The following is a 288,358-nucleotide window of genomic DNA, read 5'->3' as shown; positions in this document are numbered from 1 at the left end:
AACACCACCCTCAGATATACAACACCACCCTCAGATATACAACACCTCCCTCAGATATACAGCACCTCCCTCAGATATACAACACTACCCATCAGATATACAGCACCTCCCTCAGATATACAACACTACCCTCAGATATACAACACCACCCTCAGATATACAACACCACCCTCAGATATACAATATCACCCTCAGATATACAACACCACCCTCAGATATACAATATCACACTCAGATACATCACACCACCCTCAGATATCCAATGACACACTCTGATATACTCTGACATTCGACACCACCCTCTGATATACAGCGTCACATTCTGATATACCACACCACATTCTGATGTGAACACCGCACTCTGATATACACCACCACATTCTGGGACATCATACCACACCTTAATCATAGAATTTTATAGAATTTACAGTGCAGAAGGAGGCCATTCGGCCCATCGAGTCTTCACCGGCTCCTAGAAAGAGCACCCTACCCAAGGTTAACACCTCCAGCCTATCCCCATAACCCAGTAACCCCACCCAACACTAAGGGCAATTTTGGACACTAAGGGCAATTTATCACGGCCAATCCACCTAACCTGCACATCTTTGGACAACACCCCACGCTGATTTCACTGATATTGAACACCTACATTCTGATATTGAACATCACGCTCTGATTATACCGTACCACACCTTGATGTACAACACCACACTTGGATATGTTGTGAGTTCAAGCCCAATTCTAGATTCTGCGCGCACAATCTAGGCTGCCACTAAATGGCATCGCTGAGTAGATTTGGAGGAGAGCAGGGTGCTCTCTCACTCTGGTGTCCTATCCAATATTTACCCTTCAATTTATGCCTGTAAATGAGGTCCTGGAAGGAATGAGGTAGAGTGGAAGGTGATGGTGTTGTGTCTTTGGGAAGCGAGGATGGGGGGGGGGGGGGGGGGGGGGGGGGGAGGTTGTGACTGAAGCTATTTCAGCTCCAGTGGGTCAATCAAAGCCCTGTTCAGTTTCATTCCGTGTTGAAATTCAGGAGGATTCAAATTGATGGTTATCGTCACATGCACAGCGGTGAACGGTAAGTGCCACTTCGAGTTGGCAGCAAGGCCACAGACTCCAAGCGGGGTAGCTAATGGTTACCACTTCCTGTCAAAGGTTCTAATTATGGAGCATATCGGAGGTAAACACAGCAAATCCTTTGAAATTTTTCCTGCCTTGAGCACCATACGTTCAATTAAATCTTGCCTCACACGGCGTTTTTCAACAATTCAACTCTCTCCTCTTTCACACAGTATTTCGCAGACTTGCCAATGAAATCTACGTTTCACATCCATAGAATCCCGACAGTGCAGAAGGAGGCCATTCGGCCCATCGAGTCTGAACCGACCCCCTGAAAGAGCACCCTGCCTAGGCCCACTCCCCATCCTATCCCCATAACCGTACATAACCGGAACATCTCTGGACACTGAGAGGCAATTTATCTTGGCCAATCCACCCAATCTGCATATCTTTGGACTGCGGGAGGAAACCCGGGGCACCCGGAGGAGACCCACGCACACACGGGGGAGAACGTGCAGACAGTTGACTGAGGCCGAAATCAAACCCAGGTCCCTGGTGCTCTAATGCAGCAGTGATAACCACTGTGCCACCGTGTGAGGACAGGGAATGGGAGGCATTCTCTTGTTGCCTCCCACTAGCCATAAACGTGGATGGTTTAAGGGTTCCTTATCCCCAGCACCAGGTCCCAGAGGCTTGCCGGATCCTCCGCTTCACCGGCTGAAACTCTCGCCCGACGGCGTGGGGGTGGCCACAATGTGAAACCCCATTGGCCGGCTGCCAGGACGGAGGATTCCGCTGCAGCTGGAATCCCACCCTTGTTGTTTTTCAACAAGAATAGCAGCTGTCACCTTTCTGGTGCCCTGAAAATGCCCACCCCTATTTCATATTTAAACGAGGGCCAACAGTGGAGCTGTTACCATGGCGATGAGCCCAGGCTGAGGTGGTGGGAGGAGAGGGCCTTCCTCAGAGTGTCTGCATGGGCCAGCCAGTGCGTAAGGAGTCGTGGCAGGAGGCTCTCGGCCTAGTCCAGGTTGTGTGTGTGGGGGACAGGGGGTGTGGGTGGGCAGGGGACGGGCGCGATCGGACTGACAGCGTCTGATTTATGAAGGCTCAACTTGAAAGGCCTGTCGCTCACAATGAACCCTCAGCCTCTCCCTCGTGAAGGTTCTTTCATCCTTATCGAGGTCTGTCAGCCCCCCTCAGACCTCGCTGGATGTTGTTTTCAGTTGAGGAAGGAATAACAAGAGATGAAACGGCAGCAAGGTGTGGGCAGGTGGAGCTGACATGAGAGGGTGTAACAGGAGCTCGCTAAATTCCCAGCCGCTGTTTATTATTCCACCCTTAACGCTCGTCTCTACCCCCCCACCCCCTTCACCCCCAAATCGGCCAAGACCTTGCGCTACTACCAGCTGAATTTTGACCTTTGTCATTTGAAGGGGAAGTGGAATTTGACCTGAACATCACCACTCACCCTTCACCTCTCCCCCTTCACCTCTCCCCCTTCACCTCTCACCCTTCACCACTCACCCTACACCACTCACCCTACACCACTCACCCTTCACCTCTCCCTCTTCACCTCTCACCCTTCACCACTAACCCTTCACCTCACACCCTTCACCTCACACCCTTCACCTCTCACCCTTCACCTCTCACCTTTCACCTCCCCTTCACCAGTCACCCTTCACCTCTCACCCTTCCAAATGGAAATTGACAGCCCATTGGCGGGTGGGCGGGTTGGAGAGGGGGGGGGGGGTGGTGGCAGGAGGTTGTTCACAGGCCTTCTCGCCAGAGATTTAATTGGCACCATGCTGGAAAAATGGCGGTGCCCCCAATTACCCCCCCCCCCTCCTGATTAAACATCAGCCATCCCATCCTTCTACACCCCCCACCCTCCCTTCTGGAGTATAATTATTGGTGTTAAAGAAAGAGTCGGAATTTCTAAAGTATTTTTCAGGATCTCAAAAAGTCCCAAAAGGCTTTTGGAGCCGGTGAAGTACTTTAAAAGTGTAGGCGCTATTCCAAGGGAGGAAACACGACAACCAATTTGTGCACAGCAAGCTCCCACAAACAGCAACGTGACGATGATCGGACAACCCTCTCGATGTCGATTGAGGGATAAAGACTGATTCGGATGCCAGACCCGTGTTCTTCCACAACAGGGTGCTTTGGGTTCCTTTACATCCAATGGGACCTCGGTTTAACACCTCACCTGAAGGCCGGCACCTCCGACAGCGCGGCGTTCCCTCAGCGCTGTATCGGAGTGTCGGCACTGACTTTTCTGCTCAAGGCCCAGAGTGGGGCTTGAACCCAAAACCTTGTGCCCAAGAGCTCAGAGCGCTACAAACTGAGCCACGGAAGGGGTCACCGGTGTACATTTCATATCTTTGATATTCCTCCGAGCGACGCAGAGATGGCACTTGCTTCGAAGTGTGCGGGAATTTTATTAACCAGTGTTTTGTACAATGCCCTAAAATGTCTCCACCATCTGGAAGTTTGGCTTCCACTCGCTTCTGTGGTGTCTGTTTACTTTGCTCTGAGTCAACACCCAGACTTAACCAATCAAGCACAGTGAGCACCGATCAGTTACCAGACTCACATAGTCAAACACAGAACAATTGAACATGACAAACGCTCTGTTTCCCTCTCTGCAGATGCAGTCTGACCGGCTCAGCGTTTTAGATTTCCAGTATCCGTGGTACTTTGGATTTTTTGTTTTGTTTTAATTTATTTCGAGAGCTGCTCGTCGGCCTGAGAGGATGCAGTTGGACTCAAAAGGGCTCGGGGGGGGGGGGGGGGGGGGGGGGGTGGGGGGCAATGTTTTCAGCCCAGAATGTGGGAATATCTCTCCCTTGACCTGGTTGTTAGGGAGGCTGCGCCAATGGAAGCTAGGCCTCAGAGCTCACAGGGCCCTGGCAGCTGTTCCAGGAGCTTGGTTAAGAGGCTTTTGGGGTAGCTGGAGTGTGGGGGTGGGTGGGGGGGGGGGGGGGCCACGGGTGGCGCCTTTGCACAACCTTGTGACGCATTGACTGACTGCGTTGCCGGGCGATGGAGTTCAAGGACAGTAACTGTGCGAATCACAGCACAGGCCTGCAGGCAAGCTTCTGAGCAGGCTCATCTGTCCATTTGACTAAGCTCCCGGAAAAACAGGAGCGGAAATTAAAGATGAAAGGAATGGCCTTTAATAAAGCCAGAGTTTCTTCAAATGTATCAGCCAGTTTGCACAACATGGTGCCTGCGAGGAGGGTTAGGCCGTGTCTGTGAGAGTATGACGGGGGAGCCTGCTTTGCCGTGTCTTGTGCGTGCGTGTCTGTGTGTGTGTGTGGTGGGGTGGGGGGGGGGGGGGTTCCTGTGTGCGAATGTCATCATCATCAACAACTTACATTCATATAGCACCTTTAATGTGGTGAAACGACCCAAGGTGCTTCAAGACCTTGAGGCACGTGAGGTGATCAGAGGGCAGGCACGCAAACCACCTGGTCAAAGCAACCCTCATGGCCCAGCATATCCCCCACTCTACCATTCCCACCAAGCCAGGGGGTCGACCCTGGTTCAATGAAGAATGCAGGAGAGCCAAGAGCAACACCAGGCAAACCGAAAAATGAGGTGAAGCTACAACACAGGAATACCTGTGTGCCAAACAGCATAAGCAGCAAGTAACAGACAGAGTTCAGCAATTCCACGACCAACGCATCAGATCTAAGCTCTGCAGTCCTGCCACATCCAGCCGTGAATGGTGGTGCTGATGCACCATCGATTGCACGCGAGGCGAGTGGTTTACCAATGTCAGGCTTTAATTAACTAGAACACAGCCTGGCGATCGTCTACAGTGGAAAGGGACGATCGTCAGGCTTCTGAGCATTTATACCTCGTTGATAGAGGCGTGGTTAACTCAGCCTCTCGGCCAATCGGTCGAGAGGCACATGACCGACCAGGGCCAATGGTAAGCCGACGTTCTGGCCCAATGGCAGACGAGTATGCAGATCATATCATCACAGGTGCACAATTAAACAACTCACTGGAGGAGATGGCTCCACAAATATCCCCCTCCCCAATGATGGAGGAGCCCAGCACATCTGTGCAAAAGACAAGGCCGAGGCATTCGTGACAATCTTCAGCCAGAAGTGCCGAGTGGATGATCCATCTCGGTCTCCTCCAGAGGTCCCCAGCATCATAGATATCAGTCTGCAGCCAATACCATTCACTCCACGCGATATCAAGAAATGGCTGAAGATACTGGATACGGCAAAGTCCAAGGGTCCTGATAATATTCCACCAATAGTACTGAAGACTTGTGCTCCAGAAATTGCCGCACCCCCTAGCCAAGCTGTTCCAGTACAGCTACAACACTGGCATCTACCCGGCAATGTGGGAAATTGCCCAGGTGTGTCCTGTACACAAGAAACAGGATAAATCCAACCCGGCCAATTACCGCCCGATCAGTCTACTCTCCATCATCAGCAAAATGATGGAAGGAGTCTGTGTTGTTCCTCGTGTCTTAATAAAGCTCGTAGTCTCAAGTGTGGAGAAGATGCTTTATTGTAAGTTCGTTCAGTTTCCAGAGCTCGACCTAGAACTACCTTCCAGTGCTAACTACCAGCTTTGCTTGCTGTGTGTCCTGCTTACCAGCCCCTGCTGTGAAGAGTGTGTCCTCACTTCCTGTCCTGATCTATTTATATGGCTCTCCCGTGCTCCCTCTAGTGGTCGCTCAGTTGTGTTGCATCTGGTTAACTTGTGATCACCACATCCCCCTTTTTCTCTTAACATATTTTCTGTACATCGTTAAAGAAAATTGTACATCCTGTCCCAGTGTATTTATAGATCTCCCGCTCGTGTTTGCTCTGTTGTTTTTTTTTTTTTTCTGGTCAATCTACGATCACCACATCCCCCTTTTTCTCATTACATAGTTTCTGTACATCATTAAAGAAATTATATACAAAACAGTAACTTATGATATGCGTATCTATACAAGTGATGATGCTATTGCCTTAGTTAACAAAGCCAATGTATTTATATGTCCAATCTTAATAAAAACATTTATGAGTCCAAACTTGATGAATTTGTTCAGAGGTTTTTTTTTCTTTTTGTTGTTGATGACGTGGTGATATTGATATTGCAAGTCCGCTGTGAATGTTGTTGGTGTTCCTTGTTATCTTAAGTACCCAATGCGTCATCCCGAGGTGTCTGCATGGTCACATCACTGATGTTGACTGGCATGGACTTTTTTCTGTGCTTGTGGTGTTGATTTATTGTCTCATCCGCCTTGGATGCTGGTGTGCTTTGCCATTGTGTACAAGTCGTTGTTTCATTGCTGTTGTTTCTGTCGTTCCTGTTTTTGTTGTTTCCGTTGCCGTACTTGTCGCTGTTTTTGTCGTTTCCGTCTTTGTTGTTGTCGCTATCTTTGCTCCTGACTTTGTTGTGTTTGTTGCCATTCTTGTTGTTTCTGTCTCTGTCGTTGTCGCTATCTTTGTGCCTGACGTTGTTGTTTGTCTTGTTGCGCTTCATGTTGCTTTTATTCTTGCTGTTGTCGTTCTCGTTTCTGCTGTGCTTCTTGCTATTGTTGTTTGTCTTGTCGCGCTTCATGTTGCTTTTCTTCTTGCTGTTGTCGTTCTCGTTTCTGCTGTGCTTCTTGCTATTGTTGTTGGTCTTGTCGCGCTTCATGTTGTTTTTGTTCTTGCTGTGTTTCTTTTGACTTTTGTTTTTCTTGTTATACTCTATGAGTGTCCCGAGTGGATAATTTGAGTCATTGAGCATTCCGTCTCGCGAGTGGTGCGAATGATCTGATGTTGCATCGGTGCAGGTGACATCAATCAGTTGTGGAGAATTGGATTCCGCATCTTTGCTTTCTTGGTGCTCGTCTTCTCGCGAGTGGTGCGAATGATCTGATGTTGCATCGGTGCAGGTGACATCAATCAGTTGTGGAGAATTGGATTCCGCATCTTTGCTTTCTTGGTGCTCGTCTTCCGGAGTCAAAGTCTTCTCGATTACATTTGACGCGGTGTCTGTGGACTCTCGGCGCTCCTCTTCTGGAGTCCAAATCTGCATGATTTCAGTTGACGTGGTTTCTCTAGACTCTTGGTGCTCCGCTTCTGGAGTTAAAATCTTCATGATTTCTGTTGATGTTATCTCACTGGACTCCAGGTGCTCCTCTTCTGGAGTCAAAATCTGCATGGTTTTCTTTTTGTTTGATGTCTCTGGACTCCAGGTGCTCCTCTTCTGGAGTCAGAATCTGCATGGTTTCTTTTGGCGTTGTCTCTCTGGGCTCCAGGTGCTCCTCTTCTGGAGTCAAAATCTGCATGTTTTCTTTCGGCATCGTCTCTCTGGACTGTTGGGTGGCCCGACTCTGTGCTTCTGTACAGACAAGCTGAGAACTGTCAGTCTCACTGTGATCCTGTACGTCGAGTGCGAGCACCTTGTCACTGTTTTCGCTCTGTGCTTCGGTACAGACAAGCTGAGAACTGTCAGTCTCACTGTGATCCTGTACGTTGAGTGTGATCACCTTGTCACTGTCTTCGCATGCAGTGGGCAGAGGTGCATTGTCTTCTTCTTGTTCCTGTGAGCGTGTTGGACTTTCATAGTCCGCTCTTTCTTCTTGTTCCTGTGAGCGTGTTGGACTTTCATAGTCTGCTTTTTCTTCTTGTTCCTGTGAGCGTGTTGGACTTTCATAGTCCGCTCTTTCTTCTTGTTCCTGTGAGCGTGTTGGACTTTCATAGTCCGCTCTTTCTTCTTGTTCCTGTGAGCGTGTTGGACTTTCATAGTCTGCTTTTTCTTCTTGTTCCTGTGAGCGTGTTGGACTTTCATAGTCCGCTCTTTCTTCTTGTTCCTGTGAGCTTGGTAGACTTTCATAGTCTGCTTGCGGTTGCTCAGGTACAGCGGGTTTACCTTCATGGTCTTGTTCATGCTTGGTGTCCGCCCGGGAGTGTTTGCTGGCATCCCTATAGGCGTCTTTCATCACTCGCACTGTGGAGCCTGTCATCGCTCGCTCCGTGGAGTCTTCCTGTGCTCTCTGTGATCCATGCCACATCCTCGAATTAGCGATGTCTTCCCCAGTCAAATGTCCAGTAGGAGATTTCCATGCCATTTTGTGCTTTCTGTATCTGCAGCTGAGTTGTCCTGTCGTAAGCGTCTGAAACCACTCCTAGGTACCATGTGTTGTTCCTCGTGTCTTAATAAAGCTCGTAGTCTCAAGTGTGGAGAAGATGCTTTATTGTAAGTTCGTTCAGTTTCCAGAGCTCGACCTAGAACTACCTTCCAGTGCTAACTACCAGCTTTGCTTGCTGTGTGTCCTGCTTACCAGCCCCTGCTGTGAAGAGTGTGTCCTCACTTCCTGTCCTGATCTATTTATATGGCTCTCCCGTGCTCCCTCTAGTGGTCGCTCAGTTGTGTTGCATCTGGTTAACTTGTGATCACCACAGAGTCATCAACAGGGCTATCAAGCGGCACTTACTCAGCAATAACCTGCTCACGGACACTCAGTTTGGGTTCCCCCAGGGTCACACAGCTCCTGACCTCATTACAGTTTTAGTCAAAACATGGACAAAAGAGTTGAACTCCAGAGGTGAGGATTGATGTGACTGCCCTTTGACATCAAGGGAGAGTACGGCATCAAGGAGCACTAGCTAAACTGGAGTCAATAGGCATCAGGGGGGAAACTCTCCGCTGGTTGGAGTCATGCTTGGCACAAAGGAAGATGGCTGTGGTGGTTGGAGGTCAATCATCTCAACTCCAGGACATCACTGCAGGAGTCCCTCAGGGTAGTGTCCGAGGCCCAACTATCTGCTTCATTAATGACCTTCCTTCCAACATAAAGCAAGAAGTGGGGATGTTCGCTGGTGGTTTTCAGTGTTCAGCACCATTTGAGACTCCTCACAGACTGAAATGAGTTGTGTCTATATGTAGCAAGACCTGGATAATATTCAGGGGCTTAAGCTGTCAAGTGGCAAGTAACATTAGCACCACAAAAGTGGCAGGAAATGACCACCCCTTGAAATTCAATGGCATAACCATCGCTGAGTCCCCCACTTCCAACATCCTGGAGGTTCCATTGATCAGAAACTGAACTGGACCCAGCCATATAAACACTGTGGCTACAGGAGCAGGTCAGAGGCTGGGAATCCTGCGGAGAGTAACTCACCTCCTGACCCACCAAAGCCTGTCCACCATCTACAAGGCACAAGTCAGGACAGGAGTGCGATGGAATACTCTCCACTTGCCTGGATGAGCGCAGCTCCCATCAACACTCAAGAAGCTCAACACCAACCAGGTCAAAGCACCACCACCTTCAACATTCAAAGGGCAGCACGGTGGCACAGTAGTTAGCACTGCTGCCTCATGGCGCCGAGGTCCTAGGTTCAATCCCGGCTCTGGGTCACTGTCCGTGTGGAGTTTGCACATTCTCCCCGTGTCTGCGTGGGTTTCGCCTCACTTAGCCCAGTATAGAGGCAGTGAGGGGGAGCTGGTCCGGTACAGAGACAGTGAGGGGGGGGGGGGGTTCCTGTATAGAGACAGTGAGGGGGGGTCCGGTACAGAGACAGTGAGGGGGGGGGGGGTTCCTGTATAGAGACAGTGAGGGGGGGGGGTCCTGTATAGAGACAGTGAGGGGGGGGAGACCTGTATAGAGACACTGACGGGGGGAGTCCTGTATAGAGACAGTGAGGGGGGGGGGGGTCCTGTATAGAGACAGTGAGGGGGGGGTGGTCCTAAATGGAGAAAGTGAGGGGGAGTCCTGCATAGAGACAGTGAGGGGGGGGTCCTGTATAGAGACAGTGAGGGGGGGGGGGTCCTGCATAGAGACAGTGAGGGGGGGGTCCTGTATAGAGACAGTGAGGGGGGGGGGGGTCCTGTACAGAGACAGTGAGGTGGGTGGGGGGGTCCTGTATAGAGACAGTGAGGGGGGGGGGGGTCCTGTATAGAGACAGTGAGGGGGGTGGGGGGGTCCTGTATAGAGACAGTGAGGGGGGGCTGGTCCTGTATAGAGACAGTGAGGGGGGGGGTGGTCCTGTATAGAGACAGTGACAGGGGGGGGTCCTGTATGGAGACAGCGAGGGGGGGGGGTCCTGTATAGAGACAGTGAGGGGGGGGGTCCTGTATAGAGACAGTGAGGGGGGGGGGGGTCCTGTATAGAGACAGTGAGGGGGGCTGGTCCTGTATAGAGACAGTGAGGGGGGGGTCCTGTATAGAGACAGTGAGGGGGGGGGGGTCCTGTATAGAGACAGTGAGGGGGGGGTCCTGTATAGAGACAGTGAGGGGGGCTGGTCCTGTACAGAGACAGTGAGGGGGGGGGGGGGTCCTGTATAGAGACAATGAGGGGGGGGGGGGTCCTGTATAGAGACAGTGAGGGGGGCTGGTCCTGTATAGAGACAGTGAGGGGGGGGGGGGTCCTGTATAGAGACAGTGAGGGGGGGGGGGGTCCTGTATAGAGACAGTGAGGGAGGGGTCCTGTATAGAGACAGTGAGGTGGGGGCTGGTCCTGTATAGAGACAGTGAGGGGGGGGGGGGGTTCCTGTATAGAGACAGTGACCGGGGGGGGGGGGGGGGGGGGGTCCTGTATAGAGACAGCGAGGGGGGGGGGGTCCTGTATAGAGACAGTGAGGGGGGGGTCCTGTATGGAGACAGCGAGGGGGGGGGGGTCCTGTATAGAGACAGTGAGGGGGGGGGGGGGGTCCTGTATAGAGACGGTGAGGGGGTGGGGTCCTGTATAGAGATAGTGAGGGGGGGTCCTGTATAGAGACAGTGAGGGAGGGTCCTGTACAGAGACAGTGAGGGAGGGTCCTGTACAGAGACAGTAAGGGAGGGTCCTGTGCAGAGACAGTGAGGGAGGGTCCTGTATAGAGAGAGTGAGGGGGGGTGTCCTGTACAGAGACAGTGAGGGAGGGTCCTGTGCAGAGACAGTGAGGGAGGGTCCTGTATAGAGACAGTGAGGGGGGGGGGAGTCCTGTATAGAGACAGTGAGGGGGGGGTCCTGTGCAGAGACAGTGAGGGAGGGTCCTGTACAGAGACAGTGAGGGAGGGTCCTGTACAGAGACAGTGAGGGAGGGTCCTGTCCAGAGACAGTGAGGGAGGGTCCTGTACAGAGACAGTGAGGGGGTCCTGTACAGAGACAGTGAGGGAGGGACAGTGAAGATCCTGTATAAATATGGAATGTTCTAATGTGTTGGATGATGGGAGCTGAGGTATTCTCCATGCAGGGTTAGCGTGTTTGCTTTATTGTGGAGTGATGTTGGTCTTTCATCTCCCCTCAGAACAGCAAACAAACGAAGGCTTTTCCCGGCCTGCCTTTGATGTGCAGGTGCAGTATGACAATCAGTGAAAGGCATCTCAACAACCACCTCAAAAAGCAACGACCACAAAACAGCCACCACCACCCTATTCCCCCCCCCCCCCCCCCCCCCACAACACCCCCCCCAACCGAGCCCTCTACCTCTGTGCGAACAACCCCTGACCTCCTTGAGCATTGCTCATTCGGGAATATTCCGGAAAGTCCAGTCACTTCCTGACTCACAAATTGAGCGTCCTGCTGGATTACTCTGGAGATAGTTGACACCCAGGTCAATGGCGGCAGAGGCTCTCTGCTGTACCGTTTAGAACCATTCACACAGCTGGTGCCGTACAGCAGAAGGCCCTTCTGCCCATCGGTTCCACGCCAGCTCGCTGGAGAACAACCGGTTCCTGATGTCCCAAGGCATTTCACACCCAACTTAAGTCCATTTCTTTGAAGCATGGTGACTGTTGTACTATCAGGAAGCCCAATAGCCAAGCTGTGCTCAGCAGGATCCCAGGCAGCACGGTGGCATAGTGGATAGCACAAATGCTTCACAGCTCCAGGGTCCCAGGTTCGAATCCCGGCTTGGGTCACTGTCTGTGCGGAGTCTGCACGTTCTCCCCTTGTGTGCGTGGGTTTCCTCCGGGTGCTCCAGTTTCCTCCCACAGTCCAAAGATGTGCAGGTTAGATGGATTGGCCAGGCTAAATTGCCCTCAGGGTCCAAATTGCCCTTAGTGTTGGGTGGGGTTACTGGGTTATGGGGATAGGGTGGAGGTATGGGCTTGGGTAGGGTGCTCTTTCCAAGAGCCGGTGCAGACTTGATGGGCCGAATGGCCTCCTTCTGCACTGTAAATTCTATGAATAAACAGCAATCTGAGAGTGACCCAGATTGTCTGTTGTGTTGATGGAGGGATAAACATTGGCCAGGACACTGGGGACAACTCCCCCTCCCTCATGAGACCATAAGACGTAGGAGCAGAAGTAGGCCATTCGGCCCATCGAGCCTGTTCCACCATTCAGTGTGATCATGACTGATCTGAAGTTCCAATCATCAACTCCAGTTTTCCGCCTTATCCCCATAACCCCCAATTCCGTCAATGGTTGAAAATCTGTCTCGGCCTTGAAAATACTTAACAGCCCGGCCTCCACAGCTCTCTGCGGTGAAGAATTCCACAGATTCACTCCCCTCTGAGAGAAGAAATTCCTCCTCATCTCTCTTAAATGGCTGACCCCTCACTCTGAGATGATGCCCTCTGGTCCCAGACTCCCTCTCAAGGGGAAACAACCTCTCAGCATCGACCCTGTCAAACCCCCTGAGGAATCCTGTAGGCCTCTTCGGAATTGGAATAATCCTCACAAGACCCACGAGGGAGGCCCGATTGATGTCGCCATGGGGCTGGGGGGAATACAAGCCCCCCCCCCCCCCCCCCCCCCCCCCCCGCTAATGGGTGGAGGCCCATCAGCTGGATGATCAGGAATCATCAGGAATCACCTCATAAAAGGCGGCCCGGATTGGGACCGTCATGATCGGCAGTCCTGGTTGGCACCTTTGCGCCGTACGCCATGTTGCGGCCTTTTCTTTAGGCTTAAAATAAATTGCCGTTTTGATTCACCTTCTAGGGCCTCCTGAACCTTAATAGATGTCATGGCATAGAACGTTTCACACCCACCCAAGCGGCCAGATTAGGCCTCAATTTAACGTCGCGTCTGAAAGCGGCGCTCACGGACAACGTAGCACTCCAATGTTGTGTTTTGTGTTCAAGACCTGGTGCGGGACTTGAACCCAGAATCTTGAGACTCAGAGAGGAGAGTCCGAACCACAGTAATGACAAAAGCAGTCATGATCTCTCCTCGTCCGCGTTTAAACGTTTTGCTACGGCCATGTCAAATGTACATTCCTTTCTGATGAGCCATCAATTGTATGAGAGACGAGTTGCTTTAAAAAAGTTAGGCTTTAATAAACTAGAACTTTAGCCCTTCGGCCGTCTACAATAAAATGGACGACCGCCGGACGTTTGACTATTTATACCTCGGCAAGGAGGCGCGGTTAACTCAGCCTCTCGACCAATCGGTCGAGAGGCACATGACCGACCAGGGCCAATGGTAAGCCGGTGTTCTGCCCCAATGGCAGACAGGTATGCAAATCATATCACCACACTTTCCAAGCCTCCACAACCAGCCCAGAGAAAACATGTTTTTTCATTAACATGACACAAATTCTTTCCGAAAATCCAGAAAGGTCGGGCAACCGCAGCTCTGTTTAGAATGGAAAGATTTTCAGAATTCCAGAGAGAGTTGGCCTGCCCCCGATTATCTCCTCCTCAGGCAGGATTGATGATCAGTCCACAGCGCTGGCTCATTTCACTTTCTCACAGTGAGGTCAGGCTGCCGTCTGTGACACACGCTCTCTCTCTCTCTTCCTCTCTCTCTCTCTCTCTGACTTGACGTCAAAGATATCTCACTGCCTGGAGAACATGTGGGAGGGGAGGACACAGACTCGATGTTTAAGGGAAAGTCAGGATGAGTTTGCCCCCCCCCCACTCCACACACCACCAACATGGTCTGTCTGGAAGAATGTGCCACACCAGGTTGAATCAGGGGGCTAATGGGGCCTTGAATCTAGGCCCTAATCTTGTGAATCCCAGGGAGCTCCGTGCGTTTGAACTGAATCGTAGGTGGAAGGGGGTGATTCAGATGCTGGTAAAAGCAATGTCTGGAAGTGATTACTGAATGAATTCAACCCCAAATCTCAACCATTTCACCTTCTGGATTATCAGTGGAGACATTTCCAAACTCTAGCCTTCAAAGAGGGTCAGAACTGGTCGCACATATTGGGAGATCACGCAATGTCCATTTGATGTACAATCGATGGGATCGCCTTTTTCTCTCAAACCCACCTCAACAAATCCCTCAAACCCTCCCAAACCCACCTCACCAAATCCCTCAGACCCTCCCAAACCCACCACAGCAAATCCCTCAAACCCTCCCAAACCCACCTCACCAAATCCCTCAGACCCTCCCAAACCCACCTCACCAAATCCCTCAGACCCTCCCAAACCCACCACAGCAAATCCCTCAGACCCTCCCAAACCCACCTCACCAAATCCCTCAGACCCTCCCAAACCCACCTCACCAAATCCCTCAGACCCTCCCAAACCCACCTCACCAAATCCCTCAGACCCTCCCAAACCCACCTCACCAAATCCCTCAGACCCTCCCAAACCCACCAGGTTTGGAAAGGTGCAGAAGTCACAGGGTAGTAGTCATGGGTGACTTGATCTTCCCAAACATTGAGTGGAAACTCTTTAGATCAAATAGTTTGAATGGGGTAGTGTTTGTGCAGTGTGTCCAGGAAGTTTTTCTAACACAGTATGTAGATTGTCCGACCAGAGGGGAGGCCATATTGGATTTGGTACTTGGTAATGAACCAGGGCAGGTGATGGATTTGTTAGTGGAGGAGCATTTTGGAGGTAGTGACCACAATTCTGTGACTTTCACTTTAGTAATGGAGAGGGATAGGTGCGTGAAACAGGGCAAGGTTTACAATTGGGGAAGGGTAAATACAATGCTGTCAGACAAGAATTGAAGTGCATACGTTGGGAACATAGGCTGTCAGGGAAGGACACAAGTGAAATGTGGAACTTGTTCAAGGAACAGGTACTGTGTGTTTTTGATATTTATGTCCCTGTCAGACAGGGAAGAGATGGTCGAGTGAGGGAACCATGGTTGACAGGAGAGGTTGAATGTCTTGTTAAGAGGAAGAAGGAGACTTATGTAAGGCTGAGGAAGCAAGGTTCAGACAGGGCGCTGGAGGGATACAAGACAGCCAGGAGGGAACTGAAGAAAAGGATTAGGAGAGCTAAGAGAGGGCATGAAAAATCTTTGGCGGGTAGCATCAAGGAAAACCCCAAGGCCTTTTACACATATGTGAGAATTATGAGAATGACTAGAGCGAGGGTAGGTCCGATCAAGGACAGTAGCGGGAGATTGTGTATTGAGTCTGAAGAGATAGGAGAGGTCTTGAACAAGTAGTTTTCTTCAGTATTTACAAACGAGAGGGGCCATATTGTTGGAGAGGACAGCGTGAAACAGACTGGTAAGCTCGAGGAGATACTTGTCAGGAAGGAAGATGTGTTGGGCACTTTGAAAAACTTGAGGATAGACAAGTCCCCCGGGCCTGACGGGATATATCCAAGGATTCTATGGGAAGCAAGAAATGAAATTGCAGAGCCGTTGGCAATGATCTTTTCGTCCTCGCTGTCAACAGGGGTGGTACCAGAGGATTGGAGAGTGGCGAATGTCGTGCCGCTGTTCAAAATAGGGAATAGGGATAACCCTGGGAATTACAGGCCAGTTAGTCTGACTTCGGTGGTAGGCAAAGTAATGGAAAGGGTACTGAGGGATAGGATTTCTGAGCATCTGGAAAGACACTGCTTGATTAGGGATAGTCAGCACGGATTTGTGAGGGGTAGGTCTTGCCTTACAAGTCTTATTGACTTCTTTGAGGAGGTGACCAAGCATGTGGATGAAGGTAAAGCAGTGGATGTAGTGTACATGGATTTTAGTAAGGCATTTGATAAGGTTCCCCATGGTAGGCTTATGCAGAAAGTAAGGAGGCATGGGATAGTGGTAAATTTGGCCAGTTGGATAACGAACTGGCTAACCGATAGAAGACAGAGAGTGGTGGTGGATGGCAAATATTAAGCCTGGAGCACAGTTACCAGTGGCGTACCGCAGGGATCAGTTCTGGGTCCACTGCTGTTTGTGATTTTCATTAACGACTTGGATGAGGGAGTTGAAGGGTGGGTCAGTAAATTTGCAGATGATACGAAGATTGGTGGAGTTGTGGATAGTGAGGAGGGCTGTTGTCGGCTTCAAAGAGACATAGATAGGATGCAGAGCTGGGCTGAGAAGTGGCAGATGGAGTTTAACCCTGACAAGTGTGAGGTTGTCCATTTTGGAAGGACAAATATGAATGTGAATACAGGGTTAACGGTAGGGTTCTTGGCAATGTAGAGGAGCAGAGAGATCTTGGGGTCAATGTTCATAGATCTTTGAAAGTTGCCACTCAAGTGGATAGAGCTGTGAAGAAGGCCTATGGTGTGCTAGCGTTCATTAGCAGAGGGATTGAATTTAAGAGCCGTGAGGTGATGATGCAGCTGTACAAAACCTTGGTCAGGCCACATTTGGAGTACTGTGTGCAGTTCTGGTCACCTCATTTTAGGAAGGATGTGGAAGCTTTGGAAAAGGTGCAAAGGAGATTTATCAGGACGTTGCCTGGAATGGAGAGTAGGTCATACGAGGAAAGGTTGAGGGTGCTAGGCCTTTTCTCATTAGAACGGAGAAGGATGAGGGGCGACTTGATAGAGGTTTATAAGATGATCAGGGGAATAGATAGAGTAGACAGTCAGAGACTTTTTCCCCGGGTGGAACACACCATTACAAGGGGACATAAATTTAAGGTGAATGGTGGAAGATATAGGGGGGATGTCAGAGGTAGGTTCTTTATCCAGAGAGTAGTGGGGGCATGGAATGCACTGCCTGTGGAAGTACTTGAGTCAGAAACACTAGGGACATTCAAGCGGCTATTGGATAGGTACATGGATTAGGGTAGAATAATGGAGTGTAGATTAATTTCTTCTTAAGGGCAGCACGGTAGCATTGTGGATAGCACAATTGCTTCACAGCTCCAGGGTCCCAAGTTCGATTTCGACTTGGGTCACTGTCTGTGTGGAGTCTGCACATCCTCCCCGTGTGTGCGTGGGTTACCTCCGGGTACTCCGGTTTCCTCCCACAGTCCAAAGATGTGCAGGTTGGGTGGATTGGCCATGATAAATTGCCCTTAGTGTCCAAAATTCTATGATTAACCTAGGACAAAAGTTCGGCACAACATCGTGGGCCGAAGGGCCTGTTCTGTGCTGCGCAATTCTTATTAATGAGTACCTTTTGTGTTCGCTAATATCAGGGCCGCAGCAAAAGGAGGTGGGCACGTGAGAGGGAGAGCAGAGAGTAGGGCCAATAACCCAGAGGAGGAAAGCTGCGTTCCGTTCAGGCCCACCACACCAAAGAGTCTTGACCTTGATCATTAGCCAGTGACCTCGTGCTCAGTAATCAGACCCATGCTCTGCTGCCTTCCATGGCCAAACAGCCCGACGGCGAGTCACTGCCTGAGGCAGGGCTCACATGTGAAAAATGGCGGCTCGGTGAGATCGCCGTGGGAGACCGCCTTGTGACCTCTCACCCCGAGTAAGGGTCAGTGAAGCAGGGTGAGGTGAGGGCATCTTGCGGAGACACGGCTAACAGTAACAGTCGGTAAAAATCCCTCGGGGGACGTATGAAGAAGAGAAATCAGATAATGTTTAATGAAAGGAAACTGCCAAAAACAATAATTAAATCAGAGTTTGAAAGCTGACAATGCAGGCGATGATTGTAAATTGGCAGGATCAGAGCCTAAATATAGGCCGAGATTCATTCTAATTCCGCCTTCAACATGAGCTCCCCATGTGTAAACAGCTCCATTGCTCAAGGAGCTCTGACTCAGGCTTTTCAAAAACCATCGGATTCGGTGCCAAGAGGATCAGCGAACTTCAGAGGTACAGGGCGGGATTCTCTGATCCTGAGGCTAAGTGTTGACGCCGTCGGAAACGTCATTGCGTTTCTCGACTGCGTCAACATGGCCTCAGGATCAGCAATTGTGGGGGCCAGCACGGCACTGGAGCAGTTCACGCCGCTCCAGGTGCTGATCCCGGCGTCAACTGGGCATCGCGGGGTCCACGAATGCGCAGTGTCTCCCTTCTCCGCGCCGGCCCCAACGCAACATGGCGGCGGGCTACAGGGGTCGGTGCGGAAGAAAGGAGACCCCCCCCCTGCCCGAGAGGCCAGCCTGCCAATCGGTGGGCCCCAATCGTGGGCCAGGCCACAACGGAGGCCCACCCCCCCGGGATCAATCCCCCCCCCCCCCCCCCCCACCCCCCTTCCAGGCCGAGGTACAGCCGGCTGAGATCAGATTAGAACGGCGCCAGCGGGACTGAGGTATTCCGTTATGGCCGCTCGGCCCATCCCAGGCTGAGAATCGCCGGGGGGGGGGAGCCATGAAGAGCGGTCCACGACTGGCGCCGTGCCGACTGCGCCGGTGCCAATGGCGCCGATGCCCCGCTCTGCAGAGAATCGCGTCCCGGCGTCCTGGTGCCGTGGCGCGCTACGCGCCGGTCGCGATGATTCTCTGGCCCGGCCCCGCGCTGAGAGAATCCTTGCCCCCAGTCGCTGAGCCCAGAGCAGTTCAGACTGCAAGTAACCCTCGAGCTGACTGATTGTCCCAATTCCTCCTCACAGACACACACACACACACAAGCTCTGTGACTAAGGCTGACTCAGCTCAGGGAATACCCAGTATTCTAGGCCGACCGAGCTGACTATCAGTGAGTGACTGCGGAGAAGGCCTCCCCTGGACACTCCACCCGTTTGGGGCAGTTATACTCAAGGGTGAGTAACCAGGTTCTCAAACTCTGCCTGTCTGACAGGAGAGAGAGATAAAGTCTGCCTTGCACAGCCTCAGTCACCCCCCCCCCCCCCCCCCCCCAGATTGACACGTGCTCCTACAAAAGGTGGTTTTAGTGGTGAAACACTGTTTGCCCTTTTGCAACTTCTCCTTGCCAAACACGATCCAATCGGAGTTCAACCCCGACGCTTTAGCGAGTTGGGAGAAGGTGCTGGGACAGACGGGGGAGAGAGGGGATTAGATGGAAACGTGGATCGGGTTCGATGAAACGGGGTTACAAAGAGGCGAGTGTGAAGAATAAAGACTGGAAGGCCAGATGGGCCGAATGGTCTACTTCCGTGCTTTAATTCTCATATAATCTGCCCCTCACCCCCGAATACACTCAATACCCCAGGCCCGAATTGCCACCTCTGAAAACAGCTGCCAATCAGCTGATTGACCCAAGCCATCAGAGAGTCTGGGTGCGGATGGAGGTGCCAATGACTCGCATGCTAATCCCCCTGGGCAATGACCCGGGTTCAATGCTGGGGTGGAGAGATTCCTTACAGGCATGGGAGAGCGAACACCAGGGAATTATATCCCTCGGAATGGGAAGGTAGGTTAGGGCGGAAGCTCATCCATGGCATTTTCCCTGGCAGACCATGTTGCTCCTGACCTGGCCCGTGCCCCCCTTTGGTCCGGTCTGCAGGATGCATCAGAGGAGACGGAGCTGCCCCCTTTGCTAAACACGATGCCAGGTTAGTGTTAAATCAGGGCGTGTCAGATATCGGGCCCTGCCTGAGCAAGCCCACAGCTCCGCAGTGCCGGCATTTTTCGCATTCTTGCCTGTCAAACAGTGAATCCTAATAAACATAACTGCTCCTTCAGGACTGTTGCTGCCGTTGTTGTGTGAGTTGAACCATGAACCAACATTACACGTTCTGCTACTGTTGTCTGACGCTCTGCTGGAGTATCGTACTGGATCTAGATTGGCTGTTCTGGTGTGATCCCACGGAACAATCCTCCGCACGCATGGGTGTTTTTATAAGTTCATTCAGGGGATGTGCGCCAGATCTATTGCCCATCCCTAATCCTCCCTGCTAGGCCGTTTCTGAGGGTATCTGAGAGTCAACCACATTGCTGTGCATTTTGAGCCACATGTAGGCCAGACCGGGTAAGGACGGCAGATTTCCTCCCCTGAAGGACCCGAGAGAACCGGATGGTTTTGTTTTTGAGGACGATGGTTATCATTCGACTTTTAGTCCCAGATGTTTATTCAAATTTCGCCTTCTGAACCCGGGTCCCCAGAGCTTTACCCAGGGTCTCTGGGCTACTAGCCATGTGACACCCCCACCACCTCCCCGTCGAGAACGCCGAGTTAGGTGGCATTGTGAATAAAGTAGGGGGGGAGAGTAGAAAAGTAGCTCATGGGTTGTGAAGGGGACGCAAAATTGTGAAAGACGTGACGGAGATGGAAATCTCGCTATTTAGGCCTCCCTGGATTTAGCCTCACTAGAGTCCGACCCTGAGGACAGAAAGAGATTGTATGAAAATTGGTGAGCGCGGGAGTGGTTCATCACGCAGGGTTTACACACTAACATGCAGAAAGGCCACGCACTTATATTTAACCACATTTACACATCCTGATACTTTATATAAAATCTCAGGAGGCCCGAGAAGGTAAATCTAAAAGAGGTTCAATTTGACAAGAAAGGCCGCAACGTGGCATACAGCTCCAAGGACCCAAACGGGACGACCATTCTAGCTGTTCCCAGTATGGACCGTTTTTTTATGAGGCGATTTTTACAAGCCCTGGCTGGTGGGCCTCTTACCACGAGCGGGGGAGCGCGATGCCACGAGTCTCACAGGGAAATCAGTTGGGGTGTTGCCGTGGGTCCCGTGAGGGTTGGTACATCATATATCAGTGATGGACAACGTAGGCTAGCGAGTGGGCCGCCCGAGAGGCCCTCCTTCACCTCAGCAGGATTGAAATCGGGCCTGGTTCCCTAACTCTGACCCCGTGGATAAGACCCCGCCCTGGGCCGTGGGTTACAAAGAACATACATCCATTCGGCCCATCGAGTCTGCACCGACCCACTTAAGCCCTCACTTCCACCCTATACCCATAACCCAATAACCCCTCCTAACGTTTTTTGGACACTAAGGGAAATTTACCATGGCCAATCCACCTAACCCGCACATCTTTGGACTGTGGGAGGAAACCGGAGCACCCGGAGGAAACCCACGCAGACACAGGGAGAACATGCAGGCTCCACACAGACAGTGACCCAGCGGGGAATCGAACCTGGGACCCTGGTGCTGTGAAGCCACAATGCTATCCACTGTGCTGCCCACTAAGACATTAATGAATCAGATGGGTTTTTATGACAATAGCTTCATGGTCATATTTAGACTTTTAATGTTTATTACTTGAATTCAAATTTCACAACCTCCCACGGTGGGATTCGAACCCAGCTCCCCAGAGAATGACCCTGTGTCTCTGGATTACTTGTCCAGCAACAATACCACTACCTCCCCTCTGAAGCAGCATCTATAGCAGCAGCGTTAGATTCTGGTGCGCACTAACTATTAGCAGCCAAGTTAGTGAACTTGAAGCCAAATTGGTTCTCTGGGGCCGTCGGAATGCACAGCGCAATTCTATCCCTTGAGTCTGAGGATTGGGGCAACAGAGCTAAGTACCCCTTCAACTCCCAATCCCAAATCCATAATTCTTGACCTTCTTGTGACCGGCTGATCCCAAAGCAGTCTTCTCTCCGAGCGTGCGGTCGTTGATTCAACCTCGCGGCGAGATATGGCGGGGAGTATACGCGCCGTTATCTCGGCCAGCTGCTCCCTCCTGCCTGCTGACTCACAGGTGAGGGAACGGTCGGAGTGAGGGAGTAGCACTGAAGAGAAAGACAGTCAAACTGAAAAAAACACCTACTGGTGAATCATACAGGCCAAAGGAGACCAGATTTATTACAAGTCTCTTTTTTGGGTTGAAAATAAACATCAGCCATTTGAGATTGTTTCACGGAGTCTTTTGTTCCCATTGTTCTTTCCCCCCCCCCCCCCCCGACAGTTGCTCGCGCTAACCCAAGATTGTGGATCTTGGGGTCCACGTACATACTCAAAGCTGCCACCCAGGTAGATCGGGTTGTTAAGAAGGCGTATGGTGTGTTGGCTTTCATTAACAGGAGGATTGAGTTTAAGAGCTGCGAGGTTTGGCTGCAGCTTTATAAAACCCTGGTTAGACCACACTGGGAATACTGTGTCCAGTTCTGGTCGCCTCATTATAGGAAGGATGTGGATGCTCTGGAGAGGGTGCGGAGCCATGAATGTACGATCGTCATAAATAAATCCAATGACAAATTCGAGAGACACGTAGATGGCAGTGAGAATGTGGAACTTGCTACTAGCATACTCTTGAAAGGGCTGAATGGCCTCCTTTGTGCTGTGATGACTCGATGACGGGGGGGTGTTGTTTATCATAGGGGACAGTCACTGGATAGCGAAGAGGAAGTGGGGGACCTCCCCCCGGGTTGAACTTTGCCCTCAACAATAGAACATAGAACAGTACAGGCCCTTCGGCCCACGATGTTGTGCTGACCATTTACCCTAAACTAAGATCAACCTAACCTACACCCCTTCAATTTACTGCTGTCCAAGTGCCTGTCTAAGAGTCGCTTAAATGGCCCTAATGACTCAGACTCCACCACCTCTGCTGGCAGTGCATTCCACACACCCACCGCTCTGTGTAAAGAACCTACCTCTGACATCTCCCCTATACCTTCCTCCAATCACCTTAAAATTATGTCCCCATTTCCGCCCTGGGGGAAAGTCTCTGGCTATCCACTCTTTCCATGCCTCTCATCACCTTGTACACCTCTATCAAGTCACCTCTCTGCCTTCTTCGCTCCAGTGAGAAAAGCCCTAGGTCCCTCAACCTTTCTTCATAAAACAAGCCCTCCAGTCCAGGCAGCATCCTGGTAAATCTCCTCTGCACCGAAGTATGTAAGATAATTGGCAGAAAACACCAGAGGTGGAGGTGAGGGAAATATTAGTTGGTCCCATTTGCAGTCCATTTGGGCAGCACGGTAGCACACGTGGCTAGCACTGTGGCCTCACAGCGCCAGAGTCCCAGGTTCGATTCCCCGCCGGGTCACTGTCCATGTGGAGTCTAGACGTTCTCACCGTGTCTGCGTGGGTTTCCTCCGGGTGCTCCGGTTTCCTCCCACAGTCCAAAGATGTGCGGGTTACGTGGATTGGCCATGCTAAATTGCCCTTAGTGTCCAAAAAGAAGTTAGGAGGGGTTGTTGGGTTATGGGGATAGAGTGGAAGGGAGGGCTTGAGTGGGTCGGTGCAGACGTAATGGGCCAAATGGCCTCCTTCTGCACTGTATGTTCTATGTTCATTGCCTGAAAGATTATTGGCAACAGGAACAGTTAGAGTTGCCAACTGTGATCAAATGTATTCCTGGAGGTTCCATCACATGACTTTTCACCTCGGCCAACGCATTCGTCATTGTGACGTCCAGCGTTCCTCCATCAATCGGAAAGCACAAAGACTCATTACCCGATTGGATGATACTCGACTGTCAGCTGAACAACCTTTCCCCCGATTTTCAATATTTTAATATCTGGTAAAGAAAAACGTTCAAAGGAAATGACAGGAAAGGATCTTCTTTAACATCCCGATGGTTTTTCTCCAGGGCCGCACACCCACACACACACACTGCAGTGTCCTGGAGATTGATTCCCAATTCCCGGACACCCCAGGCCCAATCCTGGAGGGTTGGCAACCCTATACGCCACGGTTTTTCTAACAGGCGGGTGTTGGGAGAGTTGCATAGCGATAAGATGCCCCGCATTCCCAATCTCAGGACAAGCGGCAAACGGCCGCGATCGGCATTTTAAAATGCCGGCCGCGACTGGCTTTTAGGTTGAGGATGCCAGCCGCCCCACGCATGCGTACCCGCTTTGGACGCTCCAGCATTGCCCAGGCCCGGAGCCCAGCGGGGAAGATTGTCTCCACCTGCGTTAGCAAGCAAGCAACAGGACTGTGAAGTACTGAAGGTGGATCGCTTTGTTATGAGGACGAGAGGGTCAGAGACACAAACAAGCCAGGATCTCACAACTGACTCTACCAGAGAGAGCTGCTCAGGAGAGTCCACGGCAGGTCAAAGCAGTGCCGCCATCCACGGCAGGTCATAGCGGTGCCGCTGTGAGCTGTATGCAGAGCCCCAGGGCCTCTGGCGAACAACCCATTAAGAAGAAGCTGAAATGGGGAACAAAGCAGCATAAAGATGATTTTGTTTTGAGGTATGGCTTTGCTAATTGTGCCAATGCAAATCAGGATGCAAAGCCCGTGTGTGTTATATGCGGGGAAGTAGCGGCAAATGACAGTTTAAAACCCTCAAAACGTCAAAGGCATGGCGAGCTCGAGGACAAAATTCTTGATTTTTTTCAAAGGATGCAGCGAGAATTTAAATCATCAGCTGAAGACCTTAGCAGAAATGTAACGTTGAATATGCGATTGTGAGGACCAAGCGGGCTCACCTGTCGCATAAAGGTAAGCGAAAATGGTGGGTCATGAAGTTCGGGCGGCGTGGGTGCCAAAGGTAAAAGTGGGCCCACACACCGCTCTGTGCTATCGGCCTGGAATCTCCGCTCACCCAGCCACATGTTTCTCGGTACCCTGCCGGCCACTGCTTCTTTTCTCCCGCCACTTATAGTTTGGGGGGGGGGGGGGGGGGCGATGCCGGCGTAAACAGTGAATCCCTCCCTCCGGAGAAATCCGGCCCTCAACTTAAAAAGGAAAAAAAAACGTTCCAGGGCAATGGGGGAGAGCAGGGAGAGCTGGCATGGGTTTGAGGGGCTGAATGGTCCCCTTCAGTGCTGTAAGAATCTGTAGCACCCTTACAAGCCGCAAGTGAGAGGGGAGGAAATCCCGGGCAGTGTCCGTCTCTTCAAGGCACAGTCACGGCCAAAGATATTTCTTTGTTTTTTTTCTGTCAGGTAACGGAAAGGTGTCGATCTGGGGATCGTCCCTGAAGATTGATAAGATCGCAAAGTTAGAGCAAACGTGACAAAGTCTTTGGTGGACTTTGTGCTTATTTAAAGCTGCTGTTCACCGTGGTTGACTCTGTTGCGCTGTGATATGGTTAAGGTGGCGATGGTCGGACAGCATCCTACGGACCACGACCTCGGAAGGGAAGAAAGAAGAATGGCCTTTCCCCACCTTCAGACATCGCAAATCCCCCCAATCAGGCGCAGTCACTGTTATAATGAGGAACCATTTGGGCATGGCAAGATCCCAAGAAAATAGGAGCAGGAGGAGGCCATTTGGCCCTTTGAACCTGCTCCGCCATTCATTATGTCATGGCTGATCATCCAACTCAGGAACCTATTGCCACCTTCCCCATATCCTTTGATTCCCCACTACCCCAAGTGCTGTATCTAACTCCTTTCTTGAAAACATACAAAGTTTTGGCTACTTTCTGTGGCAATGAATTCCACAGCCGACCACACTCTGGGTGCAGAAATTTCTCCTCGCCTCTGTTCTAAGAGACACAGAGATAGAGATAGATATATATCTGATTTTAAAAATGGGTTAAAGGGATATGGGGAACAGGCAGGGAAGTGGATTTGAGACCAGGAAGAGATCAGCCATAATCTGATTGAATGGCGGAGCAGGCTCGAAGGACAACATTGCCTACTTCTCCTCCTGATTCCTATGTTTCGTAATGGTCTCCAGATGCTCTGGCTTCCTCTCCCAGTCCAAAGATGTGCAGGTTAGGCGGATTGGTCATGCTAATATTGCCAATTAGTGTCCAGAGGTGTGCAGGTTAGGTGGGGATACGGGAGTGGGTCTAGGTAGGGTGTTCTTTTTGGAGGATCGATGCAGACTCGATGGGCTGAATGCCCCATTGTCGGGATTCTATGATCCCAAGTGATGGTGTTCCCAGGTATCTGCTATCCTTGTCCTTCTAGATGGTAGAGGTTGTGGGGTTGGAAGGTAATGCCTAAGGAACCTTGGTGAGTTGCTGCAGTGCTTCTTGTAGATGGTGCACACGGCTGCCACTGTGCGTCGGTGGGGGAGGGAGTGATTATTTGTGGAAGAGGGGAGCAATCAAGCGGGGCTGCTTTGTCCTGGATGGTGTCGAGCTTCTTGAGTGTTGTTGGAGCTGCGCTCATCCAGGCAAGTGGAGAGTATTCCATCACACTCCTGCCTTGTGCCTTGTAGATGGTGGACTGGCTTTGGGGGGGGGGGGGGTCAGGAGGTGAGTTACTCTCTGCAGGATTCCCAGCCTCTGACCTGCTCTGACAGCCACAGTATTTATAGGGCTGGCGCAGTTTAGTTGCCACAATATTTTGCTTTGTACCAGCAACGCACCAAGGTTCCTTATAACCCATATCCTGTAACAGGAGGACAAGAGCAAATTAGTTAAAAAGAAAAAGAAACTAAAATAACATGCGCAATCGTCGGCGGGGGAAAGTAAAAGAGGCGCTTCGCGAGCTGAATCGCAGAAATTCTTGCTGTCCTCAAAATGATTGACCCCAGTGGAGGTCACTTCTTCGGGACAGAGTTGGGGCCTGTCTCTCCTTCACTTTATCTGTCTCTCTGCATTGCTTTATCCTCTCGTTATTAGTCCATCGCTCTGTCCCTCCCTCTTTCTAGAAGCTTCTTTTTGAACCCCTTTACATTGCACCACAGACTGAGAGAGAGGGGGGGGGAGGCGGAGGAAGAGAGAGAGCCCTTGTTAACAGGCCCCAGCCACTTCCTGTCGCTATCTGTACTCCTCCAGTATCTGAGATGATTTTTCAGGCCCTACCCGTGTTCCAATCAGCAGATAGGCAGAGAAAAGAGAGAGGGAGGCAGACAGGATAGTTCGAGGAGAGAGGAAACGTGACATTTGGCTGACCTCGCACTGTTTTTTTTCTTTTTTTGATTTACTGGGATGAGATTGTCTGCACTCGGCCTAGCTGTGAGTCTCACTCTGATCCGACACCCGACACGGATACACTCAGCGCCGTGACGTGAGTTCGAGGGCCAATATCCTTGATCCAGGCCAAGCTTGGTGAGACCTCAATGGAGTGAATGATTGAGAGCCTTTCAGATACAACAGCCAGCTCCAGTGATTCAACCGTGAGGAAACCTCTCTGATGTTGAGATTCTGGGCCCTCTCGCTCATGACTAACATCTGTGAAGATCGCTCGATGCCAACCTTGTGCATGAATCGCACATTAGTAAGAAGTGATTGACCTACATTCCCTTAGAACTTCTTTCCAGATTCATTGATAGCCATTTAAGAGTCATTGACGTGGGCCTGAAGTCATATGTAGGCCAGACCAGGGTGAGGAGGGAAGATTTCCTTCCCGAAAGGACATTAGTAACCCAGTTGACGTTTTCTTCCGACAAGGGCCTTGGCGGGTGTATTTCCCACACCAGCCACTGCCTTCCCGGTGGCACTACTGAGCAAAAGAGCTGCCAACCTGTGATTGGCTTGCAGCTCTCAGTGGGCGGAATGTCCCGCCCGGGGTGGGGGGGGTCCTGATCCCCTGGAAGGCCTGTTGACGGGCAGTTAATGAATTGCCTGATTGGCTCCTAATTCAGGTGGGCCTCCCTAAAGGAGGATAACGGGTCTCTCTGACCAATGCCCCTTCACCTCTGTAACATCCTCCTTATCGCGCCCGGCATTACATTTATTATATTAACCTGATCCTTTCCCATCCCCTACAATGACCTCTCTTGTGTTGAAGCTTTTGGTGGAAAGTTCTAGAAAGTTTTCGCTGCCCTCAGGGTTAATGCATCAAAAGACTGTTCTCCTTTACGGGCAGACTTGCATTTCTGTAGCACCTTCCGCATCGCCAGGACTTCCCAAAGGTTCTTCATTCACAGCCAATGAGATACTTTTTAAAGTGTTGTAACGTGGGGGGGTGGGGGGGGGGGGGGGGGGGGTGGGGGGGGGGGGGGGGGGAACGGGACACATGGTGGCCATTTTGTGCAAGCAAGATCCCACAAACATCGCCGTGACCATACATTTTCTTCATGCAGCGACGGCTAAGAGGGAGACTTTACAGGGACGTTCCAAACCATCAGGGGCTTTCACAGGGTAAGTAAGACAAAACTGTTTCCAGTAACAGGAGTTATTTACCACACAATCCAGACTGAGGGTAATTGCCAAAAGAACCTCTGGAGATATGAGGGAAATTCTATTTTACATAGCAAGTTGTTGTGGTCATAGGACCATAAGATATAGGAGCAGAATTAGGCCATTCAGCCCATCGAGTCTGCTCCGCCATTTGATCATAGCTGATATATTTCTCATCCCCCATTCTCCCGCCTTTTCCCCTTAACCCCTGATCCCCTTATTAATCAAGAACCTATCTATCTCTGTCTTAATGACACTCAGTGATTTGGCCCCCACAGCCTTCTGCGGCAAAGAGTTCCACAGATTCACCACCCTCTGGCTGAAGAAATTCCTCCTCATCTCAGTTTTAAAGGATTGTTCCTTCAGTCTGAGGCTGTGCCCTCGGGTTCTAGTTGGATTGGATTGGATTGGATTTGTTTATTGTCACGTGTACCGAGGTACAGTGAAAAGTATTTTTCTGCAAGCAGCTCAACTGATCATTCAGTACATGGAAGAAAAGGGAATTAAACAAAATTCAAGAAAATACATGAGAATACATAATAGGGCAACACAAGATATACAATGTAACTACATAAGCATTGGCATCGGATGAAGCATACAGGGTGTAGTGTTAATGAGGTCAGTCGATAAGAGGGTCATTTAGGAGTCTGGTGACAGTGGGGAAGAAGCTGTTTTTGAGTCTGTTCGTGCGTGTTCTCAGACTTCTGTATCTCCTGCCTGATGGAAGAAGTTGGAAAAGTGAGTAAGCCGGGTGGGAGGGGTCCTTGATTATGCTGCCCGCTTTCCCCCGGCAGGGGGAGGTGTAGATGGAGTCCATGGATGGGAGGCAGGTTTGTGTGATGGACTGGGTGGTATTCACACTCACTGAAGTTCCTTGCGGTCCTGGGCCGAGCAGTTGCCATACCAGGCTGTGATGCAGCCCGATAGGATGCTTTCTATAGTGCATCTGTAAAAGTTGATAAGGGTTAATGTGGACATGCCGAATTTCCTTAGTTTCCCGCGGAAGTATAGGCGCTGTAGTGCTTTCTTGGTGATAGTGTCGACGTGAGTGGACCAGGACAGATTTTTGGTGATGTGCACCCCTAGGAATTTGAAACTGCTAACCATCTCCACCTCGGCCCCGTTGATGCTGACAGGGGTGTGTACAGTACTTTGCTTCCTGAAGTCGATGACCAGCTCTTTAGTTTTGCTGGCATTGAGGGAGAGATTGTTGTCGTTACACCACTCCGCTAGGTTCTCTATCTCCCTCCTGTATTCGGACTCGTCGTTATTCGAGATCCGGCCCACTATGGTCGTATCGTCAGCAAACTTGTAGATGGAGTTGGAACCAAGTTTTGCCACGCAGTCGTGTGTGTACAGGGAGTAGAGTAGGGGGCTAAGTACGTTTATCCTCCAAGTGGAAACATCCTCTCCACGTTCACTTTATCCAGGCCTCGCAGTATCCTGTAAGTTTCAATAAGATTCCCCCCTCATCCTTCTAAACTCCATTGAGTACTAACCCATAGTCCTCAACCTCACAAGACAAGTTCCTCATTCCAGGGATCATTCCTGCGAACCTCCTCTGGACCCTTTCCGAGGCCAGCACATCCTTCCTTAGATACGGGGCCCAAAACTGCTCACAATGCTCCAAATGGGGTCCGACCAGAGCCTTATACAGCCTCAGAAGTACATCCCTGGTCTTGTATTCTAGCCCTCTCGACATGAATGCAGATTCAATAGGAACTTTCAAAAGAGAATTGGGGGGGGGGGGGGGGGGGGAAACTTGAGGGGGAAAAATTTGCTGGGGTGCAAGGAATGGGCTGGCAGAGGACTAATGGGCCAAATGGCCTCCTTGGTGTTGTATCAGTCTATGAATCTATAAAAGTCCTTCTCCGGCCCTCGTATTTTACATTCTACATACCAGATGACTACGCTTCCTTGACACGGGATTTCCCTAAGCTCGGAATTTCAGGAATGACCCCGTTCCGTGCCGGGCAGGGTGTGACAAATTGTATCCATGGGTCCATCTGCATCAAATGCTAATGAAAACGGAAAGTGCTGGATAAACGCGGCAGGTCTGGCAACATCTGTGGTGAGAGAAACAGAGTTAACGTTTCAAAGCCCTTGTGGCTCTTCTTCAGAGCCGGAGAGGGGTAAGAAATGTGATGGATGATGTAGTGGTGGAGGGGGCGCGGTGGAGGAGACGGGGCAGAGAAGGTCAGGGATAGGTCGGAGCTACGGAAAGACTGACAAAGGTGTAAGGGAGTCAAGACAAAGGGGTGTTAGTTGTAGCAGTTAGGTACAAAGGAGATTTACCAGGATGCTGCCTGGTGTTGCTCGTTATACTCTCCTTAATGTGCTCTGTTTTAATTACGTTTGCTCAAGAGTCGCCAGGTATCTTTTCGATACCGCCACGAGGTTCAAAACTGATCAAAGACTCGATACACCAGTTAGTAAGTTTGAAATCAATGCACATTTATTTACACACACAGTCAATTATTACTCATGCACAAACTCTACTCGCTAAACTACAACTACTACTAAAGCCTATACTTAGCTTCGGGCGCCCACTCAGTCAGAGGAACAATGGCCGTTGTCCGGTTCTGAGGCTGCTGGCGTCGAACTGGTATAGAATAGTAGCTAGGAGCGCCTATCTCGTAGCGTGCGTTGACTTTAGACTTACTTGGCTGGCGCTTGGCGGGTCTCTCGTCGCTCAGAGCCAAGGCCAAGATGAAGGTGCAGAAGAAGAGAGCGATCTGTCTTGGGGGCTCCTTTTTATACCCCAAAGGAGCTTTGCACCCTTTTGGGCGGGCCTTGAACTTGGCCCCAATTTATTGGACCATGTCCTAATCATTTGTATTGATTTGACCAATAAAGGGGTCGTTGCTTGATCGCTGGGCGGGTCTTAGGTGACCGTTGGCCTGCCTTTGTTTTAGTCTCCATTGGCGCCGGGGAGTCTGCCCTGGTACCGATTGCTTAAATGTTTCTCTTTTGTCCCCGGAGGTAGCTCATTACTATGCTAATGGCTTGTAGTATCGGTTTTGTCTGGGAGCTGCAAACTCCAATCCACAGGCAAACCTTGCACCTGCTTGTTTTCTTAGCATTGTCCAATTTTCCCTGTACTCTTTGCAAGTGTCCATTTTGAAATCGGGACATGGCCACCCCAGATGGCTACACTAGGTTGGAGGGTAGGTCTTATGAGGAAAGGTTGAGGCTTTTCTCATTGGAGCGAAGGAGAATGGGAGGTGACTTAATTGAGGTTTATAAGATGATGAGGGGGGTAGATAGAGTGGACGTTCGGAGACTATTTCCTCGGGTGGATGTAGGTGTTACAAGGGGTGGGAGATATGGGAGGGATGTCCGAGGTAGGTTCTTTACTCAGAGAGTGGTTAGGGTGTGGAATGGACTGCCTGCTGTGATAGTGGAGTTGGACACTTTAGGAACTTTCAAGCGGTTATTGGATAGGCAGGTGGAGCACACCAGAATGACAGGGAGTGGGATAGCTTGATCTTGGTTTCGGACAAAGCTCGGCACAACATCGAGGGCCGAAGGGCCAGTTCTGTGCTGTACTGTTCTATGTTCTAAGTGCTGATAGTGGCATAAAGGTAAGATGGCAGAATGTGTTGAAAGGAGAACAGGGGTCAGTGCTCAGTGAAGGCAAACTGAAGAACAAGTGACAATATGTCCACCCTCGGCCTACTGCAATGCTCCAGTGAAGCCCAGCGCAAACTGAAGGAGCAGCTCATCTTTCGATTCGGCATGTCACAATCTTCTGGACTCAATATTGGGCCCAACAGTTTTAGACTGCGACCTTTCCCCACCGTCTTGACCCTCTTTGTGTTTTTGGTTTCCTTGGTTTGTCCCAAGTAACCCCCCCCCCCCCCCCCCCCCCCCCCCCCCCGCCCCCTCACCGTCACCCACAGAGCCATAAGGACTCGAAACGTTAACTCTGTTCCTCGCTCCACAGATGCTGTCAGACTGCTGTTTTTCCAGCATTTGCTGTTTTTATTTCAGTGTTCCAGTATCCGCGGTATTTTGTTTTCATGTAATAAAAGCTGAAGTGCTGCATATTTCCTGTCTACAAAACCTTACACCCCATCTGGTTACGCCTGTAAATCCATTTCCCCGTTGCAAATGCTCATGTCAAATTTATAACGAGGAAAACCTATGTAAACCTGACCTGTCACGCTGCGCTTGCGCTGCCCGACCACTGGCGGTGCTGCCGAGCCATCGTTTTGGGTCCCCCAGCTCCGCAGCCCACCCTGCAGAGAAGCCCCGAAGTGGCGGAGAATTCTACCTCTCTGCTCCAAAGTTCTCTGATGCTTGAGATGAGATCATTCTGAATAATCGCAGTTTTGTGCGAAAGTAGGGACAGAACGTTGGACTTTGAATTCGGCACTGAATTACATCTGACTGCCCCGGTTCAATTAACCTTCAGCATTTAACCCTGCTTCAACCTGGAGACCACACATGGTTGTGTTCCCCCACTGCCACATCACAGGGGGTCCGATTAATGTTTGACATCAACACGTTATTATGTATAATATCAGCAGTTCTGATACCAGAGCAGAGAAGTTTTTTCCTGGCAGGAAAGATTGAACAGACTGGGGATTCTGAGAGGTGACCCGATCGAGGTATTTTAAGACCAGGCAAGGGTTCAGTGGGTTAGAGGTATTAGAGATATTTTCACTGGTGGGAAATTCCTAAACTGGGACCCATAAATATGCGTCACCAATAAACCCAACAAGAATATTTGCGTTTACTCACTGGAATATTTGCGTTTACTCAGAGAGTGGTTAGAACGTGGAATTCCAAACCACAGAAGTGGTTGAGGAAAATATTATTAAATCATAGAATTTACAGTGCAGAAGGAGGCCATTTGGCCCATCGGGTCTACACCGGCCCTTAAGCCCACATCTCCACCCTATCCCCGTCACATCACCTAACCTTTTTTGGACATTCAGGGGCAGTTCAGCGTGGCCAATCCACCGAACCTGCACATCTTTGGGCCGTGGGAGGAGACCGGAGCACCCGGCGGGAAACCCACGCAGACACGAGAGCTGTGAAGCAACAGTGCTAACCACCGTGCCGCCCTCAATAGACAGGCCCTCCCTTTGCGGAGAACATGACCGGAGTACGGAATCCACAATGTGCATTTACTTAGCATCCAGATCGGTCCCTCGACCGAGCACATCTCGCCTGTCGGAATTCGCGTGTGGGGTCTTTTCTCAGGAGCTCCGGGGAGCCTTGAGCGGAGCAGCTCGCTGCCACGCTGTGGGGGGGGGGGGGGGGGGGGGGGGGGGGGGGACTAACTCGAGGGTTTATAGGCCTTTTCGGGCAAGATATAAAACAAATTCCCCCAATAGCATTCGGGGGAAGGGCTGGGTGGTCCACATTGCTGTCCGTGGGAGCGTGCTGTGCACAAATTGGCTGCCACGCTCCCTGCATTACAACAGCGACCAACATCTTAAAAGCGCCTCATTGAGCTGTAACCATAGGAACAGGAAGAGGCCATTCAGCCCCTCCAGCCTGTTCCCTGCCATCCAATGGTTGACCTCCATTGACTGGCCTTTGACTTCGCTTGAGAGACTCGAACATCAGTTTTGAACAATTGCTTAGGGACATGTTGAGGTCATGAAAGATGCTGCATAAATACAAGGCTTTTTAAAGAGCTACACAATGCACATGCACACACGAGTGCAATGCACATGCACACACGAGTGCAATGCACATGCCTACATGCATACATGCACATATGCATGCAATGCAAACACACATGCACACAAGTGCAATGCACACACAACGCACATGCACACATGCACGCAATGTTCATGCGCACAAAATGCACATGCACACGAGTACAATGCACACACGCACACACAATGCACATGCATACATGTGCGCAATACACAAGCCGATGCACAAACACACACAATGTTTGTGTGTTTGTGTACGCACGCACACACGCAGTGCACATGCACACACACACGCAGTGCATATGTACACATGCGCACGCAGACGCTTGGTTGCGCCCATATCACTGTTTGTTTCACAGCAGCTTGTTGTTGTGATTTCGATGACGCAAGGTTACTGCAATATCAGAGCTTTGTGGGGCAATTGCAATCACCTTGCCCACAGACCTGAAGGAGCAGTGGGTGTCACAGGAATGAACTACACCAGCTGGCTCCATGATCCAGCCTGTTCACTGGCTCGGCGATTGGCCATGAGATCGCTGCCTAATGTTCCAAAATAAAGAGAGAGAATGCTGGAAATTCTCAGCAGGTCAGGCAGCGTCTGTGGAGAGAGAAAGAGAAGAAATGTTTCAGCTCCAAAATGGACCTTCTTCAGAGAACATAGCACATTACAGCGCAGTACAGGCCGTTCGACCCTCGATGTTGCGCCGTCCTGTGAAACCCTTCTAAAGTCCCATCTACACTATTCCCTTATCGTCCATATGCCTATCCAATGACCGTTTGAATGCGTTTACTGTTAGCGCGTCCACTACAGTTGCAGGCAGGGCATTCCACGCCCTTACTACTCTCTGAGTAAAGAACCTACCTCTGACATCTGTCCTATATCTACCTCCCCTCAATTTAAAGCTATGTCCCCTCGTGCTGGACATCACCATCCGAGGAAAAAGGCTCTCACTGTCCACCCTATCTAATCCTCTGATCATCTTGTATGCCTCAATTAAGTCACCTCTTAACCTTCTTCTCTCTAACGAAAACAGCCTCAAGTCCCTCAATAATCGGACGCCTGTCTTTTATCCCAGTCCATGGCTATTAGGTTGCAGACTGATAACTGGACAATAGAGACCAGCCAGACTGACACACTCACCCGCTGACACACTCGCCCGCTGACACACTCGCCCGCTGACACACTCGCCCGCTGACACAGAGTGACACACTGACACTGAGTGACACACACACACACTTTGACATCCACACACACACCCTCTGACCTGACACACACACGCTCTGAAACACACACACTCTGACACACACACACACTGACACACACACACACTCTGACACACACACACTCTGAACACACACACTGACACACACACACACTCTGACACACACACACACTCTGAACACACACACACTGGCACCCACACACACTCTGACACACACACTCTGACACACACACACTCTGAACACACACACACACTCTGAACACACACACACTGGCACCCACACACACTCTGAAACACACACACTCTGAAACACACACACTCTGACACCCACACACTCTGACACCCACACACACACTCTGACACACACACACTGACACACACACACACACACTCTGAAACACACACACACTCTGAAACACACACACTCTGACACCCACACACTCTGACACCCACACACACACTCTGACACACACACACTGACACACACACACACACACTCTGAAACACACACACACTCTGAAACACACACACTCTGACACCCACACACACTGTCACACACAAACGGACACACACACACTGACACACACACACACTCTGACACACACACACTCTGAACACACACACTCTGAACACACACACTCTGACACACACACTCTGAACACACACACTCTGACACACACACACACACTCTGAACACACACACACACTCTGAACACACACACACTGACACCCACACACACTCTGACACACACAAACTGACACACACAAACTGACACACACACTCTGACACACACACACACTCTGACACACACACACACTGACACACACACACTCTGATACACACACACTCTGACACACACACACTCTGAACACACACTCTGACACACACACTCTGACACACACACTGACACACACACACACTCTGACACACACACACACTCTGACACACACACACACTTTGACATCCACATACACACACACACTCTGAACACACACTCTGACACACACACACTCTGAACACACACTCTGATACACACACACGGACACACACACACACTCTGACACACACACACTCTGAACACACACACTCTGAACACACACACACTGGCACCCACACACACTCTGAAACACACACACTCTGAAACACACACACTCTGACACCCACACACACACTCTGACACCCACACACACACTCTGACACACACACACTGACACACACACACACACACTCTGAAACACACACACACTCTGACACACACACACTCTGAACACACACACTCTGAACACACACACTCTGACACACACACTCTGAACACACACACTCTGAACACACACACTCTGACACACACACACACACTCTGAACACACACACACACACTCTGAACACACACACACTGACACCCACACACACTCTGACACACACAAACTGACACACACAAACTGACACACACACTCTGACACACACACACACTCTGACACACACACACACTGACACACACACACTCTGATACACACACACTCTGACACACACACACTCTGACACACACACACTCTGAACACACACTCTGACACACACACTCTGACACACACACTGACACCCACACACACACTCTGAACACACACACACTCTGACACACACACACACTTTGACATCCACATACACACACACACTCTGAACACACACTCTGACACACACACACTCTGAACACACACTCTGATACACACACACGGACACACACACACACTCTGACACACACACACTCTGAACACACACACTCTGAACACACACACTCTGACACACACACTCTGACACACACTCTGACACACACACACACTCTGACACACACACACACTGACACACACACACTCTGATACACACACACTCTGACACACACACACTCTGAACACACACTCTGACACACACACTCTGACACACACACTGACACCCACACACACACTCTGAACACACACACACTCTGACACACACACACACTTTGACATCCACATACACACACACACTCTGAACACACACTCTGACACACACACACTCTGAACACACACTCTGATACACACACACGGACACACACACACACTCTGACACACACACACACACTGACACACACACACTCTGATACACACACACTCTGACACACACACACTCTGAACACACACTCTGACACACACACTCTGACACACACACTGACACCCACACACACACTCTGAACACACACACACTCTGACACACACACACACTTTGACATCCACATACACACACACACTCTGAACACACACTCTGACACACACACACTCTGAACACACACTCTGATACACACACACGGACACACACACACACTCTGACACACACACACTCTGAACACACACACTCTGAACACACACACTCTGACACACACACTCTGACACACACACTCTGACACACACACTCTGACACACACACACTCTGAACACACACACACTGACACACACACACTGACACACACACACTGACACACACACACACTCTGACACACACACACTCTGAACACACACACACTCTGACACACACACACTCTGACACACACACGGACACACACACACGGACACACACACACACTCTGAATACACACACACACTCTGAATACACACACTCTGACACACACACACACACTCTGAACACACACACACTCTGAACACACACACACTCTGAACACACACACACTCTGACACACACACACACTCTGACACACACACACACACTCTGAACACACACACACACTGACACACACACACTCTGAACACACACACACACTGACACACACACACACTCTGACACACACACTCTGACACACACACACACTGACACTCACACACACTTTGACACACAAATACACAAACACTCTGAGATGCATATACACACACACACACACACAGAGTTAAACACGGACCTTTACATACACACTACAGAAAAACACACACAGAAATGATGCACACACCTAGGAACACAGCCATGCAAACACACCCAGAGATACACACACACACACACATATGACAGACATACACACATGAAAGGACACACACATGGATAAAGATGACAGTTTGACAGCTAATCAGTGAGAGGTCATTTAATCCCCGGAACTGTACGGGATTTTCCTGTGGGAAAGATGTTGGTGGTTTTATATCTTGATGTAATAAGGCCACATGTGGCAGAGCTGAGTCTGCCTGGAGTGCTCCTCTCGAGCCCCTGTTTCCCACAGGTAAGGTGGGGGGGGAGGGGGGGGGGGGGGGGGGGCTCCAGTGGTGTAGCGAGGGGGAGACTCTGTGATTTCTGGGTGGATATTCGTCCGTGTCTGTGTGTGTATCCTGTACCACAGTGACAGTTCCCACTTCCTCAGCCTGCCTGACCACACCTGTCTGACATAAATTAGCATACCTTCCTCCAGGCAGCTCAAATACCCACGTCCCAGGGGTCTGAGCACTCTGAAGCTTGCCCCGCGGCTGGTTTAGCACAGTGGGCTAAATAGCTGGCTTGTGAAGCAGAACAAGACCAGCAGCGCGCGGGTTCAATTCCCGTACCGGCCAACCCGAACAGGCGCCGGAATGTGGCGACTAGGGGCTGATGCACAATCAATGACTACTAAGCGAGAATGTAGTACAACTGAAGGCTTTAATAAGGTAGATGTTTCCCCCAGCAGCTCAGGTACAGAAAGGAAGCTGCTGGGGCTGCACGGGCTCTTATACCCCGCCCTGCAGGGCGGAGCTACCATACGGTCTCGACCAATAGACAACATGCATTATCCACCAATGGTGTTCCAGCATTGCTAGGTACCGTAATACCTCTAACCAGACTACCACAGGGGCTTTTCACAGTAGCTTCATTTGAAGTCTACTCGTGACAATAAGCGATTTTCATTTTCATTCATTGCCACTTCATGCAAGGAAGCCACCTTGCTGCGCACCCCACTGTCCGCCCACCGTGGCCCGTGACTACATAGAGTGACACTGGCTGTCTGGACACCCACCACTCCCCCCCCATACCCAACCTCTCCCTCCATCCCACCTCCAACCCACCAACCCCCGCTCCTATTCCCCCCCCCCCCCTACAACTGGATACTACCCCCCAGCAGGGCCATCACACGGCCCACCCGAGGGGAACGCCCACGGTAGCCCCTAAAGGAGGGCACCGGCCAGGGGCCGCAGAGTGCTCCTCTGGTATGGGGATCGCCAGCCACCGGTACCCCTGCTGGCAAGGATGGGTGCTGCAGCCAGAGGGCAACGCGGTGCTGGGCACCGGTGGGGCCAGGGGTAGGGTGCGGAGGGCAGAGTATCAGGGGAAATGGCCGAGGTCGGGTCTGGGGATGGGAGAGGAGGGGGGGGAGGGGCAGAGGGACAGCAGGGACAGGAGCTGCAATGCAAAGGCCACCATGTAGCCCGGTGGGCCTGGTTGGGCGCGGGGGTACACACCATGCTAACATAGAACATAGAACATAGAACAGTACAGCACAGAACAGGCCCTTCGGCCCTCGATGTTGTGCCGAGCAATGATCACCCTACTCTGCCTTTCGCCCCCTGCAGACAATGGAATTCGGAATTGAACCAGGAATAGTGGCCTTCCTGCCCTGGCTGCCTCAGCCCTGGGGGTGGGGGGGGGGGGGGGGGGGACACTGAGGCTGTACGAGCTGGAGCTGCTCGGGGAGGACCCTGCAGTGACGGAGCCTGGCCCAGGGGAGCAGGGGGCAGCCGGTGAGGATGGGAGAGCCGGCCGCCTAAACAGGCCGAGGAGGAGGTGGAAGGACGCACCACATCAGGCCCTGTATGTAGCAGCAGTGGCTGTCATTGGAGGACCTGCCGGACTGGGAATGTCGTCGAAGGCTCCGGCTGAGCAGTGCTACTATATGGCATGTGCGCTGGATCATGGCGCACCTGGAACCGTGGGGAAATGGGGGAAGGACACCCGCTCCCGGTGACCGGCAAGGTGATGGTCGCCCTGAACTTTACGCCGCGGGGTCCTTCCAGGCGCCGAGTGGGGACCTGTCCGGGATCTCACAGACCTTGGTGCACAGGCGCTGGCCCTAGATACCCGGCACAATATATCAAATTCAATGCGGACCGAGCCCACCAGGATGCCCGGGCAGTGGGGTTTCGCTGGGATGCCCCAGATCCACGGGGTGATCGACAGGACGCATGCCCCCCGACGGGCACCGGCGTAGGCGCCTGCCTTTCATGGAACAAAAGTGGTTCCACTCGACGAACGGACACCCGGTGTGCGACCACGAGATGCTCATCGCGCACATCTGCGTCCGATATCCAGGCAGCGTGCATGACGCCTCCATCCTGGCACACTCGACGCTTCCCGGCACCTTTGAAGGTACACCCCCGGGTGAAGGGTTGGCTCCTGGGCACCAGGGATTATCCGCTGCAGTCATGGCTGATGACGCCTATCCAAAGGCCACAAAAGACCCACTACAGTCACGCCCCATGCCGCGACCAGGGGCATGATGGAGCACAGCTTCAGCATTCTGCATCACTGCAATCGCTCGACATTCACGTGGCGCAGGTGCGAGCCCAGTAAAGGATCCTGAATTACTCAGGACAGGCACCGATACCATGGTCGTAGAAGTCGATCGAATCAGTCTACGCGTCAACATTCGGAAACAGAGAGTCCGGACCAATGTCTCTCATTACCTAACCGCCGCCCCCAGGGAACCTTCTTTCTATAAACAAAATTCCATTAGCCCCATTTTGGTAACCAATATACATGATTGGAATGATCTTACTTTTACGATTCCTTAATTACCTTCTGCAGCCATAGTTTCTATCTATCTTTTAAACCAGGATTTTAAAAATATATATTACGCAGCAGTCACCTACAAACCCTAATCCAGACATTACTACACCAGATACATCTAGTGCAATATATATGAATGAGATTCCTACTGTCATCAGACCCGGCCATTTCAGAGTCAACCACATTGCTGTGGGTCTGGAGTCACATGTAGGCCAGACCGGGTAAGGACGGCAGATTTCCTTCCCTAAAGGACATTAGTGAACCAGATGGGTTTTTACGACAGTCGACAATGGTTTCATGGTCATCTGCCGTGGTGGGATTCGAACTCAGGTCCCATGAGAGCATTGCCCTGGTTCTCTGGACTATTGGTCCAGTGATAATACCACTAGGCCACTGCCTCCCCTAATGAGGCTATTGTAGTGTAAAATAATCTGTTTCCATCTTAAAATCTGTGTGTAATTGTTAAGGTAAGCGGGAGCGTATTGTATCGTAATCCAATTTTTTCATGTTTTATAAACTAAACCTAATTCGCTTTCCAGTGACTCTGCTCCTCCGTGTTGTATTAAAAAATGTAAAAGTTATGACCTTTAGAGGCAGGATTCCATTCTGGAATCTTGCCGCCCAGTCATATCATCAACTGGGATCGTAATACGACTCTGGCAAAGTCTGGGATAGTGAATAAACGTCAGCTTCCGGAAGATTCTCATCCTAAATCCTTGCGCGCTTGAATAAATTAATGCTTATTTCAACAACTGTCCATTTAAAGTTGTCCCTTGATGCTTCCGATGACGCTGATGTTGACCCCCCTCAGCTGGGACATTAACAGCCTCAAAAAGGTTCTGGTGGCCTTACCACTCTGTCACCGCCCTGGCAATACCGTCACCCCCATCTTAAAAGGGCCTTACCATCTGGGTGTCTAAATCATCCGCCCGTTACAACTGACAGACCCCTTTCGAAATGGAAAGAAGAAAAAAAAAGGCTTGAACTTATATCACTTCTTTTACAACTCGAGACATTTCAGTATTATTGATGGGCCGAATGGCCTCTTTCTGCACTGTAGGGATGCTATGCCAGGAAGACGGCTCACCACCACCTTCAGAAAAGCAATTCGGGATGGGCAATGAATGCCTTGACAGCGACGCCCACATCCCGTGAAATAATAAATCGAAGTCCAGGACTGGGATTTGAATCCGGATTCATGCGAGGCACAAGTGTTGCTAACTGATCCACAGCTGGCGCTCCAGAAGATCACAGCCTCCAGGGTAATCCCTCTGCCCCTCCTGCTCAGAAACAGTATCCTCATCAACCGTCAGCAGTCCACCGTACTTCTCAGACCAAAACGTTTCCGATCGTTCCTCACAGCTGCCGCTCTGGGAGCCAACATCGTGACTCCCCCGTGGCCTACCCTGATCGCCACCGGGACTCACCGGGTGCACCGGGACACAGGGGCGGTCCAACCAGGGAGAGGCTGCAGCGATTGGAAGGCGCTCGCCCGGGAGTGAGGCGGAGGCAGATCCAATCGCGCTTTTCGAAAGCGAATTGTGGGCGGCGGGGTAGCACAGTGGTTAGCACAGTTGCTTCACAGCGCCAGGGACCCAGGTTTGATTCCCGGCTTGGGATCGCTGTCTGTGCGGAGTCTGCACATCCTCCCCGTGTGTGCGTGGGTTTCCTCCGGGTGCTCCGGTTTCCTCCCACAGTCCAAAGATGTGCAGGGTAGGTGGATTGGCAATGATAAATTGCCCTTAGTGTCCAAAATTGCCCTTAGTGTTGGGTGGGGTTACCGGGTTATGGGGATAGGGTGGAGGTGTTGACCTTGGGTAGGGGTAGGGAGCTCTTTCCAAGAGCCGGTGCAGACTCGATGGGCCGAATGGCCTCCTTCTGCACTGTAAATTCTATGTAAAAAAGACGTGCTTGTTAGGTGAATTGGACATTCTGAATTCTCCCTCCGTGTACCCGAACAGGCGCCGGAATGTGGCGACTCGGGAATTTTCACAGTAACTTCATTGCGGTGTTAATGTAAGCCTACTTGTGACAATAATAAATATAAAGATAATTATGCGGTGAAATGCCACGTTGGGGGGCGGGGACGGGGGGGGGGGAAGTGGGACGAGCTGAGTCACTCTTCCGGAGAACGGGACAGAAATGATGGGCTGAATGGACTCCTTCCATTCTGTAACCGTTTGACTATTTTACGATTTGAGAGCTTCTGTCTGTACCAGTCTGCCCAGAAGCCAAACTTTAAGTCAGGTTTGTTGGCTGCATCGCCAGGGATTAACTGATGTTTTAAGCTCTGAGTTCATACTTCGCAACAATTTTCCAAGAAGAAATTAAATACGATACTCATTTTAAAAAAAAAAAAATTTTTGGCACAATGTACCTCCCTTTGAGTCACAATGAATGTTCTATTCATTCAGTGAGACAGCTACAGGAGGCTACATTACATTTATTCGCATCAATACTGCATTCTGGTGTTACATCTCAGACAGTCACTCACACATGTAGAAATGACATCCCATATCAAACAGCCCATCTAATCCATTCTCCTTCTCCTGGCCATTCAGCCCCTCAAGCCTGCTCTGCCATCCAGTGAGATTGTGGCTGATCTGTGACCTCACTCCATATACAATACGGATAAGTTAGATATGGCACTTACAACGAAGGTTATGGGGGGGGGGGCAGGATTACGCCATTGAGTTGGATGATCAGCCACGATCATAATGAATGGCACAGCGGTCTCGAAGGGCCGAATGGCCTCCTCCTGCTCCGATGTTAAGATCTTAAGACGCCTTTCGACCCAGCGAGTCTGCTCCGCCATTCAATCACGGCTGATATGTTTTGCATCCCCCTTCTCCTCATAACCCTTGATCCCCTTCATCAAGATCCTATCTATCTCGGCCTTAAAGATACTCAGTGATTTGGCCTCCACAGCCTTCTGCGGCAAAGAGTTCCACAGATTCACCACCCTCTGGCTGAAGAAATTCCTCCTCATCCCAGTTTTAAAGGATCGTCCCTTCAGTCTGAGGCTGTGCCCTCGGGCTCCAGTTTCTCCAACAAGCGGAAACATCCTCTCCACGTTCAGGCTATCTAGGCCTCTGTGTTCTATGTTCTATACATCGATTTAAAATTAACAACTGATCGAGCATCAATTGCCTTTTTTAAAAATAAATTTAGATTACCCAATTATTTTTTCTATTAAGGGGCAATTTTAGCGTGGCCAATCCACCTACCCTGCACATTTTTGGGTTGTGGGGGCGAAACCCACACAGACACGGGGAGAATGTGCAAACTCCACACGGACAGTGACCCAGAGCCGGGATCGAACCTGGGACCTCAGCGCCATGAGGCGGTTGTGCTAACCACTAGGTCACCGTGCTGCCCTTCAATTGCCGTTTTTGGGACAGAATTCCAAACCTCTACCACCCATCCAGTGAAGAAGTTCTTCCTGACCTCTCTCCTGAACGATCTGGCCATAATTTTTAGACTATATCCACCAGTTCGAGAATCTCCAACCGGTGGAAACAGTTTATCGAGCCTTTCTTTTCCCGTTAACAACTTGAAGGCTTTGATCAGAGCATTCCTTAACCTTTTATATTCCCATCCTTTCCCCGTCTACTTTCTATTCCTTTCTCCCTCTTGTGACTTTTCCAGCTTCCCCATAACTGAATGGTGGGTCCGCAGCCCAAGGTGGGTGGGGGTGGGGGCACATGTGGCCCATCTGGGTTCCAAGTGCGGCCCCCACGAGACATTTTGTTGACCGCTGCCCGCGCGCGGGGTCGCCACATTCCGCCCTTGTAGTTTTTTTTCCTGCCGGTATGGCTGAAGCGATTCCTAGATACATAGAAGATAGGGGCAGGAGGAGGCCTTTTGAGCCTTCTCCGCCATTCATCATCGATCCTGGCTGAGCATGCAACTCAATAGCCGAATCCTGCTTTCTCCCCATAGCCTTTGATCCCATTCTCTCCAAGTGCTACATCCAGTCTCCTCTCGAATAAACAGCCACCTAACCAACCTAATCCCATTTTCCAGCACTTGTCCATAGCAATGGTACTTTGACCTGAGGAGGAAGGACATTAGCCAGTACAGGAATTGAACCCGTGCCTGCTGGTCTTGCATTAGCTATTCAGCCAAGTGAGCTAAATTAGCCCGCTAGCTGATTCACCCGTAAAGCGAGGGGTGAGTGAAGTGTGGTGCGTGCTGATCGCTCACAACATTGACTGTGAGAGCGGGGCGCTCCCTCTGTGTCCAACATGTAAATATTTCTTTTGCTTTTACCATTTGAAGTTGATGAAGGTTCTATTAATATCTAAATGATTAAGCATTTTCTATAACTCGTTAGGAAATGTTCGGTGTGCATTCAATGATTTTAATCTTATTCAAGGGTCACAGTCAGTGAACAAGCCCAATTTCAACCTCGAGCCCCCCTTTCCCCTGGGGAGCCCAGTGGTTAGCACTGCTGCCTCACAGCACCAGGGACTCGGGTTCTATTCCAGCCTTGGGTGGAGTTCGCACCTTCTCCCCACGTCTGCGTGGGTTTCCTCCGGGTGCTCCGGTTTCCTCCCACTGCGCAGGTTAGGTAGATCGGCCATGCTAAAATTGCCCCTTTGCGTTCAAAGATGTACAGGTTAGATGGATTGGCCGTGATCAATGTTTGGGGATTGGCCGATGGAGTGGGCCTAGCTAAGTTACTCATTCAGAGGATCAATGCAGACCTGATGGGCCGAATGGCCTGCTTCTGCACTATAGGGATTCCATAGAATACTTCCACAGAGACGAAGGAGGGCCAATCGCTACCTTACGTTGCCCATCACTGCCTGTGGAAGCGAGTTCCCACTGTTCACTATTCTTTGGATTTCCCTATTTGCTCCTATTAAATAATATTCTCAGGATTGGGCCTGGCGTCTCCAAGTATTGAAGAACAATCTCCAGAAAACCGGAGATCCAAAATCCCTCGCTCTTCCTCGCTCCAGGGCTCTGTCCGTTCCAACGGTATGGCGCACACAGGAACAGGGTCTCTGCTGTAATCTCGGAAACTTGTGTCAACCGTGTGCAAACACGGAGAAAAACCAGCAGGACATTAAAAAAGATTGTTTTTGTCTGTCGTTTTCTTTGATCGTTGCCCTTTATCAGGTGGGGGCAGCATGGTAGCACAGTGATTAGCACAGTTGCCTCACAGCTACAGGGTCCCAGGTTCGATTCCCTGCTTGGGTCACTGTCTGTGTGGAGTCTGCACGTTCTCCCCGTGTCCGCGTGGGTTTCCTCCGGGTGCTCCGGTTTCCTCCCACAGTCCAAAGATGTGCAGGTTAGGGTGGATTGGCCATTTGAAATTGCCCTTCTCGTCCAAAATGTTTGGATGGGGTTACTGGGTTAGGGTGGAGGCGTGGGCTTGGGTAGGGTGCTCTTTCCAAGGGCCGGTGCAGACTCAATGGGCCGAATGGCCTCCTTCTGCACTGTAGATGCTATGATTCTAAATAAAAATATTGAAAATCACTAAAAAATAATTTTTTGGGCCATTTTCTTTGAACATTTCTCTTTACCAGAGACTGAAATATTGAAAATGGGGGCATTTTGACTGACAAGAGCAGCATCACAGCACTGTGGGTGCGCCTACACCTCAGGGTCTGTGGCGGATCAAGAAGACAGTTCACTTCTCAAGGATGGCAAATAAATTCTGGCTCAGCCAGCGATGGCCATGTCCCGTGAATGAATTTTAAATGTAATCAATATAATTGGGTAATGTTATGGGGGCCAGTATTTAGAGAACCCCAAAGTGTAGCCTGGAGTTCACCTGACCCACAACTTCTAATAGATTGTGGTACGGGGAGCACACGGCCCACTCTACAGGTGTGGTACAGCAGAAATGGAAAAGTATTTAAAAAAAACAAAACAATGTTTATTCTATGAACTCAAGTTAACCTTTTTAAAACATACAGTGAACATCTTAGCAACCATTAATTCAAATACAACCCCCAAAGAATACAACACTAAGCTTTCCTTTTAACATCCATAAGACTTAAAACACCTTTTACCAGAAGCACAATAGGTTTACATTCACTACTGAAAACATTTATAATTCTGAATTCACCAAATGATCAAGAGATAGTCTTTTCATGGCAGAGAGATCAACAGTACACCTGCCCTGTCTGGCTTCAGCTCCAACACTGAAAACGAAACTAAAACACACCCTGCAGCAAACAGCCTAAAACGAAAGTAAAAAGCCGACAGACAGCCCAGCTCCACCCACACTCTGACATCACTGATAAACACCCATTTCTTAAAGGTACATTTCTTAAGCACTCATTTCCTAAAGGTACTCTCACATGACAGTAATGAGGCTGGTTTGCTTTCCGATTGGCCTAATGGCTGGGGCGTGGCGCGGGAGAGGGATGGGGGAGACATGTGATGAAACTTCCTGGAATATGGTTAATCACAGTTGGCAACCCTAATTAGGTCAGCCCTTGTCCATTTGTTTCAATAAAGAGATACAACATGTTCACCCTTATCTGAATGGATTTCACCTTGCAGTTTATCAGCCTCGTCAATGGTTCTGGCACCATCGCCAATGCCTCGATATGCTTTGTATAACATGGTGTCTCTCCCTCTCTTGTCCTCTCTCCCTCTCTCGTCCTCTCTCTCTCCCTGAGGAGAAGTGGCACCTGGAGGGAGGCCCCACTGTCAGGGGCCAGGCTCTGTTGATCAAATTCCAAAAATAGCAGGCGTACCATTGGTGATTCTCAGAAGCTTACATTTAACTCTCTTCCCTAACCCCCCCCCCTTTGGCTCTGCAAGCCTCCAGACTGTCCAAACCTTTGATTCTGACAGCTTACACATCTCGCAGCCCTCTCCTCACTTATCTGGAACCTGAGAGAGATGGCAGGGCCTTTGGGCACCATCTGAAAAATAGCACCTCTGACAATGCAGCACCCCCTTAACACAGCCACTCGGGTTAATGGCACGTCAATTATATTGTAAAAATACACAATTGAAGGGCATTGTTTCATTAAGTACCGAGAGCCCTTCTAAAGTGAGACTGCTGGGACACAGGGGTAGTAGGTATGAAGCAGACACGTGTAATGCTGCCTTCTGTAAACAAACCCATTTTCGAGGAAGTCATTGCTGCCTAGTTTTAGGCTTTGCCAATTGACTTGCGATCACGTTCACAGAATGCCGATCAATATTTTAGTGTTAAAGTGTCAGCGGGGAACGGGCAAACTCCACACAGGCATTCACCCAAGGCTGGAATCGAGACCCAGTTCCCTGGCGCTACGTGGCAGCACTGCTAACCACTGTGCCACCATGCCGCCAGAGCAGGCTGCTTTGTCCTGGATGGTGTTGCAATTCTTGAGGGCTGTTGTCACACTCCTGACTTACGTCTTGTTGATGGTGGATGGGCTTTGGGGGGTGGGGGGGGTGGGGGGGTGCGGGTCAGTAGGTGCGTTACTCTCCACAGGATTCCATCTCTAATTGTCCTCGAGCTGAGTGCCATTTTTAAGAGTCAACCACATTGCTGTGGGCCTGGAGTCACATGTAGGCCAGACCGGGTAAGGACGGCAGATTTCCTTCCGTAAAGGACATTAGTGACCCAGATGGGTTTTTACGACAATCGACAATGGTTTCACGGTCACCGTTAAAGACTTTTAATTCCAGGTATTTTATTGAGTTTAATGAAAAAAAATGAAATGAAAATCGCTTATTGTCACGAGTCGGCTTCAATGAAGTTACTGTGAAAAGCCCCTAGTCGCCACATTCCGGCGCCTGGTCGGGGAGGCTGGTTCCACCGCCTGCCATGGTGGGATTCGAACCCAGGTCCCCAGATCATTATCCTGGGCCTCTGGATTACTCGTCCCCTTTAAGACTAGGTGATGGCGCAATGCATAGTCACTGGACTAGTAATCTGGGGTACTTTTCTGGGGTCCCAGGTTCGAATCCCACCACAGCAGATGGGGACGTCTGAATTTAGGAATGATGAAGCCATTGTCATGTTGATAGTGGGGAATTCAGCAATGGTAAAGCATTGAATGTCAAGGGGCGATGGTTAGAATGATCTCTCCTGTGTCATTTCTAAACTCTGCCGTTTTTGACTTGGATTAAACTCTACCATTCTGGATATGTTGAATCGATCAGCATTGTTTCAAACGCGTGCCTCATGTTATTGATTACAGTATACAGCACAGAAACAGACCATTCGGCCCATCCAGTCTGTGCTGTGTTTATGCTCCACTCAATCCCCCCCCCCCCATCTTTCCTCATGTAAATCTACCATTGTAACCCTCTATTCCCCCCCCCCTCCCCCCCGCCCTCATATCCTCGTCCAACTTCCCCTTCAATGTATCAACACTATTCACCTCAACCACTCGTGGGTACGCCTTCCACAGTCCCATCGCTGCCTGGGGGAAAAAGTTTATTCAGAATTCCCAAATGGATTTCCTGGGGATTACCTCACCCCGACGGCCTCTAGTTACACTCCTCGCGAGAGGGAATACTCTCTCGGTATCCACTCCATCAAAACTGTCAGAATTCTAAAGACCTCAATTAGATCCCACCCCGCTCCCCTCTCTGTCTTGTTTTGCTCTTGGCGTAGCATAAGCGGCTTCCTTGATGTGCACGCTGACAAAGGAAGGTTCAGACGTGGAGATAACTTTAAAACGTTTATTAAACTATTTACAATTCTCCTACTCGGGTTCGCCACTACTGTTAATCCTACTATAGCTACTCAGACTGACGAACCAGTCTGCTACAATCCACGTGGTGGGTGTGATGTTGAATCAACCCTGTGTCTCTACTCACTGAGTGTCTCCACTGGAAAGAGGCAGATCATGTGCGCTGTGTCCTTTATATATGGGTTGATGTAATGCCCCCCTGTGGTAGTGTCACCTCTGTGTGTATCGTGAACGCCCATTGGTCGTGTCCTATCTAACTGATCTATTGGTTGAATGTCTGTGTGTCATGTCTCTGGTGCTCCCTCTAGTGTCTAGCTAGTCTACGTGTACTTACATTAACCCCTTGTGTATTTACAGTGATGCACATCATCACACTGTCCGATGGCCTTTCCCTTTCAAGGATAAAGGAACACAGCCTGTCGATTCTTTCCCGATGTGTAAAACGATACATTTCTGGGATCATCCTGACAAATTTATCTCTGCACCCTCTCCAGTCCCTCAAGATATGAAGAGATCAATCAACCTACCCGTTATCGATTGTACAATTTCCAGGGTACATTCTCCGCCCTCCAAATTAATTCCCTCGAGTTACTGTCGCGAGGTAAATGCCAGATTCACACATGTCTGTGTGGGCCCGCCCGGTCTGATTATTGGAGGGCTACGGTTTTAAGAGGTCAAGGAGAGTTCACACCGGGTTGAACATAGAACAGTACAGCCTTCGGCCCTCAATGTTGTGCCGAGCAATGATCACCCTACTCAAACCCACGTATCCACCCTATACCCGTAACCCAACAACCCCCCCCCCCTTAACCTTACTTTTTAGGACACTATGGGCAATTTAGCATGGCCAATCCACCTAACCCGCACATCTTTGGACTGTGGGAGGAAACCGGAGCACCCGGAGGAAACCCACTCACACACGGGGAGGACGTGCAGACTCCGCACAGACACTGACCCAGCCGGGAACTGAACCTGGGACCCTGGAGCTGTGAAGCATTTATGCTAACCACCATGCTACCGTGCTGCCCTGTTGTATCAAATTGTATCAAATAAACTTTGGTTTAGTTACAAGGCAGCTCCCAGGGAGTCCCAGCCGGGTCTTAACGGGTCGATGCCGTCTGGCCGACCTTATATACAACATAGATTGAGTTTCCCCCACCCCCCCGTAACGGGAGAGCACGTACTCCCCAGGGGACATGGGAAACACAATCATTCCCGCCCTGGAAATCCCGTGCGGGTTTCGACATGGGATAGAGGAGTGGACTGACATTAATAGCTCCATCAAACAGCCAATGGCACATTCTGCAGCTTTGAGCTGTTTGGTTCATAACAAGGACACCAAAATTACTCAACTTGGACCACTTTGGAAAGTTTGGTTTGAAATATTTCCAGCTTAGTCCAGTCAGTGATTTCTCAGTTCTTGGGAACTGGGGTTCTGACTAACTGTCGAGGATGATTTAAGCTGTTCCTGCCACAAGCTGGTTTTAGGCTGTCTCACTCATGCTTCCAAGTCTCTTATTAGTTGCGGGGTGGGAAAGGAGGAGGCTGAAGATTCATTGACTCCGGTCGCCTCACGATTCCCTGACCTGACGATCGGGATTCTGAATATATCTTCCGTTCCAGGTGGGAGGAAGCATCCAACTTGTCAAGTGTCCTCCCTCTTGGCTCGTCCACAAACAAATTGAATCTTTGCCCGGTCAATAATTTTGTCTCCCAACACGGCTCGAGCCCTCGCAGAGGTTAGAACAGTTGTGTGCAAGGGTTGGGAGGATCCAGGAACGGTTGACAAGAGGCCCAACAGTCCTCAGACATGCAAACCCACTTCAAACAAAAATAAACGCAATTGTTACAAATTGTGTTTTTAATAATACGATCACTTAGTCAGACATCCCAGGAACTTAACAAAACATGATACTGAGCCTTTTAAAAACAGAGGACAAAATCCCTGGTCAACGAGGTAGGTTTTGGAAATTCGTCTGAAAGGCCAAAGGAGAGGTTTAAGGAGGGGGCGTCCCAGAGCTAGGGCCCCAGGCAGCCGAAGAGAGGTCCACCATTGATGAGGCGATTAATGTTGGGGCCACTCAAGAGGCCAGAACTGGAGGAACGAGGAGGGTTCCTCCAATGGGCTGGTTCAGCACACTGGGCTAAATCACTGGCTTTTAAAGCAGACCAAGGCAGGCCAGCAGCACGGTTCAATTCCCGTACCTGCCTTCCCGAACAGGCGGCGGAATGTGGCGACTAGGGGCTTTTTACAGTAACTTCATTGAAGCCTACTCGTGACAATAAGCGATTTTCATTTTTCATTTCGGGTTGGGGGCCAGAGGAGGTTACAGAGATAGGGAGGGACCGGCGAGACCGTGGGAAGATTTGGAAACAAGGATGGAAAGTTTCAGGTTGTGAAGTTGCTTTACCGAGTGCCAACGCAGGCCAGCGAGCACAAAGGTAATGGGCGACCGGGTCTTGGAGCGAGTTATTAACATCTCCACTTCCTCAACAGCTGATCGAGGGCCCTGAATAATGTCCGCTGAAAAATCTCCATTGATGCAATGGGCATTTGTCATGGGGCTCGGGGTCCCATTAACAACACCGGTACATTTACTTCAGAAGTGTGAAATGGGGTGAAGCTTTGGTATTGAAATTAGAATGGCTTTTTAGGTTTGACACTTCTACAAGATTGTTAGAGCAGCAGTAGTTCTTTTCCAAAGCAGCTTCCTGAATGGGTGTTTTCCTCACAAGCAACTCTAACCCTAAACTTTACCTTAACCCTAAACCTAACCCCAACATTTACCTTAACACTATCCCTAACCCAAACCTTTACTCTTAGCCCTAACCCAAACCATAAACCTAAACTTTACCTTAACTCTAAACCTAACCCAAACCATAAACCTAAACTTTACCTTAACCCTAAACCTAACCCAAACCATAAACCTAAACTTTACCTTAACCCTAAACCTAAGCCTAACCCCAACATTTACCTTAACACTATCCCTAACCAAAACCTTTACTCTTAGCCCTAACCCAAACCATAAACCTAAACTTTACCTTAACCCTAAACCTAACCCAAACCATAAACCTAAACTTTACCTTAACCCTAAACCTAAGCCTAACATTTACCTTAACACTATCCCTAACCCAAACCTTTACTCTTAGCCCTAACCCAAACCATAAACCTAAACTTTACCTTAACTCTAAACCTAACCCAAACCATAAACCTAAACTTTACCTTAACCCTAAACCTAACCCTAACCCCAACATTTACCCTAACCCAACCCTAAACTTTACCTTAACCTGAACCGTTACCAAACCCGAACACTAACCCTAACCTGAATCCTAACTCTAACCTTTACCTTAACCCAAACCTTAACTCTAAACTCAACCTTAACCCTAAACCGAACTTTAGCCCTAACCCGAATCTAAACCTTAACCCTAACCTTTATCTTAACCCAAACCTTAAACATAACCCTCTAACCCGAACCAGAAAGTTAACCCTAATCCAAACCCAAACCTTAACCCTAACTCTAACCTTTACCTTTACCCGAACCTTAACCCTAAACCAAATCTTAACCCTAAACCGAACCTTAGCCCTAACCCAAACCTTTACCTTAACCAGTACCTTATGGTACTGGAGCTGGAGTTGGATGAACTTCGGATCATTCGGGAGGCAGAGGGGGTCATAGGTAGGAGCTTCAGGGAAATAGTTACACCATAGACTGGAGATAGATGGGTAACTGTAAGAGGGACTGGGAGAGAAGCAGTCAGTGCAGGGACCCCCTGCGGTCGTTCCCCTGAGTAACAAGTATACCGTTTTGGATACTTGTGGGGGGGACGACTTACCAGGGGTAAGCCATGGGGTACGGGCCTCTGCACGGAGTCTGTCCCTGTTGCTCAGAAGGGAAGGGGGGATAGGAGTAGAACATTAGTAATTGGGGACTCAATAGTCAGGGGCACAGATAGGAGATTTTGTGGGAGCGAGAGAGACTCACGTTTGGTATGTTGCCTCCCAGGTGCAAGGGTACATGATGTCTCGGATCGTGTTTTTCAGGTCCTTAAGGGGGAGGGGGAGCAGCCCCAAGTCGTAGTCCACATTGGCACTAACGACATAGGTAGGAAAGGGGACAAGGATGTCAGGCAGGCCTTTAGGGAGCTAGGATGGAAGCTCAGAGCGAGAACAAACAGAGTTGTTATCTCTGGGTTGTTGCCCGTGCCACGTGATAGTGAGACGAGGAATAGGGAGAGAGAGCAATTAAACACGTGGCTACAGGGATGGTGCAGATGGGAGGGATTCAGATTTCTGGATAACTGGGGTTCTTACTGGGGAAGGTGGGACCTCTATAGACAGGATGGTCTACATCTGAACCTGAGGGGCACCAATATCCTGGGGGGGGGGGCAGATTTGTTAGTGCTCTTTGGGGGGGGTTTAAACTAATTCAGCAGGGGCATGGGAACCTGGATTGTAGTTTTGGGGTACGGGAGATTGAGAGTAGAGAGGTCAGGAGCACAGATTTGACTTCGCAGGAGGGTGCCAGTGTTCAGGTAGGTGGTTTGAAGTGTGTCTACTTCAATGCCAGGAGTATACGAAATAAGGTAGGGGAACTGGCAGCATGGGTTGGTACCTGGGACTTCGACGTTGTGGCCATTTCAGAGACATGGATAGAGCAGGGACAGGAATGGTTGTTGCAGGTTCCGGGGTTTAGGTGTTTTAGTAAGGTCAGAGAAGAGGGCAAAAGAGGGGGAGGTGTGGCGCTGCTAGTCAAGGACAGTATTACGGTGGTGGAAAGGATGCTAGATGGGGACTCTTCTTCCGAGGTAATATGGGCTGAGGTTAGAAACAGGAAAGGAGAGGTCACCCTGTTGGGAGTTTTCTATATGCCACCTAATAGTTCTAGGGATGTAGAGGAAAGGATGGCGAAGATGATTCTGGAAAAGAGCGAAAGTAACAGGGTAGTTGTTATGGGAGACTTTAACTTTCCAAATATTGACTGGAAAAGATATAGTTCGAGTACATTAGATGGGTCGTTCTTTGTACAATGTGTGCAGGAGGGTTTCCTGACACAATATGTTGACAGGCCAACAAGAGGTGAGGCCACATTGGATTTGGTTTTGGGTAATGAACCAGGCCAGGTGTTAGATCTGGAGGTAGGTGAGCACTTTGGAGACAGTGACCACAATTCGGTGACCTTTACATTAGTGATGGAAAGGGATAAGTATACCCCGCAGGGCAAGAGTTATAGCTGGGGGAAGGGCAATTATGATGCCATTAGGCATGACTTAGGATGTGTAGGTTGGAGAAGTAGGCTGCAAGGGTTGGGCACACTGGATATGTGGAGCTTGTTCAAGGAACAGCTATTGCGTGTTCTTGATCAGTACGTACCAGTCAGGCAGGGAGGAAGGGGTCGAGCGAGGGAACCGTGGTTTACCAAAGAAGTGGAATCTCTTGTTAAGAGGAAGAAGGAGGCCTATGTGAAGATGAGGCGTGAAGTTTCAGTTGGGGCGCTTGATAGTTACAGGGAAGCGAGGAAGGATCTAAAGAGAGAGCTAAGACGGGCAAGGAGGGGACATGAGAAGTCTTTGGCAGGTAGGATCAAGGAAAACCCAAAAGCTTTCTATAGGTATGTCAGGAATAAAAGAATGACTAGGGTAAGAGTAGGGCCAGTCAAGGACAGTGGTGGGAAGTTGTGTGTGTAGGCTGAGGAGATAAGCGAGATTCTAAATGAATACTTTTTGTCAGTATTCACTCAGGAAAAAGATAATGTTGTGGAGGAGAATGCTGAGACCCAGACTATTAGAATAGATGGCATTGAGGTGCGTAGGGAAGAAGTGTTGTCTATTCTGGACAAGGTGAAAATAGATAAGTCCCCGGGGCCTGATGGGATTTATCCTAGGATTCTCTGGGAAGCCAGGGAAGAGATTGCTGAGCCTTTGGCTTTGATTTTTATGTCATCATTGGCTACAGGAATAGTGCCAGAGGACTGGAGGATAGCAAATGTGGTCCCTTTGTTCAAGAAGGGGAGTAGAGATAACCCCGGTAACTATAGGCCGGTGAGCCTCACGTCTGTTGTGGGTAAAGTCTTGGAGAGGATTATAAAAGATATGATTTATAATCATCTAGATAGGAATAATATGATTAGGGATAGTGAGCATGGTTTTGTGAAGGTAGGTCATGCCTCACAAACCTTATCGAGTTCTTTGAGAAGGTGACTGAACAGGTAGACGAGGGTAGAGCAGTTGACGTGGTGTATATGGATTTCAGTAAAGCGTTTGATAAGGTTCCCCACGGTCGGCTATTGCAGAAAATACGGAGGCTGGGGATTGAGGGTGATTTAGAGATGTGGATCAGAAATTGGCTAGTTGAAAGAAGACAGAGAATGGTGGTTGATGGGAAATGCTCAGAATGGAGTTCAGTTACGAGTGGCGTACCACAAGGATCTGTTCTGGGACCGTTGCTGTTTGTCATTTTTATAAATGACCTAGAGGAGGGCGCAGAAGGATGGGTGAGTAAATTTGCAGACGACACTAAAGTCGGTGGAGTTGCAGACAGTGCGGAAGGATGTTGCAGGTTACAGAGGGACATAGATAAGCTGCAGAGCTGGGCTGAGAGGTGGCAAATGGAGTTTAATGTGGAGAAGTGTGAGGTGATTCACTTTGGAAAGAATAACAGGAATGCGGAATATTTGGCTAATGGTAAAATTCTTGGTAGTGTGGATGAGCAGAGGGATCTCGGTGTCCATGTACATAGATCCCTGAAAGTTGCCACCCAGGTTGATAGGGTTGTGAAGAAGGCCTATGGTGTGTTGGCCTTTATTGGTAGAGGGATTGAGTTCCGGAGCCATGAGGTCATGTTGCAGTTGTACAAAACTCTAGTACGGCCGCATTTGGAGTATTGCGTACAGTTCTGGTCGCCTCATTATAGGAAGGACGTGGAAGCTTTGGAACGGGTGCTGAGGAGATTTACCAGGATGTTGCCTGGTATGGAGGGAAAATCTTATGAGGAAAGGCTGATGGATTTGAGGTTGTTTTCGTTAGAGAGAAGAAGGTTAAGAGGTGACTTAATAGAGGCATACAAAATGATCAGAGGGTTAGATAGGGTGGGCAGTGAGAGCCTTCTCCCGCGGATGGAGGTGACTAGCACAAGGGGACATAGCCTTAAATTGAGGGGTAATAGATATAGGACAGAGGTCAGAGGTAGGTTTTTTACGCAAAGAGTGGTGAGGCCGTGGAATGCCCTACCTGCAACAGTAGTGCACTCGCCAACATTGAGGGCATTTAAAAGTTTATTGGATAAGCATATGGATGATAATGGCATAGTGTAGGTTAGATGGCCTTTAGTTTTTGACTTCCCATGTCGGTGCAACATCGTGGGCCGAAGGGCCTGTACTGCGCTGTATCGTTCTATGTTCTATGTTAACCCTAACCTTTACCTTAATCCAAACCTTAACCCTAAACCGAACCTTAGCCCTAACCCAAACCTTTACCTTAACCCTAATTCTAACCTTTACCTTAATCCAAACCTTAATCCTAAACCGAACCTTAACCCTAAACCGAACTTTAACCCCAACCCGAACCTTTACCTTAACCCTAATTCTAACCTTTACCTTAATCCAAACCTTAATCCTAAACCGAACCTTAACCCTAAACCGAACCTTAACCCCAACCCGAACCTTTACCTTAACCCTAATTTTAACCTTTACCTTAATCCAAACCTTAATCCTAAACCGAACCTTAACCCTAAACCGAACCTTAACCCCAACCCGAACCTTTACCTTAACTCGAACCCGAACTTTAACCCTAACCCTAACCTTTACCTTAATACTAACTCTAACCTTAATCTGAAACTTTACCTTAAACCTAATTCTAACTTTAACCCTAACTCAAACTCTAGCCTTAACCTTAACCCTAACCTTAATCCTAACCATCAGAAGATTTGCAGAGGCTAGGGTTGTATTCCTTGGCGTTTTTAAAGGTTTAGAGGTCATTTGAGAGAAAAGTTTCGAGGCCCGAAGTGAATAAGAAAATGGACAGAATCTTGTTTTAGGCAGAGGGAGTTTGGGTCTGGGAAGCACGGTTTAGAAATTAGAGGCAGACTTTTCAGGAAGTTCGGGAACACTCCCATTCCAAAGGGCATGGTCACCCAGATCACGATTACTGACCGGGACATGAATGTAGGAGGTATGATCAGTAGGTTCACAGATGACACAAAAATTGGTGCTGTGGTTAATAGCCAGGAGGGGAGGCTGAGATTACAGGGCGATATAGACGGGCTGGTTAGATGGGCAGAACAGCGGCAAATGGAATTTAATCCTGAAGAGTGAGGTGATGCATTTCAGGAGGGCTAACAAGGCCAAGGAATACACAATGGATGGTAGGTCGTCAGGAAGTACAGAGGACCAGAGGAACCGGGGGGTGGGGGGGGGGGACGGGGGTGTGTGCATGTCCATTGATCCTTGACGGGTACATAAGGTGTCTTGCAATGAATCTACAGATTTAGGGCAGCAGGGTAGCATGGTGGTTAGCATAAATGCTTCACAGCTCCAGGGTCCCAGGTTCGATTCCCGGCTGGGTCACTGTCTGTGTGGAGTCTGCACATCCTCCCCCTGTGTGTGTGGGTTTCCTCCGGGTGCTCCGGTTTCCTCCCACAGTCCAAAGATGTGCGGGTTAGGTGGATTGGCCATGCTAAATTGCCCGTAGTGTCCTAATTAAAGTAAGATTAAGGGGGGAGTTGTTGGGTTACGGGTATAGGGTGGATACGTGGGTTTGAGTAGGGTGATCATGGCTCGGCACAACATTGAGGGCCGAAGGGCCTGTTCTGTGCTGTACTGTTCTATGTTCTATGTAAGGCGGTTAAGGAGGCAAATGGGATAGTTGCCTTTATTAGCTGAGGCATAGAATATAAGAGCTGATGGAGCTGTCTGAACCGCTGGTTAGGCCCCAGTTAGAGCACTGTGTGCAGTTCTGGTCGCCACACTATAGGAAGGATGTGATTGGACTAGAGAAGGTGCGGAGGAGATTCACCAGGATGTTGCCCGGGGCTGGAGCGTTTCAGCTATGGAGAGAGGCTGGTTAGGCCGGGATTGTTCTCCTCGGAGCAGAGAAGGCCGAGTGGGGGGGGGGGGGGGTGACCCGATTGAGGTGGACAACATTATGAGGGACAAAGATTGGGTCGATAGTGTTGTGCTCCGTGATCTTGTCTTGCAATGAATCTACAGAGCTGCTGGTGACTTAGCCAGAACTAGGATTTATTAATGTACACGTGATATGGTAACGATCGGATACAGACCAAGTTATCATAGAGTCTCCTGGATGTACCCTTATGTACGACTGTCCTCATGTACGTCTTACAACCTTCTGTTGCTAGCCGGAAGTCACCTGACTTATACCTGATGCCACCTGCTGGCGGGAGGTCATACTGCTGAGTACATGTGACAGGCATATCGCCGCAGATAGGGAAAAACATTTCCTGGTAGTCAAGAGGTCAATAGCCGGAGGGGGGCCAAGATTTCAGGTAATGAGCTGACAGTTTCGAAGGGGTTTGAGGAAAAGCTTTTTCGCCCAGAGGATGGTGGGAATCTGGAACTCGCTGCCTGAAAGGGTGGTGGAGGCGGGAACCCTCTCAACATTTAAAAAACATTTAAATGAGTTTAGAAACGCCATAGCGTGCAAGGCTACAGATCAAGTGATGAAAAATGGGATAGGAATAGACGTGTGCTTGAAGGCCAGTGCACACACGATGGGCTGAAGGGCCTCTTTCTGTGCTGTAAAACTCGATGACCAATTGCCCCATATTTTAAGGGTTAACATCTCATTATTTATGCACGGGATGGGAGCGTCATTGTCAAGGCCAGCACTTGTTGCCCATCCCTAATTGCCCTCGAACTGAACTGAGTGTCTCGCTCGGTCATTTCCGAGGGGGCAGTTAAGAGTCAACCTCATTGCTGTGGGTCTGGAGTCACGTGTAGGCCAGACCGGGTAAGGACGGCAGATTTCCTTCCCTAAAGGGGACATTAGTGAACCAGATGGGTTTTTACGACAATCAAAATGACCTTTGCCACGGTCGCTGTTACCAAGACCGGCATTTCTTTGTACCAGGTTTTATTAATTTAAATCCCACCAGTTTTCCCCACACTGGGATTTGAACACTCATCCCTAGGAAATTCAACTGGGCCTCTAGCTTACTAGCGCAGAAACATTAAAAAAAAAAATTTTTTTTTAGAGTACCCAATTCATTTTTTCCAATTAAGGGGCAATTTAGCGTGGCCAATCCACCTACCCTGCACATCTTTTGGGTTGTGGGGGCGAAACCCACGCAGACACGGGGAGAATGTGCAAGCTCATCACGGACAGTGACCCAGGGCCGGGATCGAACACGGGACCTCGGTGCCGTGAGGCAGCAGTGCTAACCCACTGCACCACCGTGCTGCCCTCTAGCGCAGAAACATGACCACAATGCCCCCCCCCCATCCCCCGCCTCCTCCTCCTCAGACTGAAGTAACTTTGTTTCAGAAGTGTTGGTCAGCCTGCGCCTGCTGTCAATTTGCTTCCCTCGTCCGAATAAAGCTCTCGACCGATTATGAATTTTAAATCCGAGATTGATAGAGTTTGGTTAGCCAATGGTTATGCAGGGATTAGAGTTGCCAACTGGGTTGAAATGCCTTTCTGAAGGCCTCATGGACTTTTCCCTCCCACGCTCCAGCCATTAATGTGGCCAACACGTCCCTCCGTGTGAGGTACGGCCTCCCTAAGCCAATCGGAAAGCAAAAAGACTCATTACCCGATTGGACGATGATCGGTTGTCAGCGAAACAGCCCACACCCCCCCATTTTCAATATTCTTACATCCGGCAAAGGGAAATTTTCAATGGATTTTCTTTCCCGAACCATCTTTCTTAATGTCCCGACGGTGGCCTTCCAGGGTCGCGCATGCAGCAGATCACCCCTGGAAAGTAATCTTCAATTGCTGTAGGCTCCAGGCCAATGCTGGAGGGGTTGGCAACCCCGTACAGGATTCGGGGCGAAGATAGAGGCGAGCGGGATTCAGCCGGAGGTGAGCCATGATCGCATTGCATTGTGGGACGGGCACGAGGGGCTAAAATGGCCTCCCCCCCCCCCCCAATCCCCGAGTCAGCGTCTGGAATGACGGGCAACGTGAAAACCAGCGCAAAGCCGACACAACTTCATCACCTCGAAATAAGACGTGAACAGCTGGCCGCCTGACGGTTGGAGAAGTCGATGGGACCTGGGATGGAAGAGCAGATGTGACTCATCCAAACGAAATGACGGGAAACTGAGGCAGGAAATTAAACTGGGATATCAGCAGCATGTTTGACATTAGCATCAAGTTCCGTGCTCAGTCATTTCCTGCTGCTTGGCAGGTTGCAGAGGGTGCTGGACACAGATAGTTATTAAGATTGAACTCCGTGCTCTTTTACAAGTCATCCTACAGAAGCCCGTGAGCAACACCAGGCCTTCGGCTCTCGAGAGCTCATCCCTCAGACTATCTCTGACCAGCAACAACCTGCATTTATATAGCACCTTTTGTGTGGTAAAGGATGATACGGCAAAGGGAACTGGTTGATGGGGTTCCCATGTGGTGCCCTGATCCTTTACGTGTCAGCAGTTGTGAGTTTGGAAGGAACCTTGGTGAGTTGAGTTGCTGCAGTGCATCTTGTAGATGGTACACACGGCTGCCACTCTGCATCAGTGGTGGAGGGAGCGAATGTTTGTGGAAGGAGGAGCAATCAAGCGGGGCTGCTTTGTCCTGGGTGGTGTCGAGCTTCTTGAGTGTTGTTGGAGCTGCGCTCATCCAGGCAAGTGGAGAGTATTCCATCACACTCCTCACTTGCGTCTTGTAGATGGTGGACAGGCTTTGTACAAAGCAGCCCTGCTCGATTGGCACCCCTTCCACAAACATTCACTCCCTCCACCAGCATCAATGCACAGTAGCAGCCGTGTGCCCCATCCACAAGATGCACTGCAGTAACTCACCAAGGCTCCTTAGACAGCACCTTCCAAACCCACATCCTCTACCATCTAGGACAAGAGCGACATATACCTGGGAACCCCACCACCTGGAGGTTCCCATCCAAGTCACTTACCATCCTGACTTGGAAATATATCGGCCGAACCCGCTCCCTAACAGCACTTTGGCTGTACCTACACCTCAGGGACTGCAGCAGTTCAAGATGGCAGCTCTCCACCACCTTCTCAAAGGGCAATTAGGCTTGGGCAACAAATGCTGGACTTGCCAGCGATGCCCACATCCCGTTAATGAATTTTTAAAAAGAAGTCTGCAGGTGAGTTGCTCCCCGCAGAATTTCCAGCCCTCCTGCTCTTTTGGTCAACCAGCTTTTGTCATGAAAGTATTTTTATTGCTGGTCCAGTTTAGTGCCAGGCCAATTGTCGATGGCGGGGGATTCAGCGATAGCAATGACATTGAATGTCAAGGGGAGATTGTTAGATACTCTCGTTGAAGGGAAAGAGGTGAAGAGGCAGCGAGGGTGGGGTAGGGTGGGGGTTCAGAGCTTAGGATCACGGCAACTGAAGGCACAGCCCCACCAGTGCGCTTAACTTCGGTCTGAATTCCCCATAGTCTTTGTGTCCAGTATCCTGGGGGATTCGTCCTCCACCACGACGGGGCTTTGCCAGGTCTTCTGCCGATCGAATCCTTCTGCTGTTCTAACGTCAAAGTTCCACACAGCAGACTTTGCCTTTGATATTGGATGGCCCAACTGAGTTGAGTATCTCCCTTCGAAGGAGTGGATAAAACCCATTAACCATCTTGTACTCAGTGCTACATGTGGTGGATAAAATGGCGTCTGCCTTACTGAGAAAGGGATGACACCACGACTTCTGGCTGCTCACCCTCCCCCTTCAGGATCCTGAAGACACGATCCGAGAAATCCCTGGCCCTGGCACCCGGGAGGCAACATACCTTTCGGGAGTCTCGCTCGCGACCACAGAATCTCCTATCTATTCCCCTAACCATTGAATCTCCTATTGCTATTGCATTTCTATGCTCCCCCCTTCCCTTCTGAGCCCCAGAGCCAGACTCAGTGCCAGAGACCTGGCCGCTGGGGCCTTCCCCCGGTAGGTCATCCCCCCCAACAGCATCCAAAACGGTATACTTGTTTTGAAGGGGAACGGCCACGAGGGATCCCTGCAATGTCTGCCTGTTAGTTTTCTTTCCCCTGACTGTAACCCAGCTACTCTTGTCCAGTACCTTTGGTGTGGCTACCTCCCTGTAACTCTTCTCTATAACCCCCTCTGCCTCCCGGATGATCCGAAGTTCATCCAGCTCCAGCTCCAGTACCTTAACACGGTCTCTGAGGAGCTGTAGTTGGGTGCACTTCCCGCAGGTATAGTCAGCGGGGACACCAGTGGTTTCCCTCACCACCCACATCCTACAGGAGGAGCATGCAACTGCCCTAGCCTCCATCCCCTCTTACTTTACAGAATTAGCTGCCCCTTGGACCAACTGGACCTCCGCCCTCCGACTCTTCTTCCAGTCAGCTGTACTCTAAACCCCTGGCTCCCTTCACGCTCTTTGATAAATATAGGAAATGAAATGTAAGGAGCACCTTACTCCCTCCTCACCTAACTCCCTCAGTCACCAAACTCTCACTGTAGCACTCAAATGCCACAAGTTCAGCATTCCAGTGCAAACCTAACAGGTTCCAATTCAGAGTCTCACCTTGTCTGGGATTGGGATCTTTCTGTCCAAGGATTAGAAATTCCTGTCTTTCACGCTGCTTTGTCCCTTTTCTAAAGTTCCCGTGCCCTCCGATCCGATTTTGATTTATTCTTGTGGATTTCCGGGGGAAGCGACTTTCTCAACATAACCTTTGCCTGTTCTCCCCTTCGAGTTTCCTCGTGTAGGAAGATTGCAGCAGTTTTTGCTCAACTCATGTTGGGTCCTGGGCCAATGCGCCCCCCCCCCCCCCAATCCAGCTACTGGAAGTGTACAGCCAGTCATTGAAATGTTTCAGTAATCAAGACTTTTGTGGTTAGCTTGGCCTTCCAAACGCACAATTCTGCCGAATTTCCTAGATTGTGCAACGTGAGGTCTCAACCATGATCGCCCAGAATCCACCCAGATGTGGCCTGGCTTATGTCGTCAATGTGCTGGGCAATGCTGCCTCTGACGGGCCTTGGCAGACCGGTGGCTCCTCATGGAATGACTCCATCAGCAGCCCGATCTGATATGGAACACACAGCTCTCAGTGTGGGCACAGTGTGTGTGTGCGCGCGCAGTTCAGCAGAGGACCTGTCACAAACCCCACTTTGTCCATTGCAAAATATTCTTACAGAGCAAAATATAGAACAACCTGCATTTACATAGCGTCCATGTGATCTCAGGACATCCCATAGTGCTTTGGAGCGAATGAAGCCGCTTTCTTTTTTCATATACAAGTGGGGGCAGCACGGTAGCATGGTGGTTAGCATAAATGCTTCACAGCTCCAGGGTCCCAGGTTCGATTCCCGGCTGGGTCACTGTCTGTGCAGAGTCTGCACGTCCTCCCCATGTGTGCGTGGGTTTCCTCCGGGTGCTCCGGTTTCCTCCCACAGTCCAAAGATGTGCGGGTTAGGTGGATTGGCCATGCTAAATTGCCCGTAGTGTCCTAACAAAAGTAAGGTTAAGGGGGAGGTTGTTGGGTTACGGGTATAGGGTGGGTTTGAGTAGGGTGATCATTGCTCGGCACAACATTGAGGGCCGAAGGGCCTGTTCTGTGCTGTACTGTTCTATGTTCTATGGGGTTGCTGTTGTGATGTAGGGAATGCAGTGGCCAATTTTCACACAGGAAGATCCTGCCAATGACCCGGTTCGATCATGTGAGCTCATTGGCCAGGACATAGGGCTCAACTTCAAAATCAGGTCACGGGATCCTTTATATCCACCCGATGGGGTGAATCATAGAATTTACCGTGCAGGAGGAGGCCATTCGGCCTATCGACTCTGCAGCAGCCCTTGGAAAGAGCAGCCCACGCCTCCACCCTATCCCTGTGACTCAGTGACCCCACCCAACCTTTTTGGACACAAAATGGGGGGGTGGGGTTGTTGGGTTACGGGTATAGGGTGGACACGTGGGTTTGAGTAGGGTGATCATTGCTCGGCACAACATCGAGGGCCGAAGGGCCTGTTTGTGCTGTACTGTTCTAAGAAAAGGGGCAGTTGATCAATACCAATCCAGCTCACCTGCACATCTTTGGACTGTGGGAGGAAACCGGAGCACCCGGAGGAAACCCACACAGACACGGGGAGGTCGTGCAGACTCCAGACAGACAGTCACCCGAGGCCGGGATTGAACCCGGGTCCCTGGAGCTGTGAGGCAGCAGTGCTAACCAGGGCATTACAAGGGATAGAGCACTAGCACATGCACACTCATTCTCACAGACACACTAACACACGCACGCACACACACACACACACACACACACACAAAAGTGCACTCACTCTCACTCTCTCCCACTCTCACTCTCGCGGAGCAGGATGTTACAATCGATAGCGACTCCACTATCTGACGGTAAGAATTCTGATACTTTTACAACTATGCAGAGGGTTGACCTGTTCCAACAACCACCGAGGAACAGACAATTCCGAAGCATCCTGGCGTCTCACCCAACCACTTGAGTGAGGAGATTGAGGTGAGGGAACATTCCGGCATCCCTAATTGATGGAGCAACATGCAACTTTGCTCTCTTAATAATACGTTAAAGCAAGCTGAACAGATCATTTGAAAAGCACATTAATTAGGCAACCATAACTTTATCAGCACTTTGATACTGAGCCCGAAATGTTTCAGTTAATCTCCTGGTGAGGCACCTCATTGATATCAAAGACAGAGCCTCACTGTTAAAGGGTTGGTGGAAGAAATGCAAACTGCTCTGAAGAAACACGAGCTTCCTTCACATAACTCCCAAATGGAGAAAGGACTTGCATTTATTTAGCACCTTGCACATCCCCAGGACCTTTCTAAAGGCTTTACAGTCAATGACATGCATCCGAAGAGTAATCACGTTTGTGGGGGAACACAGATTCCACAATCACTAAGTTGCTACAGGGAGGAAGGAGGCCATTTGACCCATCCAGCTTGCTGCCGCCCTGCATGAGGAATTTACCGAGTGCCACTCCCCAACCCTCTCCCCGTAATCCCGGCACATTCCTCCTTTTCAGATAGTAGTCCAACTCCCCCCTTAATGCCTCGATTGACGGGAGGAGCCAGGTCTGTTTGTAGTTTTGCTATGGAGTTCTAGTCTGACAAGACAGAAGGATTTTAAATTCAAAGTTATTTTCGGCAAATGCTGCTGGGTTGAGCGGAAGGTTTCGCTTTTGAAAGGGTCTCTCTCTATCCAAAAGTCTCTACACAGTTAAGCAAGTAATCTGTGTATAATGAACTCCAATTGGCTTTATTGGTTGGCCAATTGGAGTATGAGCTCCCTCAATGATAGCTCATTGAGGGGGCCCATATAATCACCTGTGAAGGCTTTGTGAGCCAGTCTTAAGTTGACTGGACTGCTAGCAGCACTGTTTGTAGCTGCTCCTGTAATATCGTTATTGTAAATAAATAGTGGTGTGGCGACGGAACTCCTGCCTCCCGTGGATTACTACACTGTGTGTAAACTTTATTTACAAGTGGCATTTGAACTGTATTGGGTTGCTTAATTGTAGGAGCAGGTCAAGATAGTAAGTTCAGGTTTTTCTTTTGTGTTTAAGAACTGCTTAACTGATAATTGTAAAGCTATTTCTTTGATGTTAATGTGGTTAATTCTGTTAAATTTGTTTTAACATAAAGATCCCTATTGGTCAGCATCATCACTCCTGGGGTGAAGTATCCTTTTGTCAGTTTTGCAAATTGAAAAAAATTGTTTGGTGTTCTTGTCTGATATTCTAACAAATGTTGAGGTTTGGTCTGAGATCCTCAATGTCTCCTTGGCCTCCCCCACACTCTTGTCCACTGGATGCCTCATGGCAATGTCAGCCGAAGACCTGATGCCAATGTGTCCCCATCCATGTTGGGAACAGGCATCTTCATCCTTCCACCATCCACCTGCCTTTGTCCTAAATCCAACCTGGAGAGCTTCCATGAAGCGGCACAGAACTGGGAGGCAAGGCCATCCAGCCCCTCGGACCTGTCCCACCCATTCAGTTTGACCCGTACCCACCCTCGGTTCGATAACCCTTCATCCCATTGCCCAACATAGAAACCGTCGACCTGGGCGTCGGATATTCTCCAAATGCCGCATACCCCAACTCAGCTTTGTGAGGGTCAAATTCCTAAATTTCCACTCCCTTTCCTGTGGGGAAGTGGTTCCCATCATCGTTCCCCTCATCGTTCCCCACCCTCAACTATTTTGCATAACATCGAGCAGTAAACAAAATCAGATTAACTGAGGGATAAGTTAAAGGGACAGTCCCAAATGGAAACCGCCTCAAACAAAGCACAAATGAAACTCAAGACATCAAATCAAAATGTGGTTAACGGAATCAATAGGCACCTCAGACCCCAACGGGCATGGAAAGGGGATCCACGAGGACATTCCTAAATGGTTCAGTTCTAATTTTAAGCTAATGACCCCTCATTCTAGGATCCCCCCCCCCCTCCTCCCCGCCCTTGGGAAAGAGGTTCTTCCTCATTAAATCTCATCCTCGTCCTATTCCTCCGGGTGTCAGGCCCCAAGAGGGTGTTGGCGACCATGGTCGCGCATTAGATTGGGCCATGATTACTCTTGGCAAAGCGCTGCCGTGGTCAACCATTGCCTCCTGCAGTACGGTTGACCAGGAAACTCCCCCACTCTTACCAACCGCCGCCAGGCGGTAATGGAGGGATTTACAGGTCGATAAAAAAATTTGGGCGGAAAGGGGCGCAGTGGTTAGCACTGCTGCCTCACGGCAGCGAGGGCCCGGGTCCAATCCTGGCCCCGGGTCACTGTCCGTGTGGACTTTGCACATTCTCCCCGTGTCTGCGTGGGTCTCACCCCCCACAACCCAAAGATGTGCAGGGTAGGCGGATTGGCCACGCTAAATTGCCTCTTTAAAAAAAAAAGGAACAGACCTTCCTTGGCCGTCAGGTCCTGAAGTGGAAATCGAACCCGGAGCTTCCGGCTCAGAGGCAGGCGTGCTAAGCCGCTGCTCCACAAGACTTCCCGAAACCATTCACGACACCAAAGGTACTGTCTTCACCGAGCTGCATGCCCCACCCAGGCTGCTATTTTGATTGGACGCAGGTGAAACACCATTCCGATGTCCTAACTCAGCCCAGAGCTGACTTTCAATCCTATTCCCCCATCGTCACAAAGACCCCCACCCCCCAGACTGCCTCTCTCTAAATCTGGGGCAAGGGTGTGAGAGACAGATAGAGAGAGAGAGACAGATAGAGAGAGAGAGAAAGAGAGAGAATCAGGAGGTCCCTGGTTGGGTCAGCGAGCTCCAACGTATGTGAGAGGGGGAAGGAAACACCCAGAAGATGGGGAAGGGGGGGGGGGGGCACCGAGTGGGGTTGCCAACCCTCCAGGATCGGGCCTGGAGTCACCAGGAAATGAAGATCAATTTCCAGGACACAGCGCGGCCCTGGAGACAAAATCATCGGGGCATGAAAAAAGATTGGGATTTTCCTTTGTGACGGGACCTCCAGGAATACATTTCATCACAGTTGGCAACCCGAACAGTGAGTTGGAGGCCGTCCCGTCTCGAGGTTGGAGGAGATGATTAGGGACAAATGGGCACCTGCCAGCCATTTCGCAAACACAGCCGGACCCAGGAGTTGTCAGGTTGGCGGCCTGGAGGCTCCGCACGGTTGCTCCATTTGGCCTCCTCACGATCCCACTCACATTCCTGTTGACGTGGGTCAATGTTTGTTTTTCCCCCAAACGGGATCCCGCGCAACTCAAGGGTTCCCCTGAGCGCCCCGATGAAGGGTCCTGCGTTGGCCATTTTGAAAATCGCACCAAAGAGTTATTCAGTTGCGCAAAAAATAAACCCGTGACGAAACGATGGTGATATGCCAGCGCTCGAGTCACTCACTGCCCCGACTTGGAAATATAGCGGCCGTTCCTTCACTGTCGCTGGGTCAAAATCCTGGAACTCCCTCCCTAACAGCACGGTGGGGGTACCTACACCACAGGAACTGCGGCGGTTCCCGAAGGCGGCTCACCACCACCTTCTCAGGGGGCAATTAGGGATGGGAAACAAATGCTGGCCTAGCCAGCGACGCCCACAAATGAATAAAAACACAAGTTGTGCAATCTCCGGGAATAACAAATAGGCAGTATTTCATAGTTCAACTTTGTGGTTTTAATGGTGTTTCGGTTTATTTTCATTTTTGCTTCATGGTGAGAGGGGAAGAGGAACGTGGAGGGTTGGAGTTCCACAGATTTCGCAATATACCGTTGGGTTCCTTCACAAAAAATTGGGTTGGAACCACCTGTATAGATTCTGGGCAAGAGGCATTACCGGGACCAAGGCCTGCAATAATTGTGCTCACACTGCCCTCTAGTGTCGGGGCGTCCTGCATAAAATATCAGCCTTTGGGGACATCTAGTGGTCACCGGGGCAACCTGCTCTCTGGCTCCAACTACACGTGTGATGGGCAACCTGAGTGGGCCGCACGCGAGGCCCTCCTTCATCAGTCCAAAGATGTGCGGGTTAGGTGGATTGGCCATGCTAAATTGCCCGTAGTGTAAGGTTAATGGGGGGATTGTTGGGTTACGGGTATAGGGTGGATACGTGGGTTTGAGAAGGGTGATCATTGCTCGGCACAACATCGAGGGCCGAAGGGCCTGTTCTGTGCTGTACTGTTCTATGTTCTATCTCCGTGGGCCGCAGGATTGAAATTGGGCCTGGTTCCCTAACCACGGCCCCGTGGATAAGATTGAATAAATTTAACACACGCCGAATATTTCATAACCAGTTATAGAAAATGCTCAATCATTTTTATATTAATGGGACACTCATCAACTTCAAATGATAAAAGCAAAAGAAATATTCACACTTTGGACAAAGAGGGAGCGCACGGCTCTCACAGTCAATGTTTCTGTATAAATTTAGAGGTTTTTTTTCCAATTAAGGGGCAATTTAGCATGGCCAATCCAGCTACCCTGCACATCTTTGGGTTGTGGGGGGTGAAACCCACGCAGACATGGGGAAAATGTGCAAACTCCACACGGACAGTGACCCAGAGCCGGGATCGAACCCGGGACCTCGGCGCCGTGAGGCAGCAGTGCTAAGCACTGCGCCACCAAGCTGCCCTTCACAGTCAATGTTGTGAGCAATCAGCACGCCCCTCGCTTCACTCGCCCACCGCTTTACTGGTGAATCACGTCAGCCATACCGACAGCAAAAAAAAACTACACGGATGGAAATCAGCGGAATGTGGCTACCCTGCGGCGTGGGCAATGGTCAACACAGCCCACCTTCAGCATTGTCCTGGAGTCCGCAGGAATTCAGGATTAATCTCTAACCCTGGAGAAGTATTGCAGGGGCATTAAATAAATTGTGTCCCTTTTTTAAGTTTCCTTAACATGGTTTAGCTCAGTCAGCTGGACAGCTGGTTGGCGATGCGGAGCGAGGCCAGCAGCCCGGGTTCAATTCCCCGTACCGGCTGAGGTGATTCATGAAGGCCCCGCCTTCTCAACATTGCCCCTCGCCGCCTGAGATGTGGTGACCCTCAGGTTAAATCACCACCGGTCAGCTCACCCCCACCCACCCCAAAGGGGAAAGCAGCCTATGGTCACCTGGGACTATGCTGACTTTACCTTTGGACGAGGCCACATTCCCCTAGACTATCCCCATAATCCTTTGATGTAATTAGAAATCCATCGATCTCCGTCTTGAACGGGCTCAACGATCGAGCTTCCACATCCCCCGAGGGTGGAGAATTCCAAAGATTCGCCACCCTCTCCTCACCTCAATCTCAAATACCGGCCCCTCAGAGACCGCTCCCCCCCCCCCCCCCAACCCACCTCCCCAGGTTTGATGAATGGTTATTGCCGAAGCCTTTGGAGGGGGTGGGGGTGCAATTGGGGGTGCGCTGTGGTCCCCCCATCTCCAGCCCAATGAAAAGGCCAAAGGAAAACATTTTATGAGGAAATTACATTGTCTGAACCTCGTGCGCTTTCTGAAGGATGGTTTGGCTTTGTATCACGGTATTTGGAAGGTTCGATGTATCCGGGGGAGAAACGCACAACAGAGGAAGCACAAATCAGCAGACAAATACTGTGGTGTTTTTAAAAATAAACACGTCAGCTTCTGGATAATAATCCAGGAGGGGATGTCACGAGGGCTGACATAATTTTAAGGTGATTGGAGGAAGGTATAGGGGAGATTTCAGAGGTCAGTTCTTTACACAGAGAGTGGTGGGTGTGTGGAATGCACTGCCAGCAGAGGTGGTGGAGTCAGAGTCATTAGGGACATTTAAGCAACACTTAGACAGGCACATGGACAGCAGTAAACTGAAGGGGTGTAGGTTAGGTTGATCTTAGATTAGGATAAATGGTCGGCACAACATCGTGGGCTGAAAGGCCTGTACTGTGCTGTACGGTTGTATGTTCTAATAATCAATCCCTCGAGCAAATTTGTAATGCAGATGAAGTCAGCTTACCTTGGAGGTGTTTGCCTAATTAATGCCCCAGCAGACGTGAGCTCCTGCTGGCCTGGTGGTTGGGTGTCCCTGTTTGACAGACACCCTGCAATGTGCAGAATGATGCATGGATGGATGAAGATATTTTTCAGAACATTGGCAAAAAATAGGCAAAGCTGAAGATAGCGAAGATATTCCGTTGCTTGGGCAGTGGTTCCCAATCAATGTGCCTCCGCCGTTGTCCACCAAATGTGACACGACAAACAGATTCAACATTTATGTACTAAAACAAAGACTAACCTTCATCGTCAGCTCTGTTGTTGGCATCTTCAAAACGCTATGAATCGCGGGCTTTCGGCCTGTGCGTCGGCTGGGAAAGAACCGCCCATACATGTTTAGATTATTTACCTTGGTCAGGCCCATGCGACGGACAAACGGACTCGAGCTGAAAACCGTGCGCCTGCAGAAAAATCGAAAACGCAAAAAAAGGGCGCAAATAATCCAGGAGAAGCGAGAGAGACAGGGGGAGGTTAAAAAAAAAACAAGAGAGAGGGCAGGGACATGTTAGCACTGCTGCCTCACAACGCCAGGGACCCGGGTTCAATTCCGACCTCGGGCAACTGTCTGTGTGGAGTTTTCGCGTTCTCCCGTGTTGTGTGGGTTTCCTCCGGGTGCTCCGGTTTCCTCCCATAGACCAAAGACGTTAGGTGGATTGGCCACGCTAAATTGCTCCTTAAGTGTCCAAAAGGTTGCCTTAATTGCTCAAAAGTTATGTGGAGCTAAGAAGTTGCAGGGATAGGGCGGGGTGTGGGCCTGGGTAGGGTGCTCCTTCAGAGGGTCGGTGTAGGCACCGAATGGCCTCCTTCTGCACTGTAGGGATTCTATTATTCTAAGGAGAAGTACAGAAGGGAAGAAGACAGAGAAGATAGGAGGTGTTCCTCACAATCTGTTCCTCGTACAGAGGGTGGGCCGTGACATATAAAATGTTGGGAAGCACTATGCTCGACAATTGCTGATCTCGCCCTCCAGAATCCAGTAGTGAACGGTTACATTTTTAAAAACCGATTTCCCGCTTGCCATAGAGTCCACCAATGGAGCAGGGTACTAGGGGGAGAGGGAGACTCGTGGGAATGTCACTGGACAGGCGAGTCAGAAACTCAGGAGAAGGATCTGAAGACAGGGGTTCAAATCTCACCCTGCATCTAGAGGTCAATGTAGTGTTAGACAGAGCCATGATAGTGACATTTCTCACCATTTACCCTGTCTGTACCCCTCAGTATCTTGAATACCTCCATCAAATCTCCTTCTTTTCTCCAAGACAAAGTCCGATCCTCTCCAATCTACCCTCATAGCTAAACTGCTTTATCCCTGTAATCATCCACGTGAATCTCCTCTGTACCCTCTCCAATGCCTTTATATCCCTCAAGTATGACGCTCAGAACTGAACGCAGTCTCCAGACAAGGCCTAATGAGTTCAACTTGACCTCCTCACGCTTGTACTCAATGCCTCTATCAATAAAACCTGGGATACCATAATCTTTATTAACAGCTCTTTCAACATGCCCTGCCATCTTCAATGACTTCCTGTACATATACACCGAGGCCCCTCTGTTCCTGCCCCTCCTTTCAAGTTTCACTCTTTATTTTGTACTGTCTCTCCGTATTCTTCTTGCCAAAATGAATCACAACACACACCTCTGCATTGAACTTCATCTGCCACTTGGCTGCCCAATCCACTAGTGTCTACGGCCTTTTGAAGTTCAAGACTATCTATCCTCAGCACAGTTGATTTTCCAACCTCCGTACCATCCGCAAATGTTGAAATCATGCTGCAGAACACCTCAGTCTAAGGCATTAATATGCATCAAGAACAGCAAGGGTCCCAACACCGACCACTGGGGAATTCCACTACAAACCTTCCTCCAATCTGAAGTTAGGATATTGTCTGTCTGTCCTGTGTCCCCTGTTAATGCCCGTCCTGCTGCCTGTTCTGACAGACATTCTTCAGGTTGGGTTTTCTTTGGGATTTCTGTTTGAATTATAGACTTTGGACACTGGGACAAACTCCCTTTCAGATGGGCTGGTCCGAAAACATCCCCTTTAGGTTGGGCTGGTCCGAAAACATCCCCTTTAAGGTTCTGTGGCAGCATCTGTTTGATGGACTTGGCAAGCAGCCAATCGGTGTGGGGTAGGTGCAATTTTCAATGTCCTCCTATCGGGGCCTGTGCCTGGTGAAGCCCGTCAGTAACTTCCAGGGAAGAAGGCGCTTCTTTGGGAGACTGCCATCTTTTGTTCAATTCTGTTAAACAGCCAGCGAAGGACCCAGAAGTAACCCGCTCTCCTCTCTCTGTGTTCTGGACCATTTTAAGAAACATTGCAGCCAGATCTGTGAACTTTCCTGTGTTAAAGGAGCGCAGGCAGCCAACAGAACTAGGAAAGAGATCTTGAGTGTGAAAGTACAAGTTTTCAAAGGTCAGTAACCTTCGAACTGTGTGTGTCAGGGGCTGAGAAGAGCTGAAGACCCAAGCCTTAAAGTGGGAGCATTTATGATAAATCCGGCAGTCTTATACAGGAATCAGGCAACTGAAAACTGCTAAACTCCCAGACCAGAGTTGTATTGTTCTTAGTGAGGTGAAAGCTCCATCTGGTGGTAGAAAGGCAGAAGTGCACCGACCTGAGCATCCTGCGTACACCACATCCTGTGTACATCTGAAAGGTGGTTGGCAATGAGAACTGCACCCATCTGAACTTCCCGGGCTTAACTCCACCTGGTGGCTAAAATGGGGAATTGCACTGACCTGGAATTCTTAGGTGAAACCCCATCTGGTGGTCGAAGGACAGAATTGTGCCAGCGTGAACCTCTCGAGTAAATCTATTTCCCAGCGGCTGCAACCACAGTAGTGAAGTGCATCTCAGACCTACCCTTTTAGTACCTATTTTAATTTATTCCTCACCCACCCTTACCTTGTGTCTGTTTTGTGTGTGTTTGGCTAGAGGGTGGGACAGGGTCTGGGGATGAGGTAGTCTGGTAGACAGTTATCCTGTTATTTCCTTATAGGTTCATCTTTTCTCCTTTTTATTGATAAACAAATTGTTAATGTTTTACTTATAAATCTGGTGTCGGCAACTGATTGGAGCAGTTAAAGTTCGGGTTAAAGTTCTTCAGAAAATATGAATTATTAGTTATGTTGGGATTCCGGGGTCTGTGGGACTGGAATTGACCGCGCACCCAACGAGGGTGTCGTAACATTGAACAACAACCATTTACCGCTACTGTTTCCTGTCACTCACCCAATGTCTTATCCAAGTGCCCACTTTCCCTTTTTTCCATGAGCTAGAATTTTGCTCGCCAGTCTGTTGTATGGCACTATCTTAAATGCTGTTTGCTAATCCAGGTACACCACATCAACAGCATTGCCCTTATCAACCTTCTCCTCAAAGAACTCCAGCTAGTCAGTTAAACATAAATTCCCCTTCGCGAATCCATGCTGGCTTTCCGCAATTATCCTGCACTTTCCTAAGTGACTACTGATCTTGTCCTGAACTACAGTTTTCAGAGGTTACCCTACCACTGACGTCAAACTGACTGGTCTGTAGTTGCTGGTGTTACCCATGCACCCTTTTCGAACAGGGGGGTAACATTCACAGTCCCCCAACCCCCTGACACCACTCCTGTGTCTATGGAAGACTGAAAGACCACCACTAGTGCCTCTGAAATTTCCTGTCTCGCCTCCCCCAGCATCCGTGAATGCATCTTGCTGTCTTATCAGTAATGATAAAGATAGGCTTTCTGACACCTACACATTTAGCTCCGGACACTCAAGACACCGTGCCTCAAGAAGGATGGATTGATCTGGGAAGGGATATCGCACTGATTCAACAGAATATCAGGATTTAATAGCTGATGGTTTGAAGACAGGTTGCAAAATAGGAACATCAGAAATAGCAGGGATAAGAGATTTGACCGGTCAAAAACTGCTCCGCCACTCAAGCATGGCTGATCATCTCCCTCTTGTGCTGTTATATCCCACTGGCCCCATATCCTTCGATCGCATTAATCTCCAGAAATCTATCGATCTCGGTCTTGAACGTGCTCGATGATTGAGGTTCCGCGGCTCCCTGGGGTAGAGTGTTCCAAAGACTCACCACCCTCTGCCTGATGAGTTCCTCCTCATCTCAGACTTAAATGGTCAGCCCCTTATTCAGAGACTGTGCTCACCCCGGTTCTCGACCCCTCCTTCCAGTCAGGGGAAACATCCAATCCATTTGTACCCTGACGAGCCCTGTCAGAATTTTGTACGTTTCACTGAGTTCACCTCTCATTCTTCAAATCTCTGGAGAGCACACACCCAGTTTCCTCAATCTCTCTTCATACGCCAACCCCGCCATCCCATGGATTCATTTGGGGGATCGTTAGAGCACTCCCTCCATGGAAAGTACATCCTTTCATAGACAAGGGGACCAAGGGGTGGCACTGCTGCCTCACGGCGTCAGGGACCTGGGTTCAATTCCGGCCTCGGGTCACTGTCTGTGCGGAGTCTGCACGTTCTCCCTGTGGGTTTCCTCCGGGTGCTCTGGTTTCCTCCCACAGTCCAAAGATGTGCCGGTTAGGTGGATTGGCCATGATAAATTGCCCAAGTGTCCAAAAGGTTAGGTGGGAGTGGGTCAGGGTAGGGTTCTCTTTTGGAGGGTCAGTGCAGACTTGATGGGCCGAATGGCCTCCTTCTGCACTGTAGGGATTCTATGAAAAAAACTGTGCACGATACTCCAGGCGGTCTCTATGCAATTGAAGGAAAACATATTACTCCCTTTCAATAATGACCAATCCATCACTTGCCTCCCTAATTGCTGTCTACACCCACTTGTTACCTTTAAGTGACTTGGCAGCTATTCTCTTGATTAATTGGTGATCTGATGGGGCATTTAAAATGTTAAAATGACTCAGTGGGATGATTGGGAACTATTTCCTCTGACATGGGACTGGAAAAATAAGGGGGTGTAATCTGAAAATTAGAACTGGCCATTTAGGCTAGAAACTAGAGAGCACCGTACAAACAAAGAACGATAGAAATCTGAAACTCCCTCGGTCAGAAGATTTGGGAATCATAGAATCCCGATAGTACAGGAGGCCATTTGGACCCAGAGAGTCTGTACCCACTCTCGGTCAGAGCACTCCACCTAGGCCCACTCCCTCGCCCTATCCCCGTAACCTCACCGACCCTTTGGACACTAAGGGGCAATTTAGCATGGCCAATCCACCTAACCTGCATATCTTTGGGTTGTGGGAGGAAACCGAAGCACCCGGACGAAACCCATGCAGACATGGGGAGAACGTGCAGACTCCACCCAGACAGTGACCCAAGGCCGGAATTGAACCCGGGCTCGAGAGCTGTGAGGCAGCAGTGCGAACCACTGTGCCGCCCCCGAGGCTGGATCCTCGGGCGTTTCCATGGTATCAAGGGACTAGGGATCACAGATAGGTAAAGACAGTTGAGAGTCAAGTCAGGCAGAACTTAATTGAATACAGTAGTCAAACAGGCTCAAGGGACGGAATGGCTTCCTTCGCTTCCTCTGTACTGAGTGCTGCATCAGCTGAGGACTGGGTCTCTACTACACAATGAGGTTTAAGAAGGGCCTGCTTATATAACAGGTATTTAGTCAATTGGTTGCAGATTAAATGCCCTCTGAAGTGTGGTGGAGAGTGCAGACATGTGGCAGTCCACCGACATGTGGCATCTGTTCTGATCCAGGTGAAATGGTCTCCCGGAATCTCTCTCCATTGCTGCAGAAGCCACGGTTCCCAATCCAGAGTCCAACATCAATATTCTAGGAGATCTAATTGAGAGAAATCAGGAGCCAAGATCCTTCCACTGCTGAAATCTATATGAACAGGGACCATAGGTCAGTTAGCCTGACATAAGTTGAGAACTCATTTTTAAAAAATTATTTTTCCCCCAATTAAGGGGCAATTTAGCATGGCCAATCCACCTACCCTGCACAACTTTGGGTTGTGATGTTCTTGTCGGATGGCCTGATTTATACTACAAGAACACCTGTAGCTAAAGCTATAAACTATTTATTAACATTAACTGTGGGTAAACTATATACAAAACAACAGATGAATTTCTCTGAGGAAGGATGTTCTTGCTCTCGAGGGAGTGAAGCAAAGGTTTACCAGACTGATTCCAAGGATGGCGGGACTGTCATATGAGGAGAGATTGACTAGGTTAGGATTGTTCTCGCTGGAGTTCAGAAGAATAAGGTGGGGGGGGGGGGGGGGGGGGGGTGGGGGGGGGGGGGGGGATCTCATAGAGATTTATAACATTCTAACAGGACTGGACAGGGTAGATGCAGGGAAGATGTTACCAATGATGGGTGCATCCAGAACCAGGGTCACAGCCTGAGGATTCAGGGTAAACCATTTCAGACAGAAATAAGGAGACATTTCTTCACACAAAGAGTGATGAGACCGTGGAAGACACAGGAGACACAGGAAGTAGTTGATGCTAAAACTTTGAATATATTCAAGAGGCAACTGGATATAGCACTTGGGGAGAATGGGATCAAAGGCTATGGTGAGAAAGCAGGATTAGGCTGTTGAGTTGGATGATCATGGCGGAGCAGGCTTGAAGGGCCAAAAGGCCTCCTCCTGCTCCTATCTTAAAAAGGACCTAGAACATACAGTGCAGAAGGAGGCCCATTGAGTCTGCACCGACCCACTTAAGCCCTCACTTCCACCCTATCCCCGTAACCCAATAACCCCTCTTAACCTCTTTGGCCACTAAGGGCAATTTATCATGGCCAATTCACCTAACCTGCACGTCTTTGGACTGTGGGAGGAAACCGGAGCACCCGGAGGAAACCCACGCAGACACGGGAGAGCGTGCAGACTCCACACAGACAGTTTCCCAAGCCGGGAATCAAACCTGGGACCCTGGCACTGTGAAGCCACATAGTGCTATCTACTTGTGCTGCCCTTAAGATATCTTCTATGTAGCTATGTCGGACAAAATACATGGGGCTCCTGTATTACTCACCTTGACAGGAAGAATAAAAGATCTGTAATTTTTTTTAACAGTTAAAAGGAAAACTACGTTGGCAATGAGATTTGTGCACTCTTGTTGCCCTTTACACACAGGTCCAGCAAGCAATGATACAAACCATATGTAATGGCAACAAGAATCAGGAAATCTCCGTGTAATTGTGCAGGAAATGCTGGAAAAACTCAGGAAGTCTGGCAGCATCTGTAAGGAGAGAAAACAGAATTAACACTTTGAGACGGGTCTTCAGAGGGAAAATGTGCTGGATATTAAACTCTAGCCGGGAGAGATTGCAACAAAGATGTAGCAACTCGAGAACCAGAGACAGATGACCCGGTGTTTGGGGTAATTAAATGTGTGGGATATTGAAAAAAGGGTTAAGATGAAGGAGAAAGGTCACAGTCTAAAGCTGTTGAACTCTATGTTGAGTCCTGGGGGCTGTAACGTGCCTAATCAGAAGATGTGATTCTGCTCCTCCAGTTTGAGTTGGGTTTCATTGGGGCACTGCAGCAGGCCGAGGACGGACACATGGTCATGACAAGCAAGGTGTCGAGTTAAAATGGCTAGGAACCGGATGGTTTGGGGGTGGGGGGGGGGGGGGGGGGTGGCCAAGCAAAGGTGTTCCGCAAAGCGGTCACCCAGTCTGCGTTTAGTCTCCCCACTGTACAGGAGACCGCATTGGGAACAGCGAACACGGCAGACCTAACTGAACTTTCCAGCATTCTCCGTTTTTCACAGGTTCGGAAGATAGAGGAGCAGAATTGGCCATTTGGCCCATCGAGTCTGCTTCGCTATTCAATAATGGCTGATCTCATCCTGGCCTTAACTTCACCACCCTGCCCGTTCTCCATAACCCTTCAACCACTTAAAAATCTGTCTAACTCCTCCTTAAAGTTACTCTCTGTCCCAGCATACATCAAACTCTGCATCATCAGATTCGCAACCCTTTGGGAGAAGTAATTTCTCCTCAAATCCGTTTTAAATTTGCTATCTCTTATCCCAAGACGATGACTGCTCTTTCTAGAATGCCCCCCAAGAGGAAGCATCCGCTCCACGTCTACTTTAACCACACTTTTATCATGTTGTGTATCTCGATTTGATCTCCCCTCATTCTTCTAGACTCTAGAGAGTATTGGCCTAAGCTGCTCAATCGCTCTTCATACGACAAACCCCTCTGGAATCAATTTAGTGAGCCTCCTCTGAACTGCCTCCAACGCCACTACATCTTTCCTCAAATAAGGGGATCAATACTCCAGGTGCGATCTCACCTGTTTCAGATCCCAGCATCCGCAATATTTTGCTAATATTAAGGAAGGTTATATTATATCTGCCTTCGAGCAGGCACGACAACAGTTGATCGATTCCTGAGAAGGCCTGTCCTACAAGATTGAGTAGAATGCCTCGCTTCACCCTTCGCTAGCTTCGTTGAAACATAAGGTTCTGTGGTAGCTTGAGTAGGGGTCATGACGAGAGGCTGTTTGCCCAGGTGGAGAGAAATCGATAACTAAGGAGGAAGAGTCTCAGGGTAAGAGGTCAGCAACTTAGGACTGAGATGAGTAGAAATTTCTTCCGAGGATTGCAAATCTTGGGAATTCCCTATCCTACAGACCTGTGGATGCCAAGTTATTGGGAATAGTCAAAAGTAGTTTATTGATATGGGAACTCAAGTGGGGAAAGAGAGGTCAAGGACCAGCCATGATCTTCTTCAATGGCAGAGAGGAGCCAGACAGCCGACTGCTATCAAACATCCCCACAACACGGTTAGGTAGGGAATTCTCAGGTTTCCACTGGTCAATATCTGAAATGGAAAGTTATATCCATTGAGTGCAAATTAGTTTAACAACGTCTCAAATTTAAATATGTTCAAATATCTCTGTGGTCTTGCCAGCTCCATCTCAAGTCGCTTCTGCAAGCACTAGAATTCTCAGGACACTAGTCTTCCGTATCAGCCATCGTGTGCACCCCAGAGGCCCTGCCTGCAGTTGTCTGAACTCTCAAAACCAATTTCTCCCTAAACCAATCTACCTGTCGCTGCTCAAAACCTCCAAGCTTTGGTCACTTATCCTCACATCTCCTTGTGTCAAATTATGCCCCAAAAACACACGCGCAGAGTGCCCGGGGCATTATTCCACGTTAAGGGCTGTTGGTGATGCTCCTGTGCACTCCTGTCCTTGCTCTCAGAGGTGGTGGTGATTGAGCATTTGTGAGGTGTTCTTGAAGAACTCCAGCATCTTGTAGGCGATACACACGGCAGCCGCGGCACATCAGTAGCAGAGCCGCAGAGGATCAATAGCTTTTGAAGCAACTAACGAGCAATTGCGCCTGGGACTGCAGGATTAGGGTGACCCGTGAGGTATCAGCACTCGCTGCAAGGGTGGATTTTGTTTACATAGAACAGTACAGCACAGAACAGGCTCTTCAGCCCTCGATGTTGTGCCGAGCAATGATCACCCTACTCAAACCCACGTATCCACCCTATACCCGTAACCCAACCCCCCCCCCCCCCCCCCGCTAACCTTACTTTTTAGGACACTACGGGCAATTTAGCATGGCCAATCCACCTAACCCGCACATCTTTGGACTGTGGGAGGAAACCGGAGCACCCAGAGGAAACCTACGCACACACGGGGAGGACGTGCAGACTCCACACAGACAGTGACCCAGCCAGTCCCTGGACCCTGGAGCTGTGAAGCATTTATGCTAACCACCATGCTACTCTGCTGCTGTTTAACGTGGAATGATTCGAATCCGGGAGATGAACAGAAAATGCGGGCAGCTGCGAACAGGGAGGGGAAAGGTGTGGATGAATTCAAAGTGGCGAGATTGAAAGAGGCTGGCCCAGGCTTGGTGGGCTGAATGGCCTTTTCCTCTGCCGTAATGGCTCTATGCTTGTTAAAATGGGTCGTACAGAAGGAACAATGTGCAGGAGAGGAGCTACGGCAAGCGTGTTGGATATGTTCAGTGTGTCTGGCAGGGACGAAGGATGATCGAACCTCTTTGAGCTGTCGGACTGAATTTGGCCACAGGCACCAGGGCCCCGGTGACCAGGTGAGGAGGTGGTCCCCACGCTTGTCAGCAGCGAGATTGGCTGGTAATTGTGGCTGGTGGGCAGGCTTTTAATGGGGGTGGATTCTGGAGGCTCAGGGGATATGGTGTGTGTGTGCGGGGTGGGGCAGGGAGGGAGGGAGTGGGGTGGGGCAGGGAGGGAGGGAGGGAGTGGGGTGGGGCAGGGAGGGAGGGGGTGGGGGGGGTGTAGTGGTATTGTCACTGGACTAATAATCTAGAGACCCAGGGTAATGCTCTGAGGACCCAAGTTCAAATCCCACCACGGCAGATGGTGAAATTCAAATTCAATAAAAATCTGGAATTAAAAGATTGTGGTAAAAACCCACCTGGTTCATCAATGACCTTTAGAGAGCGAAATTGGTCGTCCTTACCTGGTCTGGCCTACATGTGGCTCCGGATCAGTAGCAATGTGGATTAAATGCCCCCAGGGATGAGCAACACAGCCCGGCCCATCCAGTGACGCCCACATCCCAAGAACGAATAAAATAAATTAATAACTCTGATTCCATCAATTTTGGGGTTCCTAAATTCCTGTCTCGGTGTTGTTGATTTTCCCCTCCCCACCCCCACAGGTTTTTTTTGGTGGGGGAGCCAGCTCACCATTCACCATGGCAACATGTCTCCGTCCAACTAGATAGGGATGCGTTCACCGAGAGCTGCAATGGGTAAGGGGTGAGAGAGAGAGAGAGAGAGAGGGAGAGGGCAGAGAGAGAAAGACAGAGAGGGGGTAAAGAGGGAGCGAGAGAGAGAGGGCGGAGAGAGAGAGAGGGAGAGGGCGGAGAGAGAGAGAGGGAGAGGGCGGAGAGAGAGAGAGGGAGAGGGAGTCGAGAGGGAGAGGGAGTCGAGAGAGGAGAGAGGGAGGAGGAGAAGAGAGAGAGAGGGAGAGGGGCGGAGAGAAGAGAGAGAGGGGACAGAGAGAGGGGCGGGGAGAGAGAGAGAGGGGAGGGGAGGAGAGAGGAGGGAGGGGGGGAGAAGAGACGGGGGGGGGGGGAAGAAAGACGGGGGGGGGGGAAGAAGAGACGGGGGGGGGGAAGAAGAGACAGGGGGGGGAAGAAGAGACAGGGGGGAAGAAGAGACAGGGGGGGGAAAGAAGAGACGGGGGGGGAAGAAGAGACGGGGGGGAAGAAGAGACGGGGGGGGGGAAGAAGAGACGGGGGGGGAAGAAGAGACGGGGGGGGAAGAAGAGACGGGGGGGGGAAGAAGAGACGGGGGGGGGAAGAAGAGACGGGGGGGGGAAGAAGAGATGGGGGGGGGAAGAAGAGACGGGGGGGGGGAAGAAGAGACGGGGGGGGGAGGAGACGGGAGGGGAGGAGATGGGGGGGGAAAGAAGAGACGGGGGAAGAGAGGGGCGAGGAAAGAGGGGGAGAGAGGGGGAAAGATGGGGAGAGAAGGGGAAAGAGGGGGTGGAAAGAGAGGTAGAAGAGAGGGGGAAAGAGGGACAGAGTGAGGGGCAAGGGAGGGGAGGGGGAGAAGAGAGACAACAAACAGACACAGACAGGCTTGCGTGGACACTACCATTAAACAGGATATTTGGGGAGAAGGGTTTCACTAAAATTCACTTTTTTTATTTAAAAATCATTGCATTCAGACAAATTTTACATTGAGTGTCGTTTTTTTTATACATTTTAAACATAATTTAAGGTGAGCTGCCTGAGTGAGAAACATGTTCAGGAGACAGCTCTCCAACAGAAAAAGGTCACATTTCTGTGTTACCAATAAACACATTTTCTGTGTGTGTGGGGGGGGGGGGGGGGGGGGGGGGGGGGGGGGGGGGGGGGGGGGGGGGGGGGGGGGAGGGAAAGAGAAAAGATTGGGGGGGGGGGGGAGAGAGAAGGAGAGATTAAAATGACACTGTTCTAATAAAGAAACTCCAGGCTCTTCAAACCTTTATCTCCTCTTCTTTTTCTGCCCGAGATGCGGTCGGCATATAATCAGAATTTCTTTCCTCTGAAAGCGTAGCAAAGATGCGCTAACAAATACGGGATATTGTTCCCTGCAAGCTATCTCACCAAGTTGCGTTCAGTATAACATTAGCTTCACACAGAACAGGACACAGCAGCGCCACTTTTTCATCATTAGAGGAAAAAGAAAATAAACAGGAAACTAGAGTATATGCAGGTAAGAGAGTCAGAGGTCGGGCAGTGAGCACATCAAAACAAATCTTTAAAAAAATTAAATCAGGGAAAAAAAAAACACTTTACATATCCACATTTGCTCAAAATTACATACTCATGATTCCAATGGTGTCGCCTGGAGCAGAACGCCCCCCCCCCCCCAGTGAAGCTCAAAGGGTGGAAAGCACAGAGGAACGGATTGGGCTGTGGGGGGTGGGAGTGACGACGAGGGTTGGGGATGTAGTCAGACAAACCTGCCACTGACCCGGTGACGGAAAGTGAAGATGCGAGGGACCATGGGGCTTGTGCTGATTCTTCGACAGCCATTCCCCGCGCCCCTCCCCTGCTGCACTGGTCCTGTACAAATTCTTCCAAATTGGGCAGGGCCAAAGGGTGGAGAAGCTGAAGAGGAACACAGAAGCAAAGAGTTGGTCTGGCGCACTTAAAGCAAAAAACGTGTGTTGGGGTAAAACATATATGGTGTGAATTCAGTCATAGGCAGACCAAACTGTGTTCAGCTGGTTTGTTGCAGGGATCCCAGGACATTTACTGACTTTCTGTCCAGTGCTTCTAAATTAACCAGTGCAGAGCCAAAAGCCAGGTAAGTGCTGGGATATCTGACCACTGCAGCCTTGCTACCATTGACAACACTGCATCCAAGTGCAGATTAATCGTCACTGGGGAGGAGCAATCATGATAGGAAGTGGGTTTGTACAGGATCAGTGCAGCGCCCCTGCCTACCCCTTGGGGAAAAGGGGGAGGAGACCAGAAGAAGAGGGCAAGGAGACGGGGGCCCCAGACGAGCACTGCCCCCCCCCCCCCACCAAAAACAAAGACAGGCTGTGGGAGCAACTGGCAGAGTTTGCAGTTTGCGAACAGCACCAGAAAATGATTGCGAACAAGGTGACAGGCCAGCCCATTGTGAATCAGCACCAGGTCCAGCAAATGTGCTGCTGGCCTCTGTTAGAACCACGTGTTAATGCTGCCCTGGTCAGACTCCAGCTCATTCTGATTTGAATCCACGGGGTGAATGAAAATAAGCCTTTACTACAAGCACCAGGTGCTGGAATATTTCCCAAAGCAAACGGGGGGGGGGGGGCTAACCAGTGATATTGGGAGCACAAATATCTACATAGCTGTGCCAGGCACTCTGGCAATGTTCTCAGGAAGGCAACACGTGGTCAATTCTCTGTCCCCCTCAAAGCAGCAGCCCACTCACGCCATTTCCAATCTCCAGGTGTTCAGTGAGAGACACTTTAGAAGAGGGTTTTAGGCATTTGCGTTCTTTATCTCCCACGAGAGAGAAACAAGGTCGTTTCGTCAATCAAGGCCTCATATAAAAGTGGTCCTCAGATCGGTGTTAGGATTGAAGGGTGGGCAAGGAGACGCGGGGGTGGGTGACTGAGACATTAACCAGGGCCCTCCCCAATCAATGCAGTTAAAGAACTGCAGGCTTTTATCATTGTAAAAGTCAGGGGGGGGGGGGGGGAAGAGAGAGAGAGAGAGAGAGAAACTTTAGTCAAAATGGGGCTCTGAACTATCAACTGGAAGGTCCAGGCTTGGCTCGCCCGGGTATAAACATCCTTGGCACCTTTAGGTCAAAGAGGACGCGGCAAGGGGAGGGGGGGGGGGGGGGGGGGGCAAAGAAAAGGGGTAAGGCCCAGGAAATTAAAAAGTAATATCAGCAATCATAGCCTAACCCTTAGTCCGCAGGCCCACCAGAAGCTCACCACCTGAGCATTTTACCATGTTGAGTAGCCCCTCACCCACCCTAGGTCTGGTTGGTGGTGGGAGCCGAGAATCGCTAACGTTCCTCACCCACGTGAATGGCGTTTTCCTGGGGCGAAGCAGCGATAAAGGACAATGAGGACAACTGAAAAATAAGGGGTTGGTAGGGAAGAGTGGGGGCAGTGTGCCACGGTGTGGCCCCCCCCCCCCCCCCCAGAAACAAAGCCATCGGTGATTCGATCTCGAGTTTGTTTTGAAGTTCCAGTAAGGACCGGTACTTCTCCGTCGCGTTAACTGGCCGTGCAGATTCCTCCTGGGCCAGGATTACCATAGTTACACAGTCGGAGAATTCGGAATCACACTGGGTTTTCAGACACACCGTTTCAGTCTGTAAATGTCCCACGTTAGAAATCACTAATGAACTTAAGAGTGCTCCAAAAAAAAAAAACAACAAAAAAGCAAATTTAAACGACAGCATTAAAAAGGGAAACAAAACCATTGCTTCCCGGAGCTGGGATTCCTTGCTCCTCAATGGAAAAGCATTGCAGAATCACCATTGTACGACTCTTTAAAAAAAAAAATGTCAACTTCCATTAAATTGCCAATAGCAAAATGGCAACTTGTGAGCACCAGATCATAAATATGCCTTTCCTGCATAGATCCCAGAATTGGAGGCATCTCTAACTTAATCCCACTCCTTCCAGCAGGGCCTTCCCTGGCTTATCCGGCCACCAGTGACACGCTCAATCCGGTGCGGACTCCCATTCAGTTCCAGACTTGGCACAGTACTGGTGGGGCCATCCTCGGTCTTGTGGCCTACGCTGGCGTGGGCCGCCGGGTTGCACAGCCTGTGTACAGAACAGAGCTGGGATCCGCGCTCGATGGGCAACAGGCCTCTTCGCTCCAGGAGGCCACTCTTTCAGTCAGAGCACAAGTCTGGTCCTTAAGAGCCGGAGGTGATTATCACACGTCAAAGTCTGGAGGGCAGGGAGGGAGGGGAAAAGAGTTCACGTCACCAAGCCTGCCATCCCACCCCCATGTTATCAATCCATCTCTGGAGAGGGCATCTCTCCTTGGGCACCTGTCTTTGATTCGGAGAGGTTTCTGCATATTCTAATTCACACATCTGTAAGCTAGGGACGCAATATAACAAAAAAAAACCCTCACAGCTCTTCACATTGTCAGAAGTGAATGAGTGACAGACAGAGGTTTCTGCATTTCCCCACCCCACCCAGAAAACCCCCCGCCCATCCACATAAATCTGATTAGTCTGTTAATATGTACCAATTCCTTTTCAATGAAATCTGCTTTTAACACTGTTGACTTGACTCACTGTCACTACAGTACCTTCAATAAATATTGTTCCATACTTAACACAGAACAAACAAAATTAACATTAAACAATCCGCACACTTTTACTAACCAGCTGCTAGTTTAATCTTCACATAATCACAACCCCCCCCCCCAATAAACTCCCAGGTACAGCCCACAGCCAATTCTCCACCTGAGAAACGCAAACACGTTTTCCATGTTTAGCAACGCAGCGAAGCCCTTCAAACGGTTATCCGACCCCAACTTGCACTGGGAACCGGGTGCGATTTTCGGGGACCAAGAATTCCCCTTTCTGGGATGGTTGAGAGAATCTGGACCGTGGCAAGACGGTTCAGCAGGGTCAACGAGGGCCCGACTCAACCCGCCAAGCCACAACTTTGCCCGTCTGCAAAATCGTCCCAACCAGCTCTTGGATCACGGAATAACCACAAATTCCTCGTGAAGAGCGGACTCTCGCCTCGGGCGTAGCCACGCGTGCGCACCCAAAGCGGCCGCGGGCTGGGACTGTCAATTAGCCCACAGTTGCCACACCGTGCAAGACACCGAGCTCATCGCGATCGGCCTTGAACCAGGGTGCTGCGGGGTTCCTTTGCACAGTGGTAAACAAACACCTCATCATGCTCTCTGAAGGGCTGGCTCTCTTGTTTACACATAAACCTCTCTTCTAAAAAAAAAGCCAAACTTCTGAAATGACATTGGTAAAAAATCTGCCAGGTGGGGGCTAGACACTCCACTTTCGACTGGCAGACACCAGTGGGGGCAGGGGGCCTGTGCAAATGCCAATAATGCTGATTACTAACTGTCCTTACAAAGCAACAAGACTTTTAAAAAGTATGTATATAACTGGAAGCGATCTCTGTCACCATGGCAGGAATTTGAGGCCATTTATGTTGAAGTGTTGCCACCGACTTAAATTTAGCTGAAGGTCGGAGGCATCGGGACAAAGGCGGGGGTTAACAAGCTCTCCTGACATTAATAAGGCAGGCATCGAGGCTTTCATAGCTAATTCTTGGAGGGATTTTCATGGATTATCAGGATGGACTGGGCTTAGTCGCACAAGAATGTGGCAATGGCTGGGGCTCATCTACATTTGGGTGGGGGGGTTTGAACGAAGGCAGCTGGTCATTCTAACGAGAAAACTCTACAAGGTGAGTTGGCCGAGGTTAGAGGCCAACTGGCTTTTGGGTGAAGAACAAACTGGTCTCAATAGTTAAAGGCTCACTGGGGTTAAGCAAGGGAGTGCGGCAATGGGTTGGCAAACCTCTCGTGTCTAGTCCATTGCCAACCGGTCTCAGATTCAAATTAAAACATTTAGCTCATTACGGGGGAGTCTGGAGTCTATATTTATTCTCAGACTGAGGGAGCCATGCAGTGTTCATGCACGCCAAAGTTAAGGTGTGGCTTCGATTGGTTAAAGGTTGCAAAAACAATCTGAGTTTTTGAATAACATGCCGGCACGTGAACGAGCCTGCCTTCTGGGACGATTTGAGAGGCCGAGAGAGATACAGAGGCACATGTGTGGGAGGGAACAGGAGGAGACCTGGTACCATTCAGTTAACCAGGGAGGCGTTCACCATTGTAACATCCAGGCTCACACACTAGCTAGTGTGACTAGCTAGTAGTAAAGGTAAACAATCGATCTTGGGGTGGGGTGGAGGGGAGCCCAGGTGAAGGTAAAGTCGCCATCGTCCCAGATGACCATAGGCTGCTTTCCCCTTTGAGGGGGAGAGCTGACTGGTGGTGATTTAACCCGAGGATCACCACATTTCAGGCGAGGGATAAGGTTGAGAAGACGGGGACTTCGCGAATAACCTCGGCCAGTAGAGGAATTGAACCCGCGCTGTTGGTCTCGCTCTGCTTCACGAACCGGAAGTCCAGCCAACTGAGCTAAACCAGCCCCCATAGATGTAGGCGTCTGACTTACAGAAGGGACCAGTAGAGCTCAACCCAACCATAGAGCTGCAATCTGTAACAGTTACAGTATAGGCTGGTTGTACAGTACGGAATAGATGGCTTTGCATTCTGTGATGTGAGTGATTCTTGACCAGCACAATGGACCTCGAGGGGGGGGGGGGGGGGGGGGGGAATGACTGCATCGCCCTCAACTCAGTCAACATGGGCAGAGACCAATCTGGAGACCTGACAGTCACCAGGTCTCCACAGCATTTAGAACCGTTGGCGTCCTAACCCGCTGGTACTTGGAGCGGACGGGCCCACGGATATGTGATACCAACACGCCTCCCGATACCCAACAGGCACCCAAGAACCTACAAGCAGTACGCGAGGCATTTCATGACTGTCAGAAGGTTAACACTGACTTGTTCAAAAAAATTTGGATGAAAACCAATCAAGTTCAGGTCGGCAGGAATACACATCAAAATATAGAAATTTTCATAACTGATCACAAAAATGCATTAGGTTCACCTGTCAGCCTCACCAGGACAGAGATGCTATGGTAAGAGAGTATTTTCTCCTCCAAAACTTAGCCAGTCTCTTCCCTCCTCTATTTATCTCAGCAGGGGGTGTTGAACTAGTGACCTCTACTCTGGGTAGCTCACTCACTGACTGAAACGTCCGAGACACGCGCGGGTTGCGCGGAAAAGCTAGTCTGACTCCCCAACATCTAATGGAAATGTTCAACAGCACAAACCGGACATTCACCAGAGACAATCCGTCCAGTCATCCATCTGCCCGCCAACGTTAGCGGAGGAGAATGTAAGGAACTTGCCCGCCCCCCTCTTATCTGTTCCGCAAACACCATTGGCTGCAGGCTGCAACAATGAGAGAATCGAAACGGTAGAAATGTCACAGAGTCTGATCGTTAACCTCCACTGGTATGGAAATTAAACTGCAGTGCCGAGGGTCCCTCTCCTCCGAAACCCCCCCCCCCCCCCCAACAATCCCACACCCCCACCTCGCCGTCAGTGCGGCCCCTGCAACACTCAAGTGTAGTGCAGAACCTTAGCATCCGTTCCAACTAACGTGCGTGTGTGCCTGCAAGAGCACGTCAGTATGCCCGGTGGTGTGTGTGTGTGTTTGCCAATGCCTGAATGGTGCACATGTGTGCGTTCCAGTGGAACGATAATAAAGATGATATTTTGAAATTGTTCTTTTTTTTTTGTGTGGGGAAGAAAAAAAAAGGCGAAACTTTCGAATGGCAATGAGAGGTGGAGCTAGCGATGTCAGCAGCTTGCGACCTCGCTCTGCGCGGGTGGCATCGGGTGAGTGGCAGGGACCACCCTCGCTGTACAGATGTCTCCTTAAAATATGCACAAACATCCCAAACCGTGGCTCTTGCAGCAGTGGAACAATCACTGCAAGTTACGCTGTTGTCAACTATGTACACATATATTTTTTAAAAAAACAACTTCTAGAATGAAAGTGGACCGGTGGTGAATTTCCATTCAGCAGAACCTGCGCTTCCTGGCACTCCCGAGGTGGCAGCTGAAGGCTGATGATGGAAAGGTTTTGGGATGATGTGGAATTGCCTTCGCCGGAGAAAGTCCTGGGTGGGTTTTTGCTCTTTTTGGTGTATCCGCAGCGTTTATTCTCGCACACTCGCCGAGTAGGAGAACTGGGGAAAGTGTGCTTTCTGATCACTGTCCATCAGGTCCAAATTGTCAACTGTAGGGGGAAGGAAAGAAAAAAAAGTGACGGTAAGAGAAAAGTGGAAAAGCTGGAATGAATACATTTAAGGGAGTGGGGGAGGGGGGATATTTCTGGACACTCAAGCGGAGGCGTGGGCTTAAGTAGGGTGCTCTTTCCAAGGGCCGGTGAAGACTCGATGGGCTGAATGGCCTCCTTCTGCACTGTAAATTCTATGAATCACAGGGCAGGAGGTGGCTGTTTGGCCCACATCGTGTCTTTCTGAATGAGCAACTCACCTGGTTCCATTCTTCAGCCTCTTCCCCCACCCCGTCGTGGCCCACCCTGCACATTCATCCTCATGTAATGGAGTGGGCCAATGGTGTCCAAGCGGAGCTTGCAAGGAGGTGGGCGTCCTTCAATAAGACTAAAGCAGCAGGTAACACCCTCATTCCCTTTTGAACGCCTCGATTGTACCTGCCTCCACTACACTCTCAGGCAGTACACTGCAGATCCTAACCACTCACCGTGTAAAGAAGCATTTCCTCACGCCATTGCTTCTTTTGCTGCGTACTTTAAATCTGTGCCCAGAGGATGTAGGTCCAAGGCCTACTCGAGATGCCAAACCCACCCATAAAGTGAAGCAAAGAAACCCCATAGTCACCATCAGAAAACTAACCGTCCCCCCCACCCCTCCCCCAAATCAGACCCCTCCCAAACGTGGCTACGTACCAAAGAACAACACCCCGTCCTAACCAACCCCAACAAAACAAAAACGCTAGGCTCACGAAAAACAGGTCCAACAGATCACACCCCAACCTCACCTCCCGTGCGCTAGATAAAAATTAACTGCTAGCGATGCCCCCCCACCCACGACAGAAAAAAAAAGGAGAAAGAAACATCTCTACCCTCCCAGCTGCAAAAAGTACAACAAAAATTCAACACCCCTACAAATATCAAAATCCCACCACAAAAACTACCGTCAACAATATTACTCAGGACTGTTCCCCCCCCCCCCCCCAAACATACAGCTTATGCTATTGAGTTGGATGATCAGCCATGATCGTGATAAATGGCGGAAACAGGCTCGAAGTGCCAAAAGGCCTCCTCCTGCTCCTACCTTCTATGTATCTATGGATGTAAAACACTCCCATCCCATTACAAAAGGAACAAATATATACAGAATACAAATAAAATCCCAAACCCTTCCCCCTCAACAACCATTAAAGTCCCCACAGAGCCCATTTGACTTGATTCCAGTCTGTGCTTTGTAATAAAGGCCTCAGCCTCCTCTGAAGTGACAAAGTAGCAGCCCTTTGACTCGAAGGTAACCCTCAGCCTCGCCTGGTACACCACTCCAAACCGCACTCACTCTTGCACAATGCTGCTTTAGTCTTATTGAAGGACGCCCACCTCCTCGCAAGCTCCGCTTGGACATCATTGGCCCACTCCAGGACGTGCTCGTTGTGCTGGACAGCTGTGGGATTTTACAATAACTGCTCTTGGTGGCTCATTCGGCCGGAGTGTTCAGCTCCGGAGGGGACGCCAGTCCATCCTCCTCCTTCATCTTACTGAACATCGGCGAGAAATACGCAGCAGGATTCGGGCCCGTCACAGCCTCCGGTAACCCCACGACTGAGTTTTTGTCTCCTTGACCGATTCACCAGGTCATCCAGCTTTGCCCGCAGGCTCTGATTTTTTTTTTCTGCCACTAACGAGATATCGGGCTACTGCGAGGCAATTTGTTCTCCGGGCCTCGACAGAGCCATCTCCAACCCCTTCAACATGCTCCATCACCGCTTCCGAAGTTCTCGCCAACCTTTCTCGAACAGGGTCCAGCGCCTCCTCAAATCGATTTACGGAGGGTTTCAAACATCGCTCTCCATTGCCCCACGAAGTGCTGGACAAATTCAGTAGCCATAGGGCGGCACGGCGGCGCAGTGGTTGGCACTGCTGCTTCACGGCACCGAGGACCCGGGCTCGAATCCCGGCCCCGGGTCACTGTCCGTGTGGAGTTTGCACTTTCTCCCAGTGTCTGCGTGGGTCTCACCCCCCACAATCCAAAAAGATGAGCAGGGTAGGTGGATTGGCCACGCTAAATTGCCCCTTAATTGGAAAAAATGGAATTGGGCACTTGACATTTAAAAAAAAATTCAGTAGCCAATACCTAGTGTCAGCCGTGATCGGGGTGGCCGCAACCGGCGGACACGTGATCTTCCCTCCTGATGTTTAACCAGCTCCGGGGGCTGGTTTAGCACAGTGGGCTAAACAGCTGGCTTCTAATGCAGAACAAGACCAGCAGCGTGGGTTCAATTCCCGTACCAGTCTCCCCGGACAGGCGCCGGAATATGGCGACTAGGGGCTTTTCACAGTAACTTCATTGAAGCCGACTTGTGACAATAAGCGATTATTATTACTGATGCTCGACACCCAAGTCAATCAAAGATTTCCGCCTGCAGACTTCCGAGCTCCCTCCTTTTTTCCCCACATACTTCCTCAATGGTCTCCTACTTTTTTGTGTATAATCTAGCCACCAAAATAACAAGCGTCCTGGCGGAGTACCCAAGTGCCCAACCTCCTCCCCAAGTGCCGCCACCGGAAGTCCTTCACTCGCCCAGCGGATATTGTAAGATTTTTTAAAATCTGCACTCCCGGCCTCCCCTGCCACTTTTAATAACTTGCGCGCAGATCAGTCTGCTCTTGCATCCCCCTTTAGAGTTGTATCATTTATCTTGTATTGTCGCTCGATATTCTTCCTACCAAAATAAATCTCTCTTCTCTGCACTGAACATCATCTGCCCCTTGTCTGCCCATTAAAGCAACTTGTCTCTGTCCTGTCCAAGCTCTACACAGTCCTCACCACGGGTCACAGTGCCTTGAACACCAAGGTCTAGGTCGCTGACGTGCATCAGGAAAACCAACACTGACCCCTGGGGAGCTCCGCTACCAACCGTCCTCCAGCCCAAGAAACATCCACTAACCTCCACTCTCTGTTTTCTGTCATTCAGTTAATTCTGTAGCCATGTTGTTATTTTATTCTATTTCAGCTATAACTTTTGCTCAAAAGTTTATTGTGTGGCACTGGATAAAATGCCTTTTGGGAGGCCATGTACACCACATCAACAACACTGCCCTCGTCGACCCTCTCGGTGATCTTCAAAAACAAACTCCAGGTGGCGCAGCGGTTAGCACTGCTGCCTCCCGTCGCCGAGGACCCAGGGTCCATCCCTGCCCCGGGTCACTGTCCGTGTGGAGTTTGCATATTCTCACCATGTCTGCGTAGGTTTCACCGCCCCCCCCCCCCCCCCCCCCCCCCGCCCTTCCAAGCCCAAAGATGTGCTGGGTTGGTGGACTGGCCACGCTAAATTGCCCCTTAATTGGAAAACAAAATTAAAAGGCTCCAGCAAATGAGTTAAACATGATTGTTCCTCAAGACATCCATGTTGACTTCCCTTCATTAACCCACATTTGCCCAAGCGACTATTCTTCTCCGGGAATCACACACTAACGAGTGTGATTGCCCACCTAAGAAACTCCGTGTTACTGGTCGTGAGTTCGGTGGGTTCTAGCGCGGCTGATGGGCCCGATCCAACAGCCACATCTTTGACCGCACACCTGGCAGGTGTTTCTGGGACGTGGAGGCGGGAATCAGGCCGTGGGACTCCAGAACGCTGGCATTCCTTTCTCGGGTTGCTTTCCCATATTTGTCCTGAATTATCGTTTCTAGAAGTTTCCATCCATTTTTGAACAAGGTGCGAGGTTTGCAATTGTCCAGCCCTCTGGCACCACCCTCCAAGTAAGTCGAAGGAAGACTGAAAAAATTATAGCCAGTAATTTTCACTCCCACGTCTTGCAGTATCCTTGGATACATCTCAACCTTTAAATGCAGATAATATATCAAATACCTCCTTCTTTTCAATTTTATATCCTTCTAGTGTCTGAGTATATGTATATAAAGAGTTTGCATATTGCAAGGACATCTTGGGCTGATTCCCTGATCCCAGGCGCCAAAATCACGTTCGGCGACGAGGCAGAGAATCCCTAATGACGACAAAATCGAGGGCGACGCTTAAAAATCGGCGCACTCTAGGAGATCGCCGCACGCCGATCCATGGCCTCAGACCCAGCCCCCGTGATTCTCCGTAGCTGACCAGCGTGGGACTCGCATGGTCTCACCTATCAGGAACTCAGCAAGGCGGCTCAGGACTCAAGTCCACAGTTAGGAGGGGGGGGGGGGCATTATTTGGGGCTGGAGGCAACGTGTGGGGGGAGGTCCGGGACGCGAGCCGGCCGAAGTGGGGGGAATATTTCTTGCGGTCCGGGTCCGCAATGCTCCGGGCCGTGACAGCAGCTAGAGCCCGGGAGCTCTCCGCTGCCTGGCTGCTCGCCCCGGATCTGTAATGGGGTTTTAATACTCACATTTATCTGGGGGCGTAACTGTTATCGTCTCTGCTGTGAATTCATCATCGAAATAGCGGGTGTCGGTCTCAGAGGACACTTGGGGCTTGAACGGGGGAACAAGCTGTTGAACAGAAAGAGGATGGAGGGCAGAGGAATTAGCTCAGCATTAGTACAATCACTGCACCATCCAAACCCCTGAGAGTTTAAAGGCTGCAGAAGGTTAGAACAAAGGCCGAGCCTAGGAACCCCCCCCCCCCCCCCCCCCCCCCCACCCCCCCCCCCCCCCCCCCCCCCCCCCCCCCCCCCCCCCCCCCCCCCCCCCCCCCCCCCCCCCCCCCCCCCCCCCCCCCCCCCCCCCCCCCTCCACTCCACCATGCTGGCAGCCAGCCGCACCTCAGGTAGCGTGTGCTTTGCATGTAGCCCCACAAACCACCTGCTGCCAGGGACGTTCGCACGCATACACAGACACACGCACCCGTGTGTGCACACACAGATGTACGCACGCACAGACGTGCGTGCACTCCCGTGCATGCGCACACAGACGGGCATGCACTCCCGTGCACACAGACGGGCGTGCACTCCCGTGCACGCGCACACAGACGGGCGTGCACTCCCGTGCACGCGCACACAGACGGGCGTGCACTCCCGTGCACGCGCACACAGACGGGCGTGCACTCCCGTGCACGCGCACACAGACGGGCGTGCACTCCCGCGCACGCGCACACAGACGGGCGTGCACTCCCGTGTGCGCACACAGACGGGCGTGCACTCCCGTGTGCGCACACAGACGGGCGTGCACTCCCGTGCGCGCACACAGATGGGCGTGCACCCGCAATCGCACACAGACATAGACACACACACATAGAGATAGACACACACACACATAGAGATAGACACACACACACATAGAGATAGACACACACACACATAGAGATAGACACACACACACAGAGATAGACACACACACACATAGAGATAGACACACACACACATAGAGATAGACACACACACACACATAGAGATAGACACACACACACACATAGAGATAGACACACACACATAGAGATAGACACACACACACACATAGAGATAGACACACACACACACACATAGAGATAGACACACACACACACATAGAGATAGACACACACACACACATAGAGATAGACACACACACACACAGACAGACATACACACAGACATACACACAGACATACACACAGACATACACACAGACATACACACACACACAGACATACACACACACAGACAGACATACACACACACACAGACACACAGACATACACACACACACAGACACAGACATACATACACACACAGACACACAGACATACATACACACACAGACATACATACACACACAGACATACATACACACACAGACATACATATACACAGACATACATACACACACAGACATACATACACACACAGACATACATATACACACAGACATATACACACACACAGACATATACACACACACAGACATATACACACACACAGACATATACACACACACAGACATATACACACACACAGACATATACACACACACAGACATATACACACACACAGACATATACACACACACAGACTTTGTGTATATATCTGCGTGTGTGTGTGTATGTATATATGCACACGCACAGGCGTAGGCACACACGCACAGGCGTAGACACACACGCACAGGCGTAGACACACACGCACAGGCGTAGACACACACGCACAGGCGTAGACACACACGCACAGGCGTAGACACACACGCATACAACACAAGGTCAAACTGATGAGGGAGATCCTTTTCAGACAATTCCACAGCAGCTCGCCACATCCTGTGCCTCTCTCGTTGCGAACTAGCGATAAATGAAGTTCATCCATCACTTGGGTTCACTCACCCGCCTCTCTATGACGTCCTGCCAGTTAACCGGGACAAAGAATTTGTGCTGCATGACTTCCTTTGCATCTTCAGGACTGCCACCCAGCCTGGGGGAAGAGAGCAGAGGTGAATATGATACTGACTCCCAGCAAGCTCCTCTCGCCCTCCACCAGCTTTCCATCACTAATCGTGGCCATTTCAGAACCCTTAGCTTAAGCCGCCTTTCTCATGGGCCTGCCCCTTCTGGCCTCTCCTCATGTCTGGGTTTGCTGTAGGCAGATTTATTGGATAACAACTCCATTGCCGCCGTACCATGCAACTACCTAGAAGATGCATTGGATGGAAGTTTATTCTTCTTTCCTCTGAAACGCTAACATTTCCACATTAATACCAATAACCTTTTTACAACGTGCTCATAGACTGTGATTCATCCAGCACTTATCCAATGGGATTCCGCAAAGAGTGCCGTTAGCTTTCTGCTTGTAAGCAAACCAGCCGCAAAGGGGAGGCTGAAAACAGTGATTCCAATCCCCTTGTGCAGCAGGATCGCGAGTGACACGTGTCATTTGCCAAAGCAGAGGATGTGTGCCGGGTGACAACGCAGCAGCACAGCCTCTTTGCTGAGCCAGGCAGAGAGTGATTTTCAGCAGCTTGCTGTCGCGGCTCGCCGGAAACACGGTTTGCTACCGGGACAGCTTCCTCGTCAGCTGCCCCCCTTCACATCTCTCGTGGTACCCAGAGCAGGGGCACCAGAGCCACGGGCTTGCAAACTTCCCCCAGAGCCAAGTCGGAGGAACTTTAGCCCCCCCAAGGTCAGCTTGAAGCAAGCAGTCAGATTGCTGGTCAATGATCAGTGGAATCGGACTTGGCCACTGGATTGCCCAGCCTGCCACACAGCATTGCCTCAGTTCCAATTACTCCGCGGCCAGGTCCGGTAGCCCTGCAAACACAATAACCAGATCTCCACCCATGGGAGGGAGACTTATTTGGCTACGTTGGCAATAAAAGAGCGTACTAAGCCTCAACATCTGGATAGCAGGTACCACGAAGACAGGAGTAGGCTGAGGACAATTAGATCAAAGAGCCTATTCTTCCATTCAATGAGATCATGGCTAATCTAATTCCAAATCCAAACTCTTATCTCCATGTGGACCGTTGTCCCATTTCTCTCCGTACCCATAAAATTCTACGGTGCAGAGGGAGTGCATTCAGTCCAGAGAGTCTGGACTGGCACACTCTGAAACAGCACCCTATCTAGGCCTGCTCCCCACTCCCCGTGCTATCCAAGTGCTCTGGTTTCATCCCATAGTCCAAGGATGTGCAGATTAGGTGGATTGGCCATGCTAAATTGCCCTGATCGTGTCCAAAAGGTTACATAAGGTCACTGGGTTACGGGGATAGCTTGGGGCTAGGTAGGAGGGTACGTGCAGACTTGGATGGGCCGAATGGCCTCTTTCTGCACTGAAGGCGGGATGTACCGTAGTTGTTGGATATTGTCACTGGGCTAATAGTCCAGAGATGCAGGGTAATGCTCTGGGCACCCGGGTTCCAATCCCACCACGGCAGATGGTGGAATTTGAATTCAATAAGAATTTAAAGTCGAATGATGACCGTGAAACCTGGTCGATTGTCGTAAAAACCCACCTGGTTCACCAATATGTTTTTGGGAAGGAAATCTGCTGTTTTTACCCGGCCTGGCCTGCAAGTGACCCCCAGACCCACGCAGCAATGTGGTTGACTCTTAAGTGCCCCCCCCCTCAAGGGCAATTAGGGATGGGGCAATAAATGCTGGCACCCACGTCCCATAAACAAATTAGAAAAAAAGATTCCAGAGTAATACTCTTGTGAGCGAGTCCCACTGGAAAGAATGGATCGTGCAACGCCAGAATGATTATAATACCGACCATCGTTCCTCTGGTCGCTCCTGCTGTACGCATTGTTGCTCCGGGTCTGGTTTTGAGAATTAAGTTTTGCGCAAAATGGGCGTGGGGGTGAGAGGAGGTGTGGGGACAGCATGAGCAAATCGGTCACCCGGGGGGGGGGGACACAACAATACTTTGCGACTCTTACCTCTGTTTGGGGTCTTTCTTCAAGAGCCCCGAGAGAAGGGATTTGGCTTCGGGGGACAAGGTGCGCGGGAACCGTATTTCTTCCATGAGGATCAGCTCGAAGAGCTTCTCGTGGTCCTGGTTGTAGAAGGGCAGCCGGCCGCACATCATCTCGTACATCACCACGCCGAGGCCCCACCAGTCTACCGCTCGGCCATAGTCATTGTCCTCCAACACCTGGTGTGGGACAAGAGATGCGGTCAGGGTAATGCCCGTTTAAACACAAGAAACTTCACCCCATCCCCTCCCGCCATGAATTCCAAAATACTGAGGTAAAGGGAACCTTAGTCTGTCTGGTCTCAGCACCTCCCGGCATTGCAGATATAATCATGCAGGGGGTAGCTGGAAACATTCAAAAATATTTACAACCAGGCAACAGCCAAGTCAGAGGCGGTCAAAGAATGTTCCATGGTCTGGTGCGGGGCTTTCAGTCTGCTCTCGAATGATAGCAGCCCCCCCCCCCCCCCCCCCTCCCCCCAAGTTCCATGCCTTGAAGAGGCAGCAGCTTCGGAGAGAAGCCACGTTTTCAGGTGGTGTGACTTGTCGAGCCACAGGCCGATCATAATCGTGTGTTTGGGGGTCGGGGGAGGGGAGACTGTCTTCCAGGATAATTGTGTCGTGGCAAAGAACAAGGAACAGTACGGCACAGGAACAGGCCCTTCAGCCCGCCAAGCCTGTACCGCTCATGATGCCCTAACGTAACAAAAAAAAACCTTAAAAGAACGAAAGAAAAACCTTAAAGAACAATGGCGGATTGGGATCTCTGACGATGACACACCGGGAAGGGACCCGAGCGGCGATGTCCCAGGAACACCTGGGCGACCCTCGACTGCTTAGCCACGGGCTGGGGAAGATGTGGCCGCGTGCTCCATAAGCGGAACATGAAGAACGGCTCAAGTGGTGACTGCGGCAGCCAAGTCAGAGCACCACCCACATACTGAACATCCGCCCGGAGACATCCGTCCATGTTGGCATCACAACCACTCACACGGCACCAGCAGTGGATTGTTCCCCTCAATCTCGAACTATAACCAGTTCTGCAGCCGTACGAATTTAAAAAAAAAGAGTACAAGTGTGCGGGGTGAAAAAAAAAAAAGTGTTGAGAGCAACAAACACTTGATTGACGAGAAATTAACCAAGATCTTTTCATAAATCGAATTCCAATTCGGAGACGTGCTTTGTTGAGTTTCACACAAAGCTTGTCGGTGAAGGGAAATGGGAGGTTGGAAATGAAATGAAATGAAAATCGATTGTTGTCACGAGTAGGCTTCAATGAAGTTACTGTGAAAAGCCCCTAGTCGCCACATTCCGGCGCCTGTCCGGGGAGGCAGGTACGGGAATTGAACCGTGCTGCTGGCCTGCTTTTAAAGCCAGCGATTTAGCCCAGTGAGCTAAACCAGCCCCTAATGTTCTAACGAAATGTTCTAACCTCGGGTGCCAGGTACTCCGGGGTTCCACAGAAGGTCTTCATGGTGGCTCCATCGGTTATTCCCTCTTTACAGAGGCCGAAGTCCGTGATCTTGATATGCCCATCTTTGTCCAGCATGAGGTTTTCCAGCTGAAAGGAAACCAGAATTCAACTATTGCAGGAACTCTTAACCTCAAGCATTCCCATTCGGAACCTCTCCGGTCTCTCCTCCTTTATGCCATTTCCTACAACCTATCCCACCCTACTTGGCCACCCCGCCTAATCTCTCCACTTGCTCAGGGTTTTTTCAGCCCCTTGTGAAGGAGTTTTTTAAAAACATTATAAAGATTATATATAAACCCGAGAGGTTGCTGCAGTTTTCACCAGGACGGTATAAGTTGTCCTCGCTTCCTTCCCACTCTACCTCCTCATCGACACTCCCAATTGCTTGCGCAGAATGGATATTGGCCGAACAGAAGCTGCCGCGGCGCGTGGCCGAATACCAACCTTCAGATCTCTGTAGACCACGTTCTTATCGTGGAGGTAATCCAGAGCGGACACAATCTCAGCCCCGTAAAAGCGCGCGCGATCCTCGGTAAAAACTCGCTCTCTGGAGAGGTGGAAGAAGAGCTGGAGAAAAAGACAAGGTGGGGGGGGATGGACAGTAAACATCAAACATACATAGTAACAGAAGGAGACTATTCAGCCCCTCAAAAGTACGTTGGACCATTCAGTTAGATCAGTGGTGGGCAACGTGCGGCCCGGCGTTGGTACTGTAAGACTTCTTACTATGCTCACCCCAGTCCAACACCGACTTCGCCACATCATTTATAAAAGGTTCAACATCGCGTCCCTGCTTTTGCACTCAGCACACCCATATTGATTAATCCTAAGATCCCACATGTTTTGCTAACCACTCTTCCAATGTGTCCTGCCACCTTCAATGATCAACGCACACGCACCCCCAGGTCCCTCTGTTTATGCTCACTGTAGAATTGTGCACTCTGTAGAATTGTGCTATTGAGTCCGTATTGCCTCTCCCTTCGCTTCTGTCACCCAAAACATCTGTGTTAAACTCCATCTGACAATTCTCCGGCCACTCTGCTCGCCTATCTATGTCCTGTTGCAGTATTACCCGCACTCGCCGCCTCCCCACCACTGGCGTCGTTAGCGCTTTTGAAACTTTACACAATATTTCAAAATCAAAGCATGTAGCAAAAACAAGTAGCAGGGGGCCCCAGCGCCGACCCTTGGAGACCACCACTCCACCCTGTACCAGCCTCCGTTCCGAACATCCCATTCCAAAAATCAGCACTGCGGGGTGTGCCGACTCCAGGCGGACTGCAGCGGCTCAAGGCAGCTCAGCACTGCCTTGAACGTGTTAGAACATTACAACGCTGTCAGCAATTCCCACAGCTGGGGGAAGACAATATAGGTCAGGGAAGGGACATTAACCGATAGAGACTTTCTCCCCAGGTTTGAGCCCTCAGACTGTGCCAAGTTATGTGACCCGAGCTCTCTCGATGCAGCAGGGCAGGGCTGAACCACGCCACAGAACTAAATTTAAATGGAAGTTTAGAGGCCCCCGACTTCAATCGCTCGCTGAGCTGAGAAAGCTGATCCCCGTCGGCATGACAACGGAGTGGCTCTGCCAGGTGCTTCAGTGAGGCCCCTTCACGTCAGCCACCCAGCGCGTGGGACTAGAGTCACCGGCAGGTCAGACTGGGGCAGGGAGGTAACTGAGGGCCAATCTGGGTGTGTCTGACACTCCAGCAGTTTGTGCCTTGAGCTGGAACCGGACCCGGGACGCTGATCACTGTTCATGGCCGGCACTGTCGGTGGCAACGTAGGTGAGGGCCGGCCTACCGGGTGGACGAGGAGCCAGCTGCCCGGAGGAAAAGAACACACTGACAAGGTGGCAGAGGTTGCCGATGGCAGTGGAGTGCCAACCCAAGCTGACACGGCGGCTTCAGCCAAGGAGAGGGGCCGACACAGGCCAAACAGAGGGGAGAGCGCCATAACCTACCTCCCCACCATTCGCGTACTCCATGACAAAACATAACCGATCGCTGGTCTGAAACGCATACTTCAACGTCTGTGGAGGGAAGGTGAGAAGAGAGAGAGTGAAAACATACCCAGCAACTCCAATACAAAGAAAATAAAACTTGCATCCTTTCATCACAACAGGAAGTTATTCGCCCACGGGATGTGGGTATCGCCCATCCCTAACTGCCCCTTGCTCGGAGGGTCTCTCTCGGCCTATCCAGAGGACATTTAAGAGTCACCCACGTTGCGCCATTGTCAAAACCCACCTGGTTTTCATCACTGAACTTTTAATTACAGATTTGTTTTTGAATTCAAATTTCAACATCTGCCATTGTGGGATTCGAACCCGGGTCTGCAGAGCATTACCCTCCGCCTCTGGACTGGTAGTCCAGCGACAATACCACTGGGCCATTGCCTCCCCTGAAGCATAGTCACCATCGCCACTGTAATGCAGAAAAGCATGGCAGCGAATTTGTGCACAGCAAGCACCCACGAACAGCAATGTGACAATAACTAGATTGTGCATTTTTTTGTGATTTTGGTTGAATGGTAAGTATTGGGGAGGGCACCAGGGCTAACTCTCCTGGTCTTCTTCGGAACAGTGCCGTGGGATCTTTACATCCACTAAGAGGGGGGGGGGGGGGGTTTAATGGCTCTCCGGAATACGGTACCTGCAACAATGCAGCATTCCGTCAATATTGCACCCAGATTTTAATGTTGTGACTCTGGAACAGGAATAAAACCCACAACCTTCTGACTGAGGGGCAAGGGTGCCACCCACCAGGCCATAGCTGAAAACAGTACAGATCAAAAACAACAGCAGTTTATGGATATATGGTTTAAAAGACACTTGAGAACACCCCACTTAATAGATTTGTTAGCAAAGTGGAAGCCCTTGGGGCTGTGGCAGTGCGGATGGGAAACTAACTCCGAGACATAGCCAAGAATAGTGGGGAATGATAGATTTTGGGGCTGGAGACAAGAACACATTGGTATCTCCAGTGATAGGACCACCACGCCTTTTAACACACCCCAGATCTGGGTAGATTTAAATACATAACTGCAACGTTTAATGTCAACGCAGGAAATGCAGCCAGAAATTAGGGGGACAGTCACTGAAACCCGTACCAGCCTCCCCGAACGGGCGCCGGAATGTGGCGACTAGGGGCTTTTCACAGTAACTTCATTGAAGCCTACTCGTGACAATAAGCGATTTTCATTTCATTTCATCCAGGTAGGTGGTGGCAGGGCAGGTTGAGAGTGTGGTCAATGAGGCTTACAGTATCGTAGGCTTATGGGCAAAGAGTACAAGAGTAAGGAGGTCATGATGAACTAGTTTGACCTGAGTTGGAGTACTGCGTCCAGTTCCGGGCGGCGGACTTTCGGAAGGATGTGAAGACATTGGAGAGAGTGCAGGAAAGATTCACGAGATTGATTCCAGGAATCAGGAACTTCAGCTATGAAGATAGATTGGAGAAGTTGGGACCATTTTCCTTGGAGGAAAGAAGGTCGAGAGGAGATTTGAAAGAAGTGTTCAAAATCAGAGGGCGGGGGGAGGGGGAGCCTGGACAGAGCAGAGGGAGAAACTGTTCCCCGCTTGTGAAAGAATTGAGAAAGATGGGGCAGCACGGTGGCAAGCACTGATGCCTCACTGCGTCAAGGTTTAGGTTCGATCCCGGCTCTGGGTCACTGTCCGTGTGGAGTTTGCACATTCTCCCTATGTTTGTGTGGGTTTCGGCCCCACAACCCAAAGATATGCAGGGTAGGTGGATTGGCCACGCTAAATTGCCCCTTAATTGGAAAAAATGAATCGGATACTCTAAATTTATATAAAAAAGCATTGCTGCCTCACGGCACTGAGGACCCAGGTTCAAAACCCGGCCCCAGGTCACTGTCCGTGTGGAGTTTTCACATTCTCCTCGTGTCTGCGTGGGTTTCACCCCCACAACCCAAAGATGTGCAGGTTAGGTAGATTGGCCGCACTAAATTGCCCCTTAATTGGAAAAAAAAATTGAATACTCTAAATTTATTTTAAAAAAGGAATTGAGAAAGATGGAACAGATTTAAAGTAATTGAAGCAAAAGTGATGAGGAATTCTATTTCCCACAGCAAGTGGTTAGGGTCTGGAGCGTGGTGGATACAGGCCCATTTGGAATCATAGAAAAGTTACTGCACAGGCGGCCGTTCGGCCCATCTGGTCCATGCCGACACAAGGGTACCCAGGTGCCCTTTCTAATTCTACCTTCCTGCACCCGGTTCGTAGCAGATCCGTGTAACTTTTTTAAACGTTTATGGTCTCTGCCTCCACCACCAACTCGGGCAACGAATTCCAGACTCCCACTACCCTCGATGTAAAAGGGTTCTTCCTCATGTCCCCATTACACCTTCTGCCACTTATCTTGGATCGCTGTCCCCCGGTCCTAGAATTCTCCATCAAGGGAAACAATTCTACCCTGTCCACTCGATCCCATAATTTTTGTACACCTCAATTAAGTTGAAGCACTCAAAAAGGAGCGGGAGGGTTACCTGAAAAAGAAGAACGTGCGGGGTCACAGGGAGAAGGGCAATAGGTGAATTGCCCGTTCGGAGAGGGGCAGACACGCTGGGCCAAATGGCCTCCTTCTGCACCGTAACAATTGTGCGACAACAGACCTCAGGATGACAGGCAGACTGGCAAAACAGGTTGGCACGTGGCAGGCACAATCTAATGTAAAGCGGTGTGAAGTGATGAAAAATTAAATGAAAATCGCTATTGTCACGAGTAGGCTTCAATGAAGTTACTGTGAAAAGCCCCTAGTCGCCACATTCCGGCGCCTGTTCGGGGAGGCTGTTACGGGAATCGAACCGTGCTGCTGGCCTGCTTTCAAAGCCAGCGATTTAGCCCTGTGCTAAACAGCCCCTGATTTGTGTTGGTAGGAAGAATGAGCGATAACAAAGATAAACAAAACGGTGCAATTTGAAAGAGGATGCAGGAACGGCGAGAGCCTGCTGTTCACATACGGAAATCTTGAAAAGTGGCAGGGCAATTTGAGAAGCCCGTCAAATATAAATGTGGGATTCTGGACGTCCTAAACAGAGGCACAGAATACAAAAGCAAGGAAGTCCTGCCAAGATTTTTTTTAATCACACACTGGTTTGGCCTCAACTCGAGTACGTGGTCAGTTCGGAGCATCACCATCTCGGAAGAACGTCAAGGCCTTTAGAGAGGACGCAGAGGTGATTTACTAGGACGGGACCAGAGATGAGGGGCTTCAGTGATGTGGAGATTCTGGGGTTACTGTCCATAGAGGACAGGAGGTTAAAAGGAGGTTCGATAGGTGTCTAAAATCACGAATGACGGTGAATCAAGTAAAGATTTCTCGAGGCAGGAGGTTTAGTAGCCAGAGTACACAAATTTGGGGTATCAGGCTAACGAACGAGGAGGAATATTTTGAATGCAGCAAGTTACGATGGATCGGGAAGGCACTGTCTGGAAGGGCTGTTGAAACAGATTCAACAGTACCTTTGAAAGGGAATAGAACAGATAAGAGGAAAGGCTTCTGAGGCTATGGGCACAGTAAGAAGTCTTACAACACCAGGTTGAAGTCCAACAGGTTTGTTTCAAACACGAGCTTTCCTGAGGAAGGAGCAGTGTTCCAAAAGCTCGTGTTTGAAACAAACCTGTTGGACTTCAACCTGGTGTTGTAAGACTTCTTACTGTGTTCACCCCAGTCCAACACTGGCATCTCCACATCGAGGCTTTGGGGAAAGAATAACGGGTGCTGAGCTGCCTCCTTGTGCAGGTTAAGGAGAGGTTCGATAGGTGTCTTTCCAGCACAGAGAGAAATTAGAAGTTGGGAATAAATGCCGGCCTAGCCAGTAACACTCACATCCCCTTAAAGAATGGGGTCTTTGCGAGAGAAAAGAGCCTCAAAGTGGAGAATGAAGAGGTCTTGAAAATGATGAACTGGTTCGATTAAAAAAACATTTCCAGCCATGAGTGAGGCAGTACAAATAAGAGTCAGCCCCGAACAAATAAAGGATTTAGGAAGAGTATCTTTATGCAGAAGGAAAAAGGCTTGTGTTTGTGTGTGGCTTTTCACAACTAGACTTCTCAAAGCGCTTTGCAACCAATGTTTACAGAAATTAGAAGCTCACGGTATACGGGATAACATATTGTCACGGATAGAAGATAGACTGGGTAACAGGAAGCAGAGAGTAGGCATAAATGAGTCTTTTTCAAGTTGACAAGGTGTAACACGTAGTGTACCACGGGGATCAGTGCTGGGGCCTCAACTGTTTACAATAAAAATTTTTTTACAGTGGATGAAGGGGAAGTTGTGAAGTGGATAGAAGATGGGGACAAAAATAAACACAAAGGTTAAGTGGCTGGCAAATGGAGTATGGGAAAATGTGAAACTGTCCAATTAGGCAGGAAGAATAAAAGAGAAGATGATCTAAATGGGGAGAGATTGCAGAGCTCTGGGATGCAGAGGGATCTGGGTGACTTAGTGCATGAATCGGAAAAGGCTATTATACAGGTACAGCAAGCAATTAGCAAAGCTAACAATGTTATAATTTGAGAGGGGAATTTAATACAAAGGTAGGGAGGTTATGCTTCAGTTTTAGAGGATGCCAAAGCGTTGGAAGCAGTTCAAAGAGAGTTTACTGGACTAACACCCGAATGGACAGGTTGTCTTATGAGGAAAGGATGGACAGGCTCGGCTTATTTCCTAGTTTAGAAGAGTGAGGGGTGACTTGATTGAAACACGAGTTCCTGGGGGGTCTTATTACGATCTCACACCACACCCCAACAATGGCTAGGATATTGGACAGAAACCCCAATGTTTGGTAAGACTGAGGAAAGCATACCTCACCCCAGGAGCCATGTCAATAAACGATGTCAATAAAAATAGGGATATGGAATATTAAAACAAACATTATTACTAATATAGCTTAAACTGATCCCTTAAATAATGCTAATCGATACAGCGAATACACTGGTACTTAACTGCTATCTTTATTCACACTCAAACATAAAAAAAAATCTTAGCTCTCAATCCACTTTCAAAAGCAATTAACGCTCAGGAATACCTGCTTTACAGAGACGTCTGGATACTCCACTTTTGAGAGAGATCGCTTGACACTGCTTTAAATAAAAGACCTGAATCCCGTCAGAACCAAGCAGAAACTTTGGCTATATTTCTTCAGAAGCTACAGCTCAGCTTGTTTCAGCTCACCTTGCAACCAGACACACCTGAACTGCTAATCTGTCTACAGACATAATTTTAACTGAATTGCAGTGGGAGTAGAATCTGGACTTCTGCTCGCATCGCCACTAAAACGGTGTTCCTGCAAAATGCCTGTTACCACAGCTCCCCCCATTAATTACAGCATTTTACCAAGCTGAAATCATTAACTCCACAGGGAACCCCCATAATCCAAACAAAACTCACTCGTCCAAGCTTTTTACTGTGCCTTAATTGCACCCCTGGCTCCCAAAACCTTTCAAAACCAGGATTCTTTAAAAACACTACCGCAGGAGTCTTACACACAGATTTTTTAACCTTTATTGTACCAAATACCTATGATATATCTGAAATTCCTACAATTTGTCTGAAATTCCTACAGTTTATCTGAAATTCCTACACTCATCACAGTCTTGACAGGGTGGATGTGGAGAGGATGTTTCCTCTTGCGGGAGAACGTAGAACACTGGATCACTCATTTAAAATGGAGACGGGGCAAAATTCTATCTCTCAGTGTCGCGAGTCTCTGGAACTCTTCTTGAATAGGTGGTGGAAGCAGAGTCTTTGAATATTTTTAAGGCAGAGAAGGATAGATTCTTTGTAAACGGTGGTGGTGGTTGGGGGGGGGGGGGGGGGGGGGGTGAGAGATTATCGGGGGTAGATGAGATGCAGATTTGTGGTTATCATCAGATCAGCCGGCAGAACAGGCTCGAGGGGCCGAATGCCCTATTCCTTGTTCGTAAGCACTTTTTAAATTGTGGTCACTCTCGTATTGTAGGAAACGATGCAGCCAATTTGCGCACAGGACGCTAACAACACGATGATAATGGCCAGACTATCTATTTCTGGGAGGTTGATTGAAAGACAGGGCAAGGGGGTCTTCTCACTTGTTCTTCTTCGAAATAGTGCCAAGGATCTTTTACAGAGACCTGAAAAGATAGACGCACCCTTGGTTTAACATCTTGTTAAAACGATAGCCCCTCTGACAGTGCAGCGCCCACACTGGAGTGCCAGTCTTGACTTGTGTGGTCAAGACCTGTGGTGGGACTTGAACCCAGAATCTTGTGACACAGAGGCGAGAGTGCTAACAATTGAAACATGATAGGGCGGGGGAGTGGGCCTAAGTAGGGTGCTCTTTCAGAGGGTCTGTGTAGCTTCGATGGGCTGAATGGCCTCCTTCTGCACTGTAGGGATTCTATGATTCTACGCCAGGGGTGTCAAACTCAAATACACCATGGGCCAAAATTAAAAAATCGAGACAAGTCGAGGGCCGGACTGGTTCAATGTTTTTTTGCAAAACTTATTGAAATGAACTTATTGAACCTGGAACTAATAAAGCTTAGGTTATTGCCTATAAAAACAACATTAAATATTAAATTTTAAAAAAATTAGTTGCATTTATTTCTTATTGCTTTATCTGGAGCTTTTCCAGAGTAATTTCTAATGAAAACATTTTTCCACTGGCCAACACTTTGTGATTCACACTATACCTGAATAAACTCGGCATCAGCCATATCATACGCCATAGGCGCTTCAATTGCTGGGGCCAGCTTTAATAGTAATTAGATATTATTAGGGCAGCACGGTGGCCTAGTGATTAGCACAACCGCCTCACGGCGCTGAGGTCCCAGGTTCGATCCCGGCTCTGGGTCACTGTCCGTGTGGAGTTTGCACGTTCTCCCCGTGTCTGCGTGGGTTTCGCCCCCCAACCCAAAAATGTGCAGAGTAGGTGGATTGGCCACGCTAAATTGCCCCTTAATTGGAAAAAATAATTGGCTAATCTAAATTTTTTTAAAAAAGTAATTAGATATTATCTCGCGGGCCAAAGATAATTCCACCGTGGGCCGGATTTGGCCCGCGGGCCTTGAGTTTGACATATATGTTCTACGCCCTCTGGTTGTGGGAGATCCACCTGCATCAGCAGCGAGGCTGAGGTGAGGTGTGAATCACATTATATGTAATTTAATGCAGTCTTTGAGAGGTGAAAGATCCTTTGACGTAGTTTGCACAGGCTGAAGAGCTTCACACATGCTACTGCCATCTGGAAAGGAACGCAGAGTCAGGATTTCTCCGTAATTCCCAGAAAATGCGGCGCAAAGAACAGGCTGCGTCTGCAATAAGCAGAAATCAGCAACCTCGCATGGGTTGGACAAGTGTCTTTGCTCCTGAAAGCACCGATTCTCTCTCTGTGGTAAAGTGCCATAGGCGAGGGGGAAAGCCCCCCCCCCCCAAATCCGTATTTCTATTGTGTCTTTTGAGATCTCTGAGGCTCAGGGAGTTGAGAGCAATTTATTAGCATGGATAGAGGATTAGTTAACAGATAGGAGGCAGAGAGTAGGGATAAACGGGGCACATTTGCTCGACAGGCTATGACTAGGAGTTCCGCAAGGATTAGTACCGGGTCTCGGCTATTTACAATCTACATTGATGATTTGGAGGAAGAGACGAAGATCACTTTAACCGAGCTTCCTGACAATAGAAAACTAGGTGGGAATGTAAGCTAGGAGGAAGACTCAAAGAAGCTGCCAAGAGGTATAGACAGGTTGAGTAGGAAACATGCTGACAGATGGGGTGTAATGTGGAGAAAGTGTGAGAATAGAGGTGCAGAGTTTTTTTTTTTCCGAAAAAGGTGCAAAACTTGTAAATGTTGACGTTCAGAGAAACCCTAGGGTGTGGCTTGTACAAGGAACACAGCACTGCAGTATGCAGGTGCAGCAAGCAATTTGGCTGGCAAATGGTGCGTTCGCCTTTACTGCTACGTGATAGAAGAATAAAGATGTCTGGCTACAATTGCACAGGACTTTGGTGAGATTAACTCCGAGTTCTCTGGGTTACAGATGCCCCATTGCTGATTAAATTCAAGCTCGGCGTAGACAGACGTTTGGTCTCTCAGGGTTAAGCCAATGATCAACCACAATCGTATTGGATGGCGGAGAAGGCTCGAGGGGCCGTATGGTCTACTCCTGCTCTTACTTTTTTCACGTCACAAAATTTCAAAGCACTCTACAACTGATGAACCAGGCATTTGCACACTGGAAGCTCCTACAATTAGCAACATCAAACAACAGGTAACCTGCTAGTTTTTTTGAGGTGATGTTGGTTCAGGGATAAACATTGGCCTGGCTTCATGGAGAATTTACCACACTTGCGTCTGCAATGGTGCGATGAGATGGCACCTCCGACAGTGCAGCACTCCCTCTGTACTGCATTGGGAGATTCCGTGTTGAGATTTCAGATGCAGGACTTGAGCCCACACCGTCTGACTCAGGAAACGAGAGAGTTCGCTCCGTTGAGCCATGAGTGACGTGCCTCTCACAACCTGCTGAAGCCGCCATTGCTCGTGTGTTTAGTCACCGAGGGTAAACGGGTTGTCTGACTCACTGGGGGATTAGAAAAATCCGGCTGACACTGTGTCTCTGCCCCTGGCCCAATCCACCTTGGGGCTGAGCTCAGAACGAGGGGGAGACGCGAGGGAGCTCTGCTTAGGACAGAGTAGCTACACACATCAACCACGCCTTTGGGGGGGGGGGGGGAAAGAGACTCTTCCCCCTTTACCAGTCGTGACTAAATATACACCTGCTTACTGAAAATAAAAACAGCACAAAGCAGGAAAAAAATAAACCATCCCATCACAAGAGAGCTGCTTTTACTGTAAATACCACTGCCCCGGTGTCAAGCACATATTTTCATATAAACAGACAGCCACACAGGATATATCTCCACCCAGGAGAATACAGATTAAACCAAGCTCAATCCAGTGTACGTTTCAGCACTTACTGTTAAAAATGGATGTCGCGTATTTTGTAACACCCTGCTCTCAGTAACAGTGTGAGCGACTTCATCCTATATTAATCAAAAACAGGCGTCAATGTTTAGGTACAGTTCTTATTTTATCATGAAGGCACCGACTCTCACAGGTATACGAATTGCATACACACCGACTCTCAGGGGTACACGAATTGCATACACACCGATTCTCAGGGGTACACGAATTGCATACACACCGACTCTCAGGGGTACACGAATTGCATACACACCGATTCTCAGGGGTACACGAATTGCATACACACCGATTCTCACGGGTACACGAATTGCATACACACCGACTCCAGGTGAAAGGGCAGTGGAAGCTTTCGAAAGGGGACTGCTCAAACACTTGGAAGGAGGAACATTGGCAGGGCAGGGGCAAAAGGGACAGAGGACAGCACCAGCAGCATGGGCCAAATGGCCTCATTCCGTGCTGGATCGATTGCACAGTGGACGCCAATTCCGTGACGGTGGCAAAGCATCAACAAGTGAAGGAAGTCAACTTGTCGGCGGATCGACTGTTCTTCAAACAAATCATGCGGGGGCGTTTAAGGTCCGTTTTTCAAAATTTATATATTTTTTTGCTTTATGGGTTGGAAAGATATTGGGTGGGATTTTCCAGCCCCTCCCCCGCAGTGGAGGCACCTTGCCATTGGCTGCTGCCGGGATCTGTCGGTCCCGGCGAAGTATAAGCTGTTTGCTTCCCACCACCCATTGGATGGGATTGGATAGGGTCAAGAAGCAGCCAATAGCGTGCAGAAGGAGGCGGGGCATGACCAGGATGGACACGTCTGGTGGCCAATGGCACGAGTGAGAGCGCGGGACAATGGGATCGGAAAGTCATGTGACGACTCTTTCGGGAATCGTTGCCCGATCAGAATCGTCAACCCTAGTTTGGAGTGTGGGGGGGGGGGGGTGTCAATGGAAGGAGATACAAAGGAGAGCAGTGGGTTTAACAGAAATGTCAGACCGTGCGGCCTGTATGGGTGTGGAGTGTCACGGACCACTGACAAGATGGTGACCGAAATGGGCAACGCTTTCTTCATCAAATAAATCTCAAAGCAAGTACTCACTTTCGCAATAATTACTTCTTTCCGTAGAATTTTCATGGCATAATACCGTCCCGTGGCCTTCTCCTTAACCAGGATAACTTTCCCAAAGGTGCCCTTTCCCAGTAACTTCAAATAGTCAAAATCGTTCATCGTCTGGAATCAGAAATGGACAGCAGCTGACTTAGTCACGGCACTTGTTGATTTGGATGCAATGAGGGGGTTAGATCAAACACAACGCAGGCCTGGGTCAGAGAACTCAAAAGGTCAACGCTCCATTTAACCAAAGTTAAACCACCCCGGCATTCGCTGGCATCACCGGGAGCTGCACTGCAATCTCCGTGGAACTCAATCGCGACAGAGGGGCGCTGTTGGCACACGGCGCAACTGAATAACATGGGCACGTGATCTCGGCAAGCATGGCCCAGTTCAGCCGAGGTGACGAAGTGGGTCTTGTTCAGGCATTCCTGCAGCCAGCACCGGGAGAACCACCATTTAATGGGAAATACAAACCTTAAACCTAATTCAGGTCTGAATTTCAAAATCTGATTGCGTGCCTTGATCTGAAAGTGGGGCTGGGGGAGGGGGTACCCAGCATGAGGGCTCATCTCTGGGGGTGGGGGGAGCACCAGATGCCCAATCCCACTGGGTTGCCGTATTCCTAAATAAGCCCTCATATACTAACCACTTTATTCCTAGACTTCAAAATGGACACCTCCATCTCCTCCAATCCCGAGCTGTCACTGGGAGAGCCACACTTGACGTCCATGGCATCATCTCCCGGTTCCTGGTGCTTTAAGCTGTTCGCCACAGTCTGGATGGCTCTTGTCCATTCCTCTCTAGAAACAGTGGTTATGCAGAGTGATTATGCAGGGTCAGTGACAGCAGTCCCTTTGTAGCCGGAACCTACCTCATTTCCCCCCCCCCCCCCCCCCCCCCCCCCCCCCCCAAACCATTGGTTCAGCCCAGCCGCCAATTAAAGAGTTTGAACTGGTCAACAAATGGACTTCTATTCAGCTGGACCCTTCATGGCTGTTCCTTCACAAAACAAAGGAACTATTTCAAATGGACATCGTGCTGGAAGAAACATAGGTCTAGATTTTTTTTTTTTCTTTTAAAACTGCGCTTTGCACCTTCCCCCTCTTACAGTCAGCTACGTGTAAGCTCACAGAGGGTAGTGGAAATCTGGAGCTCCACCCACAGCCGGTTGAGGCTGGGATGAGTTTGACCAATTTGAAAGGTCAAAACGAAGAGCGCAGGTTTCTGTCCGGCGAGGATATAAGTGGCGTTAAGATATAGGTCAGCCATGATCCAACGGAATGGTGAAACAGGCTAGAGGGACTGAATGGCAGCCTCCCGTTCTTGTGGGCCGTTCCATAGCATGACGGAAACCGGATGCTCTGTTATCAACTGCCTGTATGGAGTTTGCACTTTCCCCCCCGTGTCTGCCGTGGTTTCCTCCGGGTGCTCCGATTTCCAGTTCAGAAATGTGCAGGTTAGGTGGGGTTACTGCGATAGGGCGGGGGAGTGGGCCTGGGTCGGGTGCTCTTTCGGAGGGTCGATGTCGACTCAATGGGCCGAATGGCCACCTCCTGCACTGTAGGGACTCTACGATTCTAAGCAGGGTGCTCTGTTATCGAGGCTGGCAGCAATTGGTATGAACTCATGTACATGCCCACATTTCCATGCAAGCCCATGGTCACCATCCCCACCTCTATCATGGTCCTTAGCTCACCTTGCATGGTCCCAAAGAGGAAAACATTAAATCAACACAATACATCCCCAGGGAGCACAACAGACTTCCGGGTTAGGTCGTTCTAAATGTGAGCTGAAGCCTACAGTAGGTAATCAGAAAATTTACCTTTAAATCGGTGGCTTTGTCTGCAAAATGGAAAAGGATATTAAAGCCATCGCTAAGGAAAGCAAATTCCATTTGCTTTTCGCAATGAAGTTCAGAGATGAACTACTGCTACAAAATCCATACTGCTTTCTTGGCCTCTGGTTGAAATGTCCTTTCACTAGAACAGTGCATGCGTGTGCACGCGTAGAGAACAGAGTGTGTGCATGTACAGAGGACAGTGCATGTGTGTGTGGAGAGAAGAGCGCGCGTAGAAGAGTGTGTGCGCGCGCGCGCGTAGAAGAGTGTGCGCGCGCGCGTAGAAGAGTGTGCGCGCGCGCGTAGAAGAGTGTGCGCGCGCGCGTAGAAGAGTGTGCGCGCGCGCGTAGAAGAGTGTGCGCGCGCGCGTAGAAGAGTGTGCGCGCGCGCGCGTAGAAGTGTGCGCGTGCGCGTAGAAGTGTGCGCGCGTGCGTAGAACAGAGTGCGCGTGTGCGCGCGGGCGTAGAACAGAGTGCGCGTGTGCGCGCGGGCGTAGAACAGAGTGCGCGTGTGCGCGCGGGCGTAGAACAGAGTGCACGTGTGCGCGCGGGCGTAGAACAGAGTGCGCGTGTGCGCGCGGGCGTAGAACAGAGTGCGCGTGTGCGCGCGGGCGTAGAACAGAGTGCGCGTGTGCGCGCGGGCGTAGAACAGAGTGCGCGTGTGCGCGCGGGCGTAGAACAGAGTGCGCGTGTGCGCGCGGGCGTAGAACAGAGGGCGCGTGTGCGCGCGGGCGTAGAACAGAGGGCGCGTGTGCGCGCGGGCGTAGAACAGAGTGCGCGTGTGCGTAGAACAGAGGGCGCGTGTGCGTAGAACAGAGGGCGCGTGTGCGTAGAACAGAGGGCGCGTGTGCGTAGAACAGAGGGGGCGTGTGCGTAGAACAGAGGGCGCGTGTGCGCGCGGGCGTAGAACAGAGTGCGCGTGTGCGCGCGCGGGCGTAGAACAGAGTGCGCGTGTGCGCGCGGGCGTAGAACAGAGTGCGCGTGCGCGCAGAACAGAGTGTGTGTGTGCGTGTGGTCCATTGCGCCAAAGGCGAGCGGTAGTTCACTGGGATGAGCAGGGGAAATATTAACACAGCTGCCCACCAGACGTCCATACACAAGGTGCTTCTGCCCCTTCCTGCTGCACAGCAGACTGTCCAATTACAGATAAAGCACTTTCACTCATACCCGGGAAAAAGATTGGGCAGTTCCCATCGCTTTGGTCTTTGCATTGGAGTATCACTGGCAAGTCCAGCATTTATTACCCATCCCGGATTGCCCTGGAGCAGGCGAGGGTGAGCCATCTACAGCTGACTGCCTTGCTCGCCCATTTCAGGGTGCGGTTCATTTCAACCACATTGTGCGAGTCAACCACATTGCTGTGGGTCTGGAAGCACGTGTAAGCCAAACCAAGTAAGGATGGTGGATTTCCTTATGGAAAATAGGCCATTCAGCCCTTCGAGCTTGCTCTGCCATTCATGATGATCATGGCTGATCAGCCAACTCAATAGCCTAATCCTGCTTTCCCCCCCCATTTCCTTTGATCCCTCCACCTCTCCAAGTGCTTTCTCTAACTGCTTCTTGAAAATATACAGAGTTTTGGCCTCAATTACTTTCTGTGGTAACGAGTTCCACAGGCCGACCACTCTCAGGTGAAGAAATCTCTCCTCATCTCTGTCCTAAATAGTCCACCCCGTATCCTCAGACTGTGAGCCCCTGGTTCTGAACACTCCTACAGTCGGGAACATCCTTCCTGCATCTACTCTGTCTCGCCCTGTTAAGAATTTCATAGGTTTCTAAGAGGCAGGAGCAGGAGTAGGCCACACCGAGCCTGCTTCGCCCTTCATTATGATCACTGCTGATCTTCAGGGGCTCCAACTCCATTTTCCCTCAAATCCCTGAGACACCAAAGATTGGCCTGTCCCAGTTTGAAATGTATTCAACGATGGAGCAGCCACAACCCTCGGGAGGTAGAGAATTCCAAAGATTCACAAGCCTCTGAGTGAAGACATTTCTCATCTCAGTCCTAAATGATTGCCCCCCCCCCACTTTTCCAGAGACTGTGCCCCCGTGGCTTAAGATTCCCCGACCAATGGAAACAATCTCTAAAGAGCGTCCACCCCATCACCCCCCCTTCAGAATTGTGAGATTGCCTCCAATTCATCTAAACCCCAGAGGATACAAGCCCAATTTACCCAGCCTCTCATAGGACAACCCCTCCCTCCCCAGGGACCATTCAGTGAACCTTTGCTGTACTGCCTCCAATACCAGTGTATCCTTTCCCAAATGTGGAGACCGAAATGGCACATGGAATTCCAGATGTGGTCCCCCCAAACCCCTGTACAACCGCAGCAAGACATCTCTATTCCTGTACTCCAATCCGCTTGCAATCAAGGCCAACGTGGCCATTTGCCTTCCTAATCGCTTGCGGCACCTGCATGCCAACGTGCGGCACCTGCATGCCAACGTGCGGCACCTGCATGCCAACGTGCGGCATCCTTTGTGCCAGCAGGCCCGAGACACTTTGAAATTCAACACTTTCCAGCTTCTCGCCTTTTCAAAGCTATTCTGCTTTTTTAATCTTCCGACCAAAGTGATCTTACACTTCCGTTAGAATGCTCCACCCACCATCTCTTTGCCCACTCACTTAACCAGCCTTGATCTTTTTGAAGCCTCTGTGTCCTCCTCAGAGCTTACCTTTCCACTTTGGTACTATCAGCAAATTTAGACACATGACTATCTGTGTCTCTTCATCCAAGTCATTAATATAGATTGGAAATAGCCGAGGCCCCAGCACTGATCCTTGCGGCACTCCACTATTGACTGGAAAAGCCCCTTCGAGAAAGGACATTTTGTGAACCACATGGTTCTTCCGACAGTCTGGTGGCTTCATGATCATCGTTAACAAGAATAGCGTTTTGTTCCAGGTGGCACAGTGGTTAGCACTTCTGCCACACAGCGCCAGGGGACCCGGGTTCAATTCCGGTCTTGGGTGACTGTGTGGAGTTTGCATGTTCTCGCCGTGTCTGCGTGGGTTTCCTACGGGTGCTCCATCATCGTCCAACCCCTGCCCGCCCCCCCCTACCCCCCCTTAAACACACACAGAGTCTAAAAATATGCAGGTTAGGTGGATTGGCCATGCTAAATTGCCCCGTCGTTTCCAAAGATGTGCAGGTTAGGTGGGCTTGCGGGCCTAGTTAGGGTGCTCTTTAAGAAGGTGTGTTATGTTTTCCTCGTTAGTATCCCCGCCTGTCACGCAGGAGTCCAGGGTTCAATTCCCCAATGAGGAGGCATCGAATTTCTAGGCAGCATGGTAGCACAAGTGGATAGCACTGTGGCTTCACAGCGCCAGAGTCCCAGGTTCGATTCCCCGCTGGGTCACTGTGTGTGGAGTCTGCACGTTCTTCCCGTGTGTGCGTGGGTTTCCTCCGGGTGCTCCGGTTTCCTCCCACAGTCCAAAGGTGTGCAGGTTGGGTGGATTGGCCATGCTAAATTGCCCTTAGTGTCCACAAAGGTTAGATGGGGTTATTGGGTTACGGGGATAGGGTGGGAGGGAGGGCTTAAAGTGGGTCGGTGCCGACTAGATGGGCCGAATGGCCTCCTTCTGCACGGTAGGAATTCTATAGAAGTGAACATAGGCCCCTTAGAGAATGAGACTGGGAAATAATAAGCAGGAAATGGCAGAGAGCAGTTAAACAAACACTTTTCATCCAATTGAATTTTAAGCACTGGGGTGTGAGATTTGAACTTGTGTCTCCAGAACATCAGTCTGGGCCTCTGGATTACTAGCGACATTGCCGCCCCCCCATCACTGTCCTCACCTCTCATCTGGTGTATCGACATGGAAGGTCCTCTCGATCACCGTTGTCCACTGCAGGCACCGAATGATAAACGTGTTGGGCCTTGGCCGCTCGGTCTTCATTAGCTGACATTCTAATTGAACAGTGAAATACGTTGAGAAGTTACAGATCTGCAGGAAAAGTTTAATATTCCACACAATGCACAGCACAGCACAGACACAAGCCAATCAGCTCAAGCTGGTGCCCTACATCCTACTTCATCGCGTCCTCGCTGTACCCTCCTTCCTTTCCAGTGTCCCTCTAGCTTCCTCTTCAATCCATCTGCGCTATTTGCTTCAACCAACCCCCGAAAGTCTCGTCTTTTCCTCGAATTCCCGGCTGGATGTATTAGAGGTCTTTGCATCGACGCTCTGGTCTGCCCCGGAAGCGGGAGAATCTTCTCCGCGCTGACCCCCCCCCCCCCTCCAGGCCCCACAGAGTTCTGGACACGTCTCCAAGAAGAGAGTTCCAGCCAGTTCAGGCTTTCCTGGCGGTTATAACCGGTTAGTAAAATCCCCTGGCAGTCCCTTGTGCAGAACGGCTCAATGCAACACAAGATGGCTCATTTACCTGCTGGGGATAATGACTCACCGGTTGCCATTTGGTTATTGAAAGAATCTGACATTAGAACACAAAGAACATATTTGCATTTACATACAACCCTCCACGACCCCAGGACATCTCAAAGCGCTTTGAAACCAATAATGTACTTTTCAAGTGTAATGTTGTGCTGTAGCCAAATTGCGCACCAAGTACACACGTAAGCCGCTAAGAGCAGGTTACCTGATCACTGAATAACATTGGTTTGTCTGTTTTCCAGCTTATGATGCTTGAATTGCCATATTTACAATAACAATACTTCATCAGCTGCATATTGCTTTGGGATACCCAGAGATCTTGACAGGTGCTATATAAATGCAAATTCTTACCCCACAGAACACGACTTCAAGGGTTTATTTTGAGGAAGCCATTTCCCCAACGTTTCCGTGTTGCTTATTGCTACGTCAAACACGGTAGCAGAGCCTGAAGCGCGATTGGGGGCCGAAATCTTCCCTCAAGATCAACAAAGATTTGACATTCACTGGGGCTGAGACCCATCCCTAGCCATACATTGGCTGTGCCAACTCCTTGTGCCATTTATCCTCTTCGTTAAAGGAATGTGGCTAGGATAGCCTTTATTGCCCACTCTCACTTCACAAAGTCCAGGAGGTGGTTAACCACCGAGAGAAGGGCGATAAGAAGGATGGCGACACGGTGGTACAGTGCTTAGCACTGTTGCCTCACAGCACAATGAACCCTGGTTCAATTCCGATCTTGGGTGACTGTGTGGGGTTTGCACGTTCTCCCCGTGCCTGCGTGGGTTTCCTCCAGGGGCTCCGGTTTCCTCCCACAGTCCAGAGGTTAGCAAGTTAGTTAACCCAGTAACCCTACCCAACCTTTTTGGACACTACGGGCAATTTAGTGTGGCCAATCCACCCAACCTGCGCATCTTTGGACTGTGGGAGGAAACCGGAGCACCCGGAGGAAACCTACGCAGACACGGGGGGGAACGTGCAGACTCCACACAGACAGTGACCCAAGCCGGAAATCAAACCTGGGACCCGGACGCTGTGAATCAACTGTGCTAACCACTGTGCTGCTGTGCCACCCATTTAGTCCCATATCAGGGCGGTTTACGGCTCGGCGCTAAACCTGGGAGCCGATGGTGTTACCGTGGTGTTATGGTGCAACTTGCCTCCCTTGTACATCCAGACAGTAGAGGTTGCAGATTGGTGGGCTGTTGCAACAAAACTCTAGCACATTGCTCCTATAATACCGTTAAGCTGGAGAGTTTCAGGATTTTGGTCCAAGCAGCCACGAAGGAAGGGTAACATATTGCCACGTTAGGGTGCATGACTTGGAGGGGAACTGGTGTACATCATACGTAGGCCCTTCAACCAATGTATTACTGACCCTTCCCCCACCAAAGACTCACCTGCTACAGAGAAGTTGTTTAACGGTGGCAAACCGTGATCTGGGCTCTCCGGCTTCTCTTTGTAGCCAATAAAGGAGCCATCCGATTTCAACAGGAAGTACCTGGGCCTCCATGTTTTAATATATTCACCTGCGTGCAACAAAGAGGAAGGTTAAGACAGAGTCGATTCGGCTGGGTCAACTGGCCAATGCCGCAATGGTCCCAGGGAAAATGGTGCATTAAGATTTGGAAAGACGCCACCTCTCGCACAACTTAAAACACATCCACGCACGGCGCAAGTCACCACCGGAAAAATAAAGGGTTAGAGTCCACCTGGACATTCCGGTGAACCATCCGAATGATCAGCCCATTATCCGGAGGACTGGCATGGAACATCACAGGGAATGAAAGGCCTCCATCTTCCAGCTCCCCTTGTAAACTCTGCAAGTATGAACACAGCAAGCTTGTTCCTGAAATAGGGATGGGCATAACTGATGAAACATAGGAAACAGGAGTAGGCCATTCAGCCCCTCAGGCCTGTGCTGCCATTCAACGATTCCCGTTCATCGAGCACAATTGATGACCCAAACCAAGGGCTGTGCAAACAACAGAGTGAAAGTCGTCGTCTCTGCTCGGTTTAGGATCCGGCAAGGGTGCCACTCGTAGGCAGAGGCAAAGACAAACTTTGGAGAGAGTTGGAAGGGGGGGGGAGGGGAGGTTTAACACACTTTGGTCAACAGAATTAATTTAAAAAACACAAGTTTCTGATCTTCATGAAGAGAGAATTCGACAGCAATAGAAAGTTATGCTAAACCTTTACAGATCGCTGGTTGGGTCTAGGTTTGGGAACTTGGCGATCACCAGAGTTCTGGAAAGATGCTGGGTCGCACCTTGGTTGGCTGGGAAAGACGGGGGGGGGGCGGGGTAATCGTTCTGGGAAGCAGATGCAACTGGGCCAAGGATGGGGAGGCAGGCAACAGGTTTTCTGCAGACAGTCAAGCCAGGAGCACGGGAATAGTCCCAAATTAATCACATGACCAGGTCAGTGAGAGTCAACTGTACGAGATTCGCATCGCGCACATCCAATTGCAAGGATAGGGCGGCACAGTGGTTAGCACTGCTGCCTCACAGACCTGGGACCCGGATTCAATTCCAGCTTCGGGTGACTGCCTGTGTGTGGAGTTTGCACGTTCCCCCCTGTGTCTGCGTGCGTTTCCTCCCACGGTCCAAAGATGTGGTTAGGTAGATTGGTCATGCTAAATTGCCCCTTAGTGTCCAAAGATATGCAGGTTAGATGGGATTACAGGGATAGGGCGGTGGTGTGGGCCTAGGATCAGAGCATCAATGCAGACTCGATGGGCTGAATGGCCTCCTTCTGCACTGTAGGGTTTATGTGACACAACTGCCAATTATCACCTACACTCGAGTATAGCCCAAACTCATCCTCAATCAGTGTCGTACGCCCAATCCCACCAGTCTGCCTTCGTAACAGTCAAATCATCAATACAATTTGATTTATTGTTACGTGTACTAAGGTACAGTGAAAAGTATTGTTCCGCGTACAGTCCAGACAGATCGTTCCATACATGACAAAACATAGGACATATGATAAATACATGATACAAGTACATAGCCATAGGAGAAGCATAATATAAATAGGGGGATAGCTGGGGCACTGAAGCATGAAGCATACGGAGAATAGTGCTACTCAGTAGAGAAGATGCCTAGAGATCAGTTCAGTCCATAAGAGGGTCATTCAGGAGTCAGCGGGAAAGAAGCTGTTTATGAATCTGTTAGTGCGTGTTCTCAGACTTTTGTATCTTCTGCCCGATGGAATATTAATATATTTAGATCAGTGATTGAAAGGGCAGGTGTCGAACCATAGGTGCATTCACCCAGGAGCAACCAACAACCTGCATTCAAAGTAAAACATCCCAAGGCATTTCACAGAAGCGTGATTGCAGAAGGAGATATTCAGACAGTTGGCCAAACATTTGGTCAAAGAGGTAGGTTTAAAAGGAGATGGAGGTAAGGAGGTTCAGGTAGGGAATCACTGCGTTTAGTTCCCCAGTAGCTGGACATACAAACAAGGACCAGGAGGAGTGGGCCATTCATTTAATAAGATTATGGCTGATCTGATAGCAACCTCAAAGCGAGAATCTATCACCCGTTCCACCTCTGCCTTAAAAATATTCAAAGACTCGGCTTCCATCTTAAGGAAAGCACGGTAACCAATGTGCAAACAGGGCCCAAGCTGGCTGCAAGGTCGAAACCAAGACACGGGGCTTTTCTTCATTGAGTCTCTTCACTTGTTCAGTCTCACAGCTCTGCTCCTATACCAACCCAGTGCCCCAGCTATCCCCCTATTTATATTAACTTGTTCAATCACAGAATCCCTACAGTGCAGAAGGCGGCCATTTGGCCCATCGAGTCTGCATCGGCCCTTGCTCCGATAGAGCACCCTTACCTAGGCCCAATCCCTCACTCCTAACCCCACCTAATCTTTTGGGCAACATCAGCAGGGCCAATAAGACCAGAAGACACAGGAGCAGAATTAGGCCATTTGGCCCATCGAGTCTGCTCCAACATTCAATCATGGCTGATATTTTCTCACCCCCATTCTCCTGCCTTCTCCCTTATTAATCAAGAACCGATCTATCTCTGTCTTAATGACACTCAGTGATCTGGCCTCCATAGCCTTCTGCAGCAAACAGTTCCACAGATTCACCACCCTCTGGGTGAAGAAATTCCTCCTCATCTCTGTCTTAAAGGACCGTCCCTTTAGTCTGAGATGGTGTCCTCTGCTTTTAGTTTTTCCGACAAGTGGAAACATCCTCTCCACGTCCATTCTTATCCAGGCCTTGCAGTATCCTGTAAGTTTTAATAAGATTCCCCCCTCATCCTTCTAAACTCCAACGAGTACAGACCCAGAGTCCTCAACCGTTCCTCATACGACAAGTTCTTCATTCCAGGGATCATTCTTGTGAACCTCCCCAGGACTCTTTCCAAGGATAGCACATCCTTCCTTAGATACAGGGCCCAAAACTGCTCACAATACTCCAAATGGGGTCTGACCAGAGCCTTATACAGCCTCAGAAGTACATCCCTGGTCTTGTATTCTAGCCCTCTTGACATGAATGCTAACATTGCTTTTGCCTTCTTAACTACAACTGAACCTGGACATTAACCTTAAGAGAATCGTGAACAAGGACTCCCAAGTCCTTTTGTGCTTCTGATTTCCTAAGCATTTACCCCTTTAGAAAATAGTCTATGCCTCCTTCCAAAGTGCATAACCTTACACTTTTCCACATTGTATTTCATTTGCTCACTCTCCTAGCCTGTCCAAATCCTTCTGCAGTCCCTTTGCTTCCTCAAAACTACCTGTCTCTCTGCAGATCTTTGTATCATCTGCAAACTTAGCAATAGTGCCTACAGTTCCTTCTTCCAGATCATTAATGTATATTGTGAAAAGTTGTGGTCCCAGCACCGATCCCAGAGATACACCGGCTGCCATCCTGAAAAAGACCCCTTTATCCCTACTCTCTGCCTTCTGCCAGTCAGCCAATCATCTATCCATGCCAGGATCTTACCCTTAACACCATGGGCTCTTATTTTATTTAAGTCTCCTATGCAGCACCTTGTCAAAGGCCTTCTGGAAATCTAAATAAATCATGTCCACTGGTTTTCCTCTGTCTAACTTCCTTGCTACCTCCTCAAAGAACTCCAAGAGATTTGTCAGACACGACCTCCCTTTGACAAAGCTGTGCTGACTCAGTCCTACTTTACCATGCATTTCCAAGTACATCGCAATCTCATCTTTAATAACAGACTCTAAAATCTTACCAATGACCGTAATCAGGCTAACCGGCCTATAATTTCCCGTCTTCCCTCTCTTCTTAAACAGCGGTGTTACATTAGCCGCTTTCCTGTCCTCTGGGACCCTTCCTGCCTCCAGTGATTCCTGGAAGATGATCACTAATGCTTCCACAATCTCCACAACCCACCTAACCTGCACATTTTGGACTGTGGGAGGAAACCGGAGCACCCGGGAGGAAACCCACACAGACACGGGGAGAATGTGCAAACTCCACACAGTCACCCGAGGTCGGAGGCGAACCCAGGTCTCTGGCGCTTTGAGGCAGCAGTGCTAACGACTGTGCCGCCCCGCAGCTCTGCTCCCACACAGCCCAGTGTCCCAGCTGTTCCCCATTTACACTCTTTTGATAAACCAAATTAATAAAAAGGCAAATTTCCTAAGTGCTTAATGAAACAATGCCCTCCACTTGTGTATACCAGCAACATAATTAGAACACTATTAACAACGCTGGGGTAAAGAAAACCGAGGATGTACAGGAGACCGGAGTAAACAACAAAACATTAAGAGCAGAGCAATGGAGCGGGGGTGGGGGGTAAACCTCAATAAACAGCTTTCTTTTTAAAGTTAGGTGTTAAGTTGATTTTTTTTTAAAAGGCATGGGTTGCTAAGTGTCACGGAGCACACAAGATTAAACTTTCATTAATCATTAACATGGACGCAGCTCAAATACTTAAAAGAGCTCAACGTAACCCCTCCTCCCTATAGGATGTCAGAAAGGGACAGACGGTATAGAGATTCAGAGGCGACATCAGGGATAAGAAACTTTAACGAGGAGAACTCACTGGGACACATAGCAGGAGGTGATCCGATTAGATATATTCAAAAATGTAAGGATTTTGACAAAGCGTATAGGGGAAAAACTACTCCCGCTAGCTTAGGGGTGTGTTTTCAATTAAAAACATGGTAATAAACTTGACAATGGCTCTCAAATTGAGAGCGCTGCTTCTAGGTTTCATTGTGCTATATATAAACTGCCTTAGACTCTTGATTCAGATCTGTAGTTCATTCCTGGGCATCTATTGTATATTCATTCCATATGTACCCGATCTGAGGCCTATTTGTGACAATAAGCGATTTTCATTTCATTTCAACATCCATCTCAGCCGTCTCACAACCCGACGGGAGGAAATGGAACTTCCTGATCATGAATAGGCATTCCCTGTTACTATTAACGCCACATTCTCCACTTAGCAGTCAGTCATAATAAAACTGACGGATTATTTCTTATTCACACTTCTTTCCACCTGCTAACCAGGGTCAAAATATTGTGGACCAGCCTCTTCTGGTCACGTGGAGCAGGCGCCTTTTCTGGAAAATGTATTCGCGATCTGGAGACGTGCGTCGCCAGCAAGGCCGACATCTATTGTCTATCCACAACTACCCTGTGCGGGTCTGTGCGGAGTCTGCACGTTCTCCCCGTGTCTGCGTGGGTTTCCTCCAGATGCTCCGGTTTCCTCCCACAGTCCAAAGATGCGCAGGTTAGGTGGATTGGCCGTGATAAATTGTCCCTTATTGTCCAAAAAGGTTGGGTGGGGTTGCTGGTTGCAGGGGTAGGGTAGGGGTGTGGACTTGGGTCGGGTGTTCTTCCCAAGGGCCGCTGTAGACTCGATGGGCCGAATGGCCTCCTACTGCACTGTAGATTCTATGATTCTACCCTCGAGGAGGGAATAGGGAGGGGGAGGTGGGCCTCGATAGGGTCCTCTTTTGGAGGGCTGGTGCAGACTTGATGGGCCGAATGGCCTCCTTCTGCACTGTAGATTCTATGATTCTACCCTCGAGGAGGCAATGGTGTGCCCACGGTGCAATTGAGGTTTGCACTGATGCCTCACAGCACCAGTGACCCGGGTTCAATTACGGCCTTGGGTGACTGCGTGCAGTTTGCACGTTCTCCCCGTGTCTGCCCGGGTTTCCTCCCACAGTCCAAAGATGTGAAGGTTTGGTGGGGTTGCGGGAATAGGGAGGGGGAAGTGGGCCTCGATAGGGTCCTCTTTCGGAGGGTTGGTGCAGACTCGATGGGCCAAAGGGCCTGCTTCTGCACGGTAGGCAATCTAAGATTTTAAGTCAGGAATTCCAGGCTTTAGGAGCGGCTGATGTTCCAATTTAACACGGCGCATGATTTGGAGAGGAACTTGCAGGTGGTGGTGGTCCCACGTAGCTGCTGCCTTTGCCCACCTATGTGGTAACGGCCAACAGCTTGGAGAGGCGCTGTCCGAGATGCCTCAGCTTCCTAGAGTTTAGTGATCAACAAACGTTTTCGTGGCATCAACTCGTCAGAATACACACTCACCTCTTTTATGAAGCCATCCCTCCTTCACAACTGACACTTCATTCATATTGGTACCAGAATAGTCTGAGGAAAACACCCGGATTCACTCAAAGATGGAGGGGAGGCCCCTCACTGACCCCCAACGACAGGATCCTCAGCAACTCGCCCCTCTTCCCCAACACAGCACGGAATCTGCAGCAAGAGAAATTGTAATGAGTCAGCAGAGGGAGGAACACCCACACACACGTGTATCTCAATTTAATTGCAAACAAAAGTGAGTTTTGCATCAACGGGAAATGTTGACTGGACCACTTTATTCATCCCAACAGGCACTTGATGCTGAGCGCCAAGAGCAAACCAGGACCACGGAGTCTATTTTTGCTGTGCGTGGCCAGTACCTTCACACACCGACACACACACACACCGACACCCGGCACACACACACACACCGACACACCGACACACACACACACACACCCCGACACACACACACACACCCCCGACACACACACACACACCGACACACACAGACACACCGACACACACACCGACACACCGACACACACACCGACACACACACACCGACACACACACACCGACACACACACACCGACACACACACACCGACACACACACACCGACACACACACACCGACACACACACACCGACACACACCGACCGACACACACCGACCGACACACACCGACCGACACACACCGACCGACACACACCGACCGACACACACACACACACACACACCGACACACACACACACACACCCCGACACACACACACACACCCCGACACACCGACACACACACCCCGGCACACACACACACACACACACACCCCGACACACACACACACACACCCCGACACACACACACACACACACCCCGGCACACACACACACACACCCCGACACACACACACACACACACACACACCCCGACACACACACACCCCGACACACACACACACACACACCCCGACACACACACACACACCCCCGACACACACACACACACCCCGACACACACCATACACCCCGACACACACACATACACCCCGACACCCACACACCCCGACACCCACACACCCCGACACCTACACAGATACACCCCGACACATACAGACACACACCGACACACACACACACACCCCCGACACACACACACACACACCCCGACACACACACACACACACCCCCGACACACACACACACACACCCCGACACACACACACACACACACCCCGACACACACACACACACACACCCCGACACACACACACACACACCCCGACACACACACACACACACACCCCGACACACACACACACACACCCCGACACACACACACACCCCGACACACACACACACCCCGACACACACACACACACACCCCGACACACACACACACACACCCCGACACACACACACACACCCGCGACACACACACACACACACCCCGACACACACACACACACACCCCGACACACACACACACAACCGACACACACACACACAACCGACACACACACACCCGACACACACACAACCGACACACACACCTACACCCACCCACACACACCCTTAAACAGAGACGACCTGTGAGCAGCGCAGGTGGTAGCTTAAAGCTGCTGCGTGACCATAAATGCAAACAGCTTACAGGCATCACTTCCCAACTATTCTGATTAACATAAATAAGCAAGAAAACTACATTACCTGAGGTACATATTAAAGGGACAGTCCCTTAAAGGGAATCTGCTTTCACCAAAGGGCAAATCACAAATGAGACTTGAAGCATTCAACCAAAATGTGATCCAGTGTCAGTGAGGCACTGTAGGTCGGCACGGAAGGTCTCATGGGTGCCGGCGGACACCGCGTTCGCCCGCTCCAAAGGCAACGGAGCACGAGAAGGCCAACATGGTTCGACAAGCCAGCCCCACGACACGGCGAGCTGCAGCCATGACTAAGCGCTTCATCCCTGTCACGCAGCTGTGTCACCTCCTTCGGAAAAGCAGTGAAAAGCCCCACAGGCAATAAGAACACTGGCCAATTCCTCCGCGACACCCGATTCCTCCCCAACAACCATAAACAGTTACGATCGCCCCCATTCACCATATTGCCTGGAGGGGCGGGGTTTGGCAACATGGCGGTCTGTTCCACTGCCAGGTCACTGTAACTGCACTGGGACAGCCTGACCTCCTTTCACGTGGGGCCCTACGTACACACAGATTGCTGCCACCAGCACCCAGGGCTGGAGCGCCTCCGGGTCGGCCACCTCTGTGGAAGGTGTCACCTCACCTGCTGAAATGCTTTGTCGCAGAAGGCCAGGCAATGCACCTTACTGGAGACTTATCTCAGGGTCGCTGTAGATCGGCAGTCCACAGAAGAGGAATGACGGAAAGTTTAAAAACCCCAAAGACACATTTAATTTCAGGTTGATGTGGAGCGTCCCCACGGCGCTACTTTCAAAGGGCAGCGAAGGAGATCTCCCCGGCGTCCTGGCCAACATTCAGCCCTCAGCCTAGCGGCCTTATGGCAAAGCAGTGGCATCCCTACCTCTGGACTAGAAGCTCCGGGTTCAAGTCCAGCGCCAGGTCTTGTTAACCACGCAGGGAGCGTTCCTAACGGGTTGAGAACCAGTTCGGAAATCCTTCCCACACTATTCCCCATAAGGGGAAATAGTGAGTGTGTGTGTGAAGATAATGCTCAAAAACATCTCTCAACCAATATATTATCTGCTCATTATGTGCCTGTGGGAATCTGCAGAGTTTCATAGAATCATTGAATACCTACAGTGCACAAGGAGGCCATTCAGCCCATCGAGTCTGCACCGACCCCACTTAAGCCCTCACTTCCACCCTATCCCCATAGCCCAGCAACCCCACCTAACCTTTTTTTGGACACCAAGGGCAATTTAGCATGGCCAATCCACCCAACCTGCACATCTTTGGGCTGTGGGAGGAAACCGGAGCACCCGGAGGAAACCCACGCACACACGGGGAGAATGTGCAGACTCCGCACAGACAGTGACCCAAGCCGGGAATCGAACCTGGGTCCCTGGAGCTGTGAAGCAACAGTGCTAACCACTCTGCTACCCTGCCGCCCTGTTGGGACACCAAGGTGCAAACTTACAATGCTGACAATGTTTTGAGGCATCCACAGGCTGCAAAAAGCCCCACATCAGTATTTATATATTCCCTCTTCCGCCAGGATTTGGTCACCTTGGAGCACCGAAGATTCTTGCTCCTAGGGGGCTGAATTCTCACTCTCTTGCTCACCCGGGGCCACCAAACGGTGGGAACGCCACCTCCTTCAGTCATGGGGCTGAAGTGGGGAGGGAGCCAGAGATAGAGAAAGCGATCAGGGACGGCCGCGATAAACTGGTTACTGTGACAAGCTGGCCAAGAACTGCTACATTTCAGCGCTCGCATCGAGCGTGGACAGTTCACGGAATAGCTCGGGGCTTCCAAAGGGCAGAAGGAGCTCCAGGATAGTGTGAAAGGCTCGGCAAAATCATTGAACTTTGTGAGAACAGTGTGAGAATGCAGAGTCAGGTTGGAGGTACTCGGGAGAGCTCAGGTTATGCAGTCTGAGAAACCAGGTCGGCGTTTGACTGCTCCAAAATCTCAGAGCGATCCATGCCTCTCATCACACTGGGTAACAAAATTCCACATTTCAAAATGCAAGATGAATGCAATGAAACCACAGAATTATTAGTTTTGAATTCATTCCATGGGGGGCGACGGCACTCACCGGCTGGGCCGGCCCTTATTGCCCATCCCTAATTGCCCTGCTTGCTGGGCCATTTCAGAGCCAGTCAATGGTAAGGACGGCAGATTTCCTTCCCTAAAGGGCAGCAGTGAACCAAGATGGATTTTTACGACAGTCAACAAGGGTTTCATGGTCATCGTTAACACTTTTCATGCCAGGTTTTTACTGAATTCACCAGCTGCCGTGGTGGGATTTGAACCTGGGGCTCCAGAGCATTGCCCTGCGTCCCTAGATTAGCCCAGTGACAGTACCACTAAGCCATCAGCTCCCCTTTATGTTAATCTGAGCAATCACCAACTTTCACTAATAGGTGAAATTTAACACCGTGTCCACTTAAAGTGAAAACACCCAAGGGACTAGTTTGCAATCCAAGAGGAGGCCATTCGGCCCATTGTGCTAATGGGAGCTTGCTGTGCATAAATGCTCTGGGCCTTGTAGGATTCCCTCTTGAGGGATGAGAGAGCAGGTGGTGATAGGTTTGCTGAACCTTGCCTCTCCTGATTGTTCCCCTGGCTGCTTGTGACATTCGATGGCACTCCCACCGCTGAATCCCCACTATCAACACCCTGGGGGTTACCACTGGCCAGAAACGGAACTGGACTAGCCACATAAATACTCAGGTATAAAAGCAGGTCAGAGGCTGGGAATTCTGGAGTGTAATACACCTTCTGACCCCCCAAAGCCTGTCCACCATCTACAAGGCACAAGTGTGATGGAATACTCTCCACTTGCCTGGGTGAGTGCAGCTCCAACAACACTCGGCTCCAACGCCATCCAGGACAAAGCAGCCCTGTTTGATTGGCACCAATTCCACCACCATTCAATTCCTTCACCATTGAAGTGGCAGCCGCGTGTACCATCTCCAAGATTCACTGCAGGGACTCACCAAGGCTCCTTCGGCAGCACCTTCCAAACTCACGTCCTTCTAGATGGTAGTGGTCAAGGATAGCAGATACCTGGGTACCCCACCACCTGGAGGTTCCACTTCAAGTCACTCACCATCTTAACTCAGAACATAGAACAGTGCAGCACAGAACAGGCCCTTCGGCCCTCGATGATGTGCTGAGCTTTGTCCAAAACCAAGATCAAGCTATCCCACTCCTTCATTCTGGTGTGCTCCATGTGCCTATCCAATAGCCTCTTGAAAGTTCCTAAAGTGTCCGACTCCACTATCACAGCAGGCAGTCCATTCCACACTCTAACCACTCTCTGAGTAAAGACCCACCTCAGATATCCCTCCTACATCTCCCACCCCGAACCTTATAGTTATGTCCCCTTGTAACAGCTACATCCACCAGAGGAAATAATCTCTGAACGTCCACTCTATCAATCCCCCTCATCATCTTATAAACCTCTATTAAGTCACCTCTCATCCTCCTCCGCTCCAAAGAGAAAAGCCCTAGCTCCCTCAACCTTTCCTCATAAGACCTATCCTCCAATCCAGGCAGCATCCTGGTAAATCTCCTTTGCACCCTTTCCAATGCTTCCACATCCTTCCTATAATGAGGTGACCAGAACTGCACACAATACTCCAAATGTGGTCTCACCAGGGTCCTGTACAGTTGCAGCATAACCTCACTGCTCTTAAACTTAGAAATATATCGTCCGTTCCTTCAAAAACCTGGAACTCCCTCGCTAACAGCACTGTCAGTGTACCTACACCACACGGACTGCAGCGGCTCAAGAAGACGGCTCACCACTACCTTCAAATGCACTAGTGATAATTTACCAAAATTCACTAGACTCTGGGTGGTCCCGGCGGATTTGAAATTAGCAAACGTGACACCACTGTTTAAAAAAGGAGATGGGCAGAAAGCGGGTAATTATAGGCCAGTGAGCTTAACTTCGGTAGTAGGGAAGATGCTAGAATCTATTATCAAGGAAGAAATAGCAAGGTACCTGGATGAAAATTGTCCCATTGGGCAGCATGGGTTCATAAAGGGCAGGTTGTGCCAAACTAATTTAGTGGAACATTACCAGTGTGGTAGATAACGGGGAGCCAATGGATGTGGTATATCTGGATTTCCAGAAAGCATTTGACAAAGTGCCACACAAAAGGTTGCTGCATAAGATAAAGATGCATGGCATTAAGGGTAAAGTAGTGGCATGGATAGAGGATTGGCTAATTAATAGAAAGCAAAGAGTGGGGATTAATGGGTGTTTCTGAGGTTGGCAACCAGTAGCTAGTGGTGTCCCTCAGGGATCAGTGTTGGGCCCACAATTGTTCACAATTTACATAGATGATTTGGAGTTGGGGACCAAGGGCAATGTGTCCAAGTTTGCAGACGACACGAAGATGAGTGGTAAAGCAAAAAGTGCAGAGGATACTGGAAGTCTGCAGAGGGATTTGGATAGGTTAAGTGAATGGGCTAGGGTCTGGCAGATGGAATACAATGTTGACAAATGTGAGGTTATCCATTTTGGTAGGAATAACTAGCAAAAGGGATGATTATTTAAATGATAAAATATTAAAACATGCTGCTGTGCAGAGAGACCTGGGTGTGCTAGTGCATGAGTCGCAAAAAGTTGGTTTACAGGTGCAACAGGTGATTAAGAAGGCAAATGGAATTTTATCCTTCATTGCTAGAGGGATGGAGTTTAAGACTAGGGAGGTTATGCTGCAATTGTATAAGATGTTAGTGAGGCCACACCTGGAGTAGTGTGTTCAGTTTTGGTCTCCTTATCCGAGATAGGACATACTGGCACTGGAGGGTGTGCAGAGGAGATTCACTAGGTTAATCCCAGAGCTGAAGGGGTTGGATTAAGAGGAGAGGTTGAGTAGACTGGGACTGTACTCGTTGGAATTTAGAAGGATGCGGGGGAGGGGGGGGGGGGGGGGGGGAAGAGGAGATCTTATAGAAACATATAAAATTATGAAGGGAATAGATAGGATAGATGCGGGCAGGTTGTTTACACTGGCGGGTAAAAGCAGAACTGGGGGCATAGCCGCAAAATAAGGGGAAGTAGATTTAGGACTGAGTTTAGGAGGAACGTCTTCAACCAAAGGGTTGTGAATCTATGGAATTCCTTGCCCAGTGAAGCGGTTGAGGCTCCTTCATTAAATGTTTTTAAGATAAAGATAGATAGTTTTTTTGAAGAACAAAGGAATAAAAGGTTATGTCGTTCGGGCAGGAAAATGGAGCTGAGTCCACAAAAGATCAGACATGATCTCATTGAATGGCGGAGCAGGCTCGAGGGGCCAGATGGCCGACTCCTGCTCCTAGTTCTTATGTTCTCATGGGGCAATTAGGGATGGGCAGAAAATGTTGGGCCCAGCCATCTCCCGTAAATGAATTAAAACATGATGGCCCGGTGGGGGAGGGAGGGGCAGGAGACGAGGAGGGGGGGGTAGTAGAAGGTGGTTAGAGACATGGAAAGTAATCCAATAAGAAATGAGGGAAGGGGTTAACCCGCTCTAACCACTCTGCACACAAAATAAGTTTCAGAGAACTTTGCTTCTTAGTGATCATTTTAGACCATTGACAACAGCCCCCCAACCCGCCCCAACCTCCACCCCCTCACTGCTGCAGCATTCCCAGAGGAGACAATCTTTCCGCCAGTGTCAATCTTCTAAATTTACCACAATATAAAGCACACAGGAGGGGGAAAACATTCAACTTAAATGAGATGACTTGTAATTATCACACAACATTGAGATGCATTAACCCAAGCACAATGATCCCATTGTTGTCAGAACCAACTACTCGTAATAAGCTGCTGCTTGTACCCACAACCTCCCTGGCAAATCCCCGAGCGTGGAATTATTTTGGTTTACTCGAACAGAGTTCAGCAATACCTTGCCCCCCCTCCCCTCTCGCCCCGGCACAAAAATCCACTATGAACAAATCAAGGATTGGGAAGCACGGCTGTGATCACCCCACAAGAAAGCATCAAAATGATGCTAAAAATAAAAACACCTTTTTCTGCTTTAACAATGACTCACTCTTTGCATAGCAACATGTTCCTCTTACACAGAATTCAACCACAAGCTTCCAGCTCAGAATTCACACCACGCCGGCTGGCTGAGCTTCAGAAGAGGAAAACGAAACTTGCATTCGCATGGCGCCTCTTGAGGCGCCTCAAAAGCACCTCACACACAGCCAGGGGAGGACTCGGGAAGTGTACTGCAGCAACCACAGCAACCAATTTGCTCACAACAGACTTCCACAAACAGCAATGAGATCATGATCAGATGATCTGCATATTTTTTTTTTCCCCCCACAAGCGATGTTGATTGAAGGAAAAACATTTGACCAGAAAGCCTGGCAAAACACCTTCCACGTCCATGGCAAATGGCACTGTGACATCTTTCACGTCAGTGTTTCGGGATCCGGGGGTCCGTGAGGCAAACCAAAACCATTGCTGGACTTTTTGGGAAAAAATATTATCTTGCATTTACGTAGCTCCTTCGGTGTCCCAAGGTGCTTCAGAGCAGTGTCAGAAAATACTGAAGCAGTGCGGGCCCATAAGCAGTAAGACCTGTACAATATCCAGGCTTGGGCTGACAAGTGACACTGGCGCCAGGTAATGACCATCTCCTACAATCTCCAGACAGAATCTACCATCGCCCGTTAATACTCACAGAACATAGTGTAGAAGGAGGCCATTCGGCCCATCGAGACTGCAGCGACCCCACTTAAGCCCTCACTTCCACCCTATCCCTGTACCCCAATAACCCCGCCTAACCTTTTTGCACACTAAGGACGATTTATCATGGCCAATCCACCTAACCTGCACGTCTTTGGACTGTAGGAGGAAACCGGAGCGCCCGGAGGAAACCCACGCAGACACGGGGAGAATGTGCAGACTTCACACAGACAGTGACCCAGCAGGGAATCGAACCTGGGACCCTGGCGCTGTGAATCCACAGTGCTATCCACTTGTGCTACCGCGCCACCCAAATTCAATGGCATTAACACACACACACCAAGATATTCGACAGGAGCCAGGACTAAGCAGCCAACTTGATTAGCACGCACAGCGGCAGCCGTGTACACTGCTGCAGCAACTCACCAAGACTCCTTGGACAGCACCTTCTAAACCCACCACCACTACATCTAGAAGGACAAGGGCAGCAGATACCTGGGAACCCACCACCTGGAGGCTCCCCTCCAAGTCACTCACCGCCCTGACCTGGAAATACATCGGCCGTTCCGTCACTGTCGCCGGGTCAAAATGCTGGAACTTCTTCTCTCTAACCGCACGGTGGGTGTACCTACACCACGTGAATTGCAGCGGCTCAGGGTAGCTCACCACCTTCTCCAGGGCAATTAGGGATGGACAACAGCTGCTGATCTAGCCAGTGACGCCCACATCCTTGGAATTAATAAATGTTTTTTAAAACGGACATTGAGCCAGATAAGGAGACATTAGGACAGATGGCCAAAAGGGTCAGCTTGAAGGGGCACCGTAAAATGCGGGAAGAGAGGTGGAAAGGTTTAGGAAGGAAACCTCCGGGCCTAGTCATGAAAATCACCAGGTTTTGGGCACCAGGAGGTTGACTGATGACAGTTCAGGAGTGTCTCGCTCCAGTTTTGGGATGAGAAGATGCCCAAAAGAACATTCTGGCCATATTGGTGCAGAATTTACCTTGCTATTAGAGTGTGGCGCTATTATTTAGAGGACAGTATCGGTGATTACAAATACATTTGAAAAGATGGGGGTACTTTTACAATCACTATTTCACATCCTATCTGACAAGGCCTCGGTTCAACATCTTACCTGAAGGATGCCACAGATCCCCCTCAGCACTGCATTAAAGAGTCAATTTGGCAAGTCCCTGGGGCGGGATTGAACCCACAAGCTTCTGGCTAGGGCGGGGGCCATGATTTGAGCAGGAGCCTGACAGAGCAGTGGCTCACACCGCAGACTGCCCTTGGTTTGCGGGTGTTCCTCAGTAACATTTCCCCCACTGTTGCCTCTCTGGTGTTCACCAGGCTAATGGTCAACCAGGGAACGCAGCTGTAAACTTCCCGAACCGGTACAATTTGGGTCACTGCCTGCGGAGTCTGCACATTCTCCCCGTGTGTGCGTGGGTTTCCTCCGGGTGCTCTGGTTTCCTCCCACAGTCCAAAGATGTGCGGGTTAGGTGGATCGGCCATGCTAAATTGTCAGGTTAGGTGAGATTGCCGAGTTACGGGGTGGGTTTAAGTGGGGTGCTCATTCTTGCAGACTCGATGGGCCGAATGGCCTCCTTCTGCACTGTAAATTCTTTAATTCTATGAACTTGAAAGAATTGTAAGAGTTTCACCCCTGTTGTGGCAAATGGAGAGAGTTGCCTTCCGTGTTGGAAGGCAAACCTGATTACTTACTCACAGAATGACCGTTTGCTGCTGTTGGGCCAGATGCTTCATGCAGAACAACTTAATACGCCACACTACTCTGCCTTTGTCAATGAATTAGTTTAGTGTTAGATGTTGTGTTGTAAAATACCAACCGCTTCAGGGAAGGTTGCCTGTCCGGTCTGGGACAATACCTCCTCCACCAGCAGCGCCCTGCAGTATCTCTCCAAGGCCCCTTTCCACAGCAGAGCGCTGTGGGAGCACCTTCACCACGCGAACCTCGCGGTTCATGGTGCTGCTGGGTAAGCCACTGCCTACAAGGGAGACTAGGGATGGGAAACAACTGAGTTCCTGGTTAGTAATGTGTACATGCCAAACGTGAACACAAATTCCACAAACTAAATGCGTCGGCGACTACTCGAGAGCCATTTGGGATGAGCATTGAAGCCAATTATCGGCATTCCGTACACACGAGGAAAGCAGGAACACGGAATAAACCCAGTTCTCGTGCCAGTCTCCAGTACGGCATGAATCAGTCTTCAGCGAACGGGATTACATTGCCTTCAGGAACCACAACAGAAATTCTGACGAGGACTACTTGCCTCGGCTGAAAGGATCGCTACATTTGCGTTTCCCCTTAGAGACCAGCAATGAAATGCAGGGAAACGCAATCCTCCAAAAATAAAAACAAAGCAAAAAAAAATACTGCTGGAACTGCTCGGTAGGTCATGCAGCAACAGTGGAGGGGGAAGCGAGGTTAACATTTCAGGTTGAGTAATTTTTCCTCAGAGGGCCAGTTCTGAAGAAAGATCGCTCAACCGAAAACGACAACTCTTTTCCTCCCGCTGATTTCCAGCATCCACAGTATGTTGAACGAATATGTGATTCTCCAGACCTGCACTTCCAGCAGCGGCACAAAGGAGCTTTGACAATCACTTCAAATCACGGCTAGACCTTAAAAGTGGTGAGGGCGCGAGAAGCGAGGGGGCGCGAGGGAGAGGGGGGGCGCGAGGGAGAGGGGGGGGGCGCGAGGGGAGAGGGGGGGCGCGAGGGAGAGGGGGGGCGCGAGGGAGAGGGGGGGCGCGAGGGAGAGGGGGGGCGCGAGGGAGAGGGGGGGGCGCGAGGGAGAGGGGGGGGCGCGAGGGAGAGGGGGGGGCGCGAGGGAGAGGGGGGGCGCGAGGGAGAGGGGGCGCGCGAGGGAGACGGGGCGCGCGAGGGAGACGGGGCGCGCGAGGGAGAGGGGGCGCGCGAGGGAGACGGGGCGCGCGAGGGAGACGGGGCGCGCGAGGGAGACGGGGCGCGCGAGGGAGGGGGAGGGGGCGGGCGAGGGGGCGCGCGGGATGAGGGGGGCAGCGCGAGGGAGAGGGGGGGCAGCGAGGGAGAGGGGGGCAGCGAGGGAGAGGGGGGCAGCGAGGGAGAGGGGGGCAGCGAGGGAGAGGGGGGGCGCGAGGGAGAGGGGGGCAGCGAGGGAGAGGGGGGGGGCGAGGGAGAGGGGGGCGCGAGGGAGAGGGGGCGCGAGGGGAGGGGGCGCGAGGGAGAGGGGGCGCGAGAAAAAGGAGAGAGAGCACAAGATAACGAGAACACAAAAATTTGGAGCTATTACAGTCTGTGGATTCAGATCCACCTTCAGAAACAACGGACCAAAGTGTAACATTACAGGGAATCATAGAATCCCAACCGTGCAGATGGAGGCCATTCAGCCCATCGAGTGTGTACAGCCCCTCTGAAAGAGTGCCCCCACCCAACCTGCATGTCTTTGGACTGTGGAGCACCCGGAGGAAACCTACCCAGACACGGAGAGAACGTGGAAACCCCTCAGCTTAAAGGTATGCAGAGAGAGGGAGTGGGTGATCACCAGGCAGCTAGAAAGGAAAAGGCAGATAGTGCAGGAGCCTTCCTTTCCACACACACACACCCCATCACACACACACACGCACGCACCCCACTCCCCAACCAGTAGCCAGTTCTGAACACTGACCAGAGTGGTAGTTCAACTGGAAAGTGCATCCAGAGCCAAGACCACTGGTAGCTCAGCTGTCAAGATCAATAACGATAGGTGAGTCTTTAGTTAGGGGAATAGATGGGTGTTTCTGTGGCTGCAGACATGAATCCAGGATGATGTTCTGTCTCCCTGGTGCCAGGGTCAAGGATGCTGTTGAACGGCTGCACAACACCCTGTTTGCCAGCAGTCGCAGTCCACATCGGTACGCACAACACAGGCAGGAAGAGGGATGTGATCCTGCAGTCAGAATTTAGAGAACTAGGGAGGAAATTAGCAAACAGGACTTCAAAAGTTGTAATCGCCAGATTATTCCCAGTACCAGGTACAAAAAAGGGAGGATAAAGCAGCCAATGCGAGCTGGTGGCAGGAGGGACGATAGTGACATTTAAGGGGCATCTTGTCAAATACATGAATAGGATGGGAATAGAGGGATACGGACCCTGGAAGTGTAGAAGGTTTTAGTTTAGACGGTTAGCATGATCGGCACAGGCTTGGAGGGCCGAAGGGCCTGTTCCTGTGCTGTACTTTTCTTTGTTCATTGGAAAGATGGTGCAGGAGGAAGGGCTTTCGATTCCTGCGTCGCTCTCTGAAAGGGCAACACAGTGGTTAGCACTGCTACTTCACCGCGCCAAGGACCCGGATTCGATTCCCGGCTTGGGTCACTGTCTGTGCGGAGTCTGCACGTTCTCCCCATGACTGCGTGGGTTTCCTCCCATAAGTCCCGGAAGACGTGCTGTTATGTGAATTGGACATTCTGAAATCTCGCTCCGTGTACCCGAACAGACGCCGGAATGTGGCGACTAGGGGCTTTTGACAGTAACTTCATTGCAGTGTTAATGTAAGCCTACTTGTGACAATAATTATATTAAGACTGGCTATAAGGGAGATGAAGCCCATACAAGCCAGGCGGACTGCACCTATTTACAGCCAGAACCAAGTGCTTTGCTGATGCTATTGGGGAGGATTTCGACCAACTTGGAAGGGGTGTTGGAAACAGACGATAATATCAGACAGCAATGCTAAGGTGCACAGAATACTGGGAAAGACAGATAGCACTAGAATAGTAAGTTAGTAGGCAGGGGTAGAGCAAAGTGTAAACCAGGGTTCTCGTGCAAGTCTGTGAATGCATGAAGTATGGTAAATAAGATTGACAAGTTACAGATGCAGGTTCAAAGACAAGGTGGTTTAGGTACAGTCAGAGTATATTCCCTCGTAAGGGAAGATTGGGCAAACAAATCCGGAGCTTCCTGGATGACAAAAGAGACAGAAATTAAGGAAGAAGGTGAGACCTCGGCCATGATGAAAAAGGAAGTAATTCAGACACAATAAAATTGATGAGGTGGCATCATAAATGCGGTCTATATTAAACTGGATAAGGCATCAGGACCAGATGAGATGCATCCAGAGGCACGGAGTGAAGCGAAAGTGAACATCGCAGGGGCACTGGCCACTGTTTTTCAGTCTTCCTTAGACTCCGATACCAGAGGACTAGAGAAATGTAAACCTTGTACCTTGCTCAAAAAAAGGGTGCAGCACTGAGCCCAGCAACCTGAGTTTTCTTCAGTGGTGGGGTAACCTCTTGAAACTTTGGTACAAAATGGGCAAATGGGGATTCGTTAAGGAAAGCTAGCATGTATTTATGGGGAAATCTTGCTTAACAAGCTTGAAGTTGTTTTTGAAGAGGTAACAGAGGGTTAATGCGGGTAATACTGTTGATGTGGCACACACAAGAGTTCCAAAATGCAATGGATACAGTGTCACATGCTAGACTTGAATCATTATAGCATTATTGGGCAGCATGGCAGCATAGTGGTTAGCACGGTTGCTTCACAGCTCCAGGGTCCCAGGTTCGATTCCCGGCTGGGTCATTGTCTGTGCGGAGTCTGCACGCTCTCACCATGTCTGTGTGGGTTTCCTCCGGGTGCTCCGGTTTCCTCCCACAGTCCAAAGATGTGCAGGTTAGGGTGGATTGGCTGTGCTAAATTTCCCTTAGTGTCCAAAAAATGTTAAGTAGGGGTGAATGGGCTACGGGGATAGGGAAGATACGTGGGCTTCAGTAGGGTGCTCTTTGTAAGGACCGGTGCAGACTCGATGGGCCGAATGGCCTCCTTCTGAACTGTAAATTCTGTGATTTTCAGCTCATGGATACAGAATTGGCCGGGTGACAGGTAACATGGAGTCGAGGTTAATGGATGTTTTTCGGGCTGGAAGGAGGTTGGTAGCCGAGTTCCCCAGGGGTCAGCGTTGGGAACCCTGCTTTTCCTTAAAGCATCAATAATTTACTGCTCGGTGTTCAGGGCACAACATCAAAGTTTGCAGGTGATACAAAACTTGGAAGCATTGCGGACTGCGAGGAGGACGGTGTAGAACTTCAAAAGGACGTTAACAAATTGGTGGTATAGGCGGATAAGAGGCAGGCAAAGTTCAAAGCTGAGAAATCTGGACACGATACCTTTTGGTAGGAAGTCACATGGAGAAACAGTATAACATAGAGGGCACTTTTCTCAAGGGAGCAAGAGAAGAGAGACCCGAGGATATGTGCGTAAGCCACTGAAGGTGGCAGCACAGGTTGGAGAGCAGTTAATAAAACATACAGTCTCCTAAGTTTTATTAATAGAGTTTACAAGAGTACAAGAGCAAGGTTATGTTGAACGCGTATTCAGCCAGCTGTGTCCAGTTCTGGCCGCTTTAGGAGAGATGTGAAGGCATTGAAGAGGATGCAGAAAAACATGGTTCCTAGGAGGAGGAACCACCAGTTATGAAGATAGGTTGAAGAGGTTCGGACTGTTTTCTTTGGAGACTTGATAGAGGTGCTCAAAATCATTGGGAGTTTGGACTCGGTAGATCGGGAAGGAGAAGCTATTCCCACTTGTGAAAGGAACAAGAACGAGGGGGCACAGATTTAAAATAATTGGAAGAAGCGGTACGGGAAAAAAAACATTTTCAGGCAGTGAGCGGTTACGGTCTGGACTGCGCTCCCTGAGTGTGGTGGATGGGGGTTCAATTGAAGCTTTCAAAAGGGAATTTGCTTGTTACCTGAAGAGAAATAATGTGCGGGGATACAGGGAGAATGGCACGATGGGAATGCTCATAATAATCATCTTTATTCGTGTCGCAAGAAGGCTTACATTAACACTGCAATGAAGATACTGTGAAAAGCCCCTAGTCGCCACATTTCAGCGCCTGTTCGGGTACACTGAGGGGGAATTCAGAGTATCCAATTCACCTAACAGCACGTCTTTCGGGGCTTGTGGGAGGAAACCGGAGCACCCGGAGGAAACCCACGCAGACATGGGGAGAAAGTGCAGACTCTGCACAGACAGTGACCCAAGCCGGGAATCGAATCCTGGTCCATGGCGCGGTGAAGCAGCGGTGCTAACCACTGTGACGCCCTTTCAAAGAGCGACGCAGGCTCAATCGGCGAAATGGTCTCCTGCACCGTACAAATTCTGTGACCAGAGCCGTTTAGAGAAATTGACTACTTGCTCCACATTACTCCAGGATAGAGCAAGGACTATGTGGAATGAATCAGTAAAAGGACAAACCTGCATCTATATAGCACCTTTCACAACCTTGGAATTTCCAACCACCCTGCAGCCAATTAAGTACTTTTGAAGCCTAATCACTGTTGTAACGCAGTGAGTGCAGCTGCCAATCTGCAGAGTGAGATCTCACAGACCGCAGTGTGTGAATGGACAAACTGTCTGCTTCTAAAATGGTGCTGGCTGAGGAATAGATAGCGGACAACATGGGCAACTTCCCCGCTTATCTTCAAAATAGTGCCAGTGGACCTATTGCACTCTCCTGAAAGGGCACTCAGACCCTCGCTTTAATGTCTCTTGTGAAGGATATAACCCGACGGTGCAGCACACCCGCAGTACCACACTGGATTGGGATTGACCCGCGCGACCCCCTCAGAGATGACATTGGAACCTGGGAAAGACATTCCCTTTGAAAACCCCTTCAATCAGGCCCCGAATTCAAGGAGCACTTCTTTGCATAACTGCATTGTCGTAAAGCAACCTCTTTACACTTGAACCAGAGGGATGACACAATGAGGGATTCGGATACCTGTATTGATTGGCCGGTGCTGGTGGAGCCGGGCGATCAATCAGATCAACCTGTTTTCTGAGGTCCTGGAGAGCATGCACGCAGGGAGATGGAAATCATTCCCTGGAATCCAAATATGCCGAGAATCACAGCAGCGGCCACAAGGCTGGGTGAGCGGGAGTTGGGACGGGACCGAGAGAAGTGGGAAGAAAATCAACCCTACCGCCCTCTGCAAGGGGCACGAGGTGGGAGACACTGCACCCTCGTGGGAAACCTCAGCAGCCCTCAGTCCCAAACATCCCACAGACCATCACAGACAATCGGCAAAGCTGGAAGCACCTCCCTGCTTTAGCTCTGTTCACATAATCCCTGCAATCCTCTGCGGCCGAGCCGCGGGAACGTTCGCGAGAGCAAACACAACACAAACAGGAGCCGAGCCGAGCTCTCTCTCTCGGTGCTCTCGCCCTCTACATACTTTAAGAAAGAGGAAATACAGTGTTTTCATTTTCTAACAAGTCACCACATCCTATGTAGTTCCTGGATTCAATGCATCATGCATTGCAAAAAGCTTACTGTACAAAGCACTGGGCGCAAGATGCTGGGCGATATAGCGGGCCACGCAATCACGCCACGCAGTATCGGTCACGTAAACATGCAAAGCACAACAGGCCACAAAAAAACTGTGCTGTCAAAAATGTGTTTCGTAGACAGCCTCACAAAGACTTAATGGTCAAAACCTCGAATTGGAAGTTCTGTCCCCCCCCCCCCCCCCCCCAAAAGGCCCATTTTCCTTTTGCTGATGTGTGAAAACTAAATCTTCCATTTTTGCTCTGCTAATCATACAATTTAACGTGAAAAATGGTACATTGCGCCAGGCTTGCTGGTTTCCACTTCAACATTCGCGGCCCACTGCCAGGCTGGGAGAGTCAAACCCAAACATACCATCTGAAACCACAGGACACAGCATCCCGCTGCTTGCACACACCATTCCCAGTGACTGTACCACAGGCTGTATATGCCTGGGAACCTGCTATGGATGATGTGCGGGATCACTGCACAGTGCAGCCCCACTGCGCAGCTGAATCTTCCATTTCCGATCCAGATCCGCGCTTCCTCGGCTGGTTTCAGCCAAGACCGTAACAAAGTCACCACGGTGACCACCAACCCATCGTCATTGGGTCTCGATTGGCGTTGCAACCATTCCACCCCCCCCCCCCCTCCTCCCCATGATGGAGAGTGCCTGTGAGGCTTCAACCCACCATCGAATAGCCCATCGCTCCCCATGCAGACGAAGCAACTGAGGGCAAACGATGCTCACAGAACTGTAGCCCAGTGAGCGTCAACAGGTCACAACTGAGTGGGAGGACGAGAGAAAGACTATGCCAATCTGAGTAGGGGAGGCATTGGTGTGGTGGTATCGTCACTGGACTGGCAATCCAGAGAGCCAGGATAAAGCTCTGGGAACCCACAACAGCACTTGGTGACATTTGAATTAAATTTTAAAAATAAATCCATTGGTGACCAGTGCCTTTTGTTGTACAAACCCTCCTGGCTCACTGATCTCCCCCTTTAGGGAAGGAAATCTGCCGTCCTTACCTGGTCTGGCCGACATGTGACTCCAGACCCACAGCAATGTGGTGGACTCTTAAATGCCTCTCTGAAAACTGCCAAGCGAGACACCCAGTTCAAGGGCCATTCGGGATGGGTGATAAATACTGGCCCAGCCCAGCGACACCCTCATCTCCTGAATCATTAAACGTTAGGACCAATCTGACAAACATTCTGACTTGGACCAGAAGGAAATGGGCAGCACGGTAACGCAGTGGTTAACACAGTTGCTTCACAGCTCCAGGGTCCCAGGTTTGATTCCCGGCTTGGGTCACTGTCTGTGCGGAGTCTGCACTTCTCCCCGTGTCTGCGTGGGTTTCCTCCCACAGTCCAAAGATGTGCGAGTTAGGTGGATTGGCCATGCTAAATTGCCCCTTCGCGTCCAAAAAGGTTAGGTGGGGTTACTGGGATAGGGTGCTTGGGGAGGGTGCTCTTTCCAAGGGCCGGTGCAGACTCGACGGGCTGAATGGCCTCCTTCTGCACTGTAAATTCTATCTATGATATGAAATAGTTTGTGTAATGAACTCCAATTGGCTTTATTGGTTGGCCAATTGGAGTATGAGCTCCCTCAATGATAGCTCATTGAGGGGGCCCATATAATCACCTGTGTAGGCTTTGTGAGCCAGTCTTAAGTTGACTGGACTGTTAGCAGCACTGTTTGTAGGGTAAGCCTTACCATTTTAAAAATGTCGTTTTTTGGGAGGTTAGAGGCATTCGACCCGGCTATTGAGGACTGGTCCCAGTATGTGGAGAGAATGTGTTACTTCTTCCGGGCAAATTATATACTGACGGACGAAAGGAGACGGCTTATCCCGCTGTCGGCGTGCGGACCCTCCGCTTTCGCCATTATACGTAGTCTGACTTATCCCGATGCGCCGTACACGAAAACTTTCCAAGAAGTAACGGAATTGGTGAAAGAGCACTACGACCCAAAACCACCCCTCATTTTGCGTAGGTACAGATTCTACACAGCGAAGCGGGAAGACAGGTAGTCAGTCACGAATTTCTTGACCCGCCTGAGAAGGCTGGCGGAAAAATGTGAGTTCGGACTGACGCTAAATGAAATGCTTCGGGATCGGTTAGTGTGTGGCATAAACGACCTCACAATACAGAAACGCCTGTTGGCGGAAACGGAGCTAGACTGCAGGCAGGCGTTACAGCTCGCACTGTCCCTAGAAAAAGCAGCAAGTGGGGCGCAGGAACTACAGGGCATGCCAATGGAGGTAGATACCTGAGAGGGACTACCACAACGGGTCCTGCTACCAGATAGGCGCTCTCAGGAAAAACCTGAGGAATAGAGGGAAAAAGGAAAGCCCCAGATCTGCCAGGACTAACTGGAGACAGAGGGAAGTACCGGCTGAGACTCCCCCAACAGAGAAGGACCGTTTCTGGCACCAGAGTGGGGTAACAACGACAGAAACCCTAAAAGGAGGTGGCAAAAGAGGAATAGCAGGTGGGGACGCAGGGAAGTACACAACCTAGACACCCCATCCTCCTCCAAAGGGGAACAATTATATAATATTACAACGAAGAAAGCAGAACCCATTAGGATTACCCCACGGGTGAACAGGCGGCCGACAATAATGGAAATAGACACGGGTGCGGCCGTATCAGTAATGGGAGTGGCAGCATTTAGAAAAATCAAAGATGGACTCCAGCCACTAACGCTAACAAAACATCGACGAAACTTAAAACCTACACGGGGGAACCCCTGGAAGTTCTAGGCACGACTCATGTACCTGTGGAATATGAGAAACAATTGCTCAGATTACCGTTGACGATAGTAGAGGGCTCCGGACCGAGCTTAATTGGACGGAACTGGCTGAAAGACCTAAAATTAGATTGGATGAAAATTTTCCAGAGTGGAAGCGGGCAGTTGAGTGGAGTACTCCAAAAATACCCGGAGGTCTTCCAGGAAGGTTTGGGGGAAATCATAGGCGCCAAAGCAACTTTGCAGGTGGACCCAGAAGCCCTTCCGAAATTTTGTAAGGCCAGGCCGGTACCTTTTGCATTAAGGAAGAAAGTAGATGACGAAATAGAAAGGTTACGGCGCGACGGCATTATCAGACCAGTACAATTCTCGGAATGGGCAGCGCTGGTGGTACCAATTTTGAAGCCAGACGGCTCGATACGTTTCTGTGGTAATTTCAAACAGACAGTAAACAAATACGCATTGCTGGACAAATACCCAATCCCAAAAATAGACGACCTATATGCCAAATTGGCAGGTGGGCTTTTGTTCACAAAACTAGACATGAGCCACGCCTACCTGCAGTTAAAACTGGACAAGGGCTCCCAGAAGTTCGCTACGATCAACACCCTGAAGGGCCTTTTTCGTTATACTAGGCTACCTTTTGGAGTGTCATCAGCCTGCGCTATATTCCAGCGTACGATGGAAAATATTCTGCAGGGACTACCACAGGTGGCGATTTATTTGGACGACGTCTTAATCACGGGTAGGACAAACAGGGAACACTTAAGGAGCCTGTAGGAAGTGCTCAGGCGTTTCGCAAAGGCAGGCGTACGGCTAAAAAGGGAAAAATGTGTTTTTCTGGCCCCACAAGTCACGTACCTGGGATATAAAGTAGACGAGTCAGGCTTACATCCATTAGAAGACAGAGTAAGGGCAATAAAAGAAGCCCCAGCTCCCACCACGGTCCAGGACTAACGATCATTTCTAGGGTTGGTAACCTATTATGGAAAATTTATTGAAAATAGGGCGTCCATCCTAGATCCCCTCCACCAGCTACTAAAAAAGGGGCAAGAATGGAAATGGTCCACCCGCCAAAACAGAGCATTTAGGGACATTAAGGAACAGCTGTCATCCGAAAATGTCCTAGAGCATTATGACCCAAGGAAGGAGTTGGTGGTCACTTGTGATGCATCCCCCTACGGGATAGGAGCCATCTTAGCCCATAGAGGAAGTAATGGGGAAGAACGGCCAATAGCCTATGCTTCGAGGACCTTGGCGATGGCTGAGAGGAAGTACGCCCAAATCGAGAAGGAAGGACTGGCGGTGATATTCGCAGTAAAAAAATTTCACCAGTATCTGTACGGGCGGAAATTCACCATAGTGACGGACCATAAGCCATTATTAGGGTTATTAAAAGAAGACAAGTCAATACCCCCGATTGCATCAGCTAGAATCCAACGCTGGACGTTGCTACTGGCGGCATATAGATACGTTCTGGAGCACAGACCGGGAACGCGAGTAGCACATGCAGATGCTTTGAGCAGACTTCCCCTCCCGGACACTCCGCCGCAAATACCAAAAGTAGAGGAGACAGTAATGACTCAAAATTTTTTGGACACCCTAACAGTAGACGCACAACATATTCGGTTGTGGACGCAAAAAGACCCAGTTTTAGCCAAGATGAAGCATTTACTGCTAACAGGGGAACTGGAAAGACCAGTGGAGCCCCAGATGCACCCATACTGGAGCAGAAGGGACCAAATAACCGTAGAAGACGGTATCCTATTATAGGGAACCCGGGTAATCGTCCCAGCTCAGGGCCGTCAAGCAATCTTAACTGAAGATGCTAGCTCGAAGCTACGTTTGGTGGCCAGGTTTGGACACAGACATAGCAGCCTTAGTACGTCGGTGCCAGGAGTGCCAACAGGGGCAAAGAGTGCCACCAGCGGCGCCATTGCACCCGTGGGAATGGCCAGGCAGACCGTGGACCCGCCTGCATATTGACCACGCCGGCCCTTTCATGGGCTCAATGTTTTTGGTGATAGTGGACGCCCACTCCAAATGGTTGGATGTCCACCGGGTAAACACGGCAAGCACAGCATCGACAATTGAAAAGCTCAGGGCCTCGTTTGCAACACATGGACTTCCGGAGGTATTGGTGTCGGACAACGGAACGGCATTCACAAGTGGGGAATTTGGAAAATTCCTGATGGAAAACGGAGTCCGTCACATCAAAACGGCCCCTTACCATCCAGCGACCAACGGCCTGGCAGAGAGCGCAGTCCAGACACTTAAAATGGGACTCAAGAAGCAGCCGGCAGCGTCAATAGACACAAAGCTCTCCCGCTGGCTGTTTGATTACAGGACCACACCGCATTCCACAACGGGCATACTGCCAGCTGAATTCTTAACGGGAAGGCGGCTGTGAACGAGGCTGAGTCTCCTTTTCCCAAATTTAACGGGGAAAGTGGAGAAACAACAGGAGGCCCAATGCAGGGGGCATGATAATAGTCGGCAGCAGAGACATTTCCAGGTGGGGGCACCGGTTTGGGTCAAGAATTATGGGAATGGACCAACGTGGGTCAAAGGCACGGTAGAGTCCCAAACAGGGCCCATATCCTATGAGGTTGCAACAGGAGGTAAGGTGCTGAAGAAACACCTAGACCAAATAAGGGCAGCGGAACCACACCTGGAGGCAGGCGAAGCAGGACCGTCTCAAGCTGGGATAGTCCAGACGGAAAGGATACCCAAACCCTAGCCCCGAGCAATTTCTCCAGACCCCGTCATCCAGTCATCAGAGTTGGACACACTCGACGAGGCCGCCGCGACACCTCTCCCCGAGGAGGAGGAAGAACAACTTCCAAGGAGGTCGTCAAGGAAAAGACGGGCACCTATAAGGTACACTTCGGAGAACGACCCGGCGGACGACACAGAGGTGACAGACCCAGACATGAGGAGCATGAAGAAGCTCAGAGGAATGCCAGCTGGCAGGAATTCCTCGGACCTTTTTTGGGGGGGGGGGGGGGTAATGAACTCCAATTGGCTTTATTGGTTGGCCAATTGGAGTATGAGCTCCCTCAATGATAGCTCATTGAGAGAGCCCATATAATCACCTGTGTAGGCTTTGTGAGCCAGTCTTAAGTTGACTGGACTGCCAGCAGCACTTTTTGTAGCTGCTCCTGTAATATCGTTATTGTAAATAAATATTGGTGTGGTGACGGAACTCCTGCCTCCCGTGGATTACTACAGTTTGTATGTCAGCAAGCCCCAGGACCTTCACTTCAACAAACTATCACACAATCATACAACGCATAACTTGTGCTTGTGCAAACTCTTTGAAAACCCGTTTCCCCCTCCCAAAATCCAGCAATTCTCCCTTTAAGAACGTATTCTACCCCCTTTTGAAAGTTATTATCGAACCTGCTTTCTGATAACCGTCCAGATCATTGTCACTGACTGATTATAAACAAATTCTTCTCATCTCACCAGTGATTCTTTGGCCAATTACCCTAAATCGGTGTTCCCCGGTTACTAGCCTGTGTACCATTGGAATCAGACTATTTACTCTTACCTTGTTCTTTTTGAAGAGATCGGAGCCTGCAGCCTTCTGGACTCAAAGGAGAACAATCCTAACACCTAACCACAGTTTCTCCTTTCCCCTCGATGGTAGGAGCTGAAATAGCGGGCCACGCAATCACGCCATGCAGTATCACCCAGCTATGCACCCAGAGTTGGGGAGAGGGAAGGGGCTCCTGGCGTTAGTTGTGGTATTCTCATTTATATTTTCCTCAGGCTCTGCTCTGACCTATAAGCGACTGATGGACAACACCAGCGAGCTCCGTGAAGGGTCCTCCGCCGGAGATGATCACACTTTCCTTTTTGTAACAGGCCAGGCCTGCACAGGAACACTTTCAGAGCTCCAAACAGCTGAAGGCACAACAACAACTTACAGCTATGTAAAACCTTTAACTTAGCAGAAGGTCTCAGGGTGTGTCATAGAATTTGCAGTGCAGAAGGAGGCCATTCTCCCCATCGTGTCAACACCGACCCTTGAAAAGAGCACCCTACCTAAGCCCACACCCCCACCCTGTCCCCGTAACCCCATCTAACCTTTTTTTGGACACTTAAGAACAATTTAGCATCGCCAATTAACCCAACCTGCACATCTTTGGACCGTGGGAGGAAACTGGAGCACCCAGAGGAAACCCACACAGACACGGGGAGAACGTGCAGACTCCGCACAGACAGTGAAACAAGATGGGAATCGAACCTGGGACCCTGGCGCTGTGAGGCAACTGTGTTAACTACTGTGCTACCGTGCCGCCCACTAACTTAGTGTCTGTTACAAAAAGGAAAGTGTGATCATCTCCGGCGGAGGAACCTTCACGGAGCTCGCTGGTGTTGCCCATCAGTCGCTTATAGGTCAGAGCAGAGCCTGATGAAAATATAAATGAGAATACCACAACTAACGCCAGGAGCCCCTTCCCTCTCCCCAACTCTGGGTGTATAGCTGGGTGATACTGCATGGCGTGTTTGCGTGGCCCGCTATTTCAGCTCCTACCATCGAGGGGAAGTGCAACCTGACAAAATTGGATAAGTTATATGAGCTACATTTCTATAGCATCCTTCATGACTTGAGTACAGCGAAACGCACTTTACAGCTATTGAAGTGCAGTTGTTGTTATAATGCAGACAACGCGGTGGTTAATTTGTGCACTGCACGGTCCCATCAACAGCGATGACTCGATATTCTGTTTCAGCGATGCTGATTGAAGGCTAGATATTGGTGGGAGTTCACCCCCCCGTTCCTCAAGACAGCGCTGGGGGTCGCCTCCGTCCAGTTCGTGGGGTGGGGTGGGGGTGGGGGCACGAGGAGACTGCTTCAGTTGGTGCTGGAAATGAGAAACTAGGAACGAACAAACCGACCGTTCTCCTGAATGGAGAAGCCTGGAGACGGACGGATCACAGACAGGTTTGAAAGGGGAGGCCAGTTGATTGACATGGCCAGCTTTCTACCAGGACCCCCTCACGCTGGACGCAGCCCATCTGCTTTTCCTGCTCCGACTATCCAGGAGAAAGTTACTTACTGGGAATGATTTTTATGAATTGAGTCACATCAGCTCCCTTGCACTGTCGACCAGTACTGCACTGGTTCTGGATACTGAAGAAAACAGCGAGTGCTGTATGCACACAAAGGTACGCACGTATCTTACCACCTGCGATATTTTACTCAGTTACACAGGCCACCGATCTTCTGTTACATTTTCAGACTGGGCTCAGTTGTACTCCGAGTTTGGGAGGGGGGGGGGGGGTCCAAGGACGACGCCTCAAGGGTTAGGCACGGGGCGGGTTGGGGTACAAAGCCGTCAGGTTCCGCAGGCGTTTCTCTCCAGCTCAGTGACTCCGCCAAGATGGACGTGTCGAGGGGATGGGAGGACCTGACCTGCTGCTGCTGGTTTAAAGAGGCACAATAGGGACAGGAGGGACTGAAGCAGTGAATGGAAGCAAGTAAACATCCACATCCTGTAAGCATTGTCGGCAGAGGGGACAGCAAGACACTGGGAAGGAGGACAATTGTGAAATGGGAATTATGTGGAGGGAGCTTAGAGAGTGGGTGGCTGGGGAAAAGAGCTGGGGAGGGGTGCCGTATATACGCGGGTTCAACAAAGTGAAGAGTGTCAATAAGGACTGAAGAATGGGGAACGGTCCTGAGTATGTCAGAATGGGGGCCATGGGAGGGGAGGCCATACGATGTAGGAGCAGAATTTGGCCATTCGGCCCATCGAGTCTGCTCTGCCATTCAATCATGCCTAATAATTTCTCATATCCCCATTCTCCTGCCTTCTCCCCGAAACCCCTGATCCCCTTGCTAATCAAGAACCTATCTATGTTTTAAAGACAATCAGTGATTTGGCCTCCACAGCCTTCTGCGGCAAAGAGTTCCACAGATTCACCACCCTCTGGCTGAAGAAATTCCTCCTCATCTGTTTTAAAAGATCGTCCCTTTCGTCTGAGATGGTGTCCTCTGGTTCTAGTTTTTCCTACTAATGGAAACATCCTCTCCACATCCACTTTATCCAGGCCTCTCAGTATCCTGTAAGTTTCAATATGATCCCCCCTCATCCTTCTAAATTCCAACGAGTACAGACCCAGAGTTCTCAACCGCTCCTCATATGATAAGCCCTTCATTCCAGGGATCATTCTGGTGAACCTCCTCTGGACCCTTTCCAAGGTCACATCCTTCCTTCGATACAGGGCCCAAAACTGCTCACAGTACAACAAACGTGGTCTGATCAGAGCCTTGTACAGCCTCAGATGTACATCCCTGCTCTTGTATATTATTATTACTGCCCTCTCAACATGAATGCTAACATTGCAATTGCCTTCCTAACTGCCGACTAAACCTGCATGTTAAGCTTAAGAGAAGCTTGAACTAGGACTCTCAAGTCTCTGTGTTTCAGATTTCGGAAGCTTTTTCCCATTTAGAAAATAGTCTATTCTTCCTACCAAAATGCACCTCACTTTTCCACACGGTATTCCATCTGCCACTTCTTTGCCCACTCTCCGAGCCTGTCCAAGTCCTTCTGCAGCCCCACCCCCCACTCCCCCCCCCCCCCCACCCCCGCTTCCTCAACACTACCTGTCCCTCTATAGATCTTTGAATCCTCTGCAAACTTAGTAACAACACCCTCAGCTCCTTCTTCCAGATCGTTAATATCATGGGCTGCCATCCTGAAAAAGACCCCTTTATCCCCACTTTCTGTCTTCTGCCAGTCAGCCGATCCTCTATCCATGCCAGTACCTTGCCCCCAACACCACGGACTCTTACCTTATTTAACAGTCTCCTGTGCGGCACCTTGTCAAAGGCCTGCTGGAAATCTAAATAAATCACGTCCACTGGTTTTCCTTGTCCATCTTCCTTGTTACCTCCTCAAAGAATCCTAACACAGATGTGTCAGGCATGACCTCCCCATGATAAATCTGCACTGACAGTCCTATTTTATCATGCACTTCTAAGTACTCCGCAATCTCATCCTTAATAATAAACTCTAAAATCTTACCAACAACCCTAGTTAGGCTAACCGGCCGATAATTTCCTCAGCCCTACCCATACAGATTCTACACCTTCCGACCGTATATCGCTTCAAGTTCATTTCTTACGAACAATGCAACTCTGCCCCCTCTACCCATTTGCCTGTCCTTTCGATAGGACACATATCTTTGGATATTTTGATCCCAGCCCTGATCCCCTTGCAGCCACGTCTGTGATGCCCACATCGTACCCGCTGGGCAGCATGGTGGCACAGTGGTTATAGCACTGCGGCCTCACAGCGCTGAGGACCCAAATTCGAATCCCGGCCCTGGGTCACTGTCCGTGTGGAGTTTGTACATTCTCCCCGTGTCTGCGTGGGTTTCACCTTCAAACCCAAAGATGTGCAGGGTAGGTGGATTGGCCACGCTAAATTGCCCCTTAATTGGAAAAATAATTGGGTACTGTAAAAAAATTTTAAAAACACCCTACCTACCAATTTCAATGTGTGCAACAAGTTCAGTAACCTTGTTCTGTATACTGTGTGCATTTAGGTACAACACCCTCAGTCCTGTGTTGACAGCCTCCCTTCTCATAGTTGTCCCCTTTTTTACTGTGCTTGAAGTTAGATTCCTGCCGCTTTCTATACTCTCTGTTCTATTACATGTTCTGGAAACTTTATTAGCCTCTCCTGAGCCCTTGGTCCCTTTAACTAGTTTAAAGTCCTCATCATTAATCTGAACTCTCATCTCTTTAACTTTGATTTTCTAATTCTCCATACAACACTCTCCCGCCCCACTATTTAAATTAAAGCCCTATCTACAGCCCTAGTTACCCGATTCGTTAGGACTCTGGTCCCAGCATGATTCGGATGAAGACCGTCCCATCGGAACAGGTTCCCTTTTCCCCCGTACTGGTGCCAATGTCCCATGAATACAACCCCATTTCTCCCACGCCAACCTTTGAACCACGTATTTACCTCCTTAATCTTATTGATCCTGCGCCATTTAGCTCCTGGCCCGGGTAGCAAGTCGGCGATTATTACCTTTGTTGTTCTGCTTTTGAACTTGGCCGATAGCTGCTGATATTCCTTCAGCAGAACCTCAGTCCTTGTGCAAGAGGGGAGTGGCTACTGCCTCGCACAGCTAAGGAAGGAGTCCCTGCCCTATTTGAGATGGGGGGGGGGGCACGGACTGACTGACTCTACCAGTCTATAACCTAGCCAGCCTCCCTGTGGGTCTGTGGATCTGACTATGCGTACTGAGGACAAAAGTTCAGTCTCAACTTCCTGGTTTACAAAAAAACAAATACTGGGACAGTCCAGAGTGTGCTACCATTCTCTCTCTCCACCCCCCACCCCAGTCTCTCTCTCTGTCTCACCCTTATTTACACAGCACAGGGTTAATGGATTGGCCATGAGCAGCACTGCAGTTTGTTTGTGCTTCAGCCATATGATGCTGCATTAAAGCGACCACTTTAATTAGACTGTCAAAAGGAATTTGGGGTCTAAACTGACCCAAACGTGCTATTTGCATAACAGCAACTGGTCAAAAATGATCAAATTGTAATGAAGGGGGGTGGGGAGCACGGTACGGATAAGGGTGGGGATTGCTACATATCTCGATATCTGAAGTGCAAGACTCAAACCTGCACTGCCCTCGCCAGCCAGACGCGCACTGACCTGCAGCCAGGCCCGTCCGTGTTCCCTCTCTTCCCCTCATCCTGGGGCGGCCGCTCAACTCAACGACAGCCTCGCAGGCGAGTGGCTCCCATTGCACATGCTCAGAGCCAGACAAACAACCAGCGCTCAGAGCAAATACTGGGTCCAACATGAGGGCGCCTGGGGAAGCAAACAAGAGGCAGCAGTCAAGCGACCAGAACCAGTCAACTCCAGTTTTCCATGCTGCTTTCAAATATTTACCTCTCGGCCGAGGAAGGAAATCGATGCCATGGGGGGGGGGGAGGGTTTGCCTGCTGTCAGCTGATCCGCTTGGTCTGCCGCCCGTCAGGCCTGAAATCACAGGCCGCACTCCACGGTGCAATCCGGCAGGTCAAAGCTCGCCCTCAACAGAGCCAACAGACACGTTTGTCTGGGAGGAGGGGTGTGGAGTGAGATGAAATATCAGCTGACTGAGTTTGTGCTCTTACTTCAGGTAGCAAACTGTGGGTTCAAGTCCCCCAATCCAGGCAACTGGACAAAAAAATAAATAAATAATCGAGGCTGACACTCTCAGCGCCGCACTGATGGGAGTGCCGCACAGTTAGTAGGTGCCGGCTTTCAGAAGAGACGCTACGGTGGACATCAAAGATACTACTTCAAAGGAGGAACAGGAGGGTTCTCCCCAGTGTTATGGACCTCACTTGAAACCAAGTCGCAAGATGAGAGAGATGCACAGACGTCAGCATGCGTATGAGCTGGGGTTACACTGCAACATTTAGTCATGGAAATTGTATGATCAAAGAGGCGAAATATAGTGGCAGGTACCGTGGGGGGCACTTTATATTCTCTTATCCTGTGGTTTGACCCAGTCTCAGAACCGAAGATCCGACTGTATATTGAGGGGATTTCCCCACTTTGCTGTCAGTCACTGTTTAAATACAGTTTCACCTCCATAAACACACCAAGGCGCAAGTAGACCATCCTGAGGTTAATGCTCCACACGCACGCGTTCTCTCACCCTCCTTCACTTCACCTTTATTTAAATATCTCTCTCCCCGATATGGTTTCCTTTCAAGTGCATCGCTGGCCAAGCACGCTCATCTTCCAAACAAATCATCGAGGAGGTGCAGCATTAAACAACCCGATTTTCAGTGGGTGCTGTGGGTTCACCCGGACACTGGGCACAGCTGACCCAGGGTGCCAGGCTTCCTTTTCCTCGCTCACCCAAGGCGAAAGTCGGAGAGGTGCAGGAGACAATGAGCCGCAGGAGAAGGAACTGAATGTCCAGTCGGCGGGAAGAACTTGGAAAGGATTCTTAGGCTCGGGGAGTTAACTGGACACACGGTTCAGGAAGGGGATTCCAGGGAGTTGATGCAGTCGGAATGCTCTATCATTAGTGATAGGAGGAAAAAAAAGAGGACAGATTGTCCTGCCAGTAGGAATGCTGGAAGTGCATGCGGGAGATTTAACCCACTGACAAAATGGAATATGCAAAGTTCCTTCAGCTACAGGTTAAGGAAGTGCCTAAAACATGGTCAGAAATTGAAAACCAGGCAGCTCATTCTGTGTTTGATTCTCTCCCCTTAGCCACAACTTCACAGAAGTGAACTTCCTCAGGCAGAGTTCCCCGGGTCAATTCTCTGCTTCCTATCTGCGGCATTGAACCATTCCCAATTTGTCCGGGTTGCCCGAACATGTGGGCACTGGATGTAACAATAATCTTTATTATTGTCACAAGTAGGTTTACATTAACACTGCAATGATGTTACTGTAAAAATCCCCTCGTCGCCACATTCCGGCACCTGTTCGGGTACACAGAGGGAGAATTCAGAATGTCCAATTCACCTAACAAGCCTTCCGGGGCTTGTGGGAGGAAATCGGAGCACCCGGAGGAAACCCTCGCAGACACGGGGAGAACGTGCAGACTCCGCACAAACAGTGACCCAAGTGGGAATCGAACCCTGGCACTGTGAAGTAACAGTGCTAACCACTGTGCTACCAGACGTGAGTGGAATTGCGCTGGGCCACGATGCCCCACAGTCAAAATGCCTGCGGCGCTGGCTGTCAGTTTGTCCATGACCAGTCATCCAGGCGAGGTGGTCCATTGAGCCTCATCCCTTCAGATACGGGCACTTTCCGAGGGGAAGGAGACAGTGTCGGAAAAAGAACCATCAACGACCCTCTCATGTTAGATACCTCCTAATCTCACTCCCTTCGCTGACTACCCCCAAACCCACCTTGGCGACCAGATCAAAATAATAAAGAATCACCTTTTTTTTTTGGCCTTGATGTGAAGTGAGACGAAACAGGCAAATCAAGCCATGTTATACAAGTCCAAAACTGCAGATGCTGGAAATGAAGAGTCAGAGAATGTTGGAACACAAAATGGCCCATCAATTTTGCACCACATTTCACCCTGAGCCACCTTGTCTCATCCTTTATTCTGCTTTCTCCCGATACCCTTTGATAGATGGCATCTCTTCCTGCCACCATGTCCAGTCAATTCTCTTAAAGATCTGGATTTTGGTTCAGCACAGAATTCTGAAGGGGGGTGGGAAGGGTGGGAAGAGGTGTCCCAACAGCACCACCATTGGTGGGAGGCCAGCAAGCACACCATGACAGGCAGACGTTGACATCAGAAATTCATCATCAGCGGGTTCAGTAGTAAAAGTACGAGCTAAAGCAGTGATCAAGTTGAACAGGAAGTAATGATTAAAACAACTAGCTTGCACATGCTGAAGAACCTGGAATCGAGATGTGCCAAACCATCAGTGAGCTATGGGCGTGGTGCATTCTGGGGGTTGTCCTTTGGTAGAAACGGAACAGGACAACTTTGAAAAGTGCCTCGCGATATTAACGGACAGATCCCGACTCTGCGAAAACAATTCCTACCAGCCAATTACTAAGCAGCGATTCTGCAGCCATTAAACGTTCAGAAGCAGCAGACGTACACCGGCATTGGATGGAATCTGCAGTGACAACAGCTAAACCTGGCCACATATACGCGCGCGCACACGGGCACACCAAAGAAGTGCACACTTCATTCATTTTCCCTTCTTCTCCATATTTTGGCTTTTCTAACCCAAGCTTGGTGCCATCTGATCATCACTGCTGTTGGATTTAGAGCCTTGGTGAGATTGTATTTGGGAGCACAGTTTTGACATGTTTTGTCAGACATGCATGTTAAGTGAATTGGACATTCTGAATTCTCTCAGTGTACCCGAACAGGCGCCGGAATGTGGCGACGAGGGGCTTTTCACAGTAACTTCATTGCCGTGTTAAAGGTAAGCCTACTTGTGACACTAATAAAGATTATTATTAATAAGAGGAAAATGTTCAAAGAATGAGGGGGTGCCTAATTGAAATGCGCAAAATTCTTACAGTCTCAACAGATAAGATGTTTTCCCCTGGTTGGCGAGTCCAGAGGCTCAGAATAAGGAGCAGGCCACTTACGATTTGGAGGAGGGGGGAATTTCTTCACTCAAGAGAGTGGTGATCCTTTGGAATTCTCGGCCCGAGGGGGCTGTGGAAGCTCAATCGTGCAGCATTATCAAGACAGAAACAGAGAGATTTCTACAGACGAATGACATCGAAGGATTTGGGGGTAATGCAGTGAAAGTGCTGCTAAGGTAGGTAACCAGCCGTGATTCAATTGAATGGTGGAGCCAGGTTCGACGGGCTGAATGGCCTACTCCTGTTCCTATGTGGCTAAATGGTTACCCAGTCAAAAGGGTTGCGGACCGTTGGAATTCACTAAATTCTCTACCCCAAAGGGTTGTGGGTGCACTATCATTTAATATGTTGAAGGCTGGAATAGACTAGATTTTTTTTTAATCTCTCAGGGAATTTCGGGATATGGGGAGCGGACGGGAAAATGGAGTTGAAGCCCAAGATCAGCCTTGATTGTACTGAATGGCGGAGCAGGCCCGATGGGCCATGTGATTCATACACAAACCTTAATTCCTCCCAATCCCATCCCACCAACCAGCGCCCATTGCCCTGCCGAGTGCGAATACTCCGCCAACAACAACACAAAGGGGACCAGTAGCCTAGAGCCAACGACCCCGGAATGATCAAGACGTGGATTGTTTTTTTGTTCATTTGTTCTTGGGGTGTGGGCGTTGCTGGCAAGGCCAGAATTAGTTGCCCACCCCTAGTCACCCTTGAAATGGACGGGAGAAAGGGACTCTGACAGAGTGAAATCATGGGACTCACCCACATCTATGACCGGGTCGCAATGGATCAGAGCGCAGCCCGTGTAGGCACATCCCAAACCTGACACAGATAATGATCGTCAGTATTAGCCAAGTGAACGAGGAGAAAGAATAATAAAGAGAGCGGGGGAGAGGGACTGCTCACCTACCTCCTCAGGACCGAGCTGAGGGGCATTCGCCCACTCTTTCTGTTGGGAGAGTCTTGGCCGATGTGGACAAACCTAAACAACAAAAAAAAAACAATTTACAAACTTAAGACAAACACTTTGAACCATGGAGTCCCTACAGTACCAAAGGAGGCCATTCGGCCCATCAAGTCTGCACCCTACCTAGGTCTACACCACTGCCCTATCCCGGTAACCCAGTAACACCACCTAGCCTGTAAGTCTTTGGACTGTGGAAGGAAACCAGAGCATCCAGAGTCAGCCCCTGCAGCCACGGGGAGAACTTGCAAACTCTACACCCAAGGCCGGAATTGAACCCGGGATCCCTGGAGCTACCCACTGTGCCACCGTGCCGCCCCAAAGGATGTCACCCAATGATTTTCAGACTCCAGCTGTGGGACGATTATAAGCACTCGACGCTACTTGGCCATTTGTGACTGTGGCCAGCGTGTGCCAACAGACAATTGGACTGTGCGGGGCATCTCTCAGCAAACCCATGGCCCAAGGTGTTGGAAAAAAGTAGGGGCATCGAGAGGAACTGTAGAAACGTGATCATCGTTATTACGATTACATAGAACATAGAACAGTACAGCACAGAACAGGCCCTTCGGCCCTCGATGTTGTGCCGAGCAATGATCACCCCACTTAAACCCACGCACCCACCCTATACCCGTAACCCAACAATTAGCTAACCTAACCTCTGCAAACACTCCATACAGACAGGATGGGACCTCTGGCCTATAGTGCATGGCACCAGAGTGGATGGTATACTACCCATTAAACCACAGGGGACTGAAGGCTGAGATATCTGCCCAGTGCAGGACTGTTGGAGGTCCTGTCTTTCAGATGAGACATTAAATTAAGGCTCTGTCTTCCCTCTCTGAAAACAGCAAGAATGTTTGCATGGTTAATATATATTTTTTTAAAAGTTAAGAGTATCCAATTCATTTTTTTGTCCAATTAAGGGATGATTTAGTGTGACCAATCCACCTACCCTGCACATCTTTGGGTTGTGGGGGCGAGACCCACACAGACACGGCGAGAATGTGCAAACTTCACACGGACAGCAACCCAGGGCCGGGATGGAACCCGGGTCCTTGGCGCCCTGAGGCAGCAGTGCTAACCCTGCAAGGTCAATATTTATGGGCAGCACGGTAGCATTGTGGATAGCACAACTGCTTCACAGCTCCAGGGTCCCAGGTTCGACTCCGGCTTGGGTCACTGCCTGTGTGGAGTCTGCACATCCTCCCCGTGTGTGCGTGGGTTTCCTCCGGGTGCTCCGGTTTCCTCCCACAGTCCAAAGATGTGCAGGTTAGGTGGATTGGCCGTGCTAAATTGCCCTTAGTGTCCAAATTGCCCTTCGTGTTGGGTGGGGTTACTGGGTAATGGGGATAGGGTGGAGGTGTTAACCTTGGGTAGGGTGCTCTTTCAAGAGCCGGCGCAGACTCGAATGGCCTCCTTCTGCACTGTAAATTCTATATCATCACCCGAGCAACATTGCTGAAAACAGACGGCCTGTCCATTACTTCATCTCGCCTCCAGGGGTTGGCGGTTTCCCATTTTTTTAAAAATAAATTTAGATTACCCAATTATTTTTTCCAATTAAGGGGCAATTTAGCGTGGCCAATCCACCTACTCTGCACATTTTTGGGTTGTGGGGGCGAAACCCACGCAGACACGGGGAGAATGTGCAAACTCCACACGGACAGTGACCCAGAGCCGGGATCGAACCTGGGACCTCAGCGCCGTGAAGCGGTTGTGCTAACCACTAGGCCACCGTGCTGCCCGGCGGTTTCCCATTTTACGAGAATAGCCACACCAAAGTGCTGTGGATGTGGCAGGCGCTAAACAAATGTACGCTCGTCTTTCTGCACCTTTTATACTCGCCGTGCCCTGGTCAGTTCAAGGTGAACGGGGGGCTGCACACCATTGATGCAGGTGCACCCTTAGCAGGAAGATGTTCGGCTCTACACACCAAACAAGAAGCTCGACACCACCCAGGACAAAGCTTGACTGATATCCCACCCACCACCTTGAACATTCACTCCCCCCCGCCATTGACGCACAGTGACAACCGTGCGTACCAGCTACTCTTTTTTTTTAAAAACAAAAGTAGACACCGACTAGCCTCCCCCGGATGGCCAGCTGGACGGTCCCACGTTCCAGTTCTGGTGTTGGGTATCAGGTGTTACACTGGGGCCGAGCCCCGATCATTGACCCCTGCTGCAAAAGGTCGCAGTGTGCAGATTATCGGGTGAGAGTTCAATCTGGGTCAGCAACTCTGCCTCCCATGGGTGAAGAGTCTGCCAACACACACGGCCTAGACTGACAGGATGAGGAACAGCCATTCAGGGCGAGGTGCCAGTGGAGTCCCAGAGGCCATGGATCAGCTAGAATAAACAACCAGGGGGAGGGGGGGGATTTTAAAAAGGGGAAAATAACACACACACAATTCTGAGAAAGAATATAATAGCATGCGGTTGGTTAGATGTTTGCGCAGGTTTCTTCTAAAAGAGCCAACAGCTTGACACCAAGTCCGGTAAATAACCCACAAGAAAAACAGAAAGGTACACCACAACCATCACGTGGGCCCTCGATCTGTTTACACAGAACAGTTACTCAAAATAAGCTGAGCGAGAGAGGAAGCAGTGGCGGCTGTATCGCTGAGTGAGGGTGGGGGAGAGAGAGAATGATACAGCCCCCAACCTCCCCTCCCCTCCATACACTCCTCCCACCGCACAGCAGTCCGCACTCCCCTTTCTTCCTCCGGCAGGAACACTGCCAGACTTCCCACTAAATCAGGGAAGTGGTCCAGGGTTACAAATTGGCCTCAGGATTTATGGCAGCTGGTTCTGTACAAGGGGACCCAGAAACATAGTTTGTGTGTGTGTGTGTGTGTGTGTGTGTGTGTGGGGTGGGGGGGGGGGCAATTAAACAACTGGAATTGAAAATCCTGAAAATACATGGCCAACCATCGCAATCTGGAGCTTTCATCCACATTCAAGGTTGTAAATGCTCCGAATCGGTGCGCGTAAGCCCCAAATGGAAGAGTTTTGCTGGCTCTTTAACTATTCCACCCAGTCACTTCCAAACCTTTGCACACATGGCTTTTTAAGAAATCTTAATGCCAGTGTTCATTCCTTGTTAGTTTTGCCTTTGGGTATCGAGGCCGACACAGCAGCGCGGCACCCAGGGCGTGCGACAGTGTCAGAGGTGCCTCATTTCAATCAATACATTAATCTGGGGCTCTGACTGCGCGTGTGGATGTAAGACGCAATTTCAGAGAGGAGCAAGGAAGCTATCACAAAATCATAAAATGAGAATCATAGAATCCCGACAGTGCAGTAGGAGGCCATTTGGCCCATCGGGGCCTGCACCGACCCGCTGAAAGAGCACCCTATCTAGGCTACAACACCCCCACCCACCCGATCCCCGGAATCCCCCTTACCTTTAGCCCCCGCCCCCAGCATCCTAAACAGTATTTATCCCTTGATTGACATCACAACAAAAATGATCTACTCATTACTACATCGCTCTTTGTAGGATCTTGCTGCGCACAAATTGGCCGCCGTGTCTCCTGCATTAATACAATGATGACACATCAAAAACTACCCGGTTTACTTAGAGACGCCCTGGGGTTGTGAACGGCACCACGCAAAATCATAGAATAGAATCATCGACTCACTACAGTGCCGAAGTCCATTCGGCCCATTGAGTCTGCACCGACCTTGTGAAAGAGCAACCGAACTAGGCCCATGCCCCCACCTACCCCTCTAACCCAGTAACCCTACCGCACCCAAGAGGCAATTTTGCGTGGCCAATCCACCCAACTTGCACGTCCTTGGGCTGTAGGAGGAAACTGGAGCACGCCCACGCAGACACTGGGAGAAAGTGCAAACTCTACACGCTCAGTCACCCGAGGCCGGATTTGAACCTGGGTCCCTGGCGCTGTGAGGCAGCGGTGCTAACCACCGTGCCGCCTTTCTTGCATGTCTTTCCTTTTTAAGAGTCACAATTTCTGTCTTCAGCAGAATTATTTCCTGTTTACAGCAGTTACCACCTCCCACAGGGTAAACCCCATCACCCACAGGCAAAAGGCCAACTGGGCAAACCCCACTCGTCCCAGTTTAATCAGTAGATGGCCGGGGGTGGGGGATAATTCCACTTCCCCCTTCTGGGAATACATTGGACGAAGGCTTCACTCAAAGCCCATCAGGGAGGTTTGCTGGGTGTCTCCTGGCCCTTCCACACCCCTCCCCGGCCACATACACAGGCTGAATCGAACTGTGCAAAACCCTCGGACCCTCCAGCTCTGCTTTTCAAACCCACATCCTGTCTGTCAGCAGGACTCAAATCTGCATCTTTACTGTGCTGTCCGCCTCCCAGTTCAGCTCCTCTGCTGCTGAAACTCCAAACCCTCGGGAGCCGGTGTAGTTCAAGAGTAACAGGTGTGAGAGAGGTGCGCGCGCACACACATACCTTCCAAACCGACCCCCCACACCCATGTGTACATATCACACACACTATACAAGATAGTCAATTACTCAAAGATCAAAACACAATCCTGTCGGAATTCCCAATTAGCCAGGTGGGAAGCTATTGCATTGGACAACACTTCACTGGATTGGTTTTTCCAATCCCTCTGATCTGTCCACTTGTCCAAAACCCAGGTCCCAATAACCATTCACCAATCACCCCCATTGTCACACAGAGTGGCTCTGACTCCTAACATAGAAAAATAAGAGCAGGCCATTCAGCCACTTTAGCCTGTTCCACCATCCAATAGGATTTTGCCGGATCGTTTAAGTCAATGCCACACTCCCCCCGTGCCCTTTGGCCCCTAGTGCCAAAAAATCTATTTCCTTCTTACGTATATTCAGTGACCTGGCCACGCCGGCCTTCTATGGTCGAGAATTCTGCAGGTTCACCACCCTCCGAGTGAGGTCTGTCCAGCCCTTTTCAATGACCCCCCCCCCCCCCCCCCCCCCCTCTGATTTTTCCAAATTCCAGTGAATACAGGCCCAGTCGACCCAATTTCTCCTCATATACCATCGCCCCACCCCAGGACTCAGTCTGATGAGCCATAACCGCACTCCCTCTGCGGTAAGGAGACCCAAACTGTCCACAATAGCCTAGACGTGGTCTCACCAAGGGCCCTGTCCAGCTGTAATATGACATCCTTGCTCCTGTACTCAAGTCCTCTCGCAACGAAGGCCCATTTGCCTTCCAAATTGCTTGCTGCACCTGCAGAGGTCCCTTTGTACAGCGACATTTCCCAATCTGTCCTCATTTCAACAAAGCTCTCCCATTCTATTTTCCCTGCCAAAGTGGACAACGTCACACTTATCCACATCATACTGAATTTGCCACGCATTTTCCCGCTCACTCAACTTGTCCAAATCGTCTTTGAAGCCTCTGAACATTATCCTCACCACTCCCATTCCCACCTAGTTTTGTCTCATCAGCAATCGAGTAGCAGGGCCACGGAGGGATTTGAACGGCACGATGGCGGAACCATTTTGGTCTTGCCGGCGCTTACATGGGGGAAAGTGCAGCTTGCCCGAGGCTCCCAAGTCAGGCAAGCGGATTGGGCAAGCAACGGCAGTGGATGGGAAAGTTGGCTTTGACCGAGAACTGGGAGTGGACGGAGAACTGGGAATGGTCCACGTCAATCGCAGTTTTGACATTTATAACTGACCTGGGTACGGGGGAAAAGGAGAAAGTGTTTCAGATTTCCACTCAGCCGTGTGTAATGAAATGTCTCACTCCCGAGTGCCCTGCCTTTCATGTGTGGAGGGTGATGAATGAGCATTGGACCCAGTCTCAGCACATCCTTCACTCTCCGGCAACACACTCGATTGCTCATTGAACTCACTTACACTGTCCACATCAATGTACTTTCCTGACAATTTAGTCCAGAGTAGGAAACTTCAACTCATTTCATGTATACTCCTCACGTGACACTAGGCCCTATTCAGATTTGAACCATTAACCAGCGAATGGTTTCCTTGCTTTGATCAATTCCCTTCATAACCTTCAAAACGTCAATTCGGTCAACTGCCTGCATACAAAGCCAACTCGAAAAGGGATCATAGAATCCCTACAGTGCAGAAGGAGGCCATTCGGCCCATCAGGTCTATACTGAGACGTCGAAAGAACACCCGACCCAGGCCTAAACCACCCGCCCTATCCCTGTTACCCCACCTAACCTAACCCACTAAGGGGCAATTTAGCGTGGCCAATCCAATTGACCTGCACATAGAACATAGAACAGTACAGCACAGAACAGGCCCTTCGGCCCTCGATGTTGTGCCGAGCAATGATCACCCTACTCAAATCCACGTATCCACCCTATACCCATAACCCAACAACCCCCCCTTAACCTTACTTTTTAGGACACTACGGGCAATTTAGCATGGCCAATCCACCTAACCCGCACATCTTTGGACTGTTGGAGGAAACCGGAGCACCCGGAGGAAACCCACGCACACACGGGGAGGACGTGCAGACTCCACACAGACAGCGACCCAGCCGGGAATCGAACCTGGGACCCTGGAGCTGTGAAGCATTTATGCTAACCACCATGCTACCGTGCTGCCCCCGGAGGAAACCCACGCAGACACGGGGAGGACGTGCAAACTCCACACAGTCACCCGAGGTGGGAGTCAAATCCAGGTCTCTGGAGCTGTGAGACAGCAGTGCTAACCACTGTGCTGTCCTAAGGAAGAGCGTGCAGGGTTAGAACAAGAAGGCGGGAGGGAGAATGATGCGAAAGGAATTGTTCAGAGCTGGAGCGGATACAATGGGCTGAGTGGGCGCCTTCTGAACTGTAACCATTCTGTCACACAACCTGTACTTATCGAACATCTTTTAAAGTATTAATATTTCCCTAGGTGCTTTCATGGAGCTTAAATCAGTCAAAATATGAACGCTAGTCATAGATGTGGCAGTACGGGTGACCAGAAAGTTCAGGTGAAGAAGTCGATTTTAGGGGCACAGTCTCCACCCAAACCAGGTTAACCAATCGATTACAGAGGGCGGTGGGTTCAAGGCCCCTCCCTCCAGCACACTTGGTCCATTATCCTAACTGGTGCAGTGCTGAAGGCGTGTTGCAATATCAGAGGTGTCAAACCAAGATCTCACCTGCACGTTGAAGTGGTTGCAAAAGATGCGTTTCCCTTGCAGAGAGGTAGGAAAGTCTCCCAGTGTCCTGATCCTGCTCTCCCCACTATTCCCCTACCCCAGTCAACACCACCCAAAAATAGATCAAAGAGCCATTCATCACATTCCTCACTTTCCTACATAAAGCTGGTACTTTATTGGTTGTGCAGCAGAGGGATTTCTTGAGGGCATGCGGTGCTGAAAATCACTCTTTACCAGTTTGTGAACTGGAAAACACGTTAAGTGGGGAAAGCTGTAGGCAGTCTTCCGTCGCCAAATGGTTTCAGCACAGGAAGAGGCCCTTCAGCCCATCACATCTGTGCTAGCTCCTTGAGCGAGCAATGTTCTTGGTGCAATTCTCCCGGTAACCCAGCGCATTCTTTCTTTTCAGATAACAGTCCAGTTCCCCCCTGAATGCCTCGTTTGAACCTGCCTCCACCACTCTCTCGGGCAGTGCATTCCAGATCTTAGCCATTAACATGCGAACATGTTGCTACTATTTATAAAGTAGAAACGTCACTTCTGCACACACACACCACATCGACAAAACCCTACTTCCTATTCCACTTTTGCAGCAATTTTTTAAAATTCTAAATAAATATGTTCACATTTAGAAACCTGTCCATTGTACAGGGAGCACTGTGGTTATCTTACTCAACTCTGGTTGAATAAACTCGGTTTGTTCTCACTGGAACGACGGAGGTTGAGGAGTGATCTGATACAGGTCTACAAAATTATGAGGGGCACAGACAGGGTGGTTAGTCAGAGGCTTTTCCCCAGGGTAGCGGGGTCAATTACTCAGGGGCATAGGTTTAAGGTGCGAGGGGCAAGGTTTAGAGGAGATGTGCGAGGGAAGTTTTTTTTTTAACAGAGGATAGTGGGTGCCTGGAACTCGCTGCCAGAGGTAGTGGTGGAAGCAGGGACGATAGTGACGTTTAAGGGGCATTTTGACAAATACATGAGTAGGATGGGAATAGAGCGATACGGACACAGGAAGTGTAGAAGATTTTAGTTTAGACGGGCAGCAAGGTTGGCGCAGGCTTGGAGGGCCGAAGGGCCTGTTCCTGTGCTGTACTTTGCTTTGTTTGTTCTTATCCTTTGTAATGAGCTCAAGACAGGAGCTCAACTTCCATCAACGTAGGTGGGGAATTTAAATTCAGTTTGTTAAATAAATCTAGAATAAAACGCTGGCAGCGATAACGGTGATTATAAAACCACTGAACTGATGTGGAGAATTATCTGGTTCACTGATGCTCTCTGGGGAAGGAAATCTGCCATCCTTACCCGGTCTGCGGGCAGTAAAATTTCACATCAGAGGAGCCTCGAGCACAATATCGCTCGGCACGCCCAATGCAGTACTGAGGGAGTGCTGCACTGCTGGAAGGGTCTCTTTTGGCTGAGATATTAAACCAAGTGATCGCCTGCAAAGGATGTCATGACACAATTTGATGGAAAGCCATCCAAATATTTATCCCTCAGGCAACTAAAATCACTAATCACCATGTCACTTACACATTGCTGATTACAGGGACAGGCTGTGCAAAAATTTCTACATGACAAGAACGACTCGGAGTGGAAAGCATGTTGGAATATGCCAGCATCACAAAAGGGCACTTTGCAAACACAACTTTTACTTATTTGAATCTATTTTTCCAGTCTCAAATTGACAATCAACAGACATCTTGGCTGTAATAAGACCGGAGGAGGAAGGGAAGCATTAAGAACCTGCAAACTGCTCACAGTACCTGCAGGAGTAACCCGATGCCCCGACACTCCTCTAACTCCTGCACGCCAGTCCCGAGAGTTTGGTCCCAAAGGGGGCGACGGGTTGAGTGCAAAGGACCCGGATCCCGACAGCGGCGGGTCTGGTGCTCATTGTGAGGGGGTGGCTTTTACCAGGTCGCAGCCCGAGCCGGCCTACGTCGCGCTTCCAGGTCCCGACTAGCGCACCGCTTCCCCGGGGCGCCGTCTGCAAACCTCCCCGCGCAGGATTCCTGATCCAGGGGTAACGTGCCGGCAGCTCTGCAAGCTCCACGGGGTTGTGGCCGAGCAGGGAACGCCACTGGAAAGAGAATCGTCTGGAAGAGGAAGCAGTTGAAGTTTTTTCTAAATTCGGTTTTATTTACTGTAAGGTCAGGTCGACTAACCCCTCCCTCGCCAGCACCCCCACCAAGGGTCTCCTGATAATATTTACAGTTAAACAATCAGAGCAAAGGTAGGTTTTGTTTCCAAACAATGGTGTGTTTGATTTTTGAAATAGGCACCAAAGGGGCAACAACTAAAGCCGCACCCAGAATAGCTTGGCACCTTGAGGGTCAACACAAGACAGATTCTACGGCTGAGTTTAGATCCCACACCAGCAGCAGCCAAGAGCAAGGACTCGGCCTCGAGGGCACAGGCTCCGCCATCACGTACAGCACCAAACAACGGAGGGACAATAGCTCAAAGGGCTGCAGGAAGGTAGCAGGGCCGGCTGAGAAGACGGTTCAAAAAAGTTCCAGGATCCTGGGGCTTTATAACTCGGGGCAGAGTACAAGCAGACAGGATGTCACGCTGACCCTGTAATAAATCTCGGTTTAGACCTCAGAAAGAAAAGTAAGGCTTGCACGCACGCTGCACTATTCACAACCACTGGATGCTTCTTCAAAATAAAAAGGGCTTCATCGGCTGTAATGTAGTCGGTGTTGTAATGTAGGAAACACGGCAGTTAATTTACACACAGCTAGCTCGCACAGACAGCAATGCGATAGGATCAGATCATCTGTTATTACGTTGATTGAGGGATAAACATTCGCAAGTATATCAGGGATAACGCCCCGGCACTTCTTCGCAATAGTGCCGCGGGATGGTTTACATCTTACATCTCCGCAGGAAGACCGGGGCCCTCCACTGAGCATGGGCAGCCCCCCCCCCCCCCCCCACCTCCCCCGACAGTGCAGCATCACCCATCTCCTCCCCCCCCCCCCCCCCAACAGTGCAGCATTCCTCCCCCCCCCCCCCCCCCCCCCGGAAGCACTTCAGGCAGGATATCGAGGGCTTTGTGAGGGTGCAGGATAAGAACTGAGAGGCTATGGGGAAAGATCGGGGCAGTGGAACTGATTAGACTGCTTGTTCAAGAGTCACGATGGGCTAAATGGCCTCTGCTGTACGATTCGACAAATCTATGACATGGGGATAGCCAGCGAGGGGGCCCTTCACAAGGAAGGGATCTTTCGGAGCTTAGTCTGATAGGGACAGATACATCGACCCAACCAAGGAGAAGGGCCGAGTGCCCATCCCAATCCAACCCCTTTCCAGCATGTAGACCGGGTGAGGGTGCTGGCTGTACGATCAGTGGGCACAGTTTGCCGAGGGACAGCAGCGTATCACTGTGTTCGGCCTTCAACACAGAGCAGGGTGGTGTGAAGTACCCTAAATGATATATGCCAGTCTTTGCATAGGTGTCATCTGGTACAGATTACCCTCATCAAATAAACAGCACACACATTCCAATCCCCCAGGCAGCAATGCTACAGCAATGAGAAAAATATCAGTTTCATCTACACTCTCACACGCCTCCACTCTATCCCCGTAACCTAGTGACCCCACCTAACCTTTTGGACACTAAGGGGCAATTTAGCACAGCCAATCCATCTAACCGGCACACTTTTGGACTGTGGGAGGAAACCGGAGGAAACCCAGTGAAGCAAGGCCGGAACTGAGCCCAGGTCCCTAGTGCTAGGAGGCAGCAGTGCCAACCACTGTGGCACGGGCTCGGAATCTGCTGGGAAGGACAGCCACCACGTGGGCACACAGTCACAGAAGGAGGCAGACACACTCTCTCGCTCTCAAAATTCAGCTCCTCTTCTGCCCTCCATCTGGTCTCTGAAACGCCTAGCCTGTTAGTCTCTGATTTTGGATACAATTACCAGGTGAAAGCAGCACGGTTGGCCCCTACCAGCACTTTTACACTCCACCCCGAGCCTCCTCCTGCCCATATCAAACTCTGATCAGCATATCTCTCCATTTCCTTTACCCGAGTGCTTACACTGGCTCACCTTAAATCACCTGTACCATTCGGCCCACCCATTCAGTGTGGTGAGACGCTCCACATTTTACCCTTTTCTCCCGAATTGCCTACTGGATTTCTCGATGAGCATTTCACATGAATGGCCAATAGCTTTTCTTCCCAAATGGAAACATTCTCGGCACCGAGACTATCAAAACTTTGGTCGCACAGTTAGCACTGTTGCCTCACAGCGCTAGGGACCCAGGTTAGATTCCCGGCTTGGGTCAAAATCGGTGCGGAGTCTGCACGTTCTCCCCGTGTCTGCGCGGGTTTCCTCCGGGTGCTCCGGCTTCCTCCCGCAAGCCCCGAAAGACGTGCTCGTTAGGCGAATTGGACATTCTGAATTCTCCCCGTGTACCCGAACAGGCGCCGGAATGTGGCGACGAGGGGATTTTCACAGTAACTTCATTGCACTGTTAATGTAAGCCGACTTCTGACACTAATAAAGAATATTATTACTTAGCGGAAATTTTAAAGACATCTAGGAGGTAAAATTGCACGAAGAAGCTCCAAACTGGGATCCCACTGTTCGGGGGCCAGCACTGTTGTCAATTTTCCTAACAATTCAGACTTTGGAATCAAAAACAATTTCTAAATTCAAAGGCAGCACCTTTTTTGGGATACGGACTGGGTCAACTCCGAGAAGGATAGGGCGGTTGCCTCACAGTGCTGAGGATCTGGGATGGATCCCAGTCCCGGGGTCCCTGTCTGTGTGGAGTTTGCACATTCCCCAGTGTCTGCGTGGGTCTCACACCGACAAACCCAAAGGTGGATTGGCCACGCTAAATTGCCCCTAAATCAAAAAAAAAATTAATTGGGTACTCTAAATTTTTTTTTTTTTTTAAAACATAGAACATAGAACAGGGTGTTTTGGGGCAGCAGGGTAGCATGGTGGTTAGCATAAATGCTTCACAGCTCCAGGGTCCCAGGTTAGATTCCCGGCTGGGTCACTGTCTGTGCGGAGTCTGCACGTCCTCCCCGTGTGTGCATGGGTTTCCTCCGGGTGCTCCGGTTTCCTCCCACAGTCCAAAGATGTGCGGGTTAGGTGGATTGGCTATGCTAAATTGCCTGTAGTGTCCTAAAAAGTAAGGTTAAAGGGGGGATTGTTGGGTTACGGGTATAGGGTGGGTGCGTGGGTTTGAGTGGGGTGATCATTGCTCGGCACAACATCGAGGGCCGAAGGGCCTGTTCTGTGCTGTACAGTTCTATAAATAGCAAACCAAGAACTCGGGTGCAACTCCTGGAGAAAAGAACTTGGAAAGTAATGATGGTATCAAGTCTTTCAATACTGTGCAATTTTGATCGCCATTTATGACCCTCAGTTTCTCAAATCAAGTCATTACTTTGGAAACCCCAGATTACCATCAGGTAACTATAAATCTATAAACCCATCGATCAGCCATGTTCTGATTAAATGGCGGATAAAGGCTTGAAGAACTAAATTGCCTACTTCTGCTCCTAATACCCATGTTAGACTGTACCAAAAAAGTAATAAAGAACCATCTTAGGACCACAAGACATAGGAGCAGATTTAGGCCATTCAGCCCATCGAGTCTGCTCTGCCATTCAATCAGGGCTGATGTGTTTCTCATTCCCATTCTCCTGCTCCCTTCCCGCCCTCGTCTCGCTCGTTCATGTGCGCCTCTCATGGGGAGTGCTATCCCAATCTCAAAATGCGGTATTGTTAGGAAAGATACATTTCCTCGGCAAAGTTAATGAGTCAGTGGTATGCGGGATTCGGCTAAAAAGGGTGGGGAAGAGGCATAAACGCTGGCAATGCACTGGTTCACAGAAACAGAGGGGGGGGGGGGCCATTAGGCCCATCGTGCGGGCAGCAGCTCTCCAAACGAGCACTGCAGCTTGGCACCATTCCCCATTTCTGTGCCGCACCTCCCACACAATATCACAAAACCTCGCATTCACAGCTGACCTTAGAGTTACCTGTTTCAGACTGCACGCAAACCTTCACGAGCCAACCGACACGTCATTTTGGTCTCTTAGTTGGGTCAGCAGCACATCTATCAGCTCAGCCAGAAGCTAATGTAAAATAACCAAGTCAAACTGTACAGATTTTGGGGTACTGTGCCATCGAATCTTAGACTTTACAGTGCAGAAGGAAGCCATTCGGCCCATCGAGTCGGCACCAGCCCTTGGAAAGAGCACCCCACTTAAACCCACACCTCCACCCCATTCCCGTAACCCCAGTACCAAAACACAGAAGGCACAAGAAACCATGAGGACAGCTAAATTCCCACCCACCTTACTAAAAAAAAATGTTAATCTTCATCTACGGGGGACAAAGTATAGCAAATTGTTGAAGAGAATGGGAAGACAGCCCTATCTTGGAGCAGGGACGAACCGCTTACTCGTGGGCTAACTTTAAACTTCATCTCGGTCAAGGCACAAGAGTGAAGACTCGGGACATGTGTCATGTGAGAGTACCTTTAAGAAATGGGTGTTTATAAATGGGTGTTTAAGAAATGTACCTTTAAGAAATGGGTGTTTATTACTGCAGTGATGTTAGAGAGTGGGTGGAGCTGGGCTGTCTGTAAGCTTTTTACTTTCGTTTTAGGCTGTTTGCTACAGGGTGTGTTTTAGTTTCGTTTTCAGAGCTGGATAGCTGCAGTCACAGCCAGAAGGTGTATGAATCTCTCTCTGTAATCTAAAGACTGTAAATCGATCCGTGTGATTTAAAACTAATAACAGTAGTGACTTTAACCTGATGTGCTTCTGGCAAAAGGTGTTATGGATGTTAAAAGGAAAGCTTAAAGGATTACTTAGTGTTGTATTCTTTGGGGGCTGTATTTGAATTGATGGTTGCTAAGATGTTCACTGTATGTTTTAAAAAGGTTAACTTGAGTTCATAGAATAAACATTATTTTGCTTTAAAAAATACTTGTCCATTTCTGCTGTACCACACCTGTAGAGTGGGCCGTGTGCTCCCCATACCACAATCTATTAAACGTTGTGGGTCAGGTGAACTCCATGATACACTTTGGGATTCTCCAAAACCTGACCCATAACATATGGCAAATCAATGCCGTCATTCAGCTCCTAATCGGTTGAGATTCAGCTTCTTAGCACAGGAGGCCATTTGGCCCACGGTGGCTGCGCCAGCCAGCCCTCTGAAACGGTTCTCCAACTAATCAAATTCCTCTGGACTTGCTCCATGGTCTTGTCTGCGCTAAATGCCAATCCTGTTTCCGCTTGAAGGCTATTACGGATTCCGCAGTCCTCCCGTTATTGGTGGTCCAGGCATTGGATGTCCCTACAAATGTATTAGGTTTGAAAAAGGTCTCCCCCGGTGTGTTGCGAAGGGGGATTCCAATTTGGAGCCCTCTGGTCAACAGCTCACTGGCCAATCAATGAAGCATATACCTCATCAAATCCCCCAGAATATAATCGTTTACAGTGGAAACAAAACACACAGATGGATTTCGAGACAGAGTGCCACCTTAAAACTTTTTTAAAAAGCAGACTCCAAAACAAGGAAGAATTTTCACCAACAAAAAAGAGCTTGTGTTTCAACAGTGTGTTATTATCCCCTTAGGGTGCCCCCGAGGTACTTTCCAGGCACTAAATGACTTTGAACTGCACTCACTGCTGCTCTGGAGGAAGCATCAAAGTAAAATCCACAACAAGGTCCCACAAATAGCAACGCGGTGATGGATAATCTCTTTTAAAAGGAGGTCAGTTGAGGGATAAAAATCGGGGAGAACTCAGCTCTTCTTTGCAATAAGCAGGGTCGCTTACCTCCACCCGAGCGGGCAGGCCGAACACCTCGTCTGAAAGACGATATGCCCTCTGACAGTGCTGCACTCCTTCAATGCGGCAGGAAGGGGGCAGCTTCGATACTGTCCCTGAAGTGAGACGGGAACCTCCAGTGTTCTGACTCACCAGAGACAACACTGCTACCCACTGTGCAGCAAGTCTGCCCTATGCGTGCTAACACTGGGAAATCTTCCTATTTGCCTGCAGGGCCTGGCCCAGAAACCCCATTTTGGCTTCAGGTAGTCTACGGTCTCCTGATATGCACAACATTCATCCAATACTTTATGTCGCTGCTTACTGGCATAGAGCGAGACCACCACCAATGTTCCCTCTAATTTCCTCTTCTGAGCAACCTATTCATTTACGCGTGTGGGCCCCTTTAAAGTTTGTCGCTCAGCCACGCCTGCGCAGTAACCTAAAGGGACCGGCTTGTTCTCAGCCTGCGCGGGGATTTGCGGTTTGCTGTGTGGTTTAGAGGGAATATTATCCTCGGAACATGTTTCCACATGAAGGGCCATAATTATTGAGGCAGTCGCTAAGAAACCCAATGGGGAATTCAGGAGAAGCGTCTTTGTGCAGAGAGTGGTTTGCTACCACACGGTGCAGTCGATGTTAATAGCATGGGTGCACTAAAGGGGAAGCTCTATAGGCACACGAGGGAGGAAGGGATAGGAAGGGAGGCACGGTAGCACAGTGGTCAGCACAGTTGCTTCACAGCGCCAGAGTCCCAGGTTCGATCCCAGGCTTAGGTCACTGTCTGTGCGGAGTCTGCACGTTCTCCCCATGTCTGCTCCGGGTGCTCCGGTTTCCTCCCACAGTTCAAAGATGTGCAGGTTAGGTGGATTGGCCATTCTAAATTGCTCTTAGTGTCCAAAAAAAGAGTTAGGTAGTGTTACTGGGTTACAGGGATAAAAGGTGGAGGTGTGGGTAGGGTGCTCTTTACAAGGGCCGGTGCAAACTAGACGGGCCGAACGGCCTACTTCTGCACTGTAAATTCTATGATATGCTGGTTCGGGTGAGGTGAAAGAGGGTGGAAGGAGTCTTGTGCGGGACATCAACGGCAGCTGGGCAGAATGGCCACTTTCTATGGTCTACATTCGTGCTGCACAACACCAACTGCGACTGTTGCAGAATTCATCGCTGGCCACCCAAGCCATCACGTTACTGACATTTCAGCAGTCACTGGGCTCTGGAGAATCACGAGAGAAAGGTTTGCAAAGCAATGCCATTTGGTCCGCACTGCATAGGTTGAGGGTTGTTAAGAAGGCGTACGGTGTGTTAGCTTTTATTGGTAGAGGAATTGAGTTTCGGAGCCATGAGGTCATGTTGCAGTTGTACAAAACTCTGGTGCGGCCGCATTTGGAGTATTGCGTAGAGTTCTGGTCGCCACATTATAGGAAGGATGTGGAAGCATTGGAACGGGTACAGAGGAGATTTACAAGAATGTTGCCTGGTATGGAGGGAAGATCATATGAGGAAAGGCTGAAGGACTTGAGGCTGTTTTCGTTAGAGAGAAGAAGGTTAAGAGGGGACTTAATTGAGGCATACAAGATGATCAGAGGATTAGATAGGGTGGACAGTGAGAGCCTTTTTCCTCGGATGGTGATGTCCAGCACGAGGGGACATAGCTTTAAATTGAGGAGAGATAGATATAGGACAGATGTCGAGGTAGGTTCTTTACTCAGAGAGTAGTAAGGGCGTGGAATGCCCTGCCTGCAACAGTAGTGGACTCGCCAACACTAAACGCATTCAAATGGTCATTGGATAGGCATATGGACGATAAGGGAATAGTGTAGAGGGACTTTAGAAGGGTTTCACAGGGGGCGGCATGTGGCGCAGTGGATAGCACTGGGACTGCGGCGCTGAGGACCTGGGTTCGAATCCTGGCCCTGGGTCACTGTCCGTGTGGAGTTTGCACATTCTCCCCATGTCTGCGTGGGTTTTACCCCCACAACCCAAAGATGTGCAGGTTAGGTGGATTGGCCACGCAAAATTGCCCCTTAATTGGAAAATTAGAAAATAATAATTGGGTAGAAGGGTTTCACAGGACGGTGCAACGTCGAGGGCCGAAGGGCCTGTACTGCGCTGTAATGTTCTATGCTCTCGCGGGTTTTTGCGTTGACGAAGCCAGCCTGTCGCACCATACTGCAACTTCCTTGATGGCACGGATTTTGGTTCACAGTAAATTGATGCTCGTCATCGCGTTGAACGCTTGCAAGCGACGCCCTCGGGGGCTCTGAAAGTAGGTGAAGGAGCAGAGGGACATATAAACATCGGCATTAGCAGCAGGAGTCGGCCATTTGGCCCCTCGAGCCTGCTCTGCTTTTCAGCATGATTACAGCTGATTTGATTGCGGCCTCAATGCCGCTACCTTGCGAAGCCCCAAAACCCTTGGGAATCTATCGATTTGGATTTGCACCGAGGTACAGTGAAAAGAATTGCTCTGTGTACAGTTCAGACAGATCATTCCATACACGAAAAGAAAATACATAGGGCAAACATAAAATACACAATGTAAATACATAGACACAGGCATCGGGTGACTATATGGAATGTAGTAGAGATGTGTGAAGAAATCAGTTCGGTCCATGAGAGGGTCATTTAAGAGTCTGGTAACAGTGGGGGAAGGAGCTGTTATTGAATCTGTTAGTGCGTGTTCTCAGACTTCTGTATCTCCTGCCTGATAGAAGTTGAGAGAGTGATAAGCCATGTGGGAGGGTTTTTTGATTATGCTGCCCGCTTTCCCAAGGCAGCGGGAGGTGTAGATAGAATTAATGGCTGGGAGGCGGGTTCATGTGGGGAACTAGGCTGTGTTCACGACTCTCTAGTTTTTTACGGTCTTGGGCCAAGCAGTTGCCATACCAGGCGGTGATGCAGCCAGATAAGAGGCTTTCTATGGTACACCTGTAACGGTTCAGCGTTAAAACATATTCAATAAACTTGCCTCAACCACGCTGCGGAGAATCATAGAATCATAGAATTTACAGTGCAGAAGGAGGCCATTCAGCCCATCGAGTCTGCACCGGCTCTTGGAAAGAGCACCCTACCCAAGGTCAACAACTCCACCCTATCCCCATAACCCAGTAACCCCACCCAACACTAAGGGCAATTTTGGACACTAAGGGCAATTTATCATGGCCAATCCACCTAACCTGCACATCTTTGGACTGTGGGAGGAAACCGGAGCACCCGGAGGAAACCCACGCACACACGGGGAGGATGAGCAGACTCCGCACAGACAGTGACCCAAGCCGGAATCGAACCTGGGACCCTGGAGCTGTGAAGCGATTTTGCTATCCACAATGCTACCGTGCTGCCCGCAGAAGAGTTCCACAAACCTGCTCTGGTCTGTAGTAAAGAAGGGGATACAATGTTGTAGCCAGAAATTATGGAGATCAAGACGTGGAATCAGTCTGGGCAGAAATAAGAAATAGCAAGGGAAAGAAGTCCTTGGTTGGAGTAAACTATAGGTCCTCGAATAGTAGTTCCACAGTAGGACACAGTATAAACCAGGAATTAAGAAGTTGTAAGAAAGATAGAATAATAATCATGAGCGATTTAGCCATTTTTAATTTAGTATTATGTAATGAGATGGAATTAATTAATTATCTTATGGTAAAAGATCCTCTAGGGAAGAGTGATCATTGCATGCTTGAATTTCAAATTCAGTTTGAGAGCAATAAACTCGAGTCCCACACACATGTTCTGGTGTTTAGGCATTAAGACACATTCGGCCCCAGTGAACTGGGCAGAAAGACTATAGGATCATAGAATTTATAGTGCAGAAGGAGGCCATTTCCCCATCAAATCTGCACCAGCCCTTGGAAAGAGCACCCTACTTAAGCCCACGCCTCTCCCTACCCCCGGAACCCAGTAACACCATCTGAACCTTTCGACACTAAGGGGCAATTTATCATGGCCAATCCACATAACCTGCACATCTTTGGACTGTGGGAAGCAACCGGAGCACCCGGAGGAAACCCACACAGACACCAAGGAGGAAGTGCTAACTCCACACAGACAATCGCCAGAGGTTGGAATTGGGCCCGGGACCCTGGAGTTGTGAGGCAGCAATGCTAACCTCTTTACCACCTAAAAAGTAGGATAGTTGAACAGACATTTAAGGAGATATTCAATTCCACCAAACCAAAATATATTCCAGAGAGGAAGAAAGATTGTAAGAGGGGGAAAATGTATCCGTAGCCAAGCAAGGAGGTTAAGATAACAGCAAAAACGCATAATATATTGCAACGGTCAGGGGAACGCTGGAGGATTGGGAAATCTGTAAAAACCAACAATGGGTTACTAAAAAAGTACTAAGAGCAAAAGATTCGGTAGCACAGTGGTTTATCACCGTTGCTTCTCAGCGCCAGGGTCCCAGGTTCGATTCCCGACTTGGGTCACCATCTGTGCAGAGTCTGCACGTTCTTCCCATGTTTGCGTGGGTTTCCTCCGGGTGCTCCGGTTTCCTCCCACAAGTTCCGAAAGACGTGCTGTTAGGTAATTTGGACATTCTGAATTCTCCCTCCGTGTGCCTAAATAGGCACCAGAATATGGCAACGAAGGGATTTTTACAGTAACTTCATTGCAAGGCATTGTTAAATGCAAGGCTACTTGTGACAATAAAGATTATTATTATCGGTAAATTAAGAAATAAATCTAGCACAAAATATAAATATGGATAGCAAAAGTTTCGAGAAGTACATAAATGGAAGAGAGTTGCTAAAGTCAACATTGGTTCCTTGGAGGACAAGACTGCGAGTTCAAAATGGGGAACGCACAAATGACAAGAGACACTAAATCAATATTTTTGCCTCGGTCTTCACGGTGGAGGACATTAGAACTATTCTAACAGTAACAGGTAATGTTACAGTTGTTGAAAAGGAGGGACTCAAAACAAATTAGGGAAGAAGTACTGAGCAAACTATTGGGTTTAACGGCAGACAGGTCCCCAGGGCCTGTGTCGACATCCTAGTGTCTGAAAGAGGTGCCAGCAGAGATAGCGGAGGCATTGGTTATAACATTCCCAAATTGCCTGGATTCTGGAGGTTCCAGTGGATTAGAAAAAGACTCAAGTAATTTCCCTGTCCAAAGAGTGAGAAAGGCAGAAAGTAGGAAACTATAGACCAGTTAGTTTAACGGTTTAATTTAAAATTGTTGGCATCCATTATTAAGGAAGGAAAAATGGGACATTCGGAAAGTCAAAACGCAGAGTCAGCATGGCTTTATGAAGGGGAAATCATGTTTGACTAATTTGCTAAAGTTCTTCGATGTAGTAAGCAAAGTGGATAATGGGGGTCCTGTAGATGTCATGTACCTGGACTTCCAGAAGGTATTTGAAAAAATGAAATGAAATGAAAATCGCTTATTGTCACAAGTAGGCTTCAAATGTGAACAGCCCCTAGTCGCCACATTCCGACGCCTGCTCGGGGAGGCTGGTATGGGAATTGAACCGTGCTGCCGGCCTGCCTTGGTCTGCTTTCAAAGCCAGCTATTCAGCCCTGTGCTAAACCAGGTATTTGATAAGGTGCCGCACAAAAGGGTAATAACACAAGGTGGGATCGTGCCGAGTTTGGAGTAATTTATTAGCCTGGATAGAGGATTGGCTGACAGAAAGCAGAGGGTGGAGATAAATAGGTCTTTTTCTGGTTGTCAAGCTGTAACTAGCGGTGTGACACAGAATTCGGTCCTCGGGCCCTAACTATTTGCAATCTATATTAATGACTTGGATGCAGGGATAGAAGATAGACAAATTTGAAGTTGACTCTAAAAAAAAAAAGAGGTGAGAAAACAAGTTGCGAGGAGGAAATAAGAAACTTACAAATGGACATGGATAGCTTAGGTGAGTGGGCCAGAATTTGGCAGGGAGAATTTAGCTTGAATAGGCGTACGGTTATCTATTTTGGCCAGAGGAACAAAAAGGCAAATTATCTAAACTTAAGAGAAATTTCAAAATGCTTTGGCGCAGATGGATCTGGGTGTCCTCTTGCATGGATTAAAGAACGTTTGTGTGCGGGTACAGCAGGTATTAAGGCAAATGGGATTTTAGCATTCATTGCTAGTGGCACAGAGTATAAAAGTAGGGACGTTCAGTTGCAACTATCCAGGGTATTGATGAGACCGCATCTGGGGTTCTGCTCACAGTTTTGGTCCCCTTACTTGAGGAAGGACATAGATAAACTGAAGGTGTGTGCAGAGAAGGTTCACTGGACTGAATTCAAGGATGAAGGACTGGTCTTAAGAGATTGAGCCTTTTAGGCCTATGCTCACTGGAGTTTGAAAGAACGAGAGGAGATCTAACGGAGGTATACAAGATGCTAAAGGGGATTGACAGGATAGATGTAGAGCGGCTGGTGGACATTCCAGAATGATAGGCCTCAGTTTCAGGCTAAGGGGTGGCAGATTCAAAACAGAAATGAGGAGGAATTACTTCACTCAAATGGTTGTGAAGTTGTGGAATTCTCTACCCCAGAGTTCAGTGGACCCTAGAAGACTGAGCAAATTTAAGGAGATAGATAGATAGGTTATTAATTAGTAGCGGGATGAAGGGTTACGGGGAGGGCGCAGGAAGGAAGAGAGCAACGTGATAGGCCAAAGAAACAAGAGATGACATGAGGAAAAAAAATCATTTAGGCAGCGCGTGTTTAGGATGTGGATGTTATGCCTGAGAGTGTGGTGGAGGCAGACTCAATAGTCGCTTTCAAAAGGGAATTAGGTCATTACCCAGAACTGCAGGGCTGAGGGAGAAAGGCAGGAGACTGGGGCTAGTCAAATTGCTCTCGCAGAGGAGCTAGTATGGAGACAACAGGATGAACGGCTTCCTTCTGTAACCATCTTATGCTAGAGGTCCAAGAAATTACCCCTCCGGCTTTCATTGTAGGTGGATGTGAGCCAGAGGACTGTAAAGTGGCCAATATGATAGCCATAGGAACGGGAGGAGGCCATTTTGCACCTGTTCCACCATTTCATGAGATTGTGATTAATCTGTCACCTAACTCCATATGTCCACTTTTTCCATATCCCGCAATACGAAAATCTGTCAATCTCAGTTTTAAAATTATCTATTGACCAAGAATTAACTCTTTCGAGGTTGAAATTCCGAACTTCACTCTTGCCAGACCTGGTTTAAATCCTTTTAGTCCTCGGCTCCCCAACCAGCAGAACAATTTCAGATGCAGACAGAGCTAACGTAAATAATTACAGAGCAGCATTCTTTTCCCTCAACATCTGTGGTGGGAACAATTTTGAAATCTTTAATTAAAACTCAAATTGGCAAAAAAAAAAAATTGAGATGACAAAAATGAAGCAGTTAAACCCGCTTTCAGAGGAAGGCTGCGCTCGACAGACCTCTATCGCCAAGAGATTCTTTGAGGAGCAGATGGATTAAGGTGGGTGGTGGATGGATTGTATGCGATGTACATGGGCTTAACAAGGCTCGGCAGGGAGTGGTGCCGTGGTATTGTCACTCAGTAATCCAGTGGGGACCCAGGTTCGAATCCCGTCACTGCAGATGGTGAAATTTGAATCCAATAAAAATATGGAATTAAATGGCGACCATTTGTTGTCGATTGTGGTTAAAAACCCATCTGGTTCACTAACGCCCCTCGGGGAAGGAAATCTGCCACCCATACCTGGTCTGGCCTACAAGTGACTGCAGACCTACAGCAATGCGGTTGAATCTTAAAATGCCCCCACAAGGGCAATTAGGGATTGGCAATAAATGTTGGCTGAAAGGGTAAACTATTGAAGGTTAAGGCAATGTCGGAGAGGGTGGGGGGGGGGGGGGGGAGCGAAGAGGTACCAAAGATAGGAGTCGGGGATGGTGAAGTCCCATGAAGTTCGGTTCCAAGGCCACGGCAGAAAATGGCGGCATGGTACGGTCTTCACTATTTGGGTCGAGAGTGAAAAGGAATGGTACCCAAACGATGCTGGAATTAGGCAGCATATTGGAGGAATGGGCAAAACGAGGCGGAAGGAGCTCAAACGTCAGGGAAAATTAAGTGACACATTTTAGTGTAAAATCTGGTCATCTCCCTCAGCGCCATTTGTGGGAGCTTGCTTATGGGCATATTTGTTGTCACACGTCCTACGTTGTGACAGCAGTGGCCGACACTTCTGAAGTATTCATTGGCTAACGCACTTTAGAAAATCCTATGTCGATAAAAGGTGCTCTTGCAATGCAAAGCTTTCTATTACTTTAAACGGATAAGTTGGGGGGGGGGGGGGGGGGGGAGAAGATGGGTAATGTGGAAACACAGAGGAGTTGGGTTTAGAAGACATTAAAAGTAGCACATTAATTGGATAGCACCATAACAAAAAACGTTAACAGAACACAGGGACTGATGACATGAGGTAGGGAATATAAAAACCGGAGTAGCGGGTTCAGATTTGGGCTCTGTGCTATAGGAAGGATGTTAAGGCCATATGGAGAGTTCAGCGCATTCAATCGAACGCTGCCTCATATGAGGAAATGTAACTGAAGAAAGGCTTGATTAAGTGGAGCTGGTTTGGCTGGAAGGGGCGAGTGGTGGGTGATTTTATAGATGTGTTTATAACCATCATGGGACAGGTCAGCAGCAGGTCGAACAGACCTTATCTAGTGAGGGGCCTTGTACAAGGGACAGAACATACAAGGCCGGGGGAGATTTAGAGGAAACTTTTCACATACACGATGTAGAAAACAATGAATTAGCAACTGAAGCAGAGGCCAGATCGGAATTTAAGAATATGTTAGATGGGCATGGTGAGATTCTCAGGTGTTCACTGCTATCTCATACGTCAAGGCGGCCGGGGGGGGGGGGGTGCTGCGTGCAAACTGGCCCCTTTGTGGGTCAGATCTCGAACAATGATGAGTGAGAATACATGAGGGAGATAGAGAACCAAGTGGAGTGGGGCAGCGACAACAATCTCTCCCTCAATGTCAGCAAAACTAAAGAGCTGGTCATTGATTTCAGGAAGCGAAGTGCTGTACACCCCCCCCCCCCCGTCAGCATCAACGGGGCCACGGGGGAGATGGTTGACAGCTTCAAATTCCTGGGTGTACACATCACCAAAATTTCGCTCTGGTCCACCCACGTCGACGCTACCACCAAGAAAGCACAACAGCGCCTATACTTTCACAGGAAATGAAGGAAATCCGGCATGTCCACACTGACTCTTACCAACTTTTACAGATGCACCATAGAAAGCATCCTATCTGGCTGCGTCACAGCCTGGTATGGCAACTGCTCGGCCCAGGACCGCAAGAAATTTCAGAGAATCGTGAACACACAGCCCAGTCCAACACACAAACCTGCCTCCCATCCATTGACTCTGTCTACACCTCCCGCTGCCTTGGGAAAGCAGGCAGCATAATCAAAAATCCCTCCCACCCGGCTTATTCACTCTTACAATTTCTTCCATCGGGCAGGAGATACAAAAGTCTGAGAACACACACTAACAGATCCAAAAACTGCTTCTTCCCGCTGTTACCAGACTCCTGAATGACCCTCTTATGGACTGACCTGATCTCTTCACACTTCTTCTCTACTGAGTACTACTACACTCCTGTATGCTTCACCCGATGCCTGCGTCTATGTATTTACATTGTGTATTTTAGCTTTGCCCTATGTATTTTCTTTTCAAGTATGGAATGAGCTGTCTGAGGTGTACGCAGAACAATAGTTTTCACTGTATCTTGGTACACATTACAATAAACAAATCCAAATTGCGTTTCCTTTACAACAGTGGCAGCGCTTCCAAAGTATATTATCGGCTGAAAAGCACTGAGGGATGTTCACGAGTCCGTGAATAAATGCAGGTCTTTAACTGGTGTGGGAGTGTCACAACTAACGGATTCACTGCTGAACTAACTTAGCACCCAGATACGCTGCTGCAATGGAGGCGTTGCAAGTCCTGGACCTTTGTTGTGGTCTGTGAGGCAACAAGCCAATTGGCCTTCGATGTGAGTAAACAGGGCATTTGCACCGATCAACCAGATATGGCCTGACAGCAGAGGGCAGAACACATGGCCTGCAATCCAGTCAAACAGGCCGTTAAATATCTGGGACACAAATCCCGTTGTTGAGCCAACCATCTGTCTTACGCCGCCCATCTCCTGCACCGCGATCGGAGCCGGGCGGCCTGCACCGCGATCGGAGCCGGGCGGCCTGCACCGCGATCGGAGCCGGGCGGCCTGCACCGCGATCGGAGCCGGGCGGCCTGCACCGCGATCGGAGCCGGGCGGCCTGCACCGCGATCGGAGCCGGGCGGCCTGCACCGCGATCGGAGCCGGACGGCCTGCATCGCGATCGGCACTGTGCAGAGCAGTACAATGGACGACACCGTCCGAGGAGGTACGAGGAGTTGGGAAATAATAGACTGCAATAGATCCTGCAGGCTGAAATTATGAAAAGTTCAATTCCCGTACCGGCCTCTCAGAGCAGACGCTGGAATGTGGCGACTAGTGGCTTTTCACAGTAAATTCATTGAAGCCTACTTGTGACAATAAGCGATTATTATTATTAGGGAAGGAAATCTGCCGTCCTTACCCAGTCTGGCCTTCATGTGACTCCAGACCCACAGTAATGTGGCTGACTTGTAACTGCCCGCTCAAGGGCGACTAGGGATGGGCAATAAATGATGGCACAGCCAGCAACACCCATGTCCCATAAACAAATTTTTTTAAAAACTAGTTTTGTTTATAATGCCTTGGGACATTTTACTATATTTAAAGGAACAACATAAAGTTCAAATTGTTGTTTGCAAATTGACTATTTTCCTTGAAGAATGCTTCTGGATACCCCGAGGATGTGAAAAACTCTGTAAAATGTCAGTTTCTCTCTCTCTCGCTCCTCCGCCCCACCCCCCAATCAGACTTTAAATGTACCTGCGGGGGACAGAAAGTGAGGATTATGCTTTCTGTAACTCTGGGGGGATTTAAAGCCAACCAAGGATGCCCTCTGCAGGGTCAAAGTGCAGAACTGATTGCTGGATTGGCTGATTTTCCTGTGAGCAGAGCCTGGCAAACGTCACTCGGTGCTGTTGCTTTTCAGTAATAAACAGTGCAGAGGAAACACTGCACTAACAGCAGATACCATCTACATTTACAACACGCCACATGTATACGGTAACTGCTAAGGCTAGTCCCAGCCTGCCAAAATCTGATGTAATGTCTATATATAAGCAAGCTCACATCTTCCACCCCATACACCCGCACCTCCCCACCGGGAGACCCGCACCCTACAAATAAGGCCACAGAACCCCTCGACAGCAAAGGCTGATAGATTACTACCAGCTAAGTAAATATTTCTACACCAGTTCAGTGCTTAGCCCAGTATTCAATGGGGAGGAGTGTACTGCAGCCGTCCACTACGACTGGTCCGAATCAGGATTCCACCTTACCAGGGAAGGTGCAGTGGTTAGCACTGCTGTCTCACAGCCCCAATTCCAGCCTCGGGTGACTGTGCGTGGATTTTGAACTTTCGCCCCGTGTCTGCATGGGTTTCCTCCGGGTGCTCTGAAAGATGTGAAGGTTAGGTGGATTGGCCATGCTAAACCGCCCCTTAGTGTCTAAAGAGGCGCAGGCGAGGGGTAGTTACAGGGATAGGGTGGGGGGGGGGGGGGGAGCGGGTTTAGGTAGGATGTAGAATCGATGGGCTGAATGGCCTGCTTCTGCACTGCAGGAATTCTATGGTACATGCTTCCGTCTGAAGCTAACCTGAAACACACACCTGTATAGAAATAAAATGGTTCCGCTTGCATGAATTTCTAACTGGGCAGCCATATTACAGCACAGGAGGCCATTCTGCCCACTGCGCTTGTGCTGGTACTAGGCCCCCATGTTGGGACCGTCCTCAATTGCAAAGTGTGCTAGAACAATCCACACACTCAACTATATTTCTCAAGTTAAACATCAGGGCTGCGCTTCCTTATCGATTTAAAAGAAGCAATTTTGCCCTTTTCCAACCGTGATTAATAATTTTAAATGAGACTGGTAGATCTTTTGAGAGATGAGGCTAGATGATGACATGGAGGTGAGGGGTGTGGAAGGGGTTAAGATAAAGATCAGCTTACGATCAGAATGAATGGTGAAACACGGCTGTGGGGCTGAATGGCCCCTTCCTGTTTCTACAAATCACAAAATGAATCCAGGCAAGGAAGGCTATTCGGCCCATCGTAGATAGCCCTTGACCCGAAAATTCTCCCATTGCAGTTGCCCAGATTATCCACACTTCTCAGTCTTTGTTCCATTGAGGAAACCCCCAGTTCCGTGAACCACTTTTCGCTGGCCCCTTTTCTTGGCCCTAATCGTTCCTACAATGGGATGCCCAGACCTGCACGCAATACTTCAGCTGTGGTCTAACAGGCGTCTTGCACTAACTCAGCATCACTTCCGTGGTTTTATATTTAATGCCTTGAGGTGTACACAACCCAGAAGTTTGATTTATCGGCAATCACAAAGCTAAAGATCAGTGTAGATGCAGTCCCTGAGCTCGAAAGTTTACTATAAACGGTGTACTTCCCTTCAACACTCTTATTGCACCGCGCACTTCTGCATAAACAGCACTGGCCACAACTCTGGCAGTTAAGCGCATTCCACTTCTTTTTTCAACAGATTTCACAGACTTTTTCTTTGTTTTCAGCCCGAGGAAGGTTTGCTCCCAGGACAGGTACAGCACAATAATCTTTATTAGTGTCACAAATAGGCTTACATTAACACTGCAATGAAGTTACTGTGAAAAGCCCCTAGTCACCAAACTCCGGCGCCTGTTCGGATACACAGAGGGAGGATTCAGAACGTCCAGTTCTCTATCGGGACTTGTGGCGGGAAACCGGAACACCCAGAGAAAACCCACGCAGACTCCGGGAGAATGTGACCCATGCCGGGAATCAAACCTGGGACCCTTTAGCTGTGAATCAACAGTGCTAACCAATGTGCAACCTGACCACAGTTATATATAGTGTAAAGCTCCCTCTACACTATCCCCATCAAACACTCCCACGACAGCTACAGCACGGGGTTAGATACAGAGTAAATCTCCCTCTATACTGTCCCCATCAAACACTCCCAGGACAGGTACAGCACGGGGTTAGATACAGAGTAAAGCTCCCTCTATACTGTCCCCATCAAACACTCCCAGGACAGGTAGAGCACAGGGTTAGATACAGAGTAAAGCTCCCTCTGCACTGTCCCCATCAGACGCTCCCAGGACAGGTACAGCACGGGGTTAAATACAGAGTAAAGCTCCCTCCGTACTGTCCCCATCAAACACTCCCAGGACAGGTACAGCACGGGGTTAGATACAGAGTAAAGCTCCCTCTACACTGACCCCATCAAACACTCCCAGGACAGGTACAGCACGGGTTAGACAGAGCCGTGTGCGGTGGGCTGATGCCCGTAGGGATATGATTTGAGACAGCCCAGGCCCAAAAATGTCCCATTCGAGGCAGAGAATGGTGAAATGCTGCAAAGAGAAGTTGAATTTGTTCCAGAGTCATTTTCTTTTCTGCAGTTCTCAATTCTGCAGCTTGTTTGCAGACTGTTACTGCTGATTACATAGATTAAATCAATCTTGCTCATCCCACTAAGATACAGACAGTATTTGGCAACGGCTGTTGCTATGGTTGCATAGCTCAGTAAAATCCTGGGAACCCAAATCTAGGAGCACGGGGCATGGTAAAAAAAGTGAGTGTGAAGATGTGCGTGTGTCCACCTAAATCTCTCATGGCCATCGCCCATGTCTCAATGTTATCCGACCACCCAGTCTTCACATCTCCCTCTTCTGTTTTGACTCTCAGTTTCTCCTTCAACTGTCGCCAGGTTGAGGCTGTCGCAGTCTTTGTTCCCAATAACCTGGGGCAGCACAGCAATTTGGCCTGACCAAGATGACGGACAAAGCTCCCATCTGCAACAACCACAGGTTCGCACCAGCGCTGACTGACGCCACCTTTAAAAAGTGGGGACAGGACGGAGAAACACTCGACAGTCAGGGACCTACACACGGATGGCAGGATGGCCACAATGGACGAACTGACAGAGAAATCTCCAGCTAGCCAGGGGGAACGAGCTACGGTACCTGCAACTCAAAAACTTCCTACGAAAGGAGACAAGGACATATTCCACAACCGCCACGACAGACGGAAGAGTTACTGGACGCAAGCATACTAGATAAAGGGAACTGTAGCGACATGTATGACCAACTGGTAGAAAGGGCCAACACAGTACTGGACGCAACAAGAAAGAAATGGGAGGACCAGGGGATTGAGATAGGGTGGAGACTCTGGAGCGAAGCACTGCATAGGGTCAACTCCACCTCCACGTGCGCAAGGCTCAGCCTGACGCAACTAAAAGTGGTACATAGAGCTCACTAAACAAGAACTCGTATGAGTAGGTTCTACCCGGAGGTGGAGGATAGATGTGAACGGTGCCAAGGAGGTCTGGCCAACCACGCCCACATGGTCTGGTCTTGCCCCAGACTTGTGGAGTACTGGACAGCCTTCTTCAAGGCTATGTCCAAAGTGGTGGGGGCGAGGGTGGGGCCATGCCCGAAAGTGGCGGTCTTCGGGGTTTCAGACCAGCCAGATCTATTCCTGGGGAGATGGGCGGACGCCCTTGCCTTTGCTTCTCTGATCGCCCGCCGTAGAATCCTGTTCGGCTGGCGGTCAGCAGCACCACCCAAAGCAGCAGACTGGCTGTCCAACGGGCGAAAGACGGGACGAACGGCTGAAACGGAGGTGATCGCTAGACGACAACGGCAGCGAAAACTGTCCGGGAGAAGCAAGCGACAACACCAACACCAGACTCATTCGCGGATTGCCCTCTGTAATTGTTCTGTATTTGTTCCCCCGGCGCCCAAATATATATATGTACCCCCCCCCCCCCCCACAAACAGTTGTCTACTTGTGTTGAAAACAATACTGCCAATTGTACAGAGCTGCTGTTGTTGAGCTGGCACATAATACCCTAAGAGTTATTTTATTCTAACTTTTTTTTGCTGTTGTTTGATTTGTTTTTTGTGCGTGTTTCCTTCTCTTCATATATATATGTTTTCTATTTTGTATACATAGTGGAAAATATACTTTATTCAAAAACCCAATTAAAAACATTTATTAAAAAAAACCTGGGGCAGCAGCAGGCACAGTGCTTAGCACTGTTGCTTCACAGCTCCAGGGTCCCAGGTTCGATTCCCGGATTGGGTCACTGTCAGTGCGGAGTCTGCGCGTCCTCCCAGTGTCTGCGTGGGTTTTCTCCGGGTGCTCCGGTTTCCTCCCACAGTTCAAAGACGTGCAGGTTCGGTGGATTGGTCAGGATAAATTGCCCTTAGTGTCCAAAAAGGTTGGGTGGGGTTACTGGGTTACGCGGATAGGGTGGAGATGTGGACTTCAGTAGGGTGCTCTTTCCAAGGGCTGGTGAAAACTCGATGGGCCGAATGGCCTCCTCCTGCACTGTAAATTCTATGAATACCTGTCCTTGGCTGCATTTCTCTCTCTTACTTCTCGGCCCTTCGGATTCCTGAATGTCTCTCCACTGGTCTGTCTCGCTGTCTATCCAGCTGATTCAGAGTACCCTCCGCCGTCGCCACATTCCAGCACTCATGGCTGGAACCAATTTTGTGGTTAGAAAAGGCGCTAGATAAATGCAAACCACCCCCCCCCCCCCACCCCTCTTCAAAAAAGCAGGCCGGGGCTCATCACCATGGGATGTTGAACTAGTGGCTCCATGGACGCATAGACAAGGTCCTTAGATTCCCCGTCGTTCAGACAATGCTGCCAGTGGGGAGGGGAAATTATGTGCTCTTTGTCCCAACGCTCCGTGTAAGGGACAAAATCAAATCAGGCTGCTGAAAAACGCAAAGGGATAAAATTGAGGAACTGTTCAAACTAAATGAAAGCGTGCAAACCCTCAATTTTTTTTTAAATTCCTCCTTTGAAACTGCGAGGAGAGAATTCTGGACACCAATCCATTTATGCATTCAAATTAAAAACTTCCCCTTTTCACGAGAAATTATTAATGGAAATATTTCCTCCCCGTCCACTTGTAGTCACAAGGCACCGAAAGCAGACAGTGTCCAGGGGGGCGGCATTCCAGTCCGAAGCCTCTCTGCCACCAACATTCAGACGCGCCTGGGAGTGGATGTGGTTATCAGATAGATTAGAAATAACTGGCACAGGAACAAGAGGAATTCCCATGAGCTCTGGTTATCGACCCACCTGCCACAGGAAAAACAAACTTTCCACCAACCCCCCACCATTTTAAAAGCCTCAGATGGGCCACGTGGTAGCTCAGTGCTTAGTACTGTTGCTTCACAATGCCAGGGTCCCGGGTTCAATTCCCGGCTTGGGTCACTGTCTGTGCGGAGTCTGCACATTCTCCCCGTGTCTGCGTAGGTTTCCTCCGGGTGCTCCGGTTTCCTCCCGCAAGCCCGGAAAGACGTGCTGTTAGATAAATTAGACATTCTGAATTCCCCCTCAGTGTACCCGAACAGGCGCCGGAAAGTGGTGACTAGGGGAATTTTACAGTAACTTCACTGCAGTGTTAATGTAAGCCTATTTGTGACAATAGTAAAGACTTGCTGTCCGACGGGGGCAGTCTGATTGGAGAGATCAACGAGGTAAAAGCAAAATATTCATTTGCTTCACACCATTTGTTACCTCAAGTTGTCACAAAGGGCCTTCTAACGGCCAACAAAATATTCTTGAAGAGAGCCACAAAGGAAACGCAGCAGTCAATTCACCCTGAGCAAGCTCCCATAAACTACCAGTGTTAGGAACATAGGAGTAGGCTATTCAGCCCATCGAGCCTGCTCTGCCATTTAACATCATGGTTGATTGGACACTTCCAATGCTTTTTATACCCACTATCATCATAACCCTTAATGTGATTGTTAATCAGAAACCGATCAATGTCCGCTTTAAACAACTCAGTAACTCACAGCCCTCTGGGTTGGAGAATTCCAAAGATTCCCAGTCCTCTGCGTAAATAAATTTCTCCTCATCTCGGTTGTTGATCAATGGGTTAAATAGCAGTGAAGACTTTGAATAATAGCATTCACAGGATCACTCACACCCAGGCAGGGCCACACTTCAATGTCTCACCTGAAAGGTGACATACAGCACTCCCCCGGCACCATGCTGAAAGTGCAACACTGAATTATGCACTCATTCGACTTGCCCCCCCCCCCCCCCAAACCAGAGAGGGATGGTGCTGCCTGTAACACAAATGAATAAGGAATGTGCTGCTCAAAAATCCTGAAGGGCCCCAAAGGTGACACAACAAAGGGGGAGAAGCAATCACTGGAGATGCATGCATTGGAACATAAGGCTTCCGAGTAGGCCATTCAGGCCTTCGAGCTACACTAACTACATTTTGATACAACCATAAAGGTGCAACGGCATGGCACTGAACAAGAGGCACTTGAGGACTCCCACCATAAACCAGACAGGTTGAGGGAAAGCAAGGATCAAGCATTTGTCAGTCAACGTCAGCCATCAAGACCTTGGATAGGGCTGTTCTGATGCTGGCACATCGGTAGAAGCTGGATTGGATGGATTTAAAAACTAGATTTCCATTGCATTCCGACAGCGCATTTGGCGCGCTGAAAGAACATCCCACCCAGGCCCAATATCCCCCCAGCCTATCCCCGCAACCCTACCTAACCCGCACATATTTGGACACTACGGGCAATTTAGCATGACCAATCCACCCAACCTGTACATCTTCGGACTGTGGGAGGAAACCAGAGCACCCAGAGGAAACCCACGCACACACGGGGAGAACGTGCAAACTCCGCCCAGACAATCACCCGAAGTCAGAATCAAACCCGGGTCCCTGGCGCTGTGAGACAGCAGTGCTAATTACTGTGCTGCCCAGGGGGGATATGTAGAACTACGAGGTAGAACTATGAGCTGTTGCACCTTCAAGGACCACAGAGGCAGGAATGCAGCCTGGAGAGGCAGATGGGTTGGAGGTGATTTTGTTGTGAGGAGGGACAAGTGCTTAGAAAAAGTTATTCCCCCGGTGAAGTGCCCAAAATACCAAATCCCAGAATAAGAATTAGGGAGCTGGCCATTTGGGACTCCATCCCCTCTACCGGTTCTCCTTAAAAATCTTGAAAACTTCACCCCATAACCTTTGAAATTCTAGGGGGGCGGAGTCTGCACGTCCTCCCCGTGTGTGCGTGGGTTTCCTCCGGGTGCTCCGGTTTCCTCCGGGTGCTCCGGTTTCCTCCCACAGTCCAAAGATGTGCGGGTTAGGTGGATTGGCCATGCTAAATTGCCCGTAGTGTCCTAAAAAGTAAGGTTAAGGGGGGGTTGTTGGGTTACGGGTATAGGGTGGATACGTGGGTTTGAGTAGGGTGATCATTGCTCGGCACAACATCGAGGGCCGAAGGGCCTGTTCTGTGCTGTACTGTTCTATAATAAGCTTTTCCCCACCTATGAGAGTCGTAGTTGCCAATCTGCGCCGTGGCTTTAACTGGGGTAATTGACTGTTAGTTTTCACATGTACACTGGTGGTACCCAGCTCTCCCTCCCCACCACTCTCTTGAATCCCGCATCGTGGTCACATTATCAGTCTGCCTATCCCACATCCAGTGTTAGAGAAATTTCCTCCCATTAAATATTGAGAAGACTACGTCATTGTTTTCAGTCCCGAGCGACTGACTCCATCTATCTCCCTGGTAACTATCTGAGATTAAGCCAGTAGGTTTGCAACCTTGGGTGTCACATTGGACAAGGAGGACGCTTTGCAGAGACAACAGAAAAGGTTTACCAGGATGTTGCCTGGTAAGGAGGGTTTTAGTTATGAGAAGATTGAATAAACTGGTTTGTTCTCCCAAGAAAGGCGGAGGCTGAAGGGCCACCTGATAGAAGTTGGAGGGGGGGGTTTAACAGAAGGTGGTGATGGCTTGGAATGCACTGCCAAGTGAGGTGGTTGAGGCAGATCAGTTTGCGACCTTTAAAACTTGTCTGGAACAGATGTGGAATAGAAGGGTACAGGCGTTTGGTCTACGTAGGACACGTGTTCGGCGCAGACTTGGAGGGCCGAAGGATTCCCCCCCCCCCCCCCCCCCCTGCCTCTCTTCCCCCCCGCCCCCCCCGGTCCTGGACTTCCCCACCATCGGGAACATTCTTTATGAATCTACCTCGACTGATCCGGTTAGAATTTAGTCAGTTTCCACGAGATCCCCTCTCAGGTTTCTAAACTCCTATGAATATAATCCTAACCAATTTAGTCGTCCCTCATATGACAATCCCGCCCTCCCAGGAATCTGCCTGGTAAACCTTCGCTGCACTCCCTCCATAGCAAGAACATCCTTCCTCAGATAGGGACACAGAAACTGCACACAGTACTCCTCACCAATGCCCTACCATATCCCTTATGAGGAATGGCTCAGGTCGGGCCTATACTCATGGAATTCTTGAGGATTGTGACCTTATTGCAACATAGAATCCAGAAGGTTAAGTGGGGAGCTGATCGAAGAATTCAAGATATTAACAGGGAAAGACAGGGCATCTGCACTGGTTGGAGTTTCTAAAATTAGTGGTGATGGCGGGGGAGGAAATGGTCTAGAAGTTAGGGCCAAACCGTTCAAGAGATGTCAGGAAGAACTTCTTCACTCAAAGGGTGACAGAGGTTTGGACGTCTCTCCCCCTGAAGCGAAGAACAGTTGTTCATTTTAAATCGGAGATAAATAGATTTTTGTGAGGCAAAGATATGAAGGAATGTGGGCCAAAGGCAGGTATATGGAGTTGGCCACAGATCAGCAATGATCTCATTGAATGGCGGGCAGGACAGACTCGAGAGGCTGAATGACCTACTTCTGTTCCTATGTTCCAAACTGAGGGAGCCTGACAAGGTAGATGCTGAGACCATCGTGGGAGAAATCTAGGGGCACAGTTTAAAAGGAAGGTATCTTAAGGTGGAAATGAGGAGGGATTTCTGTTCTCAGGGGGCCGTAGCAAGTCCGATCTCAAACAACGATGAGACAGAGAACCTAGTGGCGTGGTGCAATTGACAACAATCTCTCCCTCAATGTTCGCAAAACTAAGGAGCTGGTCATTGACTTCAGGAAGCAAACTCCTGTACACACCTCTGGCTGCATCAATGGTGCCGAGATGGAGATGGTTGACAGCTTCAAATTCAGAAGTGTGCACATCACCAAACTGTTCTGGTCCATCCACATCAAAGCTACTACCAAGAAAGCACAACATGCTCAGGAAACTAAGGAAATTCGGCATGTTCACATTGACTCCTGCCAATTTTTACATCATACTATCTGACTGCATCACAGCCTGGTATGACAACTGCTTGACCCAAGATCGTAAGAAACTACAGAGTCGTGAACACAGCCCAGTCCATCACACGAACCCACCTCCGCCATTCTTATGTTAAGGCACTTCTTAAAACGTACCTTTTCGGCTAAAAGCTTAGAACCAAGGAAAATCGTACATACTTATAATATTGAGTAATACACTCCTTGCTTGATACCCTCAAGATAGCTCCTCAAATCTATCTCACCAGCGATAGCCTTTACCCCTCACCTTCGAGATCTCCAGATGTTCTCCCCAACACTGCGTTGGATGAGCCTGATGTATAATTAAACTATTGGGAGCGTTTATTTTCACAGTTCAAGGGCGCATTATACGAAAGGTTCACACCTGTCCGCCCACCACTTACTGTAATCACCTTCAACTGAAATCCAAGTGACAGCAGTGAAATTAACCGTGACGCAACCCTGAGATCAGTGAGGAGAATGGCTCGACGCGCAGCAAGAACGTAAAGCCTCGGGCGGCACGGCGGCGCTGTGGTTAGCACTGCTGCCCCACGACACTGAGGACCCGGGTTCGAATCCCGATCCCGGGTCACTGCCCAGGTGGAGTTTGCACACTCTCCCCGTGTCTGCATGGGTTTCACCCCCACAACCCAAAAAGATGTGGAGGGCAGGTGGATTGGCCACACTAAATTGCCCCTTAATTGGAAAAAGAATTGGGTACTTTATATTTTAAAAAAAAAAGAATTTAAAGCCTTGTGTCTCTCCAGCTCATTGTCTCTGGGAAACATAGCAAATAACGTACAGGTAATGAAGCACAATCCAGGTATGTAGGTGACAGAGGCAGTCATTAAGTGCACAGTAGGATCCCGTAAACACAGCTATTGGAGGAGTGACTGTTACGCTATTTCTGGTGTCAGTCGAATACCAGGAGATCTCAGGGCTCCACTTCAGATCGTGGGACGCACCTTTTGATAATCACCCCATCCGTAGAATGAAGCAAAAAGGAATCGTGTTTCTGCCAAAGTACGCACACTTTGCCGGAGCAACCGTCCTCCAACACTCCCCCCCCCCCCCAAGTCTGGATTATTTGCTCCAGTCCTGGACTTGACACCTCAGCCTCTTGACTCACAGATGAGAATTCTAACCAGCGAGTCACTCCAGTGAATGCTACCAACCGGTACTTATATAGCATCTTAAACATTTTGCAATATCTGACAGCAAGCCATATAAGGATGTGTTAGGGCCAATGACCCAAAGAGGTTGATTTTTCAGATGTGTCTTAAAGGAGCAAAGAGTGAAAGAGAGATGGAGAGGTTTAGGGAAATAAACAAGTTCAGAGCTTCGGGAGTGAAAGTCTCCCAAAAATCAGCGCTCCAAGAGACTAGAATTGGGGAACCGTAGTGGGGGCTGGAGCAAATTACAGAGAGGAGCAAGACCTTGAAGGATTTGAAAACAAGGTGGAGAACTTACAGTTCAAGGCACTGCTTAACCAGGAACTGATGTAAGTCAGCGAGCACAGGGGTGATGGGTTAATGGGATTCGGCGCAAGATATGACACAGGCAACGCGGTTTCAGATAACGCCTGAAAGGTAGAATGACGGGGCAGCCAGGTGTGCCCTGGCACTCCAGAGGTAACAGAAGCACAGGTAAGGGTTTCAGCAGGTGAGCTGAGGCAGGGGAGGTAGAGTTGGAAGGCGTTATGGAAGCAGAAATAGGCGGTCTTAGCAATGGTGCAGTTAAATGGCTGGAGGCTCATCCTGGGGTTACGGATGTGGTGTAAAGAGTTTGTCTCAGCCTCAGGCAATTTCCAGGGAGAGGGGTGGAGTCAGTAGCTCGAACATTGTGTCTGTAGCAGGGGACACAGCATAAAATCATTACTGGACAGATGCAGTTAACCAGCAAGTACGGATTTGAGGCCAGAAACAGTTGTTTATTTTTTTATTTGCAGGTACATGTGTCGCTGACTGGGCTAGCATGTACTGCCCATCATACAGTGCCCTATTTCTCTTGGTGCTCTGATTAAATATTTTCCAACTACACGCATTTTCTGACTTTCTCCATCACAAATTTCTACACCCAACATCACAGTAACTTCATTGCAGTGTTAATGTCAGCGTACTTGTGACAATAATAAAGATTATTATCATTAATGATAAGTGGCTTCATAAACTGTCCTTACACCCTCCACCTCCTCTGCCCCCCCCACCCCTCAGAGAGGGCACTGCCACCACTGGTACAATGTCATAATTACAACGTGACAGGTTTACATAGACAGTTATCACAATAACTTAGACACAAAAATAGATATTGGAAAAGTGCAGGACCTGAATTCAATGGGAGGGTTTTGGTTCAATTACTCCCCTGCCCTCCTAACCCTGCTTTCACTTGGTCTTGTCCAGTACAATTAGTCACATTTAGAATTATTGTTAGAAGGCAGTCTTGAATTTTTTTTTCCCAAATAGGGGCCCGATGCATAAACTTGGAATCTTTGGACGGTTATTAAGCACCAGATGCACACACAGCACTTGCCAAAATGCAAAGCACTGTGATGCGTGCCAACTTCACACCCAGCTCGATCAAAAATGCAAAGCAGCTCCTTTCCTCGGTATCCTTTAACAAACAATCGAGAGCCAGCCTCTCAATGATCATTCCTGCTCCTTCGAATTAAAGCCAGGCTGATAGAAACAAAGGCCTTCCCCCCCCCCCCCCCCCCCCCCCGCACGTCTGCTGACCTACTGAACAGCCCCGAGCACAGCAATGGCCCTCAAGGTGGGGTGCAGAGCAGCTGATGCGGGAGGTGCAAGAGGTCAGACAATGAAGGGGAAGAGAACACAGGAGCAACACATTCAGCCCATCGAGCCTGCTCTGCCATTCAATTAGATCATGGAAGATCGCCTACTTTGATGCCATTTTCCCTGCTCTACCTAGATGCCATTTTCCCCACGCTATCTACATATCCCTTGATGTCATTAGCCTCCAGAAATCAACCGATCTGTTTTGAACATGCTCAATAATTGAGCTCCACAGGCCTCTTGGATAGAGTAAGAAGTCTTACAACACCAGGTTAAAGTCCAACAGGTTTGTTTCAAACACGAGCTTTCGGAGCACGGCTCCTTCTTCAGGTGAATGGAAAGGCCTTTCCATTCACCTGAAGAAGGAGCCGTGCTCCGAAAGCTCGTGTTTGAAACAAACCTGTTGGACTTTAACCTGGTGTTGTAAGACTTCTTACTGTGCTCACCCCAGTCCAACGCCGGCATCTCCACATCATGGCTCTTGGATAGAGACATAGGAAAGTCCCACAGAGAGCAGTGGCCAGACATGATGTTTTGATGGACGGGGTTGAAGGAGATGGGTTGGTTAGCCCTTCTCGCCATATAGACTTGCCAACTTTAAGGGCATTTAAGTGGTCACTGGATAGACATATGGATGAAAATGGAATAGTGTAGGTCAGATAGGCTTCAGATGGTTTCACAGGTCGGCGCAACATCGAGGGCCGAAGGGCCCGTACTGCGCTGTAGTGTTCTATGTTCTCATAGTACCATGGGATCTTAAAACACCTTCTTTTTTTTTTTATAAATTTAGATTACCCAATTATTTTTTCCAATTAAGGGGCAATTTAGTGTGGCCAATCCACCTACTCTGCACATCTTTGGGTTGTGGGGGTGAAACCCACGCAGACACGGGGAGAATGTGCAAACTCCACACAGACAGTGACCCAGAGCCGGGATCGAACCTGGGACCTCAGCGCTGTGAGGCGGTTGTGCTAACCACTAGGCCACCGTGCTGCCCTTTAAAACACCTTCTTAAACATACAAACATTTTTATTTTATTTAGAGTACCCAATTATTTTTTTTCCAATTTTAGGGGCAATTTGGTGTGGCCAATCCATCTAACCTGTACATCTTTGGGTTATGGGGGTGAAGCCCACGCAGACATGGGGAGAATGGTAGGGCAGCACAGTGATTAGCACAGTTGCTTCACAGCTCCAGGGTCCCAGGTTTGATTCCCCGATGGGTCACTCTCTCTGTGGAGTCTGCACGTTCTCCCCGTGTCTGTGTGGGTTTCCTCCCGGTGCTCCAGTTTCCTCCCACGGTCCAAAGATGTGCAAGTTAGATGGATTGGCCATGCTAAATTGCCCTTAGTGTCCAAAAAGTGTAAGTGGGGGTTACTGGGTAACGGCGATAGGGTAGATACGTGGGCTTGAGTAGGGTGCTCTTTGTAAGGGCCGGTGCAGACTCGATGGGCCAAATGGCCTCCTTCTGCACTGTAAATTCTATGATTCTAAATTCCATACATTCACCACCCTGAGTGAAGAAATTCCTCCCCAGCTCAGCCCTAAATGGCCTGTCCCCTTATGCTGAGACTGCCTACATGTGACTCCAGACCCACAGCAACGTAGCTGACTTTTAACTGCCCTTTCGAAACTCAATTCAAGGGCAGTTAGGGATGGACAGCAAATGCTGGCGTAGCCAGCGACGCCCACACCCCATGAAAGAATACAAGCGGCCCACTTGTCAGTGCAGATGATCTCCACTTCCTACGGTGTAAAGAATTGGAGTAGATCGCTCTCTAATCTACCCCCAATCATTAGTCCAGAACATTCGTGCAGAACTGAACCCTTCCTTCCACCCACTATCAGCCAATCACTCACCAATTCAGAAACTCTCACATCTTGTCAACTGTAAACCAACAAGATACATCAGCAAACGGACAGCAGATCGCCTGTACCAACAGACAAAGAAGGACTTGGTTTACATCAGCACCACTTCCCATTGCCTGAAGAAACATATTCTGCGTCAACAAAGCAGATTCTCATTTTCAACCTGGGATGCAAGCACACTTTCCATGCTACCTCAAGCTTTCCCACATTCTCACAACTTTCAAACTCCTTACCTTCCCAATTCTTGCTTTGCCTCAGTTGTTTCATAGATTTTCATAGAATTTACAGTGCAGAAGGAGGCCATTCGGCCCATCGAGTCTGCACTGGCTCTTGGAAAGAGCACCCTACCCAAGGTCAACACCTCCACCCCATTCCCACAACTCAGCAACCCCACCCAACACTAAGGGCAATTTTGAACACTAAGGGCAATTTATCATGGCCAATCCACCTAACCTGCACATCTTTGGACTGTGGGAGGAAACCGGAGCACCCGGAGGAAACCCACGCACACACGGGGAGGATGTGCAGACTCCGCACAGACAGTGACCCAAGCCGGAATCGAACCTGGGACCCTGGAGCTGTGAAGCGATTGTGCTATCCACAATGCTACCGTGCTGCCCTTCGGGTTTCTAAAGATCCAAAAGCACAACGTCACCTGTCCATTCCTGATTAACCTCAACTCCTCTACAATTCAGAACATTGTTGCTGTCCTACACCAGGGAGCCATATTGGCCCTTCATCTGGGCTCCACAGCCTGAAAGGTGGAGAAGCAGTGGCTCCTCTGCGAGATCCTGCCCACGCTCAAGTCAGCTGGTCCCTCATAGCCAATGAGGAAATGAGTGACATTATTGGCCCATCTTTCACTCCTCCTCGAGGCTGTGTAGTGATGTTCCCCCCCCCCCCCCCCCAACAGAGCAGACCTGCCTTCTTTGGTTTAGCACCAGCCAACTCTCCAATTGAGGACCAACAGCACCTCTGCAAACAGGAATTATTTGCAATCTCTTTTGCAAAGCAGAGAGAGCTGCTGTACATTCTGACACTTGCACATCAGTCGCATCGTAGTACAAGTGACGTTTTAACACCAATGGCATCTATCGCTTCTGAAGCCAACACTTCAAACTACAGCAGTGGTAGAAATAATCCATATCTTCAGCAGACCTGAGAGCATCATCGGAGGTCTCCCAAAGCACACCAGCACCACAAACCCCAGATTTCTGTTTCGATGGCCACCCATTGAAATCAGGACACTGACCGTATTTTGAAGCCTATTCATGTCACACACTGGATTAATGGCCGGTCTTAACTCAATAATCAGCATATGCAGGTAGTCATCTCATTACAAGCTGCCAGTCAAAGACAAATCACCACCCACTCTTTTGGAATAAAATTTGTGAATTGAAATCCTCCCCGTGAAGAGAACTTACTAGTGTCCTCAGTGGATTCATGAGATCTTCCAGATCTACAGTTCATCCACTCCCCTTTGCAGCTGAACTTGGTCAGTGGCTACTCAGCTGTGTGCCGTACCCCAGCCCCATTGTGCCCAGGCAGTACGGCAGTCCTGTAGATGGGGTGAGGAGGATCTTATTCCGACGCAGACATTATTGGAAAGTGGAATTGGCCAATAAAATTGACCACTTGGCACAAGCAGATTATCACCCTCCCACCCACCAACCGTGAACCAAAGTGGGGAAAAATGCACTGGCCTCCATGGAGCTAAAAAGAATGGGGGCCAGACCCTCCCAGCACTTGGAAGGAGGCCCAATGTAGATAACCCCCAACTGTAATGGGGACAGGGAAAACCACCCCTCACCCAGAATTAAAAGCAGGAAGGGAGGGGGCAGAGTTCCTCTACACCTCAGGCTAAAAAAGGGGACTGGGGCTGATGCCCACTGCCTCAGCTAAAGGGTGGGGAAGCAGATTCCCCCCTCACCTAAAAAGGGGGTGGGGCAGATTCCCCCCTCACCTAAAAAGGGGGTGGGGCAGATTCCCCCCTCACCTAAAAAGGGGGTGGGGCAGATTTCCCCCTCACCTAAAAAGGGGGTGGGGCAGATTTCCCCCTCACCTAAAAAGGGGGTGGGGCAGATTTCCCCCTCACCTAAAAAGGGGAGGGGGCAGATTCCCCCCTCATCTATAAGGGGGAGCGATTCCCCCCTCACCTAAAAAGGGGGGGCAGATTCCCCCCTCACCTAAAAAGGGGGGGCAGATTCCCCCCTCACCTAAAAAGGGGGGGGGGCAGATTCCCCCCTCACCTAAAAAGGGGGGGGGGCAGATTCCCCCCTCACCTAAAAAGGGGGGGGGGGCAGATTCCCCCCTCACCTAAAAAGGGGGGGGGCAGATTCCCCCCTCACCTAAAAATGGGGAAGCAGATTCTCCCCCCTCACCTAAAAATGGGAAAGCAGATTTCCCCCCTTCACCTAAAAAGGGGTCCAGATCCCCCCTCACCTAAAAAGGAGGGGGGGGGGCAGATCCCCCTCCCTGACCCCGATCCCTCCAATTTCGCCCCTCGGGCCCAGCCCCCTCCCCCGGGTTGCCGGCCTCCCCCGGGTACCTGTGTTAGTGTCGGGCTGGGTGGTTGGCGCGGGACCTCCTGCTGGGCAGGCGGGCCGGTCTGGCTGGGCCGTGCTGGACTGCCCCGGGTCGGGCCTCTCTCTCTCCCTCGGTCTCTCAGGCTCCGCTCGCCGCCTCTCTCCGCGGGAAGGCCCGGCTCCCGGACATGACTGGCCAGGCAGCCGGAAGTGACCGTGACGCCGCGCTGCAGGCCGGGAGTGGCCCCACGCCCCGCCCCCCGACCAATCAGCGCCCGCGATGCTGCGGGGAGCGGGCGGCAGCCAATCGTCGAGCAGCACACCCGAGCCAATCAGGGGCAGGGTGAAGTGAGGTCGGGACTTGGTGATGTACCAGAAAACCCGTCAATCACCAGGTAACCATCCCATAACCAGCACCCCCTCACCAGGTAACCATCCCATAACCAGCAGCCCCTCACCAGGTAACCATCCCATAACCAGCAACCCCATACCAGGTAACCATCCCATAACCAGCACCCCCCTCACCAGGTAATCATCCCATAACCAGCAACCCCTCACCAGGTAATCAACTCACTACCAACACCTCCTCACCAGGTATCCATCCATTAACCAACATCCCCTCACAGTGAACCTACCCATAACCAGCACCCTCACCAGGTAACCATCCCATAACCAGCAACCCCTCACCAGGTTACCAACCCATAACCAGCATCCCTTCACCAGGTAACCATCCCAAAACCTGCTACTCCTCCAGGTAACCATCACCAGGCAACCATGCCATAACCAGCACCTCTCGCCAGGTATTTATCCCATAACCAGCATTGGCTCACCAGGTAACCAACCCATAACCAGCATCCCCTCACCAGGTAACCAACCCATAACCAGTATCCCCTCAGCAGGTAACCATCCCAAAACCAGCACCTCCTTACCAGGTAATCAACTCACAACCAACACCTCCTCACCAAGTAACCATCCATTAACAACATCCCCTCACCAGGTAACCATTCCATAACCAGCACCCTCTCACCAGGTTACCAACCAATAAAAAGCATCCCCTCACCAGGTAACCATCCCAAAACCTGCTACTCCTCACCAGGTAACCAACCCATAACCAGCATCCCCTGCAGGTAACCTGCACCAGATAACCATGCCATAACCAGCACCCCTCACCAGGTAACCATCCCATAATCAGCACCCCCTCACTAGGTAACCAAACCATAACCAGCATCCCCTCACCAGGTAACCATCCCATAACCAGCATCCCCTCACCAGGTAACTATCCCATAACCAGCATCCCCTCGCCAGGTAACCATACCAGGTAACCAACCCATAACCAGCACCCCTTCACCAGGTAACCATCCCCTCACCAGGTAACTAACCCACAACCAGCAACCCCTCACCTGGTAAACAACCCATAACCAGCATACCCTCACCAGGTAGCTATCCCATAACCATCATCCCCTCACCAGGTAACCAACCCGTAACCAGCATCCCCGCACCAGGTAACCATCCCAAAACCAGTATCCCCTCACCAGGTAACCATCCCATAACCAGCACCCCCTCACCAGGTAACCATCCCATAACCAGCACCACCTCACCAGGTAACCATCCCATAACCAGGATACCCCAACCAGGTAACCATCCCTTAGCCAGCATCCCCTCACCAGGTAATCATCCCATGACCAGCATTCCTTCACCAGGTAACCATCCCATAACCAGCATCCCCTCCAGGTAACCATCACCAGGTAACCATAACATAACCAGCACCCCCTCACCAGGTATTTATCCCATAACTAGCATCCTCTCACCAGGTAACTATCCCATAATCAGCATCCCCTCACCAGGTAACCATCCCATAACCAGCATCCCCTCACCAGTTAACCATCACTAAGTAACCATCCCATCACCTGGTAACCATCCATCACCAGCATCCCCTAACTAGGTAACCATCATTAGGTAACCCTTGCATCACCTAGTAACTGTCCCATCACCAGGTAACCATCCCATCACCACACCAGGTAACCATCACCAAGTCACCATCCCATAACCAGCAAACCATCACCAGGTAACCGTCCCATAACCAGATAACCATCCCATATCCAGCATCCCATCACAGGTAACCATCCCATCACCTGGTAACCACCCCATAACCAGAATCCCATCACCAGGTAACCATCCCTTAACCAGCACCCCATCACCACAAACATCCCATAACCAGGTAACCATGCCATAACCAATATCCTATCAGCAGGTAACCATCCCATCACCAGATAACCATCCTACCACCAAGTAACCATCCCATAACCAGGGAACCATTACATAACCAGCATGCCATCAGCATGTAACATCCCATAATCAGCATCCCATCACCAGGTAAGCAACCCATAGCCAGGTAATCATCCCATAACCAGGTAATGATCTAATAGCCAGGTAACCATCCTATAGCCAGGTAACCATCCCATATCCAGTTCAGTAACTTAAGGAAGCCAATGGTAGTGGAACAATGATTTATTGAACTATGTACAATACTTTGCCCACGGCAGTAATTTTCTCCCAATCCAGTCCTTGTTGGGATAACCAACAACTGTTGGCCCTGTTGCGGCCGGTTTTTATGTGTAATTTTTAACTCCGACCCCTATCACGGGGAGTTTGACAATGGTTTCCCTGTGGTCCCCGTGGGGGTCATGACAGCCAGGTAACCCATCAACCACCGGGTAACCATCCCATCAAGATTAGATATTAGAATGATAGAAAAAATACTAACCTATAGCCTCTGTACCTAAATGTGTGCAGCATTCATAACAAAGTAAACTAATTAATTGCAAGTGCATATTGAAGTCAGTAAATACGCAGTCAGAGCCATTTTGGAGACCTGGCTGGAGGAGGACAAGGATTGAGTCCTGAATATTGTGGGTTATAAGACATTCAAGAAGAATACGAAGTTAGGTAAAGGTGGAGGGATAGCACTGTTGATCAAGGATGGTATTGATACAATAGTTAGAGATCACCTTGATTCAAGAGATCAGTATGTGGAATAGGTTTGGATGGAGATGTGGAATAGTTGGGGAAAGAAGTCACTAGTGGGAGTGGTCTCCAGGCCCCTCACAGTGGCTACATTATACAAAGTATACAAGAAGAAATGTTGGGCACTTGTATTAAAGGAACGTCAATAATCATGGGTGACCACTGGGGAGGGTAATTGGGGTGGCGGAAGCAGCCGGGGTCAGCAGGAGTCGGCTGACTTACAGAGGTACAATGACTGGAGTTACGCGGCTAGGGGGGGCCCTAGCTTGGGGGGGGGGGGGGATGGGGAGGGTTGGGGGGGGCGGGGAAGAGGGGGGGATACCGGGTTGCTGCTGGAATGGCCAAGAAGGAGCTGGAGCTGGCAGAGGGGGTCAGGATGGCGGTCCGTCGCTGTGGGGAACGGGCTGAGCGGGGGGGCGCGGGCACATGGCAGACTACGGAAGGGTGATGGCTAGTCGATGGGGGCGGGGGGCAGGTAGCCCCCTGATCCAGCTGATAACCTGGAATGTGAGGGGACTGAATGGGCTGGTCAAACGGTCCCGCGTGTTCGCGCACCTGAGGGGGCTGAAGGCGGACGTGGCCATGCTTCAGGAGACGCACCTGAAGGTGGCGGATCAGGTCAGGTTGAGGAAGGGGTGGGTGGGCCAAGTGTTTCATTCAGGGCTGGATGCAAAAAACCGTGGGGTGGCGATCCTGGTGGGGAAGAGGGTGTCGTTTGAGGCGTCGAGTGTGGTGGCAGACAGCGGCGGGAGGTATGTGATGGTGAGCGACAAGCTGCAGGGGGAGCGGGGGGTGCTGGTCAATGTATACGCCCCGAATTGGGATGATGCGGGTTTCATGCGGCGCATGTTGGGCCGGATTCCAGATTTGGAGGTGGGGGGCCTGATAATGGGGGGAGATTTCAACACGGTGCTGGATCCACCACTGGATCGATCCAGTTCCAGGACGGGTAGGAGGCCTGCGGCGGCTAAGGTGCTGAGGGGGTTTATGGACCAGATGGGAGGGGTGGATTCTTGGAGGTTCGCGAGGCCGAGGGCCAGGGAATTTTCATACTTCTCCAAGTTCTCCCATGTGCATAAGGCCTACTCCCGGATCGACTTCTTTGTTTTGAGTAGGGCGCTGATTGCGAGGGTAGTAGACGCTGAGTACTCGGGATAGCCATTTCGGACCATGCCCCGCACTGGGTGGACCTCGAGCTGGAGGAGGAGAGGGACCAGCGCCCGTTGTGGCGCTTGGAGGTGGGGCTGCTGGCGGACGAGGATGTGAGGGGGCGGGTTCGAGGATGCATCGAGAGGTACCTGGAGGTCAACGATAACGGGGAGGTCCGAGTGGGGACAGTCTGGGAGGCGCTGAAGGCGGTGGTTCGGGGGGAGTTGATCTCCATTCGGGCCCACAGGGAGAGAGGGGAGCAGAGAGAAAGGGAGAGATTGGTGGGGGAGATGGTGAGGGTGGACAAGAGGTACGCGGAGGCCCCGGAGGAGGGATTGCTGAGGGAGCGGTGCAGCCTTCGTGCTGAGTTCAACTTGTTGACCACCAGAAAGGCGGAGGCTCAATGGAGAAAGGCTCAGGGTTCGGTGTATGGGGATAAGGCGAGTAGGATGCTGGCACACCAGCTCCGTAAGCGGGATGCGGCTAGGGAGATTGGTGGAGTTAAGGACCGGGGAGGAAATGTGGTGCGGAGGGGGGTAGACATTAATGGAGTCTTCAGGGACTTTTATGAGAGACTATATCGGTCCGAACCTCTCGCGAAGAAGGGGGGGGGATGGGGCGCTTTTTGGACCGGCTGAGATTCCCGCGGGTGTAGGAGAAATGGGTGGAGGGTCTGGGGGCACCAGTTGAGCTTGAGGAGCTGGTTAAAGGGATAGGGAACATGCAGTCGGGGAAGGCGCCGGGGCCGGATGGGTTCCCGGTTGAATTTTACAAGGCGTATGCAGACCTGCTGGGCCCCCTGTTGGTTAGGACCTTCAACGAGGCGAGGGAGGGGGGTGCTTTGCCCCTGACGATGTCTCGGGCGCTGATCTCCTTGATCCTTAAGCGAGACAAGGATCCCCTGCAGTGTGGGTCATACAGGCCGATCTCACTCCTGAATGTGGACGCCAAGTTGTTGACAAAGATCTTAGCCACGAGGATAGAAGATTGTGTGCCGCAGGTTATCCACGAGGATCAAACGGGGTTTGTGAAGGGGAGGCAGCTGAACACTAATGTACGGAGGCTGCTAAACGCTATTATGATGCCGGCGGTGGAAGGGGAGGCGGAGATAATGGTGGCACTAGATGCGGAGAAGGCCTTTGATAGGGTCGAGTGGGAGTACTTGTGGGAGGTGCTGGAAAGGTTCGGGCTTGGGGAGGGGTTTGTCAGTTGGGTGAGGCTGTTGTCTGAGGCCCCGATGGTGAGTGTGGCCACGAATAAGAGGAGGTCGGAGTATTTTCGACTATACCGAGGGACGAGGCAGGGGTGTCCCCTGTCCCCCCTACTTTTTGCGCTGGCAATTGAACCCCTGGCTATGGCGCTGAGGGAGTCGGGGGATTGGAGGGGGCTGGTCCGGGATGGGGAGGAGCACCGAGTGTCGCTCTATGTGGATGACCTATTGTTGTATGTGGCGGACCCGGTGGGGGGAATGCCGGAGCTGATGGGGATTCTCCGGGAATTTGGGGATTTCTCGGTATAAGCTTAACTTTGGGAAAAGCGAGCTGTTTGTGGTACACCCGGGGGACCAGGAGGGGGGGATTGGGAGGCTCCCACTGAAAAGGGCGGAGAGGAGCTTCAGGTACTTGGGGGTTCAGGTGGCCAGGAGCTGGGGGGCCTTGCATAAGCTAAACCTCACAAGGCAGATGGAGCAAATGGAGGAGGAGTTTAAGAGGTGGGACAGCTTTTTTTTTGTTCTTAGAATTTTCTGTTATTGTTTTCCTTTTTGTGAAAATTTGAATAAAAGTTATTTTTTTTAAAAAATAATCATGGGTGACTTTAATCTACATATAAATTGGAAAAATCAGATTGGCAGTAGTAGCCTGGATGAGGAGTTCATTGAATTCTTTTGAGATTGTTTCTTTTTTAAAAATAAATTTAGAGTACCCAATTAAGGGGCAATTTAGCGTGGCCAATCTACCTAGCCTGCACATCTTTGGGTTGTGGGGGCGAAACCCACGCAGACACGGGGAGAATGTTCAAACTCCACACGGACAGTGACCCAGAGCCGGGATCGAAGAGATAGTTTCTTAGAGCAGCACATTCTGGAACCAAGCAGAGAGAAGGTGGTGACTTGGCATTATGTAGTGTGACAGGATTAACCAATGACCCAGGAGGAAAGGACCCCCTCAGTAGCAGCGGAAAAAACATAACAGCGCAAAGCTGAGTGGCAGTGTAGAATCCACCTAGCATGAACACAGATTGAACGGTAGGTAAGATGCAACAGGTATTGGTTTATTCTCAGTACACAAATACTCTCCATTCCCCGAAGAGTCTCCCGCCCCGACCTGCACACAGGTCAGCGTTTTTATCCTGTGAGTGGTCGCCTCGTGAAAGGGGAACCCCCGCCCTGTAACTGGGGAACTTCACGGTGAATGTCACGGGGAGCTGGATGGCCCACACCCCATGACCTCCATGGGGGTTGTAACAGGCAGGTCAAATGATTGATCAGAAGGGCAGCACGGTGGCACAGTGGTTAGCATTGCTGCCTATGCGCTGAGGACCCGCGTTCGAATCTCGGCCCTGGGTCACTGTCCGTGAGGAGTTTGCACATTCTCCCCGTGTCTGCGTGGGTTTCGCCCCCACAACCCAAAGATGTGCAGCGTAGGTGGATTGGCCGCGTTAAATTGCCCCTTAATTGGAAAAAATAATTGGGTACTCTAAACTTATTTTTTTTTAAATGATTGATCAGAATATAAAGAACCGCAGAGAATGACTAAACGGTTAATAAAGAGAAAGAAGTTAGAATATGAGAGGAAGGCAGCTAGGAATATAAAAGCAGATAGCAAAGTTTTCTACAGGTATTTAAACAAGAAAAGAAAAGTGAGTGTTGGTCCTCTGCATAAGACATAGGAGCAGAATTAGGCCACTCGGCCCATCGTGTCTGCTCCGCCATTCAATCATGGCTGATATTTTCTCATCCCCATTTTCCTGCCTTCTCCCCATAACTTCCTGATCCCCTTATTAATCAAGAAACTATCTGTCTTAATGACACTCAGTGATTTGGCCTCCACAGCCTTCTGCGGCAAAGAGTTCCACAGATTCACCACCCTCTGGCTGAAGAAATTCCTCCTCATCTCGGTTTTAAAGGATCGTCCCTTTAGTCTGAGATAATGTCCTCTGCTTCTAGTTTTTCCGACAAGTGGAAACATCCTCTCCACGTCCACTCTATCCAGGCCCCGCAGTATCTTGTAAGTTTCAATAAGAAACGTGACCTGCTCTCTGCCGCCGCTTCTGGCGGGAAGACTGCATTGTTCGCATTTAAAACCCGGTTGCGACTGGCATTCTCAACAGCTGGTCGTGGGCGCTGCTCCCGCGATCAGGAATGCGGGTCACGATCCGCAGTTATAAAAACACCGCTATAGAGGATATAAGAAACATTCCAGTAATAGTTATAAATCAGGATGTGGAGGGGTAGTTAACATATTAGCCTGGATTGAAGATTGGCTGGCAGAAAACAGAGAGTATGCATAAACGGGTATTTTTCTGATTGGCAGGGTGTGACGAGTGGAGTCCCACAGGGGTCTGTACTGGGGCCTCGGCTTTTTACAATTGACATCAATGACTTCGATGAGGGGAGTGAAGGCATTGGGGGCTAGATTTGTAGATTACACAAAGATAGGTAGGAAAGTATGTCGTGAAGAAGACATATGGGGCCGAGTTCTCCACTGTCAGGATTCTCCGTTTTGCCGGCAGCCCGGTGATTTCCCGGTGTGGAGCTGCACAACACAACAATGGGAAACCCCATTCACCAACCAGAGAATCGAGAATCCCAACGGCGTGCCAGAATCTGGATCGGCGGGAAGGAGAAAGCCGCCCATGGAGTTTACAAATGGATACAGGCGGATTGAGTGAGTGGACCAAACTCTGCCAGGTGGAGTATAATGTGGGAAAGTTTGAAGTTCATTTTGGCAGGTAGATTAAAAAGCAAGGTATAATTCCCAAACAGACACTGCAAAGAAGGGAAATCAAAGGGGGCTTAGCCTTACCAAACCTACAATACTACCACTGGGCAGCAACGGCAGAAAGAGTGAGGGGGTGGGTACAAGCACCCGACACAGATTGGGTACAAATGGAGGAGGCATACTGTAAAGGAACGACCCTATGGACCCTGGCCACAGCAGCACTCCCATCCTCCTCAACAAGACACGCAACGAGCCCAGTGGTAGCGGCCACGCTGAGGACGTGGACCCAGCTGAGACAACACTTCGGGATAACCAAAATGTCCCACTTGGCCTTCAGATGCGGTAATCACAGATTCCCCTCCAGCCATGCTGGATACCTCCTTCAAAAGATGGAGGCGGAACGGGGCACACTGATGGTCGGGGACTTCTACATCGGGCGTAGACTGGCGACTCTGGATGAACTGACGAAGTAGTGGAGACTAGCGAAAGGACAGGAAATGAGGCACCTTCAAATAAAACACTTCCTACGCAAAGAGACAGTAAGGTACCCCAGGGCCCCAGAAAGCACACTACTAGAGGACCTGATAGGCACAAGCAACGAGAAGGGGGGGGGGGGGGGCTACGTGGGAAAATATATGGACAGCTACTGGACAGAGCCCGAACACCACTGGACGGGACCAGACAAAAAATGGGAAGACGAACTGGGGACAGAGGTAGGGTGGGGAATCTGGAGCGAAGCACTGAGCAGGGTGAACTCCACCTCCTCCTGCGCAAGGCTCAGCCTCATGCAGCTCAAAGTGGTGCACAGAGCGCACCTGACCAGAACCCGAATGAGCAGCTTCTTCTCGGAGGTGGGGGACAAATGTGAGCGGTGCCAGAGGGGCCCGGCCAACCACACCCACATGCTTTGGGCTTGCCCCAAGCTGGCTGGATTCTGGGCAGCCTTCTCCAAGGCAATATCCAGGGTTGTGGGGGTGAGGGTGAAGCCATGCCCGATAGTGGCAATCTTCGGGGTATCGGAGCAGCCAGAGCTACACATGGGGAAGGGGGCCAACGCCCTAGCTTTCGCTTCCCTAATCGCACGCCGGAGAATCCTGCTTGGCTGGCGATTGGCAGCACCACCCAAAGCTGCAGACTGACTGGCAGACCTGTCGGAATCTCTCCACCTGGAGAAGATTAAGTCCGCCATCCGAGGGTCGGAGGAAGGCTTCCTGGATACGTGGGGGCAGTATGTCGGCCTGTTCCAAAACCTGTTCGAGGAGTAAGCTAATAAGAATATTTTTTTAAAACACGAAGATAGATGAGGAACCAAAAGGCTGTGCAACCCGGGGGGGGGGGGGGGGGGGGGGGGGAGACGGAAGGAAGGTGGGGAAACCACGGGGGAGGGGGGCTACCCCCCTTTTTGTTTTCATTCTTTCCGGAAAATAAAAGAAAAACACAGCCGAAATCGGGGGGGGGGGGGGGGGACTATAGACCGATTCAGTGGGCAGCGAAATGTACATAGGGTCAGTTAAACGACGGACAAAATAAACCTCTCTGTATAATAAAGGAAATTAGCGCTGGCAAGAAGAATGTGATGTACATATACAACTGTTTATAAATATGAGAAATGCCAATAAAAAGATATTTTTTAAAAAGCAAGGTATTACCGAAATGGAGAATGACTGCAGAAGTCTGAGGTGCAGAGGGATCTGCGTGCATGAATCACAAAATGTTAGGACGTAGGTACAGCATATAATCAAGATGGCTAATGGAATGCTGTCCATTATTACGAGAGAAATTGAAAGTAAAACTAAGGATGTTGTGCTTCAGTCACACAGACAGCGCATTGGTGAGACTGCAACTCAAATACTGGATGGAACGGTCCCAAAATGTGTCAGAGTGTCAGTTTCAGACAGCAAACGGGGGGGGTGAGTCTCTGCATCTGCACAGCCGGGTTTTCTCTCTGGATTCTCTGGCACTGCGTGCACAGAGAATCTGAGGCAATGGCGTGGCGAGGCAGGGCCTCATAGAGCTGGCAAGGACGGTTCCACAGTGATCGGGGTACAATCTTTAAATGGCGCCATTATCTGCGTAAAAGAACCCCCCCGCCCCCCCCCCCCCCCCCCCCCCCCCGTGGACGTGGCGCACCCCCCCCCCCCCCCCACAAGTGTCAGGGCGCCCCACCCACCACCCAGGCATCAGGGAATCACCCCCCCCACCCCACAAGCATCAGCACAACCCCATACCTAAGGGGGACCCCCACATTCCCAGAGAGTCCACTTTGGCACTGCCACCCTAGCACTGTCACCATGGTTCTGCCACCCTGGCAATTCTCCCACCCTGGCAATACCAGGTTGGCACTTCCAGGTGGCACGTCCTTCGCCATCCGGGAGTTCTACTTAACCTGTGCACCCACGACGAGATTCCGTTTTTGAAAGCCAATGGTGATTTTCGCCGGCGTGACGTCACGCTGGCTGGGTAGGAAGATATGTTGAGGGCGAAAGTAGCGGCATCAAGCCCTCCAATGAGATTGTAGTGCGTGAAAATCAGGCTCACACCTTTCCTTGGGGGAGATCCCAAACTGAATTCATGCCGGCACAAATCCCGTTTTTGGCCTCTTCCGAGATTTAGCAGCCATTGAGGGATTTGCGTCCGTGGCTAGCCTGGCTGCTGAATCACAGCTAAACTGTGCACTTTGGGTCTCCTTATTTAAGGAAGGATGTAAATGCGTTGCAGGCGGTTCAGAGGAGGTTTACAAGATTGATACCTGGAATAAAAGCGGCACAGTAGTTAGCACTGCTGCCTCACAGCGCCAGAGACCCAGGTTCCTACCTTGGCTGACTGTGTGGAGTTTGCACGTCCTGACTGTGTGGGTTTCGTTTGGGTGCTCCGGTTTCCTCCCACAGTCGAATGGAGTGCAGTTTAGATGGATTGGCCCTGTAAAAATTGCCCCTTGGTGTCCAAAGATGTGCAGATTAGGGGTTGTGGGGATGGGGAGAGGCATGGGGCTTGGTAGAATGCTCTTTTCAGAGGGCTGGTGCACACCTAATGGGCTGAATAGCCTCCGTTTGCACTCTAGAGATTCCATGATGATGATGAGCAGGTTGGCTCATGAGGAAAGTTTGGGTAAACTGGGCTTGTTTCCACTGGAGTTTAGAAGAGTGAGAGTTGATTTGATTGAAGTACTCAATTCTATTTTTCCCAATTAAGGGGCAATTTAGCGTGGCCAATCCACCTACCCTTCACATCTTTGGGTTGTGGGGGTGAAACCCACGCAGACACGGGAAGAATGTGCAAACTCCATGCGGGCATTGACCCAGGCCGGGTCCTCAGTGCCATGAGGCAGTAAAGCTCACCATCGTGCCCGCGTATTTTTCAAGCAGAGATTGATAGATTCGTGTTGAGCAAGGGAATCAAAGATTATCGAGTGTAGATGGGGAATGTGGAACTCAACCCAAACAGATCAACCGTGATTTATTGAAAGATAGAGCAGGCTTGAGGGGCCAAATGGTCTACTTCTGTTCCAGTTATGTATGTTCATATGTACCCCACCAGGCAACCATCCCATCACCAAGCAACCATCCCATAGCCAGGCAACCATCCCATCACCAAGCAACCATTCCATAGCCAGGCAACCATCCCATCACCAGGTAACCATCCTACAGAAAATGAAATTAAATGAAAATCGCTATTGTCACAAGTAGGCTTCAAATGAAGTTACCGTGAAAAGCCCCTAGTCACCACATTCCGGCACCTGTTCGGGGAGGCTGGTACGGGAATTGAACTGTGCTGCGGGCCTGCCTTGGTCTGCTTTAAAAGCCAGCGATTTAGCCCAGTGCTAACAAGCCCCAGGCAACCATCCCATCACTAGGTAACCATCCCATCGCCAGACAATCATCTCATAGACAGGCAAACATCCTATTGCCAGGCAACGTTTCCCATCACCAGGCAACCATCCCATCACCGGGCAACCATCCAATAACCTGCCAACCAACCCATAACTAGGCAGCCAAACCCTAACCAGGTACTGTACCATCATATAATCATAATAATATTTATTATTGTCACAAGTAGGCTTACATTAACATTGCAGTGAAGTTACTGTGAAAAGCCCCTAGTCGCCACATTTCGGCTCCTGTTCAGGTACACTGAGGGAGAATTCAGAATGTCCAATTCACCTAACAAGCACGTCTTTCGGGACTTGTGGGAGAAAACCGGAGCACCCAGAGGAAACCCACACAGACACAGGGAGAACGTGCAGACTCCGCACAGACAGTGACTCAAGCCGGGAATTTATCCCAGGTTCCTGGTGCTATGCACTCAAACCATAACCAGGCCACCATCCCGTACCCAGGGACAATCCCAATATTAGGCAACCAACTCATGGCCAGGCAACCATCCCATAATTAATGACCATTCCATAATCAGGCAAACAGGCACTTGCTCCTCAAATCTGTCCGCCCTCCAAAGTTTGTCACCATCCTCTGCCTAGTCCATGGTGGTATGCAAACCATGATCCTCACCAGGCCCTGTTACATTGAAGTTTAGGGTCTAACAAGCCTGTGTCATCACAACAACCCTCTTTTTCTCGATGCAATACTGCTTCTCACCTCCAGTAAACTGCCGTCAGGCATGGAGATCATTTACAGAACAGATAGGAAACGGCTCAACCTACACCCTTCAGTCCAAACCCCAAATCTCTCCACCTTCAGCTTTCGAGCTCCAATGTGTGTGTACTCCCTCAGAAACTGAGCTCTAGGTCATTGTCCACTCCTCTGAAGTATACGGGAAAATAGGCCTTTCACTGAACCCCTCAAAAGCTATGGTCATCTGCCAATCTGTTCATAAAGCACAACATCTCCCTCCATCAATTGAGACCAATGAGGAAAAACTGGAAAAAATGTACCATTTTCCAAATCTTGGGAGCCTCCTTTCGACAGAGGCAGACACATGGATAACAAGATTCATCATCGCCTCTAGTGTGCCAACTTAGCCTTCGACCAATTGAGAAAGTGTGGTTGAAGCCCAGGATCTCATAAACAAGATTAAAGCCATGGTTTATTGGACAGCAGTGATCCCTGTGCTCCTAGAGCTTTGGAGACTTGGACATCCTACAGCAGGCACCTCAAAGCACTGGAGAAATACCACCAGTGGTGCCTTCGTCAGATCCACTAAATCTAGTGGCAAGAAAGAGGGTCCAACACTGTGTCTGTCCCCTCCCAAGTCAACATAAGACATAGGAGCAGAATTAGGCCACTTGGCCCATTGAGTCAGCTCCGCCATTCAATCATGTCTGATATTATTCTCATCCCCATTCTCCTGCCTTCTCCCCATAACCCCTGATCCCCTTATTAATCAAGATCCTATCTATCTCTGTCTTAAAGACACTCAGTGATTTGGCCTCCACAGCCTTCTGCGGCAAAGAGTTCCACAGATTCACCACCCTCTGGCTGAAGAAACTCCTCCTCATCCCTTTAGTCTGAGATTGTGTCCTCTGGTTCTAGTTTTTCCTACGAGTGGAAACATCTTCTCCACGTCCACTCTATCCAGGCCTCGCAGTACCCTGTAAGTTTCATAAAAGATCCCCCCTCATCTTCCTAAACTCCAATGGGTACAGATCCAGAGTCCTCATACGCCAAGTTCTTCATTCCAGGAATCCTTCTTGTGAACCTCCTCCGGACCCTTTCCAAGGCCAGCACATCCTTCCTTAGATACGGGACCAAAGCTGCTCACAATACTACAAATGGGGTTGGACCAGATCCTTATATAGCCTCAGAAGTATATTCTAGCCCTCTCGAGTATATTCTAGCTCTTATATTCTAGCCCTCTCGACATGAATGCTAACATTGCATTTGCCTGCTTCACTGCCGACTGAACCTGCACGTTAACCTTAAGAGAATCTTGAACAAGGACTCCCAAGTCCCTTTGTGCTTCAGATTTCCTAAGTCTTTTCCCATTGAGAACATGCCCAGCATTGAGGCGCTAATCACTCAGAACCAACTCTGCTGGGTAAGTCAAGTCACCGGTACTCTTGACACCAGATTCCCAAAGAAACTGCTCCACTTGGAATTCAGTCATGGGAGGAGGACAGTGGAAGTGCCTTAAGGATGTCCTCAAAATATCTCCAAAGGGGCATCACGGTGGCACAGTGGGTTAGCACTGCTGCCTCACGGCGCCAAGGTCCCAGGTTCAATCCCGGCTCTGGGTCACTGTCTGTGTGCAGTTTGCACATTCTCCCCGTGTTTGCGTGGGTTTCACCTCCACAACCTAAAGATGTGGAGGTGTTGACCTTGGGTAGGGTGCTCTTGCCAAGAGCCGGTGCAGACTCGATGGGCCGAATGGCCCCCTTCTGCACTGTAAATTCTATGATATCTATTCGATGATGTGCAGGATAGGTGAATTGGCCACAATAAATTGCCCCTTAATTGGAAAAAATGAATTTGGTACTGTAAATTTGAAAAATATATATATCTCTGAAGAGACCAGATATCCCCGGCGGCTCATGGGAGCCCGTGGCTTGCGGACCCAAGCAAAGTGGAGAAGATTCATTCGGGGACGTGCCATACCCATCGAGACAGATCATTGAAGGATCACAGTGCAGAAGGAGGCCATTCGGCCCATCGAGTGTGCACCTGCCCTCCAAAATGGCCCACTCTCCTATCCTATCCCTGTAACCTCATAACCCCACCTAACCTGCACATCTTTTGACACTGAGGGGCAATTTATCCTGGCCAATCCACCTAACCTGCACGTCTTTGAACTGTGGGAGGAAACCGGAGCACCCAGAGGAAACCCACGCAGACACGGGGAGAACATGCAAACTCCACACAGACAGTCACCCAAGATCGGAATCGAACCCGGGTCCCTGGCAGCGTGAGGCAGCAGTGCTAACCACTGTGCCGCCATGGGAACACGCAGAAACAAAGTTGAAGTGTTGGAGGGAGCGCACAAACCTTCAAACACATCATCTGCCCGGCGCTTCAAGCACCACCTGCATGTGGCAGGGCCGCACATTGACTTATCAGCCATCGCAAAACTCATTGGACTGGAGTGAAAGGAAGTGACCCTTGAACCCAACTGACTGCATAATGGAAGAAAAACAATGTGACTTTTGGAGGGTGTGTTACATTGCATTAAGTATATCACAACCTTGATGTGAACTATTGCGCTCGCACTGTGTATATTACACTAGGCAGCAACAGGATACATATCATTCTGTGCCTGACAATCACAAACATTAAGCTGTATTAAAACAGAAAGTGCTGGAAAATTGCAGCAGGTCGGACAACATCTGTGGAGCGAGATCAGAGCTAACGTTTCGAGTCTGGATGACTCTTCGTCAGAGCATTCTTTCATTATGCCGCAGTGTAGCGTCTATATTTCACCCGTTGTAGAGTTTGTACCAGTAGGAGCAGGCCACTCAGCCCTTCAAGTCTGTTCTGTCATTCAATGAGATCAAGTCTGATCTGTCTTAACTGCATATTACCCACCCTTTGCCCATGCACCTTCATATCTTTGGTGAGCAACTCTGGCTTAAAATGAGCAATTGATCTAACATCATTTGCAGAATAGACTTCCAAACTTCAACCAGCCTTTGCGTGAAGAGGTGTTGCCTGATTCCCTCCTTCGAACCTAACCTGCTGACCGACAGCCAGTGCCTTCCTTATCCTCGACTCCCCGACTCGAATGAAGATCTCAGGAGCCCACTGCTCTGCACCATTCCCACCCTGCCTGAGGCGGAAAGTTGGGCGAGAAAGGTGCATTTCAGTGTAAGTAACTGGTCGTGAAATGACAATCAGACTGTGATTGTTACTCCACAGAAATTAAGGCTCTTAGTTTGAGAAAACTATCCCGGGTACACTCAAGAAATTCACTACTTTTAGGACGGCATGGGGCGCAGTGGTTAGCACTGAGACTGCGGCGCTGATGACCCGAGTTCGAATCCCAGCCCTGGGTCACTGTCTGTGTGGAGTTTGCACATTCTCCCCCTGTCTGCGTGGGTTTCACCCCCACAACCCAAAGATGTGCAGGTTAGGTGGATTGGCCACACTAAATTGCCCCTTTATTGGAAAAAAAATTGGGTACGCTAAATTTATTTATTTTTTAAAGTTGAAAAAAAAAGAAATTCACTACTTCTCTGACGTATGCTAGTCTGCTTATCCCAATCTATATGAGAGTTAAAACCATGATGAAAATCACTCTGCCTTTGCCACATGCTTGTCTGATCTCTTACATAGACTTCACAGCTACCATCTTTACACAACTCCCACCACATTCTTAAATCTCTTTCTGTTTCTTAATTCTGTCTCTACTGCATGCATATCTCTTGTTATAGATCATAAGACATAGGAGCAGAATTAGGCCACTCGGCCCATCGAGTATATCCTTTATAATCATTGATGTTTGAATTTGAGCAAAAGCTTGGCAGTTAACTGTTCCCTGGTGCATTCTCCATGGAAACACTTCTACTAATCAGAGACCTCTTGCCATCTTCTCTTCTCATGCAGTATAAATTGTTGTTCCCTATGCTATTGATATTCCTGTGAAGTGTCCTGATGAATGCTTCAACAACATGTCTCTGTTTTCCAGAAACTCTCCAGTTCTGTGCTACCAAACAACTGTATTTTATCTGTCAGGTACCAAGAACAATAAACACTATTTCCTTTTCTTTTACAGTCACAGCATTTAAACAGTTTAAATATTCACTAGACTGACACACAAATTCTTTGACAGGCACCTATTTGGTCGACAAACAGGTTGAAAGGGAGTGGGGTGGAGGGCCATTTCACCACTTCTCACCTGCCTCAGCAGAGGTTTTGTTGGAGAGATTATGGTGAGTGTTTTGAATTGGATTTATTGAGTCAATTTATGTTTGAACTGTTATGTTGGATGAGCTCTGTTAGGTTTGATGACTAAAATCATAGAATTTACAGTGCAGAAGGAGGCCATTCAGCCCATCGAGTCTGCACCGGCTCTTGGAAAGAGCACCCTACCCAAGGTCAACAACTCCACCCTATCCCCATAACCCAGTAACCCCACCCAACACTAAGGGCAATTTATCATGGCCAATCCACCTAACCTGCACATCTTTGGACTGTGGGAGGAAACTGGAGCACCCGGAGGAAACCCACGCACACACGGGGAGGATGAGCAGACTCCGCACAGACAGTGACCCAAGCCGGAATCGAACCTGGGACCCTGGAGCTGTGAAGCGATTGTGCTATCCACAATGCTACCGTGCTGCCCGCAGAAGAGTTCCACAAACCTGCTCTGGTCTGTAGTAAAGAAGGGGATACAATGTTGTAGCCAGAAATGATGGTGAGTTGCATTGGACAAGTCACAATGAATTGCATATGGTGAGTTCCCACAGAATCCCCACAGTGCAGAAGGAGGCCACTCGGCCCGTCGAGTCTGCACCGACCCTCCGAAAGAGCACCCTATCCAGGCCCACTCCCCCACCCCAACCCCATAACCCCACCTAACCTAATTTTTGGTCCTGTGACCTGTGCTCTATCGCACCTTTCATGACATCCCAAAGTGCTTTCAAGTCAATTAAATGTTTGAGGTGTCATCATTGTTGTAATGTCAGAAATGCAGCGGCCAATTTACACCCACAACTCACCAAGTGTCAGCTGTGGTTTAGTTGGTAGAACCTTTGCCTTTGAATCAGAAGGTTGTAGGTTCAAGTCTTACTCCAGAGATGCGGATTGTCATGAAGCCCACGGGGAAACCACTATTGGTCTCCCCACAGGGCTCGTGGAGTAGGGTGGAGACCCACCTGGCTGGGGGACCCACCCTAAACCACAAGCTCCCGCAAACAACACTGAGATCATGACCAGATTATATGATTTTGTGATGTTGGTTGAGGGATAAGATTGGGCAGGGCACCAGGGGTAGCTACCCTGGTCTTCTTCAAAGTGACGCCATGTGATCTTTCACATCTACAGGGGAGCGTTAGAGGCTAACGTATTTTCCAAAAATAAACTAGCACCCCTGATTTCACAGCACTCCTTAAATACTGACCTTGATTTTTATGTACGTTTCATGTTCAAGGAATCCAGCGGCAGGAGGGATTTATTCACTTTTGACAATCTGCCCAGGGCAGTAACTATCCACAATCACAGTTGATTGAGACAATCAACATGCCGATCCCTGCTCGGGCCGGCTTTTATGCCCGGTTCTAACGAGCCCCAGCCGGATGGGTCTCCACCCTACTCCACGAGCCCTGTGGGGAGATCAATAGTGGTTTCCCCGTGGGCTTCATGACAATCCGCATCTCTGGAGTAAGACTTGAACCTACAACCTTCTGATTCAAAGGCAAAGGTTCTACCAACTAAACCACAGCTGACACTTGGTGAGTTGCAATGACTGAATGTTGTTGGGTGGAATGTCCTGTGAGTTCTATTGCATTCAAGTAGTTACATTGGACAGGATATTCAGTACTCCCCTCCCCTCTATGGTCCTGGGGTGTGTTTTAAGGTGTTGGGCCTGGCCGGGGACTGGAAGACCCCGCCAGCAGGACAGCCGGAAAACCCTGTCCGTTGGGTGAGTTTTGTTGGCCGCGTTGCACTGGGTGATGTTGGATGAGCTGTGAGGTGTGAAATGTGTTGTCAAGTTACGTTGCTTGGGTGTTGGATGGGTTTGTTTCAGAACTTTGTGACTGATGGATTGTATGAGACAAGCTGTGGAGAATGGATTAGATTGCATAAATAGTTTGTTTTGGACAAGATGTGTTGAGTGAGCAAGTTGCTCTGGGCAAGTACAGTTGGCGGTATTGTTTTTGATTAGATATTTGGTGAGTTGTGTTGTGTTTATCCCATTGGCTGAGTTGTGTTGAATGCTGAGCTGTGTGGCGTTGCACAAGTTTGCGGGTGTTAATTGACTAATTACATTGTGTTAGGAATGGTTTGTAGGACGAGCCGTCTGGCCAAATGATAAGTGAGCGGCACTGAGTGAGTTACAGCAGGTAATCTACGTCAGGGACATTATTGTGCATGAATTATATCACATGAACTGTGCTATACAAATTGTGTTACTCAAGCTGTATTGAGGGAGTCATTCTGGGTGAATTTGTTGGGTTAAATTATGTTGGGAGAGCTGTTTTGATTGAGATGCACTGTGTTGCATTGGTTGAGTGTGTTGAATGTGCATTGAGTTACATTGAATGAGTTGCATGAAATGAGTTTTGCAGTGTGGATGGCATGGTGGCACAGTGGTGAGCACTTTTCACAGTAACTTAATTGCAGTGTTGATGTAAGAATACTTGTGACAATAAAGATTATTATTATTATTATTGTTTCACAGCGCCAGGGACCCGGGTTCGATTGTGTTGAAGCACTGTCTGCGCAGACTCTGCACGTTCTCCCCTGCCTGCGTGGGTTTCCTCCTGGAGCTCTGGTTTGCTCCCACAAGTCCCGAAAGATGTACTGTTAGGTGAATTGAACATTCTGAATTCTCCCTCCGTGTACCCGAACACAACTCAGTTTGACTGATTTGTGATGCGCAAGTTTCAGACGCCTGCTGCCCAAGTCCTTATGCATGCCAAGCGCTGTACACCCATCAACAACCCCGCCCCCCCCCCCCCCCCCCCCCCCCCCCCGCCAAACAGTGCTCGCTGATCTACATTGGCTGCCAGGCAAGCAACACCTTGATTTTAAAATTCTCAGCCATGTTTTCCAATACCTCCAAAGACTCACCCTTCTCCTCCTCTGTAATCGCCTCCATTCCTACAATTGTCCAAGATATCTGCTTTCACCTCACTTTAGCCTCTCGAGGGTTGAATCGGTTGGTGGCTGTGCTTTCAGCCACCTGGGCCTAACATCTGCGATTTCCTCCCTAAATCTCCCACCATTATACCCCTCCGTTAAGACTCTCCTAATTATCTACTGTTTTAATCAAGCCTTCGGTTCATCTGCCCGAGTATCGCTTCATGTAGCTCGGTGTCAAATGGCGTACCTGGGGAAGCAGCCGGGCACATTCTGTTATGTTAAAGGCAGGACATAAATGTAAATTCTTCTTGTTGGGTGGGTTGCATGAGTTTGCCCCTGCTAACTGAGTGGTACTGGGCAAATTCTGTTGATTGAACTATGAGCTCCATTGGATGAATTATGTTGGATGACTATATGTTGGATGACTTTGAGTTCCATTTGGTTTAACATCATTGGGTCATTTTCATTAGACACTTTCTGTTGGGTGAGTTTTATTTTTAATTTTAGAATACCCAATTCACTTTTTTTCCAATTATGGGGCAATTTTAGCGTGGCCAATCCACCTAACCTGCACATCTTTTGGGTTGTGGGGGGTGAAACCCACGCAAACACGGGGAAAATGTGCAAACTCCACACGGACAGTGACCCAGAGCCGGGATCGAACCTGGGATCTCGGTGCCGTGAGGCTGCAGGGCTAACCCACTGCGCCACCGTGCTGCCCTACTGTTGGGTGACTTGAGTTGAGGCTGATTGCATTGAATAAGTTGCCCCATGTGACTTAACCACATTTGTTTCCATGAGTTATCATAGAATCATAAAATTTACAGTGCAAAAGGAGGCCATTTGGCCCATCGAGTCTGCACTGGCCCTTGGAAAGAGCACCTAGAGTTGTGTATGAACTTGCCACCGGGCCTTAAGATTATTACATCTCGTACGGACCATAAGACCAAAAGAAATAGGAACAGGAGTTAGGCAGCAGCCCCTCGAGCCTGCTCCACCATTCAATAGGATCATAGCTGATCCGACATTCCTCACAGTCCACTTTCCTGCCTTTTCCCTATAACCCTTGATTCCCTTACTGTATCAAGGATTTATCTATCTCACATATGCACAAGGACTCTTTCCCCCACATCTCCCTGTGGCAAAGTGTTCCAGTGACTCACAATCCTCTGAGAGAAGAAATCCCTCCTCATTTCAATCTCAACCTTAATGAGACTCTCCCATGAGGGGGAAACCCTGTCAAGCCCCTCAAGAATCCTATATAGGGGCAGCACGCTAGCATAGTGGTTAGCACAGTTGCTTCACAGCTCCAGGGTCCCAGGTGCGATTCCCGGCTTGGGTCACTGTCTGTGCAGAGTCTGCACATCCTCCCCGTGTGTGCGTGGGTTTCCTCCGGGTGCTCCAGTTTCCTCCCACAGTCCAAAGATGTGCAGGTTAGGTGGATTGGCCATGATAAATTGTCCGTAGTGTCCAAACGATTACTGAGTTACGGGGATGGGGTGGGCTTAAGTGGCGTGCTCTTTCCAAGGGACAGTACAGACTCAATGGCTGAATGGTCTCCTTATGCACTGTAAATTCTATGTTTCTTAGCACTGCTGCCTCACAACGCTGAGGACCCGGGTTCGATCCCGGCCCTGGGTTACTGTCCGTGTGGAGTTTGCACATTCTCCCCGTGTCTGTGTGGGTCTCACCCCCACAACCCAAAGATGTGCAGGGTAGGTGGATTGGCCACGCTAAATTGCCCCTTAATTGGAAAAAAAAATAATTGGGTACTCTAAATTTTTTTTTAAATTATAGAAAAGAATCCTATGTTTCAATGAGATTACCTCTCCTTCTAAATTCCACTGAGTGGAGTCCCATCCTGGGACGGGAGTCTCCAGTCCCTCAGCTGCGTGTTCCGCGGTGGCGTGCCATTCGCTGGCAGCCGGATTCTCTACTCCCGCCGCTTGTCAATGGGGTCCTCAATACCGGGGCCCCGCAAGGCTATGTACTTAGCCCCCTACTATACTCCCTATTATACTCCATATACACACACGACTGTGTGGCAAAATTTGGCTCCAACTCCACCAACAGGTTTGCTGACGACACGACCATAGTGGACCGGATCTCGAACAACAACGATGAGTCAAAATACAGGAGGGAGTTAGAGAACCTAGTGGAGTGCTGTAATGACGACAATCTCTCCCTCAATACCAGCAAAATTAAGGAGCTGGTCATTGACTTCAGGAAGCAAAGTACTGTACACACCCCTGTCAGCATCAACAGGGCCGAGGTGGTTAACAGCGTCAAATTCCTATGGGTGCACATCACCAAAAATCTGTCCTGGTCCACCTACGTCGACGCTACAGCCAAGAAAGCACAGTTTCCTCAGGAAACTAAAGAAATTCGGCGTGTCCACACTGACTCTTACCAACTTTTACAGATGCACCATAGAAAGCATCCTAACTGGCTGCGTCACAGCCTGGTATGGCAACTGCTCGGTCCAAGACCGCAAGAAACTACAGAGAGCCGTGATCACAGCCCAGTCCATCACTCGAACCCACCTCCCATCCATTGACTCCGTCTACACCTCCCGGTGCCTGGGGAAAGCGGGCAGCATAATCAAAGACCCCTCCCACCTGGGTTGTTGACTCTTGCAATGTCTTCCATCTGGCAGGAGATTCAAAAGTCTGAGAACACGCACAAACAGACTCAAAAACAGCTTCTTTCCCGCTGTTACCAGACTCCTAAACAACCCTCTTATGGACTGACCTGATCTCTTCACACCTCTTCTCTACTGAGTAGTACTACACTCCTGTATGCTTCTCCCGATGCCTGTGTCTATGTATTTACGTTGAGTATTTTTTATACATTCTGTATTTTATGTACATTGTGCATTTTATGTTTGCCCTATGTATTTTCTTTTCATATATGTAATGATCTTTCTGAGCTGCTCGCAGAACAATACTTTTCACTGTACCTCGGTATACGTGACAATAAACAAACCCAATCCAATCCATTGAAGCCACCCCACATCCCTGGGAAACCCGCGGACGGGAGTGCGCTGCCAGCGGAATCAGAAAATCACACCGGTTGGAGAATTGCCTTGTTCAGCTGCAGTCAATCCTCTGCCTGGAGCACTGAGCAGTTTAATAATGGTTCCTATCTTTGTTTCAGTCCCAACAGTCAGATTTCGCCTGCTGTTATTTGTCATTTCGTTTTGTCCAGAAATTGCGAGGATTGGTCCAAATGCAAAACAAAAAGATGCAGAATAATGCTTCTGAACCTGTGGGAGCCCAAGGGTCTGGTGGTGAATTAAGGTATGTCAGGACAAAGGTAATGCTGTGTTATTCCTGGAACGGTCACCAAGGGCTTTTTATGTTCCCATTACCAGATTCCCTCCATTCGCCCATCTCCTCTGGTTGGATACCACTCGCAGGGAAGTAGGATAGCAGGTTACTTGCTCCCAATACTTTGAAAAAAATGAAAATCGCTTATTGTCACAAGTAGGCTTCAAACAAAGTAACTGTGAAAAGCCCCGAGTCGCCACATTCCGGCACCTGTTCGGGGCGGCTGGTACGGGAATTGAACCCGTGCTGCTGGCCTGCCTTGGTCTGCTGTAAAAGCCAGCTATTTAGCCCTGTGCTAAACCAGCCCCTACTTTGCCACCAGTATTTTAATCCAGCTGCGCTCCAGAATGTTTGTTCTTCAGGATGTAGTTAAATCCTGAAAAGTTCTGCTCTTGGTATTCTTCATGTTTATGATGAATGTAGGAATTTCAGATGTATTGTATTATCGGTATCTTGTACAGTAGGGGTTAAAAGCCTGGGTTATTGTGTGTGTGAGACTGCTGCAGTCATGTTTTCTAATAAACCCTAGTTTGAAAGACAACAAACGTTTTGGGAGCCAGGGGTGCAATTAGAGCATGATAAAAAGCTTGGGTTAAAGGAATGTTGTTTTGATTAAGGAGTTAATTAGATTTCAGCTTGGTAAGATAATGTCACTACTGGGTGGAGCCGAGGTGTCAGGCATTTTGCAGAAAGCAGTTCAGTTGTGAGCTGAATGAAGCTGTGACCATAAGTGAAGCCATTTGCTCTCACTGCATTTCAGTTAAAAGAGTTAACAGTCTTTAAAGCAGTGCAGGCTTGTCTGAGGACAAGGGGAAGCTGAAACCAACCAAAACGGCTACTGAAGACATACAGTCAGAGTTTCTGCATGGGTCTGACAGAAGTCAGATCTTGTCTTTAAAGCAGTGTCAAAAGATCTTTCTTTTTCAAAGAACATCTCTGTAAAGCACATATACCGATGTGACAATGGTTAAACAGTGGAATATGTTAGTATATTTATCTGGTTATAAATACAGCGGTCAATATGGTCGCCTTCCTTAATCCTAATTATGTTTGCTCTAGAGTCGCCAGGTATCTTTTGATACCACTACAAGGTTCAAACCCGAATACTGATCAAAGAATCAATGCACCAGTTAGTTAGTTCAAAGTCAATACTATTTATTTACACACACAGTAATATATACTCATGCACAAAATACCACAAACTAAACTATCTCGAACGCTGACGCCTATACTTAACTTCGGGTGCCTACTCAGTCAGAGGAACAATGGCCGTTGTTCCGATCTGAGGCTGTTGGGTGCGAAGATGTAACAGGAGAACAGCTAAGGTCGTCCATCTGATGGCGAGCGTTGACCTTGGACTTACTGTTTCTGGTGCAGTTGGTGGACGGGTCTCTCCGCTTCGAGAGCCGAGTCCAAGAGAGCGATTCTCTCTCGGGGGCTTCTTATACCTGAAGGGGCCTCGCGCGCTTTTGGGCGGGCCTTGAACTTGGCCCTGGTTAATTGGGCTGCATCTTGATCACTGGTATTGATCTTGACCAATAAAGGGGTGGGTGCCCTGATGGCTGGGCGTGTTCTAGATGGCCGTTGGCCTTGCTTTGTTTACGCTTTCGGTTTGGGGAACTGGGGCCGGGGTGTCTGGAGCTAGATCGGTTGCTTGAGTGTCTCCTTTGTTCCCGGAGATGGGCCATCAATATGTTAATTGACCTACAGTTTCAGTCTCGTCTGGGAGTTGCCTTCTCAATACGCATACCGGCTCTGTGCCTGCCTGCTTTCTTAGTATTGTCCATATTTCCCTACAGTCATTGAGATCATCCATTTTGTATTCTGGACGTGGCCATCCCAGATGGCTACAAATGGGAGCTGAGATTGTTTTGTTTCTTGTTTAAGCAGGAATACAGATGGCAGTTATTCACTGTATTGAATAGTATTGTTTAAGGGGGTAATTGTAAGTTCTTTTCTGGTGCGATGTTAAAGATATTTTAATACAGTGTTAGTGATAAAGTTTGTTTTAAAATATTCCATATCCCTATTTCTTTGTGAAATCCCTCCTGGACCGAGGGGTCCTTTCCTCACAAAATTAAAATAAAATGTTGGAGTTTCTATCCGCTGTTGGGGGCTGGGCTGTCATTGTAAGGGGTATTTGGCTATGATTAGAGAGGCAACAGTGGCTAGATGCTGTTGGAGGATGGGACGGTCAACCCATGTTGAAGACTCCAGGCAGGCCGAGGAGGGTGGGGAGGGAATGTTTAACATTGTCACACATAGGGCAGCACGGTGGCCTAGTGGTTAGCATAACCGCCTCACGGCGCTGAGGTCCCAGGTTCGATCCCGGCTCTGGGTCACTGTCCGTGTGGATTGCACATTCTCCCCGTGTCTGCGTGGGTTTCGCCCCCACAACCCAAAAATGCGCAGAGTAGGTGGATTGGCCATGCTAAATTGCCCCTTGGAAAAAATAATTGGGTAATCTAAATTTTAAAAAAAAACATTGTCACACATTTGTCACTTGCCGTTTGGGTTCTGTGGCGAGGCGGATCGGAGGGATTCAAGCATGGAATTCTGAGAAAGATGGGATCTGGGAGGCGACAACACGTTCAAGGACTTTGGAGAGGAAAGGGAGGTTGGAGCTGGAAGTGTAGACTGCGGAGACGGTGGTGACAAGGGGTGGGGTTTTTGAGGAAGGAGATGATGACGGCAGGTTTGAAGGAGAGAGGGACAACACTTGAAGCTGGAGAACCATTTCCAGCTGATGGAGGCCAGGAGGAGAGGTTGGGTGATCAGCAGTTTAGTGGGACGAGTGTCAAGTGGGCTCCAGACACTTTGAAAGAACAATCCAATTTGCCCCTATTCCTTTCCGATAGCCCTGTACGTTATTCCTTTTTACGAATATATCCAATTCTCTTGTGAAAGTTCCTATTGAATCTGCTTCCACCCCCCTTTCCAGCTGCCCATTCCACATCACAACAGCGTAAAAACAATAACTTCTCCACGTCTCCCCTCTGGTTCTGATTTATTTAAATTTAAAGTAACCAATTATTTTTTTCCCAATTAAGGGACAATTTAACGTGGCTGATCCACCTACCCTGCACATCTTTGGGTTGTGGGCCTGAGACACGGGGGGGGGGGGGCCTAGATTCTCCGTTGGGTGCCAACGTTGGGTGCCAACGGTGAATCCGTGGAATTTCACGTGGGAAAAATCGGCGCCAAACCCGCACCGATTCGGCTATCGTAGGGGCTAGCGCCGGTGCCGCGTGGGACACTATCGATTCCCATGAAAAACGGTGTGGGATTCGCCGGGACATCCGCAGGGCTGACAAGCTGCAGCCGCGCTTAAACAATACACCTCCCACACAGATGCTGATCGGGGATGAAAAGATGGGACAGGTTGTGTTGGAACGCCCAGACAGCTGATGGGTTGGCTGGCGCCAGAGGGCACCCAGGGGGGTGCCTCGGGGGGTGGGGGGGGGGGGGGGGGGGGGGGGGGGTTCAGCTATACGACCCAGGACACAAGGTTTACAGCGGGCTGTCAGTGGCATACGCAGCTGCCTTGCCGGCTGCAGCAATGGTGTATCTATGCACCCCAACCCCACAGCCCACCTCCTGGTCACCCCCCCACTTTTCTCCCCGGCCCTGACAGAAGCCACCCCAGCCAGCAGCACGGCTGTCGGTGACATATGGCGGTGCTCTCTCTCAGCAGCCACCACGCCAGGTTCACGATTTGTGAGAGCACACGTGGGCCGCGCCGTCGGGAACTCGGGCCATCGGCTGGCGGAGCAGCGTGGGCTGGCCCACTGATAATAAGCGAACGGTGTTGCAACCAGGCACAGTGTACATCGCATTGACTCCGTCTTTGACGAGACGGAGCATCACGATTCAGCGTCTGCCCCGATTTGGGCGTCGGGTGCTATACTCCGCCCGATCGCACGCCTCGATTTCGGCGTGGGCTGATGGAGAATCCGGCCCGGGGAGAATGTGCAAACTCCACACTGACAGTGACCCTGAGCCGGGATCGAACCCGGGTCCTCAACGCCGCCAGGCAGCAGTGCTAACCACTGTGCCGCATTGCCGCCCCTTCCCTTCTGGTTCTGCTGCCAATTACTTTAAGTCTTTGAGTTAGAAATTCTCTCAGTTGAAACCATTGATCCTTATTTACTGACCAGAAACATCTCTCAAAATATCCAACATTTCAGTTAAATCTGCCGTTCTTTCCTGCTGTATGGAGAACAACCCCAGTATCTCTGAGGTCTCCATGTAACTGAGTCTCTAGTCTCTGAAGCCACTCCAGCACATCTCCTCTCTAAAGCCTTTACGCTCTTCCTAATGTGTAGCGTTCAGAATTCGACACAACGCTCCAGCTGAGGCCTAACCAGGACTCTCAGGACTTTCTTGCCTTTTGTTTGCGATTGGAAACTATCCAGTGCGTAACTTGGGCATGAGCAGTTTAAACTGAAGGGCTGTCACTCTCACCGGGTCCATGGACAACCTTGCCTGCATTGCTTGAGAAATGATTGTGTGGGAGAGTTTGTGCAGTGCTGTCCCTCTGCCAGAAGATGGGGCTGATGTGATTGATCTACGAACAGCCTTCTGGACGTGTTTCAGCGGACTCGAGTTAAAGTTTGCTTCATGCCATCGGTGAGAAACTCCCTGTCGAGGCCACTCTTTTTTTTTAATTTTTATTTTTAAAAAAAATTTTTTTTTTTAATTTAGAATATCCAATTCATTTTTTCCAATTAAGGGGCAATTTAACGTGGCCAATCCACCTAACCTGCACATCTTTGGGTTGTGGGGGTGAAACCCACGCAGACACAGGGAGAATGTGCAAACTCCTCACAGACAGTGACCCAGGGCCGGGAATCGAACCCGGGTCCTCAGCGCCGTAGGCAGCAATGCTAATCACTGTGCCACCGTGCCGCCCTTCGAGGCCACTCTTAAAGTCATTTTCTGCACTGGCGAGCGCAGTTCACCAGTGCAGGAAGATATTCGCCAATCGAGGCAGCATTTTTAAAGACAGCCCCAATCTTTCGACCCCTCCCCCACTCAGCGACCTCCACTGCGGCTTCAGGACCCCCGCCTCCACCCAACTTACGTTCACCCAACTTACGTCTTCCAGGGTTCTCGAGCGCCACCCCCCCTCTAAGCCCAGCTCTTATGGGGCAACCCCCCCCTAGCCCCCCCCCCCCCCCCCCCCCCCGGCCCGACTAACCTGACACCTGAGCACCTTGGCACTGCCAGCCTAGCACCCGGGTGGAACCCACTCAGCCTGGCAGTGCCACCCGAGCAACCCAGCAGTTCCAGCATGGCCCTGCCCAGGTGCAGTACTGGCAGTGCCCAGATACCAGGGGCTGTGTCAGGTAAGTAGAGATGAGACCACAACCAGATCAGCCATGATCTTACTGAACGGCAAAGCAAACTCCAAGGGCCAAATGGCCGAGACATCACAGGAAGAGGCCCGTCGGCCCATCACGTCCGCGGCAGCCATCAAACACCTATCTGTTCTAATCCCATTTTCCAGCAATTCCTACTCCTGCTCCTAAGCCCTAAGTTCCTCCTATATCTCAAGAGTGTTGTAGGACTGGAGGGTATTACATAGATAGGTAGGGTACAGCCAAGGAAGGATTTAAGAACAAGGATGAGGGTTAGAAAATCGAAGCATTGCGTGGAGGGGAGACAGTGTCAGTCAGTGAGCACAGCGATAAACGGTAAATGGATTCGGCGCAAGTGAAGACACGGGTAGCAAAGTTTTGAAAGATTTCAAATTAACGAAAGGTAGAATGAGGGCGACCCATCGGAAGTCTAAAGTTAATAAAGGCATGGGTCAGGATTTCCCAGGTCTATCATGTTGGGATCCGTCACGGAGGATGCGGCCAGCCAGTAAAATGTCCATAGACCATCGGCGGGGCTGGAAAATCCCACCCATGGATGAGAGTCTCAGGAGTGGATGAGCTGTGGTCAGGGCAGAGTGGGGCAGTGTTAATGGAGGTGAAAATAGGCGGTTGTAATGATGATCTGAGACCAGAAACTCCTCCCCGGGCCAATTATGGCATCTAGGGTCCGAACCGACCAGTTGAACGTTGCAAAATGCTGCAAGCGCCGGAAACCTGAAACAGAAACGGAGAACGCCTTAAATACCCAGCAGCCCCTGTGGAGAGAGAAACAGATGCCGAAAATTGGCATTTTAGGCCAAAGGCTTTTCGTCAAATATGTTGGCTTTGTGTGAAATTCATCTTATCGTCATTCGTGAGTGAGCATCAGCACCTTCCACTGTCATATTGAGAGGAAGGAAAAAGAAAGGCTTGCATTTATATAGCGCCTTTCATCGTCGGCAGCTGTCTCGAAGCACTTTACAGCCAATGGATTCCTTTTGAAGTTTAGTAATTCAAGAAAAGCAGCAGCCAATGTCCAGCACAGCACGATCCCACAAACAGAAATGTGAGAATGACAAGATAATCTATTTTTGTGATGCTATTCGGACACCAGCAGGGAGAACTCCTCTGTTCTTCTTCAAAAGTATACCTTCCACATCCACAAGAGCAGGCAAACAAGGCCTCAAAAGACGGCATCCCTGACAATGCAGCTCACCGCTGCATTGCACTGGAGTGTCAGCCTTGCAAACTACAGGAGGTTCTATCTCTGGCCTGCTCTTGTTGAATAGCCCATTGCCATTTGCTGCTCAGGGTCTCACACACTCGGTGGAGGTTTGAGAGAAAAGCCCACGGAACCACACACACCCCAGAAACACTCACTAGCTTTTGGAGTGAAATGGAGAGACCGCGACGAAGCCACGTGAGAAATTGCAAGCAGCAATTGGCACAGTGTTATTCCCCCTGGGCCAGTAACCCAGAGACCCAGGCTAATGCTCTGTAGGGCATGGGTTCACTCTGCACCACAGCACTCGTTGGATTGCAAATTCAGTTCGTAAAATCTGGCTCAGTAGTGGTGACCGTGGCAAATATCATCTATTATTGTAAAAAACCCCACTTGGTTCACTAATGTCCTCTTTGGGGAAGGAAATCTGCCATCCTTACCCGGTCTGGCCTACATGTGACTCCAGACCCACAGCATCGTGATTGACGCCCCCCCCCCCCCCCCCCCCCCCCCCCGAAATGGCCAAGCGAGACTCACAGTTCAAGGACAATTAGACATGGGCAACAAATGCTGACCCAGCCAACGACCCCCACATCCCGTGAAAGAATAAATGTCTCTTGAGCGGACTCCCCGATGGCGTTAGGTCACCTAACATTGTCACAACAATGGGAAATCCCATTGGCTAACTACCGGGACAGAAGATCCGCTGCCGGCAGGGGTGGGTCGCGCCAGAAAACGGGTGCAGCGGGACGGAGAATCCCGCCCCTTGTCTCTCGATGGATCTTCTGTCTTGTACCAGGGAAGATTTAAGGCAGTATATTTATTAATATGTTGACATGTCAACCAATATACAATGTATTCAAAATGCCTGCAGATGCAAATTGACCTAATTCACCAACTGTCATCAATAAAATAAGGCCATAAACCATAAGTAATAGGTTCAGGATCAGGCCATTCAGCCCCTCGAGCCTGCTCCATCATTCTTCTAAATCCCAGTGATAATAATAATCTTTATTCGTGTCACAAGTAGGCTTGCATTAACAATGAAGTTACTGCGAAAAGCCCCTAGCATGTCAGGAAAATGTTCCAAATTAGCACAAGGAAACACTTTGACCACATACTTTCCTACTTAACCTTGAGCCTCTAAAAATTGCCTCTAACGTCTCAAGTGTCGACGGCAATGATTTCTTCGTTGTTACTGATTATTTTCCGAAATACCTTGAGGGGTCTGGACAGAGTAGATAGGGAGAAACTGTTCCACTCGTGAAAGGATCAAGAGAGAGAGGTTTCAGATTTCATGTAATTGGCAAAGAAAAAGGCAAAAGCAACATGGGGAAATCCACCTACCCTGCTCACCTTTTGGGTTGTGGGGGTGAAACCTACGTAAACACGGGGAGAATGTGCAAATTCCACACGGACAGTGACCCAGAGCCGGGATCGAACCCGGGACCGTGGCGCCGCGAGGCAGCAATGCTAACCACTGCGCCACCGTGCTGCCCGTATCGAAATGTTTTAACCTCTGGGCAACAGCCCTAAGTACAACCAATCCAACACTGGCAGAACTCAGGTTTGGCATACCAATGCGCACAAATGCACCTCATTTTCATCAATGTTCTCTTTAAGAAGCCAGAGATGAGCTTTTGAAAGGACATGGGAGGGTGAATGATACGCCTGGTTAGGAATGCAGACAAACAGTTAACTTTTTAAAAAATAGGCCAACTCGTCGAAATTCAGGACGCCATAGAACATAGAACATAGAACGATACAGCGCAGTACAGGCCCTTCGGCCCTCGATGTTGCACCGACATGGAAAAAAAACTAAAGGCCATCTAACCTACACTATGCCCTTATCATCCATATGCTTATCCAACAAATTTTTAAATGCCCTCAATGTTGGCGAGTTCACTACTGTTGCAGGTAGGGCATTCCACGGCCTCACCACTCTTTGCGTAAAAAACCCACCTCTGACCTCTGTCCTATATCTATTACCCCTCAATTTAAGGCTATGTCCCCTCGTGCTAGCCACCTCCATCCGCGGGAGAAGGATCTCGCTGTCCACCCTATCTAACCCTCTGATCATTTTGTATGCCTCTATTAAGTCACCTCTTAACCTTCTTCTCTCTAATGAAAACAACCTCAAGTCCATCAGCCTTTCCTCATAAGATTTTCCCTCCATACCAGGCAACATCCTGGTAAATCTCCTCTGCACCCGTTCCAAAGCTTCCACGTCCTTCCTATAATGAGGCGACCAGAACTGTACGCAATACTCTAAATGCGGCCGTACTAGAGTTTTGTACAACTGCAACATGACCTCATGGCTCCGGAACTCAATCCCTCTACCAATAAAGGCCAACACACCATAGGCCTTCTTCACAACCCTATCAACCTGGGTGGCAACTTTCAGGGATCTATGTACATGGACACCGAGATCCCTCTGCTCATCCACACTACCAAGAATTTTACCATTAGCCAAATATTCCGCATTCCTGTTATTCTTTCCAAAGTGAATCACCTCACACTTCTCCACATTAAACTCCATTTGCCACCTCTCAGCCCAGCTCTGCAGCTTATCTATGTCCCTCTGTAACCTGCAACATCCTTCCGCACTGTCTACAACTCCACCGACTTTAGTGTTGTCTGCAAATTTACTCACCCATCCTTCTGCGCCCTCCTCTAGGTCATTTATAAAAATGACAAACAGCAACGGCCCCAGAACAGATCCTTGTGGTACGCCACTCGTAACTGAACTCCATTCTGAACATTTCCCATCAACTACCACTCTCTGTCTTCTTTCAACTAGCCAATTTCTGATCCACATCTCTAAATCACCCTCAATCCCCAGCCTCCGTATTTTCTGCAATAGCCGACCATGGGGAACCTTATCAAACGCTTTACTGAAATCCATATACACCACATCAACTGCTCTACCCTCGTCTACCTGTTCAGTCACCTTCTCAAAGAACTCGATAAGGTTTGTGAGGCATGACCTACCCTTCACAAAACCATGCTGACTATCCCTAATCATATTATTCCTATCTAGATGATTATAAATCGTATCTTTTATAATCCTCTCCAAGACCTTACCCACCACAGACGTTAGGCTCGCCGGCCTATAGTTACCGGGGTTATCTCTACTCCCCTTCTTGAACAAAGGGACCACATTTGCTATCCTCCAGTCCTCTGGCACTATTCCTGTAGCCAATGATGACATAAAAATCAAAGCCAAAGGCTCAGCAATCTCTTCCCTGGCTTCCCAGAGAATCCTAGGATAAATCCCATCCGGCCCCGGGGACTTATCTATTTTCACCTTGTCCAGAATTGCCAACACTTCTTCCCTACGCACCTCAATGCCATCTATTCTAATAGCCTGGGTCTCAGCATTCTCCTCCACAATATTATCTTTTTCTTGAGTGAATACTGACGAAAAGTATTCATTTAGTATCTCGCGTATCTCCTCAGCCTCCACACACAACTTCCCACCACTGTCCTTGACTGGCCCTACTCTTACCCTAGTCATTCTTTTATTCCTGACATACCTATAGAAAGCTTTTGGGTTTTCCTTGATCCTACCTGCCAAAGACTCCTCATGTCCCCTCCTTGCTCGTCTCAGCTCTCTCTTTAGATCCTTCCTCGCTTCCTTGTAACTATCAAGCGCCCCAACTGAAACTTCATGCCTCATCTTCACATAGGCCTCCTTCTTCCTCTTAACAAGAGATTCCACTTCTTTGGTAAACCACGGTTCCCTCGCTCGACCCCTTCTTCCCTGCCTGACTGGTACGTACTTATCAAGAACATGCAATAGCTGTTCCTTGAACAAGCTCCACATATCCAGTGTGCCCAACCCTTGCAGCCTACTTCTCCAACCAACACATCCTAAGTCATGTCTAATGGCATCATAATTGCCCTTCCCCCAGCTATAACTCTTGCCCTGCGGGGTATACTTATCCCTTTCCATCACTAACGTAAAGGTCACCGAATTGTGGTCACTATTTCCAAAGTGCTCACCTACCTCCAGATCTAACACCTGGCCTGGTTCATTACCCAAAACCAAATCCAATGTGGCCTCGCCTCTTGTTGGCCTGTCAACATATTGTGTCAGGAAACCCTCCTGCACACATTGTATAAAGAACGACCCATCTAATGTACTCGAACTATATCTTTTCCAGTCAATATTTGGAAAGTTAAAGTCTCCCATAACAACTACCCTGTTACTTTCGCTCTTTTCCAGAATCATCTTCGCCATCCTTTCCTCTACATCTCTAGAACTATTAGGTGGCCTATAGAAAACTCCCAACAGGGTGACCTCTCCTTTCCTGTTTCTAACCTCAGCCCATACTACCTCAGAAGAAGAGTCCCCATCTAGCATCCTTTCCGCCACCGTAATACTGTCCTTGACTAGCAGCGCCACACCTCCCCCTCTTTTGCCCCCTTCTCTGAGCTTACTAAAACACCTAAACCCCGGAACCTGCAACAACCATTCCTGTCCCTGCTCTATCCATGTCTCTGAAATGGCCACAACGTCGAAGTCCCAGGTACCAACCCATGCTGCCAGTTCCCCTACCTTATTTCGTATACTCCTGGCATTGAAGTAGACACACTTCAAATCACCTACCTGAACACTGGCATGGGAGGTATGTAAAGGGCAAGCAGCCGAGGTGGCAAGGATTTCTCTGGAGCCGAGGTCAGACCCCAATGGTACACTGTGGAGGCGGAACAGAGGACCAATCGGGGAAATCCTCGACCGCCATTGCATACAGGGTATGATCCAAGGCAAAACCCAAAGCAGCATCCAAGCATGAGATTCCCACGGATCACTGTGAGGAAATTCAACAATCTCAAGCTAACATTAACGTTTCGAGTCCGCGTGTCTCTTCCTCAGAACTGAAGAGAGGGAGGAATGGAGGAAACATGGCAGCCAATTTGTGTGTGGCAAACTCCACCAAACAGCAATGTGATAATGACCAGATAATCTGATTGAGGGATGAATATTGACTGGGTTACAGGGGATAACTTCCCTGCTCTTATTTAAACTAGTGCCACTGGAACGTTTACATCCATCCAACTAGGCAGACGACACTTCAATCTCACGTCTCATCCAAGCAGGGCTGTGCTTTCACACAGCGACTGGTTAGGCTCTGGAATGCGTTGCCTGAGTGTGGTGGAGGTCGGTTTAATCGAGGCGTTCAGAAGGGAATCAGACTGTTAACTGAAAAGGAAGAATGTGCAGCACTACTGGGAGAAGGCGGGGGAATGGCGCTAAATAAATTGCTCATTGGGAGAGCCAGTACAAACACAATGGGCCCAATGGCCTCCTTCTGCACGATAATGATCTGATCATCCATCAGTCGCATGATACGTCAAGCACAACTGGAGCACATACTCCAAGTGCTATTTTCAGTTTATCTGGGGCACCCAAAGAGATGGTCTCAGATAACTGTCCTCAGAGTACTGGGAAGCCATTCAGGGACACGTATAAAAAGAGGGGAATAGACCATAAGACATGGAGCAGAATTACGCCACTCGGCCCATCGAGTCTTCTCCGCCATTCAATCATGGCTGATATTCTTCTCATCCCCATTCTTCTGCCTTCTCCCCATAACCTCTGATCCTCTTATTAATCAAGAACCTATCTACCTCGGTCTTAAAGGCACTCAGTGATTTGGCCTCCACAGCCTGCTGCGGCAAAGAGTTCCACAGATTCACCACCCTCTGGCTGAAGAAATTCCTCCTCAACTCAGTGTTAAAGGATCGTCCCTTTATTCTGAGATTGTGCCCTCTGGTTCTAGTTTTTCCTACAAGTGGAAACACCCTCTCCACGTCCACTCTATCCAGGCCTCGCAGTATCCTGTGAGGTTCAATAAGATCCCCCCTCATCCTTCTAATCTCTAACGTGTACAGACCCAGAGTCCTCAACCGTTCCTCATACGACAAGCCCTTCCCCCAGATCTAACAGCATGGCCGAAAGAATGATTCAGATTGTGAAATCTTTCATTCTAAAGTGGGCGGACCAAGCCAAATCTACGTATTGAAATGATTTTTTTTTTTCAAATTTAGAGTACCCAATTATTTTTTTTTCCAATTAAGGAGCAATTGAAAAGTCCCAGCCTGTCCAATCTCTCCCTCTAACTCAGTCCTGGCAACATCCTTGCAAATCTCTTCTGCTCTCTCTCCAATTTAATTACACCTTTCCTTATAGCCAGGCAACCAAAACTGAACACAATACTCGAGGAGCAGCCTCACTAGCGTCTTGTAGAACTGCAACATGACTTCCCAACTTCTACACTCAATGCCCTGACTGATGAAGGCCAGCTTGCCAAAAGCCTTCTTCACTGCCCTATCGACCTGTGACTCCACCTTTAGAGAACCGTGCACCTGAACTCCATTAAAAGTCTAAAATTAAGATTAAAAGTATATATGGGCAGCACGGTAGCATGGCGGTTAGCATAAATGCTTCACAGCTCCAGGGTCCCAGATTCGGTTCCCGGCTGGGTCACTGTCTGTGCGGAGTCTGCACGTCCTCCCCGTGTGTGCGTGGGTTTCCTCCGGGTGCTCCGGTTTCCTCCCACAGTCCAAAGATGTGCAGGTTAGGTGGATTGGCCAGGCTAAATTGCCCGTAGTGTCCTTAAAAGTAAGGTTAATGGGGGGGGGGGGGGGTTGTTGAGTCACGGGTATAGGGTGGATACGTGGGTTTGAGTAGGGTGATCATTGCTCGGCACAATATCGAGGACCGAAGGGCCTGTTCTGTGCTGTACTGTTATGAAGGGAATAGATAGGATAGATGCGGGCAGGTTGTTTCCACTGGCAGGTGACAGCAGAACTAGGGGGCATAGCCTCAAAATAAGGGGAAGTAGATGTAGGACTGAGTTTAGGAGGAACTTCTTCACCCAAAGGGTTGTGAATCTATGGAATTCCTTGCCCAGTGAAGCAGTTGAGGCTCCTTCATTACATGTTTTTAAGGTAAAGATAGATAGTTTTTTGAAGAATAAAGGGATTAAGGGTTATGGTGTTCGGGCCGGAAAGTGGAGCTGAGTCCACAAAAGATCAGCCATGATCTAATTGAATGGCGGAGCAGGCTCGAGGGGCCAGATGGCCTACTCTTGCTCCTAGTTCTTATGTTCTTATGTTCTATGTAACCTATCACATTTCCCCCTCTCCTTAGCTACGGACTGGAAACTTTAACTCTGTTTCCTGCTGAGTTTTTCCAACATTTATTTCAGACTTCCAGCACCTGCAACATTTTGCTTTTGTTTTTATAATACTGCAGTTGCTAAATAGGGTACACAAGCAACCACCACTGGGTTTCAGAAACTAAGCTTGTAGCTCTCTGATGTGTAACTAAGTGTTTCCTTGTATTGTAAATGGTTATGGTTATTTATAAAGGGTAGTTATTTGAAGAAAAAAAGGGGGGATGTTGTGTAACAGCTTTAAGTGGGTGTGGTTATGTTTTCTGTATACAGGGCAGCACAGTGGCACAGTGGGTTAGCACTGCGGCCTCACGGCGCTGAGGTCCCAGGTTCAATCCCTGTCACTGTCCGTGTAGAGTTTGCACATTCTCCCCGTGTCTGCGTGGGTTTCGCCCCCACAACCCAAAGACGTGCATGGTAGGTGGATTGGCCACGCTAAATTGCCCCTTAATTGGAAAAAATGAATTGGGCACGCTAAAAAAAAATGTTTTTTTAATGTTTTCTGTATACATCACTCGGTTGGAAAGGAAACAATATATCATGTGATTCAGACTCGGACTCAGTTTTCTCTGAGGAAGCTGCCAACTGAGAAATATCATTGCAATATCATAGAATTTACAGTGCAGAAGGAGGCCGTTTGGCCCATCGAGTCTGCACCGGCTCTTGGAAAGAGCACCCTACCCAAGCCCTTACCTCCAACCTATCCCCACAGCTCCACCCTATCCCCACACCTCCACCCTATGCCCACACCTCCACCTTATCCCCGTAACCCCACCTAACCATTTTTGGACACTAAGGGCAATTTAGCAGGGTACAAGTTCTCCAACTGCGTAATACTGGCATAGGGGCTGGTTTAGCACAGTGGGCTAAATAGCTGGCTTGTAATGCAGAATTAGACTAGCAGCGCGGGTTCAATTCCCGTACCAGCCTCCCGGAATGTGGCGACTAGGGGCTTTTCACAGCAACTTCATTAAAGCCTACCTGTGACAATAAGCGATTATTATTATTATTACTGCTGTCAATTTCTCAAATCCAATTCAATTAGGGGCAGCACTATGGCGCTGAGGACCTGGTTCGAATCCCATCCATGGGTCACTGGTCATTGTCAGTGTGTTTGCACATTCTCCCCATGTCTGCATGGGTTTCCCCCCCTCAGCAAATGTGCAGGCTAGGTGGATTGGCCATGCTAAATTGCCCCTTAATTCGAAAAAAATAATTGGGTACTCTAAATTAATTTTAAAAATAAATGAACCAATGTATTTTTTCGTTAACCAATCTCTGATACACGGTTGGTGCCTTGATGTTTATCCACTAATGTTCTTCACCACCTTCCCCCCGCCAGCCCTTCCACTACAATTGCCCCATCCCTACAAGCACCATCCTTCATCCAAGCCCCAAGCTCCCTTTCCCCCACCCTCCTGATTGCTGGGGACCAGTCCCCCCCATTGTCCTCCAGTTGTCGCTGGCTCTCCCGCTCAGTAATGGCCAGCCTGTCAATTTAGACCAGCTGGCGATCAGGAAAGGGATGAGAAGGAGGCGCTGCCATTAACTGTGCCATTCCCGGCCATAGTTCATTAGTATCCGGCTTGGGTCACTGTCTGTGCGGAGTCTGCACGTTCTTCCAGTGTCTGCGTGGGTTTCTTCCGGGTGCTCCGGTTTCCTCCCACAGTCCAAAGATGTGCAGGTTAGGTGGATTGGCCGTGCTAAATTGCCCTTAGTGTTCAGAGGTTAGGTGGGGTTACTGGGTTACGGGGAGAGGGTGGAAGTGTGTTCTTTCAAGGGCCGGTGTTGACTCAATGGCCTCCCTCTGCACTTGGTTTCCTCCGGGTGCTCCGGTATCCTCCCACAAGTCCCGAAAGACGTGCTTGTTAGGTGAATTGGACATTCTGAATTCCCCCTCTGTGTACCCGAACAGGCGCCGGAATGTGGCGACGAGGGGATTTTCACAGTAACTTCATTTGCAGTGTTAATGTAAGCCTACTTGTGACAATAATGAGTGTGATTATTATCATTAATTCATTGACCCGCAGCTTCCCCACTTCCCCTTAAATACAGTGATGCCCTGTCACTGCTCTCAATGAGGAACTCTCCCTAATCAGAGTAATTGCTCTCTGTTTGATTCTTCCTCTGGTTTGCAGCCTGGTTCCGAAATACTCTCGGGATGGGGCGTATGTGAAATTCTGCACCAGTTTCTCTCTTTACTCTTCACTCCCCCGGGCTCCCACCCTCCCGTCTTTTTCACACCTCTTTTATTCCCATCGATAGCTTCCATTCTAATTCCCCTCTCCTTGTGCATTTCAGATCATTTTCCGTCCTCCTTTCCACCCCCCACCCCCCCTCCGCCTGTCTTCTGCTGCGACTCCCTTTGTCCTCCTCTTTGTTACGATTCCCCTTTCTCCCTCCCCCTCCTCTTTAAGCTACATTCAGCCACATCCCCCGAGAGCCAATTGTTTGTGTAAGAGAGAGAAAGAGAGAGAGAGAGAGAGAGAGAGGGAGCACAAGAGGCAGCATATCACTGAAGCTGTGCGATACATTCACAGTGACGTGGGACAATGCTGGGACTCGGCCCACCACCCCCCCCCGAATGATGGTTAGGACCCAGTCGGTTAAACCAGCACCTCAGGATCGCCTGTACGAGGACTCCAGCTGAATGGGCCTGCACCACTTCGGACAGGTGATGGGGCAGGTGCTGGGGTTTGGACATTGCAGTACGTTCACCTCCATTTTCTATTCTTTTCTGTACCGACGCAGGGTACTTGCATGCATGAAACCTAGCGAGCAGGAGCCCCACCCCTGCCACCCTTGCAAGCCCCCCTCCAGTGCAGCCAACAGAGGTTTGATCGCAGCCTCACAGTCTTTAGCTTCAGCTCAGCATCATTCATAAGGACAAAGAGCTGTGTGGGTGTGGATGACAGGCAGACTGCCGTTGCTTTGCCAATATGGGAGGTTGCATGCGACGAATGAATGAATGAATGGGAACAACCAATGTTACTGCGGCCTAGTGTCCCTCTGTCCTGTTAATTATCTGAGCCAAATGATTTAAAATGCTCCTGGCTTTTTTTGCCAGCAGGCAGCTTTGCTGCTGATCTCTTTGACCTCTAGAGTGTCTTTTCCGCTCCCCCCTCCACCCCATGTCTGTTACTTCTTCTAACTCTATTTGCATTTTAACCCTATGTGCTGTCCGTCCTGCAAGACTGTCTGACTCGAACCGAATCCTCACTGGCACGTTGGCACTTGTGGACTCTGACACTCCGGCAGACCGGCACACACGCACTGGTGTAGACGGAATCACCCGCACATACATTCATGTACGTACGCACACACATATGGCACATGCGTACTTAGCCTGTCCAGTCAAGACACGCCCAGACTCGATGGGCTGAATGGCCTCCTTCTGCACTGGAGGGATTCTATGATTCGATCAAAGGGGTGGGTTTCAAGGCGAAAGGTGCCTGGGAGGCGGACAGGTGTAGGGAGGAGGTCCCGCAGCTTGGGGGCCGAGGCAATTGGAGGCACGGCTGCCAATGGAGGAGCCACTGGAATCGGGGATTCAGAAGAGGTCGCCGAGAGGGGGCTGCCCAGCCACGGAGGGATTTGAACGCAGGTTTTTGAGACTTGTAAAAACATGGGAGCCAATGTAAGTCAGCGCGCACATGGCCGATGGGGACATGGTGAGTCAGGACATGGCAACTGAGTTTTGGATGACCTCTAACCTATGGAGGGACCACCTTGAGAGTCATGAACATTAGACCAGTCAGGTTCTGCACCTCAGCATCCTCTACAGGTTGTCAAACCGGTGACAGGCGGGCACGGCCAAGGTGCTAGGCTGACATTTTTCCCATCCCTGGGGCTGGTTTAGCTCACTGGGCTAAATCGCTGGCTTTTAAAGCAGGCCAGCAGCACGGTTCGATTACCGTACCAGCCTCCCCGGGCAGGCGCCGTAATGTGGCGACTAGGGGCTTTTCACAGTAACTTCATTGAAGCCTACTCGTGACAATAAGCGATTTTCATTTTTTTTTTCATTTTCCCAGAGATAAGGCCGGGGGGGGGTGCCCTGCACATACAAGGTGGGATGCAGGAGGGCCTTGAGGGCCCCCTTATCGGTGAGCTGGGCTTTGGAAGGTTCGGGGGGGTCACATCTGAGGGGGTCGCGAGATCGGAGCGCCGTTTAAGAATGGAGTCTTGTTCTGACCCGACACTGAGGAGTTTTGGCGAGCGGGTCCCTCAGTGCAGGAAACAGGACTAAGTGTGGCCTCAGCCGGCGTTCCCCACTGACGTCCTGAATTGAAACAGAGTCCCAGTAGATAGCGTGGTGTTCCTCAGAGCTGCAAGTGGGACTCACAGCGTTTGTCCTGGGATTCTGTCCCATTTTGGTTTGATCGCGCTGATGTTTTCCCTGGTCGGGGAATCTAGAACCAGTCTCAGGATAGGGGGGGAGACCATTTAGGACTGAGATGAGGAATAATGTCTTCACACAAAGGGGAGTGAAGCTGTGGAGGCCAAGCCACTGAATGTGTTCAAGAAAGAGATAGATTTTGGTTACATTTTAATGGGTTTGGAGAGAAAGTTTGGAGGAATTTGGCACTGAGATCGACATTCAGCCATGATTATATTGAGTGGCTGAGCAAGCTCGAAGGGCCCACATATAGATATTGGGCAGGAGATTCCGGCCGCACTGCGACGGAAAAACAGCTCGCCGTGGCGCAGCATGGCCGGTGACAGCCGGGGGACCGCACTCCCGGGATCCACCCGGCCCGCAACACCTTGCGAGATTCAACGCAATCACGCGAGACAATGCAAGGAGACTCCCGCCAACAATGGGCGGGATCGCTTTTCAGCAAATCTGCACATTAGAGGCAGTAAGCTTCACTCCAACGTGTAGATTCCTGAGGTACCTGAGACCTTGGGATTCAATCCCTTCACCTTGGGGTTCTGGGGTGAGTGCTGTTTGGTACTGGCCGTCACAACCAGGGACCAGATTGAACGGCATTTGTGGGGGGAATCCAAGAGAATCGGAGGCCCCCAGCTGCATGCCCTTTGGGATGGGTGATGCCCTGGCACTGCTGGTGCCACCTAGGTATCCAGGTCGTGTTACCCTGGTAGTGTCTCGGTGCCAGCCTGGCACTGTCAAGGTGGCACTGCCATCTGGCAGGGGTGGTGCCCGGTTGGCACAGCCAAGGTGCCAAGTTGGCATTTTTATGCGTGCGCGTCATTGGGCTGGCGTTGGCCACTATGGGTGTTAGGGAGTGCGGGGGACCCACCCATGTTATGTTCGGGCTGGGGGGAGGTTGAGGATTTCATTATGAGCCTCGGAGATCGCCCGGTCTTTCGCTACAGCGCGGAGTTCCGGCGAGCAGAGCTCCCTGTGGTAAAAAAACGGGGCTATGTGTGGCCTCAGCGCGCATTCCGCGTTTAGGGTTGATAGTCATGAGTTTCCTGGCACTGCGAGTGCCGGGGAATATGCAGCTAAACCCGCTCGCTCGGGGAATTTGTCCCCTTTTGGGAAGATCGCCCCCTGAGAATTTTTTCAGCCCTGGGGAGCTGAACTCAGAGTGCAGGCCGCCGTTTTGAAAAGATGTCCCCATCTTTAAGGGAGCTTGTGGGTCTCCCACACCCCCACCCATGGGCAAAGCGACGTCCACACACGTGGGCACTACCCCACAACCCCGTCAAGTGAGGACACGCCACTACGGTGTCCGGGGTGACCCCCCCTTTCAGGCCACCACATGCCTCCTTGCAGTCCCTCCCTTCCAGGATCCCTACCCATCATCCTCCCAACCTCTCAGACGTACCTGCAATACACCACCCCATACCCTTCAAACCCCCTTCCACTCTCCTTTCATGGGCATCGGCTCCCTTGGCCCCTGAACCTGGGCATTGCTACCATGGCACTCGGTTAACCTTGCACTGGCAGTGCTGCTGCCAGCTGCACAGTGCCACGAGGGCAGTGCCAAGGTGCCGGCTGGGCAGTGCCACAGTGCCCTACTTCCCGGTGGAGGGCCAGGGGGCAGCCCTGAACTATCCCTGACCACCCGGGGGTCTCAGTTAGCCCGGGTGGACCCCCCCCCCCCACTCCCCCAGGTGCCATGCCGCCTGGACCAAGCTTGTGTGGACCAGCTCTGAACAGCGCCCGGCTGCAGCCTCGCTGGTAGATCCCGGGTAAATTCGCCAAAGTCGGTTTAATCCGTCTTCGGAACTCGCCCTTTGGTCCCGACATTTTTGGCCGTGATTCTGACTCCGACGCCTCGCGAGGGGTGAAGGCCGCCAGGGAACCCATGGGAGGCCTCTCCCCACATCCCGCATCCACACCGCTCTCGAGCGAGAGGGCAACGCGGTCAATGAATCGTGCCCAATGAAAATGCCTCACCTCTTTAAACTAAATTTGCGTATCTGATTTGATTGATGTATTCTGTACAGGAGCTCCACTGTGTTCAGATCCAGCCTCGTTTTGCCTGCATGTACTCACGGTGCTACTCTTGCAATCTTTCAACATACTTGTTTGGATTTTTATCAGGCACTTTATCTTGACAATGTATTTATCAAACTTTACTTGAACCTGGAGTATTTATTTGTTGTGATATGTTTTTTATCCGTTTATTTTCATAAGAAGCCCCGAATTGAATCAGAGTCCCGATAGATTGCATGGTGTTTCTCAGCGCTCCAAACACTGGGAAACATTCATTCAAATGCACTCGTCCTGGCATTCTGTCCCACTTTGGTTTGATCGCGCCCGATATTTTCCCTCGTTTGGGAATCTCGAACGAGGGGACACAGTCTCAGGATAGAGGGTAGAGCATTTATAATAATATAATAACCGCTTATTGTCACGAGTAGGCTTCAATGAAGTTACCGTGAAAAGCCCCTAGTCGCCACATTCCGGCGCCTGCTCGGGGAGGCCGGTACGGGAATTGAACCCGGCTGCTGGTCTTGTTCTGCATTACAAGTGTTACGGGTCAGGGTTTGGAGAATCCCAAAGTGTATCATGGAGTTCACCTGACCCACAACTTTGAATAGATTGTGGTATGGGGAGCACACGGCCCACTCTACAGGAATGGTACAGCAGAAATGGACCAGTATTTTGAAAAACAAAACAATGTTGATTCTATGAACTCAAGTTAACCCTTTTAAAACAAACAGTGAATATCTTAGCAACCATTAATTCAAATACAACCCCCAAAGAATACAACACCAAGTAATCCTTTAAGCTTTCCTTTTAACATCCAAAAGACTTACCAAATCTTTAAACAGGAGCACATTTGGTTCACATTCATTATTGAGAACATTTATAATTCTGAATTCACCAAATGATCCAAAGATAGTCTTTGGATGGCAGAGATCAACAGGACAGCTCTTTGTTTAACTTCAGCTCACTGGAAAACCCAGACGCACCAAAGCTTTTCCTCCAAAGTGAAACTAAAAAGCAGAAGCAGAGCTCAGCTCCACCCACACACTGATATCACTGCAGTAACATGAGCAGCTAACCATTTCTTAAAGTAACATTCTCATGACACCTCCCCCCAAGAAAAAAAAATAAACCATCAACTTCAAGATGGTTTCATTTTTCACCTTTTCACCATTCTTTAAGAAATGCACACAGTAAATATCTTTGCAAAAAACAACAAACATAAACAGGTAAAATAATTGTCCATTTTTTTTCGTTCTTCTTCCTCCAACTGAAATCCTTCGGTTCATCACATTCGTCACAAAGCATCGGTTATCATGTTTTCCCGTCCTGCCATATGTACTATTTTAAAATGAAATGGCTGTAACAATAAACTCCAGCGAAACAGCCTTGCATTGTTATTCCCGAATCGCTCCAAAAACGTCAATGTATTATGATCAGAGTATATAACGGTGTCAGACGGATTGCTGGTCACATAAATGTGAAAATGTTGCTAAGCGAGCACCAAACTCAAAATCTCCTTCTCAATCATTGAATACTTCTTCTGGTGAGCATTCAATTTCTTTGAAAATAACCAATAGGCCGCTCTAGCCCTTTGTCATCAACTTGTAGATGCACCTCTCTACACCCATATCACTCGCATCAACCGCCACTTTGAGTGGTTTGGTATAATTTGAGATGGCTAACACAGGAGCAGTGGTTAACACAGCCTTCAGGCCGTCAAATGCCTGTTGACACTCCGCTGTCCACTGGAATTTGTTACGCTCCTTGAGCAAGTCCGTCAGTGGAGCGACCGCACTGCTAAAATTTGGAACAAATTTTTGGTAAAATCCTCTCATACCAAGAAATTGCATTATTTCCCGTCGTGTCGAGAGTATCCGAAACTCCCCAATTACTTTTGTTTTCACATCCCGTGTGACCATTCAACCCCGTCCGATTGTATGGCCAAGGAAAGTGACTTGGGCTTTTCCAAATTCACTTTTGGCTAGGTTTATCACTAAACCCGCCTCCTGAAGTCGATTGAATAACTCCATCAAATGTTTCAAATGTTCTATCCATGTCTGGCTGAAAATTACCAGATCGGCGATGTATACCGCACAATTGGGTAATCCTGAAACGATTGTGTTAGTTAACCGTTGAAATGTGGCTGGGCTGTTTTTCATGCCAAATGGCATAACTTTGAATTGGTATATACCATCTGGAGTCATAAAAGGTTAAATCTCCTTCGCCCTTTCGGATAAAGGTACCAGCCAGTAACCTTTAAATAAATCCAATTTGGAAATAAAAGCGGACTGTCGCATTTTCTCAATGCAATCCTCCAAACGTGGGATAGGATAAGAGTCCATTCTTGTAATTGCATTAACCTTTCTATATTCCACACACAACTGGTGGGTACCGTCTGGTTTAGGTACCATCACTATGGGTGAGCTCCATTGGCTGCAACCCACTTCAGTTATACCATTTTTAAGCATACTTTCAATCTCTTTGTTAACCTGTGCCAATTTTAAAAGATTAAGTCTATATGGATATTTTGTAATAGGAACAGCATTTCCCACACCTATATCAAGTATAGCCATTTTAGTACTTCCTATTTTATCTCCACAAACTTGCCCATGTGATATCAATAACTCTTTCAGGTCAGTTTGTTTCTGGTCTGGAAGATAACTGAACAATTTATCCCAACTTTTAAGAACATCCTCATTTTCCAATTTAATTTGAGGTTTGTCAAATTCGCAGTCACCTGGATTTGGTTCATCATTTTGAGTTAGAATCATTAAAACCTCCTCCTTTTTCTCTCATTTCCTTTCAAAGTACCTTTTAAGCACATTCACATGACACACTCAGTGAGACTTCCTTCTACCTGGTGTTTTTTTTTTTAATAAACAATTTTATTGAGGTAGTTTTTGGCTTTATAAACAGTTACAGACATCATCAGAAAGGAAGCAAAAAAGGCAAAAATGTGCAAACATCCACGTACTTTCAATACTTCCATCGTACCGTATTGCACAAGCCCGCTCCCCTCCCACCCGTACTACCCGCCATATTTTCCCTCCTACTCTACTCTACCCCCCCCCCCTCCCCCCACCCCCCTGCTGACGCTCACTCTCCCGCAAAGAAGTCAATAAATGGTTGCCACCTCCGGGTGAACCCCTGCACAGATCCCCTCAAGGCGAACTTAATTTTTTCCATCCCCAGGAAACTTGACATGTCCGCAAGCCACCACTCAGTCTTCGGGGGCTTTGAGTCCCTCCACGCCAATAATATTCGTCGCCGGGCTATCAGGGAAGCAAAGGCCAGCACATCGGCCGCTTTCTCCCCCTGGACGCCCGGGTCTTCCGAAACCCCAAAAATTGCCACCCCTGGACTCATCACCACCCTTGTTTTTAGCACCTGGGACATGACCCCCGCAAATCCCTCCCAGTACCCCCTCAGCTCAGGGCATGCCCAAAACATGTGCACATGGTTCGCTGGTCCTCCCGCGCACCTAGCGCATTTGTCCTCTATCCCGAAAAATTTGCTCATCCGAGCCACCGTCATATGGGCCCGGTGAACGACCTTAAATTGGATCAGCCCGAGCCTTGCACATGTCGCGGTCGAGTTTACCCTACTCAGGGCCTCTGCCCACAGCCCTTCCTCCATTTCCCCGCCTAGCTCCTCCTCCCATTTAAGTTTCAGTTCCTCTGTCTGGGACCCTTCCTCCCTCATGAGCACCTTATAAATACCCGAGACTCTACCCTCCCCTTCGTCCCTCCCAGAGACTATTCTGTCTAGGATCCCCATTGGCGGGAGGCGCGGGAAAGATGGGACCTGTCTACGAACAAAGTCCCGCAGCTGTAGGTATCTAAAATCATTTCCCCCTACCTGGTGTTTTTAACCACATAATTCTCCTCACTTAATTTCCTTTCAATCTGATATGGTCCACAAAACCTTGCTTTTAAAGGTTCACCGACCACTGGTAACAACACTAAAACTTTATCTCCACTGGCAAAACTACCAACTTTGGATTTCTTGTCTGCAACACATTTCATCATATTTTGTGCAACTTTCAAATGTTGTCTAGCCAATTCACCTGCTCTATTTAATCGCTCCCTAAAATTTGACAAGTAATCCAAAAATATAATTTCTGATTTCTCATTCACGAATTTTTTCTTAATCAATTTAAGTGGTCCTCTTAGCTCGTAACCAAAAATTTGTTCAAAAGGACTAAATTTGGTGACTCAGTAGGTGCATTCCTAATTGCAAACAGACTGAATGGAATTCCTTTATCCCAATCCTTTGGATAATCTTGACCATCAGCCCTCAACATTGTCTTTAATGTCTGATGCCACCTTTCTAACGCTCCCTACAATTCTGGATGGTACGCAGTTGATTTAAATTGTTTCATTCCTAAGCTATCCATAACTTCTATGAATAATCTTGAGGTAAAATTTGATCCTTGATCTGATTGGATTTCTGTGGTTAGTCCATATCTAGTGAAGAATTTAAGTAACTCCTCCACAATCTTTTTAGCTGTAATATTACGTACTGGAATGGCCTCTGGAAACCTCGTAGACGCATCCATTATAGTCAAAAGATATTGATTCCCACTTTTTGTTTTAGGAAGTGGCCCTACGCAATCAATTAGGACCCTTGTAAAAGGTTCCAAAATGCTAGAATAGGTACTAAGGGCGCTGGTTTTATCACTGCTTGAGGTTTCCCTATCACTTGACATGTGTGACATGATTGACAAAATGTAACTACATCTTTATGTAGTCCAGGCCAATAAAAATGTTTCTGGATTTTAGCTTGAGTTTTCCTTATCTCCAAATGACCTCCCACTGGTACCTCATGTGCAACTCGCAACACCTCCTTTCTATACCCTACCGGCAATACTACTTGATGAACTTCTGCCCACTTTTCATCCACCTGCATACGTAAAGGTCTCCATTTGCTCATCAAGACATCACTTTTACGGTAATAACACTCCGGTATACACTCAGATTCCTCTTCCGTATATGCTTTCTGATACATCCATTTTATTTTTATATCTTTCTATTGTAACTCCACCAATTTTCCTGAATTAAAAATATCCGCCTCATCCTCCACCTGTTCTTGGTCTTTTTCAACCATCTGATACAAAATCATTTCTGATAATTGCACTTCAACTTCACCTTCACTCTTTGATTTCTCCTTTTGTCTTAACCTGTGACTTTGCGACCTTGTTACTACACAATCCGGAAAAACCCCAGGATAGTCATCCTTCAAAACTTCAGCTGTCTGATTTTCCACAGGCTTATCAACCACAGTAGGCATCACCCCCCCCCCCCCTCCCCCGCGATCCAACTCTATCATTCTATCAGGATATTCGTCCTTCAACCCTTCAGTTGTTGGATTGTCCACTGGCTTATCAGCCACAGTAGGCATCACTCCCACCTGCGATCCAGCTATATCATTACCCAAGATAAACTGTATTCCTGGACAAGATAGTTTCTCTATTACTCCTACTACCACTTCACCACTCTTCACTGGACTTTCCAACCTTATCTTATATAATGGAACACTATTCATCCTGAATTCTACATATTACCACCTTTTCTGGCAACATTCTTCCCAAACTACATAATTCCTCATCTCTTACCATTAAAGGTTGACTAGCTCCCGTGTGACTTCTTTACCTGCTCCTCCTGATACACATGAGTAAACTTTACCCACACAAGTAAAGTCTTTAAAGACATCTGGCACCTTCTTATCAATCACCTCTTGAACAGTCTGTACAATCTTTTGCACCTCCTTCGCTTCCCATGGGCTTTACCACCAACAAACCCCACTGTCTGATCCTGTTTTACCACATCAGCCTTCCCAGTGCTTTTCTTCAACCACCAACGCTGACATGTATTTTCTTGAATTTTGTTTAATTCCCGTTTCTTCCCATGTACTTAATGATCTGTTGAGCTGCTTGCAGAAAAATACTTTTCACTGTACCTTGGTACACGTGACAATAAACAAATCCAATCCAATCCAATCCACTGTAAATTTACATGGCCTATTTTATTACAGTGAAAACATTTGAAATTTTTCATTTATTTTCCACTCTCCTGGATTAAAAAAAAAAAATCTGAGGTACACTCTCATAATCTCCCACAGATCACCTTTACCTTTACCCATGAGTATTTCTCATGTCCCCAGATTCTATCCCTCACAGGCTGAAAGTGATGTCGGAAACCAAGCTTTGATTTATGAATGAATTCATAATCATCTGCCATTTCTGCTGCCAATCTTGCCGTTCTCCCAACATCCACCGTCCTGTTGCCTTTTCTTTACCTACTGTAAATATGGCAGTCAGTGAGGTTGCCCTCCTTCCTTTTGATTTCAATATTCTAATGCTCAGAGTCGCCAGGTATCGAATGATACCACCACAAGGTTCAACCGGCTATCGATCAAAGAGCCAAGCACCAGTTAGTTAGTTCAAGGTCAAGGGTACTTTATTTACACACACAATTAGTCATGCAACATAAACACGACTAGCTAACTACACCTATCGACTAAGACAACCTGTACTTAACTTCAGGCACCCGGCTTAGGTCAGAGGAACAGTGGCCGTTGTTTGATTCTGGATCTATTGGGGCTGTAGAAGTAACTGCTGCTCAGTAGGGCTCATCCATCTGGTAGCGAGCGTTGAATTTGGACTTGCTTCTGGTGGTGCTGCGATTGGAGATGGTCGTTGACGGGGCGGCAGGTCCAAAAGAGGACGAACGCATGGTGGACTCACTAAATGGGCGTGTCCCTGGATGACTGGGCGTGTCCCAAGCGGTCACTGACCCTGTTGTTTACGCTTCCCTAGTACTGGGAGTGGTGCCAAAATGTCTGGGACTGCACCGGTCGCTCAAGTACCAGTCCTTTGTCTGGTGGAGATGGGCCATCAAATGCTAATCGGCCCATCAAAATGCTAATTGGTCGGGGTTTCGATACCGTCTGGATTCCTCACTCGCAAATATACATTTCAGGCTCTGAGCCTGCCTGAATCTCACATTGTCCATTTTACCCACCATGCTTTGCGAGCTTCTCTGTTCCTGGTTGTAAGTGGCTATCCCAGGTGGCTACAGTCCACACCGCTCTTGAGCGAGAGGTCAACGCGGTCAATGAATCACGCCCAAGGTCTTCAGAATAAAAATGCCTCACCTCTTTAAACTAAATTTGCATATCTGATTTGATTGATGTATTCCGCACAGGAGCTCCACTGTGTTCAGATCCAGCCTCGTTTTGCCTGTATGTACTCAAGGTGCTACTCTTGCAATCTTTCAACATATTTGTTCATATTTTTATCAGGCACTTTATCTTGACAATGTACTTATCAAACTTTACTTGAACCTGAAGTATTTATTTTTTGTCATCGGCGTTATTTTCATAAGAAGCCCCGAACTGAATCAGAATCCCGATAGATCGCATGTCCACGGCAGTTCCTGCTCCCATTCTTTCATGGGATGTGAGAGTCCCATCCCTAATTGCCCTTGAACTGAGTTGCTTGCTAGACCATTTCAAAGGGCTGTTTAAAGAACTAACCACATTGCTGTGGATCTGGAGCTCCATGTAGGCCAGACCAAGTAAGGTGGGCAAATTTCCTCCCCTAAAGGACATTAGTGAACCAGATGGGTTTTTACATTAGCTAACTACTTTTTTAAAAATTTAGAGTACCCAATTCTTTTTTTCCCAATTAATGGGCAATTTAGCGTGGCCAATTCACCTAACCTGCACATCTTTGGGTTGTGGGAGTAAGACCCACGCAGACACAAGGAGAATGTGCAAGCTCCACACAGGCAGTGACCCAGAGCCGGGATCGAACCTGGGTTCTCAGTGCCATGAGGGAGCAGTGCTAACCACTGTGCCACCCTGAGTCAACCCCATTGCTGTGGGTCTGGAGCCACATGTAGGCCAGACCGGGTAAGGATGGCAGATTTCCTTCCCTAATTAGTGAACCAGATGGTGTTGCTCGTTCTGGGTGAGTGTGCTTTACACTCAATTTGGCTCTGTTTCGTTCCTTAGCTCTAGAGTCGCCAGGTATCGTTAAGATACCGCCACAAGTTTCAAGTTCAGACCAATAACTCCATACACCAGTTACTAAGTTCAAACAAGACACGTTTATTATAATAAAGTTATCCACTAATCATGCATATAAAACTACAAGACTAGGCTAATCCTACCACTAACAGGCCAATACTTATCTGGATAAGGGAACTGCCGGATCAGGGAACAACAGCCTCTAGCTTTGTCCTGGTTCCGCAGGCTTCCAGTCGGTGTGGACTAAAGGAGTGTCTACTCTCGTAGCGTGCGTTGTATGACACTTACTTGATGGCGGCTGCTGACCAGGCCTCTCCTTCTCAAGGTCTTCTGCTGCAACGGTGTTCTGCTGGGAGGGCCGGCTGGTCAAGGAGAGGCTGGCTAAGAGAGCTGGTCAAGAGAGCGAGCTGGGGTCGGGGTCTCTGTCTTATACCTCTCCCAGGGTCTCGCGCCCACCTGGGCGGACCCTCTATACACTCGCAATCGATTGGGTCTCTTCCCAATCGATTGATTTGAATTTCCCCAATAACGGGGCAGTCCCTCGATCACTGGGCGGTTCTTGGGGCTTATTGTTTTGGACTTCTCTTGGCACCGAGAAGTCTGGCCTTCTATTCAATGTAGCGATTTGAGTTAACGTGTTTCCATTGTACCCGGGATTCATCGGGTATCGCCTCATTAGTATGCTAACTTGTTTTTCTCACAGTGCTGTCTGCTTTCTGCAGCAATCAGAATACACAAGCGCTTTTGCAAGCTGCTTGCTTTTGCAACATGTCCATTTTCCCTGCATTCTTTGTAATCTTCCATTTTGTGTTGGGCAGTGGCCACCCCAAGTGGCTACAATGGGTTTTTAACATTAATCAATGTTTGCTTCAGGGTCACCATTACTGAGACAAGCTTTGTACTGAATTTAAATTGAACCTGTGCCCCCAGAACTTTATCCTGGGCCTTTGGATTACCAGTCCAGTGACATTATCACCATGCCACCACGTCCCCCTTGCAGAAAGGTGCCACAGAAAGACAAGATTGTCTTCTTTCAGCCACAGGTAACCTGCCTTTTATCGATGTCAATATTGTGATGCACAGATATTATCAATTATAAATTCCTCGATTTCCCAATCTGACCAAACTTGAAGCCAGGTCTCCAGAATGACAATGTCTCACCTCTTTAAACCAAATTGGTGTATCTGATTTGATTGATGTATTCCGTACAGAAGGTCCATTGTGTTCAGATCTGGCCTCGCTCGGCTCATATGTCCTCAGGGTGCTACTCTTGTACTTTTTATTATCTTTCAACACCTTTGTCATATTTTTTTATCAGGTATTTTGTCTTGACTATATACAAATCAAACTTTACTTGAACCTGAAGAATTAACTTTTTGTAATCTGCTCTTTCTTTCTCATTTCTTTTCATGAAATCTTTAAGAACTCAAGTGAGCCAATTGGGTGACCGTCTCCCTCAACTTAATTACACACCTTTGCCACAATTCCTTCCATTTTAATTGTTATCTTTTTTTAAATATAAATTTAGAGTGCCCAATTTTTTTTTCCAATTAAGGGGCAACTTAGCGTGGTCAATCCACCTACCCTGCACATCTTTGGGTTGTGGGGCGAGACCCATGTAGCCATTTTAATGTTACCTTTGTCCGATGGTGTGTGAGTTGAAGGGAAACTTTCAAGTTCCCATAAACATGCTGCTCTTCTCATTCTCAGTGGTAGAGGCTGCTTGATTGGTAGGTGCTTTGGTGAGGTATCTTGTAGATGGCACACACTCTGCCACACCAATGGTGGAGGGAGTGCATGTTTAAGGTGATGGTTGGGTTGCCGATCAAGCGGGGCTGCTTTGTCCTGGATGCTGTTGAGCTTCTTGAGTGTTGTTGGAGCTGCACTCACCCAGGCAAGTGGAGAGAATTCCATCACACTCCTGACGTGTGCCTTGAAAATGATGGACAGGCTTTGGAGAGCCAGTTGCCTTTCTCGCTGCAGATTTCTCAGCCTCTGACCTGCTCGTGTAACCACTGTATTTATGTGGTTGGTCCAGTTGAGTTTCTAATCAGTGGTGACTCCTCAGGATGTTGATGGCGGGGGATTCAATGATGGTAGTGCTATTGACTATCGAGGGCAGATGGTTAAGATTCTCTCTTGCTGGAGATGCTGAATGTTATTTGCCACTTGATCAGCTATTAAAATTGAGGTGCAAGAGACCAGAATTGGAGGAGTGCAGATACCATGGAGGATGGGAGGATTGGAAGACGTTACAGAGGAAAGTGGCAGAAGGTGTAGAGGGGACATGAGGACGACCTTTTTTACGCAGCGGGTAGTGGGTGTATGGAATTCGCTGCCCAAGTTGGTGGAGGAGGCAGAGACCCTAAACTCTTTTAAAAAGTACCTGGATCTGCACCTTAAGCTACAGGGCTCTGGACCGGGTGCAGGAAGGGGGGATTAGAAAGGGCAGGGTGTACTCGGACTGGCACGGACAAGATGCGATGAATGGCCTCCTTCTGTGCTGTAACTTTTCTTTGATTGGAAGGCTGGACATGGCAATGGAGAGATTTGAAAATAAAGATTTTGAAATTGAGCTATTGGCCAGCTAGGAGCAGAAGGGAGTTGGGTGGATGAAACAGTGTGAGTTAGAACACAGGCAGCAGAGTTGTGGATGTGCTCAAGTTTTGTGGAGGATATAAGATGGGACCAAGAGTACGTTGGAAGGTTCACGGCTGGAGGTAAAGAAGGAGTGGATGAGGGTTTCAGCAGCAGATTAGCTGAGGCAGGGACAGAGATGGAAACAGGAGATCCGAGTGATACTCCAGAGAAGAGAAAATGCTGGAAAATCTCAGCAGGTCTGGCAGCATCTGTAAGGAGAGATAAGAGCTAGTGTTTCGAGTCCAGATGACCCTTTGTCAAAGCTAAAAGACAGAGAGAGTGGGAGATATTTATACTGTGGACTGAGAATGAAAAATGAGTCAGAGCCACAGAGGCCCAGGGAAATGGGGTGCAGATAGCCACAGAAGCCAATGGGAAAGAGTGCTAAAGGCAGTCCCCAGAAAGAACAAAAGGTGTGAAAGGCCAAACAGCAGAGAAACTAACATCAGAGGGTAAAATGGGACAGATGTAGAAGTGGGTGGAGGGGAAGGGGGAAGCAAAGGGGAGAAAGGGTAAGGAAAGGTGGATAAGATAGAGGGGGGGGAGGTAAATATATATAAAGAAAGGCAAGAAAGAAAGAAATGGTAAAAGACAGATAAAATGAAATGGGTGAAAACAAATGGGTCGAGGTGGGGCAGAGCTGATCATCTGAAGTGTTGAATTCATTGTTGAGACCGGAAGGCTGTAGCATGTCGAACCGGAAGATGAGATGTTGTTCTGCATTATAGAATCATGAATTTATAGTGCGGAATGAGGCCATTTGGTCCATCGAGTCTGTACCAGCCCTTGGAACTAGCACCCTGCCTAAACCCACACCTCCACCTTATCCCCACACCTCTACCCTATCCCTGTAATCCCACCTGACCCTTTTTCTTTTGGACACTAGGGGCAATTTATCATGGGCAGTCTACCTAACCTGCACATCTTTGGACTGTGGGAAGAAACCGGAGCACCCGGAGGAAACCCACGCAGACACGGAGAGAACGTGCAGAACGTGCACTGCACTGCAGAACGTGCAGTGACCCAAGCCGGGAATCGAACCTGGGACCCTGGAGGTGTGAAGCAATTGTGCTAACCACTGTGCTACCATGCTGCCCTTTTTCCTACCTGCGGCCAAGTCACAGGGGACGAAGCCTTTGGCTCCATACCTTTCTGCAGGGACACCACCTCCATTGAGATGGCGCCTGTAACTTCCTGAACTGGGTGGGATTAATTATCTTCCCTGTGGTCCTCGCGGAGTACGAGCTCCCTCGCTGAAGGGCGGGGCAATCTCTAGTAACCTCTGTATGAAGGGTCGGACAGAGCAGGAGCCCAGTAGGGATGGACCGGGCATGTGCGCAGTATATTGTAAATACACGATGTTTATTTTACTCAGTGTGGACTCCCCATGTCCTGATGAAAGTGCCTGCCACGCACAGTGGGGGGAAACTCTCCGCCAACTGCTCACTGCCAGTGAGGCCAGAAAATCCCCCTGAATCGGGGCCTTAATGGACTGCCCATTGCAGTCCTGCAAGCAGCTAATCCGGTCCCTGCCCGCCCATGGGAAACTTTCCTGATGGCTGGAATGCATCAGGAGGCCACCCTGACAGGGCACCCTGCTGTTTTCCAACAGCTATCTACTGGCAGAATCCAGCTCCCCACTCCGCCGCCAAACTTGCAGACACGCACTAACATGCACACAGGCATGCGATCACATCTCACGCACATCCATCAGAGCATGCACTGGAGTTGTATTTTCTCATGCTTTATGGGCTCAGTCGTGGCATAATTTTGATCAACTTGCTCCTCATGCAAGGCCGTCATTGTTTCCCTTTTATGTCTCTCAGGCATTCTCTTTGGCCTTTCTTTTCTTCTGAATTTCAATTTTCCTGAACCATTTCTGCTTAACTCGACTGTTCGTGATCTGATATTGATCACAAGACCCCATTTTCTGTCTCATTTTACTCTCTAGTTTCCTTACTGTGATGAATGCAGACATTTAGATATATTTAGATATAAATATTTGCTGCAGTAAGGGTTAAAAACCTGGGTGACAGTGTGTTTGACTGCTGAAGTCATGTTTTAAAAAGAATCTTGGTTTGAAAGACGACAAAGCTTTTCGGAGCCTGAGGTGCAATTAACCACCGTAAAACCTTGGGTTAAAGCCAATTTTATTTTGATTGAGGAGATTCTCTGGGGCATTAAATAGTTTTTAGCTTGGTTGGGTGATGTCATTGCTGGGTGGAGCTAAGGCATCAAGCTTTTTGAGAAGGCATCTTTCAGTATCAGTTCTGACCTGGCTGAAGGTGTGCACAGTGAAACAGTTCTGCTCTCACTCTACATACAACATAGAAAAATACAGCACAGAACAGGCCCTTCGGTCCACGATGTTGTGCCGAACCTTTGTCCTAGATTAATCATAGATTATCATAGAATTTACAGTGCAGAAGGAGGCCATTCAGCCCATCGAGTCTGCACCGGCTCTTGGAAAGAGCACCCTACCCAAGATCAACACCTCCACCCTATCCCCATAACCCAGTAACTCCACCCAACACTAAGGGCAATTTTGGACACTAAGGGCAATTTATCATGGCCAATCCACCTAACCTGCACATCTTTGGACTGTGGGAGGAAACCGGAGCACCTCGAGGAAACCCACGCACACACGGGGAGGATGTGCAGACTCCGCACAGACAGTGACCCAAGCCGGAATCGAACCTGGGACCCTTGAGCTGTGAAGCAATTGTGCTATCTACAATGCTACCGTGCTGTCCTTAAGAACAAATTAATCTACACTCCATCATTCTATCGTAATCCATGTACCTATCCAATAGCCGCTTGATGGTCCCTAATGTTTCCGACTCAACTACTTCCAGAGGCAGTGCATTCCATGCCCCCACTACTCTCTGGGTAAAGAACCTACCTCTGACATCCACCCTATATCGTCCATCATTCACCTTAAATTTATGTCCCCTTGTAATGGTTTGTTCCACCCGGGGAAAAAGTATCTGACTGTCTACTCTATCTATTCCCCATATCATCTTATAAACCTCTATCAAGTCTCCCCTCATCCTTCTCCGTTCTAATGAGAAAAGGCCTAGCACCCTCAACCTTTCCTCGTAAGACCTACTCTCCATTCCAGGCAACATCCTGGTAAATCTCCTTTGAACCTTTTCCAAAGCTTCCACATACTTCCTAAAATGAGGTGATCAGAACTGCACACAGTACTCCAAATGTGGCATTACCAAGATTTTGTACAGCTGCATCATCACCTCACGGCTCTTAAATTCAATCCCTCTGCTAATGAACGCTAGCACACCATAGGCCTTCTTCACAGCTCTATCCACTTGAGTGGCAACTTTCAAAGATCTATGAACATAGACCATAGACGTTAGTTAAAATAGATTAACTCCCCGTGTGGAGTTTGCACACTCTCCCTGTGTCTGAGTGGGTCTCACCCCCACAACCCAAAGATGTGCAGGGTAAGTGAAATGGCCACGCTAAATTGCCCCGTAATTGGAAAAAAAAAGAATTGGGTACTTTAAATTTTAAAAAGAGGGATTAACTGTATTTCAAGCAGTGAGACTTTTCTGAGGACAAGGGAGAGTTGAAACAAGCCGGTTGAAAACAGCTTTTGAAGACATCCAGGCAGAGCTTCTGCATGGGTTCAGACCGTAGTCAGATATGTTCTGTAAAGCGATGTCAAGAGATCTCTGTCTCAAAGACTAACTCTGTAAAACAAGTATTCCTCTGTGCCATTGGTATTTTGGGTGGATTGAGAGCTGAGATGATTTGTTGTTTAAGCGGGAATAAAAATGTCCGTTAAGGGTTACTGCATTCACTGTATTGATTATGTCATGGGAATGTAACTTTAAGAAATGTTTGTCTGCTCAAGTGGCTGCAGTGATGTCAGAGCGTGGGTGGAGCTGAGCTCTGGCTCTGCTTTTTAGTTTCACTTTGAGGAAAAGCTTGGGTGTGGCTGTGTTTTTTTGGTTGCGTTTTAGTGTTGGAGCTGCAGCCAGCCAAAGAAGGTGCAGTTTTGATCTCGCTGCCATCTAAATACTATCTCTAGATCATTTGGCGAATTCAGAGTGATAACTGCTCTCAGTAGTGAATTTAAACCTGATGTGCTTCTGTTAAAAGTTTTTTTTAAGCCTCATGGATGTTAAAAGGAAAGATTAAGGATTACTTAGTGTTGTATTCTTTAGGGGTTGTATTTGAATTGATGGTTGCTAAGAGGTTCACTGTATGTTTTAAAAAGATTAATTTGAGTTCCTAGAATAAACATTGTTTTGCTTTAAAAATTACTTTTAAATTTCCGCTGTCCCACACCTGTAGAGTGGGCCGTGTGCTCCCCATACCACAATCTAGTAAAAGTTGCGGGTCAGGTGAACTCCATGATACACTTTGGGGTTCTCTAAACCCTGGCCCATAACAAATAGCTTTGTTTAAGGAGTAATTGGAAGCTATTCGCTGGTGTGATGTTAAAGATATTTTAATACTGTGTGAGTAATAAAGTTTGTTTTAATATACCATATCCTGATTTCTCCGTGAAATCACTCCTGGAGCGAGATATCCTTTCCTCACAGTCTTACAAAATTAAAATTAATATTGAGGTTTCTTTCCAGTATCCGAGCCACTGTTGGGGTCTGGTCTGGGATGGTAATATTAGTCATTCAGGGAGGTGCGGTTTTAGATGCCACATAAGACTGGGTCTCTCCAGTCCAGAGTATCTTCACTTTGAGTTGGCAGCCGGGTGGGGGGAGGGGATAATTGCTGATTTCACCTGATTATATTTTGCTTTCTCCGTTAGAGGAATCTGCCTCAACCGTTTCTACCACTCCAGATTCAACCCCATCGTCTACTGAAGGTAAGCCGTGCTCATTAACCCTTTCAGTGCCCGCTGTCCCGTTGTCTCCCAGAAGCTGACCTATCGTTCCACCCCACCAGCCTGCATCGTCAATGGAGCATTTTCTGCCAACTCCACCATGATACCATCACCAAACATTCCTGCCCTCCCCCAGCAGCATTCCGACCGGATCATTGCCACCGTGGTACTCTGGTCCACTCCCCAATCAGTCTAAAACCCCCGGCCCTTGCAGTTATGGGAAGGGGGTGGGTAGGTCAGACCCGGGGGTTATGGGAAGAGGGTGGGTAGGTCAGACCGGGGGTTATGGGAAGGGGGTGGGTAGGTCAGACCCGGGGGTTATGGGAAGGGGGTGGGTAGGTCAGACCCGGGGGTTATGGGAAGGGGGTGGGTAGGTCAGACCGGGGGTTATGGGAAGAGGGTGGGTAGGTCAGACCGGGGGTTATGGGAAGAGGGTGGGTAGGTCAGACCGGGGGTTATGGGAAGGGGGTGGGTAGGTCAGACCCGGGGGTTATGGGAAGGGGGTGGGTAGGTCAGACCCGGGGGTTATGGGAACGGGGTGGGTAGGTCAGACCGGGGGTTATGGGAAGGGGGTGGGTAGGTCAGACCCGGGGGTTATGGGAACGGGGTGGGTAGGTCAGACCGGGGGTTATGGGAACGGGGTGGGTAGGTCAGACCGGGGGTTATGGGAACGAGGTGGGTAGGTCAGACCCGGGGGTTATGGGAACGGGGTGGGTAGGTCAGACCGGGGGTTATGGGAAGGGGGTGGGTAGGTCAGACCCGGGGGTTATGGGAACGAGGTGGGTAGGTCAGACTCGGGAGGGTTATGGGTAGGTCAGACCGGGGGTTATGGGAAGGGGGTGGGTAGGTCAGACCCGGGGGTTATGGGAACGGGGTGGGTAGGTCAGACCGGGGGTTATGGGAAGGGGGTGGGTAGGTCAGACCGGGGTTATGGGTGGGTAGGTCAGACCCGGGGGTTATGGGAACGGGGTGGGTAGGTCAGACTCGGGGGGGTTATGGGTAGGTCAGACCCGGGGGTTATGGGAACGGGGTGGGTAGGTCAGACCCGGGGATTATGGGTAGGTCGGACCGGGGGTTATGGGAAGAGGGTGGGTAGGTCAGACCGGGGGTTATGGGAAGGGGCTGGGTAGGTCAGACCCGGGGGGGTTATGGGAACGGGGTGGGTAGGTCGGACCGGGGGTTATGGGAAGAGGGTGGGTAGGTCGGACCGGGGGTATGGGAAGAGGGTGGGTAGGTCGGACCGGGGGTTATGGGAACGGGGTGGGTAGGTCGGACCGGGGGTTATGGGAAGAGGGTGGGTAGGTCGGACCGGGGGTATGGGAAGAGGGTGGGTAGGTCAGACCGGGGGTTATGGGAACGGGGTGGGTAGGTCAGACCCGGGTGGTTATGGGTAGGTCGGACCGGGAGTTATGGGAAGGGGGTGGGTAGGTCAGACCCGGGTGGTTATGGGTAGGTCAGACCGGGAGTTATGGGAAGGGTGGGTAGGTCGGACCGGGAGTTATGGGAAGGTGGTGGGTAGGTCAGACCCGGGGGTTATGGGAAGGGGGTGGGTAGGTCACACCAGGGGGGGTTATGGATATGTCAGACCGGGAGTTATGGGAAGGGGGTGGGTAGGTCAGACCCGGGTGGTTATGGGTAGGTCGGACCGGGAGTTATGGGAAGGGGGTGGGTAGGTCAGACCCGGGTGGTTATGGGTAGGTCAGACCGGGAGTTATGGGAAGGGTGGGTAGGTCGGACCGGGAGTTATGGGAAGGGGGTGGGTAGGTCAGACCCGGGGGTTATGGGAAGGGGGTGGGTAGGTCAGACCCGGGGGTTATGAGAAGGGGGGTGGGTAGGTCAGACCAGGGGGGGTTATGGGTAGGTCAGACTCGGGGGGGGGGGGGTAATGGGTAGGTCGGACCGGGGGTTATGGGAAGGGGGTGGGTAGGTCAGACCCGGGTGGTTATGGATAGGTCAGACCCGAGGGTTATGGGAAGGGGTGGGTAGGTCGGACCGGGGGTTATGGGTAGGTCAGACCAGGGGGGGTTATGGGTAAGTCAGACCCGGGGGGGGGGGGTAATGGATAGGTCAGACCCGAGGGTTATGGGAAGGGGTGGGTAGGTCAGCACCGGGGGTTATGGGAAAGGGTGGGTCGGTCAGACCGGGGGTTATGGGAAGGGGGTGGGTAGGTCAGACCCGGGTGGTTATGGGTAGGTCAGACCCGAGGGTTATGGGAAGGGGTGGGTAGGTCGGACCGGGGGTTATGGAATGGGGGTGGGTAGGTCAGATCGGGGGGGGGGGGGGGGGGGGGGGGGGGGGGGGGGGATGGTTATGGGTAGGTCGGACCGGGGGTAATGGGAAGGGGCTGGTAGGTCAGACCAGGAGGGGTTATGGGTAGGTCAGACCCGGGGGTTATGGGAAGGGGTGGGGGGTGGGTAGGTCGGACCGGGGATTATGGGAAGGGGTTGGGTAGGTCAGACAGGGAGTTATGGGAAGGGGTGGGTAGGTCGGACCGGGAGTTATCGGAAGGGGTGGGTAGGTCGGACCGGGAGTTATGGGAAGGGGGTGGTAGGTCAGACCAGGGGGGGTTATGGGTAGGTCAGACCCGGTGGGTTATGGGAAGGGGGTGGGTAGGTCAGACCAGGGGGGGTTATGGGAAGGGGGTGGGTGGGGAACTCAGTCGATTACGAGAATAACAAGCTTGCCTTGATTGCTATTTGCCGCCCCTGTTCCTTGACCTCAATGCCCCCAAGCTGAATACTGAGGGGGATTTTCTTACTTTCCTGTCCAGGTGTCAGTGACGAGACAGATTTCTTGGAACCCCAAACTGCACAAGAACATTCTGATGATGATTTACAGACAGACAGCTCCCTGTACTGGGGGACCCCCCGGCAGATGTCGCTCGAATCCACCTTGTCATGCGGTACCCCACTGGGTCAGCCATCATGCTTCCCGGGGGTGTTCCCGTCCGGCAGCTCCCCGGAGCTGAGAGACTTTGGTGAGGAGACCAATCACCTTGGAGTAGGGAAGCCGGCGGAAAGTGATGTACCCCCCAGAACTAAAGGGAGGACGTCAGGGCCAAGGGGGGTTGTGCGAACGGAGACTATCGAAACCTTTTTAGCGGAAGAGGAGGATGACACGGAGAACTATCACCTGCTGGGGGCGGGTGACCGACACACGGGCCAACTGGAGCGGGTAATACCATCTGACCTCAGGGACAGGCCTGACTGCGACCCCTCGCCATCCGTGATGGCTTTGGACAGTGCGTCGATCGGCCAACTTCCCCAGGAGACCAAAGCACCAGAACTGAGACTCAGCGGGAGCGAGACGGAGCCTCAGGCGGAGGGAGTATTGAAGGGGCATCCGGAACTTGAGTTACTCTTGATGGAAGATTCCGGAGGCTGGGAGAACCGTGAGATTCCCGAAGTGCAGAGTGCAGAGGTGGAGATGGAGGAAGGAAGGTTTGTGGAGGGCGATGCCTCTAGCCAGAGCGATCTGGCTCACGGAGCAGACTCCCAGCCGAGCACTGATCCTGGGGAAGTGATGGTGGCTGAAGGAGAGAGAGCATCTTCAGACACCTCACCCCAACCTGTCAAAGGTAAGGCGTGTGTGTGTGCTTGTACATATGTGTGTGCGTGCATGTGTATGTGCACGTGTGCATATGTACACATGAGTGTGTATGTGTGTGCGTGTATGTGCATGTGTGCGCGTGTGCATACCTGTGTGTATGTATGTTTATTTGCATGTGTGTTTGTGCACGTGTGAGTGTGTGTATACGTGTGTGTCTCCAGCCGTCCAGAGGGTGCAGCATGGTATTAGAGAGAGAATAACGACCCTTCTACACTGTCCCTATCAAACACACCCAGGACAGGTACAGCATGGGGTTAGATACAGAGTAGAGCTCCCTCTACACTGCCCCTATCAAACACACCTAGGACACAGCACAGGGTTAGATACAGAGTAAAGCTCCCTCTACACTGTCCCCATCAAACACTCCCAGGACAGGTACAGCACGGGGTTAGATACAGAGTAAAGCTCCCTCTACACTGTCCCCATCAAACACTCCCAGGACAGGTACAGCACGGGGTTAGATACAGAGTAAAGCTCCCTCTACACTGTCCCCATCAAACACTCCCAGGACAGGTACAGCATGGGGTTAGATACAGAACAATGGAACTAAACCTGCAGTATCTCAGTATTTTATGGGAATTTTCTCTGCTGTGGTGACCTTTGGGACTGTCCAGTTTCCATTGTCTCCAGTGCAGGGACACAACAGGGTGGGCGCAGACACACAGGTCGCTGCCTCACAGCTGAAGCTCCATCCAAATCTGGCAGAGAATGTGTCTGTCCAGCCAGCTTTCTGTCAAAGCTGTGCGACCAGCGAGGACCAGTGAGCAAGGTCAGAGCACTGGTTCAGGGGGCGGGTGTCAACCGTGTGACACAGATCCTGCTCCTCTGGTCACGCAGGGGTCACTGGATGGTGAGGATGAGCAGGAAGACCGGGGCCTACTTCAGTCCTCCCCTCTCTGATCCTGTGGCAGTGAGAATTATGGAACCCCTTGTGCCGCACGTGGCCACTGGAGGAGTCAGAAAGTCCATTCAGCCCATTTTCCGCCAACTCCAGTAATTTCAGGAACTACACGCCTGCAATAAATTCACTGGGGGCAAAATCTTCTGAGATTGCTTCCTGTCTTGGTCGCAGGGCATGGGATTCGATTCTTAGACAGACGGGGGAGAACTGACCCTGATATCCGCTCAACAATTGTTTGTTGGTACATGCATACATACATGTGAATTAGGAGTAGGCCATTCGGCCCCTCGAGCCTGCTGCACCAGTCAATAAGATCATGGCTGCTCTGATTGTAACTTCAACCCCAGATTCCCGCCGATCCTCGATAATCTTTCACGTATCTCTGAGGCACGATTTCAGAGAGAGCGAGAGAGAGAGAGGAGACAACAACACAGGAATAATTGGTGTCAACATTCCACCATTATCAATGTCACACATTAACATGTCCATTCTGTTAACTCCCTGTCTACATGAGATTGGACATGGACAGGGGTACAGTGAACAGGGGGACCAAATTGGGTGTCCTTTACGTCGTTCCACTGACTTCAGTAACACCCAGTGTTACGTGGATAGTTGACCAGTCTGCGATCCCAGCCTGTTTTGTGGTCATTCCCAAGTCCAGCTTGAACCTCCCTCCTCCCTCAGTCCTGCGGGATGATGCCAACTCTCCACGATTGGACTGGAGTCTCCGGGAATTGAAGAACAATCTCCACGACACTGCTGTGTGTGCGACGCCGGAGAAAAACCATCGGGACATTAAAAAAGATTTGGGTTTTTGTCACTTTTTAAAACATTTCTCTTCACCAGATATAAAAACATTGCAAATAGGGAGAAAAAAAAGGTGATTTAGATGACAGCCAAGCATTTTCCAATTGGATAAAGAGTCTTTTTGCTTTCCGATTCACGTAGGAAGGCCATACCTACGTGAATTTTCTCCAGCGTCGCACACACAGCAGTGTCATGGAGATTGTTCTTCAATTCCCGGAGACTCCAGTCCAATTGTGGAGAGTTGGCATCATCCCACAGGACTGAGGGAGGAGGGAAGTTCAAGTTGGACTTGGGAATGGCCACAAAACAGGCCAGGTCACACGAACGGACGTATTGGCCGAATAATGGCCAGTGCGTGGGGGCAGGTCATGTAATGGAACCTCCAGGACTATATTTCATCACAGTTGGCAGCCCGATCATTCCCCTGGACACTTGCCCCCTTGTCGGCTAATCCACATGTTGCTCTCCAACCGAGAGCTGCTCGGCTGCAGCAGCAAAGAGGATAAACACCTTCACTGTTTCTCACTTACAGAAGCCGAAGGAATGGTGGGCGAGTTGGAACTCGTGGAGGCTACGGGAGACGAGGTGGCATCGGATACAATGGAGACAGCAGGCCCGACAGGCATGCTGATGCCAGGGGGAGCGCTGGGCATCGTGGCTGCCGAGTTGCCAGGAACATGTGACTGCTGTGTCAACACAAATAATACCATTGGCTGCAAACACTCACTCACCCTGCACCCAGCGCCAATTGGTTACGAAGCACAGGGGGTGACAGAGGAGGAGACGGGTTCAGAGATCTGGCAGTCACCACAGCAACCCAGTGCCTTGGACCAATCAGATGATCATAAATCACAGGGCTTGGAAGCAGTAGACCAAACAGGTAAATGCACTCCCAGGGCAGGTACAGCACGGGGTTAGATACAGAGTAAAGCTCCCTCTACACTGTCCCCATCAAACACTCCCAGGACAGGTACAGCACGGGGTTAGATACAGAGTAAAGCTCCCTCTACACTGTCCCCATCAAACACTCCCAGGACAGGTACAGCACGGGGTTAGATAAAGAGTAAAGCTCCCTCTACACTGTCCCCTTTCACCTGAAGAAGGAGCCGTGCTCCGAAAGCTCGTGTTTGAAACAAACCTGTTGGACTTTAACCTGGTGTTGTAAGACTTCTTACTGTGCTCACCCCAGTCCAACGCCGGCATCTCCACATCATGTCCCCATCAAACACTCCCAGGACCGGCACAGCACGTGGTTAGCTACAGAGTAAAGCTCCCTCTACACTGTCCCCATCAAACACTCCCAGGACAGGTACAGCACGGGGTTAAATAGAGAGTAAAGCTCCCTCTACACCAGGGGTGGGCAAACTACGGCCCGCGGGCCGCATGCGGCCCGCCAAAGGTATTTCTGCGGCCCACCAAGTCATTTAAAAAAAAAAACATTTTTTTAAATTTTTTTTTTTTTTAATTTTTTTTTTAAGGTTAATGGAGGGGGGGCTGTTGGGTTATTTACTGGTATAGGGTGGATACGTTGACTTGAGTAGGGTGATAATTGCTCGGCACAATGTCGAGGGCCGAAGGGCCTGTTCTGTGCTGTACTGTTCTATGTTCTATATGAGGTGCCCAGAATCATAACCGGGTGAAGTAATTATTTTACTTAATATACTATGCGGCCCTTTGTGAATTGTGAATTTCTGAATGTGGCCCTTGCACGGAAAAGTTTGCCCACCCCTGCTCTACACTGTCCCCATCAAACACTCCCAGGACAGGTACAGCACGGGGTTAGATAGAGAGTAAAGCTCCCTCTACATTGTCCCCATCAAACACTCCCAGGACAGGGACAGCACGGGGTTAGATACAGAGTAAAGCTCCCTCCACAATGTCCACATCAAACACTCCCAGGACAGGTACAGCACGGGGTTAGATACAGAGTAAAGCTCCCTTTACACTGTCCCCATCAAACGCTCCCAGGGCAGGTACAGCACGGGGTTAGATACAGAGTAAAGATCCCTCTACACTGTCCCCATCAAACACTCCCGGGACAGATACAGCACGGGGTTAGATAGAGAGTAAAGCTCCCTCTACACTCTCCCCATCAAACACTCCCGGGACAGGTACAGCACGGGGTTAGATAGAGAGTAAAGCTCCCTCTACACTGTCCCCATCAAACACTCCCGGGACAGGGACAGCACGGGGTTAGATACAGAGTAAAGCTCCCTCTACACTGTCCCCATCAAACGCTCCCAGGGCAGGTACAGCACGGGGTTAGATACAGAGTAAAGCTCCCTCTACACTGTCCCCATCAAACACTCCCGGGACAGATACAGCACGGGGTTAGATAGAGAGTAAAGCTCCCTCTACACTGTCCCCATCAAACACTCCCGGGACAGATACAGCACGGGGTTAGATAGAGAGTAAAGCTCCCTCTACACTGTCCCCATCAAACACTCCCGGGACAGATACAGCACGGGGTTAGTTAGAGAGTAAAGCTCCCTCTACGCTGTCCCCATCAAACACTCCCAGGACAGGTACAGCACGGGGTTAGATAAAGAGTAAAGCTCCCTCTACACTGTCCCCATCAAACACTCCCAGGACAGGTACAGCACGGGGTTAGATACAGAGTAAAGATCCCTCTACACTGTCCCCATCAAACACTCCCAGGACCGGCACAGCACGTGGTTAGCTACAGAGTAAAGCTCCCTCTACACTGTCCCCATCAAACACTCCCAGGACAGGTACAGCACGGGGTTAAATAGAGAGTAAAGCTCCCTCTACACTGTCCCCATCAAACGCTCCCAGGGCAGGTACAGCACGGGGTTAGATACAGAGTAAAGCTCCCTCCACACTGTCCCCATCAAACACTCCCGGGACAGATACAGCACGGGGTTAGATAGAGAGTAAAGCTCCCTCTACACTCTCCCCATCAAACACTCCCGGGACAGGTACAGCACGGGGTTAGATAGAGAGTAAAGCTCCCTCTACACTGTCCCCATCAAACACTCCCGGGACAGGGACAGCACGGGGTTAGATACAGAGTAAAGCTCCCTCTACACTGTCCCCATCAAACGCTCCCAGGGCAGGTACAGCACGGGGTTAGATACAGAGTAAAGATCCCTCTACACTGTCCCCATCAAACACTCCCGGGACAGATACAGCACGGGGTTAGATAGAGAGTAAAGCTCCCTCTACACTGTCCCCATCAAACACTCACAGGACAGGTACAGCACGGCGTTAGATATAAACAAGAGTTCCCTAAATAATGTCTCATGGAATACAAAATTCCAAAAAGGTGCTAGTTCCCTGGGAACTAAACCCCAAACAGAGTCAATAGTTACTTCAGACAATACGTGAAGAGCAAACCTTTTGTTACCTTCATAATTGGCTATTCAAAAATGTATTGAGCTTTACTCTGTCTCTAATCCGACTGACCTCCCAATGTTCACCTCCCATTCATTCAAATCTCCAAATCTCTCTATCCTCACTCAAATCAATTCCCATTCGCCTATCTCCCCCGTGCATGTTGACTGTGGACCAGCAATATTTCAATTTCACATCATTGTTTTCAAATTTGTCCTCACTTCTCACGACCTGTGTAACCATCTCCAACCTAACAACTCTCTCAAAACTGTGCTCCACTCACTTTGGCCGGTTGCAACATAATTCCATTGTTCCACCATTGGTGGCCATGCCTTCCTCGGCCTGTCCGACACCTCTGTCCGTATTTGGGATTTTGGATTCGATTTATTGTCACGTGTACCGAGGTACAGTGAAACGTAATGTTCTGCCTACAGTCCAGGCAGATCATTCCATACATGAAAAAACATAGGCCACACAAATTAAATACATAGACACAGGCAGCGGGTGAAGCATACAGAGTTTAGTACTACTCAGTAGAGAAGAGGTGTGGAGAGATCAGTTCAGTCCAGAAGAGGGTCATTCAGGTGCCTGGTAACAGCGGGAAGAAGCTGTTTTTTGAATCTGTTAGTGCGTGTTCTCAGACTTTGACATCTCCTGCCCAATGGGAGAATTTGGAAGTGAGTAAGCCGGGTGGGAGAGGTCTTTGATTATGCTGCCCGCTTTCCCAAGGCAGCGGGAGGTGACGACAGAGTCAATGGATGGGAGGCGGGTTTGTGTGATGCACTGAGCTGTGACCACGACTCTCTGAAGTTCCTTGCGGTCCTGGGCCGAGCAGTTGCCATACCAGGCTGTGACGCAGCCCGATAGGATGGTTTCTATGGTGCATCTGTAAAAGTTGGTAAGAGTCAATGTGGACATGCATTTGAACGTCACCCTAAAACCCACCTCTGCAGCTGGGTTTTTCTCCATCTATTCTAATGTCCCACTCCGTGGCTCAACATTATATTTGTGAGGAAAATGTTCTTGTGAAGCACTTTGGAATGCGTCAACACAACATAATGGCAGGAAGCAGCTGCGATTGTTGAGATCCTGTCTTTGGAAATCATCAGTGTGGATTGCAGCTTGATCCACTTCCAATTAACCAACTACATGATTCAAATCAAATCAGATCCCACTACACACCGCGTACAGTCCGGAATCAGTCTGAATCCCACTACACACCGTGTACAGTCCGGTATCAGTCCCAATCCCACTACACACCGCATACAGTCCGGAATCAGTTCGAGTCCCACTACACACTGCATACAGTCCGGAATCAGTTCGAGTCCACTACACACTGCATACAGTCCGAAACAGTCTGAATCCCACTACACACCGTATACAGTCCGGTATCAGTCCCAATCCCACTACACACCGCATACAGTCCGGAATCAGTTCGAGTCCCACTACACACTGTATACAGTCCGGAATCAGTCCGAATCCCACTACACACCGCGTACAGTCCGGAATCAGCCCCAATCCCACTACACACCACGTACAGTCCGGAATCAGCCCCAATCCCACTACACACCGCGTACAGTCCGGAATCAGCCCCAATCCCACTACACACCGCGTACAGTCCGGAATCAGTCCGAATCCCACTGCACACCGTGTACAGTCCGGAATCAGTCTGAATCCCAGTACACACCGCGTACAGTCCGGAATCAGTCTGAATCCCACTACACACCGCGTACAGTCCGGAATCAGTCCGAATCCCACTACACACCGCGTCCAGTCCGGAATCAGTCCCAATCCCACTACACACCGCGTACAGTCCGGAATCAGTCTGAATCCCACTACACACCGCGTACAGTCCGGAATCAGTCTGAATCCCACTACATACCGGTTACAGTCCGGAATCAGCCCCAATCCCACTACTCACCATGTACAGTCCGGAATCAGTCCGAATCCCACTACACACCGTGTACAGTCCGGAATCAGTCTGAATCCCACTACACACCGCGTACAGTCCGGAATCAGTCTGAATCCCACTACACACCGCATACAGTCCGGAATCAGTCTGAATCCCACTACACACCGCATACAGTCCGGAATCAGTCTGAATCCCACTACACACCGCGTACAGTCCGGAATCAGTCCAAATCCCACTACACACCGCGTACAGTCCGGAATCAGTCTGAATCCCACTACACACCACATACAGTCCGGTATCAGTCCGAATCCCACTACACACCGTGTACAGTCTGGAATCAGTCTGAATCCCACTACACACCGTGTACAGTCCGGTATCAGTCCGAATCCCACTGCACACCGTGTACAGTCCGGTATCAGTCCGAATCCCACTGCACACCGCGCACAGTCCGGAATCAGTCCGAATCCCACTACACACCACGTACAGTCCGGTATCAGTCCGAATCCCACTACACACCGGGTACAGTCCGGAATCAGTCTGAATCCCACTACACACCGCGTACAGTCCGGTATCAGTCCGAATCCCACTACATACCGCGTACAGTCCGGTATCAGTCCGAATCCCACTACACACCACGTACAGTCCGGTATCAGCCCCAATCCCACTACACACCGCGTACAGTCCGGAATCAGTCCGAATCCCACTACACACCGGGTACAGTCCGGAATCAGTCTGAATCCCACGACACACCGCGTACAGTCCGGTATCAGTCCGAATCCCACTACACACCGCGTACAGTCCGGTATCAGTCCGAATCCCATTACACACTGCGTATAGTCCGGAATCAGTCCGAATCCCGCTACACACCGGGTACAGTCCGGAATCAGTCTGAATCCCACTACACACCGTGGACAGTCCGGTATCAGTCCGAATCCCACTACACACCGCGTACAGTCCGGTATCAGTCCGAATCCCATTACACACTGCGTACAGTCCGGAATCAGTCAGAATCCCACTACACACCGCATACAGTCCGGAATCAGTCTGAATCCCACTACACACCGCGTACAGTCCGGAATCAGCCCCAATCCCACTACACACCGTACAGTCCGGAATCAGTCTGAATCCCACTACACACCGCATACAGTCCGGAATCAGTCCTAATCCCACTACACACCGTGTACAGTCCGGAATCAGTCTGAATCCCACTACACACCGCGTACAGTCCGGAATCAGTCCCAATCCCACTACACACCGTACAGTCCGGAATCAGTCTGAATCCCACTACACACCGCATACAGTCCGGAATCAGTCCCAATCCCACTACACACCATACAGTCCGGAATCAGTCCCAATCCCACTACACACCACGTACAGTCCGGAATCAGTCCTAATCCCACTACACACCACATACAGTCTGGAATCAGTCTGAATCCCACTACACACCGCGTACAGTCCAGAATCAGTCCGAATCCCACTACACACTGCATACAGTCCAGAATCAGTCTGAATCCCACTACACACCGCGTACAGTCCGGAATCAGTCTGAATCCCACTACACACCGTGTACAGTCCGGAATCAGTCTGAATCCCACTACACACCGCGTACAGTCCGGAATCAGTCCCAATCCCACTACACACCGTGTCCAGTCCGGAATCAGTCCCAATCCCACTACACACCGCGTACAGTCCGGAATCAGTCCCAATCCCACTACACACCGTATACAGTCCGGAATCAGTCTGAATCCCACTACACACCGCGTACAGTCCGGAATCAGTCCCAATCCCACTACACACCACGTACAGTCCGGAATCAGCCCCAATCCCACTACACACCGCATACAGTCCGGAATCAGTCCCAATCCCACTACACACCGTACAGTCCGGAATCAGTCTGAATCCCACTACACACCGCGTACAGTTCGGAATCAGTCCGAATCCCACTACACACCGCGTACAGTTCGGAATCAGTCCGAATCCCACTACACACCGCGTACAGTTCGGAATCAGTCCGAATCCCACTACACACCGCGTACAGTTCGGAATCAGTCCGAATCCCACTACACACCGTGTACAGTCTGGAATCAGTCCGAATCCCACTACACACCGCATACAGTCCAGAATCAGTCCGAATCCCACTGCACACCGCGTACACTCCGGATCAGTCCCAATCCCACTACACACTGTGTACAGTCCGGAATCAGTCCTAATCCCACTACACACCATGTGCAGTCCGGAATCAGTCCCAATCCCACTACACACCGCGTACAGTCCGGAATCAGTCTGAATCCCACTACACACCACGTACAGTCCGGAATCAGTCCCAATCCCACTAAACACCGCGTACAGTCCGGAATCAGTCCGAATCCCACTGCACACCGCAAACAGTCCGGAATCAGTCCGAATCCCACTACACACCATGTACAGTCCAGAATCAGTCCGAATCCCACTACACACCGCGTACAGTCCGCAATCAGCCCCAATCCCACAGCACACCGCGTACAGTCCGGAATCAGTCCGAATCACACTACACACCGGGTACAGTCCGGAATCAGTCCCAATCCCACTACACACCGTGTCCAGTCCGGAATCAGTCCCAATCCCACTACACACCGCGTATAGTCCGGAATCAGTCCCAATCCCACTACACACCACGTACAGTCCGGAATCAGTCCGAATCCCACTACACACCACGTACAGTCCGGAATCAGTCCGAATCACACTACACACCGGGTACAGTCCGAAATCAGTCCCAATCCCACTACACACCGTGTCCAGTCCGGAATCAGTCTGAATCCCACTACACACCGCGTACAGTCCGGAATCAGTCCCAATCCCACTACACACCGTACAGTCCGGAATCAGCCCCAATCCCACTACACACCGCGTACAGTCCGGAATCAGTCCGAATCCCACTACACACCGCGTACAGTCCGGAATCAGTCCCAATCCCACTACACACCGGTTACAGTCCGGAATCAATCCAAATCCCACTACACACCACGTACAGTCCAGAATCAGTCCCAATCCCACTGCACACCACGTACAGTCCGGAATCAGTCCCAATCCCACTACACACCACATACAGTCTGGAATCAGTCCCAATCCCACGACACACCACGTACAGTCCGGAATCAGTCCCAATCCCACTACACACCGGGTCAGTCCGGAATCAGTCCCAATCCCACTACACACCGGGTACAGTCCGGAATTAGTCCAGATCCCATTACACACCGCGTACAGTCCGGAATCAGTCCGAATCCCACTACACACCGGGTACAGTCCGGAATCAGTCTGAATCCCACTACACACCGCGCACAGTCCGGATTTAGTCCAGATCCCACTCCACACCGCGTACAGTCCGGATTCAGTCCCAATCCCATTACACACCACGTACAGTCCGGAATCAGTCCCAATCCCACTACACACTGCACACAGTCCGGTATCAGTCTCAATCCCACTCCACACCGTGTACAGTCTGGATTTAGTCCAGATCCCATTACACGCCATCTCCAGTCTGGGAAGTCTTGATTCCACTGCACAACATGAACAGTCCGGATCCTACTCCACAACACAGACAGTCAGGAATCCGTCTGGTTCCCAATGCACATCGCGAACAGTCCAGAATAATCCAAATACCACTTCACATGTAACATGTCTCAATCATAGCAGTGAAAGAGTCCGCTCCACTATTCACTGTCGTGAAGAAATAAGATTCACTGACAATTGCAGCCTCGCCTAGGAAGACAGCAGCAGAAGTTGATCCGGGTTTATCTGGAAGTCAAGTTTAATCGTAAAGATTCCAATAGGGAGAATACCGAAAGGGTTATAGAGGTGATTAGCCGCATTCAAAATGTTTTTGTACTCCTGGATTTGAAGGAATTACACTAATTTGACGTTAGTTGGTGTTCCTAATCTTTATAAATAGAGGCTTGGATTATAACGGCAAGGAAGTTCATAGAATTTCATAGAATTTACAGTGCAGAAGGAGGCCATTCGTCCCATCGAATCTGCACCGGCTCCTGGAAAGAGCACCCTACCCTTGGTCAACACCTCCACCCTATCCCCATAACCCAGTAACCACACCCAACACTAAGGGCAATTTTGGACACTAAGGGCAATTTATCATGGCCAATCCACCTAACCTGCACATCTTTGGACTGTGGGAGGAAACCGGAGCACCCGGAGGAAACCCACGCAGACACGGGGAGGATGTGCAGACTCCGCACAGACAGTGAACCAAGCCGGAATCGAACCTGGGACACTGGAGCTGTGAAGCGATTGTGCTATCCACAATGCTACCGTGCTGCCCAGTTATGCTCAACCTTCATGGAACACTGCTTAATCTCCGGCTGAAATTTGTTTCATAAATTTAGAGTACCCAAGTATTTGTTTCCAATTAAGTGGCCAATACTTTTAACCTGCACATCTTTGGGTTGTGGGGGTGAAACACGCACAGACATGGGGAGAATGTGCAAACTCCACACAGAGAGTGACAGGGAGCCCGGATTGAACCTGGATCCGCGACGCCGTGAGGCAGCAGTGCTAACCACTGTGCCACTCTCAGCTGAAAGATTGTCTTCAGTTTCATAGAATTTTTTCATAGAATTTACAGTGCAGAAGGAGGCCATTCAGCCCATCGAGTCTGCACCGGCTCTTGCAAACAGCACCCTACCCAAGGTCAACACCTCCACCCTATCCCCATAACCCAGTAACCCCACCCAACACTAAGGGCAATTTTGGACACTATGGGCAATTTATCATGGCCAATCCACCTAACCTGCACATCTTTGGACTGTGGGAGGAAACCGGAGCACCCGGAGGAAACCCACACAATACCTCAGGAAGGATGTCTGGGCCTGGAGGAGGCTGCGAAGGAGATTGAATAGAATGGCACCAGGGTGAGGGACATCAATTAATTTTCTCAGAGTAGAGATGTATAAGAGGGGATTTAACAGAGGGGGTTAAAAGGGTTTGTTAGAGTATATACGGAGAGGATTTTTACCCTTTAACCAGGGAGGAAAGATTTAAGGTTATTGGTGAAATAGAAATAATAATAGTCTTTATTAGTGTCACAAGTAGGCTTACATTAATACTGCAATGAAGTTACTATGAAAATCCCCTCGTCACCACACTCCGGCGCCTGTTCGGCTACACAGAGGGAGGATTCAGAATGTCCAATTCACCTAACAAGCACGTCTTTCGCGACTTATGGGAGGAAACCGGAGCACCCGGAGGAAACCCACACAGACACGGGGGAGAACGTGCTGACTCCGCACAGACCATGACCCAAGCCGGGAATCGAACCTGGGACCCTGGCGCTGTGAAGCAACAGTGCTAACCACTGTGCTCCCATGTTGCCCATAGTTGGAGACAATATGAGGAAATATCTTTTCACAGAGCGAGTTGTTGTAATGTGTTGCCTGAACGGGTTGTGGAAAATTCAGTTGTGACATTCAAAAGGGAACTAGCTGAATATTTGATGGGGAGGACAGTTACAAAGCTATGGGAAAGGGGAGGGCAATGGGAATGGCTGGATAGTTTGACCCAAGAGGCAACATGGGCATGATGGGCTGAATGGCCTCCTCCTGTGCTATGTGATCCCACCACTTCATCTGTACGGAAGGGTTTTGGCACTGAAAGAGTTACACTGCTAGAAGAAGGGTGTTGCTAGGCAATGCTTCATTTGGGATCTGATTGGCTGTGGAGGATACTGCAGCATTTGCAAAGCTGGCTGGTCCCTCCCGACTCTGTTGAAGCATCAGGAGGGATCCATCTGCCTTACCAGCTGTGCCAAGCAGGAGACCAAGACTTCAGTTACAATCCTCGAGATGGAGCTCAGGTCCGAATGTCCAGGGATGGAGAGTGTGTGGAACTCTGTCCTCTCCCGAGAAAAGGGTATATTGCTTAGTTCACGTTCTGTCGAAAAACTCGCTAAAGGCTGCCAGCAGATTGTGGGGAGGGGAGAGAGAGACAGACAAAGAGAGAATGAGGGAGAGAGAGAGAGGCAGATACAGACTAAGCCATGAAGATGGAGATGAGACAAAGAGAGATAAAGTGAGAGAGAGAAGACAAAGGACAACAAAGAGAGAAAGGCAAAGAGAGAGACACACAAAGGAGAGACAAAGGGAGGGAGAGATAACGGAAGAGATAGAGAGAATATAGGAGAAAGGGAGTTAAGAGAAGAGACCACAAGGGAAAGACAAAGGGAACGAGGGAGACATAGCGAGAGAGAGAAACAGGGTGGGGGTAATGAGACAGAGACAGGGTGGGGGCTACACAGAGGGACAAAGAGAAAGACAGAGAGACAGGGTGGGATTGAAGAGAGGTACAGAGAGAGAGAGACAGAGAGACAGGGTGGGGGATAAAGAGAGAGACAGGGTGGGGGATAAAGAGAGAGACAGGGTGGGGGATAAAGAGAGAGACAGGGTGGGGGATAAACAGAGAGACAGGGTGGGGGATAAACAGAGAGACAGGGTGGGGGATAAAGAGGCAGGGTGGGGGATAAAGAGAGAGACAGGGTGGGGGATAAAGAGAGACAGAGAGAGACAGGGTGGGAGATAAACAGAGAGACAGAGAGACAGGGTGGGGATAAAGAGAGAGACAGGGTGGGGGGTAAAGAGAGAGACAGGGTGGGAGATAAAGAGAGAGACAGAGAGACAGGGTGGGGGATAAAGAGAGAGACAGGGTGGGGGATAAAGAGAGAGACAGAGTGGGGGATAAAGAGAGACAGGGTGGGAGATAAAGAGAGAGAGACAGAGTGGGGGATAAAGAGAGAGACAAGGTGGGGGATAAAGAGAGAGACAGGGTGGAGGATAAACAGAGAGACAGAGAGACAGGGTGGGGGATAAAGAGAGAGAGTTGGGGATAAAGAGAGAGACAGGGTGGGGGATAAAGAGAGAGACAGGGTGGGGGATAAAGAGAGAAACAGAGTGGGGGATAAACAGAGAGACAGGGTGGGAGATAAAGAGAGAGACAGAGTTGGGGATAAAGAGAGAGACAGGGTGGGGGATAAAGAGAGAGACAGAGTGGGGGATAAACAGAGAGACAGAGTGGGGGATAAAGAGAGAGACAGGGTGGGGGATAAAGAGAGACAGAGTGAGGGATAAAGAGAGAGATAGGGTGGGGGATAAAGAGAGAGGCAGAGTGAGGGATAAAGGGAGAGACAGGGTGGGGGATAAAGAGAGAGACAGAGAGACAGGGTGGGGGGATAGGGAGACAGAGAGACAGGGTGGGAGATAAAGAGAGAGACAGGGTGGGGAATAAAGAGAGAGGCAGGGTTGGGGATAAAGAGAGAGACAGGGTGGGGGATAGAGAGAAACAGGGTGGGGGATAAACAGAGACAGAGTGGGAGATAAAGAGAGAGACAGGGTGGGGGATAAAGAGAGAGACAGGGTGGGAGATAAAGAGAGAGACAGGGTGGGGGGATAGGGAGACAGAGAGACAGGGTGGGGGATAAAGAGAGAGACAGGGTGGGGGGATAGGGAGACAGAGAGACAGGGTGGGAGATAAAGAGAGAGGCAGGGTGGGGGATAAAGAGAGAGACAGGTGGGGGATAAAGAGAGAGGCAGGGTGGGGGGATAGGGAGACAGAGAGACAGGGTGGGGGATAAGAGAGAGACAGGGTGCGGGATAAAGAGAGAGACAGGGTGGGAGATAAAGAGAGAGACAGGGTGGGGGAATAAAGAGAGAGACAGAAAGACAGGGTGGGGGAATAAAGAGAGACAGAGTGGGAGATAAAGAGAGAGACAGGGTGGGGGATAAAGAGAGAGACAGGGTGGGGGATAAAGAGAGAGACAGGGTGGGAGATAAAGAGAGAGACAGGGTGGGGGAATAAAGAGGACGAGAGCATTGGTCAAACAGCATTTTAAATAAGGATGATGGAATAGAATATGAAAAATTGCGACAGAGATGAGGCTGCAACAGGATGTCTGTGAGACCGAAACAGGCAGAGACGGACGAGAAATGGAGACAAAGAAATACATGGACAGGATGAGGTTGGTTTAAGCAATCGACAGAGATAAGCACAGAGACTGGGACAGTTACAGAAAGAGAAGCAGTGAGCAGCAAATGTCTCTTGAGATCAATTGTTTCAACCCATCTGCTTTACTACTTTTTCCTTTCAGGTTTACAGCTATTCCAAATAGTGACAGGTCCCTGAGTCACTCGCTGAGCTGGACACTGACCTCTCACTCCTCAGGTGCCAACCATAGTGCAGAAGGAGGCCATTCGGCCCATTGAAAGAGCATTCTATCCAGGCCCACTCCCCTGTCCTATCCCCGTAACCCCACCTAACCTGCACATTTTTAAACTGTGGGAGGAAATCGGAGCACCCGGAGGAAACCCACGCAGACACGGGGAGAACGTGCAAACTCCACTCAGTCACCCGAGGCCGGAATCAAACCCAGGTCCTGGCAGCGTGAGGCAGCAGTGCTATCCGCTGTGCCACCATGCCACCCCATGTCGGCAAATAAGAAAATATGCCAAAACCCATTGCCGAGCACCTGGGATCTGATCTACCATCCCGATAGACTCAAAATACTGATACAGAGAGGTGGCAGAGAGCGAGCGATTGAGAAACGGGAGGAAGGGGGGGAAAAGGAGAAGAAAAGATGTGCGGGTTAGGTGGATTGGCCATGCTAAATTGCCCGTAGTGTAAGGTTAATGGGGGGATTGCTGGGTTACGGGTATGCGGGTTACGTGGGTTTAAGTAGGGTGATCATTGCAAGGCACAACATCGAGGGCCGAAGGGCCTGTTCTGTGCTGTACTGTTCTATGTTCTAAAGGGAAAAAAGTGGAGAAAAAATGACAGGCGGAGAGTCGGAGTGAGTGAGAAGGGAGAGATGAAGGGAAAAAAAGGTAGGAGTTTGAGAAATGGTGAGAGCAGACAAAGAATGAGAATGCGATAGATGGGGATAGAGTGGAAGAAGGAATAAAATTCAGGGAGAAAGAGAGGGAGAAATAAAGGAATCAGAGATGGAGGGAGAGAGAAAGAGGAGGAAGATGAGAGATCGTGAAAGAGTGAATGAGAGAAAAAGAGAAAGGCTTGCATTTCTATAGCGCCTTTCATGACCCTCGGATGTCCCAAAGTGCTTTACAGCCAATGAAATGTATTTTGAGGTGCAATCTCTGTTGTAATATCGGAAACGGGGCAGCCAATTTGCGCACAGCAAGCTCCCACAAGGGGAGATGGTAGCATAGTGGTAATATCACTGGATTAGTAACCTAGAGGCCCCAGCTTTATGCTCTGGGGCCACGGGTTCAAATCCCACCACGGCAGCTGGTGGAATTTAAATTCAATGAATAAAATCTGGAATTGAAAACTAGTCGACCATGACAACCGTCATCGATTGTTGCAAGAAGTCATCAGGTTCACCAATGCCCCTTTGAGGGAAAGAAATCTGCCGTGCTCACCCGGTCAGGCCTACATGTGACTCCAGACCCACAGCGATGTGGTTGACTCTCAAATGCCCTCAGAAATGGCCGAGCCAGCCACCCAGTTCTCGGGGCAATTAGGGATGGGCAACAAATGCTCAGCGAGGCCCACATCCCGTGTAAGAATGAAGAAAAAAAGACAAACAGCAATGTTTCCCATTCTACCGCTTAAGGCGGAAAATGAGGAAATAGGGTGGAGAGAAAGGGGAATTTAAAAATGGATAGAGAGACCGAGAGGAGATTGCGAGCAGGAGAGTGAGGGCGGAGAGAGAAAAGCTGGGAGGGGAGCAGATGAAATGGGGAGAGGAAGGAGGAGACAAAGAGTTGGGAAGAGAGTTAAAAGATGGGGAGGCAGGGCAGAGAGAGAGAGAAACAGAAATAGTTAAAAAGGCAGAGAGCAGGGGAGAGGGAGGAGGAAGAGTGAATAAAAAGAGATTTGGCGGCAATGCGTCACTAGTTAACTGGCAAGAGTACGTTAAAGCAGGCTGCTCGGCATTGTCGGCCTTGCACTGTCTCTCAGCCTCGGTACGGCTGAAGTGAATCATCACAATTAATATTTATTTTATTGTGTCCTCCTGGTTATTGCTGCTGCTGTAATTCTGCAGTTGACTCAAAACTGGGATAAAACCAACAAGGAATAGTGTGAGTCCCTGTAACCATGGCAACCGGAACTTGGCAGCGATTGAACTGTTATAATCGTGGCCTGTTGGAGGGATGTGTCACAAATATATTTACCAGTTCCAAGGGATGTCTTCCCACAGGTCTGAACGCTTGGGAGTGAGTTGGGCGAACATTTCCATCAACTCTTGCACACAAGGGCAGCACGGTGGCCTAGTGGTTAGCACAACCGCCTCACGGCGCTGAGGTCCCAGGTTCGATCCCGGCTCTGGGTCACTGTCCGTGTGGAGTTTGCACATTCTCCCCGTGTCTGCGTGGGTTTCGCCCCCACAACCCAAAAATGTGCCGAGTAGGTGGATTGGCCACGCTAAAATTGCCCCTTAATTGGAAAAAATAATTGGGTAATCTAAATTTAAAAAAAAAACTCTTGTCAGATCGGCCATGATTTTATTAAATGGCGGACAAGGCTAGAGGGGCTGAATGGCTCACGCCTGCTCCTTGCTCGTATGATCGCCAGTACACAGATACTGTGCAGCTAGCGTTGCTTCCGACTTTTACGAGACCTTAACATGCAGGGAAACTCTTTTCTGACTTATGCATGTTTTAATTACACATTTATGGGTGAGTTTTGTCAGAAAGCCCCCTTTCATGTTTGGTGTCTATTTGTGTTCATCTGGTGTCCAAAAACATAACAACAAAGTGAATTAAAAATCCCACAGCAGCACTTGGAATTTAAATTCAATTAACCAAATCTGGAATTGAACAGACAAGTGACCACAAAACTATCATTGATTGTTGTAAAAACCCCGGGCGCAATTCTCCCATCGGGAGACTAAGTCCTGACGCCGGAGTGAAAACTGGAGTGTTTCATTCCGGCGTCGGAGGCCGCTCTTCGGCCCCTATTCTCCCACCCCCAGGGGGGCTAGGATTTACGCGCGCCGGGTTCTTGCCGCGTGTAAATTATGCGGCCAGCACCGCGTAAGTTTTTTTTTGGAAATGTTTTTTATTGAGTTTTCATATTTTACATCCAACAAATTGCAAATTATTAGAAAAAAAACGCGCAAAAATTAACATGTATATTTACAGGCAAGCATCTTCATAATAACAACTGTGGCCGCCCCCTTTAACCGGCATACATATTTTACATTCCCCAATATGGCCGAGGCACATGTTTATAGGCATTTATTTACAATTTGGTTTTGGGCCTTAGCTTGCCATCAGACTGTCGCTTGCGGCTTTGTCCTTCCTTTTTTTTTTGGAATAATTTTTATTCAAGTTTTCAACAACAAATTTTATCGCAACAGAGAAAAACAGTAACCCCTCCCCTCCAATACAAAAACAATAAATTAACAAGAAAAAGAAATAAGCATAAAACCATGAGAACAAACCCCCATAACGAACCCGTAGCCCCCCTCTCTTCCCCCCCCCCCCCCCCCCCCGGCTAACTCCCCCGATTCCCGTCCATTTTCCCCTGATTCTTGGCCACCCGGCTATTCTTCCTCTTGTTCATTGGCCACAAATTGCATGAATGGCTCCCACGTTCTGTGGAAGCCGTCGTCTGACCCTCGGATGGCGAATTTGATTTTCTCCATTTGGAGAGATTCCGAGAGGTCGGACAGCCAGTCTGCAGCTCTGGGTGGTGCTGCTGACCGCCAGCCAAACAGGATTCTACGGCGGGCGATCAGGGAGGCAAAGGCAAGGGCGTCCGCCCTCCTCCCCAGGAATAGATCTGGCTGGTCTGAAACCCCGAAGACCGCCACTATCGGGCATGGCTCCACCCTCACCCCCACCACTTTGGACATAGCCTCGAAGAAGGCTGTCCAGTACTCCACAAGTCTGGGGCAAGACCAGAACATGTGGGCGTGGTTGGCCGGGCCTCTCTGGCACCGCTCACATCTGTCCTCCACCTCCGGGAAGAACCTACTCATACGGTTTCTTGTTAAGTGGGCTCTATGTACCACTTTTAGTTGCGTCAGGCTGAGCCTTGCGCACGTGGAGGTGGAGTTGACCCTATGCAGTGCTTCGCTCCAGAGTCCCCACCCTATCTCAATCCCCAGGTCATCCTCCCATTTCTTTCTTGTTGTGTCCAGTACGGTGTCGGCCCTTTCTACCAGTCGGTCATACATGTCGCTACAGTTCCCTTTATCTAGGATACTTGCGTCCAGTAGGTCTTCCAGTAGTGTCTGTCGTGGCGGTTGTGGGTACGGCCTTGTCTCCTTTCGTAAGAAGTTTTTGAGCTGCAGATACCTTAGCTCGTTCCTCCTGGCTAGCCGAAATTTCTCTGTCAGTTCGTCCAGTGTTGCGATCCTGCCGTCTGTGTATAGGTCCCTGACTGTCAGTGTCCCCCCGTCCTGCCTCCACCTTTTGAAGGTGGCGTCAGTCAGTGCTGGTGTGAACCTATGGTTGTTGCAGATGGGAGCCTTGTCCGACATTTTGGTCAGGCCAAATTGCTGCCGTAGTTGGTTCCAGGATTGGAGGGTGGCTGTCACCACTGGGCTGCTGGAGTGTTTTTTGGGTGGGGATGGGAGTGCTGCCGTGGTGAGGGCCCGGAGGGAGGTCCCCATGCAGGAGGCCTCCTCCGCACGCACCCAGCACCGCGTAAATGACGTCACCCGCGCATGCGCAGGTTGGCCAGCGCCAACTCGCGCATGCATGGTTGCCATCCTCCCCGCGGCCGCTCCGCAAGAAATGTCGGATGGATCTTGCGGGGCGGCGGAGGAAAGGAGGTCCTCCTTCAGAGAGGCCGGCCAGCCGATCGGTGGGCACCGATCGCGAGCCAGACCCCTTTTGAGGTCCCCCCCGGTGCTGGATCCCCCCCTCCCCCCCCTACAGGCCGCCCCCCCCCTCCCCCCGCGTTCCCGCGCTGTTCCCGCCGGCAGCGACCAGGTGTGGGCAGCGCCGGCGGGAACCTGTCGTGTTGGGCAGGCCGCTCGGCCCATCCGGGCCGGAGAATCGCCGCTTGCCCATTACAAAGGGCGAGCGGCGATTCTCCCAGCGGCCAGCCGTGAATCCCGCTGCGCCGGTTTGGGAGGGTTGGGAGAATCGCGTGCGGGTGTCGGGGCGGTGTGGCGGGACTCGCTCGGCGCCCCGGCGATTCTCCCACCCGGCGTGGGGGGAGAAAATCTTGCCCCCCCATCTGGTTCACTGATGTCCCTTTAGGGCGGGAAATCTGCCGTCCTTACCCGGTCTGGCCTACACGTGACTCCAGACCCACAGCGATGGGGTCGACTCTTAACTGCCCTCCAAAATGGCCAAGTAAGCCACCCAGTTCTAGGGCAATTAGGTAGGGGCAACAAATGCTGGCCTTCCTGGCGACGTCCACATCCCGTGGAAGAATAAGCAAAGAGCGCGGGAGAGCACGATGGCACAGTGGTTAGCACTGGGACTACGGCGATGAGAACCCAGGTCACTGTCCATATGGAGTTTGCACACTCTCCCCGTGTCTGCGTGGGTCTCACCCCCACAACCCAAAGATGTGGAGGGTAGGTGGACTGGCCACGCTAAATTTCCCCTTCACTGGGGGGGGAAAAAAAAGAATTGGGTACTCTAAATTAAATAAAACAATGTAGTTCGCTCTTTAACTGCCCTTCGATCTGGTCTCGCAAGCAACTCAGTTCAAGGGCAATTGGGGATTGCCTTAATTGGAAAAAAAGAACTGGATGCTCTAAATTTATTTTTAACAATTTTAAAAAGTTTGGGATGAGTCCCCACCATCAGGAGTGGAGAGCAATTGTCACCGTGCACTCACGCCGACTCTCACCTACTCTTCCAGAAGGTTGTGGGTTAAACCCCGCTTCGGGAGGTTAAGCAAATATCCTGTGATCGCTATTCCAGTGCTGTGCTGTCAGAGGTATTCTCGTTTGCATGTCACCCTGTTTGCCCTCTCAGGCAAATGCAAAAGATCGGTTGTCAATAATCGTGGAAGATCTGGGCGTTTCTCCCCAGTGCCCGGGCCAGTATTCCTCCCCCGGCCATCATCATTAAAAATGGACGATTTGATTCTTTTCGCAGAGCTGTCTGTGGGATCTTGCTCTGCGCGAATTAAAAGCTGGGTATCCTACATTACAATAACCGTTCTTCAAATAAATTGCACATGAATCTCTTTGGGATACCCTGAGGTAATGGAAGGTGTGATATAAATGCAAGTTCTTTTTTTAAATAAATTTAGAGTACCCAAAACTTTTTTTCCAATTAAGGGGCAATTTAGTTCGGCCAATCCACCTACACTGCACATCTTTTTGGGTTGTGGGGGTGAGACCCACGCAGATATGGGAAAAATGTGCAAACTCTACACTGACAGTGACCCAGGGCTGGGATCGAACCCAAACTGGTTTATTTTAAACTAAGAACAAAGCCATTACCACAGCTCACAAAACAAACGCCCTGGGCCAAGACTATCAGGATCGTCCTGTCTGGGTCTGGGAGCTGCATTTAACAGTCCCGCTAATAAGCCCCAGTGGTTCTCCACCCGCTCACCACGGGAACTCACATTCTACAGAGGCCACGGGGAGATCAATCAGCAATTTCCCCTGTGGTCCTCATGAGGGTTATCACAGTATGTATGTACGTATCTGCGCCCCTCCAATTCTCATAGAATTTACAGTGCAGAAGGAGGCCATTCAGTCCATTGAGTCTGCACCGGCTCTTGGAAAGAGCACCCTACCCAAGGTCAACACCTCCACCCTATCCCCATAACCCAGTAACCCCACCCAACACTAAGGGCAATTTTGGACACTAAGGGCAATTTATCATGGCCAATCCACCTAACCTGCACATCTTTGGACTGTGGGAGGAAACCAGAGCACCCGGAGGAGAGGATGTGCAGACTCCGCACAGACAGTGACCCAAGCCAGAATCGAACCTGGGACCCTGGAGCTGTGAAGCAATTGTGCTACCCACAATGCTACCGTGCTGCCCTAATTCTGGTCTCTTAAGCATCGCCAACTTCAGTCACTCCACTGGTGACAGCCGTACCATAGTGTCACAGAAAGAGGCCCTTTGGCCCATCATGTCTACATGGGCCATCACCTCTTCTAACCCCACTTTCTAGCACTTGGCCCATACCCTTCTATGCCAAGGCATTTAAAGTGTTCATCTCAAAGCTTCTTAAATGTTGTGAGGGTTCTTGCTTATAGAATAGAATAGAATCATAGAGAAGTTACAGCACTGAAGGCGGCCTTTCGGCCCGTCTTGTGCATGCTAGCCCAAGGACACCCCAGTGTCCTTTCTAATCCCACCTTGCTGCCACCTGACCCATTGCCCTGCAGCTTCGATCACTTCAAGTACAGATCCAGATACGTTTTAAAAGAGTTTAGTGTCTCTGCCTCCACCCACCAGCTGGGGTAGCAAATTCCAGACTCCCACTACCCCCTCAGTGAAGCAGTGAGTTCCAGATTCCCACCAGCCTGATCCCCAAGCTCTGGAATTGTCCCTAAACCTCTCCACCTTCCTTTTGATCTTCAAGACGCTCCTTAAAAAACCTACCCCTTCAGAGGCGGCGCGTGGCACAATGGTTAGCACTGCTGCCTACAGCGCTGCGGACCCGAGTTCGAATCCCGGCCCTGGGTCACTGTCCGTGTGGAGTTTGCACATTCTCCCCGTGTTTGCGTGGGTTTCACCCCCACATCCCAAAGATGTGCAGGGCAGGTGGATTGGCCGCACTAAATTGCCCTTTAATCGGAAAAAAATAATAATTGGGTACTCTAAATTTATATAAAAACAAAAAAAAACCTACCCCTTTGACGAAGCTTTTGGTCACTGGAGTTGAACCTGAAATGTGTCTCAGTATTGTGCTCTGTTGTATAATGTCCTCGGGCAGTGTCTTGGGAGCGTTTTAATGCCTGAAAGGTGCTATATAAATATACGTTGTTGTTGGCTGCCGGGGCAGGCTGCTGAAGTGCTTGAGAGGGGGCTCAGACCCTCAAGGGTTAATCAGTGCCGTGAGGCGACTGGGAACAGACTCCCAGCACAAGAGTGCAGTCAGCTGGACCCAGTGGCAGGTGCTGTCCGAGAGTCTCCTGAAGTTTCGCTCGAGCGCTGGGGGAATAAAGCGAGAGGTGCAGAGAATGGGATGGAAAGGTTAGACTTTTCTCAATGAGGCTACGGACCATATTGGGGGGAGGCCCAATACGTGGCCCCCTGTAGGAGGATTGTGTGGGGGGGGGGCAGCGGGCGGATATAAGCGATACCAGCTTGCGAGAACTCTTTCTGCCAATGGCAGCTCCTGGTCAGGAGGGGCCCAATCCTTTGTGACAGGCCCGAGGGAGAAGGGTGGCTCATTTTTATTGAGTTTGGCACGTGTTTCTCAACATTGTCGTGCTCTGATACATTTGCTCATTTCTGTTGAGTTTGTGCTCCCTCTCTCTCCATTGCCGAGGGCCCCGTCAAACCTCTTTTTTTCTCTTTGCAATTCGATCTGATCAGCTGTCGCAGAGGTAGTGGATGCCTCCAGCTGCTCTGCCCTGTCCCCTTGCAGTGAACAGGCTAATTATAGCACTGGAGAAAATACTCAGACTCCTGCACCCTACCCCCGTGTGTGACTCACGTAAAACTTCAGTAGCCTGAAACGCAGACCCTGATCGTGCTGGGTGCGTGATTACGGGTCTGCCAGGCGTGTGGAGCTTTGCTTATGGAATCATGGAATCCAGAAGGAGGCCATTCGGCCCATCAACTCCGCACCAACCCTCTGAAAGAGCACCCCACCTCGGCCCACTCATCCACCCCATCCATACAACCCCGTAACCCCACCTAACCTGCACATCTTTGGACACTAAGGGGCAATTTAGCCTGGCCAATCCACTCACCCTGCACATCATTGGGTTGTGGGGGCGAATCCCACACAGACACGGGGAGAATGTGCAAACTCCACACGGACAGTGACCCAGAGCCGGGATCGAACCTGGGACCTCGGCGCTGTGCTACTCACTGTGCCACCCAACTGGGGTAATTTATCCTGACCAATCCACCTAACCTGCACATCTTTGGACTGTGGGAGGAAACCGGAGCACCCGGAGGAAACCCACGCAGACACGGGGAGAACGTGCAGACTCCGCACAGTCACCCGAGGCTGGAATGAACCCCGGGCCCCTGGCGCTGTGAGGCAGCGGTGCCAACCACTGTGCCACCTGCTGGTGTGGAGTTTTCCAGTTCTGTTTCACCATGCCTTTTCTAATAGTCCTCATGTCTTTTGTTTCAATAAATTGACAGCGGGCACGAGATGTGTACCCAAAATCATCTTAACTTTCAGGGAAGGGAGAGGGTCACGTGGCCACCAGCTGACCCGCCCATTCCCCCACATGGTGGGGTCTGGCCGGTGGAGAGACGTCCCACAGGACCTCCATCATACAGGGTTAGGGAGGGTGCCATGGGCACTGACTGGTAATGGGCTTTCAGCTCCCACAGACCCTGACTCTGCTCACCAAGGGGCCTGCATCTCCCCTGGATGGGAGTGCAGGATGGGGGGGGGGGGTTGTCATTGAAATGCAACACTGGGGGCTGGGTCCCTCACTCTGGATCCTGAATCCGGGAGGATAGCTTGCAGGAATCACAAAGTGGTCGACACACTCAGACGGAAAACGTTCTCCTGCGGTGAATTGGACAAACCCCCGCCGGTGGGGAATTTTAGTTGCTGTGCCAGTGAGACCTCAAGCTGGTGAAAAAAAGATATCTAGTTTTATCCCTGCCCAATATTGGGTGGAGGAGCTGAGCTTTGAGGTGAGATTGAATAGGCTGGTAACCTCCAGGGCTATGGGCCAAGCACTTGAAAACGGGATTAGTCAGGTCTTTGTTGACTGACATAGACCCGTTGGGCTCAATGGCCTCCTTCTGTGCTGTGAATGTCTATGAATCTAAAAATCTTGCCTTACTGTCGCCACACGGACTGCAGCTGTTAAAGAAGGTGCCTCACCGCAATCATCTCATGGACAATCAATGATGAACAAAAATACTTTCTATTCTTTATTTATTTACGGGAGTTGGGCGTAAATGTTGGAGGGGGGGGGGTACTTCCCAGACATTCCAGCCGCTGGGATCTTCCAGTCCGGTGGATGGTGACTCCCGGTCGTGGGTTCCCCAGCGTCAGTGGGTATGAAGACCGGGATATCCCGTTGAGAGTGGGCGGGACAAGAAGATCCAGCCACTGGCCAATGGAGCGGAGGGGGGGGGGGCGTCCACTGATGGAACCATCAATTCACCAGACACGTGCTTTCAGATATCAACAGTGGTTTTAATCTACTTACTACAGAGCCAGCCTGTTACCCGTTGATGAACTCTCGGTGAACTGCAGGCTGACTCTGGACAAGGGGGGGCAGCACGGTGGCCTAGTGGTTAGCACAACCGCCTCACGGCGCTGAGGTCCCAGTTTCGATCCCGGCTCTGGGTCACTGTCCGTGTGGAGTTTGCACGTTCTCCCCGTGTCTGCGTGGGTTTCACCTCCACAACCCAAAAATGTGCAAAGTAGGTGGATTGGCCACGCTAAATTGCCCCTTAATCGGAAAAAAATAATTGGCTAATCTAAATTTATTAA

At 49.8% G+C, this 288,358-nt stretch overlaps 2 protein-coding genes across 4 annotated transcripts in view; one reads left to right on the top strand and one right to left on the bottom strand.

The window, feature by feature from the left end:
• Nucleotides 1-89,237: 89,237 nt before the first annotated feature.
• Nucleotides 89,238-200,575, bottom strand: LOC119958024 (RAC-beta serine/threonine-protein kinase). Of its 3 annotated transcripts, none has more exons than XM_038786288.1 (15): nucleotides 200,380-200,575; nucleotides 157,918-157,993; nucleotides 125,474-125,644; nucleotides 119,331-119,459; nucleotides 117,338-117,449; nucleotides 112,348-112,501; nucleotides 111,687-111,818; nucleotides 110,584-110,649; nucleotides 101,559-101,627; nucleotides 100,040-100,162; nucleotides 99,554-99,682; nucleotides 98,087-98,301; nucleotides 96,036-96,123; nucleotides 94,138-94,240; nucleotides 89,238-89,757 (listed from the first exon to the last, which is right to left on the bottom strand). In XM_038786288.1, exons 3-15 carry the CDS (start codon nucleotides 125,517-125,519, stop codon nucleotides 89,678-89,680), a joined length of 1,446 nt encoding a protein of 481 aa, XP_038642216.1. In that variant the 5' UTR covers nucleotides 125,520-125,644; nucleotides 157,918-157,993; nucleotides 200,380-200,575; the 3' UTR covers nucleotides 89,238-89,677. The 3 variants fall into 3 exon arrangements, with proteins under 3 accessions (XP_038642216.1, XP_038642215.1, XP_038642217.1); XM_038786287.1 differs by having other exon boundaries at nucleotides 157,922-157,993; XM_038786289.1 differs by lacking the exons at nucleotides 157,918-157,993; nucleotides 200,380-200,575 and adding an exon at nucleotides 153,580-153,703.
• Nucleotides 200,576-239,731: 39,156 nt separating this feature from the next.
• Nucleotides 239,732-288,358, top strand: part of LOC119957873 (reticulon-1-like) — a 50,173-nt gene continuing 1,546 nt past the window's right edge. Inside the window, exons 1-4 of the mRNA XM_038786039.1 lie at nucleotides 239,732-239,963; nucleotides 259,125-259,181; nucleotides 261,970-262,776; nucleotides 265,049-265,396. Coding sequence (XP_038641967.1) covers nucleotides 239,906-239,963; nucleotides 259,125-259,181; nucleotides 261,970-262,776; nucleotides 265,049-265,396 — 1,270 coding nt within the window. The 5' untranslated portion in view covers nucleotides 239,732-239,905. The remainder of the gene's footprint in view (nucleotides 239,964-259,124; nucleotides 259,182-261,969; nucleotides 262,777-265,048; nucleotides 265,397-288,358) is intronic.

The sequence above is a fragment of the Scyliorhinus canicula genome, chromosome 27, assembly GCF_902713615.1.
Source record: "Scyliorhinus canicula chromosome 27, sScyCan1.1, whole genome shotgun sequence".
NCBI classification, from domain to species: Eukaryota; Metazoa; Chordata; class Chondrichthyes; order Carcharhiniformes; family Scyliorhinidae; genus Scyliorhinus; species Scyliorhinus canicula.
This window is presented reverse-complemented; position numbering and strand designations above follow the sequence as displayed.

Bases quoted from the DNA above. Each gene is read 5' to 3' on its own strand.
- LOC119958024 (XM_038786288.1), bottom strand. From the start codon at position 125,519: ATGAATGAAGTGTCAGTTGTGAAGGAGGGATGGCTTCATAAAAGAG. The intron at 119,460-125,473 runs GTGAGTGTGTAT...TGTTGCACGCAG, and splicing joins GGGATGGCTTCATAAAAGAG to GTGAATATATTAAAACATGG. The intron at 101,628-110,583 runs GTAAGTGCTGAA...TTCCCTCCACAG, and splicing joins CGCGACATCCATTTTTAACA to ACGTTGAAGTATGCGTTTCA.